Source organism: Rhea pennata, chromosome 3 (genome assembly GCF_028389875.1).
Source record: "Rhea pennata isolate bPtePen1 chromosome 3, bPtePen1.pri, whole genome shotgun sequence".
NCBI classification, from domain to species: domain Eukaryota; kingdom Metazoa; phylum Chordata; class Aves; order Rheiformes; family Rheidae; genus Rhea; species Rhea pennata.
Genome location: NC_084665.1, coordinates 28,066,575 through 28,354,932, shown reverse-complemented (window position 1 = coordinate 28,354,932; position 288,358 = coordinate 28,066,575). Strand labels below are relative to the sequence as shown.

General features: G+C 39.5%; 1 protein-coding gene across 2 annotated transcripts; it reads right to left on the bottom strand.

Annotated features, from left to right (window-relative positions):
* Window positions 1–94,468: 94,468 nt before the first annotated feature.
* EML4 (EMAP like 4) lies at window positions 94,469–254,434 on the bottom strand. Of its 2 annotated transcripts, XM_062571892.1 has the most exons (24): window positions 254,253–254,434; window positions 168,220–168,402; window positions 157,187–157,316; window positions 151,441–151,614; window positions 149,255–149,383; window positions 146,805–146,830; window positions 146,319–146,351; window positions 133,489–133,612; window positions 128,350–128,499; window positions 126,770–126,839; window positions 125,411–125,521; window positions 123,130–123,225; window positions 121,004–121,138; window positions 120,635–120,770; window positions 118,680–118,831; window positions 117,034–117,159; window positions 116,639–116,770; window positions 115,944–116,011; window positions 109,148–109,236; window positions 108,002–108,099; window positions 103,212–103,299; window positions 101,732–101,830; window positions 97,734–97,864; window positions 94,469–97,122 (listed from the first exon to the last, which is right to left on the bottom strand). In XM_062571892.1, the coding sequence occupies exons 1-24, from the start codon at window positions 254,275–254,277 to the stop codon at window positions 96,658–96,660; spliced, it is 2,970 nt and encodes a 989-aa protein (XP_062427876.1). In that variant the 5' UTR covers window positions 254,278–254,434; the 3' UTR covers window positions 94,469–96,657. The 2 variants fall into 2 exon arrangements, with proteins under 2 accessions (XP_062427876.1, XP_062427877.1); XM_062571893.1 differs by lacking the exon at window positions 151,441–151,614.
* Between the last annotated feature and the right edge of the window lie 33,924 nt (window positions 254,435–288,358).

Genomic DNA, 288,358 nt, shown 5'->3' with positions numbered 1-288,358 from the left:
AGGAGGAAATTTACTGCTAATTATTTGAAAGCACTCTCTGCTGAAATTAAGTCTTACAGTACAGATAGTTCAGGCAAAAGCCAGGCAGCCCTCCTCACACCTCCCTGCCAGCCTGCTCGGGGTGTGGGGGGCCAGATGCCAGGACAGCCACTCGATCACGGCCCCGCAGACGGCTACGCCTGACAGCACGCTCCCATCTCGTGGCAGAGCGGTGCCACCAAAACTCACGTTCTGCATCAGCCCGCACAGCACAAGCAAATAATGCTGGTGGATGCTACGCCAGCACTGGCTCTCCTCTGTCAAAGACTGATTCCTGTGCTTAGATTATATAGTCGTTGGTAAAATATTTACAGAAAAATGACTAACATCAAGAATAAGTAGAAGCAGAGAGCAGTCTCACATCCTTGGGAACACATTTAATGACTTGCAAAATATTCCATCACGTCATCTCATTTTATGAGGCCACGAATCCCAGTAAACACAGTGACACTTGAGTGATACTTTACCTCTCTACACTTCTTAGCAGCAACAGTAATATTTTCTCTCTCTCAGAGATGAAGATAGCGCATCATTTGCCTTTGCACAGAACAAGATGAAACCTGAAGTAATTTTCCACATTGCAGGATGCACACACCTTTTGTCTCATTCTTACCTTTTCAGAGACATATCCACTTTGATAAGAAGAACAAGGCAGTCTGAAAAGCATGGATTAGTGTAACGGAAGTAGTTGTTTGCTGATCATAACTCTTACCTTGGAGAAGAAGGCTGACTAACTAAACCTCTGAAGCACAAATGCATAGTTTAAACAAAGATTTTTTTAACACTTCTAAAGCTTCAAATAATGAACCCATTTTTGGTTAATAATGCTCAATTGAAAATGCACAAAAATCCTAGTCTAAAACCTAGTTTCTGATATTTTGTTCTTCTGCTCTTAAGTCTAGAACTTGGAGTCATACCCAAGTTTTATACTTTTAAGGGAAAAATCACAGAATATTCACTAAGCTTGCTTATCAGGAATATTTTGTTAATCTCTTAGAGTCCTAGCTCAGAGTTTGTGTTATGAATCTAAATTCTACCTAAGCTATTTAATTCACATTTCAGACTATTAAATCCCATAGTAGAACTGAGACTTGCAACCCAACGCTAACCTCCTGGAGCAGAGTCTTTGATAGTGATCTCTGATCCACTGATCTCTGAACAAGCTGCTTATTAAGTTGTGTGAGCTTAGAGCATTTTATCTTGAAACGTCACTTGTTTAAGAACGCCCATTTCCTTCCTCATTAGTAATGGAATACAAGATAGATAGATTATAAAATGTGAGCTATCACATGTGGCTAGACCCTGACTAGTGAGGCCGTCAGAGTGATGTTGAATTTAATAATCTTTCACATGCTACAGCTGCTTTTTTATGCTACCTATGGCCTACTCTTGAGAGCAGAAAGCTCTAATCATTCACCACTGAAAACCAAGGTAAATTAAAATAATTTTTACAATAGAATGGATGTATCTGAAGTATTAAAAATGTCTAAAAGAAAGAATCTAATTTCAATTTCAATTTTAGAATATGGAATATGGAGCACTGGCTGGTTTCCATGCTGAGATCAAAATCAGAGCCAACATTTGCATGCTAAGCATGCTTTACAAAGCTGTTTGGAAGCAAAATTACTCTGCATGCAGAATAATTTTTTGGTAGCTTTTTCTTTCTTTTTTTTTTTTTAATTGAAGAAACTACCATTATTGCAGAATAATTCTTTTTGCCAATATCCATAAAAAACCCAACTTATTTTAAAGAAAGTAAGCTAATAAAGACGTAGTTATAGCTTCAGTATGAAGTCACTCTGCCTTTTACTAGGTCAGAAATATCTGCCTGATGTCTGTCTGATATGTCTAGAATATGAGTGTCAAGAGATGTACATAGATTCATGAAGGTTTAACTATTTGGCTTCAAGTGTATAAAAGACTTTCCAGACATATTTTAATCTCTCCTAATAAAGAATTCTGAGGATCTGACAATGCAGGAATATATTGTTTAGATGCAGAAGAGCAAACGCGTGTCTTACTGCTGGTAGAACTGAGACTCCCTGAGGTTGTACAAATGTCTCTGAAATACAGCACAGCAAAATTCAGGATGATATGTTGCTTTATTGATACTTATTTAAAATTCTTTGCCCAGTACAGTTATGCCTTTGCTACATATGAATAATGTGAATTTTCCTAACCCATAGCAATAAAATCTTTGTACTGTAATGTATAACAAGCTGTCGTCAGATAGTTAATATTATGAAGCTGTGTGTGAAGCCTAGACAAAGGACACTAAGAAGATAGTATAAAAAAAAAGGCTTTTTTTTGGCCAAACTTCAGGATAATAGAACTTCAAAAAGCTAGTATATCAACAACATCTTTGGGAGACATCTGTGTGCATTAGCGAAACCAAAGATTTCCAACTTTTGGAGAAGACTGATGAAGACCTTCAGTTTGCTTAAGAGGCAGGCTGGTGTGAAGGCACACATGTTGCCTCAGCAAAGCTACCCATCTGCTACCCTTCCTTTTCTAGCTCTTTGCCTGTCTCCCATATATTCTGTCTTCTTCATTATCTCCAGATTGTTTTCCTTGCTAGTTTCTTTTCTACACAGGTTTCTTTTCAATTGTCATTTCATTTCTCGTGCACACTCTCTCTTTCCTTCCCTATATTTCTTCTTGCTTTTCCACCTTAACTTCACAGCTCAAGCCACAGAAAAACTCCTAAAGGCTTGCTGTCTTCTGAGGAGTTTTGGGGCCACCTGGGTTTTATCCCTCTTCCTGTCATTGTTCTTCCCTTTGCAATTTGTATTCTGTCATTTCTTTTTGCTTCTTTCCCCTCTTTCCTCTGACATCCTTTGGGCACGGTCATCTTCAAATGTTTCCTGATGGGAAAGAATTTGGGCGCTGTACCATTTAGCCTGGCATCTGAGAGAAACATTTCTCTCCTGTGCAGTCAAACACTGACAGAGGAAACATTTTGATCCCAGAGCCCTGCAGGCTGGGGCACCTATGACAGGACCACGGGCTTGTGAGAATGTGTTTTTTTTTTTTTTTTTTTTTTTTTTTTTTTTTTTTAATCAATTAATGAATACTGTAGGTCTGTTTGAGGCAGTGAACAAGTCTTCAGGAAACAGCTGAAGAACTGGTCAAGCTGGTGGATGTACGCTAAAATTTTGAATACTATCTCTATTGCAAGACCCCAGCCCACCCTTTTTAAAGTTCTCTTTTCTCTTTTCTTTTTTTCTTTTGTCAAGTTGCCTCTGTTTGGCTGAGCAGCCAGCACTTTTTTTGAAGAAATAATAATGAAACGGCCATGGAAAGAGGAATGTTTTCACAATAACATTCCTTCCTCCCTTTTTCCTGGCAGAGTGACCTGAGGATAATCTCATATGCAAAATCACATGTCTGTTCCCTCTCTGAATGAGATTAAGATTTGATAATTTCACTCTATGTGTCTTGCAGCTCAGCAAGAGCAAATTCACTGCTGAATTTCTAGCAATTTAGAGAACGGTCTAAGTTAAGCTACAGGAACATTATACACATAACCCTAAAACTAGGAAAACTTAAACAGGCTCTACAGTCCCTTTATGGATATGGAAGTTTTTAGCAATTGCACAATGACATCTGGGATAGATTTAGAAAAACTGCACTAATGCAAACAGAAGAAAAATTACACTCTTTCTAATTAGATGTTACCATGAATTATTAGGAGATGGAGCTACTCCGTAATTTTTCTAGTATGCAAAAATATGTTCATTTTGAGGTTTGCTCTTCCCACTAGGTAGTAAATTGTCACCAGATAGGTGATCTTCTGTTTCTTTTCTCTAAAAAGAGGATTTTTAATATTCTCACTTTGTGAGAATCATTTACCAACACTGCTCTGCAGAACAAAACCTTTCTCCTAAGGAGCCCTTTCAAGTAAACTCCATTGCACAAATATCTGCTTTTATGCAGAAGAGTTTTAACAGTGTCTTTACAGATTATATTTTAGAGGTTTTCTCCCTTCACCAATTAGAAACCACTAGGAATTAAACTTAAGGATCAGATCTTCACAACCACAAGTTCCCAAAATTCCAAACAGCCAGAACCATTGTTTTGATTAAGCTACTTATTTAAATCAGCCAATCTTAAAGAACTTTCCACCACAGATAAAATGCAGTCTAAAGAAGAGAAATCTCATGTAGCTTTAGGAAATTTGCAATTTCCAGACTAAATTTTCCAGGTAATGTGAGCACAGATATCTTTAACCCTTCCTTGTTACTCTTCACGTGCCTTTCTGTGAGATACTCTGCCTATTTCGTTATTCAAATAAATACTATTCCTGATTCCAGGAGTCCAGAATGGGATTCCAAGGAATTATGGGCAGAAACTACATTCAGCCATTATGATAACATGAAAGGCAGCTGTCGACACTAAAATAAATTATTGATATTTTGAGTGATTTTTGTGAATCAAATTACTCTGAAACTGAGATTAGATTGATTATCTGGTGTTCATCACTGAATTTGGAGAGATTGTGCTAAATGGATTTCATAAGAAGGTATTATATTAGTTTATAATATAATATCTAATTTTATTCCCATGGTTTAATGCTTCAAGTTTTACCATGACTGGAGGAACTTGTTCAATTTATTCCTGCCCAACAGTAGCTAGCATAGGGGTTAATTAAAGAAGTTCTGAAAAATATCAGAAGAATCTTATAGAAGATGAAGAAGAAACGTGTTCCTAATATCTTTGTGTACTGAAAAAGCTTGTTAGCTAAGGCAGAAGTTTCTATTTGGTGCACTGCATACATTTAAAGCAGCATATTTGTCGAGGGAGGTGTTGCTGCCCCTCTACTCAGCCCTGGGGAGGCCTCATCTCGAGTACTGCATCCAGTTCTGTTTTCCCCAGTACAAGAGAGACATGGAGCTACTGGAGAGAGTCCAGCGTAGGGCTACGAGGATGATCAGAGGGCTGGAGCACCTGGCCTGTGAGGAACGGCTGCGAGAGCTGGGCCTCTTCAGCCTGGGGAAGAGAAGACTGAGGGGGGACCTTATCTACGTGTACAAGTACCTGAAGGGAGGGTGTCAAGGGGACAGGGACAAACTCTTTTCAGTTGCCCCATGTGACAGGACAAGAGGCAATGGGCAGAAATTGAAGCACAGGAAGTTCCGCCTGAACGTGAGGGGGAATTTCTTCCCTATGAGAGTGACGGAGCACTGGCACAGGTTGCCCAGAGAGGTTGTGGAGTCTCCTTCTCTGGAGATCTTCAAGGCCCACCTGGCTGCAACCCTGTCTAACATGCTCTAGGTGACCCTGCTGAGCAGGGAGGTTGGACTAGATGATCTCCAGAGGTCCCTTCCAACCTTACTGATTCTATGATTCTATGATATGCTCCTGTCAGCATTTTTCCTCCTCTTAGTTTAAATGAAGTCCCTATAATTCTAGGTTAAAGAATAAAAGTCTTTGATTATTTTACAGAATTGCTTCTTTTCAGATTTAGTACCATGGAAGGTGATGATTCTTGCAGATAAGAGAAGTTTATTAAAATCTATAAATGTTCTCTAGTTAATGTACTTTTTACAACTTTCACAAGCTTTAGGGAAGATTTGCATTCTCATTGAAGGCAAATAATAATAAAAAAAATCCCCTATGTGTTGCATGCTTTTATTTTCATAACTTATATAGAATGGAGTGGAAAATGATCATCAGTAGGGTTTTAGAAGTGAGCTATAGAATTCAAGAGAGAATTCAAACCCTCCCATATGTGTTCATAGGTGTCAGACTTAGAAGAAATTAATTTTATACTCTACAGGAATAAGTTAGTTTCAGCTTCTGGTTCCCATTGAAACTATTTATTTTTGCTCTTCAGGTGAAAAATGTATAGGCTGGATGGCCATCTGTTCTGGTTTGTACCACACATTTCCCCTTGCAGAAAACTTAGCTGAAACACTGTACTTGTCATGCATTGCAAGGCACCAAATCAAATGATTTATGAGTATCTGACAGTGATCTGATGTTTCTAATTTGTCAATCAAATGTGTGAGCTGTGACAAAAATCAAAGAGGTTTTAGTAACTACTGGAAACATACTGAGGAATACGAAGTACCGCTTAGTTTCTGATGCTTCCAGTGAGGAAGGAATGAAGAAATCCTGGGCTACAGCTTTTCTTTTTTCCTCCAGGGTAGCATACTGATAATTCCCTGATGCATAAGCCACTTGCTCATGATCAAATGTGGGTTTTATCTCGTACCTCACATGCCTTCTTTGCTGTTGAGGTCACCAGCTCCCCACTTCCAACCCGACTGCTCCCATGGTTCCATGACTTTTCTATTAGCGGTATACTCTACTGAGGATTACACAGTTCGAAAAGTTAATAGGCTTCCATTGGCTTTTTACTTCATCAGCTGCATAAAAGTTCCACTGGCAAGGCACAAATCATGGTAGATCCTGACATACTTCATGAACTATTCAGGGACAGACTTCCCTTAAGAGAAAACAGGAGAAAAAGGCTTTAATTTCTTCTTCTCTAGGATTAAAAAAAAAAAAAAAAAAGTAATTTTTTTTTACAAAGTTTTCTCTGTACTTCACATACAGACATAAGGGTACAAAATCCCACAGGACTAGGACCTCCTTATCCTCCTTTGCTAATCCCCAGCCTGGGATGTCAGGCTGAGAAGTTTCATACTGCTGCCCCTTTACAATGCAAACGTGATGTTTCTTGCCTTCAGCAGTTGGTAAATTCATTTCTCAATTTTCTTTTACATACCTAGGCAAGTTTTGTTTTCTTTTCCATCTTATTTTCAGAAAGTTTGAGGAAAGTAGAACTGCAATCACAGTTGTCTTTTGCCTTCGTCCTGTTTCTCCAGCACTTTCCCTCTCCTCCCCATGGGGCCATTTCCAGCATAGTAGCAATACGAGACAACGTTTAAGCTGGACTCTTTTGATTACTGTAGTGTTTCCTAATGAGAAGAAATTGGGCATTTGTTTAACATAAGTCCTGTCTTATTCATTTCAGACTGTTGTAAATGTTTGTTCAGTGTCCCCTAACAACTACTAACAGTAATAGCGCATGTTCTTGGGGGATCCGAGTATCTTGTTAGTAAGAAGACAAATGGTCTCTTTAGGAAATGCCATTACTTACAAAGTCAGTTTCCTCTCTGCATGTTACCTAAGCAGCTGCAAGGTACTAAGGAATGGTCAAAATCCAGAAATCTCATTCAATCTCCATTCCATCCATAGTTCCAAAAAATGGGATGTAAAACAAAAAATCACACAGAATGTGGTATCTCTGAAGTTCATTGATCTCACTGAGTAACATCCTCTGGATAAGTGAGATCAGCCTTGAAGCAATCATAACTTAACCTAGAAACAAAGTTTCTCTGGAACATGAAAAGAAGGCATAGCCTGCATCAGTTTTTCCCATGTGCAGAGAAGTGTGGCCTTTTGGTAAGCCTGATGCAACATTTTGCATAGCTATGGCCATATCCTTACAGCCGGCTCTGCACTGAGCATAGAAATCGTCTTTCTGTAGTGGCACAAAGCTTACAGTACTTACTGTGACTTCATGTATTCAAAATGTGGCTGAAGCTTGCATCTTTAGGTCTTGGGAAGATCTTGTTTTCTAGAGTAGTTTCAAAGTTTCAAAGACTAAAACTTACACATAGTTTCATAAGTGAATTTGAACTCCACTTTCTTCTTGCAAATATATGTTGATTTTAAGCCTCTGCGCATAATTCCCAGTTAACCAGTAGGAAGCCATGAGGCTTGGACTCATTAGTGTGAGTTAGGAAAATGTCTTTCTGCAATGGAGTCCTAATGACCATTCACATTCTTCACAGGATTCATATCTCACCTATACAAGACTGCTGTGGGGTCATTTTGCAAATTAGTCAGCAATACCTAGACGTATGGCTGAAGCAAAAACTGTTGCATTTGATACTAAGAATTGTAATGCTACAGTTTACAGTGGAAAAAGAGGACAGATACTGAATCTGCTGCACAGTTAAAAACACTGCAATCTCTAGAAACACAATTATGACTGTTTTCTGGTATTCCGGGTTGGTGGACTCAGCAGAATCACAGTCACTTTTCAACCCCCAAGCTGGATCACTCCTTTGCACTACCCAGCTCATGGAATTGCTAAATATGTCATGATGTGAATAAAACAGCACTCAATCCAAATTCCTTCCTGGCCAGCATGTTGTAGAGATGTAAATATATACAAAGTGTTAGAACCAGTGGAGAGACAGCTTGACTCTACAGGTCAGAACTTTGCCAAAACATTTTTCAGGTTTCCCTTTTCTTGTAGCTTCTCTTGCTGCTTGTCTCTTTCTCTTCATAGAAGTTACTAGTGTGTCTCTGTACTGTTTTAGGACATATAAGCCTAAACTTAATCTAAAATAGCTAGCAACAGTATCAACAGCAGCAACATAAAGTCCTACATGCAGGACAATTGCCCAAATTACCTAACTTTCAAGGCATCTTTTTTTTTTTTTTTTTTTTTTTTTTTCTATCCTGTGCAGAGTTGCTTGTACCTGGACTACAACACGTGCAGGAGCTAGCTAATTGTAAGCAATATCGTCAAATGTGCATGAGCTCTGTTAAGTAAGGGTGGCATGGCAGTAACCATGGTGTAGCCGGACCCTCAGGGTTAGGACTTATTTAACATTGCTACCCCATAGCCAAATAATTGCAAAACAGTGCAGTCACCACATCCTACATGTATACTGATGACTAATAAGCCAAAGAGTGCATTTGAGGTTGGACTACAAGCATGATCCAGTCCTAGCCACTGCTCAACCCTTGCTATATGGGAACCAAATATTTGGGTCTTTCGCTAGTGGAAACTGCATATGCTCTCTCAGTTTCACCCGTAGATCCCCTCTCTCTGCACATTATTCCAGACATTACTGTGTGGATACTGCAGTACTTTTTTATTTTTAACAGTGTGAGGTGCTTGGCTGGGAATTCTCCATGCTCTAATGTGTGTTTGATTAAAAATTTAACTACCTCCTATAATTTAATTGTAAAATGAACACTTCCTGCTACTGCAAGTGATGTTTCCATGGAAACTGCTCACAGTGCTGTTGCTACAAAATGAAGGATTTTTATTAATGGATCTTTCTATTTTTTTTCTGAATTAAAATGCAGTTCTAGCTCAGAGTCCTGAGGTTTCAGCATTTCTTATTTGTTGCAGCAAAGTATATTCAGAGAACGTTAAGATCTATAAAACAGGACACAGTACTATAATAGACTACAATGGCCTAAATTCTTAGGTCATAAAGCTTAGGCTGAGAAAGGGTAGTTGAGGGACTAGAAGTGAAGGTGGAATTACATCATCTCTTTATGCAGAAATGAGGAATGAGGAAAGATATCTATTACGGGTGAAACATTTGTATTTTCATAAGATTATTGTAGGTTGCACTGATCAAGGACATTCTGAGTACAGTAGGAGACTCCTGAAAACCAATTACTTTATGCCATCAGTGTAATCCGCAGTGTAGGAAATATTCCTCTGGACTCTCCTTAGAAGCACTGTTAGCTTGAGGGAAGTGTCCAAGCTCCTACACTTCTGATCCAGCTGGTAACAACACAGATGTTTGCAGAACACAGTCCATAGGGTTAGATCCTATTTTATCATGTTAAACTAAATCACATTGTGTCTACAGGTACTGGGAGTAAATGGACACCAAATCTTTCAGTTATGAGTCTTCCACACAGGAGAAACTTTCTGAAGACTGACCCAGGGTTTGTCTGAGGACAGTGGGACAGAGGTCTTGTGCAAGTGGGAGAAATGCTCAGAAGGCTCTGACTTCCCTGCCCACAGATAATCTCCACAGCAAACAGGCCATGCGGTGGGATGGTCACTCGCCCTAGTTCTCTGAGCCCACACTCTGGGCTGTGAATATCAGCTGGGAGACTGAGACGTGAAACCTCCCGTAGTGGCGCACAGACTGTAGCCTACAACATTGCTCGTAGAGAAGGTGTTTGAGCCAGTCTTCTTGAAGCTAGTTCATACTTTCTAGTATGAATTTGTTAGCCTAAAGCAATGGAAGGAGAGGTATTAAAGGGAGGATCCTATTGTCGGAGAGAGCTCGGGGAGGCTGAGCTCCAGTTATACTAAGGTAACCGCTAAGGGGATTTTTCGCTTTCAGAAAGACAGTTCTGGGGACATTGTAACTCCCAGGAGCAGATGGATATTAGACAGCTTAGACAGCATCTCTAGGTTTTATTCTATAACACCTAGGATTAAAGACATTATTTCTAAAATGAAGAGTATTAAAGGGCTGGTGTTATACAATACCCACCATGGCCTTGAGATCTACAAACTTCTAGTTGGTAAGTCCTGGACTACAAGAAGAGAAAACTGTATGTGTAATCTGTTTTTCCTTAAAAAAATCACACCCAACAGAGAATCAGTAAGGCCTTGTATTTAAAACAGAAATACCTCTGCATTACAGGATGCATACATGACACTATTACTTACTCTTATGCCACTGACTGCAAAACAGTCATCTTTATCCCCTTCCTTTGCATTTTTACTGTCAATTAACAAGTCTAGAGAATAGAAAGCATATTAAAGGCAGTCAAGAGGAGGCAAGTTTCTGATGCTGTAAGAAGATGCCACAGCAGTTATTAAAGAAATCCCACCACAGCTTAGCTAATTACGTCTAGAGATTGCAATTTGTTACTTTTGATCTAGGCTTATATAGCTCTCTTGTCTCTTGTTAATTGACTGGTTCAGAGTTTTCCGAACATTGTATGATCTTTGATGTGACTGCCTTTGGTCCCTTTCTGTTTGCAGAACTCCATTTAACAATACTAGCAATGTTAATGACAACTGAAGTCTTGATTTTTGAGAGTGATAAAGTCTCTGTAGACACTGCCTATCAGTCAGAGCAGTGTCTGCTGGTATATAAGGCTTCCCCAGAGAATCTTTATGTTGTTTTTGGAAATTCAAGGGGGGTGCAATGTATCACATATTCTTTTTTCAGTTTGGCATTTAATCTTAATATCTGGATTTCACCAGGCAACAAACGGCTCAGATGATTGAAAACTTCTATTATATTAAGATTGCCCTGAGGTTGCTAATACCAGATGATCAGTACAAATGAGTCTTAATATCTATAATATCACCTGAATTACCTTTAAGCATTGCTGCCTTTGTTCTTATCTTCTAGCAAGTAAACACCAGGTTTTCTAAGGCCTTTTCTGTTATATTTTTTTCCTAGCAGATGACACGAGTGTGAGGTGTTTGCCATGCAAAACAGATTTGGGTTCATGTTTTACTTGGGAATCTTGAAAGATAAAGGTCCATAGCATCTGTATCATTTACTGTGTATTAGAAAGTGTTGCTTGTCCATTGGGAAATCATGTCAAAAAGTATTGTCAAATTTCAGAATAAAAAGTCATGTTCTTCTTCTGGTTACATTTTTTTTGTATCATTTCTTTTTCAGCTTACCCAGCTGATTTGGAAACGAGTTAGCAGCACTTTGCCAAAATCACAGAATTCAATAATACATTTGTTAGGTGAGGAACTCAAACAGGTTTCCTGTGGCCTCCTGAATTTTACAGCTTTCAAGCCAAAAAAAAGCCCTTGGCTGCAAAGCTATTTCTGTGACATTGTTCAATGCTGATAGAAGGAGGAAGAATAAGGTTTACATCCCAGCAAAGATTTAAGCATTTAAACTGGCCTGCCCTGCTACTGACTTCAGACATTCACCTTTACTTCAAAGCTTTACTATTTTCTGTGATACACTCTCTCCTTTTGCAGGAGGTAAAGAAAGAACTTTCTTTCACAGTCACCAGGCATTGCCAGTTGCTGGTTAAATGAAAAATTGTCAGACTATCCTATGTGCTCCCTGTCCTTTGGGTGGCCAGTCCTATGCTTGTCCTGCCATGACTGCAGCAACGATGGGACTGATTACTCAGGTAGGTCTGCTGCTGACAGTAAACTATTATCTCTGCTAGACATACCTTGACAGGCTGTCTTCCAGCTGTGGCTCCAAAGTGATTCCCTCCTGTGACCATTTACACCAAAAACAAACCTAAATCCAATACTGCACAGAATATAATAATCAGAGTCAAATCTAGGGGGTTTTGGATCTCCAGCTGATCTAGGAGGCTCTTTGGGCTCTGGCCCTTAAGACCTACATTTTGACATGTTGCTTTTGTCACTATCTTAAGGTGTAATGTCATAGCTTAGAGACTAACTGACTAAAAGCTTCTAAAAGCTATTTTAAAATGAAAAAAGGGAAAAAAAAAGGTTTGTAACTCAGTATTTTCCATTAGCTGGACAACAGCACTCAGTTCGTTCTCATTTTCATATTTTGCATATACTTTCACAGTACTATATGTTTCTGTTTGTTTTTGTTTTAGTCTTAAGGGATCGTGAAAACCTCCCTCCATTTGTCCCCCCCCATCTGTGTTTATTCCAACAAGGTAACAAGTATATTTCATAATTAATGACTTCAGAGCTCACAGAATGTGATTTCTCCCTGGTTCATTATGCACACTGCGGTGGCATCTGTCCCCAAGACCTAGACAGTGTGAAACAGTCTACAGAGCACACAAGAACCTGCATAGAGAAAGCCCACATAGGGAAGGGACTTTTCTCCTGAGCCAGCAGACACCACCTCTGTGCTATTCCGTTAGGGCCAGGACACAAAAGTAAATTGTTCTCTGAAGCATGAATCCTGGCAATTCTTACTCTTGTTGAATGGCTCTTTCATTTAGTCTTCTCTTGCCCTTCTCTTCAGTCATTTTCTTGCTGCTTGCCTCATTCTCTCTGCCTTAATAGCCTCATTCTTTCTCTGCTACACTTGGATGAAGCATTGGGCAGATGTTATTAAAAAAATAAAGATAAAAATACATTACGGGTAATACAGTGTCCCTTAAATGCTTTGTACAGTGCTAGGAGATTCCTCTTTTTTTTTTTTTTTTTTAACACTGTTTTCGTGACTACTAATTACATAAATACTGCTTAGATCATCTGATTTCTCAAAGGACGGTAAATTAGTGAGAATGCTTATAATACTTTTGGTAAAGATTTTATGCCAACAAAGTCTGTAATATATGTACAGGTATACTTTTTCTGTGTCAAACAGGAGCTATAGACGAGTGCAGAAGCTTTGCACAAGCAAGCAGAGCATCGAAGCTTTGGAATCAGCTAGGAGGAGTGCTTCTAGCAGCAGGAATTGCAATCAACTGTCTTAACTCATATCCATAAATGTTTTGTGATATAAGTCCATACGGGCTCTCTTAAAATTATCACATAGGTTTTCTTTAAAAAGCAAAATCTTCTGTGACATTTCAGTATTAAAACATTAAAGATCCTTTTTATTTAAAGCCTTGCTACAAAGAAGGATTTTTAAAGCAGCTAAATAAAGTAGCCACCCTGTTTTGTTTAATGCATGAATGTTGTGACTCAGGATTGCTGGCAACAACTACTTTCAGGGGACTGAGTCAATTTATAGTTTCATAAAGAGCAACTGATAATGACCCAGTGCTTATATGTTCTGTTTCTGCTATTTTATTGATCAGTGTAGGTGTCTGAATGGTGATTTCCCCCTGCCAGCTCCACTAAGTAATAACTTGTGAGTGCTTTTAATATTAAATACAGCTGGAAGTTTTGTTTTCCACAAGCAAGGGAATCCCATTGTTTTAGCCCTTCAGGGTTATTGTATTATGAATAATTGAAGAAGCTGAACTGAAAGGTTCAGGCTCCAAGCAGCTCTCCCACAGATTTGTGAAGAGCTGGTGAAAAGCAAATGGAAAATGATGCGAAGTTTGGAGGCTTTTTTCACCAGCATTTTAAAATTGATATTCTTCTCATAAGTAAATTACAGTTTGCAATAAACAAATCAGGAAAGCTGATCTGGAACAATTCCACACACTGAGGTCATCAAGATTTCCAATGCTCTGCTCAGTCTTCTTGGCACGGTTCCTAGGAAAAGAAATCATTCTGGTCGTAAAGGGCAGGGGCATCGATGCAGGGAGATTTGTGAAGCAAGGTTTTGTACGAACACTGAAAGTACTGCAGAACAAGTCAATCTTCTAAAGCTATCAGTGTAATCAACCAGATTAGAAATAAAGATTTACAAACATTTCATGATTAATTTGTAGCTGACTAACAGTAAGCTACAAGCTAGGCTGTAGTCTGGAATACATGCCTGTGCTCAGAATTTTTCCATCGTAAATAGAGATGTATTTACAATACTTTCCAAGTTTTTCTGAAAATGAAGGACCAAAATTTAAGAGAAATACATTTTTCATTCATGGGCTTGTCAAACTGCTGTAAGACAACACGAAGGTAAGGTGTCTTGCATGTTGTTCCACCATGTTGCTAAAATGGCTATGAAATAGAGATGAGTGGTGATTTGAGGCTGGAAATACTTTTATCCCAACACTAAAACGGCAGAAGTTCTGTCCTTCCTAAGCCAGAGATGGAGGAGTTCCTAAACTTTTGAATCAGTGCTTAGAAAGCAAACATTTTTTTAAGTATCACAAAGCTATCAGCTATAATTTCACTGTAAACAGATTTTATTCACTAGAATTATGTTTCCTTTCTTGTCTTTCCTTCCTTGCAGCCAACCTCCAATACTTTACAGAACAAAAAAATATCATTGGCATACCAGCCTTTTCTTTAAAATAGAGTTGCATTCACATTAAAGAACTCTGAAATACATTATATACTCATCTTTTAAGGCAACAGTCAGGTATTTTAAATTGTTGCTGCTGAATTTTAAGAACAAGATGAACTCTGAATTAACCATTTGCACCAAGCTGTTACGGTTTCCAGTTAGAAATTTCTTATAAGGCATCATAGCCACCAATAAGTAATTTTGAGTGCTTTTAATATGCCAGACCTCAAAAGATAAGGAAAGCACCATTCTTGAAGAAACCATGGGGTTGCAGCTTGCATAGGTTTATTTTTTTTTCATACGAAGTTGTCTGCTTTTGGCTTTTGTGCATAAAAGAAACACACATAAGCTCTTCCCAGTCCTCTGAGGAAAGCTTCAAAGGCCAGGTGAAAGTTAATACTTAAAAATTAGATTACATTGCTTAAACCACCTATAAAACAATTCACCTCTTTCACCAGTATTACTCTATCCTGTACTGTGTATTTTTTACACATGCAAGGACTGTTTACATAATGTTCTCCATGTTGAAAAATTCTCATTGTACTCAATAAGGTATGGATATTTCAACTACATAAAACCTCTAGTAAAATTCAGCAAACTATAGGGAGTTAGTATAGGGAGTTAGAATAGACTATCACACACAATTTAAACTGTAAGGAAAAATTAATATAGGTAAAGTAACCCTTTTTTTCTTTTTCTTTTCTTTTTTCTTTTTTCTTTTTAACAAAAAGAGTAATGTTTTTGTTTAAGATCCTTCTGATCCTTAGAAGGATCGAGAGCAGCACTGTGATTATTTCCCTATTGCACTCTACTATCCTAGGTTGCTCTTTCTGTTTTTGTGGAATAATCAGAAAATGCATGGTGAGAAATTAATAGCATCACAAACAGAATCAGTCATCCACTTTTTTTGCCCTTGGGGGCCAATTAGTACAGTCATTTTTCTTGGCAGTCTGCGAATATTTTGGAGCAGGATTAGGTAGTTCTGCGCAGCGAACTTGCATCCTATCTAATGACTCCCTGCTCTGCGTGCTTCTCCCATAACCATTTCCGCAAATTTGATTCTCTCTATACATTTGGTGGTTGAGAGAAGCAGATGGGCCGCATGCATAGAGCACCTCCTGTTTTTTCTCTGGATGGATCCCAGAGTGCTTCAGAGATTTCACAAAGCTGGTTGTATCAGCAGGCAAATGACCCCAGGCCATGAGAGCAAATGAGCATTACTGAATATGATGATTCTATCCATTTCGGTTAATATACTGAACTAATACAAATAATGTGCTCTGATGCTATGAGAGTTAGGGAGTAGCTGAGGCACGGAACAATTCTGCCTGAATAACTGTCTCCTTTTGATCTTAATCTCTGGAAAAAATGATGAAGTAGACCCTGCAGGCAAACTATGGTTGATAAGGTGCCCATGGGCCTGATAGGATGCCATTAAGCTAAGTCTTTGCATTAATGTTTAAAGAACCAATGAATCTGTTGTTTTATTTAACTCCATGAACTGCTTTTCACATCACAGCTGTTGGATACTGAGATTAATTGATGGATTATTATGTGTCCTCACAGCTTCAATCATATTAACCTTGAGAAGCCTTTTACAGCCATCATCCGAGCTAAAAAAGAATATTGCACTAAAAAGTCTGAGAAAATCAATTTTCTCCTCCTTCTCTAGAGGTGCTTATCACACACTGTATTAGAAAGAATTATATTTAAAGGTTGTTTTCCTGTAGCTACAACCATTTTTTTTTCTTTTAATTTCTCCTACTGGTAAAGCTAGTGGTAAATCTACTTGTGAGTAGAATTTTTTTTATGGAAAGCAGTATCCTTTAGGGAACAGATCTAGAAATATAGAATATTACATTTACAGAGTACCCACACCACCTGTGGAAATACTCGCTCTGCTGTGAGACTGGCACATCTTTTCTTCCGTGCAAAGATCTGCAGCATGGGGGGATACAGAAAAGTCGTAAAAGGCCCCACGCGAGGACAGCTGCAGAAATGCAGGTGCCCCAAAGGACCAGCCAGGGCGGAGAAGCCCGTGGTGGCCAGCAGCCCCAGGAGATCAGCCCCGCAAAGCCAGCAGCTCCCTGGCCCGTCCCTGGCCCGCCGCATCCGGCAGCCCGAACCCACTGAGCACGACCCAGCGCTGCCCCAGACGGGGCCAGCTCCGTCCCAGGCGGTCCCGTAGAGCAGCACAGCAGACCCGAATAACACAGACAGCATCAGCCCCTGGACACATGCAGCTCCAGAGAAGCAAACCTGGCGACTTCACCACCCGTTCTAGGCAGAGGTGGAAAAAAACAAAGAAAACCATTTCCTGCTCTCCGGACTTAACATCTCCTCTTGTCCATTATTTTTACTCAAATAGGTACTGTGCAAAAGAAAGATCTCAGCAATACCAGTTTGGGGCCTTCTTTTGCCTCTTTTGATATAGAGAAGGAGCTACCACAGCGTTTGCAACCCTTCTGGTGTGGCTTCTGCCGAGGGAAGCCCAGAGCCTGTATATACGGGATGTTGACTGAGGTCGTCTGCGGCACGTCGGTCCCGCGCTCTCCGCCGAGGAGCCCGGCGCTGAACGCTGCCGCGGGCACGCGTACAGCTCGCTACGTTTCCCGGCAGCGTGCTGCAGGGGGCTCCCCTGGTTAAAGTTATACCCTCGGACTGAAGTTTGCTTCTGTGCCTTGTTTCTCTGCGCCGAGCTGAAATCACCCTTATTCCAGGCGCTGTAAAATTGTCTTTGTCAGAAAACAGCTAATTCTTTCCTTTCTGTCTAGCACAGCCATAACTGTAACTATTATATGCAACATGCTTTACACACATAATTTTATAGAGAGCAGAAAAAAATGCTTTTTAAAGCATACTTTTTACTTTGAGAAATAAAGATGGCTACAAGCTTTGAGTAGACTCTCTGCCTCGAGCACTCTGGGAGAAGCCATTCCATAAATTCTCTTGCCATCAGCCCCTTCCTCCAGGCACCACCTAGCTGGATAGTGCTCCAAGAGCAGTGGCTGAACACTTCTTGCAAGAGAACACGCTTTATTGTTTTCCCAGTAAATCTGTTCCTTACTGTAGCGAGACATAAATTTCATTTATATAGGAAAAAAGGTTCTCCAGGATAGTCTTCCCCCCCCCCCTTTATAGCTACATTTGAGCTGAACACAGGATTCACCATGTCCCTTTCATGCTTCTTATGGATGTCTTCCCTACAAGCATGGCATTTCTTCAGTCAGGCATTTCTATTCTATATTTGATTATTTCCTGTGAACTCTCCTTACTGAGGTGTTTAGAGACATCACAAAAATCAGGTGTATATATAGTCACCTTAGAACTTACATTACCTTCCTCAAACCAGGAACATTACAGTCTGCCTAAAAAGAAACCAAAAATATTCTCTTTTTGATAATATGTAATGCCAGCATACAATGAACATAATTACCTCTTTGTAGGAGACAAAAAATTTGCTCAACTTTCAATCAGTAGCATAGAAGGATAGGAAACTGCAGCATATAACTATCAAACGTGAGCTAATATGGATATAGTTCTATAGTTTTCTTCCTATTGGTCAGGATTTAGGTGCAGTCCTGTCCTTTTTGGTTTTTGGAATTCCTGTCATCAAAACATGTTCTCAGGAAACTGCTTTCAACTGAAAAAGCATCCTGCAGCATGATTTAGGTAAAGATTCATATTGACCAATAATGGCCCTTTCTAACATTCCTCAAGAATAAAACCAGAAGCTCCTCATAAAACTCACAGGTGAATTATGTGACAAGCACGGGTGAAGGGACATAAAGAGGTGATTTACCCAAAACACCTTCTCCTTAGGAACTTTAAGCACTTCATAAACAAAGGCAAGCACCACTGCAGAGCCACAAGGCAAGAAAAGATAAACCATTTCGCCCGCATATACATAAGGCGATGACAGGAACATAAATAGAGCTCAAAACGTCTTCTTTGAGAAATAGCCAGAGGACTGATGGCTGTGGTCTCTAGGTGTCTCCATACCATATGGAGGCATACGATCGCCTTCCTATCTTGGAATTACATCTTTCAGCTTTGCTTACACTCTGATGTTTCCAGTAAGTTTAATTTAAAAATTCTCTCTGTAATTCAGGAACTTACAGGGCAGTGCGAGTGACTGTTACTCCTTTTGTACCTGTAAATTATATACAAGCCTTGCAGGAAAGATGAAAATGTGCTGACAAGGGAACGCATAAGCCAGGCACCAGCTAGGAATTTAACCATGTGCTATGCATCAATTCTCAGCTTCAATCAGATATTTACCTACTATAGCAAACAACATCCTGCTCATCAATACATTCATGAAATTTACCTCATCATTTATTTGAAAATAAATTTTGAAAAAAAAAATGCAGGGAATAACAGTTCAAAGCCAGTGATACGAGGAGAACAGAGCAGGAATCCCCTGGGAACGGCATTTCAAGAAAAGAGTACAAGGACGAGATACAGTATCGTAAGCGCCAATCAACATTTAAGGATACATCAAATATGTTGTGAAATTATTGTTAGCAAATTCATTTGCAAGCGTGGGACCTCAGATACAGCCAACATATTCTGAAGCTGAAAAGCAAGTATGCAAAATTGCAGCAAGATCATTTTAGATCAACAGGTTTAGAAGCTCTTTTTGAAAATGTAGCTTCCAAGAAGAACCCACATTTCACCAAGCAGTTCAACTAGCAAAACTAAATAACAATAGATCAGCTTTGTCAAGCAGATTGTAGGTTGTTTTCCAGATGTATAACAGTGTAACGGGTGTATAACAGGAATTGGAGCCATACTTATTTGTGAAACCAACAATAGGAAACTTCTTGCATACGTATCACTGGGCCAGTTTCAAAAGGTACAAAATTTTCTCTCTCTGTGAGGAGCCACATTTTCTTTAAACTGAAGACAAAGTGAAAAATGAATCTCTGAGCTGAATGTGTTAAAGTCAGAGCCAGCTCCTATATAGTATCTGAACTAGCATAGAAACTAATTTATCAAATACTATTGACAATTTGACCTGAAGACTGAATATTCTGTGGACTAAAAATCCCACTGGATAATATAACAGAAATGAATACAGTGTCAGCACAATTCTGAGAGCGCTCTTAAATCCTAAGAGAGCCCATCCACAGTGAACTGAAAGAGGGTACATGAATTACTGACCAAGAAATAATGTCAGAATAAACCTAAAAGAAAGAGGACAAAGACAGATTTGACCACAGGCCTTATTTTCTGATTTTCTGATGGGGTCCTCTTAACAGTTATAGTACTGATAATGTGAATGCGCAAGACAAATAGATTTCTCTTGTTCAGCAAGATTCAGAGATGATTGCTAAGCATCATTCTTCACATATGCCAGTTAATGGCTATTCAGTTTTTGACTCTAACTTGCAGTAGTGCTCTTTAGATGCTGCTCATTTAATCTGTATAAATGGGGTATCACAATAGGATGAACCAAATTCAGGGGTCTGGTTATCTGGATACAACATCCCTGCAGTAGTCACGTGGGCTGTGTGGTTTGTGTTTACGCAGCACAGACCAGGAGACAGCTGTCTTTGAGCACTTACACTAAGGTACTTCCTTCTGCCACTCTGAATCCATGAAATAATTCAGCTTTCATAGTACCAGTCTGAACAGGAATATTTTGAGGAACTGGCTTGCATTTTGGGACTACTTGGCATCCTTTTCTTATGCAAAAAGTTGAAGTTATTTTAGGAAGAGACACAGTTAATAATGAAGGTTTTTTCTAGCTCACTACACTCTAAACTTCTCTCTTTTCATACTTTTGAGCTAAGATGCAAATAAATGAAATCACATGCTCTTGAGTGCTTGTCAGCTACTTGACTTGAACCCTGAGGGAGGGTGTTCTCAGAGACCTTGACAGCTTTTCCAGGTCTTCCTGACCTCCAGGTTGCTAAATTTAGAAGGCAAAAAGGTCAGCTGCAAAGGGTATTATTCTGTTGTTTCACCAGAAGCATGCAACTGTCAAAGTATGGAAAACCTATCTTAAGGACATTGTTATCAGTGGTACATCAGCTCTTCTTCACCTTGTGGAACGGTACCCAAAACGTGTAAGGCAGGCCTGAGAAATGCCATTTGCCTGACTATCACCGAAGGAGTGCTAGGGCAATAAAACGGCATTTCCTCCACCACCTGGATACCAACGTGTCCTGTGCCATTCGCAGGATGGGAGCCTACTGAGCACTGCTAGGGAGGCAAGGGGCAGCTTTTCTCATCAAGTGAAATTCCCATGGTGTTTTCCTACCACCTGAAGTGAGCTCGTTGGCATAAGCACAGATTCAGGCCAGGAAAGGGAAAGAAAGAAATGCCCCATGTAGCTGCATCCTAGGTGCTATTTATGACTAGCCAATAAGAGTAATACATGAAACTTAATTATATAAAACTGACTTCACTGTGTAAAAAAAAACCCTTCTGCCTGATCGTGGCCAGTTATTCCTTTAAACCAGCCTTTAAATCAAGCAAACAAAAACTGGAGAGCTATATCATAATTCCAGAAGGAATCTAGATACTTCTACAGACAGACTGAGCAGTTTTTCTGGCAACCGGAAAGCATAGTTTTTAAATGCGCATAAACAAGGATAATGTGAGTATATTTCAGCATATGATGTTGTTGGATATTGCACATGCAAACCTAAAATCTTAGTGAAGCAAAACAAAAATTTAAAAGTTGCAAAAGTTAGCATGAACCTACAAGCATCACAATTTAAAGCATACTTATTATCATAATGTATAAATGGCACATTGTGCTCTTGCACATGAGTAAATTCCATACTGAAAACAGGGTTCATAAACATTTCAGATCCTCCTCTCTACTCCATTAAACCCATTTTATGCCCATGCAACGCCATTATTTTAACTAATGAATTGTAAATAGGCAAATCCATTTGAAAACAACCTATTGATGAAAATGAGTACAAGTTGTGCAGTTAATAACCCCATTATAAATAAAAGTACATTCAAAGAAAAGCAGGCTCCTATAAAAAAAAAAAGAAATTTTTGTTCATAATATTGTCTATTTATCATAGTTGCACCCTGGGATCCCTGCTAGATGCTGCAGGAATAAAATAACAAGCCCTGATTCAGAGAGTATGTAACCAAAGAAGATGAAATGAAGATCTAAGAAAGTGATGTAATTTGCCTGAAAATGCACAGACCACAGGGCCAAATTTGGAAAGAGGACAGTTCTCTGTGGTGCATCTGTAGCTGGTGCATGTCTATGCAGTTCTTCATCCTCAAGCCTGGCCGTCTTCCCAATTCATGCATTACATTCATGGACTACAAGCTAGATCCTTCTGTGTATAGAGGAAGACTGTTCTTCTAATTCTGTAAGTTAATATCTCATACCGCCTGTTCATTGCTAGCCTGACATTAAAGCTGCCTAAAACCCTTTGCAAATGCTCACCAGGAAAGCTCTCACAGGGTCTGAAGGTGCTGAAGCCTCTAAAACACTAAGCCATACCTACACGGGCAATATCCCTTCATCTGCTGGGCTAAATTCAGCTGGGTTTTCAGAGCTTAGCCAGCACGTTAGCCAGGCAAGGGAAGAAGAGGAGGAAGAGGAAGCAAGCATACACAGCAAGCTTTGGAGTGGAGAAGTTTTAATTGTTACTCTTCATTTACAGCCTTTCTGTGTAATAATAACAAGGTGATTAGCTGTTCATTCACAGACTGTATAGGCACACAGGTAAAGTACTTAGTTTAAAAATTGAGACCATCTAACTGGGTCATAAAGGACATACAATTTTCGTTGGCTTTAATCAGCATATCTGGAATTTGCTCAGCAAATATTATAGCACTGATGCTTCCATCTGAATTAGCATCCAAAAGAATAGCTTGATCAGCAAAGGAGAATGTGAAATATTCCAACACACAGAAATTAATAAAACTTCTAGAGAGGAATCTGCAGTCTGTTGAGCAAGCTGCAAATGTGTTTGGACTTATTTCAGAGAGGTTCCTTTTCTCTGATCAGAAAACTGAGAACTACATTTAAGCTGATTTTTATTTCAGAAGCAGTAAAATGCTATGAAAATATAATAAACGTGATCATTTAGACTAATATTTCAGATGAGTCCCACAAACACAATAAGCATTTATAAAAATATTTTCTTCTGGTGAGATATTGATTTAAATTTAAATTAATTTGCTTAAATATATGAAAGACGATCAGAAGGGGATTCAATATATGCAAGAGTCTTCAAGATTAGGATACAGACTGTGGGTCACCACTCCTCAGGCGCAGATTTAGGTTAAGTGCAAGAGAGGGGATACACCACACAGCAACACCTATGTGGTGTATAAGGATTCACCCTCCTCTCAAAGGACAGGAAAAGAGCAATGACTACTTTTTCCAGTCTTTTCTATTCTGTTATAGCATTCCCTTCTGCTTCAGAGGCATGCTCCATCAGTAAAAAAAGGCAAAAATCCATTAGTTTGTCATGCATCCTCACCCAGGTTTATAGTTTGGGTTTTTTACACTGTCATCTGGCTATTTTTAAAATTCTGTCCTCCCTTCACTATTCTAAAAATGTAATTTGTGCTGTGATTTGGTCTCCCCATACCAAAGGCAAATCGCCATAGAAACGTATAGAGGTAGTACGTCTACCTCCTTTCTTCAGCTCGTGGTAAGGTACCACACAGCATTCAGGAAAAGAATAGATACAAACCTAACTGAGAGAGTGGGAAAGGATCTGCTGCGTTTTGGAGCCTGGCATTTGACCTGAAGATAAAAAACAGTAGTATATTTGGGCCCACGTCTTTTTCTGGTGAAAAAAAGACGAAAACCTCCCTACAAAGGTGCAAGGAAATTTTTTGGTCTTCAGAAACCAATGATTGAAATATATTCTGAGTAGCACTGAAAGACTTGCCTAAACCCAGGGTATGCTTTAACTTCCACAAAGTTTATACTTCCAGAATATTGCCTTATGAATCAAATGACTTGTTTTCTCTCCTCTCCACGGTAGATGATAAAACCTTTTTTGCTGGTAAGCTGCATTACACCCACAATGCAAAGTCAGTTGCTTTTGCTTTATTAGCCTGAAACCAAGCTGTTTATACTTCCTTAGCAGGATGACGGTTTCAGTAATGAACAAACCATCAGGGCATTACGTTTTGCAATATCTTTCTGCAAGTTCTACATTTTTGAAGAAAATCTGTGGTCTGGGAGGTATCAGCCTCGAGAATGATCTTTCTTGTTAGCTTTAAGAGAGTCTATTCAAAATGTTGGATTTGAGAGGGAATAAATCTTGTACTTTCCAGCACAGTACAATTCATGTTGAATGTCACCTCTTTATCGGATAACAAAAGCACTCAGAGGCCTTGATAAGGAAGGGCTCTAACTAACCTGAGACTGCAGGAAAGGTAACGCAGCAGGACACAGATACTCGAGATTTCCTTTTTTTTTTTTTTTTTTTGAATTAGAAGAAATAAGTAGGGGGGCAGCTAACTTATACTCCAGCCAGAAAAAGCCCGAGAGTCTAAAGGGAAATCTATCCCGAACGATAGCACTGGGCACCGAGGAAGGAGGAAGGAAATAACGAGTGTAAGAAGCTGAGGATGCGGTATTCCCGGAGAGGGAAAGGCCATGACAGGCCGAGGTCTGCAGAGGGAGCAAGACCACTTGCTACCGGCCGGTGAGCTCCGCTGCTGGAGGAGGAGGAGGAGGAGGAGGAGGAGGAGAACAAATACTGCCCGGCAAAGAGCAGGCTGAGTTGCTTTTCTGTACTAGTGTTCCCAAAATGGGCCCTTTGCGATAAAGTGCTTAACACAACCGGTATTAAGATGGGTAGAAAGGCAGACCAGACCAGTTAAGGAGCGTGGTAAAGAAGAGGTAAGCTAACTGTATTCAAGTCATGCTGAAATCTACCCTGAAGCCCGAGGAATCGCTTCTGATTAAGCGATTATTCTTGAGAAGTCCTGGAAAGCTGGCAAAAGGCAAGCGCTGCCCTTTGCTTAACACAGCAGGAAATGAGGATCTAGAGAATTACGTAGCAGCCAGCTCACTTGATACCTTGAGCTAGGCGCTAGGAAAAATGTTAAACGGTCAGTTTGTAACTACATGGAGGATAATAAGGTGATAAAGTACAGACTCATGAGTGGACATAGCAGTTCTCATGTACTTTAAAAATACTTTAAGAAAGATTATTGTCCAAGGTCACTGAGGATGAAACAAAGAGTTAAGTGGTTGGTTTCACAGCAGGGAAAGGTTAGAGGCTAGACTGGAGGTTAGAGCAACTTCCTACTTAAAAACAAGGACAACAAAGTGCTGTAAGAGTTCCCGAAAAGGTTATGAAAATTAAACCAGAGGCTTTCAGTAGCATGTCGGCTAAATATCTGGGAAAGACCATCGAAATGTGACCTTGCCTATTGCAGAGGAAAAGATGAAATAGCAGACCATGGGATATCTTCCAGCCCTTTATTTCTCAGATTCTGTGTTTCATATCTTTTAGGAGAGCTTTTCCCCCTCAGTTTCCACATGCCTATATTTTTCTTGCAGATTTTCGGATATTGATTTCAAAGGCAGTCCAGGCATTGCCAACTAGAACTTTATGGGAAAGTCAAGATATTCAATGACTCTACTAAGGCCTCAGTTCATGGTGTCATCTGATTTTATGAGAATTCTATTTTTCACTTTAAAAAATAAGTACAAGCCCCCTCAACTTGTTTAGTTCTTACAGCTATAGAGAAAAAAAAATGAAAATTGGATGACAGGGTAATCTAAGGCTCAGAAATCAAAGAGAATGAGAGTCACTTTTTGTAACACTGATTTTCTGAAGCTCAGTGGATTATATTTAAAATGTTCAGGATTGGTAGCACTGGTCATGAGAAAAAGAGCAATACATACTTTTTCTAGTATCAAAAAGAACTTTTATTAAAAAAATTAAAAGTAAGCCAAATTTAAATATACTCCTTCTTGCTGGGTTTTAAAGCATCCTATTCTCATCTTGCTTTATTTAAGAAATTTAGTACATTTTTCACCAGGAAGAAGAGAGGTAACAAAGTAATGGGTATTTATTAAGCACCAGCTGAAGTCTTAGGCTCCTAATAAGCAACTTTTGTGCTGCTGAAACAAAAGAAATAATACAAGAGCTTTTAATTAGACCTCCTCCTCCAGGTCTTCCTGGGCTACCTCTTGTCGCTTTGACTTACATGAGATCGTGTAGCTTCAAACATATGTATTCTTAGCAAAATTAATCACTTTTTAAAAAACTGCTTTCCACATGTCAACTCAGAATAGCTGTAACGTGTACTAGGATATATATTCAGTTGATTTACACTAGCATGACTGGGAAAAGAGTGCAACCCATGATTATGATGCACTTGATATAATACTCAAGCAAGTTTTACATGTTCCTCTCACTCTAACAGGCATCATTTGATAGCTCAAACATGACAGGAGTATAGGGTTGTCACTATGGTGTTACTGTAGCTACATTACTCTATGCTATTATTCCACATGTATGTTTTTCTGCATTCACTAAACTGATACTAATACTATACACATCTGAAGCAATTCAATTTTTTCTGTACTACTTCTGCACTGTTAGTGTTTTTTACTTCACAATGATCCATTTTAATGGATCCATTTTTTCTATTTAATTACCATTTCAATCTTGACTATTTGAATCAAGACTATTTGACTAGTCATTCACTATCTAAGCCTAGATTTACAAAAAGCAGCCTCTCATTCCACTGACCTTGTCTTGCATCTGTGCCTATATATGTGGTCAATTACTGCTCTGATCTATATCAAGAGAGTCTCCTAAATATCACTTGGTTATGGCTTATAATAGGTATGTATCCCGAACAGGAATGCAAATGATGCTAAGCCTGACTCTATAAATAGTTATCACAAAACATTTGGGTGAATGATCATCTTCAGCATGAGAATCCCTCTGTATGTTTAACGTCCAGCATTTTGTAGGGTTATGCCCTGATGCATAATTTAAGCAGTGAGGTTTGCACCTGCAACTAATTGTTGCCCCCCCCACAAAACCTCCAAAAAAAATCAGGCCCTACCTGATTTGTCAGATATAAAATGCTGTTTTAGTCCTAAGTCAGTTCTTACTCTGGTGAACTTAAAGAACTTGGCATGCAGGAGCCAAAGTAACATGCATCTGAGACAGAAAGTTATGATAGGGCAAGTACCATAATAAAATTCATTCCGTGTATGAAATCTGTAACTAGAGCAATGCATTTTAGGCAGCATGATTATCATTTGCTATGATAGTCCAAAAAAAAAACGTCGGTCTGAAAGCCTATTTGTGCACATCAGAAGGGAAAAGTGACTATGTACTATTCTTCCGCGAGATATCCTTTTGTGATTGAGCGGATTAAATTGATAAAGCATTTCCCAACAACTAGAAAACGTGGGAGATTACTTAGTAGCATTTTTTTACCTATGCACCATACCAGTCCCTCAAAAACAGCAGCATAGTAATTCTGTGAGGACAGTTAAACTCCACCATCATCATCTTATTTCAAACCTGATTTTAAAATCTCCTGATTTTAAAACAAACATTTGAGTTATTTTAGCAATTTTGGACGAGTAAGGCTCCTACAACAAAATGCAGGTACCTGTATATACCAAAACACAGGCTTCATGCAAACGGACGGGAAAAGGCGGTATGCTGTGGAAATGCAGCTTACTGCCTCGCTGGCTTTCCTAAGCCTGCAGTGATATTGCGGGACCACTGAACTAATCAATTACTGCGTGTAACAGGAACAGCTGCACAAATAGATTGAACATTATAGGGATCACAGGTGCTGGGATTTTAAGTCAATCATCTGTGCAAGCATAAACACTTCGGGCCGGCATCTCGGATGACGCCCTCTCAGACAGCGTGGAAACTGGCTTGTTGCAGTCGTTTTAGCCATTTCTTATGCTGACAGCCTGCACTTTCTCAAAGTCTTATCTGCAGAGCCAGAGTGAAATGCTAACAAATCTCTCTTAAGATCAGTCAGGTTAGATCTTAATACTGGAAGAATTATTAGTGTAGAAGGGCAACAACTGTAAAAACAGGAAGGATTCTTGTACTGAATACCTTCTTCCTTCTTCTTCTTCTTCTTTTTTTTTTTTTTTTTTTTTTTTTTAAAAATCAAAAATGCTCTGTATAAAACTTGCTGTATTTCCATCATGAAAGTGTATAAACAACGTGGCAGGGGAATGCTGACTGGCAGTATATTTCTGGTATGTGTCATAGAAATGCAAATGACCTTTTTTACCTTTATAATCTGTGGAGGTCTCATATTAAAGAAGGAAGCTGATAACAAAATTATCATTTCTTTTTACTCAAAGTGGAAAGGTGGAGAAAAAGTCACTCAGAAAAAGGAAGCTCTGAAGAGCTATCGTAAGCGAGAATACCTTGTTCCTCTAACTACCCTATTCAGTTCAGAGACATAAATTAGTCAAGATATCAAAATCTGCATCTTTTATACTTTACTCAATAAAATAATGTTTTCTGTTTTGTAAGTGAAAAGAAGCATGGCACTGTGTAGAAAATGATATAGAATAGCATTTGGAACAAGCCAGTGCTAATTATAATGAGATATATACCAATACTTGCAAAGTGATTAATGTCACGATGTGCCAGATTCTCCATTGCCCCTCTGTCTGCTGTAATGCAGAGATGTGAAGTAGTTCAAAAGAGGAATGGCAAGCCCTTGCATATTTACTTTACCTCACTGCAGATGTCTAGACAAAATGAAGAAACAGAGAGAAAGCCCCGAGCAACTCACTGTAAAAACTGGTGGGATTTGTGCAGTTTTCCCTGTGCCTGCATAAACTGCCGGTGCAGTCCGGAACGCCGCTGCTTTTGAGCACCCTGATGCATCCTCTGCAAACTCAGCAGGTTAATCCTGGCCATTACTCATGTTCCAGAGTTTGAGGAACTGTTTGCAAAAGCCTGAACTTCATTTGCATGTGATTTCCAAAGAGTGATTAAGTTACCCAGGATATGTCACATTGTTTCACAAGACCACCAGTGACTGAGACTAATCTGGAGCGAAGATCTGAAGCTACTGAAGTCAAAGACTAAAATCCCGTTCGCTCAGTATAGCCAGCTGTACACAACCGGAGGCTGCTGGAAAAGCTGCAGCACATCCCAAGAAAAGAGAACTAAAATGTAATCATTCACAGTTTTATTTGAAGGCCAAGCACAACCAGCCACTCTGAAGACATGAGGGATATCTATGAACATAGGAGGAAATGCACTGCAAGACAGTTGTCCTAGTTGGATCTGAGCCTCATATGAGAGAAAGCTTGGGTTAGGTTTCTTATGGCTATTTAACTAATAGGTACCATAAATAAAGGAAATGTTGCAAAGGTTGCAAAGGAAAATAAGTCATAAAAATGCTGCACTGGCAGAAAATGTAGAGTTTGTGGAAGCAGGCCAATATATTGCTCTCTCATACACTTTCTTTTGGCTACAGCTTTTGTAACTTGTCAACGTCGTAATACTGAACTTAAACTCCATTATAACTGGGAATGAGAATGAGTTTTTTCCATTCCTATTGTTTGTGGATTGCTAGAGGAGAAGAAAACCCCACTACAACGATTTTGGTGTTCAGCCCCTGTCCCTCTTCTCCTTCTCTTTTGCCATGCTGAAACAAGTGCTTGTGCAGCCACACTGTGAGCAGATCGGGGAACTGATTCGTGTGGAAAAATATCATCCCACAAGTGTATTTTTTTCAGTCTTGTGTCAGCACAAGGTAGGATACCCAATCAGACTGGAAAGAGTAACTGGAGGTAGGAAGGAGGCTGCAACTGCTTTACTGACTTCGCAGTAGAAGTTACTTATAATGCTTCACTTGGCTCATTAAAAGAATCTGAGGTAGAGACTGTGCTAGCTTAGATTTTCCAGGTAAGTGGAATGCAATTACTGAAGACAGCTTTACCTGCTCCATCTAATGACATTCAGGTCACCAGGTATAATCTAGAGCAACCTAAGGGCTACCCCATATTTTATTTTCCATTGATATGCTCAGATACCTTTTCAAATATCCATGAAGGGAACTCTGTGAAGGTCTTTTTCACCAAAGATCTTGTTTTTACCAGAAATAGAGATGACAAGGTATTGGTATATTGTTTCTTAATATCCCATAGGAATCCTTCCTAAGCAAAGATGATTAGGATGGGACAGTAAAAACAGAGCTCTAGATGCTTTGCAAGTTTACTGCAAGAAGAAAACTGCCAAACCACAGGTGATGATCAGGACTTGCATGCATTCAGAAACACTGTATGAAATAAAACCACAGTAACTGATTCTCAGACAGCAAAGCGTTGAAAATAGTGAGCTGTCATACCAGACAAGCAGCTAGCTATACTTTTCCTTTAGACTTCCTTGAGTTCACAGACTCAGTAGATGGCTATGGCCAGCCCATTTGTACTGGAAAACAGAAATTCATCCCATACCTTCTGGATAAGCAACAAGATAAAAAAGTGAATTTCTGGAAGGAATAACTAGGTACCTAAAAGGGAAGAATGTTAGGAAATTTGACAGGTATAGTTTGACTGTTTTCATTCACAGATTTTTAGAAATCAGAAAACCAGCTGAATTTCCTTCTAACATTATCGAGATTAAATTTCTCCTTACTGATATTCAGAAAAACATCAATTAATTTCTTGGTACTAGGATTCAGCAAAAGTTTATACAAAACCAATCGCTATATCTTTGTGCTCAGATTTATCATCAAGTTATCAGCTGAGATATGGTAGCTCTTCAAAGATGAGATTAATCTCATTTAGCCTTAGACAATTATATCTGAGATAATCATGTAGACTCCTTTTAGAGTCAGTGGATTCACCTGCTGTTTTAAACAGCTATCCTAAGATGAGATGGACTGCACTCCAGAAGCACCTGTTTCTTTCCATTGACTTTAACAGGAACTTAGACGACTGGCTCAGATGTAGACATCTCTAATACAGAGGTTTAAATTTAGAGCAGTGAATCCTATCCAATGTGCACTCCTAACCTATAGCAAACTGGGAGTAATTTGATGCAATGAAAGACAGTTAAGTAACATTACTTTACATTTTATATGTCAACTGCACTTATGAACAATGCGGTAACTTGATTGCGCGAGTGAGCCATAAAATGTCCCCCAGATCCATTTTTCTGCAGAAAACTGAGAGAGTCAAACCCTTTGCTTTTTTAGCATCTGAGATGATTGTCATGGGTTTGGCAGGAGGAAAAGTGCTAAAATGGTAGTAAAATAATCAACCTTTCATGGCACAATATTGTCCGTTCCTTTTTTCTGAACACTTTAGAGCCAGCTCCAGCTATCCAAACTCTCAGCACTTCTTAATCTCTCTCTCATGGGTGTGTGAAGAAACAAGAAGATCGGGTAGCCCACTGATGTTGATTATGGCTGAGCAGCCGAGGTTTGAATTCCCAGCCCGGACCAGGGTATCTTATGTCCACTTTGTTTTCATATCTCTGCTTCTCTGTAGAGCTTTTTCTTATGGGATTTTGCAGCTGTCTTACTTTATTTTGCAGCTTTTAAAGTGTTCTGCTCTTCACACTGCAATCTTGCACATACTGGCAAAGTGAATGGGATTCAAATTTAACTTTTTTCCTCTGAAAAAGTACCAGTCACTGAGAGGTCAAAAATGCCCATGTATTTTCTTGGTAATATTTTTTTTTTCCTGATAGAAGTTGAGAAGTCTTTCCTAGAGACTTGCTTTACCTGGCTCTCTAACAGCTGGACTTCCTCAGTGTTGCCCTCAGCTAGGCTTCACAGCACAGTGGGGGAGAGAGTGTTGAATTTAGAGCAAAAATAATATGCGAAAAAGCATATACTGCCTAGTCTTAAAATCCATTCCAAAATAATTATTTCTTTTCTCTTATGAATCCTCAACTCCCCCTTCAATTACTTTTGTTATCTTTTCATTCTCATTTTTTTTCTACTGAATTAAATCCAAAACCTATGAAACTCTGAATAGATATGTATATAATATCTTGCTATGCCTACACATATGCATATACAAATGTATGCATATGTTAGTCCTTTATGTGCCCAAGCTGATTTTTAGTATCTCCTCAAATACAAGTGCATAAGCAGCCAGTCTGGGTCTGATCACCAGTTGATGTAAATGAGCAAAGCCTTTCATGGGCCTCCATTTTCTTTAATATCCTTTCATAAACCAGAATTTCAGACGGTGGAGGCTGATGCAGAACTGCTACAAAATGATAAAGTCATAGAAGCGACACTAATGTAAGTCTGAAGGATGCACAGGGCTTTTTGAGGTGCACCTGAAGAGCCCTCAGGAGTCCTGCATGCTGAGGAAGGGGGTCACAGTTCCTGGGAGCTGTAAGTTCAGCCCAAGTGAGATGTTGTCTGGGGACATTCACAGCAAGGCACCTAATCCCTGGAAAGGCTCATGCTTCTGCAGTCTACCTGCTTTCAGCACATGCAATTGGAGAAGGCGGTTTCTCAGCTTGTCTATATGGGTGAAGCCCTGATGAGATCAATGGTGCTGTACCCAGGCATGGGTCTACACTCACCGATAGCAGGTTGCTGAAAACAACAGCATAGCTGGATAGGGTGAAACTGGTATGGTGAACACAGACCTTAACGTGAGCAGGAGTTTATTTTGCCTGTTCAGCCTCATGAGACCGGAATAGGGTGGGAGGGAAAGGAGGGATGGGAAAGGCGCACGTGATGGTGTGAACTCTGCTTACTTCTCAGGTATCAGTGTGGACAGGAACACGAACCAACACACCTCAACTGTTGCACTGCACTATTTAGTTGGCTGACTACCCACCCGTGGGGCTTTGAGGCAGCTTGGTGCTCCGCACTGCCCAGACAAGGCTGCCGGAGCACCAAGCAGCAACGTGGCGGGGACCGTGGTCCCCTCAGAGCCTCTGCTTCTCCCCCCTGTCACCCTGCAGTGAGTCTGCCCTGGAGGGAGAGCGCATAGTGTGATGGACTTCTTTGGAAAAGCTGGGTTTAATGACAGCTCAAATTCATTTAGCCTTTCTTCCCATGGTAAGAAAAAAAGTCTTTCTCCAGTTGTTATAGTCAGCATCTGTTTAAACAGCCCCAGGGTAAATTTCCCAGAGCAGCCATTAGGCAAAGTGCTCTGTTCTGAGCGTAACAGAGAAAGTTCAGCAACTTTACGTCCAAAACCAGATTCCCTTGGGCACTTCCCACACCTCTTCTGACACGCAAACAGCGTTGAGTTTGTGGTCCCAGCTCTGTGCGCAGGCTCACGGCGCTGCGCTCCCGCTGCCCTCCCATCGCTCCTGCCTCGCTCTCTGGGAAAACTCACTCTCAAAGGAGAGGTGCAGCAGGAACGCAATGAAGCCAAGATTTCCTGGTTTTATAGCATCCTGGCTGTGAAATGCAAAAAAGAATTGAATTTAAACTAGGTCCAAGACCTCTCTAGAAGCACATCCATTTTTGATGATAGATTTTCAAATGTGATGTGTCAGACAAAGCACAATTAACCAGATAAATGACATAACTCCTTTTGAAAATACTGCCAGTGAATATCAAAATCTTCTCATCTATGTCCAAAATTGTCTACACCGCCCTAGCTTAATATCGAGATGCCTAATCCAGTAGACATTTTTAGAAAACAGGAAATTTTGAAAATTCTCGTCCCGCTCCCTCAGGCGCTTCATAGCGATGCCCTTTTTGCCTTTTGGTCAACTCTCAAGTTTCATTACAATGAAATAATTTCAATACTAATGGTACACTTTCTCCATTCATCTGGATAGGCTGATGCTAGTGCATGCAGTTTAATGCTACCAGGCTCTGCATACAGGGAAACTGTCTTTTTAAAATCAAGTTTAAATTTTGTATACGCGTTTTAAAGTTTTCCATAATCATGCAGCACATATTATTTGAAGCAGAAGCCAGGTAACAATTCCCAAGTTAGAAGCATTGTGCTTTAGTTTTTCTGAAGTTAGATGGTGAAACATCTTAGCTGAGTAAGGTTTATGTCTATATCTGAGTAATAAGCAGAAATATGAAGGCATATAGCCTTTGCATGTATATAACACCTCGAAGGATTCAGTACTGGTGATCACATTTATGATAGGTGATCACATATATGATGGTCTCAGCGTACATGTGAATAACGTAGTGAATCCTTAGGAGGAACTGCTTGCTTCTCAGACTTGATGCCATTGCAGAAGAGGGGCGGCAACAAAAAAGTGTATTTGAGTGGGATTAAAGTCATCATCATTGGTGACTTAGTGGGACACTGCAAATACAGTGGAAGCATTCAAACTGAAATATATTAGGTAAATCCCCATGAAGAATAAAATAAAGCAGCTGGCATAAATACCATCCAGTTTTAACAGTTCCTAAGAGGCCACCTGGGAAAACAAAATTGCCTTCCTGATTAAAGACCCACTACTGTCATGTCAGGAGGCAAAGAACAGTATTTGAGGCAGAGGACCTCATTATCAAGTAGAACTTCATCTGAGATGAGAGTGATTGTTGAACAGTGCAATTAAATTAAAAATAAACTGAACTCAATGCCCAGCAAAAAATGATAAGAAGTAGACTTTTCAGTATGCTGCCTGTGAGAAAAGCTAGTAAGTAAAACCATGATAAACCATGACTCTCTTAACAGCAACATCCTCTCATTGCTCCACAACTAGTCAGGAAATGCAGATCTTTATGACTAACTACAATGATATTAAAAAACCAACCACTGTGAGATCTCCTCCACAAAGGCCTTATTCTGCCCTCTCTGCCTCCAGCACGTATGGCCCCAACAATCAGGAAATCGTTGTCCCTCTCCCTCTGTTTGCAAGGAGGGCTCAGAAGGGCTGGCCTCAAAATCAGTGTGTGAACATTAGAGTGACAAAGGTATTTGGAAGAATCATCCCGTGGAGCCTTTCTGCTCTTCAACCTCAAGGCAAATGGGGAATAGCTCAGATTCAGCGGTTGCAAATTAGGGCAACAGATGATGCAGTCAGTGCAGCTTTGGTGGAATTCCCATCCACCTCCTGACAAAGAGCTGTGACTCCACGGAGCTGGACTACATCACTTTGGTACTTTCCAGTTTTATGTTAAGACTGATTGCCTTTTAGAAATCAATAGTTTTGTTCAGTTTTCAGCTTAGGAAAGGGTTTCTGTGCATTTCCAAAAACTTTCTGTAATTCATAAAATGTTTTGCAGTAAATTCAGTCACCGTATCCAAACTACACTGCAGCTCAAGAAGAGCATTTCTTTGCACACATTTTCTGTTTGGCAGTTGTGCATTTAGTGACACTTCACCTTGGAATAATGATGAATAAGGTTCTAAAAATTGAATGTATAGCTAAAATAAGTTTTCTTGCATTGATTTTTTATGTACACTGTAATTTTCTTGTTCAGTATGTTTGTATTCATAATCCAGTTAAAGAATCTAACAATATCTCTAACATTTCTACACTATGAAAGTTTATCATCTATTGCCTGACCCCTAGTGGAAACAATATAAATTTTGGAATGATTTTTAATTGGTATTGTATATCATGAGGACTATGGGATATTGGAGGGCTAGAAATGTATTTGATTTACATAACATACTTGACTGTGCAAAATATAATAAAAGTGTGAGTACATGTGCCTTTTTTTCAAAGTATAGTGAAACACATTATTGAAATGGAAGGATGAGCTAATATACCTAGTACTTTATGAATCTCAAACTTTACAATGTCAAACCAGATCCCAGAACAACACTAATTAGTCACAATTACTATTATGCTACACATTAAGAAGTAGATCTATAGATTTTATTCAAACTGAGTAACTCAGTTTAAAATGGAAGTGTGCAAAATATGCCAGTAGCACAGACCTAGCGTAACTAATACTTCTCCTGTGTTGGTCAAAACGTTTAGTCATTATAAATTACAAAAAATTCTATTCCAACGACATGACGAATTTTCATCTTGGTGCATCACTTTCATCCATCCATAGATGTTACCTCCTTACCAGCTCCGTTTTGGACCCCATTTTTGGATAAATGTTGATTCCTTACAAGATCAGTGTTGAAGCTGCTCTGAAATGTATTATTTGTTTCCTTTGCATTTTATTTTCTTCATTGTGTGCTCCCTAAATTCATCTTTCCTGTAATAATTGCTAGATAGTACCCGAAGCAGTAAGAGGTATATGCATATGTATACACAAAGCAGCAATTTATGTCTTTTTTTTCCTAGAAGCTAAAAGGAGTTGAAAACTTGCTCAGTAACAAGAATACTGAGCATATTTCTTAGCTACTTACTCATCTTGCTTGCCAGATTACTAACAAAATGCCATCTCCTTTCCTCTGATTCTATTCAATTTCAGAGACATCTTTGTGATTAAGCTTTTGGTTCTATAGCATATGGCCGTTGATGGTTCTGAATGAGGAGAATACAGTAGCATCTGGAAGGCTTTGATTAAAATTATATTGAATATAAAATAAGCCAAAATAATTCCTGTAAAAATGTCTCTTTTGATCAAAACTCTTTGTCAGCAGAGAAAATATTAATGGGTAATTTCTGACTCAGCTGCATCTGAAAATTTTGGGTTTGCTGTCTACTCAGCTCAGCCAGATCTTTCATTATTTGCCACCTTTCTGAACCTTGGAGAAGCAATCTTGTACTGTTGTATGATGTCATTAGAGGAAAGCAGCGGGGTCTGTGTAATGGAAATGGTTAGAAATGATAGGACAAGTCAAGTAGGCAAATACTAGACTTAAAAAAAATTTTTTTTTGATTTTGTGTACATGCAGTCCTCCGGTATTATTACCCATGCTAACATGTACAACACCTTCCATTCCAGCTGTATTTCTTTTTCTGGTCTTATCTTTCTCACCAGTTCTATGGACTACTTCCCACCCTCACCCTTCTCATGCCCTCTCTCCAAAATCCCCTAAAATAAGTTGGTGTCTTTTCTCCTTCTACCACTTTGCTTTGATTTCCATTCAATCAAGTCAGCTTCCCATCCTGACATCATTACTTATATCCTCACTTCTTACCCCAGCTTCTAATAAAACATTTACAGTCACGTATTTCCCTGATTAATGCAAAAGACATATAACAAGATCGCCATGAAGGAACACTGAGCAAAAATACTAACTGCTATTTCATTAATCTTTCCCAATACATTTGTTAAGGGTATAAAATGAAGATAGCTGCCACCCTGAAGTTGGATGAGCTACACTAGAATTCTCGATTAATTTGCTTCGTACATTTTTCAATTTTTAATTGCATTTATTTTATAGGTGGAGGCTATAAAGTTGTTTTGTTAATTTTTAAAAGAAACTCTTTATAGCTGATGAGTTTTTGCATTGACAGTAATAGAGAAGTATATAGCAGCTCGTTCTCTGAGGATCTTGTAATTGTACATTTTACCACAGACATTAACAACAGCCATTGTTTAATATAAGGAGAATAATCCATCTTTCTTTTGGTGGTTTTACTAAAGAGCTTTTATGCTGCTCCTGGAATTGTAATCACATTTTTGATAGTTTCTCCATGTTTTTCTGTTGGCCCTCCTTCCATGAGCAAAAGGGTGAAACTGTAAAGACTATCCCCATTTCCAGTAAAAATTTTAATGATGAGTGAGAGGAAGGAAAGTACTGTTTTAATCCTCTGGTTAGAAGATTCTGTTTTATTTAATGCAATTTCTTACCACTTGTTTTTCACAGATTATATAAAGATTATTAGAATGAACATTCATTTATTTAGACTTTTCTGTACCTTCATAGTTCTAATTCAGACCTTTTCCAAAATTAGGCCTGTAACAGCAGTTTAATCTCCATTATTTCTACCATAGTTGTAGTTAATGTTTCATTCTATTGTCTTGTCTATCTGCTTTCCTGATTTTTTAATAGTTTCTCTATCTTCTGTAGTATTAGAGGTCAGAGTTCAAGCTGCTGAGCTTCTGTCAATGCTAAATATTCACCTGTCAAGTTTGGAAAAAGAGCTCTTTCGAGGTTATTTCATCATCCATGGGACCAATTTAGGTCTTCATCATGCAAAGGTGCCTCCTGGAAGAAACTACAATCTTCTGGCTGAACGGAGCATCTATCTCATCATCAATTAAGAGAAGCATGTCACCTCACAAACTTCACTCTAAAAACAGTGAGGGCCGGGAAAAAAAGCACTGAACACCAACATGCCAACCATTTTGGAGCTGTCATCTTTAACTGGATATTTTCCTTCTTCATTCAGTAATTGTGCAAGGCACACGGACTGGGAAACACACAAAACCTTTGAAAAAAGGGATGGTACGGTCTCCAGCAGGAGAGCAGCAACTCCCTCTGCTGCCAAGGACTCTGGTAAGCCTCCTTCAGTCTTGAAATCATCGTGAAAATAATAAAAAATTATGAAAACCCCCCAAAAGTGTGTTCTGGTACTGTTTAGAACAATTATTTGGTGGGGTAGGGGGGGAATGACTGTTACAGATAAGAAAGTTTATGTTTGGAAATGTTCATTTTCAAAGTAACACAACGTCTGAAATAGAAATATAAGCAAATGCCTTCAGGTATGTTTATTTGAATCAAACTGATCTCATCAAAAATTCTTTGCCTGCAAATGCAAAAGATGTAATATGGTCATCTGAATAACCTCTAATGAACTGCAAGAAACATCCTGCCACTTTTGGAAGAAAGCATTTAATAAATATGTTTTTAGGCAACTACACCTTTAGAAGAGTCAGCATAGCATTGCAAGTTCATCAAACTTACAGATTTAGCTGAAGAACGACAGTTCAGAGTATGGAATCATGCAGGGATTTCATATTTTCAAAAAAAAAAAAAATATATAAGTATTGGCAGCCTTCTGGGCAGACTGATTTCTCACAGTATTGCAATAATCAAATGACAAACCTGTGCAGAAACAACACACAGAATGGAAAATCCATACACAAAGATCTGTAATAGCTTTTTTAATAGCCTATTGATAGGATTCTTCCTGTATGTTTTTAAAGATATTTAACAAAGAAATTAAAATGATCTGATCATCTGTATAATTTTAGGGCAATTCTCGTCCTCTCTGATTTTCTTCCAGATAATTCTTCATATTTTTCTAAAAATACTTTGCAAGAATTTATACAACTCTGATTTCACTAGTAGAATGTGCATCATATGATCAGAAAGACTTTGCCAAAATCTTGGCTGTTTAAAGTCTTGGCAGCAAATATTTATATTTTTTGCTCTTCTTAGACCTGTTTGAGCCTGGCTGACTTTAGGAAAGATCTGACCCTATTAATGCTTATTTTGCAGCCTCACATCTACTTTACTTGCGAAAAATACACGTATTTTATAAAGCTACTAGTGGTGTTCCGTATGGAAGTGAACGACTTCATCATGTGGTTTAATACTGCTGTCAGCTTTGCCTTTCCCAAGCCTTTAGCCTGCTTCCCACTCTAACTCCTCCAGCCTGTGTATGAAATCAATACACAGCTACTCTTGGGAAATTTCTCTTTTCCTCTTGGGCCAGAATGTCCCCATAAATTGCTACTGGGTCATTACTGTCCTAGTCCTGGCTCACTCAAGTTTCAAAAATTTGTTTTTCTCCTCTCTGACTGCTGTATACCATTTCTCACATTTCCATGGCATTGCGAAAGAGTACATGAATATTTTTGCTTCAGTTTAGTGATTGCGAGTAAACATGGAAATAAGGAGGAAAAAAACCAAAGCATGCTCTAGAAGTCTGAGTGGTGGTCTTAGTACAAACTATATAAATCAGATGCATGATCATCTTTCCTGTATGATAGCTGCAAACCCCATTTGCAGCTATTTGAAATAATATCATGGAAATTGTATGTAGTAAAAATAAAACAAAAATTCTTTGGCTGAAATGGGAACTACTGATTTTAACAAAATAGGAGCTTTGTCAAATTTTATTTTACCATTTTAAGTGTCTTCTCTTTTCTTCTTTTTTATGAATTCCTAATCTGAGCTCTATACAGACAGCTTAATCATTCTTCATAGTAAACCTGGCCTCCAATCTTATTTGGCTGAATACCCAAAGGATTACTAGCTGTAAGACTAGCTCTCTAGAGACCATCCTTTGCTTCTACTTATCTGTCAGCTCTGAAGAACAGTTCAGCAGGTTGTAGGCAATTTTAAGCTTTGGATTAAGTACTTTTTAAAAAATAAAACATGCGTCGCAGTCATTTTAGAAACATTTGGGTTTACTAATGTGAACTGTGTTATTGTCTATAGGCGTAAAATGGAGCTAATTATAAAGAAGATCTGGGGGGAAAAATAAGAGTTTAAAAAAAACTCTCAAATACAGTTTGTAAACTGTCCCTGATAAATGTTTACCTCAGAAATGTTAAGGTTGGTCATACCATAAATATTGTGATTGAATACAATGTGTTGCTCAGTTAATTTGTTCTGCTTTTGCTAATTATATTTATAAATATTAGAAATAAATTAAAGCAGGGAAATGACTGGATACAAACCTAATGACAATGAGAAATTCCATAAAAATGAGAAATTGCTAATTTCAAACCCAGTAAAAGTGGCACTTCCCCATCTTCCCCCCATTCCCACCCAACACCTGCACCTCTGGTACATAATTAAGTCACAGATTGCATTGCCTCACCATTTCTTAGCAAGTTCAAAGACAACTAGACATTATACTGATATGAAAAAATACCAGGAATTAGCCCAATCAATGGGACCAAGCACGGAGGGCATCTGCTATGATGCTGTCCACCACAGCCACTAAGGACTGCTGGCCAGGCTGGCCTGCATCAGTTTTCTACCATGTTTCTTGCACCTTCCTCTGATGCTGGTTCCAGCATCACACAACATACTAAACCAGCAAACCTCTGGCCTGAGCCAGTTTGGCCATCCCTCTGAAGCAGGTTTTTCCAGCACAAAACTGCACATCCCCTTCAACAGTGAAGCTTTCACTGCTTTAGCACAGACTTCTCAGAAAAATAGAAGATACAAAAACACAGACAGAGGGCAAAACCCCACTGTCCATCAAATATAGCTTGTTGGAGGGGGTTTTGTCCCAAGCATTGGAACTGGCTGTTGAATCATGGTCAGCTCCCGAACCGCCTGTTGTCCAACCTGCTTGAACATCACCTGCTTTTTCCCTGCTAATGTCCTCTCTGTCCAGAGCCATCACCTCTCAGTCTTTGCTTGGCAGATGGTACCTTCTCCTTTGCATCTCTCCCTTGCAAACTCAAGATGAGCTTGAGAGTCCCCAGCCACCAGTGATAGAAAGGGCAGTTTGGCTAGTTCTTTTCTCCTGATCATCACACCTGAACTGGATGCTATTAATAGCCCAGTTCAGCTCCAGCTTTGCATACATGCTCATATGTTCACATACATGCAAACTGTGTATTTTTTCCTCTACAGCTTCTTGAAGTGAGGAGGAGAATTCAAGTCCTTTAAAAAAAAATCTAGGGGAGCTTGAATTCAGAAGAAAAATATAGTGGATATGAACATATATAAACAAAGTTTTATGTTAGAGAGATCGCTGGATTTTTACCTTCTAGAGAAAATATATTTGCACTTTATGGCCAGACAAAAGAGAAATTTTTGGCACCTACTTCTTCCCATGTCACATATGTATGTCTGGAATTGTTTCACTGTACAGTAGGGACTCATTACATTTTAAGGACTGCACTTACACGTTTGAGCCCATCACAGTTTGCACTACAGTGCAATCCAGTGGTTTCAGACAGTCTCTTCCTCAAAAAAAAATCACACACTCCCTGAGAGTGGAAAAATGTTATCATCTGGCTCGAGCTTGCTTTGTTCATCCTCTGTATGTATCCCAGCTGTCAATATAATTGCTGGTTGTGTGATCGCATGGTCTACAAAGGGATAGGAAGAATAAAACTGACTTTCTTTTCTCTTAAAATACCAACACGAGAAAATGCTTCAGTCAACTTCTGCACTGTCTCAGATCGCAGCAAACACACCTTCAAGGTAGTCATGGACAAAGTCACTAGGGAGCTAAAGCTCAGAACTGATTCATCAGCCACAAGATTTGGATCTCTCCAAATCTGCCCTGAATCAATATGAGACTTTTATTTTCTATGGCAATTAAAAACTATTTTTTAAAACAGACTGGTTTCTAGTTCCTGCTAAAAGCAAGTGGCAAAAACATCGACCTCTGTGGCCACCTAATTACAAGCTTTACCCTATGTCTGCTATGAGATATGCCAGAAGTTGTAACTGTTAGTTAGTGTATAACACCAGGGAAAAATGGACATAATCTTTTTTGAATTAAATCTATTTATATTAGCCTATAACACGAAGGAAAATCTTAGACTAATCTATATGTGCCTCATGATTTGCTACTACATTAAGTATGATTAATTCAGTTATCTTTTCTTTATTAATTTATCCAAATGTGTTAATCAACTTTTTATTAATAGAAAAGGTAACCAGGAGATTGTTTTTTCAGAGAAGAGGTAATCTAGATGAACAGCGTAATTACATTTATCAAAACTCTTTTGTTCAACAAAATATTTGGCTAGTTTAATTAAAATGCAAATTATGCAATTATGCCACTGCTGAGAAAAAAAAGACAGTACTTAATAGTTAAATATTACAGAATTACACAGACATTGCTGCTAGCAATTTACTTTGGAAGAACTCACTCTTAAAGTTCAGTCTTGTAATAATGCATTACATTGCTATTCGTTTTTCACAAGAACATCTTATGTCGGGGAAGCAAATCTTCCCAGAGCTTCAGAGCTTAGCATGTTGAGTGCTTAGGCCCCTTAATTTTTCTGTACCCAGATTTCAGATGGAGAAGTTATTCCTAATCTTTTTGATAGTGTTAAGAAGACCAGGACATGTAGCCTCTGTATGAGGGAGGGCAAGCCTCGCGGAGGTCTCTTTTCCCCACTTGACAGGCATTGATATTAGGCTGCCCCTTGCAAGATCTTATCCACAGTCCTCCAGGCACGGGGTGCACCCCTGCGTGCTGCACCCTCCCTGCTGCTCCCCACCATCCCCTGCACCCACGGAAATAAGTAGCAGGTAAAAAACTGAAGGTGGCTAAGTTTTCTTTTGCTTTCCAAGTGTTTCTGCTGGAAGGTAGGTGGGCTCACAACCAGGAGGCTTTGGCACAGCGCTGCCATGACTGAGCCAGCGACTTCCTCTGGAGTCTGAGGTGGGAGCCAATGAGTTAAAAAAAAGTGCAACAAGAAAAAGCGATGTCCTGCTTTCTTGTCGGAATGGTTTGCAACTGCACCTTTCACACAAATCTCATAATGTCATGTTTTAGAGTCAGGAAAAAATGAGAAGTGTGACTAAAAGGTACGATATAAAATATTACAATCTTTTCTTTGTTTCTGCAGCTACTGTACAAACGGCAATTTCACGATCTTACTCTGTCTTCTTTTAGACTGGTATCTCCAGAGTGGACTTGCATTCCCTCAAATGAGAGCTGGAATTAAAGATTCACATATTTGCAGATGTATAAATACAGGCTTAAAGCCACTGAGGAATTCAGGAAACCAGAGCTTTCAGCAGAATTGCAGTAGAATTGCAGAAAGACAGCCCAAACTATACGTAGACTAATGTAAGATTTCTGAAGCTCACTGGTAAGACTCAGAAGCAAAGCTTTAATAGCAAATAGGGTGGTTTTTGTTTGTTTGTTTGCTTTTACAGCAGAGGTGCTACACTCAAACTATCGAATTTCCATTAGATATAGAAGTAGTTGAAAATGGTGGACGTAGAAGTTGCAGCAATGAGCACTGACCAAACACTAATTCTCTCAATGCTAGCGATAGCCTGACCATAAAAATATATTAGGAATATTTAAATATGAGCATTCTTCTTACCCTAAGCATGCCAGCAGTCCTGCAGGGGATGAAACTGGAGATTGTCTGCCACAGAATAGATATCATGATTTGTCACCCACGCTTTCCGTAGTGACACTAGGAACTTCACCTGATAACTTCACTTATCTTCCCTCTGCTTTTGTGGTATTTGTTGCATGAGGCCTTAGTTTTGTGTTCCAGACAGGGTTTGATTTGCCTGGTGTAATCAGGCTACAGTCTTGACAGCAGCTCGACTCTGTGAGTGTCGCAGTGCGTTTCATCATTCGTCACACAGATTCCCGTCCGTCAGCACGCCACAATGGCAGGATCTGCGGTTTGTTTGGGTTTCTTCAGTTATCACAGATTGTTCCATGGCCTCTCCTGCAGAATTCAAGTGCAAACGATTAATTTTAACATGTTTGTCCTGTTTCTGTGTACTTCTTACCAAAATAAATAGAGTGATCAGACAGGAAATATGTGTTTCCAGGAGTGTTAGACACCCTTCTTCACTTTATCTCCAAGCCCTTCAGGCTTTCTAGTGATTGAGAGGTGAGGTTATGCCTGACAACGGAGCGATGTCTCTCTGAAGTCTGGACTCTTTCATTTTAAAGCTGAACTTTGACACTACGATATCTTAAAGCAGTATGAAAAAGAAAATCTTCACAACCTATACTGATAGTTCACAAAGAGTGGGAATAAGTTAGAAAGACAATTTTCTGGCCAAATCTACAAGAATAATTAGGCTATCTAACTGCTAAGGCAAGCATCTAAGACTAAAATTTAGTTCAAAACCTGTTTCCAGGCACTGAAACTACAATGCTCTGGAAGGAGAGAGGGAGCCAAGGGATGCACAAACTGCCTCCATCTTGACAAGCCAGAGCAGCAATACTGCTGGCTTATTTTTGAGCCTTGCTGAGAACTATGAACTAGTTATTGCTCTGGCTCTTCTGTGAAGTCTGCTCTGATGAAGTCTCAAAGTCCTTCTACTGTGTTGGGCCCCGCAAGGAGTGGGCTGCTTTTCTAGGGTGGCTTCACTGCCAATATCGCCTCCTCCTCCATTTCTTTCTCTTCATCCTTGCTGCTGTTTTTCTGTCTCCCTTAATTTGGTACCTCAAATGTTGGCTCTGTTATGCCTGTCCTGAGCCACACCTGTAATTGGTTTATTGCACTTACTAATCTCCTCTTTGGAAACTGTTCAGCTTCACATAGACAATTTAAATAAGTCTTTGGACAGAGGACAATCTTGAGCATGATTAAAACTTGAGGAAATTTTCCTTGAATGGAGAACCTGTCTCTTTGCCACTGCTACAGCCTCTAGTTAAGTATTTTCTTAAGCATACTTTGGAAAAGGAACTGACATTCAGCCCTTCTTCTCCACGAGTCCTCTAGTTACCGGTCTGCACTTGCTCACCTTAAGTCGTTAGGATGTTAGTCTGTGCAAAGAGGAATCATGTAAGTGGAGCTAATCATTTAGCATCACCTTAAAATACGAATAGCCTAATATGTATTTCAGCCCTGCAGGAATTGGAGATTTAAATTAACTCAGGCAGAAGTTAAGTTCCAAAGTTGCTAGTGGCAATGGAGCAAAGCTTACAATGAGTTCAGCTTTCACTCAGCTACAGGGACCCTTTGAACCTGCTAAATTTGGCCTGAATTCTGAGAGAGATGGAGACATAAGTACTATTTGAAACAGAGGAATTTATTTCATGTAAAGACTCTGGGATGTTATAGGACTACTGACTTTATTTTTCATATAAACAATGTATATCATGGTAGTTCCTGTCCATAAATAATAATACATCCCATCATGGTAGATGCCCTAAAATAGAGGAGTCAATGTTTTCAGTCCTGGTGACTACATTTACATTTTCAGTAAGTAATTTTAAACCATCATGAATTTCAATTTGCTTCAGTAAGAGGTCATCTTCTGCTCTTGCATGAGTATTAGTAGAAAATACTAGATTTTGCTAAAAATTAAACAAAACTCATTATGATGCTTTACCACTTGTTTGTTGCAGAAATAATAAAAAAAACAGATTAAACTTGGCTACTTTTTTATTGTAGTGATGCATGGTGGCAATATGTAATTTATCATCTCTAATGGAATGTAAATGTTGCTGCCACGCTCTGTGTTCTGCCCCATTGAGATAGTAGGCATACATTGTTTAAAACGGGTCACTTGGAAAAGATATCAGAAGATAGAAATGCTGAAACAACCTATTCAAGCTTGTTTAAAACATCTGTATCTAAGAAGAGTGAGAAATTCTTTGGTGCTTCATATTCTGACTTTGTTTCAATAAACATTACTTAATTTCACTAAAAGTGGTACAAAAAATGACTAACTTACATAGATATCTAATATTTTTATGCCCTTACACCTAGTTCTTCCCATGTCTCTTTATTTAGGAACAAGATCCCGTGGATCTCCTAGCAGTTTAAAGGTTTCATATGAACTCTCCTATTTACACAATACATTTTCTTTTTGCTGAATCATTTACTAAAAAAAGACCACTGGTTTATCACCAAAGACTATGTGATCATGCAGGTTCCCCTCTATTTTCTTAACTTCTTTCAGTTAATGCTTTTTATAAACCAATTATTTGAGATTTTAGAAAAGGAAGGTCTAGAAAGGAATCAGCTGATCCAATATTAATAAGCAATCTTGTAGTTTAAGAGTGCTTTTTGCAATATTGAACACAATGAAATGTGGGTCCATGGCTAAGATTCTCAGCTGCCACAGGAGTGTCTCACACACATACACCCAGAGACAAAAATTGGTTTGGTCGGAGCAGTGAGGTGAAGCTTGCTCCCGCATTAGCGATCATAATATCCCTAATATATTCATAAAATGCAGAACGTAGGCTGACATTTTCCATGATCCTGCCCACCAGGAGTTCCTATTAGGATTGCACAGCAACAAATAGAGCACCAACCAGGAGCAGCTGGAAGGGAAAATCACTGCATTCAGGGGCATAAATTCCCACTGACTATGTACAGGATCCTACCGTCACTAAACGATATGAATAACAACACTGACACCCAAAATAACAACATAAAGGACAATATCACTTACAATGGACAAGAATGGGCAAATTGGAAACCATGTCCTGATGTTAACTTTTATACACCGATTTGGAGGAAAGGACATTTGGACTAAATCCATCTTAATTTGCTAATATTTAGCACTCATAAGGAATGAAAATACAACCTATATTTACATGTCATTTTAAAACCTTTAAAAGTTTTTACAATTTGGGTATAGTATAATATTCACCTTGGTAATTCAGCAAAACACGTTCTTTTCAATGACAGAGACAGTTCTTTTCTCATTCAATACAAAATGAATTTGTTTATCACACATACCATTTTCTCCTGATTTTCTCTTTCAGTGTAGCTGAGGACCCAATTCTACCTTAGCCACCATTTATAAAATTGCAAGGGACAGAAATTTGCTTATTTCATAAGGATCTTATTAGTAATAATTCTGGATCTGGTTTTAAAAGGGTTTGTTTTTCTGGCAGATTTAGCCAATTTCAACTGAAATGGAAATTGAAAATCAGGTCCTAAACAGAGAGTGACAGACTGGAGCTGTAGGAAATGCTGTTGGCCGCACATGAACCTGGAAATGACATTGGCATATGAAACACATTTACTGTCTCTTCACTGAAATGTCATTTTGGTTAAGGAGCATTTCTGACAAGTTTGTAATATCACTGAAACCCACCTTTGCAACATAAATTCATCCAGGAATGACAATTTAGTCAGATATAGCAATTTTGTAATACATATACAATTCTGGAGTATTTTACTGTATTTATTTTATTCTGTCATGCATAAAACATTACTTGTCTAAATTAACAAATAAAACATTTTGTATTTGGCTTATATGGTGGGTTTTTTTTAACATATTAGAAACAAAACTGTTTCTACCCTGCTTGAAAGTCTTTCCACAACATGAAGTGGATTTTTAAGAAACTTTACTCAGAAATTATTAGAATCTAAGAAGGATTTCTGTTTATTCTGGAAAGAAGTATCATCCTCTCACCCTTCTGTGGTTCTAGGGCAGATTAATATTTATCTAGCCAGCTAGAGTCAACTTTTTATCCCTCAGTCCTGATCCTTTACATCACTTCTCCATCTTTATCATTGTTCCACCTCACTGGCCCGAGAAAGGAATAAGCAGAATCCATCAAGGATGACAAGCAAAAGGAAGAAATCTGTTCTAGCTGGAGTTAACTGCAAAGTTGCTCTGACCTTTCATTGAAAGCCAGGATTTCACAGGCAATATTTTGCCACGCTCTCCCAAACTTGTCAAGTACAATTCAGCTGTTTTGAGTGCAGATAGGTCTAAAATTCTCACAGTCAAGTCCTGAAGAAAACAGAGAAAAGCTGTTATGAAAAGGCATAACTTCAGACCATAAATCATCACAGGCTAGAGTCCTCCTGTGATTTATGAGAATTTATTTCAGATATAAAACCACTTGGACTGTAAGCTGTTCTGTACAGGCCCTGTTTGTGCACAGTGAGGTCCTCATCCATAACTGGAAAACCTGAAATTCAAAATAACAACTATGATAAAAAGGTACTAATCTGCCTGAAATGTAGCACTCTGCCAGGCCCACACTCCCACCGTCTGCAGCTGTAAAGGGACTGAGGGGTATGAGATGCATCACACCCACTGGTCTCAGTATAGAACAAAAATCATGAAGTGCTGCTATGCAAAGATGTCTGAATTAGGCTGGCTCTCAAAAAACAGTGCAGCTATATTAGCCGTGCTAAAAATATTAGCCAAAATACTAGCCATGCTGGGAAGTTCAGTTAAACTTCCCCAAAAGAGTTAAACTGCCTTGCACATGAGCTGATTGAATTATCACTGCTTTGTGCCACCTAGACAAATATAAGATTTTGAAATGTCCTTTCACATCACTTCAAGCAAATATGCAGTGTAAATACTCCTGCAACTGTGCCTCTGCAAGGAGCAGGGAGCTGGGCAAGTAGGACGTTACTAATGCTGCAAGTCCTACGAAAGCCTGTTAGAAATCAGAGCACGCGCAAGAGTCTTCTGTAAGACTGCACGAAGTTTGGGACCAGCGTCGCTCAAGCAAATGAGCTGGGATAAATCGGTTCTTAATGGGAAGAAACATCTTGACTTCATAACGGTAGGTTTGCCTCCAGAGGGAAACTAACCCAAAGTTCCCGAAGTCTGCTCTGGCTGGGAAAAAGAGCAACAGCATGCATATATCAGCATGCGTGTGGGTAGGCTATAGTAACGATAAGTTAGTCTTGTCTTATCCCACATGCTAGAGACTAGCCCATGGGAAATGCTCAAAGGTGAAGCTGTACAGGAGTTCAGTACGGCAGATGCAGGCAAGAGAGGAAAGGCCCATCATGGCAAATCCAATCAAACCTTTAAAAAGTGCACTCCAGTTCCCAGCAAAATGGATTCCTAACTCTTTTCCCACTGCAAGTGGACAATAATTGGTAGAGCTGACTAAAGAGTTAAGCAAGATATTTTAAAATAGACACTTTTCCTATTTTCTTTAGAGTCTGATAACAGCTGAGGTTCTGTTATATCTCAGAATTATGAACACAAATAAAGTCGTTGGCATGAAACAGCCAATGTCAGGCTTTGAAAAATTGCAGGTGATATTAGCAGTCTTCCTTGGTTTCAAGTCACAGGAAGGGTAGGGCGATTACTTTAAATCAACATTGTTGCATAAAACGAGTCACCAGTTATCTCAAATGCACCAAGCTTATGGCAGAAGCAAGTCAGATTATTTGTTGGCAGTAGTGTTTGTCAAGCTTTATCTTTTTATGATCCTGCTTGCAAATGGCTGTGAACAGCTTTGATTTGCACGTATCTGATTGTTTGATGTAACATTTGGCAAACCTAGCTTAAAACCACAGATTGCTTGTAAGCTCGGTGTTATTCATCTGCAACCGGGTAGCCCAAGTCTTTTCTTTAACAGTGCATTCAGGAGCCTGAAAGAATGTGATTGCAAAAACCAGCTTCTCATAGAAGCTGTGTCTTAGGTACCTTATGCTTTCTTCTCCTACGTAGCTCCCTGGCCAAACTACATCACAGATTCTCGTCTATGCCGACTAAATGTTGAGTTTGCTGTTGTTGCTGCATTTAAACCTTTTTAACTTCTGGGCCAGGTGAATATGTGGGGTTAATGATGCCCAGCTCCCTCATCTCTCAGTCCTATCACATTATCAGTGAACAAAACTGTTTGAGTAACCTCCTTTCAGCATATTCATAATGGAAAAAGAAAAAAAAAAAAAAAAAAAGAAGAAGGAAATTCATGCTGATTGCTATCTACATGGATATGCTTTTTCCCCTTCTTAAACATTTACAAAGCTGTGATTTATTGAAGGTGGTTTTTCTATTGGCAGGCAGTTCTGAAAGTCTGATGCTCCCAAGATTAAATGATTGACTTATTTTGAAAATGTTTTCACCCATTCTCACTCATTAGGAAACAAATTCAATCCCCAAAATAGAAACTTGAGCCTCCAAAATAGAAACTTGAGCTTTTCAAAGAAAATGTGCAAAGCGCTGCCTCAAAATTTGAATTAATAATCATATTCATAAGGCCACTGGTAGGATTCAGTTTAATTTCCCAAATGCTTTCTTTAATCCAGAATATTTGTTTAAGCAATTCTGATAGTACAAAACAAAACCTCTCCAGAACAGTGTATTCCGTGACCAAAACCACACAACTATGCATTTCTGGAGACCACAGAACAAAATACGCATTTTTATTTATTCAGTGTCGCTTCTCCAAGGCTCACAGGAAAATGGGAAACAGGAGTAGACGTGGCCCATTCCTGTGACCTCCTGGGAGATTTCAGACCTGATCTGAGCAGAGCATAAACGTGCTGGCCGTGTCTCAGGCTCCCTCACGGCCTCCTGAAAGGATTCCTGTGCACACACCTGCAACCTGCTCTAACACACGCAGAGGAACAAGCGCTGCTCTGCTCTATGTGTAGCCATAGCTTGTGTCCTTGCCTACTTTCATAATCTTACTATTATCAGTAATAATAATAATCAAAAACTCACCTCATGAAATCTCCAAAAACATAACAGTCATTAGTTACGAAGAATGAAATTTCTTTTCTTTAAAAATTTCTTTTTACTCTACTTTAGCCAGCCTTGAAGAATTCAGCAAAAAAACAGCAAATACATGTGCAAAGCAATTATTCCCTAGTTAAATCTACTCACAGGATCCACTTGATACCACCAAATCTCCTTTGCATGTGTGTTTATAAAGCGTGAGAGACAACCTTTTAGTCTGGAAGTGAGAAAAACAATTTTATTTGTCCATTGTATTTTAAAGATGAACAATAACTTCTACCATAGTTTGTAACCTGTATTACTAATATCAACAATAGATTATTAAGAATAGTCTCAACTAACTCAATGTATCTTAATTTGAAATTGGCTTTCATACTTTACTGAGAAAGAGAAAATTGGAATGCATTAATAAAAATTCCTCTTTTGACCCCTACTGTCCTCCTGTAGATCCATAAAATTTTCCTACAGATACTCCAATATAGCTATTAGTCCATTTTATCATGTAAACCTTGCCTTCCATCAGGGATTAAGACTCTCTTCCAAGTAGCTGATGCATTGCTGTTTTCCAGGAGTGGTATCACATCAGCGTAATTTGTAGCTGCTTAATTTGTTCGCTAGAAGTGTTGTTCTATTTCCACGCTGGCCCACATCTCCTGGGGAGCTGACATTACAAAATCTGACTTAATAAGGCTGTGGGAGAGGGAGGAAGGTCTCATCTGCAGGAGCAAAGTGCTTCGACAACAGGTTTTGAGCCCAGCCGTACAAGTTGCAATCAACATGCCTCACCTAATAGCTGCAGAGTACAAACCACACAGCAGAGCTCCTTAAACCACTGCTGGTGATGGAGACAGCGGCTCCCAAATGTCTGCGTGTGCAAGAGGCATCTTGGTGTGTGATCAGTGTTTCTGGGCCACCATGTTAATCACAGGATAGGAACCTTGACAAGTTCAACGCTATTCTCTGTTACGCTGACGTAGTGATTAATGACTGTGCTGACCCACAGTAGATCCACACTTAATTTACACCTGTGTAAACAGTCAAACATGGCCAACGCTATTTGATTCCGCTGGAGCACAACCATGTTGACATACTCATACTGATGTCATTCGGAGCATGTACCATTTGGGCTCTGACTTCATTATTAATAATATTTCTGAGAAGTCCCTTGAAAGTTTGCTTAGAAAAGAAAAAAGAAAAGAAAAGAAAAGAAAAGAAAAGAAAAGAAAAGAAAAGAAAAGAAAAGAAAAGAAAAGAAAAGAAAAGAAAAGAAAAGAAAAGAAAAAAGAAAAGAAAAGAAAAGAAAAAAGAAAACAAAGAGTGCCTATCATTCCAAAGCAGTATTGATACTAAGGTGCCTAGTGACTAAAGCTACACAACAGCATTTGAGAGAGAGAAAATAGTGTGCTTTTCTGAAAACCTTGCCTTTTTATTCAGCTTGTCATGAATAGATAATTTTCAGAATTTGATCATAACCTCACTTTTTAAAGCAAGTTCAAGAACCCAGATTTCCATGGTGTATCTTCTGACTCGCACAGCCTCCAAGTTATCTGATAGCCTGCACTTCTGCAGGCACCTGCCTGGCATCTCTGAATACAACCCGCTTGGATCTCATGTTTCCTCTGCCCCCTGGGCTGAATTTGCACGTAGCTTCCACCTTCAGCCTGCTGCCACTGCATTGGCAGAACATTAGTGACACAGCAGTGAGAACTCTTTATGCCTCTGTCATTCCAAAATTTGCCTGTGCATTCTCAGTGAAGCCAGGATATTGCGTTGGTGCTGCCTCTTCCTTGGTCCTCGTCTGTCAGATCAAGGCATTCATTAAGGAAAACTTCCTTTCACTGCCCAGATGACATACAGAGTTCATAAAACTGTTGTATCTGAGAATTCTTATTACAGGTTTTTTATGGTGGCTACATTTCTGCCACTGAAAAAACTCAGAAGACTTTCTGCTGCAGAACTTTTCCATTGACAGGAGAAATGTAATTAAAGTATATTTTCTAGCAGCTTCTGCTTTGTTCAGAAAAGAAGCCAGACCTCATTCCTCTTATTCCTTTAGTTTTATTATAATTGTGAATAAAGCAAAGTAGGCTGCAAATATCCTTACAATTGTTTTATATTACTTGGATAGATAATTATCTGATTGTGCCAACAAATGCATGCTTAGCCTTCAACCAGTGAAAGAAATAATATGCTCCTCTGTCCATAATTGTGTGCAGGTGAAAGAGCAAGAATAAAACTGTGATAGCCAAACCGAGTTCTCTTTGAAAATCACGGGCTTAACTCTTCTCACCCTGAAAAAATAAAGTTTCAGGACTTTCCTTTAGGGTAAAATAAATATCTTTTCATTTTCTGTGTGATTCAGGAAATTTACATTTGTGTCTGAGAACACTGCATTTAGTGGGGAAGGAAAAATATCTCCTTTCTAACCCACGATGCTCAGAGCTATAGCCCTTTGAAACCAATAAATCTTGCCCCTGCCACAACTATAACCTTGCCTTCTCTGTCTTAGAAATGTCAGTTAAGTTCTTGGTATGTGTGTAAAGCAAAAGGCACCTTCAAACAGCAATTTTGCTAAGTTCCTTCCACAGCGCAGACCTTCTGAGGTCTTGTCTGGACTGTCTGCACGTGGGATAACTTCTGTCTATCTCACGGTAATCACTGTGGTATGCTGGAATCGGAATTCATCATACAGCTAAGTCCAAATGTCCTATTCTCAGTTTTCCAAACTTTCCAATACTCATGTCTCAGCACTGCAGGAGAGGAAAAAGGTCAAAAAATAACAGTCCCCGATGCACTAAATCTCATTATACAGTCAAGGTATCTCCCCAGCCACTCACAGTTTACAGACTTGGGAACGTCCCACGCTGGCACCACCACGGGACAGTTCTCAGTCCTATGCAGCTTTGCCCTGCTGTATCGCCTCCAATTTATCCATGAAAAACAACTAACCACTGCTCCAATTATGAGGCACTTTGGCCCATAATTCTGATATCTAAAAATGTGTGACACTGCTATCATTTCAGCAAAATGCACAGTACATCTTGAAGTGAAAATGGGCAGAAGTGTAAAAGTTCTTTTTCTGTTTGAATAAACACCATCATATCCACTTGCTCATCTAACTTTTTAATCATTAATAAAAGGCTTCTCTGCAGAGAGTCTCTTATGAAATTTCAAGTGCATTTCATTTCTAACCAGGAAGAACATTTTTTTCAGAGCAGTGCAGTGCAGGCACTGTCTTAACATATTCTGGTCCCAAGTACATCATGTTTCAGATTACTAATGTTGCAGTAGGCATATGATAATTTCCATATAATGTTATATATAAAGATGGTAAGAGATCGTGTATGCAAACGTGAGCGCAGCAGCAGAAAAGAAAAAATAGTTTAAAAAAATTCAGTGACCGATTCAAACCTTAGGAAAGAAATGCTTCTAAGTAATGGCATGTGGATATTCTCTCAAGTGAAGAGTGGGATAGACATAACCATATTTAAACCTTATTTATTGATCTGTTGCCCTCAGAGAAAATTGTCTGTAATGCAAAAATTTCATTATACCCAAAATCCAGTTTCATAGCTGGAGCAAAAGAGACAAAAAATTCCAGCCCATGGTTTGCTAGCGACAGTCAAAGAGCAGTGCTGGGTAATGCCGGTGCCTAGTGACAGTCAAAGAGCAATTATTGCCTGTGAATCAGCAGAGCGGGAAAGAGCCCCGGGGCGCTCGGTGGCAAGGCTGGCTAATGAACACCTCTCACCCACGACCACGACGGTCCCGGCTTGGGGACTCCACAGCCCCCCGGACTCATTTGCATGCAACCCTCTCCCCCGGCTCCTCCTAGCAGCAGGCACTTCCCCGCCACCACCACCTCGGGTGAAGTGCGGATTTGTCTGTGTCGTTCAGTGACTCCTTCCTCCCTAAGGTCTGTGTTTCATCTGCTTTGAAAATAAGGTTCCCACTGTATACGGCGGGGATTTGTAACTAAAACTGGGCTACTCTGCTCCCAGGCGTGGAAAAACACCTCCCAAACCCGTGAGCTACAGAGCAGTGCAGCCAGGCTCAAGGAGGGAGAAGAGAGATAACGTTTATACGTGGCAGTGCCTTCTCCAGTTTATAAAAAGCATCCTGGATCTCTTACCATCTTTATTTATAACATTATATAGAAATTATCATATGCCTGCTGCTACATTAGTAATCTGAGACATACATAATGTACTTGGGACATCTTTTAAGAACATCTAATACAGAGCTGATTAACAGTTTTTTTGTGTGTGTGTATGCATGTGTGTGAACGACCTCAAGGTGAGAAAGAGGGAGACTGACAGAAAGCCACAGCCCACAGTTCATTAAAGGTGCAAGTCACATCATTACCTCCAGATATATTTAACCTGGAATACAACAGGGAGAGGGATAATTGGTGCCATTTGATTTCTGTGCCGGATGGTCTGGGAAGGTTAGTCATCATTACCAGATGGTACATATACAGTGTCATTTCAGTGGGTGTATATGCAAACACATACTAGTAATCATCTTTCTAAAGCTCTTTGAGGTGCTAAAACACAAGGTAGTGGTGCAAAATATAAATATATTTCACGTAAAGCAAAAATTCCATAATTACTGTGTTCAAGAGTTATCTTTTGTGTAAACATAGTCTAATTAAGCTGCGATTTTGAGAGTAAACAATGAGCATTCCTGAAAAACCCATATTTGCATCAATCCATCACAGCAGATAGCCAAGATAAAATCTGTACATTGTAGAGTAATCAACAAATTCTGGCACCTCAGTGAACCTCCAGAGAGGAAGTCTATTGCCTGTTCCTTTCAGCATAAGGTAGAACAACCAATTTTTAAGAATATGTTGAACAACTACTAGAGATAGTACAATCCAAACTATTGCACTGATAATGAAGAGTTTCACAGTGTACTATCACTACATTTTGGGATGTATATGTGTATATATATATATATGTATATGTATGTATATATCCTTCGTGTTACTCCAGTCACACTGTGGCATTATGGCAAAGATGAATTTAGACTATTTCTAAAGTGAAATTTGAAATCCAAAGAGTTGGAAAAATGAGCAATGGCCATTATCACGGACAGTATTATTTTACTTATTAAGTTACCTCTGTTAAAGCAATATCAATAGCATAATAAAAAGCTAGAGTTAGGGATTCTTGCAAGGATTTATCCTAATTCCTAATCATTGCTCTCAGCAACTGTGTATAATATATCAATTTTATCCCACACAAAGAATCATTACCCTTTGACTCTTAAATTTGCAGAACAGAATTTAAGAGCTGCAGTCTGTTTCCCACATGATGAAAGACTAAATGTTTCCATGAGGTTTGCCTAGTCTGAGTGATATTTTTTGTCACTGCATTATAAAACTTTAAAATGTAGGGAACTTTTAATATTCCACTGTGCTGAAAGCATCCCTTCTGGATTTACTGAGGCGTCCCAGTTCCTTTCATAGTTTTCCAATCACACAATGCAAAACAGTCAGTCTTCCTGTGCACGTCTAAAAATATTATTCACAGCTGTCTTTGGACACACATTTTAGAACTGCTATAGACAGGGCTGAATGTAGCTGCTCGTGGCTGCGACGTGGGTGGGGAGGCTGCACAGTAACGTGGCAACTCTCATCAGGAGGCCCTGGCAATATTTGTGATATACCCAACGCTCCCTCATCCTGCTACCCCTGTGCTTGTATGCAGAGATGTTGATCAAAACACAAGTTCTCCTCTTCTCTTCGTTCTATTTTTTTAATTTAGACATACACTGCACGTGCAAAAGGTGCACTGGTTAAAGCATCTTCAGTCCTCAAAATGATCTCAGTATATCAGATGCGTCCAAACCCAAGAGCTTCAGAAAAGCAACACAGCTCCCATCTTCAGGCTGGTTGCACCATGATCTGGAGTAGAAGTTTCCTGAGGCAACTTTAGAAATACTTGTGAAAATGAAAATAACTGAATGTGGAAGATCTACTATTAAACTAGTCTACCACTCAATCTCTGTACTTACTAATTTTTGAAGATTTCATATGGTCAATAACAAAATACTGGAGGATATTCTATTCACCAGCTGGGAGACTTCCGTAACAAAAAATTTGTAGTGGTTTGCACCTCTTTACAAAGCAAGTGATAAACTCTGTTAGAATCCACCAGAGCCATCAGATTTTGAGAGCTCAGGTGCAGCAACTAAGCGTAAGTATATATTAGCCTAGTAAATTACACACTTTATTACCTTTAGCTGTATGTTCCTGGGTTTTGCTACCAGAAATAATACAAACAAATAAATTGTGCAATGAACCAGAGTCGCATGTACCACAAGCAGCTGAGGTACAGCACTGCTCACACCAGACTAGGAAGAATTTCTTCACATTTCAGACAGGAGCAGATCTCTAGAGAGATACGCATACCAAAGCTGGTACATTGCCTGCTGGAAACCCTGGCCCTAATCTGACTCCTACGTGAGTTCAAATCCTTCCTTGGGTGCCATTTTATAATAATCAGTAGCCACGTACATACAGACATGAGGATTATCAGCCAGCAGTGGATCTTCAGTATCAGCAATACAATGTGCTGTCATAATAATGGGAGGACACAGCTGTGCCTAGTTTAAATAATTCTTATTAAGAAATAGGGAACAAATTAGAGATAAGAGTCACAGCGCCTTATCACCTAGGAAAAACTAACCCTAGGCATCAGTACAAGCTGGAGGCTGACCTTCTGGAGAGCAGCTCTGCAGAGAAGGACCTGGGAATGCTGGTGGATGACAGATCGACCATGAGCCAGCAATGTGCCCTTGTGGTCAGGAAGGCCACTGGTATCCTGGGGTGCATTAGGAAGAGTGTTGTCAGCAGGTCGAGGGAGGTGATCCTGCCCCTCTACTCAGCCCTGGGGAGGCCTCATCTCGAGTACTGTGTCCAGTTCTTGGCTCTCCAGGACAAGAGAGACATGGAGCTACTGGAGAGAGTCCAGCGTAGGGCTACGAGGATGATCAGAGGGCTGGAGCACCTGCCCCGTGAGGAACGGCTGTGAGAGCTGGGCCTGTTCAGCCTGGGGAAGAGAAGACTGAGGGGGGATCTTATCAGTGTGTATAAGAACCTGAAGGGAGGGTGTCAATGGGATGGGGACAAACTCTTTTCAGTTGTCCCGTGTGACAGGACAAGAGGCAATGGGCAGAAATTGAAGCACAGGAAGTTCTGCCTGAATGTGAGGGGGAATTTCTTCCCTGTGGGAGTGACGGAGCACTGGCACAGGTTGCTCAGAGAGGTTGTGGAGTCTCCTTCCCTGGAGATCTTCAAGGCCCACCTGGATGCAACCCTGTCTAACATACTGTAGGTGCCCCTGCTTGAGCAGGGAGGTTGGACTAGATGATCTCCAGAGGTCCCTTCCAGCCTTACTGATTCTATGATTCTATGATCCTATCCAGTCTGGTTCCCACAGAAGTGAATTACCACACTGACGATTTAGCATTTGCTCACAGCAGGCTCAATTTGCTGATAGCTGTAACTTGGTTACTGGCAACCATCAGCTGCTATTCTGACATCTCTTTATCAGCATATTAAAGTATTTCTACCTCAGGGCAGACTGTAGGCCATTGGCACAAACTTGATGGCTAAACACAAAATACCAGCTGTAACATCCAAAGCTATGACTACTGTACCCTTTGTAATAATGACTAAAAAAATGGAGCTTTTTATCATACCCACATTATTAGAAGACAAAATATGGAGGCCACTCCATATCCGTTTTATGGCTGGCCAGCCTGCTACATTTCTGCCCCATCACATTTCCTCCCTTTGCTTCCATGGAAGGGATCGAGAAAAGCATACTGGGCGTGGGGAAAGACCTCCATACAGCTCTGCTGATATATTTAAATCCCCATCTACACCGAATGAGAACACCTGAAACCGGCAAGGGTTAATCAGATGTTCATTTTGTCAGTATTTTCTCCGGTTCTTGTTAAATGGCCCTGGAAAACCAGTGTGGAAAGGAAGCAATTAATCAGTTCCACCAATGCAGTTTATTTACAGCAGCAGACTAAAAAAAGCAAAGTGCTGCACTAGGATTTGCTTTCAGACTTTCTGTTAGGATTTCAGATGTAACCTGCAAGCATTTTAAAACATTGCCAACTGCGTTAATAAAAATTAAGTATTTGTTACCTCTGCATAAATGTGGACTAGTGGCAATATTTAAATCTAACCTATGAAATGTACAGCGTTTTTGCTGGCAGTTTGCACAAACCGTTACTACTGAGCAAGCCAAAAACTTTCAGTGTGTCCAGCTGACTTTCAACAGCAACGATGTTGTGTATTTTTTTGTTGTTTTGATACATAAACTAATTTCTTTCTTCTGCCTTTTGGATTTTAATTCCAGATTAAGTTATTTCCAGACGTTGCCTCATAAGCCTAATTGTGCAGCAACATCCCAATTAAGTTTATCCCTGACCTTCCTCCTCCTGACGGAAGCGAACTGTGCAGAGCTCGGCCTTCCCGGGATCCAGCCTCGCTACAGCAGCGCCTTGCCAGACCCCCGTCGACACGGGGATGATCTGCTCCACGGCATCCAGCTCAGATCACGGCAGAACCACGAGCTACAACACAATATGAAAGCATTTCCGTTTTAAGGACAAAAATGTAGACTAGGCACAATTCTAACCGTTCTTCATGCTGATTTTATGTGTGTGTAACCTCTCTCCTTCAGAGGGTGTCTGTCTACAAAATACAGCACTCGCGCTTGTAAAAGCAATGGATCCTAGAACGGTGACATGACATGAGCCTAAGCTTTCCTCCGTAATCAGCTGACAGAGCAACGGGATGTAACACGACTGCTTGCATCCTCTGTGGCTTGAGCTCTAGGAGAAAGCCAACAGAGAACCTCTCGGTGGAAGAAAAGGAAAACAAGACTTTTTAAACTCACAAAGCATGGTCCTGTTATCAGGATGATTAAAGCCATTTACTGCAGAATAACAGCCTTCCAGACCCTCTCAACATCCTGAAGTCATTCTACTGCTTCTTGGTAATTAGATGTGTTTCAAATGTGGTAAAATATAAGCATGTTTATGAAAAATGTTCTGCTAATTAGGATATCTTGGAGGATTTGTATTAGTTTTCATCTCTCTTCCTTCTCACGTCCATCATATAAGGCAGGAACTGGAGCTTTGCAAAAAGATAACTAATACTTTTGTTACTCTAATTTTCTAAGGTTAAACGAAAACATTTAAGAAGAGAAAATGCTGTAAGAAAAAGATAAAGATGGAATGGTGGCCAAAAACACAAAGAAAGTAACATTTCTGTATAAATTGTGATTCCAGGCAGCAAGGATGTGCCTGTGCTTATGTGCCTGCATTCAGTTTCTATGGGACAGGTTGGGGAATGAGACCAAGTTTTGTGCAGCCCAGAGGACAGTCCTGACCCAGCTGCTGGTTTAAGAAGGGAGACACAGCACAAACCACCAGTTTTAGATCGAATCCTCCATTTCTTTTGCTTTCCTTGTGAGTCAGAGCCCACAAAGGACACTTTGTGGTGACTATATGGTCACCGAGTGTTTTTTTTTTTTTTTAAGTTCCTCTACCAATTCTCTCTTTCCTGATTTTCCAAGTCCCGTGAGGCATCTCCCTGTTGGTGCAACTTCCATAAATGACCGCAGACTGCATTTGTCCCACTTGATTTAGTTACTCGTTCATTCCATTGCCCTGAATATATTTGCTCACACGGTCGGTTGCTTTCTGAAAGTCCTTGAGCAGACAGAGCCTCCAGGCCTCCCTGCCAGAGCCACTACGCCAGCGAGGTGTGCGGTCCCCGGGCGGAACGGCTACAGTCCTCTCTCTAGGTACAACGGCGCTCTAAACCCTTTGCTGCAGAGCTACCTCGTCCTCCAGGCTGCGTTTCATGGTCACAATCTTAGATCGTTGCTCCTTGAGCAGGGTTTCAAGCGGTAGCTCAGCTTTTCAGCACATTACTGAGCATGGAAAAGTTAGTTTTTCTTTGTGGGTTTTGACAGTGATTTTGATAACTATAACTAAAATTTTGAGACTCTTTTCGAATAAATGCAGCTACACCAAATGCTAAAACCACAGCTGGTGGGTTTGGCCACAGATATCATGGCCCTGAGGCACTAACGGGCCTCTCTGGCCTTGGCCAGCCATCCCGGGGCCTCTCCCTGCCCAGCTGCAGCTCCTGGCCCCTTTTCAGCCCAGCCTGGGACCGTCAGTCCCAGCCATGTGATTCTGCAGAGCTGCTGGCTCCAGCCCCACCACAGCCCTGCCTCCTGGGTGGACCTGGGACCTGTGTCATAGGTAGCCTGTCTCCAGGATGGAGTTAACTGTATGGCTAAAACCTGACGAAATACAAACATAGCATTTGCACCAAACCTCACTGTGCATACAGCTCAAGCCAGGTCACCATATCAGATCCCCCCTCTCCTCGTCGCACAGCCACTGACCAAGGGTAGTGCCTAATCACAAACTGCTCAAGAAGCTGAGTCATGTACGTTCCTTCACCACAAGGAAATGCATGCACCACTGGAAGCTTTTAGTCCAGCTATATTAGATATTTTATACATGAAGACATCCATGGAACAGATATGCCAAAGCAAATATCCACACTGGACTTAAAACGTAGCATTGTTCACAGTGATTTCTCTCAATAAAGAACAGACAATAGCTACATTATGGCAATTCCTGCTTCTTTAGAACGTTTCTAATCAAGTTAATGACAAGAGGGAACAAATGGAGGCACAAGCAGTGAGGAGGTGGCCGAATAACATTTTTAACAATATAAATCAGACCTCAGTATTCAGAACGTTCTATCCAAACGTTAATTTGGATCACAGTCCCAGATCTTATAATTTACAAAGAGTTTGCATCCCAAGGACATTCAATCCCTATTAATAATAAACAATATTAACCTTCTACTGGCTGCAGTATTTCTTCCAACTATCAACAATGGCAAACCCTGCTGGCCTTCCATTTGGTCACCAAAAATGATACTGGCTGCTTAGTAATGCTAGAAGAGCTGATTCGCATGAAATTTTGAGCCAAATTCTGAAAATTAACAGTTTCGGTTCATCTACCAGGTATCAATGCGAATTTGAAGTTTTATTTCGCTGCAGTTTCAGGAAGTTATCCAAACAGATTTTCAAGGCCGAGAGCTTGGTCTGCCTTTCACTCTGTGCTTCCCTTGATCTTATACCTTTCCTTAAATATTAATCATCGTATAAGTCAAAGAAAAGGTTGTGGGTTAGGGGAACTTTTGGCCTGACTGATACATCTGTTTTAGCATTTGAGTAATTAAAGAAAATGAATTTATTAAATGGATTCATTGTTCATTCAGAGGGAAACAGATTTAAACATAATTTCTGTTCAAGAGGAAAGGTTATGTTTTTCAGTTCTCTTTTATTCTGAAGAATACGTTGACATTTTCACAAGAATAAGTATTTTGAACATTTCAGCATGGACTCTTGTAATTTTCTCACTACTGAATAACTCAATTTAGACTATATGTCGACATATTAAATAATCGGATGTATGAGACAGGATGAAATGAGCAGGAACTGAACATTGCAGAGAGGTGTATCAATTGCATGTTCCATAACAAGAGAAGAGGAGAAAAAGTTGAGCTACAGCACCATTTTGTGGGGTCAAAAATATCAATTTTGGCAACAATTTCCCTGTACCTCCCTTTGTGCGGGGAAATATCATTGGCAGAACCAATTTTGGGATGGTTCTTACTGAGATATAGACAAAGATGCTTTGCTAGACTGGTGGCAAAAGCAGGAATAAATTACAATCATATGACTTGTCCAGTATTGGATTTTCAGCTGACATCCAGTTTGGACTGAAGTTTCAGCATGTATATGCAGATGGACACTGTATTCAGGGAGAGGAAATTCAAGCACAGGAAACAGTAGGAAGGCTAGTGATATAGTGAGGCAGCTTTCATCAACATGTTTTTTTTTTGTTGTTTGTTTGTTTTTTTTTTTGTTTTTTTTTTTTTTTTTTTTTTTTTTGCTGCCAAGATGCACTTTGCCTAATTTTACTGTTGCTCACAGGGATAATTTTCTCTGAAAAACAAAATGAGTTAAAAGCAAAAGTGGTTGCCAATTTCAGGTACTATACAGTGGACCTGCCTCAGTAACATCAATGGATTAATGCCAATTACGAGCGACTGTTGGAAGACGTAGGACCTTGTCATATGTGTTTTCACAGCAAATTATGCCTTTGTCGGTTGGCAGGTCAACTGAAGATCCACTTACGATTCCAAAGAATGACCATCTGGACTACCTTTTATTTTATTTTTTTAATATTCAGAGTTAATAGCAGGTTTTTTTCCTATCTTACTGCTCACATTTTGTGGTGTCTTCAGCCACTAAGAATGCAGGTAACCCACTCTGGCTATTATGACCCTTTGTGCAGAGAGCCTCATTGCATGCATGTATTTAAATGCAATTATTTCTTGCACCTCTATTATATTTGTAAAAGATAAAAAGTGATCAGAGCACCTTCTATCTGGAGGAGAATTGTGAAATTTCTCCACTTTTTTGTGGATGCTCTGATGAGGCCAAATGGCTGGTGCAAAAACACCTTGAGTTACTTTGACATTTCAGCAGACTGGTTTGGAACTTTCACAGATCTTGTTCTTTGATAAAATGTTGCTTATGTTGTTCTTACTTTTTCTACCTGGCATATGTAGTTCTGGAATGAGGGGACTAACAACCTTCTATTTGTTCTATCACATATCTGAGCTCTCTATACTTCTACGACTTCAATTTACCCATCAGTACAAAATGTTTGATTAAAATAGACATGGGTGGGTGTATGGCATAAATTGCACTTAAAACAGCAATTTTAAAGTGGGGTGAGGAAAAGTGATGTCCTTATGATTAACTGCAGTACTTTCTTCTTACTTGATGTGAGGTACATGCTAATGACTGCTTTTAACATACTCCTATTGCAGCTTGCTTTATTTATCTGTCCACAAAGGCATTTAATTTTTTTTGTCCTATTGAGTAACTGCTGTGAGAGGGGCTTTATATAAATATGCTGCATAAAAATAGAGGAATAAGATTACAATTGGTTTCTTTAAGTGACAGATTCTGGCAATGGCAGTCCAGCAAAAGCAACAAATTGAGTACATCACCCTTCAATTGTTCTGCACTTTCATATAACTGCTATTGCACAAAAGCTCCATTCTGCAGACAGTGGGAGTTTAAATTACCAGGAATTGGAGAGGAGAGTGAGCAGTGTTCAATCTGTACTTTACATGAAAAATCTTAAAGCAAGCTACTAACTTGATCTTCCAATTCCTTTTTGCATCCTCTGACACTTCAAGCACTCCTCTCCCCGGAATGATGTCTGAACGGAATTCAGGACACGGAAAACATGTAGACCACAGCAGCTAACCCTAGTGGTGTTTTCCAGCCTGCAGTCCACAGACTGTTGTGGATCTATGAACTATTTCCAAGGAGGTGATGAAAGCTAATTGAGGAAAGCAAATTTGTTTTCTAGAGGCCTACACCATCCAGAGTCCTCACATCTGCTTGAAAACTTTAGAAAAAAGTTTGAAAAGCATGGATTTCAGGAACTCCACTGATCAGGGTTTCTCTTCTTTGCAAGAAAGAGAGACTAACTAGATAAGCAAAGATAATTAAAAAAAATGACAGTCAAAATAATAGCATTTTCATCTTTACACAAAATTACTTTCTAAAGTCTGTGAAACTTAAGGCCAGTTTCTCAAAGCTATGAATTTCTGGGCCCAATGAACTAATCACAGAAATAGCACAGTGGTGTAAAACATATTACATGCTGCAAAGGTTTTGGAATCGTTCCGTTATTTAAGACAGATGTTTTTCTTCCCTTCCAATTTGATAAAATGCAATTGCAGTTCCTTTCTGCAAGTCACTTTCGACTTCCTAACAACAAGATTTTATGGGAGATCTTCCACGCAAGATTAAACATATGCTGCACAGGCCTCAGTGAAGGTTGGTGGCAAACTCTTATCCACAAAATAGGAAAATCCTGTAGATATTCTCAGCTGAGGCATACTAGACAGATTTGTGCTACCCTTCTCAGCTACCACCCAACTATAGAGATGGTTAGGTTTAAGTCATACACTTAAGTGTCACACCTAAGAAGTGACCAAGACTGAATCTCAGTGATGCTGAAATTTTGGTGCCTGACTTGAACATCAGGCCAGCAGAGATTCAGAAAGGCAGTTGACATATAAATGTATTCTTTATAATTAATCCTTTAAGAAAGGGGAAAAGTGAAAGTCATGTATATTGTGGTCACATAGCTGTTCACCTTGGACTCAATGGAGAAGTGAGTGTTAGCTCAGAAGCTGTTTGCAGAACTGTTGCCTCTGAATTTCCTGCCTTTATGTATTTATTGTTTTTTATACAATCTGATTTTAGACTCTCTTTATTTTCAGGATGCTCTCCTGACAAGCTTTGCTCTAGTTAAACAAAGCTTCCAAGGGGACTGCACTATACAGTCTGTGAGGTATCCTGTAATACCCACACAAGTAAAAAGGCCTGGGTTGTGCAAAAACACTTCACCATACATAGGGTGCCAGAACTTTAAGCTAGCTACATATCATAGGTGCACAGCCAGGTGCACACTGGTTTTATCAGACATTGGTTCTGTCTACTTCTTCTACAGTTCTTCTGTTGGGCTTATATTTGGCCATCTCCTGGCAGGTCCTGTATTTGCAAGCCAGGAGGCCATGAGAAAACTTGTGCTGCGACTATAGTATTTTCCTCTCTCAGGATATTGCTCAAGGGAAACAGATCAGTCAGGAGAAAATTAAAATTAGCCTTATTAACTCAGAATATGTTCATGCCTTCTTTCCTCTAGCATCTGTAGACTTGATGACATGTAACAAGATACACTGAGTAGTTTTCAAATGGGACAGAAAGACCTTGCTGCATTAGGAGCAGTGATCAGAAAGGGGTGAATTAGAAGCTCTTCCAAAAATAAAACTTATCACTCCTGGAAGATGAACGGGTAAAGATGAGTAAAATGAGAAATACTTGAGGAAGGACTTCAGGCTGATTACTGCTTGGGTGGGTTTTTCTGAGTAGGAAAGAGGAAAGAGGTAATGGGGTTGGGGGGTGAGCTGAGACAGAATTGTTTTGGCAGGGTTCAGGACAGATAATCAGAGGGTTAAATATTGTAGAGAGGGGAAGGAGCAAGACAGACTGTTGAATAGACAGCAAGTATCAGCAAGTATCTGAGCAGGGAAGAGAGACAGTGGGCAAGACTCCCAGATTGTAAGAGGAGGGAGAAAAAGGAGCCCACCAGACATAGAAAATGTGATGGGGACCACAGAGTAAACAGTCTTCTCACTCCTTTCCTCTGCACGTTTTTTTATCTTCTACATTAGGAGCATGGGAATGTAATCTCATATAATTCCCACCAAAATCCTATCTAATTGGCTTATACACTCCAACATTTTTTTTTTCTTTTAAGTTCTGTCAAATCTCTGGTAATGGAGTAGCACATCTCACTGGTATGTCTCATAAAGCTAAGTCAAAGAGCTGCTTCTTTACTTTTTGTTAGAGATTTATATTCTGTGGCGAATAAATACAAACTTCATTTGAGCTCAGTTCAGTTCACGAACAGGCTACACATACTGTCTTATAACTCCTGTTAAAATTTTCTGTCACTATCTGTCCTTCAGAACATCATCATTGCTTTTCAGGACGCCCTTCATTCTGCATCTACTTCCAGACAGAAATCACACTCTTTGCAAACATCCTTGTAAACACTTCATGGAGCTGCATAGAAAGAGCTTTCACCCACATATTTTAAACAAACCAAAGTGTTTGACCATAATCAAATATATCATGATGTATGTTCCTCTCCGTGTTCACTGCTTTCTGAGTCAGATATAAATTTGCATTGATAGCATTTGCCTATACAATTCTCAGCTCTTGTGACCTCCATGTCAAAGTCATTTGCTAAATTCCTCCCTCTGCCAGCATTTTAAGCCGTTGCCTTTGTTCATTATTAAAAAATTCTAAAAATATATCATCAGCTAAAATTAAGCTTCGGGAAGCACAAGAAATGGCTGCAAGACTCCGTATGTTATCAGTCTTAATTTTCTTCCGTCCTAGTCTCATAATCTTCCTTCCATTTGTTGCAGTAGTTCACTTATCAGCTCCCTGAAAGTACCTCAGAACAGTCACTTCTTATCTCTTCACTGCCAATGTGACATTACTTGAAGTACAAGCTTGAACAATATCAGTCACTGTTTTCTGCTCCCTTTCCTTATGAATGCACAGTACTAGTTCAGCCCACTCTTTTGCACTCGATATTCACTGAAATAGACAGTTAATAAATACAAGCTGTTTTCCGTGTTACTTAAAAAAAAAACAACTACAATAAATACCTCCTACTAGATCATAGTGAATTTAAAACTGACTATGTAAGCGAAGCTTATTTACATATTTTTTATCATTTTTTATTGCAATCATGACATTTTACCAAGTAAATTTGAGAGTAAATGCTGACAACTGGGCTTATGGCAGAGTAACCTCTTGTCCTATGGGTTTATTGGCATGGCTGTGGCTGAGGTCACATCAGAAAACACTCCCACACTGAATACCAACCCCAGGAAGGTAAATCAGAATGCTTGTGCCTGAACATAATGTTTTCTGTCAAGATTGGACAGATTTCAGTTTGCAGGGTCAGGTTCATGAGCTGCCATCGGTAAATAACTGCAGCACCATGACTTCAAGGGCCAAATAGCAAAATAGGGGGAAAAAATGGAAGATCAGGATTATTCACCACCAACGACTACAATGTAAGCATTTATATGATGGATACATTTTGTTAAAACATTTATTCTGCAGCTTGAAAGTAAATGGAAAAGGCTATTACAGCTGTGAATGAGAGCAAGCTGGAAAGAGCTGACCAAGGCCACACATCAGTGAAGATATGAGAAAAGATAGGGTTGTTCATGAGAAAAATAGATCAAGTGTATGAATGCCATCAAAAGACGATGGGAAATAGAAAAGGGGTCAGGTAATCTGGGGCTTTTAGGGAGGCAGAAGAGGAACAGAAAAGTAATGGCATAGGTCAGGCAGGTGGAAGGTGGTTTTAGCAGCAGAATACCGGTTATTTATACTCCAATTACCAATGTAATCAAACAAATAAAACCGTATATAGTGAGTTTTTTCTAAAATTCTTTAAGAGAATCCAGTCTTTGCACAATAAATAAAACGTAAAAGTTAAAAATATTACTGCTACTTTTCAGGGTCTTTCTTGACAAGTTTCACATGATTCACTGGCTGGTAGCTAACTGAAAATAATTAGTTTCCACTTGCCACTAGTTCTATACTCAGTTGTTTTGTCTGCAAATCCCCAGAAAATTTGGGTTGTCCAATTAAAGTGCTTTGATTCATAAGCTTAGAAGGCAACATTAAATAGCTAATCTCCAATGGATTAAGGCCTTTCTTCTTCTGACTCTCCAGATGTTTGTAGAGGACTTGTAAAAATAATAACGCTCCTCAGAGCTCCTGGTGAAACGAGCCTCAGGGATGTGGTTCCTTTTAAGTGCACCCCACCTAGAGCAAAGGACAGAAAACACAGAAATAAAGAGTTACTAAATACATTTGCACAAAGCACATCACAGTGTTTGTCGAGTAACAAGCTTTACGCTGGATTTTTTGATTTTTGTCTGTTAAGGTCAAGGGCAGTACCTCCTCTATGTGGTTATAGCAATCAACGGAGACAACATACTTGCCATCAAAATAGGCTTTGGGAAAGCTACCGTAACAACATGTTTACTGTCACTGAGAAGCCTTGAAGATACAGCTACAAAGCAGTAAAATTCAGTTCCTTGAAGAGCAGGGAAGAAATTGCCTGCCTGCAAGCTTTTGCATCATACTTAAAAAGAATGATTTAGCATTTAGTCCACGCATGAATTGAAGATAATAGCTGTTTGCTCAGACGAAGGCTTCGCCCTGCCTCATCACCCGTGTCCCGTCGCCACGCTTGGGACGTCGGCGGCAGGAGCGGCCGCGTGCCAAGACCCCGCTGTTCCCTTAGCCCTGGCGAAGGCAGCGGCTCCTCCAGCCCGAAGGGCGAGCCGAGGAGGCGCTAGTATTTTGAAAAACCCTGTGAGCTGCTTAAATTAGTCTAGGAACTATTCCAGGTCTGAAGCAGGCTATCGTTAGGAGGTAAACCACCCAGCCTGTGTTTTCCCGTATATACCTGCATTCCCACCATGGAAAGTGAGAGCAGGTCTCTTCTGGTTGAGCGTCTCCTGTGTGCTCCGCTCACAAGCCTCTATCAGGTATTCCAGCTCATATAAGCCACTTTCCGACAAATTTGTAACTTAATTTAGCTAATCAGTCATTCTTTGCTCATGTTATAAAATCTCCCCCTCCAAATTAGTTCTGCATTTTGCTCTAATGTCTACAGAAATTCAGTTAGGCCACTTTCCAAATACGTAGTTCTGTTTTGTGAATTAATGGAAAAATGTTTTGTTTAATTGGAATTTAAATCCAGTACTTATTAATAATTATTAAATATGATGTTAGTGTAGTGTTTAAATGTAAAATTAATACTAAATTTAAATATTTACAGTTATTCAAAACTGTAAGAAGCTCGGAATGATTCCAATAATTATCCACAGTTTACAAATATAGTACAAACAACCAGCTGAGTTTGTGTTTTTAAAATTGGATACAGGATTACATCTGGCTGGACTAAGCCCTGGCTATAACTCTTACATGATCTAATAAGGCATACATGTCACTGCAGTTTAGTGAGCTGCCTACACTAAAACCTGATTGAGCCTTAAGTAGATCAGGAAGTTGGTCAGCTTGTGACACAGTCTCAAATGACAAATATGCAAAGGAGAGGAAGAAGCCCTCAGATTTTAATAATTTATTTTTAAATTACTTAGCTAGCCCAAACCACATGAAGAATATGCTCTAATTAAACAATTTACTATGTTAGTCATCGAAAATATTTTTCCAGATTTGTTATCTGGAAATTCAAAATTACATGCTTACATTTCTTTAGGATAGTTTAATGCTTCTAATCTTCGGTTATATAACAGTGCCTTAATTCAAGACAAATTGCAAGAGAGCAGCAAATCCAAGGACCTTGAAGGTTTTGATTTTCGGATGCACTTTGGCCTAAAGGCACCTCTTAGACTAACTCACAGAAGATTTTAGATCTCGGTAGAAGCCATGACTGATGTGGTCCTGTTTCAGATTGCAGCCCAGAAAAAAATGTTTTTAACTTCTATGCTCGGTATGGTTGTCTTTGGTATGCATGTCCAGAATGATGCACACATTTGCAACGGAGGTAAACATTCTGTTCTCCGTTAAGACCCTTTCTACAGAATTAAAAGTGCAATCTAGTGAATCAGTCCAGTGTACCACGAGACCTCAGGATTAATTGTGTAGTTCCATTTCTTCATCCAATAGATTGGCTGAGATTTCTCCCTGTTTTAGCAACCTTTACAAGTCAGTAATTGCTACTCTGCTTGCCTTGTTTGCTTGTATTGATCAATTGTGTCTCTGGTGTGGATTAGCTGTCTCTTCAGAGGCTGACAATCTGTTCACTGTGTTCATGTAGACAACCAACAAAGCTACTCTAATCAGAGAATTGTTATTCTTCCATGCTACACATTTAGTAAGTTCTGCTTTTAGTTACTTTTGACTCCTACAGCTGACACAAATAATACTGAACAAATACTTAAAAAAAAATTCACCCCTCAAAAAAAGAGACAACAAAAATAATTTGCAAAGATTCAAGTACTCAATGGTTCTTTTGAAAAGTGAGCTAGATAAGGATAATTACTGACATCTTATGGATCTAAAGACAAAGATACAGAAAGAGGTTTTTTTAGTTACATCTTGATAATTCTTATGGCAGAGGACAACAGCAACAGTCAAATTCACTGAAATGGATATTTGCTAATCTCTACATATGAGCAACTTTTATGATCAAGAATGCTCAAAACTCAAAGAAAATAGGTACATAGAAGACACCAAAAATGCTAGATCTGGGTTTGCTCCTCTCCCTCCCCTCAGATTTGAAGCACTTCCGTCAAGTCTGGCCTGAAAGAAGGACCTCAGAAAGACACAAAACGATTCATTCCAATTCAGTCAGCCTCAGCTGAAGCTGCAGAAAAATTACGAGAACATGTAACATACAGAGGTGTTTTTTTGGTAGTTGCTCCTATTCAGGATAAAATGGGAGCCATCACACAAATGCCTTGTAATAAGAGACCTCTAATCAATCATCATTACGATGACAAATGTAAGGCACTATTCACCTGAGCTAAACGTAAATTAGGGAATATACTATAATAAATCCTGGGTAAAATATTAAACTCAATAAAATTACATTCATTAATTTAAGAAATAAATTATCCCCTGACATGTGAACAGCTCTATGCTCTTATACAAGAACAACTGAAATCTTTGGGGATATTTAATGGAGAAAAATAGAATTTTCTTGTGGAAAAAAAAAAACATGGAAAGTCTGCCAAATGTTTTAAAAAATGTTCTCTTAGGATACATTTGAAAATATGAATAAATACTTTTACATTCATAATTTATTGAATGGTTTTAAATAAAAATTGATGTTGTTTCATGAAGTTCTATCTCCTCGTAAACAAGAGTAGCATTTATTGGAAGAGCATGTTGACTCCAAGAGGATATTTGTGTTATTCCCAGGGAAGACAACAACCCACTGCAAAGCATTGCTTCAGCATGTGTTCCATACAATATCTTCTCCTTTGAGCCTTCCTATTTCCTGCTAGTCTTTGACCTTGCAACCACTCAAAGACTATCTTGCTAGAGATGTAACAGAAGGAATTTCCCTCTCCCATTTTTATTTCTTTTCAGTTTCCTCATTTGCACCCCCAGTTAGGTATATCAGCAGTTAATTTCTCTCTCAAAGAAAGCAATAGGCTTTTTGAGGCTAAGCCCCTACTTGCAGAAAAGTGTCTATCCAGCAGCTAACTGGTGAAGTTACATGTCTGGAATGGGGAGAGGGGTGGGTTCAACTTTGATTTCTGCTCCTGAAACTTGGCTATGTTTTACATCTGGAAAAGGGACGGACACAGTGAGGTGGGCCTGGCATTCACAGCATCCTCTTCCTAAATGAGTGCCGTAAAGCATTTCGATTGAAGAGTTGGGTTTGCACTTAGTGTCTCTTGCAGCCTTGAATTCTTTGCCAGCTATTGCTGTACTTCCAAAGCAGACATAGACAGTGAATCACCCACCTTTCACTGGTCATCCTCTGAGAAGTGAAGAAGAAATAGAAAGAAAGAAATAGAATAGAATAAGACAACTTTATTCCTGTTTTCTTGCTTTGCATGTGAGAATTCTAACCACTTGACTATTACTTGCCCAACTTCTTCAGACAGATTTTTCCCTACTGAACTGACCATCAGATTTTGTTGTAGAGACAGAGGAGAATAACTATGTGCAAAAAACACAAGAAAAAAGCTGAGCAAACAGGGTTTGTCCAGCCTATAACGGGAAAGGCAAAGAGGGCAGAATAATAATCTTGTGATATTCAGAAGACTGTTACAGAAAGGATGCTAATTCATCGTTCTCTGAGACAGCTAGGAAAAAAGCAAAAAACTTGCCACAAACACGTAGATTTATATATTAAGGGAAAAAAGTTAGATGTTAGGAAACAATCCAGGTAGCTGAGGTGGAGAAACACAAGCAAGGGTCATCAAAACAGTCTAAGACCAGGGCACAACCCAGGAATGGCCTGGAATATGCAGGTGCAAATAGCTGGTTTCTGGCCAGGATCCAGAGTGAGCAAGAGAACCTCCTGCAGGACAGGCTGGTTTCTTCTCCCGTCCCTAATCAGCACAGACATCCCAAAACATACAGGAATACGGGACCCCGCAAGGAGCCGCAGCCAGGGGCCAGTCGGTCGCTCCAGCAGCAGCACGACTCTGGGGCGCCTGGCGGCAGTGACCCGAGCAAGCAAGTGGGTCCTTGGGGGCTTTTTGCAAGAAACCAAGCCGTGAGTTCCTGGGGACTTTCATTTCCTATTTCATAATGCAGCAAGTTATCCGTGCTGGAACGCATAATGAATATATCCATAGGAGCTTAGTGGAAAAAACACACTGGGCATATCCATTTTACGCTTTTCAAAGGCTCAGAAAGTTGGCCAAATCAAACCCTATTTCCACCGAAACTCTCCAAAGTCCTCCCCAACGAAAGCTATAATCCCTACCAAATGTCAGCTTCCAGCTTTTCATTGCAGAGCAATTTAAATATTAATTTTTAAAATGTTTTCATAAAGGGAAAAACATGAATATTTCTTCTTGTATTTGCAAGTAGAAGAACTTCAGCTCAGCAAAATCTCTTAAACAAAGAAGTGGTATTTTATCCTCAGAAGGGAAGGATCCTGCCTGAGGGAAGAAAGGCCATTTCAGTAGCTGTCTTCACCACCTGCGGCACACGACCAGCCTCATAGCTTTCGTACTTGCTGCAGCGATCTTGCGTAGTCGACTACGTTAACATCATTTCCCCGTGCGCAGGAGCTCTCTTCATTTCGCCCCGCACCGCCACAGCTCGAGGTGGATTGGGGCAGCAGGAGCACCGACATCCCGGGGGATGTCCCACCTCCGCCCTCACCCCTGCTCGGCCCCGAGAGTCGCTTCGCTGGCAAAGTGCATCAAAGATTTGGCCTTCGATCCTTCAGGGGAGGAAGTGGGTCAAGCAGCAGGTCGTGATTCGTGCTCGTTCACGTACAAGATGTATCTGCTGCTGCAGACCCTGCAGAAAACCTACCGGCCGCTTGCTGTGTACGGGGGTATACTAACGTGCAAGGTGGGCAGGGAAACGCGATAAAATTAATCATTTCCACTGGTACATTGACAAAATCCTTACTGAGCCACCAGAATTGGATCTTGCAGCAAATTGCTTCGTTAAAAGAAAACAACAAATAGTTTGTGTGTTTTTGTTGCTGCTTTTGTTCTGGTCAGGTACAAATTCCACGCCGTCAGTTTTGAAAAAGCTGAGGCTTGAGATCAGAAGAAAAAATATACAGCCGACTCCAGCTTACTTAATAAATCTTTACGGCTATCTCAGAGTGAATTTTCTTTAGTATTCTGGTTCAACTCTAGCTTTCTCCTGCTAGTTGAAAGATCTTATATCATTAGCCTGTGGGAGGAACAAGATTAACAGCTGATATTCTGGGGGAGGAAAGGGAAAATCGTCATGATTCATTCTGTTCTTTTTTTAAAATGGCTTCTTTTTAGTAACTATTTTTATGTGCATGTTAGAGTGAAGAGTGACAAAGGAACTGCCATCTACTTGGGCTTGACACGAGTCAGTGGTTTTACAAACAGAACCGCAGCCGAAAGAGAGCCCGGGAGAAGGTTGTGGCGGTGCCGAGCTCGGGGACGCTCCTTCCCCTTGCCCGGCACAGCACAGCACGGCACGGCGCGGAGCGGAGGTGCCGCAGGCCGCCGGCCCCAGCGGCGCCGAGGACGCTCCGCAGACCTGGCCGCGGCAGCTGGCTCTGACGAGCGCAGCACCGTGGTTTGGAGGGCAGATCTTCAGCAGTCCGGAGATGATGGGGACACCATGCACCAAAGCATAGCCAAACCTGCTCTTCAATGTTCCTCAATTTTCCACACCAGGAATCAGCGGTGTGTGTTTTGCTGGCACTCTGTTCTTACCTTGTGGCTGGGCTAGCATCCCATCCATGGCTAAACTTCAAATGTCCTTGACAGAAGCCCTCACATCGGTGTTTTACTTAGTTTCCTGACTAACACAACATTTCCATTTCTATAAAGCCTAAACTCCAGGGTAAAGCCACATCTTAGTTCAATTAAGAATAGCATCAGGGAAGTTCAGAAGTGCTGGTTATTCAGCTACGTGATCACAGCCATTCTTAAAAATAAATTTGCATCACTTGGGTTGGAGAGTGATAAGAGCTGGCACCAAATTCCTTAAAAAGGAGATGCTCTATAAAACATGCCACCACATCATCATCACAGTTGCCCCTTGGTGTCCACGCAAGCTGGCAAGCCAGCGATAGCTATGGAGAGGCACCTTATAGAAGATGCCAGAAGAACACGAATGCAGGATCCTCCTGAGGTTTCTAAACGTCATCCCCTTGCCCCACTCCACTCACCAATCCAACATGCTGCGTGTTGCAGCCTCCAGCCTCTACACTCATGCCATGGATGCTCCTTTCCCCAGCCTCCAATACCCTGCAATACATGTAATTTCCAGTGTGTTAGAAAAACCTCTAGTCTAGGAATTGTTGTGCTAACGCTCAATGTTGAATTCTTAAAATAGTCCATGCTGTCAGGTGCAGTCATATCCAGTTGATCTGTGCTGTCCTCTTCCCAAACCTCAATAACTGATTCCACAGACAGTTGCCATTTCTATTTCAAGTTAGTGCTCTTCTCTATAATTTTCCCAGCAAATCAAAATCCAGGGAGTTCATAACCTCTCACAGAATGCAGATACTGGTTCTAAGACTGAATTACCATCTTATAATGAAGATTCCTGTTTTGAAAAATGTCTCCACTGTTTATTGAGGCATCTGATGAAATTCAGTCCCATATCAAGATTATTTTTGTCTGCTGCAGAAAGCATATAAAAAAAACTAAAATCAATTTTAATGCTAATTTATTTAAATTAATTGGCTTGGCATGCATATTAATTGTGTTTTCATTTTTCTTTCAGATATTTTTGGTGAATGGTGAAAACAAGAGGGAAAACATCTGTTCCAGGTGAATGACACGCATAAAAGCCAGCAGGAGGAATATTACACAAAGCCAAGCCTCTAACATCTCATTACAAGCAGTGTCTAACACATCTTAAGAGCCTAATCTTAGAAACCATAAGAAAGCCTTTGTTTCTGAATGGGTATGCTAATCAATGTTAAACATATCTAATTGGATACAGAAGATGTATTGAGAGCATAGAAAACCAAACAGATAAAAAATAGGAAATTCTGACAAGGTACTTAACAAAATAAAGGCCAAATTCTACTTTCAGCTCTGCTGGTGCTCTGGTTTCAGTATAATTGCTCCAGATTTATGTCAGCATAACAAAAATTATAATCTGGCTTGATCTATGTATTGCCTGCAAATTGAATGATGTCCCAGCAAAGGATATACAGTACCATTTTTTTTTAATAAGTCTTACTTTTCTTTTCACTATGTTTAGAATCATTTCAGTCTTGTCAAAACTTGGCATAAACCCTAAGAAAATTAAAGATAAAGTCAATGATATATTCCAGAACCCAAAGTCTTGGTACATAAAAGAAAAAATGATATTGCTATATCCCTTGAAAAGTAGCAACTTTTGAAAAAAGTGCTAGTTAATTACGCTGACAAGATATTTAAGTTAACTATTAAATTAAAAGGTTTTGTTACCTGCAGTTCATTCTTCCCACTCACTAGTTATGTGTGCTCACCATCATGCTTTAACAAATTAAGGATGCCCCAATCATTTTGTTTGCTTTTGCACATTGCAAGCAGGAATGATCGTTTAGAAGGGCTGCTTTATGCCAGCAGCATTTGCTAGCAATGCAATCTTGTTAAAAGCAGAGAGTATGCACAATAAACAGCTAAAGGCTTATCAGCAAACAAAACACTTCTGCCAGATAGGTGCTCTCTTGTACTCATCTAAATCTTTCCATAAAACTTCACATTTTATTCTGGCTTCCATTGCAACAGTTAGGTCAGATCTTAAGCCAACACAATAGATACAGGAATATATGTAGAGTTAATTACAGGAGCTAGAGAACATCCTAGAAAATACAATGTTATGAAATATTTACTTACATTCCGGAGGTCATACAAACACCTTTAATGAGATTTCCAGCTCCAAGACTGTGTGGAAATGAAAAGGGGGGAACCTCCCATAGGAATGTAAGAATGTAAGTTAAAGGTGGAACATCAGACAATAGATGAAAAACACAATACCAGACAGTAGATAGAAAAAACACCAACGTGTTTGGATTCTCTTGCTGATAAATTCTGATTCCCTTGATTGGAAACCCTTAATGCTTGTTAAATCCTTGTTCCTGCTGCTACAGAACCCGGTTAAACTGTGGCCTCTTCAAGGACCTATGTGAAGGAATCCCATGGGTTAGGGCCCTAGAAGGAAGGGGAGTCCAAGAGAGCTGGTGGATATTCAAGCGTCACTTCCTCCAAGCTCAAGAGCGGTGCATCCCAAGGGAAAAAAAAAAAGTCCAGCAAAGGGGGCAGGAGACCTGCATGGATTAGCAAGGAGCTCCTAGCAAAACTCCAACAGAAGAAAAAAGCACACTGGGATGTGGCCTGAATATAGGAATGTTTGTCAGAGCATGCGGGGATGTGACGAGGAAGATGAAGGCCCATCTGCAATTAAATCTGGCAAGGGAGGTCAAGGACAACAAGAAGCGCTGCTTCAAATACGTCAGTAGCAAAAGGAAGACTAGGGATAATGTGGGCCTGCTGCTGAATCGGGTGGGGAGCCTGGTGATGAAGGATCCAGCAAAGGCAGAGTTACTGAATGCCTTCTCTGCTTCAGCCTTCACTGCTAAGGGCAGCCCTCAGGAATCCCAGAGCCTGGAGGGAAGGGAGAAAGTCTGGAGAAAGGAAGACTTTCCATTGGGTGAGGAGGACCTGTTTAGAGATCATCTGGACAAACCCGACACCCACAAATCTTTGCTTTTTATTCCCAAGACAATCTCAGAGCCTGCAGAGAGATTTTAATTCGCGTTAAACTTAACGGGTGACGTACTCCAGGACTGCACGTAGTACACTAACAGACAGTGACTCCACAGGACCAGACCAAAGCTACTCAAAAATGAACACACACACACACACCCCCCCCAAGCATAGACTGTGGACACCAGACCCTCCGGCATTGTTTTAGCCTGCAGATCTCCTGCTGTATGGCTCTGTTCACTAATGTCACCATAACATTAGTGGGACAGGGTTTTAATTAGTCCATACAAACCAATCTAAAAAGGAATCAAGTGGAATCTGAAAAGATTTATTCTTCCTTGCCTTGTCCATTCCTAGACATTGTATAGTCCTAAATTCACCTTCTTTTGACGGTTTTCCACCCACAATATCTCACTTACAATAGCATATTTCTTTTATGACCCCTCAATATTTGTCATTGTCACAGTGAACTCCAGAAAAAAAGGTGGGTCTGTCAGTCTCAGTAGGTGTACAAACCTAATCTCAGGAAATACTTTCTACCACTCATCCTCATGAAGATGCTTGTCAAAGGCAGGGGTGTTTGGCAGAATTCAGTAACAAGGCTTTAAGAATGAAGCCTTTTCTTACCGTCTCAGTTGCATACTGGAGAAGTGTAACAGAGATGTGCCTTCCCATTTCTGAAAAAGTATTATTGCACTCTGGTTTGCTGTGGGGTACTGATCACTTTTTTATTTATTTGTGACTAAGCTTTGATCATCTACCTTGAATGTCACGCCACCTAATTCACACAGCCTTACTTCTGTAGAATGTTCTCTGATCCTTCAAAGAAAAAGAGGATATCGAAGTGTTACACGCACACATCCCCAGGCGGGATACGTCTTCCAGCCCGCACTTCCTCTGTTCGGTGAAATCCTGGTGGCCTGGATGACTGTTTACGCGTTCCGTTTCCCGGACAGTTTTGCCTTATGCCTTTGCTGTACATGAAATGGTTATTCCTGCACAGGGTTTCATTGACAGACTGCTCATGGTTTAGCTTCTATACAAAGAAAAATAAAAAGAAGAAAAGGGGACTTTATTTCAGTTTTGTATATTCTTGGGGCCCTATCAACAGGCTCTGGATATTGATGTTTTCCCTTAAAGCTCTTTCTGGAATCTGCAGATTTTGGGAAGAGCCTGGCTTTCACCTCTTATTTGTGCTACCTTTTTTCTTTCTTTCTTTTTTTTTCTTTCCTTTTTTTTTTTTTTTTAATAAGTTTCCACTCCTGAGTCCTGGTAGCTGTGATGAAGAGGTTTATAGTGTAATCCAAGAGAATTTTTTTAGTTTATGAGCCAGAAAAAAAGACAAAATATTTGATATAAAAATAAAATACTCTTATTTTAATTTAATTTAACTGGCAGAGAGAGAGGGAGGGGAGGAGGAGAAAGGACTTATACTTAAGATGTGAATTTCTGTGGTTGACAATTCTGTTTCATTCAACCTTCATGCTGACATAGCCCAGTTACAGTATTTGCAAACATTTCATGCAAAGTGAGACCTCTATGTTTTACAAGGAAACCACAGAGCCCTCTCCAGCTGCACAAAACTCAGAAGCTGACCAGCTATCTTTTCAACAACTCAAAACCTGAACGAAGATGTACAGAAGCCTCATCTCTTTTTGGATACCGTAGTCTGCAGAACAGCAAAGGATTTCTGATCTTCTAAACTGCTGCAGGAATTCTGGAAGAGCCAAATTCTCCCGTGTGAACGCGAGCAGCAGCTGGCACTCGTAGCGGCTGGGCTTCTTAGGAGCTTCACAGCTCCCCAGACAAAATCTCAAAGTGGCATAAAAGCATAGTGTTAAAAGCGTTATTCGATGTGCTCCAGTAATGAAGTACTTGGAATCTTTTCACCTGCCCAACTACAGCACAACAGCAGCACTGCCTTCAAGAAAGTTACTGCTACTTTACACATGAAGTATCTGAACCAGGCCTCTAATCTTAGTGTCTGAATCTTTCTTCTTTCGATCAATCAGTACTTTAAATCTGCATTGCTGACATCCCCGTAGCCACAAAGCACATCTGTGCCATATCATGCTTTCCAATCAGACTTAAGTATGTGTAGGATGCAACCATCTCCTTAACGCAGGCCTCCACAAGAAATGTAGAGACTATTAAAAGCATTCCTTCCAATCTGAAACAGGATTCTGCCAAAATACTTAAATATAGATGGTCAGCAGACTGCACAGTGGTTGCTGTGATGAAGTGAGACACCAGCCTAAGCTCTGTCTACACCACAGGTTTAAGAAAGCTGGTAAGCGGTTAGTGGTACAATGTGTTGATCTGGGCCCGTTTCTAATGGCAATACATCCAAAGTCATGATTTGCTGTCATCCGCAGAGTATGCGAGCGCGTCTGTGGCGCTGAGCAGGCATGCGAATGGGTGTATGCTGCTCGCAGATGTGATGCTATAGAGCTCCAGGAACGCAACAGAACAAATTGCTGAGGGTTATTTATCCTCTAATTTAAGGCCAAGCTTTAAAAATGAAACACTGGACAGCTCTGGCTCCGAATATGCTTTGCAAACTGACAGCAGGTAAATTTGTCTGCAAACGTTTGGATGATTTACTTTGATTCAGGTCTCTGGATACTGCCCTATCCTTTCTCTCGCAGCGCTGACACAAAAATCACTAAAACAATACAAGGGCCAAGCGGTAATTAAAACTTCCCATCACGTTGCACTGACATTAGCAAGCCGTGGGTGGATTCACTGACACAGTAGTGAAAGTACGAAACCGGCGCTGGTTCCATTCCTTCGCGATGCAGTGCTGCTGGCACCCAGACAGGAACGCCTACAGGTCTTGAGAGAATATGATAGCTGACCTAAAATATTTGTATACACTGGGTTATTCAAACAGTTTTCAAGATATTTCTGAGAGTGAGCATTATTTCGGTTTGATCTCTGGCTCTGTGCTCAAGAAACATCTTGCACTTAACTGAGAATTTGCTGGGAATCTAGATTATATCCCAGTGCTGAATGCTTGGCCAAAGAGATCCAGAGACTCTGCCAGGAGAAATATACACTGGAAGACAGACTGCTTGAGTGCATTTTACCAGTACTCCACCACATATTGGACTGATTTGAAACAACCAATTGCAGTTATATTCAACCACAAACAACAGTCAAATTGGGCACATTTCATAATAAACCACTTCAAACCCTTCTGAATTTATATGGAAATTCTTGCAGTCTTTACAGAGAGGGAAGTAATAGCTCATAGAAAGATTAAAAAAAAAAAAGTTTTACACACCAAGTGTGTACAGATAGCCTTTACTCTCATTTAATTTTCTTTGCATGCATGCCTGTGGGTCCACACAGAAGTTATGAGCTTTCTTTTCCCTTAAGAAAGAAATCTACAAAGTATGTGCCTTTTTGCCGTTAAACAAAAAACAAAAAAAAAAAAAGAAAAAAAAACTAAAATCTATTCTGGAGTAGAAATTTAAGTTAATTAGCTACAAGTATTTGAAAGGGAACAAATAACAAAGGCAATCCAAAAAAGTTAGAATTGTCTTATGGTAAAAAACTGTAAAACTGGGTAAAATTCAGAGAAACAGAAACTCCACTAAGCTATCTATTAGGAGAAACCACCAGTCACTTGGGGCTTTAAGAACTGGACCATACGGAGCACAAGCAAAGGTATTTTATGGAACAGCTTTTAATGTTAAGGATAAGGCCCAAATGACAAGGTTCATAAACCAGCATTAAAAAGCCAACATTTACTGACAAAACACAGGCGGATACACTTTCACTTTGTACGAGACACGTTCGCCCCACACATGGGCAAAGTCTGGCTTGTAGAGGCACCTGCTGTAGGCTATTTCCATCTCCACTTTGGGCTGTGCTTTCAGAAACACGCAAGAGGGAAAACCAGGAATAGTGCTGAGGGGGCCGGTGTGTACTGGCTACAAAGTCTCGCTTCCTAAACCAGCTGAATTAGGGGATTACAGTGAGGCTAAAGCAGCTGAGCTGCTGACTGGCTCTAGCCTTTAGTGCTCGTGGTCACACAGAAAGTCTGTATCGCATCGAAGCGGTAATCTCAGGGCTGGGCTTGTGTCCTGAGCACTAGCTCATCCTTCTTCTACAGCTGTCTACAGATGTCCTCTACATCCTGGAAATCCGTCTTTCTGTGAAGTCTTCACATACACACTAACAACAGAAACGCAACCCATACAGAAACATGGCAACGCAAAAAATGGCAATTATAAATAGTGTCGGGTCCCTCCGTCTAGCATCCACAACCTAAAAGCAACTAGGAGCAAAGCTGGCATCCTCCATTGGGCAGGAACATTGACTAAGGCTTCCCTCAACCCACATTATGTTCTCAAGTGATGAGGCCTTGGATTAAATCAGATTTAACACTTGCCAAATGGTACAAAATTCACCACACAAAACACCATACTACTTTCTTGGCAGTAAATACAATGAATGACACTCTAAAACCAAAATACACTGGTCTCATTTCCTTTCTGTTCTGTCATCCAGTGGATATCAAAAAGGGCTCAGATAGTTTTAGGATCTAGTTAAAATTCCTCTCCGATTACAACATGGGTGCATAGCCTGGCAATTTACTGATGAATCTAATCTCTTTCTGTTTGTTCCGATTGCTAAGATGTTTACCAAACTTCAGAAGTAGCACAAACTAATTTAGATTAGAGCAGAGTGCCACCTAGTGCTAAGCAGGTTTGAATTTGAAAGATGTGCTCTAATCTATCAGAAATTTTTGACTAAAAACTCACTCTTCAGCTACATTAGCAGCATAGCACACCCTCTCTCTGAGAGGGTGTATGAAATTCATGTAAAATAACAGAGAGAAAGATTATAGAAGAGCCTGAATTAATTATATCCCTTATGAAGCTGACTCGACTCTGCAGTTAAAGCTCTGTAGCTCTAGGTAAGTGCATATAGGCTGTGCTCTGGGTTACACCTATGTTATGGTGCACGCAAAGGAAAGCGAGAAAATACTTCTGACAAAAACACACTCAAACTACTCAAGCAAAGCCAAAGGATGGAAGAAAAGTCATGTTTATTTTACACTTAGCTTTGCAAGAGCTCCCCCGACCCAAGAAGAAAATCAAAATCCGCTACTGAAATGAACCTCACACTGGGCCAGGAGCATCTTGCCTGTTTCAGATGAACGGCAACTTTGGATCTTAGCAATATCACCCAAAATCTTTATGTGCCCTGGAGTTCCCTGAAGAGTTATGAAGTAAAGACTCCACTTGCGAGCTCTGAAAATGCCTTAGACACGAACATTGCATAGAGACACAAAAAAATTTTGCTCCCTAAATGATTTTACTGAAGGGAGATTTTAGGCTGGGGTGGCGGAAGGAGGGAAAGAAAAACTCCTTGAGAGCTCAAGTAGGCATTAAGTGAGGGAAAACACTTCCCTAGCAAGGATGGTGTTCCTATGCTGTAGATGATATTTCCAACAGTGGAAAAAGTAGGAAATGTCAGTTTTCTTTTTCTCTCACGCATTCAACAACAGGTGTTCTGTGAAACAAGATTTCCCAGAAAATGATAGCCAGACTACAGAAACCTCACTCCCTTCCATTGGTGAGGGCTACAAATGGTTATGAACAACTGGCTCACATAGGTTATTTGTCGGGGTGGAGCACAGATATTCCCAGGAAAATACAGCCTGAGATCTATTTGCTGCTTGCTGCTGTCTTCTTCCTTGGGTGTGTTTAAGAAAGAAAAGATTAATTGCCATTTATTATGAAAAACACAACTTATCTTTACACTAGTAGAATTGCTCAGAGTGAATCAGGAAATAAATCCATGAATAAGCTGAGTTTCTGGTTCTTGTCTCATCTCAGACTGAAGCAAAGCCATGAAACACCACTTCTACTATTTGTATTTGGAGCCTGTTTGCAAGTACAGGCAGAAGCATTTTTCCACTTCCAAAGCAATCAGATAAATCAAGACTTCAAGTGCCATAGTAAATGTTTTCAAATACATGGAAATACAGTGTATATTGTATATATTACATACTCATCTACTATATATATGTATATACACACAGAAATATATATGTGTTTGTGCGTGTGTATATATACACACACACACACTCAAGACAGGAAATACAGTCCTGCAGTAAGAGCAATTAGCATGATTCATGAGTTGATTTTTCTTTTCTTGGTAAATACAGTAGAGTTTGAGTGATATGAAATAGAAAGGCATAGCAATTGTGCAACAATTACACTAGCTAAAGTCATCTGAACTTCTTTCCTCCTGTTATCATCACAAGTCATCAGCTCTGACATAAAAGCCTTATTCTGGAGGATAACAGAGGTGCCATTCCCTGAGATTATGCTTATTTGTAGCTGCTATCACTATGATGGAAGAGTTTGGTCCAAGACCAGCAGCAACGTGTTAGCAGTGGGTAGTTTGGCAATGCCTTGGTAGGCTGGTGGCCTCAGGATGCCTTGCCAGCCATCATCCCTTGCAAGTCCCAGGTGGGACCACCCCAAATGCCCTCCCACTCCCTCCAAGCCCAGAATGGGTGGCTCCGGCTAGCACAAGTGCTGCATACCTGCTCGCAGCTTCACATCGCACTCTGTGCAACACAGTTCTTATCCTACAGAGAAGTGAAAGTGCCCCATTCTTTAAGCCTAAAAAATAAAACAACTCCCTAAAGTAACAATCAGGACAAAACTCAACTTTGAAGTGTCTCACTCGCTAAAACCCAGAGAGATGCACTCCCAATCCCTTCTCAGGTGCTATTCCAGCTTCCCCCAGAGAGCCCCCCCCCCCACCCCACTGAACTCCACACACCAGCACCCACCCTTCCTACACCATGCTGCAAGAAACCATGAACCACTGCCTCAACCCTCCATTACTGCAAATCTCCTTGCATGGGGGTAGAGAGAGGAGCAAATCCTTCATCAGAATCATTTTCAAAAGGTTCCCTTTTGCCCAGAGCGAGCCAGAGGAGGAGTGCTGCTGACCCTCACATTTCCTGCTTTACTGAAGAAGGTTTCTCATGCCATGTGAAGTGAACCTACTTCCTCCCAAGTACTCCAGGAGTAATGTCCTCTTTCATCACATAGGTTCCTGGCCTGCATGTTGGTTTGCCACAGAGGAACACACTCAGCTATGCAAGTTGATATTAGTGTCATCACCACAACATCTATTTTGGTACATAATATTATTAAATAATATTAATTTTATAGATATATATTTCTGGCAGGACAACAAACTTCAGTTTTACAGAAACAAAGCATCTCCCTTCCACAAACAGAGAAACCAAGAGGCAAGGGTGAAGCCCTTTGGCAAAAGCTCCTCTGTATGTTGACTCAGAACAGAAACTCGGTTTCTTGAGGCTCCATCTGAGGTGTCTCCACCCAGCTGCACCTCTTCATACCCTTCTTCCTAACACACCATCCACACAAGACCCTCCATCTATTTGGAGCTCCAGTTTAGCAGACAACTGTCTTTTGGGAAAGTGCTGTACCAGCCCGTTGCCTTTAAATCAAATTTAACCAGCAATAAAGAGCTCTGTCTTGCAAAACTGCTTAGACAAAACAAAGAGGCTAATTCTGAGCGATCTGATACTGTATAATGGAATCCTCTTTTGGTTATTGCATTTGAACTATTCAGACTGAAACGCAATGCTCAGCTGTAAAATATTTTCTTTTTGGCAGCTCATAATCTTGTTCCAAAGGCACATGTGAAATACATTCCTGGGTAATCTTGGAGTGAAGTGGGCCAGATGGTAGCAGTCAGATGTGACCCAATTCTTCTTAAGCTCTCATATTTTTAAAGATGTGTGCTTAAAAGCCTCACGCTTCTCTCCTGCAACATATGCGTTTCAGACACTATTTCTGAGGCAACTGCAAGTCTCTACAGAACAGTCGGTCACCTTCGAGCACCCTGTGTCCTGGGGATAAAGTGTGTAAACTAACAAGTTAGCCTATCACAAACTTCATTTTGTTTCCCGACAGAGATGGCATCAAGGGGATATCAGTCAGCCTCCTCATTTAAGCAGGGTGAAGGAGCAGAAATACTTTATTATGATTTTGCTGAAAGGAAACAGATAAAACAGGGACTAGGATGGAAAGCAGCTCTAGTTTTTATAACAGCTGCAGGGGAGGGAACAACTTTCAAAATGGCTGTAGAATATTTTAGTTTATGGTTTAGGCTTGTTTTTCTTCAGAAAAGCTTTAAAATGTCTTGCTCTTGTTCAATTATGTATGTATACTTCTGGACAGTTTACTTTTTTTCCTACCCAGTTTTCATATATTTAGCATAGACAAGTATATCCCTAAGTAATATCCCTCATATATAAATGTTTCAACTTTTATTTTAATACTATGGAGATCAGAGTAAGCCCATGTAGTTACATTGCAAAGCCTACAATGGCACAACGGCCATCTCCAAAACTGTGGGAAAGAGGAGCCCGGCCAGCCCACACCGACCGATGCCAAAGCAGGGCGGCACTGTCCCGGATCCTGCTCCGCGCAGAACTCTTCACCCATCTTACAGCAGTTGTAGGGTGTGCAAACAGCCCTCTCCCTACATCCTCTACCTTTTCACTGCTGCGCTCTCTGACAAGGAGATCCTTAGAATTAATTAATCGCTACCTCATGTAATCATAGCCCCTTCTCTTTTTTCCCCTGCAGAAGAATAAACTCTGTAATTCACTACCAAGTCTGTCTTTCCCAGCCTAAAAGCAGCAGGGTGAGAATTGCCCACTGGAACAGCCTTTCTCTCCACCAGGAGAGTTCAGCAAAGCAAATCAGTATATGCATCCCCTCAGCAGCCTCTGCCTAAAATTTTAAAGGTGCTAAAAGAAAATAATAAAAGCTACCTGCAGCCTACCATGACCAGCCTGTGTTTGGAAGGTTCCTATCTGGATTTTGCATTTGATCAAAAATTGGATGCTACTGGCCAGACCATGGCCCATAAACACTCTTTTTTCTGCCCAGCAGCCTTGCACTGGCACAATGCTCTTGGCTTGAGTCCCCCAGCTCAAACAGCAACACCATGGAGCAACACTCCAGCCTGATCTGCAGCTGGCACAAACCATCAGAGCTTCAGGGAGACCAAAGAACATATGGATTTTTCACTTGACCTGGGAGGTCTACACTCTCCTTTAGCAAAAACAGCTACGTTAAATATATACTACGCAAGGAAAACTTCACACTGATACAGATGCTTGGTTCCATACTTGAATTATTAGATTCAGCAGCAACAGGCCCTTCAGAATGTACAAGTATATATGCTGGTTGCTTTCTTGTTCCAGAGGTTGGCAGTTTCTAGTGTCACAGGGACCTACTGTCTGTGATGCAAGTGTGAGGGCTCAAAGTTTGCGAAAAAGATAAAAGAAAACCATCTGCAGAATGCCAGAGAAAAGCTTTTCTTATTACTGTTGACACAAAGTAAATGATAGGACTTATTATTCGAAAGAAACCAACAAAAGCTAGGTTTTAAACGCAGACTGATGGTTCTCAGCTGAATTTCACGTAGAAAATAGAATTTAGCCTCTCTGCTGGTGGATGGATTCAACCACTTACTGTAGAAGGACTTAGATGTTCAGCGCACAGAGAAACAGACCTTGGATAGCAGGATGTTTAATGTGAAAATCTGACACCTGCATTTCACCAGTGCAATAGCTTTTCACTGTCTGCAGAGAAGAGATCGATATCTTGGATAATACAGAGCCACAGAATACATGAGGGAGGAAGATATTCAGAAGTATTGGAAAACAAGAATTATAAACAAATACTAGTAGCACTATCAAGAGTATGTGTAATTGAAGTGGCCTGAGAAAAAAGCAGCATTGGAAAAATTGGTTAACCAGACTCAATGAGGAAAATACTTTAGGAAAGTCTACTTTATAACATGTAAAGCATTGCACAACATACTTCCCATTGCCTTTTCTCTACTGGAATATCAATGGCCTCTTTAAAAGGGCCATCTTATAATTTAGAGAGTGAGAAGCACAAAACCACAGTCTAGCCTGCAATACACAGGTCTCATCTAACACAGGCATGGTGAGCACATTCCCTTGCTAAGAAAAGCTGAATGAACAATCCATGCAAAAATCCCCTTTCAGAGCTTTCCCCCTCCTTTCAAGTTTTCAAATTACTCAAGAAACATATGACCATTTCCTATGCAGTCATTCTTGTACGAACTCAGCTACCTAATATTACTGTTTGGAGACCACTTGTTATGGTTAATAAAATTAGTGGTCCATTTCATTACATGGATCAGTCACATGTGTTTTTCCTTTCCATAATTAACTTTCAGAATCACCTTTGCATTTGAAAATTTAAATTTGTACCTGTGAAATTTCTTATGTGAATATTCCTTAGTGTTTGCTTAAAAGTTGCCTTGCATGAAATTTCCTTCCAATAAATTCAATTGTGGGGATATTCTGAGAGACAATGCAAGGTGGAGGCAACATTCATACCATCTGTGACTATTCAAAGTGAATATTTATTAGACATTGTTCAGGTATGCATCCTCAAACAAAACATATATATATATTTTTAAACTGTGGCAGCAAGACCAGATAAATTGTAGATGCACTAAACAATTTAGAGCAAACGAATACTCAGCATCTTCAAAATAAGGATTTTTTTTTTTTTTCCCAAAAGAGTATGATAAAGAAGTCACAACTTCCTAGGCAGCACCACAGGTTAGGAGGATTGCCAGTATCTTCATATAGTCACTGCTTGGTGTGTGAGAGTGAAGGAAAAGCAGATACATTGTTCAGCCAAAGCAGCTACTAAAGGCAAACAAGTCTAACTAGGATGTCTATACAGCCTTACTAAAGAGGTTGGTTGCTGCCTTTACTGTGTTTGTCTTTCATTTGCATTTACTATTTGGAGTTGGCGTTTTCTCACTGCTATATTCAATTATTTTGCAATCTCGCTCTTGTGATGTCCACACCATCAGCAATAGCTTGACTGATTTTTGATCACAGGAGAAGACAAGGGTGCACTTTATTGTCATTTAAATGCAACTCTGCTCTGTAAATAGCTCTGAACTGGAATCTGCAGGGAACTTCCAGGAGTAAACTTCATGGCTGGCCTTTGAAAATTGGAAGAACAAGGGAAAATAAATATTATCAGGTTAAGGATTGCAAAAGAGTTTTGTGTTGGTCTAATAAAAAACTTACCCATTCTTTTGTGCATATGATTTTCATTCCCTTCATTTCTTGTACATTTCATTAAATACATATTTTACAAAGATAAAGCATGACAGATCTGTAGTGAAAACACGGGCACAGAGCACAACACCCCCAGGGCAAACTCTCAGTGCACACAACTTCCTGCAGATGCACCTAGTATAAAACTCAGAAGCTGATGACTGCCATGATCTTCAGCAAGACAAGTCTCTAGACACACTCTCAAGTCAACAAAAAGTTGGACTGCAAAGCAAGCTGTTCACGGCACTTCTCCTCATCTACAGTCCCCCCTGCCACACCACCCACAGAAAATCCCTTCTGCTCCCCATGGTAGAGTTACAATTTATCCCCATGAGATGATTCTGAGGAGATAGCTCATACAATGGGGAGATACAGTTGGCAATTATTCAGCATTCAAAACAGGATGCAACTCATAATTTCCCTTTTCTTTTCTTCTAGCACAGATAAAATGAAATGCCTTTTGTATCATCTGGGACATTAAACAGATAAAGTGGTCAGAATCCAAGGAGATGGGGGCAATGCAGGAAGAAGCTTTCCAGCCAGACCTGTGGTACACCACATGACAGTGCATCCCTTTGCCCATTTCCAGTCAAACAAATTTAAATTTGTGGAAGAATGAAAAAAAAAAAAAAAAACACCCCAAGGTTATAAAAGAGAATTCTAAATATAAAATCTCTTCCCTTCTCCTCTTACAAATTCATGGATTGTGATAGTCTGTGTACTGCTGCAAAACTGAAAACACTTTGGGAGAAAGTAATCCAAGTAAGTGAATCTGTTCCAAGAATATCACAAACGTTGATAATGATGATACACTACAGCAAAGTGCTCATAAAAATAGAGAGACCTTAATGGGATTCTGTAATCCATTGTGGACCAGAGCACATTCCACAGCTGCCTTTTGTCCTTTTTTTTTTTTTTAATATATATATGTGTGTGTGTATACACACACACACACACACACACACACACACACACACAATGAATTCAATTTAGTCTCTAATTGCAACTTTAGGAAGACGACTTTTTGAAAGTTAAAGCTAAGGCAGGATTTTCAAATAACAAAAGGTCTATATGAGTTACAGCATCTCTCTTCTTTGATGGTTAGGGAGACAGAGCTCGATTTAACTGCTGGAAATAACCTGGAATGTCATCATATCCTTAAGAGAAAAAACATTCTGAAATGTTATGTATAATTGAACAAAAATCTATCAGAGAAAGGGGCCTAGTCAAGGAAAGATATTTCAGAGGCACAACTCTAGGAAAGCCTCTGATAGAATAATTAGGAAGAGATTTTTGTAGATTTTTTTTCTCTAGAGAATTATTGATTCTTATTCAAAATACTCAAATAGCAGAATTTAATGTATGCTTGTTTACATTAAATATCATGGAAGCAGATCCACATGGCCCTGACAAAGGGTAGAATGGATATCCATCCTGAAAAAAATTCCTTTATGGATTTTTTGAATCTTTTTTGAAAGTTTAGTGTTCCACATTTGCTTCTCTCCCAACCGGCAGAAGACAAACACAAGATTGCCATTCACAAGTTAGGAGACAGGCAATCATTAAAAACAAATTGTCACTTTTAATATAAGAAATCTAGCTTCACCCACATTCAACTGACATGTAATTTCCATTTGCTAAACTTGGGGCAAATGGGAGCTTTTCAAGAGCCCTGTCCATGCTACAGCCATTTCATGTTAAACTTTCACGACAAGCACCTGCTTAGCATTAGCAACATTGACATCTGTGCGCGGACATGACTGACTCCTGTCTGCAGTCTTATTTCCATGTTGCCCAACACTTCAAGAAAAATTCTAATCAACACAATGCTAAAAACAGGGTTTTTCCATTTAAATCTTGTCTATGGTAGAGTTTGCAGCATCACTAGAAATCAGAGCGACCACTGCAGGGAGGTAGCTCACACCCATCCCTGTGCCAGAAGAATGGTACCAAAAGCAAGCTTTGCATACCGTTACCTCCTCCGTGTAATACAGAGCATTCGAAAGCTCTGTTGCACCTTCTTCTTTCACTGGTAAACTGAAAGCTAGAGAACCCTTTTCTGCCTGCTTCGCTAAAGCCAAAAGCTTTAGGCATTTTCTTCCCCTGAGCTTTAGAAAGAGCCTCCAGGCCTCTCTGATGCAGCAATAGCACTACGCTGTTTCAATCTCCTTTTACCCAAGGCATAAATAGGTCCAATAGTTCCCAATTCTACTGTCAGTGTCCACGAAATAACCAACACAGACCTTCATTTATACAGTGCAAAATACTAGGAATGATTCCACTTACATACACGTTAGCTTTTGAAGCTGTATCCTTGTTTGCCTGACGCAGGTTGCATTTATTCTTTTCCTATAAGCAATTACAGACAGATAAGGAAGTGAAAAGGGCTTAAAAGAGATTGAAATGTTAAAAGGAAAACTTATTGCCAGAGCAGAAAAGTACTGATCTCTTATTTGATAGAGCTGTGAGAAAAAGGAGGAGGAAAAGAAAAAAAAAAAAAAAAAGAAAATTAACTGGAATGACAAGATAGTGTATTTAAGGGAAGTTTAAATTCCAAACCAGCAATTGTAAGCTAATGTCAAAAGTCACTATAAGCAAGTGCTTTTGGACTGAAAGCACAATGATGTACACAGGACAAAGAGCGTATTTTGAGACAAAGACAATTCTGCATGAAACCAACTTGTTAAACAAGTAGTGCGTGGCAAAAACATCAAACTGAAACATCACACAATAGCGATATACAGTATCTCAAGAACTATTTGGAGCCCTTATTTTGGATGACCATACAAAAGAGTTGTTCTAGAGACAGTAAGTTAAAAAGACACTTTCTTCACCAAAAACTGAAGTACGAACAATTAAACTGTAATTTAGATAGTAAGAAATGATGAGAACAAGCGTTTTTTACAGCAATGCCACAGAATCAAAGCATGGTGATTATTGAAGAACAAAAGAACGTAACAGACAGACAGACACACACAGAAGAGACTGCTAACAAGGTATGGACCTTTCTGATGCTCACTTGTGGCTCACTTCATGGGACTAGTTCTCATGAACTAGAGCCAGCAAGTGTCCAGAGGCACCATGCTGAAGAGCTGGGCTCTAAAACCCTCCACTGAAATTACAAATACACACAAATCACTAAGATGTAGATTCTTTCCAGATTTAGTTAAGTAGAACTTTTTGAAAGAAAATATTTTTTTTACAATTCTTAAAAAGAAAACCAGCAAAAATCTCCAGAAACTTGCCATTTCTTGAAACCACTGGTAATATCACTTCTACCAGAAGAACTGAACACTTACATAGATTTTCTCATACAGACAGGATCTAAGAGAGGGTAAGTTGGAGAGAAAGGATTGGAAAAACTTCAATTCACAAGTTCTCCAAGTTATTTAGTGAAAATGCCCCTAACTTCTTGGTACACTGTTTTAAAAGCAGTAATAGGAGTTTTTTTTCCCCCCTTTTTCAGTGGCAATATTAGTCCAACAGATTATCACAGCATTCCCCAGCATCTCTCCTCACTGGTGTGTTTCACCCCCTCCTCCTTCCCTGGTGTTCCTGCAACAGGTTTCGCCCTGGCAGGAGGAACTCGAGCTTCCCAATCTCAAGTCTCTCTGTCTTCATAGAGCGGAAACCAATGCCTGTGCTCAGTGTAAGGTAACTGAACAATGACGCTAGCAAATTTCTGGAGAGGTTGTTTCACTGTCTGATGAAATGCCCTAGGAAAGCGCTGTGGGAACTTTAATCTTTAGAAAATGCATCAGGCTGGGACCCCCATCTCCTCAGCCTTACTCCTCCTGAGAAGGAGGGCAGCCAGGCACGCAGGGGAGGACACCAGGGCCCCAAGCTGGGGAACACATCTCTGGTACAACCACAGTCCCACAACCACACATCTTGTCCTGTCGCCCGAAACTGGTTTTCTCGCACTGCGGGTCACACTGGGAACGCCTATCCAATGACTTTTTCCCTTTGCTCCTAAACCTTTCAAATTCACTGCAGTGTGAAGCAATTCACATTTCTCTTTCAAACACAGAAAAAAAAATGGCCTTGAGCAGCCTTATCTTTTGATGCTTGCATTTATGCACACAAATACAAAACCACAGGCATACAAGTGTGTACAGTGTCCATTTTCTAAGTTGTATAATCCTACCGTATGCAGTTCTTCACTCTCAGTTGATTAAACTATTGGTACATAAAATAAATATATTGGGGCAATGGGCTCAGACTTGCACAGAAAGCAAGCAAGAACAATCCATCTCGTGCAATATTAATCCTTTCACTGCCAGGAATCAACATTTTACTGGAATGAGGCAATAGAAGGGAGAATTTGTTCTTTGTTTGGCTCAGCCAAACTTAAATTTCACAAGGACATTTGTGTCCTGATTCAACTGAAATACTCCAGTGAACTGAGAGAAATATAAGGGGGTGTAACAAATCTTGCAGGGATGAAGAACAAAGCATAGAATAGAGCCTACACTGAACAGTATGTTGCATTTGATGAGACAAGGAAATATGATTTTTACTTAATTTCAAGGGAGAAAATTAAAACCAGAATCTATGTATTCTTAGGAAGAGTAAAAATAAGAGGCTAAAATGTAACATACATGTGCTTAACATACTACTTGTGCCTACTTAACATAGGCAAAAACTATCACTTATTATTTATAATGAGAACTACAGTAAAACCAAAACTAAGAAATGCTTGGTTCATGAATACCCATCCACACCTAATCCCAGCCTCTTCCTCTCTTATTCTGGAACTCCTATGAGGAAAAAAAGAGGAGAAAGGAGAAGAAGAAAAAAGTATGTGGTCATACCCTGAAGAGTGCTCTTTGTGCATAAAAACTGATTAGTATCACTTTGCATGACATACACCCAATATGGATTGGTATTACATGTATCCATAAGCTTAGCATTTCCCAACATTCAAGTATTTTACTACATAATCTAAAACAATTTAATGCAGATATTGAAACTGAAATTTCAATCACATAAAAAAGGATGTTGTTTCAGTTTGATGCCTTCAGTGGCGCTTCCACCCTGCACTTCAGCTCCGCAGGACGAATACCATTACTTCAGCTGCCTCAGCCAGCAGCAGACACTGCCCAAATACAGAAACGGGCACTTGGAGCCACATCCTAGATCCACCGTGAGGGAGGCTCACAAAAACCAGATTTCTAGCTTACCTCCTCTTCAAGAGGGACTTCTATCTTCAACTCCTTCATCCCAGGAGACCTGGTTGCAAAAGCCTTACGCTGAATGTGGACAGTAATGGAGCAAAGCCTAGACCGCTCTGCTGCACAGCCATCCCCTGCGCAAAGCACTGCTTGATGCTGCAGGCATTCTGGAAACAGCATGGCATGACTTTCAGACATCTACATGTTACTCCAGTTAGAGAACTGGACAATTTGAAGACACTGATTTCCAGTCCAATGTCATCATTTTTTTTTTTTTTTTTTGGGGGGGGGGGGGGGGGGGAAGGGAGGATAAACATAATGTATTTGGCTACTCTGAAAGTTTCTTTTTCCTCTCCATCTCTCCCTTCCCTTTTGTGAAGGACAGAAACCAGCTGCAAGCAATGGAGGTGATTCAAAATTTCATAAAGGACTGAGATTTTTTTCACACGGAATATATTAAGAAATTGAAGGATATTGTAACTTCCTGCATCTGCAACTGGACAGAGATCATTAAGAATGCAGAAATGTTGTGAAATTCAAGGTGTTATATCCAAAATATACTCACACTTTTTGTATGTCTTCCAGCAGACAGCTTCTGATAGAACCCAGGAAGGTGGGGTGCAATATGTATCAGGACAAATACCTATTTGTAACCCCATGGTTCCCATCAATCAGCTACAGTATGATAATGCTAGTAGGTAATTAACTAACAACGGGAAAGATGTCAGAAAACATTTAAAAAGTCAATAATCAAGAATATTGTTTCTGAGTGCCAGAATTATTTATGATTTTAACGAACTTATTTTTCGTAAGTCTAGAGTTACCAAAAAAGCACAAGTTAACGAGATTTTTTTTCCCTCTTCTAAAGTCCTCTACACTCTGCGAACACTAAGATGACATGCCCTTTGTATACGGAAAAAAGCAGCATAGATATCGAAAAAGACACTGCAGTTTATTATTTTGATTATTTTATTCTTTTAATCTTCAAAATTTTCTGCCTTGAGACAGGAATGCATGATAGATAGAAATGGCTCAAACATCTTCACATGAAACACTCTTAATCATAATTCATTCACAATTATTTTTCTAAAACATCTACAGTTACATAATCCCACCCATTTCCATCCATTATCACAGATTTAATTATTTGTTAAACAGTAGTTGCCAGCAATTGAAAGCTGTAAGGCTTTTTGCATATTAGTAGAGTCTTCTGAACTACAAACACAAGAATATCACAACTATAACTCTCACTTTACATGGCAACCCCAGGTGACAGATATTCCAAATGAAATGTGTTGCTTACGTGGAGTTCATAAAAATCAGAGAGAGCTCTGTGCCTCATTAGCTCTAAAAATCCTTTTTCCTTTACTAGGATTGTTTTCTAAACCTACAGCATATTCCTGATTTGGAACCATGTATTTTGATGAGTTGAACTTTTTCTTCCATTGCTATTATTTGGCAAATTTGCAAGTCAGGCATACTAGAGCCCTCCAGTAAAACACTATGTACAGAGCACAGTTTAAACAGATGGGTTGCTTGGAATCCATACCTCCCTTCATCAGAAGGGAACTACTTTGAGGTTTCTGGAACTGTTGTAAACAAGAGGATATTTTATATATATATGTGTGTATATATATATATTTATATATTTTATATATAAATGTTCTAAATGTCCTTTGGGAGTCCATTAGTTTTTATCTTTCCAAATGATGACTAAATACCTGATCTGTAGCATTTCTCCTGAGAAGATACTAGTAAGGGAATGACAGTTTTGATGCACTTTGGAATGGCACAATCACGTAAACGCTTGCATAATTAAGACTTATGAACTCATCCAAAGTTTCTAAACATGATATTCTAACTAAAACTAAAATATCAGCACAATGCAGCAAGTTAAAAAAGAAAATTCTATGTAATCAAAATATAAACAAGTACATAGGAAATGGATATCTGTCAGTAAATCTATACCTTTTTAAAGTAGGAAATGTATGCACTTAAGAAAAAACTGTAGCTATCTGACAAACTTCATAAAAAAATTACTTTCCAAATGCATAACAAATGCCAAGATATCCCGTAACTGGCCATGTATAGCCACATGAGAGCTGCATGGCTTAGAGCAACTCAAGGTGGGAGGAGGAAATCACAAAAATGATAGATTAACAAGTCTGAAAATCACAACATTGTCTAAATTACTGTATGCTTATATCACAATTGCTAAAGGAGTCAGGAAAAAAAAAGTTTAATGATTCTCAGAGTTACCTCTAATTAAAAAAAAATCAACTTAATACACTAATCCCAAGCACCAATTTAATAATTTAAGTTAACTGTATTTCTATTTCTCCCACTAGGGATGGAGCAAGTTCTGCTTGAAGGCTTAAAGTTTAATTCTAGAGCACATCTGACTTTGCATTCTTGCCATGCATTCTCTGCCATTCACATTAAGGTCACTGTAAAGACTCTCTAGGCAAGCAATTCTTTGAAGAGACAATAACAACTTGCAACTCAAGGATTTGCTTTAGAAATAGCAGCACCCAGGGCAGACCAACTGTGAGCGTGTCCAGATTCCACTAGGAATTAGTAGTGTTAGAAAATTGCATATGTGTTAGATCAAGAAGGCATTGATGCATGCGGCACCATTACATTGCTTTTCCTCTCTTTTTCTCATCAAGAAAAAATAAAGGAAAATAACTCTACAAATAGCTTTTTGGGTTGTTTGTTTGTTTTAACACCTGGAAAAAAACAGCATACTACTACTCAGCTGGAATCACTCAGTGCTTCTGTTTGGTTTTAGTTCTTTCAGGAAACACTTTCATATGGTTAAGGTGGTTTATTTCAGCTAATTCTTAGAGCCAACCTTTTTTTCCAGTATGTATTTCATGCCCCTTCCTGACTGCAATTTCAGAATTAAGATGAATCTATGATTATGTCCACTACTAACTTTGACCAGATCTTGACACAAACCATGAAGCTGGGCCCTTGAGATGGTTCCACATATTGAACTGAAGGTCAGACTAAAAATCTCACTGAAACTCAAAAGCTGGTGTGGTCATGAATCTCAGCTACTTCTCCCTATTTGAACCCTCACCCTTTAATGAAGTAATGCACACCAAGGGAAATAAAAGCCATCCACGTTGTAAGTGTTAAGACACCGGTGAGTTATCCTGCTGCTCTTCAGTGACTGTGGATTCACTGTGCTCCTCACTTGTCTCATTGGATGGTTCTTCATAGCCTGGCTCCGCAGGATCCAGGCTGCTCCCGTCGCTTTGCTCCTCACTCTGCTCTTCACTGGCCTCTGCAGACTGCTCCAAGTTGCTCTCCAAGGAAGCTGGAGAACTGCCAGTTACACTTTCATTTTGATTCATTTCATTAAAAGGCTGAGAGAGGGGTGCAGGAGATTGTACAGCATTTTCACTGGCAGGGATGGGCACTTTGGTTGCACCAATTTCTACTACAATGTCATTTTGTGGTACAGTTACCTTCTCTACAAGTCTCCATTGAATAATACTCGTGTCTTTCCCTCCAGTTGAAATCAAGTGACCATCTCTATGGGTAAAGCTGACATTTGTCACATGACTACTGTGAGCGCTGTATTTGTGACTTGGGGCCTATTGAAATAAACAGGAAAATAAATCATACACTTGACTAGAAGAGCACATCATACCAAAATCTAAACAAACCACTAACATTTTTGTTCAGCCATTCGAGAGAACCCTTTGTTCACACAGGAGTACCAATTTATATTTTATTTTTTTCCATTCAAATATCTTCCTTTCTTAAGGCTTATAACTTGGGACAAATTCAGAATGATCTTCATGCAAAAACTGAAAGACTTAATACAAAGGTCAGCCAACAGAAAGTGTCAAATCTCTGCTTCAGAAATAAAGGATAACTATTGCTACTTCATACATACATGTATTTATGCACAAATACATATGTGTACATATATATATAATAGTATGATTAAGATTTATCTATATATGTGTGTGTATATATATATATATACACACACACACACACACACATATACATATGATTCATATTTCCCCATATAAACTTCACGAGGAAACAATGCTCTTTTTCTCTAGCTTTGTTCTCAGAGAAAAAATGTACCATTTGGCTGCAAGGTTCCAAAATAACTGGGCTGGAAGCAGATGTCTGGCACAGAAGACTTCATGCAATGTATACAATCACATCGACTAGACCGGTCTAGACTTACCTTTGGCTTGGAACAGGGATACTGAAAGAGATGGACCTTACAAAAATCATCAGCAACTGCTATCACTTTTCGATTATGGGATCTGACAAGGGCATTTATGTCTGTCCCATCCGATCCTTCAGGCCAAACTCCTATGAGAGAATGGAATAGTTATGTTTAGTGACAGTAGTTTTAAAAACAAATTAAAAAGTAATCTATAAACAAAAATAGAGTCTTTAAAGCCAGAGCCTTTTAAGGCAAGTATAATAAAAGGCAAACAAAATATTCAACCAGAAAACTGAAAAGGTGTTGAATTGAGCTTCATATTTTTTGCTAGCCTAATGCCTCTCCCTCCAGTAAAACTCCAAACTTCAGGCAGAACAGCCTCTCAGACTTGGTAAGTTTCCTAATCAAAATCTCCATCATCTTACTTTGCACAAATGTTTAAAAATCTGATACTGAAGCACTGAACAAGCCAAGATACAGTACAGTATGTAGAGAATTTTTTTTTTATTTATTTATTTTTTTTTTATTCGGGGCAATTTTTAATATTTTCATGATTGGAAAGAGACCATTGATTGATGATACTTTGCACAGAAAGCCAGTCTGTTCACGTTTCATAGACAAAAGTGCTGTCAAGTGCTTAAGTACAATTCAATATGCTTTTAAGTGAGAAGCATGATGCTGATATGTCTAGACAAAAGAATAACAACATTGCCTGGAGGAGAAGAACTGAATAAATACAAGGCTGTAGTTTTAACAACAAATAAGGGCATTAAAGGTTCCTGTAACAAAACCTGTGATTCACATCTGAGAGAAAAACTGAACAAAAGCTAAGCCAGGTGTTACAGGATGCTAATTTACACTATATTTCTTTTTAATAATTCAAACTCTTTTGAATAACCTGCTACACTATTTTCTCTTCTTTTTAATATAAGATTAGAAAGCTTAAGAGTCAAGATTGAGTCTCTTATTTTGTATCTTTGGGGTTCACAAATTCTTTTTGCAGTTCTAAAATGTAAGACAATCCTTTGTCATAAAACAGCAGGATTTGCTTTCAATGTATGATGTAAGCAAAGAGAAAACAAGGCATTAATGTGTCCAAGTATTTTGTATTTAAGAATTTAAAACCCACCACCAACAAAGAATTACAAAGTAATATAGCTCTGTTATTAGGTATGACAGAAATACTTCAATTTTAATAAATTCTACTAGCCAGAAGTAAGTCTCTCCCAAAATAATCTGCTCTGAGGAAGATGTGGGAAACGTGCAGTAAACGAGGGCGTGACTTCAAGTGCTTGGGGCACAGACTGATGACACTGCTAAGTCAATACAAAAATATTTACTACAAAAAGGAGCAGTGCTAACCTCACCTCCCCCCCATGCATTTCTATCCTTTCGTCTGCTGACTGACCCCATGGACACACTATCTACAGAGCAAAATTAGTAGAAAAAGCAAACATACACACCCAAAAGTCCCAAGCCCATAAACTGAGCTGTCTCTCTTGCATAGCCAAGTGAGCAGCCCTCTGCTTGTTTGGATCACTGAGCCAGCTCGCCAAAGGGTCAATCTTGACTCTTCTCCCTTTGGGTAATAGTTAACTTCTGGTTTGACTTAGTTGCTCTGTCTGATTTAACAGTAGAATACTTTGTTCAAGACCGAGCTGTAATTTTAAGATTCTGTAAAGGGCGTCAGACCACTAGACAATATAAAATTAAAGCTCGACGAGTCTTGGCTGGGAAGTTTACTTTTATATTTTCTAGATGAAATACATTCTCTTCTATCCAAAAATAACATAATATTATCTGCTGTATCTACTTTACTCCAAGGTCCCTCTGGCACTTTGAAGATTTTTAGAGCAGCTGAGACTAATTAAATTTAATCCAGAGTAGTTAGAGTACATATTAATCCAGAAGGGAGTGCGGACAGCATCAACAGACAAATCCACTGAAGAGCAGATTAAAACACAAAGTAAAAAAAGGCTGGAAAGCCTCAGAATGGTGATTATGGGAGTTGTTCATATCTAGTCATCTTTTCTCAATCTGTCTCAAGTCACCAACAGTTCCTATTCAATGGATCTTAAAGGTAGAAATCAATGGTCTAAATGTTCACATCAAAGCTGATGAGATTGTCGCAGTCAACACCTTGTAAGTGACCAAAAGAACACAGAAATGGAATTATTTCTGCATTCCCACACCTAATCTCTTCAGATCAGGGATAAAGGACATTTCTGAGAAAGCATAGAGATTCAGAAAGCTGTTCCCCATATTCTACCTGCTCTATTACCAAACACAGTGGTAAAATTTCAGTACCTATGAGGAACGTACCTTCTACCACCTTCAAATTTTAGGTAGATTTCAAGTACTTGATATAAAATGTTAAATGGCTTAAGATCCCAGGCTATTTCAGAAGATATGTTCAGTACATTTGCTTTAAAAAATATTTTCATTACCACAAAGGCAAAGATCTTATATAAGCATGGAGCACAGCCTTGTTTTTTCACTTTTTCTGTTTTCTGTTGAATCTTCTAATATCTCATTTGAAAAAGCCATTTATGTTAACAGTCTTCATTATTTTGGTCTTAGCTCCACAGCAGCACAGAAAGTTAGGAAACGAATAGTACAGATCAGTGTCCTTAATCAGTCTGGCCTTACATGCACAAGACACTAGGAGGAAAGAGCTATCTCCTCTCATTTTCACCAAGACAGACTGAATAAAAAAAGCACATATACAACTCAATTTAACTCAGGAGGCAGTATTCTCAACAAAACAACAAATGACAGTATTCAGTTCAAACAAACAGCATGTTCCAACTCATTTCTTCTACCTACTACAAACTTCAGACAACTCAAAAATATTTACACAGCTAATCAACGAGTCAGCATCCTCCCCTGTTCCTAACTATTTTCCCTGCTCTGCCTCAGATCTTTGGTACCCAGGGAGAAAGGAAAGTAGGTTTGGTTATACAGCCTAAACCGCCTTCTACTCTATTAATAACACCATACAAGAGCATCACTGCTAGTACCAAAACAACCACAAGTCCTTTAAGACTACTTGCTCATTAAAAATCTGATAGAAGTTGTGAAAGGCTACACAAAGCACTCAGATTTTCTTCCACCCTGTATATAAACTGATACTCAAAGTTGAACTTCTAGTAGCTGTGAAGAAAAGGCTTGTAGATCTAACCTTCACCTCTCCGAAGAATTTAGTGGTTTACTTCTACCTGCTTTTGATTTTTCCAGCAATATGAAAAACTAAGGAAGGCATCTGATATTGGCAGTGAAAGTGAAGCATTTGGCATCCAGTTCACATGAGTTGGTTTACAGCACCGAGAGACTGAACAATACCTTTCAACTCCTCACAGAGGCATTCCTAATTTAAGGCCAACAGAGCTGCTCTAGGCAAAAGTAGTTTGAACTATTTGGTCACAGTCTCAAATAGCAGTATTAAAGTTGCATCTGTTGGCTTTGTAATTTTTTTTTTTTTTTTTTTTTTTTTTTTTTTTTTTTTACTAAACCACTAGGCAAAGAATATGTTTAATCTTTGAAGCATTTTCATTCTTTAGAAGCAATGTATATTTGTCACTGCTTGCTGCAGGTCTCAAGGTACTGCTGTGCTTTTAAGTCATGAACTATATCTTATTCTCACATCTTTACTAATTGCTAGATTTACTCCTTTTCTGAAACCAGGAAGCAAGCAGAATGTGTGTATACCATGTGAGCAATTCAAAATAACAGCTTTTTGGTTCAAAGCTCCCAGAACTGATAGCTTAAAAATAGTAACAGAAAAATCAAATCCTGATCCTTGAGACTAAATAGAAATCAAGTATACATTGTCTACAGAGCATACTCATAACCAGTGCTCTGTATCACAGAAAAATACTGTGTTCAGTCTCAGTTGGACATCTCAGCACCATTATCACTAATTATTAACAGTATATTTCTAATGACAAATTGAAGCAAAATAAATAACAAAAGGACAGCCTGAGTAGTTTAAAAACAAGTGAAATGATGCTTACCAAACACTTGAAAGCCTAGCACGCAAGTGTATGTCGTCCAATCTATATCCTTACAGTCAGAACGATTCCTGATTAGCTTACAGCCGCTTGGAATGTCCCCTTTAAAAAAAAAAAAAAAAAAGTCAACGACAAGTTACGGCATAGAATTTTAGATTTAAACACACGCTCTTTAATGATGGTATGGCTAATGGAGACAGTAACAAATGCATAATTCTAGAATCACATTGTAGAGGCAAAGATAGGCCAGCACTATGTTATACTGTATGTCCTTTATCAAATTCCAAATATTTGAACTTTCACTTGGTATCTAAGAGCCACATTTATGTTTCATTTCCCTTTCCACAGCGTACCTCAGTACACTGTTTCAGCACACCTCAAAAACACTTCACTGTAGTTTGTTCCCCTCCTACCTGTTCTACAAAATGTTTTAATAGGTCCTATAATAGCAGAATTTATCCTTCTTATCATCTCCATCAACAGGCCAAAATTTAATCAAGCATTCAGGAAGCTCTGCTTTTAAGAACAGTGAGAAACCATTGCCACAGAAGCTTTAAACTGCTTTTCCACTTCTAACCAGGACAGGAATGATTATTTCCCCAGAGAACGTCCATCTTTCTATACACCAGTCAAGAACTACTGGGTCACAGCTCTTTGCTTCTCTGCATAGACAATTATGGTCACCCACATTTTCTTTTGGCAGATCCAAATACTGAACTATCCAGAGTGGAAATGTAAGTTGCAATCAGGCAGAAAGGACATGTTAAAGTGCCAGATATATTAAACCACTCATTATCACTGGCTCCTCTTGCCTGTACAGGACCAGAACCTACAACCCTTTTGTTCCAGTTAAAACCATAGGAAGACTACATTAATAGTTTAAAAATACGCTGATTTACACTACGGAAATTGAATTTGTGATAGAAATAATACATATTACAGTTAAATTCATATTTGAGTACATTAAAAAAGGCAAACAAACATGAAAATATTATTATCATTAACTTATACAAATAGAAGTACTCTTTGCTCAGTTTTCAACACTAACAGCTATGATAAAGTTAAAATAAGCACACACATAAAACAAAAATTATAGTGGTACAGACTCACTGGTTTTATTCCCCTAAAATAACTGGTTTTATTTTATTTTATTTATTAACCTAAAATAACTGGCACTAATTAGACAACTGTATGTATTATTTTCAATCTACAAAACTTTCAGGCTAAGATCAAAACCTAATGCCACTTCTGTAAATTCTAAGCTGTTAACCTGATTTATGACCTTGCAGAGGAGTAAGCTATATTTGGCATTGCCGTTAGGTAATACACAGCTCTGAGGAACATCAAGATATGAAGTTATAAACGTTCAAATTAGTTCCTTTGTCAGTAAGCATTTTGTGCAGTCTTGATCAAACTCATTCTTCTCTATGTTCTGACAGCCAATACATATTTCTGTTTCCAGTATATTTAATTTTATACTTACAGTATAATATTTCATAGTCTCCTGAGTTTGACATTATATACTTGTTGTCTGGGGACCAGTCAAGGTGTGTAATATAGCTGGAATGTCCCTAAAGAAGAATGCAACAACACCAATGTGAAACAGAAACAGAAGTTGTGCCCACAAATGCGACAACTAACATTTAAAAAAGTATCCCCCTCTACCCCTTGAGCGCTTTCCTTGTGCTCAAGGATACTCTCAAAAGCTTTCCAAAAGCCCCTGCTATGCGCCCTCCACCACACACGTTAAAGCCAGCTACAGGGGGTTTTACCTACACACGCAAGGTCATCACTGTAATAACAAAAACTTTTTGGCCTACTTGCATATTTATCACCATCACTAGCACACTGAGTCCTAAGCAGCTACTTTCCTACTATATTTGGGGAGAAGCTAAATGCATCTGTTTAGAGTGCTTTTCCCATGCATGATTTTTTTTTGTTTGTTTGTTTGATAAGCATAGTACAAATAATAAGAATGATCTGAAAGCCTCTAGGGAAGCTGTAATTTTGTAAAATGAGTAAGTTATTCATCCATAGAATGGGGAATAGGAAGTGAGTAAACATGACTTCTGTTTCACTCTTTTTTCTCTCATCCAATCTCCCATGTCTTCTTACCGCTCCACCCTCCCTAATAAGATTGTCCATTTTTTTTGCTTTCTAATCATTCTGCTGGGCATCTTTGGATGCCATCCTCGTGACTGACAGCTGCCAGTTCATCTCCTTTCCCCTCCTGGCACCTCTTACGAAGGCAGGGTCTTCAGAGCCATGCCGGATCCCTCAGCCCTGCCTGGGTCACACTGGACCGTGCTGGAGCACGGGCCATCCTGGGCCTCCTGCAAAGTGCCTTCCAGCAGCCACACTACTCACCACCGACTTCTTGACAGCCAACTGCAAGAGAGGCTGTTTGCCTTCAGAATTAAATGTATAAATAGAGTCATCTCTATTCCTTTGTCACTGTGCCTTTTGCAAGGGATTTCAGAAACACTTAGAGGGGGAAAAATATAATACTTAAGATTTATTTTTCTTAAGTATTATTTTCTGCCTCTAGCAGAGGAACTGCATACTGACATACCTACTTTGCAGTCAAGGGCAGGATATATGATATTAACGTGCAAAATTGGTATTTAAAAAAAAAAAAAAAAAAGAGAGAACGTAGGATTGGCGAGGATTTTTTTTCTTATTTTCCAAGCCTGAAAATTTGCAAGCTAACTCCAACATGGAAAAGAATTGGTCAGTCATTTACGAAATCCTGCCAGACATTTGGCAGCTGTTAAAATTCCTAGGGGCGGTGGGGAGTGAACAAAGTGATTGGCCAGGGGGCTCCATGCTGGAAAATCTCTTCAAGCAAGCGATCACTAGATGATGAATCGGAACATAACAGCGACTTAATATTTTAAATAGCACAATCTTATTTCCTATTAAAATCTTTCTTCGGTAGCTACCACAGATAAAGCAACATTTTATTCTTTCCTTCTGTGTACCTTTATATACAATGAACATAATTACTCATGTTATCACTGGTTGTTAAAACTATCTGACTAAATGGAAACCATCTCCTTCATTGGTAATGTTTATCCGTTTCAGACTTAAGTGGTAAAAGGTCGAAATGTCCACAGCTTATGGGATGGGCACACTGATTATTTCAGGTTTAGCCTGATAGTATAGCTTTTATCCCATAGCAAGCTCAGTAGATGCACAGCCCTTGCTTCTCTTTTGCTAGCAGGTATCTCGGTGGTGTAAAGCAAACACAACCAGGGCCAGTTACCCCAGAGCTGCTGACACACTGGAAGTTCATAACTTAGCCCATACCTTCAGATTGCTGTCTGCATATCTGAAGCCCTCAAAACAGCTGCACGAGTCAAAATGGTTGTTTCAGCTAATTGGAAATTCCTTCTGATCACAACCAACACCATCACTCATCACAGAAACAGGCTTAGAAGACAGCCTACTTCATGCAACAGAAAACTTGAACATGACTGAAAAGTTATCTACACATAGTAATAGCAATCAGCTTATATCCAAGCTAATGCTAGTCTAGTAAATAAAATATTTCTACAAGGATTAAAGTAATGTTTTCAAGCTGCAGGAAATAACTAGAAGTTGACTACCAGAAGGACTTAGTCATACTACTTGGAGGTCACTCGCTGGGCTACTGAATGACTCAAGAATGCCAAAAGGACACGGTGCCAGAGCACAAACACCTGACCAGAAAGAGCTCAAGGTCTCAAACATACCAAGGTGTCTCCCTGCTTAATATCAAGCTAGTATCAGCCCACAAGCGTGCTGGCAGCCAGCACAGAGGAATACCGGGTGTGTGAAACTCGATCGCCAGTCTCACTCAGTCCAGCAAATTAATACGCTGCTGCATTCTGCACAAGCTGAAAGGGTCAAAGAAGCTCAGCTCAGAGAGAAACCCGGTTGCTAATTTTGGCTTCCTCATGCAATCACTCACATTAAAAAAAAAAAAAAAAAAAAAAAAAGATTCCGCTTTGAAGCCCTAACCCTTCTGCCCGAGTATAACAACATTCATTTCCCCCATCCCTTTATGAACTCTTTTCCCACTACCAAGAAGGGGGGAACAGACAGACAGACAGATGTCTAAATAGAAGCTAAATACTTCGAAATGCCTGGGATGCATGAGGAAGAAAAGGACAAGGAAGGAGAGAAACACATTACAGTGGGATGACATCTTTTGTTTCAGTGCAGATTCTTCATACTCCGTACACTGAAAACTGGTTACTGATTACTCTTCCTACCTGCTAGTAGCTTTGGAATTATGAGATCACTTATTATTACACATTTATTGTGTAAATAAGGTGGTATCAACTGCAAACAAACTGCATTTCTGCATACTGCTCAGGAGAAACAGTTCTTAATTTGTTCTGCTTTTAACGGCTCCCTCTGTTCTGATAAGAACAGAGAACAAAGTAGGGGCATCGTGGTCAACACATCAATCAGTGCTGGTTTAAATTATAACTTACTATCTCCTGAACAGAATAGGTACACTATATGGAAAAAAATGATCTCATACATCTTGAAAGAGCTCACGCAGACCTTTAAAGTAGGGTAAGTTGAATATTAAATTCGTCTTGGCTCTCGGACTGGGCTCCCTGGGCAGACCTGATTTCTCACGCCATGTTCACTTGGTGATCACCAGGCTATCTGCTGACCTCGGTGCCACCAAAACAACCGGCTGCCTCCTGCCTGCTGGTTCAACAGGCCAAGCCCATGGACGGAGGCGAAGGAGGAAGGCGAGCCAGAGCCAATGCAGCAGCTCCAAGGCCACCAGCCCTGGCTCAGCTAAGCACGGCATGGCGGGATAGTCAGTGATGCAGCAAAGCCCATCACTTGGGCTTCTTCCAGTCACTGCAGTTGAAGCCCATTTCCTCTCCCTCACTGCCCCCTTCCCACCAGGGCTCACGTGAGGCCACCCTTTCCCCCACCCCCCCAACACTACCTGTCTCCTCTTGGTCATGGCAGCCTCCCCTTCCCACTCGTGCTGGCTATTCTCGTTCACCAGAGATCATGTTGCTTGCGGAGCAAGTGCTGTGGGGGCCAGCTCTCCTCTGGGGCCACCCCGCACTGCATAGGAGCAAATCTCACTTTTGCTGGGCTTTTGTTGCCTGTTGCGATTGGGCCCATGCTGCAAGTTTAAACAGCACTGGCTGGACAACCCAGTGCATGCATCTTTCCTCGGCTCAACGCCCATGACAAGCAGAAATCCCTCAAAGGTACCATGCGCATCACTAAAGGGCTCCCTAATGCCCGTTCACTTTCCCTTAATAGTCTCCACTGTCAAAGGCTGAGAAACTCTAGTAGACAATCTCATCTGGGGGCAAAATTCAGGCTCCCAGAATGGTCTTTCCCAGTATTTTCAAATTAACAAAGCAATTTGAGAAGTGTTCTTATTATTTTAAAGAAATGCAATTGGTTACAAATACATTAAAAGTGTTTCAAGCAGGGCATGCATCCTTTAAAAATTCATATTTGAAATACGAATCTGTTTTTATATCACTTGCAAAATTCCACTGAGGCTCAGATGCTCTCTATGTGAAACCAAGAGAGACAGCTGAAGTTTATGCCAGGATATTAGACAACGTTAAGCAAAATAGAAAAAGTATGTCATTTCTTGAAATTGTTATTTTTAACACTGGAGAAACCTCCTACAAATATAAGCACTAATCTAAACTCTGCTACTTGTGGTACAGTTGCTTTTATTTACAATGGGCTAGAAATTCGTTCTTGAAAGGTAACATACTCCCTAGTCCCAAATATTTAATAATAACTGCAGCTTAAAATAGTGCATATTTGCAACCTCCAAAATTATATCTCTTAATAAAATCCCACCATCAGCATTACACTGGTCCAAAAAGTACTTATCAATAGAGGGAAAATAATCCCCAAATAACTGCAGTATTTTCCCAGAAAGATTTTCAGCATATAGATACACAATGTCTTCTGCATCTTATTGCTGATTTCCTATTTCAAAGAAAAAGTTTGAGAAATCATTCATATTTGATGCAAAAAGGGTTCATCTAACAACCAGCAGTTCTGAAACCAATCAGCCTGAAGTTAAAAATCTACTAAATCCCTTGGTGAGGGTGGGGCAGGGGTAGAGGAAGAAAATCGCAGCAGGTCTAACCAGACTAAAAATGGAAAGCATCAACCTAGAGAGAGAGAAAAAGATTTTCTTTTTGCTCCACCTGCTTAAAATCTTAGTGTGCATATAATTAAAATGCTGAAATTGCTGATTATTTTTTCTCCAAAACTTACAGTGCATTTTCCATATCTGCTATATTTTCTTCCATTTTCTGTTACTACGTAGAGGTAAATAAAGTTGTCATGGGATCCAACGGCAAGTAAGGTGCCATCTATAATACAAGATCAAAATATTTGATATATATTAACAGAATATTTGTTTTCTAAAATGTAATGATTTCAGATTTATCACTAAAGTAATAATTTCAATTAAGCTATTGCTCATGAACTGTATTTAAGGATACATAGCTGATTACAGTATGTTTTTTTCCAGTTTTTATCTTTTTATTTTGTGGGTATGCTTTTCGGGCAAGTTCTTTTACCCTTACTCATTTTAAGCAAGTGGACAGGGTAGTGGATCACAAATCCTCATACTGCCCTAGATTTCTGGGCACATTTGACAGCAGGCAGGCAGACCTGAGCTTTCTGAATTACAAAAAAGCAGCGCAGCATTTACTCTCTAGTTAGATTTTTTTTTTTAAAGGACTGTATATAAACCAATGCTAAATAAGATCTAAACAACAGTAAGTGGAGCATTAGACATTAGTAGCAGTTTTCTAACCCTCATTGTCTCTAAAAGGTTCATGGTCCAGAGTTGCCTTGAACCATGAGCAGATGTGGCAGTAGCAGAGTAATGTTTTGCCCACTGACATGATGTTTCATCCAAAAGCAAATAAAAAACAAATTTATGGGATTCTTCTTCCATTGAGTTTTACCAGTAAGGACTCAGCCTTTGAGGATTTGTCATGTCTGACAGAGGAGACTCAATTCTGGCCTGTATTACTGAAAGCTATATAAGGAATATCTGGGTAAATTGGAAAATAATAGCTCTCCCTTCTCTGTTAACTTGCCAACTAGTTAGTTGAGAATTATTACTTTTTCGGGGAGCAGAGATAACGTTTGTTTTAACAGCATAGATCAACATAAGGGAAAGGCTGAGATAGGTGACTAACATTTGCAGTTAAAAAATTAAGATTAAGCATACACAAATCTGTAACAAAATAATCAGTTAGATATTCATGATATTAAACCAAAATTTTCAAAGCTCTGACTTTACTACTGACTGGCAGTAATTTGGCATGGGTAAATACAGCTTAACAGAAAATATTTATCAGAAATTAAAACATAAAATTATTCTGAATGTACAAGAAGTCTGCCCACCTACTGAGTAGCGCATCACTGAGAGCTGTTCATTGCCATCAGTGTGTATTGAAACCAGATCCCTCGTTTCTGCATCCAAAACAAACCACCTAGAAAGAGAATTCCAATGAGTACCATTTCCACTAAACAAACAACCAAAAAAAAAAAAAAAAAAGGCAAGAAAAAGAGCAATAATCATTGCCTTCCTTCTTATTCTCATGCTAGCTTTTCAAGGGTGAACATCTCTTTAATACATTACTTTCTTAGTTTACAAAGTGATACAAGTTTCAGTGAAGAATAGACAGGAATCCTATAAATTTTTTTTAATATTCTTTAACACTGAACAACAAAATGTCCACTGGATGCTAAACACACCACGAAATAGCTAACATGACTGTGACTTATTATTCTGCAGACTTAAGGCTTCAGTTGAAGTTTGAGTCTACAAGTTCTATCTTATTTTGAAAAAACAGCTTTGATTTATAAGCTAATCTTTCCATTTATATGAAGCAAAGTTGAAAAAAAATAGTGGGAGTAGGAAGCAGTGGAAAGTGTTTCCGTACTCATTTTAAAACACAAAGTCTATTCTTATTTGGTATTTTCGTCAATCCTTTCCATTTCTATGAATAATATTCTCAAAGTAAGATGGAACAACCATTTATTGAAATTTGACTGCGTCACCTAATGTTTTTTCTATTTTCTGCTTGGACGATTTATATAACTAAGGTAATTAACTGCATACATCAATAATTTCTGTGCTGCAATATTAGTTATGAATCAAGAGTGGTTATACAAAACTGCTGCGGCAGGATATGAATGATTTATAGAGTAAATTTTTTTTTCTAGTTTGGAGTTGTTAAAAATAATAAGGAATAAGAAATCCATTTGAGAATTTTTATTATAAACCTGCAGAAATGATCTGAAATAACAAAACCCAAAAGACAAAACACCACCTAAAGGACACACTATTTTTTAACAGTAATTTGGGCAGCTCCAGCACAAAGTAATGCAGTAGCAATTCACATTTGCACAATTAACACAGACAGAAAGCAACAAGCGCAACTCTTACACGAACAGAGGAAAAGGGTCTCTGTTTAGTTTAGAAACATCAGACTCTTGGTTTGAAGGTAGACAGACTCAGAATATGGAGAGTAAATTAGTGTCTAGCCCAGTATTGAGCATGCAGGATTTCAATTCCACTCAGAGAGCTCAAGAGATGTTGTAGGATAAAGGCACTCAGATTCCCAATTTCTAGCTCTCCAGTCTCCAGCTCTCCAGTCTCTTAGCTCTTCAGCTAACTCCAGTCCTCCAAAAGCTATCATGTGCTGTGAGCCCATAGCAAACACTCAACTCTAAGGGCACACGTAGCACAGCACAAAAAGCTCAATACACTGAGATGGGCCCTGACAGCAGATCAAGCAAGATCAGCAGACTCTGATCCTTTTGCAATGGTTTTGATGCCCATCTTAATTCCCATCCATAGAATAAACATTAGCAAAACACAGAAAATGAAAATTTAGTATAAAAAAATGTGTATCATGTACAAGATGTTGACATGGCTAAACTCATTAAAGCCACCCTCAGAATTTCATTTCTTCAGTTTGAAGCTCTGCTCTCGCAACTGTGGCTATGTTCTAAGACTAGGATTCTGTATCTGATGGCAAATAATGAATTCACATACTGTGGAAATGAGTAAGCCATTTCCACCCACTGCGCAACACAAATATCTAATATCCCAACTCTACGGAACAAGTAAAGTATATTGCTAAAACTAAGACCATCTATTCCAAAACAAGTTAAATGAACTCCAGGAACAACAATACACATAGCTGAGCTCTAGAGAGGGAACAGAGATCCTCGCTCTCACTGATCCCAGATCTGAAAGCCAGATATCTGGAAAATGGCCTGGTCCCAACGGCTTAAAACCAATTTATGGTTAGAGAACCACATGAAAGAAATAAATTAAACAATATACACAAAACCCTCCTCAGCTCAACATGCCACTGACTGCTCAATAACCTGTGTGCAAGACAGGTGGAATCAGTGGAAAACAGCTAATATGTTTTCACTGGACAGCAACAGAAAGCATGCTCAGTATTCCTGCACTGCAATCCAAGAAGCGGACCCTTGATTACTTCCAGTCTACACACTGAAACTTTGTAGGTTATCTGAATGCATTAGAAAATACAAATGGCTATTCTGCTACTTAGTTATCCAGTTCCTGGCTGCTTGTTTTTGCCAAATGTTTCAATAAAATATTACTTTATTTTCTGTCTGATAGGGCAGGTAGGGGTGCAGATGCTTACAAAGTAAGTGTGGGCAGGGGCAGAAGGGAAGAGAGAAGAGACGGAAACTACACTGCTTTTCTACCACTGAAAGAAAACCATTACTCCATCACAGCAGCAGAACTGCTCTCAAAGCGCATCCTGATGGAACGGCAATGGAAACAAAGAAAGCACAGTCACCACCCAGTGAGTCTTTTTCTTTCTTTCCTTTTTTTTTTTTTTTTTTTTTTTTTTTTTAAGAAACATGAGAAGCTGCTCTGAAAGCCAATGCACTACTGCACCATTCCTTTTTTATGTTTTTCTGATCTAGCAGAGCCAGCAGCGCTCCTCACCGCTGCAGTCCAGGCCAGCGATGGACCTCACGTGCCTGAGCAGCAGCACCAGAGTGAGGAAAACCTTCTATTTCACCAAAAAAAGTCGGCACTATACTGTAAAATCTATTTATTTGCCAAGATGGCGGTGCATGATGCCTATTTGTTTCTTTTGGGCAGTAGGACGTGCTATCTCGAGATAAAACTGAGTGCATCAGCAACGATGACTGCCTTCTCCAAGCCCTGGCGAGGGCAGCCGCACAGGCAGCCTTTGGGAGAGCCAGACCACGACACGCTGGAAATGCACAAGATACAAGGAGGCAGCTGAGACAGGGATATATTTCTCTTTGCTTTGGCGCAAAACTTCAAAAAATTTTCTGATGCTTTGAGTTGGTTTCCTGAATGCTTTTCACTGTTCCTGCCACTGCCATAAAGTAGGCAATGCTCCAGTTAATGTTTATGACTGGAAATGTAAAATATCAAAAGCCTAAAACACAACTGGAAAAACTACAAAAAACAATCCACTTTACCACCAGCCCAGAGGTGGTACTGCACAATATCAAACACAATATAAAACTCCCGCTGCTCTTAGAGCACACTTTGAAGTGCTTGGTGTAAGAGGTTAAGTAGTTTGTGACATTTGTCCCTCTTGTCCAGAAAAAGATCTGGAGAAGAGATACAACCCTGGGAGCAAACTTAGCCAACTGCAGAAGCAACCAGTGCAACATGACAATTTTGTTATTACTTTAGAAAGAAAGTGCTGGTCACATTTAGTTCAGCTGTTTCTTGACGCTTCCTCAAGCCTTAATTGGACACGCTCTCTTCAGTTGCCTAAGGTTTCCCAGCGCTGTGACAAACAGGAATTGCCAGCAAGAAAGCCTGTCTCCATGAAATGTGTTTCCAGTCTGGTGGATGCAGCAGTTGAGCGGTGCGCCGCATGGAGGCCTTTATTACGAACAGCTGGTTCCACCTTGGACTGCAGCTCTTGAGAGGATCTTGCTCCCAAAATGAATGTATGCAACAAGGAAATGGCGCCGACCCTGCAAAAGTTCTGCTGGGCCATGAAACACAAAGCCTTGGCTGCCAAGCGAACTCTTATACTTCTGACTTGCAGATGAGATGAAAAAAACACGTGAATGATACCCCAGCTGTAAAAAAGCTTTCGCTTTTTATGATTTTCTCCTAGTTGTTACTGAAGATAATGTGCTTAATGGGTTTCTGAGTTAATATAAGCAATGTATAATTTTTGTGATTTTAACCTCTGTTTTCTATCTTCTCACTCCTCCAGTATTTTCAGCATTTTTTATTTTAAATAACCTTTCTACTTAAAAAAGAAATTATTTATTTAGAGAGAAAAAAAAAATCCGTAAAAAACTCTTTGGGAAAACAAATTGTGATCCACAACATGGTCAGTTACTGATAACTTACATCTGTGAATACACAATTTTTTCCTGATGAGAGCACTAGGGAAATGGAGTATTCCAGAGTAGTAACATATTCTTGCACTAATGCTTGCAATTGCTACAACATTGTTCAGGTAATACTGAATATTGAGCCTGCAAGGTGCTGGTCAGAGTGCAGGTTGTTTAAGGCTTCTTCACCTTTACACCAGAAAAGATGCAGAACTGGTGCAAGTCTGAAAAGCTCTGTTGACTGATTCACCTCCTCGGGGGATTGGCTCAGCTGCTCTTGCCTGCCAGCCTTCCCTTTTCTTATTAGTGTTGGTGACTTTTGCAAGAAGCTTATCAGTCTTTTTTTCTGCAGTGCTTTTGAGCACTTATATCAACAGCACTCAAAATGCTCTACATGATTAGTCACAGGAAGATCCGCTTCCTTGCAAATACCACCACTGGCAGCATGGCACAATAACCTGTACAGTACCTTGAAAAAACTCAATTTTCTGGTAGGATATGTGATTGCTAGCCCTCCCTGTTCTTTCAACTGGTAACAAAACACACAGCAGACCGTCTGGAGGAAAGCCTAAAAATACAAATGATACTGAAATACACATCATGGTAAGTGGTACATAAAATACACTCCAGAAACATGGCATGTCAGCTCCGATAAAAATACACTACAGTGAAACAACAGTGAATGGAAAGAGAGGCAGAAAATTCAGCTTTCTGTCAGAACGTTAACCCCCACACCCAGCCTCGTCAACGCCCCGTTCCTTATCCCCGTCTTACTGACCTCTGTGCTGGAAGCAACGTGGCACTAGAACTGCAATAAATATTACACATCCAAGGTTTTGGTGTACTGAATTCTAAACAGATTGGAACCTTTTAATATTTGCTTTACGAGTCTTGGGGTATGAATCAAGTAAGTTATTATATAGTTAAGGCTTGAGAGATTTTTTTCCTCTCTTACAGTAATCCAGATATATCATGCAAATCTCATTCCTCCAGGAAATAACTCCCTAAGACTGGTTTATCTGGCATGGAAAGCACCACATATCGTCGGTTAGTCAGTAAATCTAAAACTGCTCTGTTTATCTTGTTTCACAATTCCATTTATTTCTCATCCACTTGCACACTTAACAGACCTCATTTCAATTCAGTTTCATTTGTGTATATCAAACTTACCATTGAATCACGCAATATCAGAATGCAATAATATATAATAATGGAAATAAATGCTTCATTCCAAAAGAAACAATGGAAGAAAATAATAAGACCATCATTATAAACATATCCAATATCATATAAAGGGGCTGCCCTCAAGTAATTTAAAAATCTGAATTTAAATTGAAATATACTGAATTGAAAAAGTAATGTAAACTCTCTGGGAGGGAAAAAGATTATATATATCTGATTATACATATGTATATATTTTATATATATATATATACACACACACACACATATGTAAAAAATAAAATCAGTCAAAAGCAAACTCCAGACTGAATGCTTCAACTGCTCCCTACGGCCTGATTGTATTTTGATGTAATTTCAGAAATGCCTAAAAACTCTCAGACAACATCTTTTCTCTTTCTCAGATAGTACTAAGCTAACACTTTCTGCTCTGTTTAACAAAGGTAGAAACACTGGTTCAATTTAACAGTGTAATTAGAAAGACATTAAGAAAAGGAAAGGCAAAAGGGGAATCCAAATGTACAAGAGCTCAGTTAGATTTTTTCTTAGGAAGATACACTAGGTTTTCTAGTCTGAACTTGTACCTAGTGAAGTTATTGCAGACTAGATCTTCATCCTGGAGAAAGAAAATCCTTGAAAAGCATTTAACTTTTATTATTTTTTTTCCCCAGGAAAGTCAAGTCATGTGTTGTATATGCTCAGCAGTTTTTAAAAAACAAACTTCAAATATCTAACTGCATGCCTAAAAACCATAAAAAATCCCCCCAGAAGACAAATTAAACAAAAAAACTCAGGAATTTTCTTACGTGCACTATGTATTACTTTATCATTGACTTGCCAACCATAAGGTAGGGAAGGTAGGACTGAGACAGAATGAGAATGGCAATAGATTTGAAAATTACCACTCTGACCTTTCTAATGCTATTACTAGCCTGTTTTTAATTTTGTTATTTGCTAAAAATCCCTTGCATGAGATCCCTTTCTTGGGAAATGATACCAAGCCAAAGAGAGCTTAAATATGAATTGAAACATATTTCCCCCCCCCCCATTAGAAGATGCCTGCATTGAAGGGTTTGGCTTGTGTTCTGATAGCTTTAAAATAAGCAAGGATATTAGGCTGAGTATGGACATCCTAATGCTCAACAGCACTTCACTGCGCATTACAGCCAAGTGTCACATTAAACTCTGTCACAGACAAAAATCAAAACACTAGCTCTGTTCAGTTGCCTCTCCAGCTAAATCAAACAGATTGAAAGTGTGTTCGATTTGGGTGGTCAGAAGATCTGTGATGGACCCATCTTCTAATGCAACACATTCAACTGAAACACGTGACACTTGCTCGTGCGTGCACGCACACCAAAGAAACATACCCAAAAATCTGAGTTTTCACGAAATAGCTTAAAACAAAAAAGAGCCAAACACTAAACAGTCAAATAATCTATCACCATCTAACCCTTACAAGAGATCTACTCCCCACCAAAAAAAAAAAAAAAAAAAATTATCAGACTGGTTAGCTTTACATAAAAGAATGAAAAACAAATGGCAGATGAACTCCAATAAATAAAATGCCTATTATTAAACCATTTCACTTAAATTTTCCATCACCACAGCTTAATCAAAACATATTTACCTTCCAGAGTGTGTTCCTATTGCTACCACTGTTCCGCTTGGATGAAAGTCAGCACAGTGCCCAGGTTCCTAAACCGAGGCAGAGGTAATTAATTTACTCTTCAGCTTATTTACAGGCATAAATCTCTCCTTATATTAAAAGTACCCTAAAAATTCCCATGAAAACTACCAAAGAAATAAATGACCAAGATTAGCTAGTTAGCAGCATGCTTTTAAAACTCAAATTGACTTCGTTTTTTAGTGTATCACTAACATCCATTACATCACCTTCTCACAAGTAGCACCTAATTTTCTGCCAAAAAAGTTACATTTGCTTGGTTATTAGCCAAGTTATGATAAAAACATTGACAGTAAGGAAGGACGTCTAAAGTCAAATCTAACACACCTGCATTGATAAAACCACCTCTTCAGATTGCTCGAACAATTGTAAAAAAGTTAAATTGTAAGAACAACAACGGAATTTTTAACTATATTCTGATTTGGCTCACTAAATGGCATCACTGTAATCAGACTACCATACATTTAATGACTGATGAACCCTGTTAAGTTTATCAAAACTTCTGAATAGCTGTTTTTAACACTACAGTTATAGGATTTTTGCCTCTCCCTACAGGCAAATGGGACAGGAATGTTTCACAAAATTGATATTTTATCCTATTTTCCAGTTTTACATTTAACATTAAAGAGTTCACATACATCTAGCAGCCTGGTCCATTCCAGTGTGTGGTCCACAGAGTTCCACATACAGACTTGCCTATCTTGAGCACAAGTTAAAAATAAATCTTTGAAAGGATGGGATGCCAGTCCCCAGAGCTCATCTGTATGCCCCTGAAAAGGAAAAATCACATGACTTAAAAATGCAAAAACAAAGACTCTACAGGGAAGCCCTAAATTAGATTACGCTAAAAAACAAAACAAAACCCCAAAACTCTCCCAAAATCAAAATCCACCTCCTCAAAAAACAAACTAAAAATCTCCAACCCCACTAAAACAAACAAACAAACAAAAAAAAATCTAAAAACTAACAACACCCCCTGCCCCCAAAAAAGAAAAATTCAAAGTCCCCCCAAAACAAAACAAAACAATCTCACCTGTACCTCTACGAGGAAACCATCATTAAACGTTCCCCGCAAAACAAAGTTGCGTGAAGTGCCCACTAAAAACTGATCTGCTTTTCCTTCTGCGACTGCTCTGATTGTTCCGTACTGATCAGGAACCTACAAAAACAAATGTCAGTAAAGCCACATTACAGATCTTAACGGGCGCTTTTTTTGAAGACTGTAACTACCATAGTGCACAACAACAAGACCAGAACTGCTACTCTCCCTGCAAAAAGGAATAATTTAATCACCTATACATTAAATCAGGATTTGACTTGAAACTTGCCTTGTTTATTTATTCTGCATAGACATACATAGAACATCACTCTAAAACAATCAAAATTACAATAATTTCATAGGCCTCAATAGAAAAAATTACAAATTAAGTTTCGTAGATTTTTTTTAAGTGTCAGGTGCATTAAATAAATGCACTCCACACCTTGCAATTCATTTTAAGGCTTGGAATTACTTACATTTTAAAAGAAGAGATTATGAAAACTAAGAAAAATCTTGTAGTTCACAGTAGATGCTTCCTGATTTTCTTAGTGCTTCCTGATTAAACTTAAGTAACTGTTCCTATGCCTTATGGCAGCAATAACTCAATTCAGAATTTATTGCACGCTTGAATTCTAATACATGGCTCTATTTTAAAATGTCCATTTCCTTTTTTTTTTTTTAAAAAAAGACTTCAGAAAATACGTTAACTTCAACACTAGCTACAAGAAAATTGTTATCATCATTTATAAAGTGTGTCAAAATTCACATAATATTTTTCAACATAAAATAATCAGTTTGAACATAATACAACATATTGGCAAAAGAAGCAAGGAGACAGTGATATGAACACAGCATGTTATTCAGCAGATCCAGGAGTCATACACAGTAGTCAATATTTACTTTTTCTCATCCATGCTTTCTAAAGGTACTTAATTACTTTCAAGATAATAAAAAAAAGCCCTTTTATAACCCTCTTTAACCTCTGTATATTTGGTTTTCAGAATGTTGGTATAAACGTGTACCAACTAAAAGGTAGTAAAATATTACCAGAACATCTGTTTAAGACAACTACATTATTTCAGGAGAATATCTTATTGGCAGCAAAAAAACAAGTATTATTAAAATCACAACATGCAGGTTTTTTTCCAGTTCATCCCCATTCACCAAATTGCAAAGAAACATAAATATTCAAATACATGAGTTAAGATAAAGTTAAAAGAAATGGTTCAATGTTCCTTGCAACCTAAATGATGACAGAGTACTCATATATCTTGCTATCTAACACCAAATACTTTATAAAAAGCTCGAATCCTGGTAACTTGTCTTTCTGCAGGCAGGCAAACTTCAGAGAAAACATAGGTAATACTAAAGAGCTTCCTCCAAAAAAGGGACAAATAAGAGAAACTGAGGAAGGGTTTAGAAAAAACAAAAATCCTTAAAATTTTTGTTTGCTTAAGCAGGGGAGTGTATATACCTCACACAGTACCGTATAGAGACTGACACTTGACACAAAATACTGTCACCCACTTAGAAAAAAGATGTTCTGTCATCCCAAATACTGGTCTGGAGGGGCGAGGGAGCTCCAGCTTGCTGATTACACCCTGCCCAATGCAGTTTCATCGCCACTCCTGCTTTCTTACCTCAATTTCCCTTTCAGGATTCAGATCGTGATCCCACAGGATGATCTTTCGGTCTTTCCCACCTCCAGTTAACAGCATCCCGTTCCTCATCTGACAGAGTGTGAACACACTGCCGTCATGAGCTTTGATTTGTCTGCTTATCTGATATACTCCTACACGCATAAAAAGAAAGTAATATTGAACTCTACTCGTTTTTTTCCACCTGGACTTACAAGAAGCTGTGCATTTTGGCACAAGAATAAAACAACAGCATACAATAACTAAGACTGTCACCCTGTTAGTATTGCGTTAGTATTACAAACACAAGGTGGTAGTGTTTTCTTACAGGATAAAAAGATAAACAAAAAGTCTGCTTTTCTAATGAGAAATTTTTTGAGACTGTGACTGTCCTAAATCTATTTTGAAGGCAGAAACTTTACAATTGCTTGCAAAATACTTTTCATTTTCTCTTATCCAAGGGAATATAATTTTGCAAGAGGCAAGAAAAATTCTCTTTAAGAGTCAAAAAAAATACTTAGTATATAATCATTAGAAAAGAATTAAAGTTATTAAAAAAAAATCAAACGCTCTTAAGACTCCTTGTCTATAGTCTTATGGGAATAAAAATGGGGGAAAAAAGGCAAATTATTTATAGCAAAGTTTCCAGAACAGACGATTCCAATAACTAATGCTAGATGTTGCTTCACTTAAGAACACTATAATCAGCACTTGGCATCTATCAATATAGTAGTCTACCTAAAGGAAAACATTAAGAAGAAAAAAGATGGGAAAACTAAATATCAATGCTAGCACAGGAAAAAACAAAAACTCTTGCATCCTAGCTGGGTCTTCGTTAGAAGAGAACTGCTGAAAGATTCTGGGGCTTCCAAGATTTGCATATACACAAAGAACAATCACAAAAAAGCCCTAAATACCACCTCAATAAATGCCAACTTAACTAAGCCGACCGTCTGTGGCTCAATTCAGCATGCTCTCTAACCGCCAAAAGAAGTTTGTGATAAAGTCCTGTGACCTTATAATATAAATGAACTAAAAGAGTCCATATTTGATTAAGCCAGTGGAAATAAAAGTTCTATTTGATATCTTTTAAGAGTATTCTGGGAAAAGGGTATTTTGCACAAAAAACTTCAAAATTAAACATCAGATAATTTGTTAAATTACTTTTCCATTGCAGTTCACTTGAAAGACAAGAAAAAGATTTACCTACAAAAGCAGACTTACCGTTAAAGATTTGTTTTTTACATGAATGTTTTCCTGGCATACCAATTTAAGCCAGAGTGTTTGAAATAGCTGCCAAGTAAAATAAATTATACTTGAATTTAAAAGTTACCTTAGGGCTCAACTGTGCCAGGTTTGCATATGCTGGGTAACGAATCATTTTTCTTCTCTTTTCTACAAAAACTTTAACCCAAATGCCAAATAAAATGGGTTTTAGAGTATATTTTACAGCCGAGACTTGAGCATCTGCTTAACCAGATACTGTGTTATTTGTGTAACTGCTACAGCTCTGCAATATATTTTTCCTTCACGCACAAGCCCTCTTAAGATCAGCTTCAACTTTTACTGGTATTCTTTTGAGACTAAGCATGGTACAACACAAGCCTTAAGAGGCAAATGCAGCTCACAGAACCCTCAAATTGATCCTACAGCCTCTTTCAAATCATAGGATGAAAGCAAAGTTGATTAACTGCACATTTTTTCCATGCAAAAACATTTAAATAAAGTAGTTTTCATTAACGTTGGGCACAGACTTACAAATTGATGAGAATCTCTGGATGGCTATTAAGTCAACTAACAAATTCATGAGACTTGAAGGAGCTTAGTACCACCTGTTATAACAGGAAGTGTACACTCATAGTCAGTCCAATTTTCCTATTCCTTTTTCTAATGCAGTCTTCTACATGGTTGTCTTCTACAGACTGTCTAATCTCTAATTAACTGTGAATACATCCTACCTTTAGGTCCTTTTCCTGGAGTAGATTCTACAGTAGTTTTGCTCCATATAAGTATTATCCCACCTGAGTCTCCAGTGAGCACATCACCATTTCCCAAAAAAGCCAAACACTGAACAAATTTGGGTTTTTCATATTTCTGAAACAAAATAAGCAAAAGAAAAGGATAATTGCTTGTATTTTTTGTAATTAGTATAATGTATCCACACCCACACACCCTGCATACCCATAAGCAGAAGTTAGCCTTTTTCTTTTTCTTTACTCTCTCTGCTCAAACAGCACCCTGTTGGTGACAATGGAGCAAGTCTATGGTTGGGATGAGCAGACCATTCCACTGATTTAAAACTTGACCTGATATAAAGGCATTCTTACCCCAAATATCCCTTGTTTTCTTGCTAATGAATTGCCATTCCACGTCCAAAAAAATATATGAGATTTGCCACATGTTATTATGGTATTTGCATCAGTTGGGTGAAATTCTACAGCAAGTACAACTTCATTTGTCGTCTGAAAGAACAACAGAGGTAACGTTTATTCAGGTGGAACGTTAGCTATCAGACACACATGTAAAACCCCAAGTTTTAGAACAGACAAAAGAAAACGTACAGATGATCGATTGGATGTATGGAAGAATCCATAAATACTTCCACACTAAATCAACTGTTTGAATGACCACATTTAACATTATCCTTTCATACTCTTAAGGGATTTTAAAAAATTTCAGCAGAAAAGTGGTGGTGGTGGTAGGGGGTTCATTTATTTTTTAATTGTAGAAGCCCTTCTGCCATTTGGAATGGCTAAGACTTCTGCTACAGAAAAGGAATGAAAAACAGGAATTTTTTGTATTGAAAATCAGTTCAGTTTCTAAATTGATTATACTGTTATTCTGGATAACAAAACCATGATAGAGGTAACACAGAGAATCATAACATATCACAATTACATCTGTTCTCTTTCTGAAACCCAGTAACGATTCCTTTGGGTTCTTTCCTCTTTTCTCCTCATAAGAGGACACCCAAGTGAACATTTTACGAATATTTCACCAATAAATTTTACAAATGTAACAGATTGACTGATAATTTATAGAATTTGTAATGTAAAATCAACAAAACTGTCTTTGAAGCAAACTCCTGGAGGCAATGATTCCACAAAACATTTATGTAAATGCATCAATGCATTTATTTCTATGGGATTTAAGCACCTGCTTTAAAAGAGCATACATAAATGCATTATTGAATTAGCATCTGTGCGACTAATGAAGCTAGGAGCCTTCACACCTTTTCATGGCTCATTTTATAACAGTAATCTTGTCACATTTCATTGTTTTTTGATAATCACATTAATTAAATTACACTTCACATTCATGCTTTCCTCCACATCAGTGGACTCGGTACATTCACAAGCCACACAGAAACTGGAAGGGCAGAAATACTTAGTCAAGCTTAGGTGAAATAAGGCTTCCATTTTAGGGCCTAACTCAAGGGTGGAAACTCTCAGCTCACACCAAGCCTAGCTGTCGTGGAAGGTGCTTAACGTACTGCAAAATCAAATCCTACATGTGAATAACTAACTGAAGGGGGAGTTTTCCTTGCAATATTCTTTTGGTCAGTTCTGAAATACCAAGGAATTTCCTGAAGAGTGAAAATAGTCAAAATGTAATGTCAATAAAAAGGTGAACAGGAAATATCAGGCATGTGACAGTTAGCTTCACATTCAGTATCAGCAAGGAAATGGAAATACTGACATAGATTTACATTAAAGACGTATAAAACAGTACGTCAACTTGACTGAAGGAAAGTCAAACAAACCTGATTTCATTATTCAAAATTGCAAATTTGTAGTCCTATAGAGAAATGTGGTTATAGAATATTTGACTGATTTAAAAATTATTTAATTAAAAAAATTATTCAATATACATCCATACATCTGCTTCCTTGATATTGTGTAACACAAAACAAGGTAACTCAAAATATAGACTTCAACAGCGTATTATTATTGAATTAGGCATTTCTAGTGCAATTGATACTTGTAAATACTTGTGAGCAATCAAAAGAAAAAGTAAAGCAGACTTGATTACAATGCACAGAAGTATTAATGGACTTTTTAACTGAATAGAGACAAGTATATAAAGAATCCCATGTCTGGAACTTCATTCGGATGAAAAAGAGAATGCAGATCATCTAAAATTGTCTTTTAAAAATGAAGTGATGCACTCTAATTGTTTATTTCCTTAAAGTTCCTATGTTCTTTTTTTATTAGGACAATATTAGCGAATTTCTTAATTTAAAGTAAAATGTAAAAATGTATTAAATAATCCAATAATCAAAATTCTTCGATATACATGTCAAGAATACATTTATTTTGTGCTTTTTTTAATACCTGGAAACTATAATTATACAATATTACTGTAAAACAAATTTCTGTCTTACAACTTATTGCATTTCTATCAAAGAATAACAGGACTTGTATTTTAGAATATTCATTTGCACACTATTTACCTTTATTTCTGCTATTTTTGATTTCTTCTGCCAATCCCACACAGTGAGCATATGCTCGTTAGAATCATCAATTACACATAAATGAGTACCTGAATCCTAAAGGAAAAACAAAAAAAGAGTGATAACAAAGTACTTTCATGTCACATCTAAAAATAGGGCATGATAGTACTGTTCTGAAAATCACAAAGGCATAAATATAAATTAAGCAAGTAAATCCCTAAAAATAAGGAGTTTGCTGCATTTACTGTTTCTCTTAAAATATCTAAATTCATGTTTGGGTATTCTCACATTTTGGATAATCTCCCATGATTCAAATAATATTCTAGGAAAACTTTTAGAATTATGCATCAAATCTTTCCCTTTTAGTTTGCAATTTTTTTTTTGCCTTCTTGCTTGTAACACCAAGCCAAGAGCATCAATCCAAAACTACTACTTCTTTTCTATTCAGCAATTTTTTTTCTGCATTTGTGTTTTTTTCTTAAATATTACATCACCTACATGCAACTTTACATTATCAAGGTTTTGCAAGCAAATCTGATTTTTTCTTACAGAGCAGTAAGTAGCAGCACTTTCATGAGGCAATTGGTAGAAGTGCAGCGAAAGTAACACTTTCGGAAAAAAATAAGGCTTATAAAAGTAGGAAGTCTAACAAATTAGGTTTAAATAACTGAAACAGCTTATTTTGAATAATTTTATAACATACATAAACAGATGTGAGAGTCTTTTTTAGTTGAAAGTTGACTCTTAACAATTCAGCTCACATTCACCAACAAATTACGAAAATACTGAGATAGCTGAAATTTTTATTCCCTTATTCTCACATACTATTACAAGTAGACTGTTTCCAATACACATATTAATATTGAGTGAGGAAATAACCTTTAAGATGGCTTTGGTGACATACACTGCTCTTATGCAGCTTAGTGGAATTATGTGGTAAAACCATAGTTCTACAATATTTCACATTCACTGTCTCAGTCTAACACGGAATGATATGAAAGTGCACTAAGGTATCAGGATCACATTCAGTTGAAGAACAGAACTAATAAAAACTAAAATCTAATCTTTAATGTTTCCTTATTTTTTTGTTTGGGTTTTTTTTTGATGAAACATGTATTTCTTTATCTTAACAAATCTGAGTTCGTAAGTTTTATTGGTATGTTACAGTGACTGAGGGAGTGTTCTTCTCACATTATTCTGTTTATGCAATATATTTTTATACTATGTATAGAAAAGTTTATTTTATTTACTGAAAGACAAAATCTAGATATAATTAACTTATCAATGTTTCAGTGTTAACAAAACTGCAGAAGTATTTATTTTCAATGGGTTGCTCAGAGAGGTTGTCGAGTCTCCATCCTTGAAAGTATTCAACACTCGACTGACCCTATTAGCTGTCCCTGCTTTGAGCTGGGGGGTTGGACTGGACGATCTCCAGAAGACTCTCTCAACCTCAGCTGCTGTCATTCTCTTCTGCTCTTTAATGGGAAAGAGAGTAGATATGCTTTTGCTGTGTTTTTGTTTATAAATCCTATCGCTAGGATGAAAGAATCACAGCTTGGCATTACAGGAGCTCTGATATGCCTTAGAGCTCCAGGGGAAAATACAAAGGCAAAGATTAAAATATGCACATATTTTACACAAATATAAACTGAAAATAAATGCACTGTCAATTTTGAAATGTGAACTTCATGAAAATATATTAAGACCAAAGCAGCACATTTCTACTTACTATTAATTTTTCCGATCAATTCTGTGACCCAGTAACAAGATTTCTATTTTTAGTCTACATAAAAGTAGAAGTACAGGCAGACAAATTACTTCTAAGGAGAAAACAGCACAAGACTTTAATATTTTCTTTTGGTAGATTAAAAAAAAACTCCTCCAATTATACAAAGAATTATAATAAAACTTACTCATTATGCCAGAATGCATTAAAATTTACCTTCATCAATCTTAGTAACGAGGTTTTTATTTATTTCTATTTAATAAACAAACACCTCAAAACCAGCACAAAGTTCTATTTCTAGTCAAGGTATTTCTTGCTTGCTGTTTACTCAGTGTGCTAGTCTAATACCACAACTTTACCAGTGCAATTTCCTGTTTTTCCACCTAGCTCCCTGTCAGCTGTTTATAATATAAAGAATACAAACTTTACATACACACTTCAAACCAAAGCAGGTCAGCTAGAAAACCGCATCTAAAAACCTCCAGAGATTTCTCTTTTCAGTTTACATAGAATTTGATAATGCATTTTAAGCATCAAGTAATATTGTCTTACCGCTTTTGAAAAATCCAAGCACCCCACTCCACGTTCGAAAGTCCCAAGGCCAATAACCTGCAGCGTCATCAGGCTCACCGAGTCCCATACTCTAACATGGGGCTGTAAAGGCTGTGCAAAAGCAACATGACAAACAGCATTACCAGCTGCAGAAATATCACATGCAGACGGCAAGGTTCATTAAACAGATGCTACTTGAACGCCAGCACTATGAACTACAGACTGAAATGCCCGTGACTTGGGCTAATGATGCCACCGTCGAGCATTTTTAACCTCAAAAGTCAAGGTCCTAGACAATTTCTACTCTGTCTGGGCTAGAACGTGGCAGCATTGCCATCACGGCAGGAAATTAACTATGCTGGCATTTGGATGCCACAAAAATAAAACTTAGCTCACTTTAAAACACTGGACAAACAGATGGACTAAACCTTACAGAACAACTGAAACAGGTGGTCAAGCACTGCTTTTTTTCTATATAAAACTAGGCCAAAATTGGCTCCAGTGCATCAGAGCAACGTTACTGAGTGTTCCATCACCAACCAGTGAATGAAATCCTTCATGGTCATACTTCATTCAAATGTTATCCCAAATCTGCTTAGCTTCACAAATGTGATGCAATCACAAATAATGTGGGAATGGAAATGGCTTTAGGACAGCATTCATGACAGAAAAGACAACACATCATGTCTCCCTAGCAGAAGATTCAGCAAATGTTCAGCAGAAGTCATAACAATATCCAAAAGAAAGCCAAATCAATTTCTTAAATAAGAAATAAGCTAGACATCTTGAGGCTTCTTCACCTCAAAAAACATCTTTGTTACGTTTACTAAAACTTAGTAAACATAAGCCAGTCATTCCAATTCTAACAGACTTCATCAGCCAGGGACAAGGCTGATGTCCTCAACCGGGTGAGTTTGTAAGAAAGCTTGTCACATCCTCCCTGAATTTCCAAACCCAATTTCCTTTTCTTTGAACTCATAAGAGTACATAGACCCACAAAACTGGGGACTTGTTTTCATTTGAGAGAAAACATATTGGAAAAAATGTGAGAGAAACGTAAATGATTTGCAAGGCCACATGAAGTTTCACTTTGGCTTTTAGAATTAAAAGCGAGTTTCTTCTGATGCTTCAGATACAGGACTTTATGAGCTTCTGCTCTTTTTAATATATAAGATGATACTTAAGTTGTTACTATCTTTTGCTAGAGATATTTATCATTACCTTAGAAATGGCAAACTATCTCAGCAAATGTATAGCATAAAATAAACTGTAAACAGAAGGTGATGATGAGATTAAAAAACAACAACTTTTCCTGATTTTCAAAACAAGATACTACTGCTCGACAGCTCTATTACTTACCCTTCCATCTTTATCCACTCCAGCTAACTGTCCTGTTGCAATTCTAATTTTGTCTGGATGAACTGCAAGACTAAGACAGACAGAAATATGACTTGCTTTTGCTGTCATTGGTCTTCAAAATTGAGAGGTTTTCTTTTGTTTGTTTTTCAACAGAAGCCCATGAAGACACTTATGATCCCACTTTTAATGAGACAGCTTGAATGTTTTTCTCATCAGAATATTTTATTACATACTGTACTGGAAAATCCTAACCATTTGATCGGGCATTTGTGATGGCTGCCGGCACACAACCAGAGGTGCCACAAGAGCCACTTTCACATTTGCCCAGGCAAATATAAGGTTTGCACTCTATTGGGAATCCACTGTAACAAAACGAACATTGTCTCATGCTGAGCTTTCTAGATGTAGTTGTCATATTTACAAACAATACAGCATACTTTGTACCTAAAATCTGTGCCTGAACCTGGGGAAAAAAACAGCTGAGAAGTCAGCTGAGAGATTGTGTACCACAGAGCCAGGGATTATCACCACTTGAAATGAGTTACTGATATAATTGTAATAATGAAAATCTTCAGTGTGGTGCATTGCTACTGTACGTCAAAAACCGCTTTTGCTTATCATATTTTGCTTTGAAGCTGATGTGACAAATGAAACAAAAGATGCTGTAATTTCAAAATTTCTCCTACTCACGGTTATTTTTAAACTGACTTTCTTATTTACTTTCTCTGTAATATTATAAAGGTGAAGAAAGCCCTTGAAAAAGGCAAAGTGTGTGTTGGGAGGCTGAAGAAGTCGTAGTGACGGACACAAAAATGTTTAAAATCAGTCTTCTCAATGAACTGTGAAGAACACAAGATTGACAGCATTCCTCCCACAGGAAGCAATTACAGTTATCAAAGCACAGCAGGGAAAAAGCGTGTTGGGGGGAGGGCTGGATAGCAACTCTTCTCCTCAATTCAGATTAAAGTAAGGAGCTTACATCCTCTATCAAAATCACAAAGCCCTACACTACTTTTCAAACTAACACTATAAAACGAGCAGCTGCCTTTGTGCTGACAATGATGTTGGGCTTCAATTTTCCTGCTTTACAGTTTCATTTGCGAAGGTCTTTCTGGATTCCCAGACAATCTTAACACTTGGATGGAGCATCTATTCAAGCAAAAAATCACAAAACTATTGCTCAGTTTTCCATTTGGTTTTCCAATTCTCCCTGAAGTCTACACCTTTGTCACATTGCTTGTAAATCACTCTAATTTAGAAATGGGCTGATGGCAATTTTTAATTCATTTAGAGTAATTTATGTAAATATTCTCTAATCTGGCACTCTGATTGTCTACGTATTGCAGACTCTTGTTCTTTTGTATTTAAACCTAGAAAGCATAAGCTAGCAGGGACTACTCTAGCTCCGTTCACTTACACGGTACTTACTATGGTGAAATCTATTGGGACTAACAGAACCAAAAATAACAATTACGATGACCCTAACGAGATCACAGATAAAATGAGAGAATAAAAAAAAAAAAATCTCTCCTCATTATTACACATATATACACACTCATATACAAATGTTATGTACTAACCATTTAACGCAGTCTGTATGGCCCAAGTAGTGTCGCTGAGTTCTCTCATCATAGTTAAATAGTACCACCACTGATGCTATGAAATATACAATTTCTCCGGTAGGAAGGAGGTAAACATTGGCTCGACAGTCTCTTCCACGATACCCATATCTATATACATATATTTTTTTGAAGTCAAGGTTTTCATAATCACTGTATACCACAAAGCATAAATTTTGCAAGGATTGCTGATTGTTCTCACATCACAAAACATGCCCTGCATTATATTATTCTCTGAAAATACAGTATAATTTCAGTGAAATATATTTTAAAAAAAACCAAAAACACATAGTCAATAGATTTGGGGAAATCCAACCATTTTAACATGATGTTTCATTGACAAAAATAAAGCCTGTAGAAAGCACACTGAAGAAAAATAAATATAACAGCAACTGTTTATAGAAACTGACAGTAATAATAATAATACTTGCTGTACTGGCTTAGTGTCTTTTACAGCAACAGGATAGTCCGTCTGCATTCCAGAGTACAAGTGTATCAGCTCCATTTGGCCTTTTAAACAAGTGTGTGAAAATTCTTAATGCTCTTCAGAAAAAGGCAAGATTCTGCAGAGCAGCTGCCAAATTCAGGAAATATTTCTTTAAAAATGTTTTAGAATATTTTTAAAACAAACTTCAAAACTAACTGACAAAGGGAAAACTAAATGAATCTATCCAAAACAAAAAAAAGGGGTATTTTGTAGAAAACATGTCTGACTCCTATGACACCAATGGCTTTCAAGAATGTTACACACTACGATCTAACCTTGGTTAGATGCATTTTCTTCATAGAGACTAACAATGTGGCTACCTGCCTATATGTCAGACCCCAGGGTCCTCATGCACAAAATTACAGCTGTTTTGTAGGCTGTAACAGCAGCTCAGAAGCCTTAAAAATATAATTACTTTTTCTTGTTATGTCCTGCATTTTAGAGATAATTCCCCACCTTCAGTGCATACTAATATACCTGCAACAAGGAAAATAGGAAAAAGAAAAATTTTTGACTTGAAAATGAGAAAATGAAGTCAAAGACCCACATGGAGAAAACCACACTAAGCAGTTTTGTGGGGTTTTTGTTTGTTTTTGTTTGTTTCGCCTAAATAATAGCAGCTGCATGAGTACAATTTGGCAATACCGAAACCGCCATCTGGACTGACAGCCCGGCCCCTGTTCTTTGTGAACTCGGGTTACCTTCCCACGGAAAAACCTCACCAACAAACAAAACCCCACCAAACCGAAGAAAACCCTACCACACCCTTCCCAACCCCATCCCCTGAAAAAGCCAAAACACCACCAGCAATAGAGGTATTTCCTCTTTTGCAGTCCCATCAATACTGTATACGCATAGATCTTAACTAAATAGTGGTTCAAAAAGGGACATTGCATTGAGTTGTCAATTAAATCTCTTAGGAGTAGCAAAGAGAATAACAGATTTACATCATGCTGTCTTCCACTTACTGCAGAGCAGCACAAGGAGGCCTCCGAAGCAGACATTATTCACTGGCCTGCTTAACTAATGATATCAGGAGAAATGCTGACGTGACGCAACGCTGAAAGCAGAAAAGACAGGATGCCTCCATTTTTGCTTTATTGCTATTTATCTTCCCACTGGATTTTCCTTGCTCTCCTTCTTTTAAGCTTCAATAGCACAAATAGCGCAAATTAACCAGACCACTGAACTTCCAGAACTGACTGGCGGTGAGCTACCGACCAATGAAATTATTATTTCTGTGTTGAAGCATGAAGAACACTGTTCTAAATACTGCCTCAGAGAAGAAAGGCAGGTCTTGCTGGTTTGTTGTAAGTAAAAAGGAGTGTATTGGTAAGGATTTGTTAAGATTGACATCTTTGAACATCCACCCTGTTACAGGATTAATTATTTATGCAAATACCTTTCATAAAAAAAAGCCTACCGTGCGGAGCTAAGGCTAAATACTCTGGCACACGCCGTTGAGCTCCGGCACTCATAAGGCTGCAAGAAATGGTTCATGTTATCTCAGTCCATTCTTTTCCTTCACCCCTCCAAAGAGGGGTGGCATTTTCTAGGAGCATGGAAAGCAACACTGCATTTTGTGGGAGATAGCTGCACACTCTTCATTCTTCACCTGAGACAACCTCAGGGATTGCTACAAATCAGCTCCTCCCTTCTCCATCCATTCAGAAGAGAGAAGCAAAGAGAGAAGTTAATAAATAATTGACTATGGTTTTACAGTAAAATAGTTAAGAAGACATTGCTGTTTAATTTCCATTAAACTTCAATGGTAATCTTTCAATAAGACTTATGCTCCAGCCATAGGAATTCAGAGATAATAGTCTTTGTATTGTGAAGACTTTTTAAAGCCAATTAAGAGGACTGCTTTATCTCAAAAACTGATGTGCAGAAGTGCAGACGGGTGTTTTTGTTTTAGTTGGCTAGTCACTGTCCCCATGCAAATTGATCCACCACACATTAGAATGTGTCTTTACTACTGACTTCAATTATTCTTAGGAAGAAGAGTATCAGTAATCATCATCTTAAAAATAAATAGATAAATAAAAGTCAGCAGTTCCCTCCAGAAATCGAGTACTTTAAACTGGGAAAAAGAGGCTATATGGTCACTGCCAGCTAACAGCAGCACCGACAAGTGAGCTATTACAACTAAATAAGCCAATGTCTCTACTACTGGGAATTTCAGATACGCTTTAACCTGTCCTGAACTGCACTACGCAAGACTGCACTGTAAAGCAGGAATACCCAAACTGAATTTAAAATACTCAGGAGACACAGTCAAAAGCTCAAACCTTCCTTCTCATGAGCTACTTCATCCTGCCAAGCTGCTTAGGTATTTTTTCAATCGACAATGTGCAGGGCAGATAAAAATCTAAGTGAGTTCTGCTGAATCTGCAGGTGCCGATATCAGCAGTTGAACAAACCAGCACGATGAGGCCTGCTTACACAACAAACAAACAAAACCTCTTTTTCATCTGTTCTTACTCTGATGTAATTTATCTTCATAGCGGACTGGTTAGCCTGGAAATAGTATCTTCCAGAATGGTATTACCAAAGCAAAGCCCAATTATAAACAACCATTCAGAAGGTAATTCCTGGAGAAATAAAAGGTGTTTAAAATAAAACTTACTGATTGAACTATTTGAAACTCAGTGTTGACCAGTCTTTCACTCGTCCACTGTCTGGTTGACCAGAAAAAACACACACAATACTAAAATACATTCTAAATCACTGTCCCCGTAAGTCATTAACCAAGGGTACAGGCCCCAGTCTGCCACCATTATTTGAGACTTCCAGCTGGCTTACAGACTTCTACCTTGTCCTGCCAAGCCTGTGCATGAAGTATAGGAATTTCTGTTGCTGCATCTTTTGTGTGTCTCCAAAACCAAACACAACTTTTTTTTTCCAACTTCATGCAGATCAATATTACTGCCTTACAAATTTACCTGACTTTTCCTGTTGTCTTCTTCCAAAAGATACCTTACACACAGAAACATACTGATTGATTTCTTTAAAAAGATTCCAGAAACATACAGACAGCCTGTTCAGACTGGATTTATTTCACCCTAATTAGCCCTCAGAGGGAAACTGTTTTAACCTGAATGGAAGGTCCTTGGACATTAAATAAGTTTGTCCACACAGGGATTTGCACCTGCTTAACACAGGGTGTGATTTCATGATCACTTTTCATCAGTCAAAAGTCCTCAGTACTGCTGAAAATGTAGGTCTGATCTTCCTCTTGTATGCTGGTTCTAGTTCTTGCACATTTGTGAAGCAAATCAAATTAATGAGTTGATCCTGCTGAAAATTAACTCAATAAAAAAAGATTACATTTCAGCCAGATCAGCGACTGACCTAATTCACTGCATGGTCATGAGTGCCAGAATCAACACTCGAGAGGGGCAGTAGCAGGAAAGCATGGCAACACAATTTTGCAAAGGCTGAATGAGAGCGCCTTTTTCCTTCCAATCTAGACTTTTAATCCAAAGCTTGTATCCTTTATGGTCTAAGCTTCCAAAAACTTGTCAAAAAGTTCAGAGGACACTTTTTTTCCTGTCCCTCTTAACTGATTGCTCAATACTATCTGTTGCAAATATCTATTAGTTTGCAAGGCAGAAAGATTATAGAGAAATCTTCTTTCGTAAGTGGAAATAGGTGGATTAAAATAAATACATGCCTTAGCCAACAGAGCACAGGCAGCCTCCTGACACATGACAGTTTATCCTCAACATTTCTGAAAACCTTAGGGTTTTCAGCAACATCAGAAGGACCAAATCTGAGATAATTACGCCAATCAAAATGCTCTCCAGCCCATGTTATTTTAGTGAAGTACTAACGAACTCATTTAACTTTCATAATCACAACTTAAAGGAAGAGCAGACAGAGACTAGCAATAGAGAAACATGTTCAGAAGCATGTTTCTTATAGTGAACTTAACTCATGATATTAATCATAAATTGCCTGATCTGCTATGTCTGAAGAATTGTCATTAGTCTCATTCCAACTAACTCCATTCTTCACACAATAAATATATCCAATGCAAACTATCCTCCAAGAAGTGAACCTCTTTATTGCAGAGCTGAAACATGTTAAACAGCACTAAGTAGTTTGTCGGCTGAGAACTTCTGTGGTCCTTGCTCCATAGGTAAGAAATTCTGGATCTTTTTCAGGATCTTCCATTGCTCTAAAGCCTCTTAAAATTGAGCACAGGAAAAAAAAAAAAAAAACAAACAAAATCCCCGAACAAACAAAACCTAGCAATGCTCCTGAACACGCAGCCTGCACTAATATATCCACAGTAGGAATTTTTGCACCTCAGTAATTCTCCAATAGCACTTTCCCTCCCCCTAACAATAGTTTGCAATTAGTTTCAAAACTAAAATAAATACAGAAAAAAGTAGTCTTTTCTGTGCCTGGATTTTTTTGCATCTTAAAGATGTACTTTAAAGTAGCTAAAAAACATTTTAATTGTTTCATTAAATTAGTTTTTCTCCATTTTCCTTTGGAGTAAATTTCACCACTGAATAAAGAAAACACAACTAGATTCTAAAGGTGGGAGGAAGGTAAGACAAGACAAAAAAAGTGAGCCACAAAATTATTGATGATAAGGATACACCCACTCCAGTTTTAACTTTTCAGAAGGCAGTTCTGTCCTAATATCATCATAGTTTTCTACATCAGAAGGAATGAACATTGTGATTGGTCGACCCCGCATGAACATCTTGATATATTCTCCCTCTGTTGAAACAAAAAAGCATATTAATTGTGTGGCAAGTTTATACAAGAAATAAGCACAGGAAAAAAACAGTAATAAGCACAGAGATGCAAATAATGCTTGCAACACAATGATTATTTTTAAAATGGGAGCTTGGTAAAGGCCCAGATTTTTAAAACTGGGCACAGAAACAACATACACAGACACACAATATACATGCACAGTAAGTGCTAGCTGAATTTGTGATAGCTGTCCGGACAGACTGAGCATGTAACATTTTAGACATGCAAACTAAATAGCAAAGGCAAAATTTAAATAAAATCCAAAGTTGAATAAATAGTCAAGGAATCAGAGGATCAGATATTTCAGGCTTGAAGGGACTGCAGGAAGTCTCTAGTCCAATCATTTGCCCAAACCAGGCTCAGCTATCCAAGCAGGTCTTGGAAACCTCCAAGGATGGACACTGCACAGCCTCTCTGGGCATCTTCTCTGCTGCATGATTGCCCTCCTGGGGAAAAAGTCTTCCCTTATATCTGTGTCTGAACCTCTCTCACTTCCATTTGCCTGTTGCCTCTCATTCTCCCACCACGCGTCGCAGTGAAGAGCCTGGCTCCATCTTCACTCCTGCAGCCTGACTCGGTCCCCCTGCCCGCTGGCACGTCACCTGCAGGCTTGCTGAGCTCACACTGTGTTGCCTGCTCCAGGCCACCGATAAAGACGTTAAGGAGGACAGGTACAGGACAGACCTGTGCAGCACTCTGCTCACTACCAGCCTCCAGGAAGAGTACGACCCACCATCCGCTGCCCTCTGAGGCCAACCAGCTTTTTTAAAACCAGTCTTAGCTGTACACCCACCCAGACTGTAACGTCCCAACTAAGTTACAAGAATACTGTAGGAGGTAGGAGGCAGTGTCAAAAGCTTTGATGAAGCTTTTCTTAAATATTTATTTATATACATATATACACACATATATATGATATATATAAAGCTTTACCATAAATTACATATCGTCACAAACCAATATGCTAACTTGAGTCACAAATTCATTGAAATCATTCCAATTTCATCATCGTCATATTCTAAAGGTGGGAAAGAGACAACAGCTCCTAATGGCTCTGTCTGTAACACTGTCAGTAGCTGTGACAAACAATATGTACTTCTCTATCCTATACCACTGCTAGGGTGTCTGAGCATTTCACAAGTCTTTAGGGGTCCCTTTTCAAGTCACTAATAGCAAGTGATTTTACACTAGAGAAAACTAATAGCAGTTGAGTGGCTTGGTCAAATGCATTAGCCAGTCAGTAGAAGGAAAGTAATCTGTGTTTAAGGTATAGCTGATTGTGGCTCCTACACAAGGTTCAGTCCTGCAGGAGTCTTCTCTCCACACAATGACAATAACGATTTTCTATTTTTTAAAAATGAAAAAGAACCCTTGGAGATTTTTAAGAGCCTTTACACTCTACCTATACAGCAGAGACAGAACTGTAACACAGTTAAATCAGGCCTCAGGCTGAGGCAGGCCAAATCCTTAAGAATTAACATCAGTCTCCAACTCTACTCACACAGGAGTTACATGCTCAAAATATTGAAGACAAGGACCTATGTATTTTACTAATTTTGCACTAATTAAGTAGCATTTTTATCATGTTTCAACTTCTTCAGTGTTTAATATCCATTGTTAACATAAATTATAATCACAGATTGAAAGTAATATAATATTATGCTGTCAGTGCCAGAAGAATCTGAAACTCCCCCATTTTTCTGAGTTAGGATTTGAGAATACCAGCTGATAAAGGGAATATAACCCAGAGTTGAATAAGGCCAGAGGAGAAGCATATCTGTAAATTAGCAATGCAGTATTAGAAAATGTGCTAACTGATGCAACTGGGTTCTAAAATTAGGAGCTTGACTTTTTTTTTATAATCTATTCAAAAGATGAAAATGAGACAGACTGCATGTACATGTTCAAGCAATGCTTGCATTTCCTGAACAAAGCTGTATTACTCAGATTACATGAATGAGCAAGCACTGTTTCTCCCCCGCCCCCCATAAACTCTAAAATTGAAGTTTTGAGACACTCGGGATTATTCCCACTGAACCACGCTTTTACAGTTCACTTTAAAATTGGAGAGCTAAAAGAGTAAGAGAAAGGAGATAATTCAGTGACAATAGCACAAGTAGTGGAGATTGCAAGATTAGTATTTTATAAGATTCAAAGACCGAGAAATGCTATCACAGTTGTGAGTAAGATCAGAAACAGATGCACCAACCCTAAAAACAGAGTCTAGAACCATCTGTGAATTTAAAACATCCACACTCTCCAGATCATGGAAAGGTATTATGACCTGCTAAAGCCAGAACAGAATAAGAGAAGAAAATCTGTAATTCCTCTCAACCACCAGCAATGCAAAGCAGTCTTGCACAGAAAGGCTGGAAACAAATTCTGAAGATTCAAGATCTCTTGCTTAGAAATAGACAACTAAGACTGAAGACTGGCAACTTATCAGTAAAGAAAAAAACATGGTGAATACTGCAGGTTATTTAAAGGAACTATCTCTGATTATCAAGGATTTACTAGGGTTGTGTGAAGTTCTATGAAATAGATCTGAATACACCAGACAGCACTACCTTTGAATACACTCATGACAATCCTAGCACATGCCAAGACATGGTCAGCATTGGTACTGTTAAGAAAAAAAATCCCTGGTGACCAAATCATAAAATTTGCTGAGTAACTCTTACCTAGAAAAAGGAAATCTTGGATCAACACCTACATGTGTCATAGCCCTGTTTAAATGCCCCTAAACTGCAGAATCACATACTATCAACTCAGATAAAACTTTAATTTACTATGCTTTGATATTCCTGTTTATAACAGCATAAGCAAATAAACCTGATTAACTGCCCCTGCTTTACTCCATCATTTCATTCTATATTGTCCATACAAAAAACAATACAAACAAGTTTAATATCCTGCAGTTACACAATGAAACAATACAAACTACTTCTACCACTTCATGCATGTCATTCGTTCCAAATCAGGACTCTAGGTAGATCAATGAATTAATGCACCTAAACATGAGTTAGTTAAAACCAAATATCCTACTGTATGTATGACATTCACTCCAGAAATTGTTTGGAGTATAATGTTTTTCAGAAAGGTTTTTATCTCTTAATATACAGTAGTTCAATTTCTTAATGTTTAATTAACAGTTTTAATAAAGCAATTTTAATCAACTGTTTAGTAAAACAGATCCCAGTTTTATCAAATTTACCAAATTCACAGACTTAAAGAGTATGATAAATGCAACTTATTTTCTGCTTTTAGTGTGCTCAAGACAACCTTTTGAGACGAAAAATTCACTTTACTTGAATTTCATGTGCCTTGTAATCCCCATAGTAGATTTACTCTGCACTGGAAGCAAGAGAAGACAGAATTTTCATGTGATAGTACAAATACAATCGAAAGCCAGTACAAAAGTCACAGGCTGACAGAATAATTCCTGTACACAAATTGTAATAACTGAACCATGTAAAATTAACATATGCATAAAAGTTTTTGTTATTCATTGTCATTCACGGTAAGGAATGAAAGTTGAGATATTTAATCCTAGTAGTAAAAGAACACACCAAGAAAAGGGAAAATAGTTGTCCCACTTCTTTCTAAGAACAAATATAGATCCTTTGAACCAGAACCTTGAGATTCTGTCCACTGACAACAGTAGAAAACCTTCCGCAGATCAGGTATCAAAGAGTCTAAGAACAAAGACAATCACTTGCCAGCAGCTAAATTAGAAATGACAGTTATTTTACCAAATCCGTATCATTTAACTACATTGCTGAGTAAAGCAAAAGATCTGTGTTGTCACTGGTTTGAAACAAATGTTCAGATAATTATTCCAAAATCTTACCATCTCATTTTTTGGCCAACATCTTTTTTTTTATTGTATGTATTTCTCAAAGACAAAACAATACTGTAAAGGTGCATGTTAATAAATCCTGTGTTCAGGCTCCTACAACTTGAAATACAGTATAGCCTGATGGGATTTAAAAAAGAATATTCTGGTGTGCAAATCAAATCCCTGTTTTAACACTGGATTTTCTTGGCATTTCTGGTTCCGTAAGATCAGTAAAAAAAAAAAAGACACCACAAATTTAGGATCAAATTTCTCTGTACTTCTTAGACCAGCAGAGACTAACTGCAGCCAAAATTCATACGGATGGAGGTAATTACACCTACAGATTAGACAGATGGATGAATCCAACAGAAATTTAGTCAGGTCTTTGGCCAGAGGAGAAAAGCTCTCTTGGAGCCTTGGGAAAAGATTATCTGCAGGGCTTGCAGATACAGATTAGCTCTCTGAACTTCTATATTAAAGGAGGAACATTTTTGGCTTTCTTTAGTTACTTGTGTATATTCAAGATTACTTTTGAAGATACACATTTAACAGAGAAAGATAGACATACATAAACTAGGTATAAAGTGATTAATTCTCTCCCTGAAGAAAAGGGAGGATAAGAAAAGACAGAGAGACAACCCACTGAAAGATTTTTGTCTAGGACTGTAAATTTCCTTTCTTCAGAATAACCTGTAGGGCAGATATATTATTAATGTAAAAAAAAAAAAATCTTTTGAAATAGTACAGAGGATGGCAGCATATCAACCAAACCATTCCTCAAACACAAAGTAACTGCCTCAGGCCAAATTCTCATAAATGCAAGTTAAGAAAAAAATTGGTGGTTTAACTCCTTCACATCACACTGACTCCACTGCACGCTCAAGCGCATTGGATCATATCTCAGTTTCCTCCCAGCACTCTCATGACTTCTAGGTGCAGAGCAGTTTGTCAGATATTTCTCTCTTCGTCTTTTGGACGAAAAGAGCTGGTGATTTCCTTGCTCCTCTCATAACAGAAGTGTAGGTAGGTACAGATATAGGGGAGGGAAAGTTAGAAATTTTAAAGAGCTTTGAGGAAGCAAAAGAAAAACAAAAACCTTACTCTCCACAATTCTTTTATCTGCCAGTCTGAAAACAGCAGTCATCAAAATAAGCATTTTCTGCCCTAATTCAAAGACATGTTCAGACTCCACTGCCCTACGTACAGTATGTACAGAAGCATTTCTGGTTGCGGGTGTGTGGGTGGGTGGGGGACCTGAAAGGCCTAAGTGTTCAGGTAGTACGTTAATTCATCTCTCGCTGCACAAGTCCTACAAATCCTTTCAAATATTGATCAAATCAACACAGAGTACAGTTAAGCACAGCTAGCATATCCAGGTGCTGTGGATTATCCATGCCACAGCAAAAGAAACAGTTGAGGCCCAGGATTAGTACAAAAGGCTCTACGTCACGTGAATGCAGCTCTGGCTTTTAGGGCCAACCTGAAGGAACAAGGAACCAAGAACAGTCAACGGCTGCTTTTGCGTGCCTTCAAGCCAAATTCATCAGCCATGCCAGGCTCCTGCTGACTCCGTGAAAAGCCACCTCTCGTGCCTCCCCGGCATCTTTCCAGGAGCAGCCAGCAGCTAGCACCAGCACCCCAGGGCGCTTACGGGACCCCCACAGCTCTGCAAACCCACCAAGTGAAATGAAGCTAATAAAGCTCGCTGAACTCCATCCAGCTGGTTACAGATGCACGGTGCTGTGCAATGTGCCTCAGAGCATCCTCCACACTAGTTTCGTCTAGGAGTTTACTCTGATCCAGAGCATCTCCTCACTTCAGGGAACAGAGACTTGGCTGTTATAGGGATACACATACACGTTTCATTTCAGCCACCAAAAAAATTAACTCCTCTGTAGTTAAAGATCTTCTCAATTTCCAGGCTATAACAAACTATGGTGTGTATGTGTGTGCACGCGTGTGAGACAACACGGCTGTTAACTTCAGCAGGTACACTCATCTGCTCTCTGAAAATAGGTCAGGTAGGAGTTGAAACAGCAGACTCCTATCCCAGAGCTTTCATTCTGCAAGAATGCAAAGCTCCAAGTCTCCTTTTGTGTGATAAGCTGTTACTCGGTCCATCTCCACACCTGCAACCCTTTAAATTCACCTTTTACGACTGCAGGTAGCTATAGCTGCACGCAGTATTACAGAAGAGTGCCTACCAGGGCTTTGATGCACTAACATACTCCATAAGACAGCATATCTCTGTCAGAATTACTACTTCTGATACCTCCCAGGATTGCATTTGCCTTTTCATTATACACAAGTGATTCAGTCTTTACATGATTGACTAGCATGTTAGAGCCCTTTTCTTCACCATTTAATTTTGGCAGACAAGCTCACAGCTTATAGCTAAAATGTTTCTAGTAACTCCAACATGTGTGATCTTGCATTTTACATAGTTTAATTTTGTCTTATTTATATTTCTCCAAGCCTAAAGAACATTTAGGTCCTTCTGTATGAAATTCCTGTCCTCCACTGAATCAATTTTGCCTCTCCATTTCATCAGTGCTCCTACTTTACTGTATCAAGTTCATTATTGTAAAAATTAAGCAAAATTGGCCACAACAGGCTTCAGACTTTCTCAACCAGACTATCTGCTTTGGGTTCTATGAAAATTTATAGATTAAAAAAAAAGAGAGAGATTTAAACGTGTTAGTGAAATAAGGTGCTACTGAGAGGAAAACCTATGGTCCTGCCTGATCTGCAAGGAAAAAGTGAATCTTCTTTACTATCAGTCATTATAAACTTTGAATCAACATTACCTTGCTTGCACCCAAACTGTTGGTAACACATGTAATACTGAGAACCCAGACCAAAACAGAGGCAAACAAAAACTGTAGACAAACAGTATACAGCGAATGAAAGCCTTCTGCAAAGCCTCATTCTAGCTAAAGAAATTTCCCATTCATATAAATGAGCTTTTAATCAGGCCTTACAGTAAAAGAAAAAGCAGCAAAGAACATAACAGGGAAATTCAAACACAAACAATGCCAGTTAATTTGCCCACAAAAGAAAATTTAAAAGCCAGCAATTCAGAGAAAGAAGTCTGGAAGGCAGTAGCAGTGAAAAGTTTTGTAGGTGATAACAGACCAGCAAAGACAGGGCAATGAAAACATCTTGAAGGTCGAAATCAGTGCTTCCATGAAGTCAGCACAGAAAGATTTGTGCAGTGACCTGAGCAATGAATCCCACCCCCCCCCCCCGGTGAACCATATTCTTAGGGGACTATGGAAAGATTTCAGCGGAAAATAATAAAAATGAGCAGGGACTGAAAGTAGCAGAAGAAAGATCAAAGAAATCTTTGTAGTTTAACCAAAACATACCTAAAGATAAGAGCGTTCAGGAGACATAAAAGCTGCCTTCACTTTTGTGAAGGGTATAAACAACAATGACATACAAAAGCAAAATCCACCCAACTTCCAAAAAATATGTCTGAAAATGACATGTCTCAGCTGAAAATGAAATTGCCTCAGAACATATAATAGTTTCCTAGAAGCATGTGAGAAGCCTTTATCATCACTTACTGGTTTCTCCAACAAAACAGGACAAAATTTAGAAAAAAAAACTCACTTTATATCTCTATCTCTCATTAGGAGACCTTGAGGCAGCCCTGCAAGTCTGTGCTGTAATTAACTGCTCTTCAGCTAGTGACTGTGTAACAGGGAAGCTAATGAGCGTATACTAGATAAATAGAAACAGGAGTTACATAGTGGATAAATAACAAAATTAACTGTTCATTTACCCAATTATAAATTAAATCATGAAAAAAATCATGACAACAATCTTACTCTGCAAATTGATCATTACCACTTTTCACTAGAGCCCACTCTTTGCAAGAGTTAACACGGACAAATCACATCAAAATCCTTAGCTCAGTTCTGTTTGTGCTTATCATCTGAACCTTCACCTTAAAACAGGTTACAAATTACAAACACCACCTCCTCTCAGCCCTGGAAGGTTGCAATGGCCTTGGCCAAGCAGAACTCTAATTACAATACAACACAATAAACGATGACATCTAGAGTGCGTTTATTAATCTGGCCTCACCTTCTAGTCGTTTGACCAGTTCACTCATGCTTTGTAATACTACAAATAGCTTCTTTCCCATGAGCCGTCTGTCCTCGGGCCTGCGTCCAAGGACCTGCAGGACCACTAACCTCAGCAACAAAGACTACGAAGCTCATTTCTCAATTAGAAACCAAAGTAATGGCCCAATCACAACCACATTCAGCCACCAGGTTCAGAATGTGATATTTCATAGGAGTGGAACTAAAACCTGGTTGTAGGTCTGCCAACTCTTGCCCTGTGCATTTGCTGTACCTGACAAGTGGAAACATACTGTCACTATTAAGCGCTGGTACAGTGCAGACCAAACAGGCCAAAAAAGCAGATGAGACAAAAGAGATTTATTTAGATTTGGAATCATTTCACATCTATGCACTGTGATTTCTAAATGGACCTTTTGTTATTATAGTTTTATATAATTAAGTAAATCACAGTTAAGACTCTTACTTGTACCAGCAGGCATTAAGAACATAGATGTTTGTAACACTTACCATTCGCTTTGAAATAAAGATTAATATTACAACTCTAGAGTTTTATAATAAAAAGGTCTCATAGAAAGGAACTCAATATACACAACATAAACTGAATAAAACTATATCTAAACACTGTCTTCTTAAAGAATAAATCATGAAATTACCAAGAATCGATGATAAAAACTCCCAAATACTTCTCTAAGATCAGCTTGGATTATTTCACCAGTATCTATGGTTTTTAGTAACACACACTATGCCAGAAATGAGAGCAAGCAGCAATAAGAAGATAGAAGGGGTCTCAATTTGCCCTCAGATACATGAGCACTCTCGAGGAGCATCTGACAGCAAATCTGTATGTCTGATGTGAAAACTTTTCTGAAATAGGGAATTCTACATTCTCAGTGGACAGGACACACTGTTAAAGGGGTAAATTTTTCCTTTATGGGCATCACGATTGCCCTATTCTGTTAGAACTATAGCACAGCCATAACTAACAGAAGAAAAGTACTGAAAACTAATAAAGTACTGACAACTTAAGAAGAAACAAACTTAGGAATGCAGTGAATGTTTTCCATTAATTCTCTCACATATGGTTTTTATTGCCATCCAAAAATGTCTAAATGTCTCTTATTACTTTATAATAAGTGAACAAGTGATTCACGTACAGAGTTGCTATCACATAAATCCAAACACAAACTGAAATATGGAATCTCAGAGAAAAAAATATGTTTTATCTTAAAATAACCAGGGCCTTTACCTTCTGGGCATAAAAGTATGAATGCTTTATGATTAATACTTTTTAAATGTCTCTGCTGAAATGAAATGCAAGATGGTTTTTATAGGCAATTATAAACACCTGCTGGTAAAGAATTTAAAAGAAAAACTTTAGCTAATGTCCTACTAATGCTGTGGTAAGCACCCGCTTGTTTCATCCACCATTTTATTGTACTTTCATAGAGCTTTGATATTTTCTAGTACCATATTTTATTGTAATAAATGGCTCTGGTTTGCAAAGATAAACAAAACAAATGTTTAAAAATAAGCTTAAAAAACCCAACTCCCAAATTCTCTGGAGTATACAGCAAGCATATGGAAGTATGCCTAATACTTCCTTCATTGGATTAGTATCACGCAAGTGTTCCTGCTTTTATTACATCTGTTTCAGCATGCATCCAGATGTGTAAGCTCAGGCCTAACATTAGAGTAGGTGCAACTCAACCCAAGTGAGAGGCAAAGGTTGGTGTTACTGAGGGAAGAAAACTGCCCTGCGACACGGCACGCGATCAACACTTTGCACAGCGCCAAATGGCTCTCGGGAAACTCTCGAGCGAACGCCCCTGAAGCAGCTGTGAGCCTGCGCTGCCCCTACACATCTGCTCCGGCAGCAGTATGGAATTGCCCAGGCCGTACTGAATATGAATGTCGACCCCCATAGCATATTCTGTAGGGACTGCGAGCTGAAGACAATTCAGATATTAAGGCTAACTATGCCTTTCTCTAGGCAAGTTCATCTTCGCTTAATTTTCGCTTGATACTCAAAAGCCTTTTGCTTTTACAACCAATACATAATATCAACAGATACCACAATGAACATATGCAGACAATCACAACATAGGTAATACTGCAATAGCTTCTGCTGCTAGGTAAATATGATTCCAGGAACTAAGAGTGTAAAAATGCATTTCACTACATTTTGTGGCATTTTACTATGGTGAGAAGATTCAAAGCAGCCTCAGTATTAGCCTGAATCAAGCCTGTCTCCAGGATGTTCAAAGCTACCTGAAATTGTAGTCTTCTAATCCATTATCCCATGCAAATACCTTCTGCTTATGATATTCCGCTATTTCAATGCATTTCCAAATATGTTTTATATGCATATAAAGACACTGAAATCTTTTTGCATCGAAGATTTGCTTTGAAGCTTGATGGTTCGAGCACCAACAGCCTTCCAAAGAGTCCGCTCCACTCAGTTGCTCTGAGGAGCACCCGGGTGCACGTTCACACAAGTGCTAGTGCTGGAGTTGCACCTTCGTATGCAGTATTACACACGCACCCAAGTGAAACACACAGCTCGTGGGAGCTGCTGCAATTTAATTCAGCACTGTGTTAGAGACTGCTCGCATCTAGAGGCGAAAACTGGCAAGCCACTAAAGTGTGTTAAAGCAGCTGTAGCTTTCCTTGCCACTTGGGATGCAGAACAGCACAGATCCTGCACAAATGGCATTTATAAAGGCTACCTTCAAAATCCCATCCTGCTCCAGACAATTCCATCCAGCTGCAAGGGATTTACCTCCAGAAATAAGTTCCCTGTTTTGAATAATGTTAACTCTTGAAGCTGCTGGCCAATTGGACCAAGGTGCCAACTAGAAACAGGTTTATTTCTATGGCAACTATCCACTAGAAATTAGACTGAAGTCACCTGCTCTGAACAGGACCTTGCACTAAAGGGACCTGGTTGGGTACTGCTAAGTTTATATCAGGGAGAAAGAAAGAAAAGAAAAAAAAAAAAAAACCCACACAACTTACTCTAACTAGCAAGCAGGTTACTCCTGGGGTAGTAAACACAACACAGAACCCAACACACAGTCTAAGAACACACAAACATTTTAAAGACTGTTTTAAAATACACTCACTGGCCCACATGAAAAAAAGCTTTGAAGGTGTTACCTGCGTAATTTCAGCTTTCTCTGCATTAAAGACAGAAAGATGTTTTGCCACTACACTAGTTTAAAATGTTAGTAAATGCATTTTCTATGACAAGACTTTCTCTCTTCCTCCATTATAGATATGGCCATTGCCATCTGAATCATATTTCTCCCTTCATTCCAGGTGGGATCAGGACAGACTGTGGCATGGACACACACAAAGCTACTCATTCATTATTCCATGAAAGCGCACGTCTAATGTAGAGTAACATAACAGACGGCGGGGCACACACTGGAGGCCACATAAATCATAGCTACCAGGATCAGAGAAGTGACAGACTGCCCATTCTTGGCAGAATGTGTAGAACTGTAGAAGCACATCATAAAGAAAGAATTAGTATTTTAACTGTATGCAACTTGGCACTGCGAAAAGCTGTGTTTGGTTAGAAGGGGTATTTTTGATGCAATAACTTTATTTAATTTTTGTAAAACTAAATTGCAGCTGACCTGGGCATTACTAATTTGTTTTCTTTTTCAGTAACCATCGCTGCACAGATGTACTGCTCCACTGCTGGTGTATAAATTCCCTTGCTTGTTCCTCAAAGCTTGTGCATTCCTCTTTTTCCCTATTGTTTCTGTAGGATGCTTTCGATAAGAATCAATTCAGAATATTTTAAAATCCGTAATTTCCCCGTGAATTACAAAAATACAAAGAAGGTACTTGGATTCAAGTTAATTTTGGTCTCAACTTATGTTAACTTCCAGACAATTTGAATGGTGGTTTCTCCACTCCACCTCCCCTTTGGAAAGCAAATCCAATGATGGCCAAAATTAATCACACTGTAAAATGTAATCTTGCTTAGAGCGCAGAATTTGGAGTATGCAGATTTGTTAATCAGCAGCAAAGAAAGCACAAGACAGAATCTCTGTTCAAAGATATATATGCTGAGTACAGCATGCACTTGGGTAACATGCTTTAGTTTTGAAACTGCATGCTTCAGTACAGTTTGTAGGACATCAAAGGAGAGTTATTTTGAGATATAAAAGAATAGGTTTCTTTTGTTGTCACATTCCACCACTTTAAGATAGACTGCTCCCTTTCCTGTCTAAACAAGCCAGCAGCAGCAGGTAGCCATAGAATGCAAGATTTATCGATGAAAAAAAATACACTTTAGAAGAGACTCATTTTTCCTTTTAGGACACTATATTAAAACTTTCAGGCTCTGTTCTTGTCTAAACAGCATGTATATGTTGTAATACTGGCAAGAAAGCAAGCTGAGATAAAACAAATCTTTTAGTTGGCAGTTCTTAATATCCTGGTATATTAGGCAACAATGCAAGACTTCTAGAGCCTTATCATTTAAATACGTATTTCCTCTGAGGAAATTATGCATATCAAAATTTATTCAGACTATACACAAATAATCCTCCCCACATATATGTATATGCCATTGTAAACTATTTCAATAATAAAAAAAAAGTTTCAATGCTCAAAACATTTTAAGAGATCATGCACTGATGCTCTTTGGTGAAAAGCCAAATAAAAGATTTATGACAGCGCTAAATTAGAAAGCAACCAACGGGCATAGCATAAGTCTTACCTTGGCTGTTTTTTTCACGAGTTGACATTTTTGCTGGTTATGGGACAGAAATAAAAAATCTTAAAACTATTTCTACAGTCTCGCCCTCACCTGCTTGGATGAAGACTGGTACATATTTGAGTATTTTATACTTTATTTCTGTAACCTCTCTTTATACACACATACAAATTTCTATAAAATGGGAATAATCAAAAGCTTTCTGTTTTACAAAAACAAAAATGAATCCTCCCACCACCCCTCAAAAATTTCTGTCCTTCCTCAAGACCCAGTTTGATGAGACTTTCTTCGCAGATTCAAAGAGCCTTACATATGTCCTGAGGAAGTTTGCCAAATCAATTCTTTGAGTAATTATTAATGCAATTTTAAATCTGTATCCCTGCTTCATAAGCATACTTCCTAATACATTTATTTACAGGAAATACTATTGAGTCAAAGGCAAATTTTTTCAACTTCATCCAGTATTTAAAAATAAATGTTTTTATTTACCTTGGCTGATGATGACATCCTTGTGCCTGGGGAAAAATGCAAAATAGTATCGTTAATATGTGAAATGCTTCTCAAAGCAGTACTACCTAGTTCTTAAATATTACTGCATTTGGCAATCTCATCACGCTCTCCTGAGAGACTGATTGTACCTCAAGATGCTAAATAATTAGTCTTGGTCAACACAGTGCATCTTTACCCACTTAGTGTTTTATGCTCATCATCTTTCTATTTTATTCCTAACATCTCTTTGGTATCTTAATGTCTTTAGCCCCATGGCAGATTCCTTAGAACTACTGCAAAAACAACCAACAACAACAACAAACAAAAAAGATTTTGAAATAAGTTATGAAGGGCATATTACTTGTGCATGGAAAATTCCATTTTAGAGAGCAAATTTGCAATAACCAAAATGTTTTAAACTGTCAAATACCCTCATGCCTGCATGCAAAGCATTTAACACCTACCAAAACATGCTGTCAACACCACAACAACATGAGTTTTTCTAGGAATTAACCCTGCTGGACATACGAGTTGGCAAGCTGCAGTTTCAAAATGGATCCCTGCAGCACTCCTGAATGTATGACACAAAGCCCACCAAGGAATGCAGTTTAGATGCTTCTCAAAGTGTTCATTTGTTAGCCTGCTCTCCAGAACCAAGAATGAACTATTCATGAAAAACCTCAACCCTCTCCTGTGAAGAGGGGAAAAACTATTAACTTCCATCATCAAAGGTACTTCCTACCAGGGTATTACCCCTTGACAGGGGAATGTATTGCATAAAAAATGAATTCATTTGAAACCAAGCAGGATGGTATGAGTGGCATCCAGTATTTTTAGCTAGACAGAGGTCAAATTTTCTTAACAGTGACAAAGGGTCAAGCATATGCATGAGGAAAGTCATCTCTGGCTATTGGTAGATTCACTCTTTTCCAGGCTGCCAAATGAAAAATCTAAGCTTGATTCCCAGCTCTGTCTGAAAAACACTGAAAGATGGGCTGCCATGGGAAACCTATTACTTCTTGTGGCTTTATCAGACTGATTTACAGCTCAGTGCTGGCTAAAAGACTAAACTTGCTAAACAAAGTTCAAGTCCTGGGCTGATAGTGCAAAGCGTACGTAAAACATTTCTGTTCTGGGGCCCACGTTAGGGGCTGAATTCTCTTGCCTTGCCTAAGAACCGGGTAACTTTAGGTAGATTAGTTCCTAATTAAGAAAAGTTGGGCTATAAATGTAACGTATCAATATGCATTTGGACTATACTAATTCTGCCATAAATCTGGTATACAGGATTTGACTAAAAATGAGAACTGGTGTCCTCTCGAGTGTAAATACTGCCTCATTACAGTTTGAGCCCAAGAACAAGGTACACGACCAATATAACACTCAATCGTCAGTCAGATAATAGTTAACAATTTACAACAACTTCAAGCTCTGCACTGACAATTTCTCTGACAATAATTAAACCTATTTTTTTTTTAATCTACTCGTCTTTTTTAACTATTTGATTTTTCCTACATCATAGACTGTAGGAGGCAGCATTTAAAGTCTCCCAAAGAATAACCAGAATCACAGGAAAATGAAAAAAGGGGTTTTATCTATTTTGACTATAGTTGGACCAATATACAAAATGTCAATAAAAGTTTATTTGTAATTATTAATAAACTTAAGGATAAGACTTATCATGAAAGATATTTTAGTAAGAGAACAGAAACCGAGAAAAGACACTTGTTAAGTAGAATCAAGACAGAGGATTTTTCATTCCTACATATTATCTAGTTACACCCTGCTATAATTGAAATTGTCAAAGGGCTTTTAAAATTCAACAGTGAAAAGTAATTATAAAGGGGAAAGAAACAGTTGTAAAATATGCAATCCCTCACTCACAGCACTTAAGTGTTTTGCAGAATTTTTCAGACTAGGCATAAAGCTTTTAAGTGTGCCAATATCCACATCTAAGATTAATTTAAAATATTCAGAAATTTGTTAAACAATTAATTTAAGAGATCTACCTGAAACCATAAGAATACATTTTTGCAATTACATTCTACTTTAAAAATGCTCCCCCTACACCACCAGTAAATTAATTCCAAGGACACAGACTAACATTTCCAAATTAGTTTTTAATTATGAAATGATTGGTTGGAAACTTTACATAAGTGGCATTAAGCCATAAATCCTAATTCCTAACACACAATTCCACTAACCCAAACATGTAGCATTAAAATAACTTCACACTCTAAAAATATTGCATTCACATTTTGTTAAGAATTTAAGATTCCAGAGGCATCTGGAGTATCACATTGCCAGACTACGCAGATAACTACTCATGGAAAAAGAAGATGTAAATGGCCTTATCATATACCTACATGATTTCACAAAATCAATGCAAATTCATACTATTTTGGCTCTGAGGTTCACTCATATTTTATGCAATGAACTCTGGTACTTACTTGTCCGCGTTCTTTGCCACTTTTGATATTAATTTAGATGTTGATGCTACTCTCAATAGTTTGTTATGACTGTCATCTGAACTCTCCCATGCACTGTGAGGTTTTTCAGCAGTCAAAGATCGCTTTATGCTAGAAGAAACAAAAATACATTTTAAAATGACAAGTTAATAAGATAACAATAACTGGAACTGGTAGCAACTGACAGATCAAGCAACAGGAGACAAAAGCAGAGCTAGGTCTTCCTTCAAGCTGAAGCATGAAACATGAAAAAAAAAATTAGTTAAAAAGTTCTAACTGGATGAATGAAAACAATTGAGCTAGGCAACTGCAAAATATGTTTTTATTCATTCCTTTATCCATTTTCAAGTGCTCTTACATAAAAGCAGTATCTCTGTATTTTAACACTATATTGCTAACAAACTAAAAAAAAAGAAAAATATTAGGCTAAAATACGTTAGCCTAAGTAAATGATTTGTAAAAAAATCACTTAAGAAGAAACAAAAAAGAGAAGAGTAGAAAAATTTTAATTGATTAACTGTTCACCAGCATTAAAATGCTATGATTTTTGTGTCCGGACAGTTTTCAGACTACAATTTCATAATGGTTTTGCAGACAGTATATGTTAAACCACATCAGTCACTTTAATCATTTTGAAACAGATGTCTGTAAAACTTCTCACACAAATAAGGCAAGCCAGGTTTGGCCCACTATTATAGACAATTAAATCCATGAATTCATGATAGAGCTTTCCAGTAATCTTATTGTAGCCAATTTACACTAACGGCAATCTGAAAGTTTCATAGCCATGAGCTTCATGCATAACTTGGAAAACATACTCAAAAGTGATGTAGTTCAAATTATTTTTCAAACTGATAGAGTCTGCATCTGCTCTGCGAACAGTATTACACTTCATCCAGTCAGAAATACTTTCTGCAGAAGTAAGTTCCAAACAGCAGCTTGGCAATGGCAAGCTGTTTCCACACCACCTTGAGAGGCTGAAAAAAAAAGATCTTGGGACAAACAAGTTATCAAATCAAGTTAAACCATTAAGGCATTAAAAAGGCTTCCCTCCCCCACACTGCAAGAGATTAGTAAGCGAGGCTTCAAGCACATCTTTACAGTGAGATAACCAGGCAAGAGAACAACAGGCCGCAAGTTCAACTTCAAATGACTTAGAGTTTGTGCAAGACATGGAGACAGAGCCTTTATGGAGTGTTATAACATGCACCAGTCAAGTGAAAGTTTAAATATTTACTAGAACCGTGAATTCAGGCAATGCAAGACAACATAATCTTGTGAACCACAGTAAATTTCAGAGGACTAAATTTCATCTATTTAAGAGCTTGTTTTGGTCTTCTAAATGCCAAGAAAATTTCGTACCTTCCCAAACTTTCCAAATAAATAAATCCACACTGAGTGAACTTCATGTTTTTTAAATTCAAAAATAATCACCCAAGTCCTAAAATCCATTTACTGGATTTTAAAAATCCATTTAGCCATATAAAAAACAGTATGTGCCTATTTCCCACCAAAATCAGCAGGAACATAGAGGCGTGAGCCTAAACATACTCCTACTTTCACTCAAGCCAAGCAGTTCTTTTATTTGGGTGTAAAAAAAACAGGACTTCACATATGTAAAGAATCAGAACTAAAGTGAATCAGATCATTCTGCAACCTAGCAGAGATTGCAGGCAGGAGCAAAATGCAGTCACATTACAGAATAATTTGAGAAGACAGACACCCAAAGGAAGGGTTGCAATGATACTAGTATTTAACCAGTGATGTTACAACATTTGTAAGTGGTCACGTGTAAAATACACGCCACAGTTCAGCTATTTCGGTCAAAACTTATGAAGCATATTTTGAGAAAGATCAAGTCAGAGTCGTTGTTATGTATTTTTAGAATGACTGATTAGAGGTAATCTATCTTTACCATATTAGGATTTCAAGTAATGACAGAGAATGAAATGCTTTCTCATCTTAAAAATTCAGTCAAAGAATACTGCATTTTTAGGTATTTGTTCCGTTGCAACGTACATTGAATGCATCTTTTCTAGCACAAAAAATTATTAATCATTCATCAACTTGATTGTGAAATTGGAATTATTTCACATGACTTGTTGTCTAACATGAACTCAGTATCATTACAACCGTTTTCTAGTTCTGTACTGTGGTACTGTGAAAACCTTTTAGCTGGAGCAGAACTCTTGCTTTCTTGAGTTTGCCTGTGTGTTTGGAGAGTCTGTGAGAAGGGCTGGGGAGAAGGTGATGCTTGAGTTTGTGGATTTTGATCATTAGAATGGGATTCCTCTTTTTTTTCTTTCTGTCCTGGAGGTTTTTCCTTCTTTTTTTCTGTACCGCTGTAAAATAAAGTATAACATGGGGAAGGAAAAAAAAAAAAAAAAAAAAGAGAGAACAAGCAAATAAATTAAAAAAGTGGGAGAAAATGCACTATTTGAAAAGATGGGAGAAGCGTGTCACAACTTACATATAATCACCAAAAGAACGCTTGATTATCTACAGACTCTGTTCAGATTAGTTAATTACCAATGTGTTTCACTAAAAGAAGATTTACTCACAAGTTACAGAAATAAAAAGGGGAGAGAGAAGGTTTATTTACTTATTTCTCTGCATACATGCATTAAGTTTATTCTGATTTAAAACTGAATGTAACTTCTTCTGAAGATGCCCTGCTTCCTACAGTGGTTCTACACAGTTCAAACCAGACACAACTCGATACACCATTAACTCTGCCAACCTTCAGAAAAATCTTTTTTGTATAGTTCTGTTTCCCAAACTACCTCAGTGGTCCATCAGCCAAGGCTGAAAGCAAGTGCAAGACAGGAGTGCAACTTGCCCCATCTCTGATCAGCTTCAACCTGTTGAGAAGCAAACCTCTCTGGTGCTCTTTCTGGAAGTGCTGGGCACTATCTCTGCGCTGCCATCAGAAGAGTGCATTGCTTTTGCAGGAGACTTGGCTTTGACTAGCCAGCAGCACAGCTCACCAAAGGAAACCATCGCTGAAAACTCATTGCTATTTTGATTTGTAGTTGACTAACTATCTTGTCACTTCTTTAAAGCTTTCCATAAACACGCCAAGAATACATCATCATTTTTTTTTAGTGCTGTATTTATTAGGTTAACATTTGAAACAGCTTTAAATACATGTCATTAACAATCTTAGATTTATTAAGGTCCACTAAGTCAAGGGCAAGATAGTTAAAGGGTACTTGGATAAAACAGTATGCCTTCCAATATACTGATTAATACAAACAGCAGCAGAACCTGAGGGGGGAGGGGAAAAAAAAAAAAAAAAAAAAGCATTCTGTAGTATATTGTATATTTTAAAAAAGATTAAAAGACATCTTCCAGAAGAAATTTCTCATTGAAACAAAAAAAGCAAGATACGAGCACTAAAAAGGGGGGGGGGGAGGGGGAAGGGAGGGATTTTTCTCTTAAGTTCGGAAGAACCTACAAAGTGAAGAAAAACAAAAAAAAAAAAAAAAGAAATTCTACCTTTTAGAACAGAATAGAGAAAGCCAAAGATTTCTACTTTCTCACATCACTACCCTCTCCCCCTATCTGAATTATTAATTACTCAGGCTTCATTTACTTTTTTTTATTATTATTATTATTATTACAGGAAACTGAAAAATACAAAGTCAACATTTAATATAAACAAATAGGGCCCAATTCTAATAACACTAGAGTCTCTTTCCATTTCATTTGTTATCTCAACTGAAATATATTATCTGTCACTGAGAGGAAACCCGCAACATTTAAAAGAGTTGACAACTTTTCTAAATCCTTCCAAAGCAGCACTGAAGAATAGGTCAAATAAATCATAATAAAATAAAATACAAAATATAAAGATCACTTAGGATTTCTTCTTTAAATGCATCAATCATTTAAACACTTCAAAACAATGCATCAAAGTTGAATTTTCTTTTCAGAAAGACAAATGAAAACAAAACAGAATGTGCTTTTTGCATTTCTGTAAGCCATATATGTGATCGTGGAGAAAGAAGCTTGAAGAATTGTGGGGTTTTAGTAAATAAATTTATAGCCAGAGGACCCCAATTAGCTAGAATCCTAAAAATACTTTCATCACAAGACTTAGCTTGCTTTATTAGCTACAGGAACACAATGAGCAATCTTAATCTTTTTTTCACTGCCTCTGGCAAGAAATGCAGTATAGAAAAGTAAACTCTAAGAATGTCTTTTCCCTAAAGAAAATAATAAGAGGCTCTTTATTACTGCCCTGGCAGGCATGCTTATAGAACCCTGCATTCATGCTCCCATAAATGTAGAATTACGCACAGTGAAGTCAATCTACTAGGGTAGAGCATGCTTTTTTAAGGAACAGTCCTTCAGAAAGACACAGCTTAGAATTTTCCCTTCCTCTCTCAGAGCTGTCAAAGTACAGCCTGTCGCTGGTAAAAGAGATGTGGGCTCCAGCAGGACGACAGATGACAAGCCCATGCAACGACTTACAGAACTCCAGCCTGCAGGTAAACACCAACGCCGGTGCTGCTCGGCCAGAGCAACAGTCCAGCGAGCCCCTTGCTCTGCCTCCGACAGTGGCATAAGAGAGCTCACGATCGTGGTTGTTACTTGCCATCCATTCTCCCTGCGTTTCCCGTACTATACTGCGGGCAGCCACAGGCCAGCAATTCTGCGACTCCCTTCCAAATCGCTCCAGACTGCGTGGGTGAATGCCACCAGCAGAGAGCATTGTATCCCCTAACTCACTGCTTGGTCTCATATTTCCTGCATTCTTATCCAAACCCATCTGATCCACCTCCTAGAAACCACAGCGTTTAAGAGCGGGACTCTCCTCAGGGCCATCAGCAGCACACATGGCTGCAAAGACCTCACTGCACATCATGACTTTTCCACCCCCCCACCACTAGGTTCACTCCTCAACTTCTCTGTTGAGCTGAGAGAGTCACCGGAGCACTCCTGTTTTCTTTCCGAATTGCAGCACAGAGTGCACCTGGGCTTCCAGTGAAGTGTTTTTAAGTCACCTCTGGGTTACTTGTAGGCTTGTTTTTCAATGCCATTTTAAATTAACTGCCACATTTCCACATTATTCACTTTCTTGGTATTGAATATCTGTGTTCTAGATATATTTAGTTGCTCTCTCCTGCTAAAATCTTCAGCTTAATTGTATTATGACTGCTACTACAGAGTGGCTCTCCCACTAATACCTCTTGACTGAGGTCTTGTGCAATAACTGAAACCAAATCAAGTATAGCACCTTTTTTGTGGGTTTCTGAAGACTACTGGTTCTGGGAAGCAGTCATTTAATGCGTCCAAAAATTCTTTCCAAATCCCAACTTGATGAACCATTTCTTCAGTCTACATGTGGCTAGCTGAAATCTATTATTACTATCTGTCCGAATTTTGCAGCTTCTCTGATTTCACTTAATACACTGTTTCATCCTTTGGACCACAACGCTGGCAACTATTGTGGAGGGTGGTCATCCAGAAATACGAAGACTGTTCTAACCAGCAGCTTTTTTAAGAAGTATATTTAGTCTTAAGGAAAACGATCAAACAGCTCTCTGTGACAGTCTCTGTGCAGTACCACATAGGAACACGTTTCCAATTCTTGTGATAAGGAAGGTATACAACATTTTTGTTGAAACCTGTTTCAGCTCCTCTATCACATGTCAGTTCCAGACTACAAGGCTTAACTATTCCAAACATGTACATGACTTGATCACTGACAATGAAGCTTCCTCTATCTGTTGTTCACACTACATTCCTGAGCCCTGGTTTTAGTGTTTCTGAAGTGACAGCTGAAATGTTAGCATACCTTTGGTGAAACGATACTCGATGCTGCTGTGCAGCTTCTGAGTCATCAGCTCATCTTCACGATTTCACAGTGTTCAGGATAGCAGAATAAGGATTAAGTTGTTCATGAAATGAAATTGTTTATTCATAGAAGAAATTCTTAGAGAGAGCAGGCCTACATAGGCCAGAGCCTAAGAAACTTAATACTGTTAAGACTGCACAAGTCAGGGACACTAAACTGCAAGAGCAGTAACTGTTTGTCCAGACAAAAGTAGGCCTTCTTTATTTGTGACAAAAAGTAGGGCTACATATATTTAGAACAATAAAAATTATGGGCAGGCTTTAATACCATTTGGTAACTAAAGTATAATTCTTAATTTTACATTAATTTGATAACTAAAGTAAATTCATAAAGATGACTATGTCTACCTGCTGAACTAGCTGAAACCTCCAGCCTGAAGAAAAGCTAAGTTGGGGCAAACTGATCCAACATCATCAGATACTCTCCTTTGGCCTCCTTCCTTTTTGTCATGACAAAAATGTTAAGTACAGACACCCTAAATTTGTTAAGTGAATTTTGAATTTCCTTATGAACACTCTTCCTTACTAGGGACACTATTTAGCACTGATTAGTTTTGTTGTAGACAACCAAACAGAGGACTTGCACCTTCCTAAAGCAAGCCTTGAAAAAGGGAGCTACTTATCTTTAGCTGCAAGGGAAGCACAAAATCCTCTCCTATACAATTCGTTTGGGGGCCGAGAGACAACAGCCCTCCTCATTATGAGGGTTTTCCTCTTCTGACCTATCCAGATCTCCTTCTAAAGGACTCGATTCACATGAAAGGGATGCCTAGCACTCCACTCTGCACTTCTTCTGTAGTCAAATGTTTAGCAGCCAATGAATCAAGAAGGTGATTCAGCAAAAACACAAGCTGAACACAGGAATTGGACTGGCTCTCATCAAAATGCCAAGAGCCACATGGGTAAAATTAATGGGAAAGTGCTAACTAACAAATACCTTCCTGCAGGAATGTCTTTTGTTCCAGTGCCTGTCATACTAGCAGATGGAGACATACTGCAATCAGTTTCTCAACTGTAAACATAAAAAATTCAATAAAAAGAAAGATATGCAATGCTATACAAGTGAGAAGAGTGAAGAGCAGGATATAATCCTGGCTTTGTGAATTCCAAAGGGCACTAAGCCTTCTCCCTTTTGTTCTCATATAGTTTATATTTGCACAAAGCCTTTTTATTCCCCAAAATATATCATTTCCCTGTCTTGTTGTATGCACAGTATTTACATCCTCACTAGAAGATAAACCAGCTACTGGAGTTAGCAGAGTACTCTGCAGAGGCCAAGAATTTGTTCACATAATTTACCACAGTTATACGTTAGTGTATTCTCTGTTCTGTGGCTATATCTGGCAGCCTGTTCTCTCCAACAAATAGAGATAGATGCAAACTACTGACTAAAGACGACGTGTAATGACTATCTAAGAGACCCCACAGAAAAAAGTAATTATAGAACTTTGCTGACAGTATGTAGCTGAAACCACTACATAAAGGAAAAAAGGTATTGCTTGGAGTTTAACTCATTTAAACTACAAATATTTAAGCAGTATTGTTTTTATACATTTGAGATCTGACAAACCTTTAAAAAAACTAAGCAGCCACATTCTATATTAAGATTTTTTCAACAGAAATATAAACTTTTGCTTTATGTTTCACTACTGTTTCATAGCATTCCTTTTGCTATTGCCTACTATTGCACTCACGACAAAGTTTTCCTATTATTTTCTTGGAGGGAAAAAAAAAAAAGAAAAAAGAAAACATTAAGATGAATACCAGAAGGAATTTCCACCATATAGTAAATACATTTGCCTCTTCTGTCCCTTAGTGAGAATGTATTTTGGACACTACATACTATAAAAAATAGTCTCCATTTATGAATTCTTTTTAGAATCCTGCTGTAAGCAATCCAACAACATGCCACATTTCTAGAGCTTATTCCTGCCTTACTGCATTTCAGAAAGCTCTGCTGAGGGTTGTGAGAAAGCAAAACTGAACTCTTTCTGGTGTGTGGAGGGAAAGGAATTAAACATAATAATTTCAATTTTAATAGCCAGTGGGTACCTTTTTGCAGCAGATGAAAGAGTTTCTTTTCTGGCAACAGATACAGAAGAACTGTGGCTTGTTTTCCTGCTTCCTGCGCTCCCGTTGGTTATACAGGACATTGAGATAGCTTCTCGGAGGCTTGGCTGAACTAGAAAAAATTGAAAAACATAAGGTTTTACAACTGCTTCCCAGAGGTCCATCTGAAAACCCCAAAGCTACCAGAGGTGGGCCGAGTATCCTATGGCAGCAGCTCCGGCATTCAGGAAGGCGATCCGGCCCGTACACGCGCGCATGACAGCTCTAAGGCCTCGGGAAAGCCCGGGCGGCCAGAGACGGGACAACCGGGAGGCTAAGAAAGGCTGGAACAGGCTGGCAGGGCTGAGGGGAGAGAAGTACTGCGGGCAGGGGACACAACAAGGCGACACGATACGAGGAAGAGGGCTGGTGGCGGAAGGGAACGGAGCTGCGGGCGCAGCAGTGACCCTCAGGAGGGGGGCAGGCACTCGACACACCGCGCTGGGAAACGCAGAAAGGGAAGAGCGAAGCAAAAGGAGGCGCCTGGGAGCTGAAGCCTGTGGCAGGAGTCAGTCTCTCCACTCCCACGCTGCCTGGAAGCAGCTTAGTTCAGTGACACATCACGTCCCTTTCCAGCTGTGATCCATGGAGAGGATTACAGGTTACTGCTGGTGTTAGTAGATCGGAGCAGATTTACTAACAGACTGCTTCGACTCTGTTCCAAACCATGACAGGTTTTCAAAAATAACATGATGCCCTGACTTTTCCCTTTCTTTTTTTTTAATTTAAAGCTCAAAAGAAGTTGCAGACAGAAACTCTGTCTACAGTGAAAGAATTCAAGGGTTGTGATGTTAAGCATTCAAAAAAAAAAAAGAAAGAAAGAAAAAGATGACGTTTCGGGCTTGTTTCCAGGTGCCCGTTCCACCTCGGGAAGGCGCCTGCCGGGTAGCACCCGCGCCCCCGGGGAGCGAGGCACACGGGCTGGGCCGTGAAGGCCCCGCCGCGCACGGCGGGTGCGCTGCGGACCCCCTGCGTGCGCCCACGCGGACGGCGCGCGCGGAGGAGGCTGCCGCCCGTCAGACGCCCGTTTCACTCATCGCGGCAGTTTGAAAACACGCAGCGAATGCAGGAGGGGACCATAAGGAAGAGCACGGGGCGGTTGAAGGCGCTGCTATTTAAAGAGCTGCGTGCCGGCCGGGCGACTGCCTCTGGACCTGCCTCTGAGACGCGGACGGTCAGGGGAACAGGCGGCACTTTCCCCACATCCGACTTTTCCCTAGTTCCCGTAAAGTCTCTCCCGCCTGCTGCGGGTGCCTGTCTCGACGCGCGAGCTCTTACTCACAGACCACTTTAGGCCTCCCTCGGTTTCTGAAACCTGTGCTTTTCCCCTCACAGAGGCATTACGTGCTCTGAGGAAAAAAAAAATCCCATCTTATCTCACACTATCCACTCAAAAAAAAAAAAAAAAATCAAATTTGACACTAGCTCCATGCTACATCCTCACTTTGCAGAGGGTAAGTTGTTGCTACATCGCATGAGATCTTAATGTTCGTCAATCACTCGGACTTCAGCAACAAGCCTGAAAGACAGATTGAGAGGAAAATAACCTGTTTTCTTGGCAGGCTTAGAGCAGCATGAAATAGATAAAGGACGAGGCCTGAAGATAAAAACGAATGGTAAAAAAAAGCATTCAGGCCAAATCAACTGTTCTGCGCACCAAGGACAAACTAACACACAGGGGCAACGCTCGAACGCTACCAGCATCTGGTCAATTTGTCAAATTGCAGCTTTAATTCAGGCAGTCTGAGAGTTTAAATATGTTCCCATTTTAAAAGGGCAATTCACATACAAGTCTATCCGCCAAGGGAACGCCAGGTATCCAAGGTCCTTGCAGGAGGGCAGGAGCGGGCCGAGGCGCGCGGCCCCGAGCGGCGCGGAAGCTCGGCTCAAGCCGAGATCAGGGAGGCCAAACGGAGCACGCTGAAAGCTCGAGGCAGAGATGAGAACGGGGGAAACCTGCAGAAGGCGCTGACAGATGACGGACAACTTCCGAAACACTGCAAGGACGGGTGTCGAGCTCCCGAACACTGCACAGATCCCGAACACTGCACAGATCCCCTTAGCGTGGCTCTTTGCAACCAGCTACACTTTAGAGACCTTTAAGATGTGCATATTTTGAACACAGCTTTCACTTTTAAGGTTTATATACTCAACATAAAAAGCAGAACTTTTTTTTTACCTCTTCCTGCAATTTAGACATAACAACAAAACACATACGGGCTCAGAAAGCACTTCTAGCAGCAGAAGCACATAAATTAGCTTCTTCTACTTCCGCTGACAAGTCAAACATCATCTTTCTGGAGATGCATAATATCAAGGCCTCTGATTCACTCTTGAACTGCATGTGACCTTGACATCTCTGCCTACTTTCATAACAGACCAATGCATCTCCAGCCAGCGCAGAAGCAGCTTTGCAGAGATGTGAATCAGGAGATTTAACAGCAATCGTTTTCAGGCAAAGCACTCGGTGAGAAGTGTAAAAACCAGTGCAAAGAACAGCAGTACTTCAGACAGGTAGTATATAATGATATAGGCACTTACTAGGATGGGAAAAAATGCTTACTTTTCCTGAGCAAGGAGTACATTAATATGAACATTTTGCTCACAAACAGCATCTAAGAGAATTCCTCCTACTAAATATGACAAGTGTCAGCCGCAACTTATGTCAAAGGGTAAAACTGAGATCATGAATAACACTGTAGATCAACAGCTCCATACCCTGTTGACTGCAATAAAGATATATTATCACCTCTAAGACAATTTTTGGTTGGTTGTTCTTCTGTAAGGAGTGATCATGCTAAATGATCTGTGGAGCACTTCTTTATTTCAGTGAGTGGTAAGCAAAGTTAGATGTAAGATGAAGACTTTGAATCAACGTAAGAACAATTTTTCTAACATGTAACTATTACACGTAACTCTGATTTCTTGATTCATTGATTTCCTGAAAAAGTGATGAAAGTATTTGGACACTGACGTAACCACCAAAACATCAAAAATCTGGGGGAAGCTGCACTGGCATCATCTTCAAGAGTCAATAAAATAAAATAAAATAAAATAAAATCAGCCGCTCTTACAGTCAAGAATGAACTACAACTGGCAAGATTTTAATGTGTCCCACCCTTAATGTGCAATAAAATGAAGGGAAAGGGAAAAAAACACAGACATAAAACAAACAAACAAAAAATACACACACACAACAAGCCTCTGTTCAAACCCTACACATAAATAACTTTGTCAATTATAAATACTTCTTTTTTCTAGCTCTGTATTAAATTTTTACTATATCTTCAAAAGTGAACTTTAGAAAACCTGTTTATAATGGGGGGAGAAAATCCCAAGTAATCATTGGTAAATCAAACACGTTACAATTTAAAACAGAGAGAAGTTTAAGCCATGTAAAAGTCTCAAAGTGTGGAGCATTAGAAACTGACTACTCATAGAGTCAAAAACTCAGAAATTTTGATTTTTCTGACCAAAGTTGGAACTCCAGGGAAGCCAGTCCTCTGGGTCCAAAACCTTGCAATTGTCTTCACAGCTTTTGACTTGCACATTGCTAGTGCCGAAAGGTTTCAAAAACTAACAACATTATAACCTTCCCCACTGTAAAGAGATCCTTCCAAAGCAGCCAAGGCAGTTTTGCTTCAAAAGAACCATGAAATGATGAAGCAGCACAGAGAAAACAAATTCCAGATCAATAGACTAAAACAATTAAGTTTTCCCAGCACCCAGATTGCACATCTCTGCCAATATCACATTATATGTCACTTTAATACAAACAGTCTGAAATTTTTCAGACTGAACAGCACTCAGCTTTATCTGTTGGTTTGTAATAAGAGCCAGACACAAACTGAACGTAAAATGAAAGCCAGTGTACACTGACCAGGATTAAAGCCAAATTCTCAGAGATCAAAGATGTAAAAAATGTCATTTGTGGATAAAGATTCGCCTGTTTTGATAATTTGCATATAATGGTATCTGCTGAGTTCAAAAGAAGCATTTCATTAACGTGTCAACTATACCAATGTGTGAATGAAAGATAAGAAAGATTAGAAAGAGCAGACCACAATAAACGAAGAATCTATTTCCAACGCTTTATCAGTCTTTCTTAGCTAACTGGGAAAAAAATGAAGCAAATCTGCAAGAGGTAGTGGTAAGGTTTGAAAATGCGTGTCTTGTGCTAACACAATGGCTTTTATTTTCAAACATACACTTAAGGTACAAGAGCTGAGTATCAGTTAGCAATTCACTTTATTCCCAAGGCATTTATAATTTATTATGACCTTTACTTGTGTTAATTGAAACAAAGATTTGCTGAATTTAAGACTTCAAGTTTGCTGATGTTGTCAGGTAAACTGCCTTTCTTACAAGGAGAAGTCAAATCCTTCTTTCCTTTCTTCAGAAAATCTCAATTCAGAGTAAGTAACTGCAGCTATGTTGAAATATCATCTGCATATACTCCATCTAGGTGGATTTAAAACAAAAACCCTCAACAAATTATTTCCTAGAATAAAAAAGATTTATTTAAATCAGAAACTTTTAGCTTTTTTATGATATAAGGCATGTGATATCAATTCTCTTCCAACAAGCTTAGAATAATTTATTTTCAGCAAAATTTGAGAGAAATAGAGGTATCTCAAATATATTATATGCTTCAAGGTTTTCAGGAAGTAAATATGATGGCCTGAAGGACAGAAACCCAGTTTAATACTCCTGCCATGGAAAAATTTACAGTCTATCCTCAATAACACTACTGGACACAAGAGAACCCACACAGGCGAGCCACAGAGATTTAAATAGTTCTAAACGTAGCAGAACATAAGAATTTACTAACAATTCCTTCTTAAAAATAAAGCCATCAAAAATAAACTTGAAATTACAATAAATCTGAAACTTACTTCAACACATTAAAACAAACTGTATGAAAACAACTACAGTCATTCCTTTCCTTCCGAAATTTCAAAGAATGTCAAATCATTCAACTTATGGAAGATGCAGGCAAAAATCCCCCCCCCTCTATGCCCCCCTCCTCCCCCTCAGCATTTTGGTTTATTCAGCTATTAGGGTCAAATAGTAAGTTAACACAATAGAGTTAAATTCTGGTTAAGTCTTCTTAAGTCACAGAAACGTTTTCTTTCTTCTATCACATAAACAAAAATTACAGGTCAAGGTAAGATTCTAGTTCTAAAATAATCAACAAATCAGGAAAAAAATCAGTTCCATTCACTACCTAGAGGTAATACTCCATCTTGTTTAATAATATAACTTTAAGAGGAAATTAAGTTTTGCTAAGCATGTTTTCTCTTCTATCAGCAATTATATGTAGCTGAAAAAGTACTTCAGATGCTTCTTATACCTTTCCATTGAACTACAATTTCACCAGTCTCAGCTGGCTATTGGTTATTAAGCATATCTTATTTAACATTCCCTATTAAAAGGAAATAAACTATCTGAATAGAGGCATGTTAAATATGCAATGGTTTGAGAATGTATAGCAACTGCAAAAATAGTATCTTTAGATGCAAGTGAATTCCTCTCAGTGGTTACCATGTCGAGATAAATTATCTAAAATCTTAAGGATGATTAAACATTTATTTACAAGTTTCTTACTTAGTTTGTAACTGGTGACTTAAACTGCCAATGCACACATTTTATAACTGATTCTGATAGAGACATAAAATTGTTTTTTCAGGTATTGCATTCTTGGAAGTCCAGGGGAGCCAAGCCCCTGCTCCGACACATGGCTCTTCGGGCAGGAATTTCAAACTGCTGCGCTGGGCAACTGAAGAGCTCCTTAACATGGGAGAGCCAACAGCTTGCTAATCACACATGGCCCCTTTTCTTCTCCCTCCCTGAAGTGCTATTCTTTTGCAACGCTTTTCCAAAGGTGCCATCTACTTCCTCAACCAATTTCCAAATGAGATAAATATCTATTTCCTCTTTCGGATTTAAGTATGGTACTGCGAAACAACTGGATATACTCTGACAGTGACAAAACTACTCCTCAAGTGTTACAAACAATAATCTATTTTTTATTTTAAAAAATGTACTGCCACCATTTAATATTTCAAACACTGCTATTTTTAGCTTGAGTGCTACTCTATCACTCTCCATGATGCGGAGAATTTGTGAAGCTGTTCCAACAAGTACATAAATGCAGAAAACATATATCCAAAACTATGAAGAAGAACATGCAAGAAGAATTAAGGTACTTATCACCACAACTGAAAAAATAATTCTACACTCCTACACCTCTGAATGTTTTCTCCAGTGAACAGAATTGCTTCACTGCAGAAACTAAAACTGGCTTTTCCTCTTCCTTTGTATTTTTGTAAACTTGGTTTAGTTGGTTAATGACCCTTAGGTCATTAATGCCATCTAGTTCAGATTCTTTGAATGAAGGGAAGTATGAGAAGATCGAGAGTAGTAAGTATGATGGGAAAAACAGCAAAGAATGGAGCAGATGGACAAGAGAAAAAGAGAATATGGGGAAAAAATGGGAAGTAATGTAGAAATGAAGAATTTTAATGCAGAAAGAACAGATTGCACTAAAACCGGTACCTGGAAAACCCATTAAGATCTCAAGAGTGTCGTAATTCATTATGTGAGCATACAGCCTGCAGACCTCAGTTGGACTGTCCCCATGAGTAAAATGACACAGGTACAAGCTTGCCAGGTTGGTCTTAATATGGCAGGTAAGTGTGGCCTATATTCCATCACTACTGTGAATATTTTCTTATCTATACTTCTATTTTCAGGAGCTTGAACATTTACTAGTTCTACAACTTAAATGTGTACCCTATCATCAAAACAATTATGTTCATTAAAAGGGTTAAGTAAGACTGAAGGCACAAATACAAGCCTATCTTATGCTTTAATTAATGTAGCTTACTGAATTCCTGAAGTCAATTTTTGTTAATTTAAAATAAAGAAATGACTTAACATTATTGAAATGAAACCACTGTTGACATAAGGTAAAAAATCCATCTGAAATGCTTTGCTTACATTAGCGCAACAAGATAGGATTTGACATGAGATACTAATTTGGGGTTCTTACTGAGCAGAGGCACCACTTCACACCAGAGAAGGCAGCAGAAAAGCATGGAAGAGCTCTCCAGAGCTGTAAAAATCCACCGCGCTGCATTTCCCACATGCAGCTGCCGTTGCAGATTCCCGAGATCTTTGCTTCGATAAAATAAATGCCTCTTCGTCTGCCTGTCCCCACTGCCGTGGGAGCCAATCTCTGCCAACTGCCACCCGCTTTCTTCAATTTCACTTTGCAACTCAAATTTGCATACAAATTATTTGATATTAATTGTTGTCCAAGCAATAAGAAATGTTCCTCTGGGAGATTCAATCTGTGACCAGCCTCCTCATTGCTTCAAGTCCAGAAAAAGGACATGAACTCTTTTTCCTCTACAGGCAGATATGCAAGACATACTTTCTGGTAGACAGCCCCTTTTTCAGGCAAGGGCGCATACCCTGCTGATGTGATTAGTCTGAGCTACTCTCCCAGTGCCATTGTGTGCCACAAACTTGTCTCCACACCCAGAGCCCGAGGGATAAATTCTCCTGTTACATACGTTTTGACACCCTGAAAGATCTTAATAGGTTTACCAGGCACCAGCTGCGAGCCAATCTATCTTTCTGGCAGCCACAAGTGCCAGACTGCTTTACGCTTTCCTTTTCTTCAGTGTCCAGGTAATCTTTTTTTTGGAACTTTTTGTGAATGTTAACTGCATCAATCAAGGGCAGACACATGTGGCAACAAGAGCGCAGAGCTGCCAAAAGCAAAGAACTTCCCACCAAAGAAATACTACTTGCCAAGACATCTATTAAAAAAGAAAACAAATCCCACAACCCCCAAACCATGCCCTATGAAAATCCTCACTGAAGCCTGGACTAAGACCAAAGCAAGCATACAAAAAAAGTTATAGGAAAAAAAAAGAGGCTACACAAAGATAACGCAAAAAATTTAGTTTCATCTATGGTTGATTCAATCAATAAAAGGATAGAAAATAAAAACAGAATTCGTTCATGATGAAAGAGATGCAACACAGACAAACAAAAACAAAGGATGCCAAGATCTCTTGTTGCACTAAGATGGACTATCAACTTTGGAATGAGAAAAGTCAGCTAAAATGTGACCTATATTTGTCCCTATCAACATGATTTGGTCTGTTCATAACAATTATTTTTAGCATATGAAATGTATCTCTTCAAAGAGACTGCTGAGCTGGTTAAAGAAAGCATGAAGAGGTTTTAAATATAAGATACTTTAAAGATATTTTAAATAAGATACTGTCTGCTACTCAGATAGATTAAAACTCTTGTTTTAATATTCAAGATTACTTTTGCCAGTACTACAATCCGTATTTCAGAAATAGTTCTCTCACCATATTTTCCATACATTTTCTTACATTTCTCTTGCCATATCTCAAATTAACCACTTCTCTCAGAATATACTCAGAAATATACATACATCTATTCTTGATGCTCATTACTTATGGCAGTACATATTTCAATGCTGCTGTAAGACTTTCTTGAATTAAAACATTCTCTAAGTATTTTTTTAAAAGGCTATCTATATTTCTGTGAAACTGCACTAATTGTCACAATGCAGAAATCCAGACTCTTGATAGGATCACCAACACCAAAGAGTTTTAGAGGAATTCAATAACCTTTGTAGTAACCACGATTTGACTAGTAAGAGCCTGTTATGTACCCGTACAACAGCTGAAAGAAAAATTAACAATGACTTCACTATTACTTTCATTTGACAATTCATATCTCCTGACAATTCTATGCATTCCCTAATTATTTAATCTTGTTAAAAGTGTTTCATGAATTCTTCATCCATTGAATGAACTTAAAATATGGAAAGCACAAGAAAAACCCGTGGCGTTGCAAGAAACATGTATGATCTTTTTCCAAAGCACTCATTCAAAGTAAATTTAAGATTATACAAATCTCAAGCTCAGTCTGAAACTAACTTGAGACCTGTACAAAATTCTAGTGACTGTATGTTAACAATCATTTTATTTTATGCTATTTTTATACCATATAATGTAGCTGGGATACAATAAACAGTGAAGCGAATTCTTGCCTTGTGGTATTAGGTAACTGAAGATAAAGCAGACATTTCCTCCATAAATTAAATATAACATCAATTAGTCATAATTCATGTTTGTTCATGTAATAGCTATGCACATATCTCCCCCCGCCACCAAATTCTTTCCTCAAAATTACATGCTCCCATTATCATTAACTGGGTGGAGACATAATACCACAAAGCTGCAGAGATTTAGATTTCTTCCTCTCCCTACAAGAAAAAATTACTTTCTTCTTCACTGAACAAATTCACCTGGAGAATTCTGCATGGCCCCAAACCCACACAAGGCATTTTGCAGAACACAGCACATTTGCCCTATCTGTGTACTGAGTTTGCTGGATATTAGGCTGCTTCAAGTCAAAGGCATGTGGCCACGTTTGTGCATATTCTAGCTCCTCTGTACACAAAAATGAAGAAAACGGTTCTAACTTGTATATATTTTATCCAGCTTTGCACTTAAAAATTCTCTTTTTGTTATTATGGACAGCACAACTGATTTAAAATCACTGAACTGATTTAGCCGAAATACTTGTTAGAACCTTGTTTACAGAGTTTGACAAGGAAGCCTGAATCTTGATGAGACAAGAGATGTACATTGGGTAGAGAAAAGTTGTATTTCCAAGCATGGCTGACAACTGTCTGCCAATTATCAAATAAGAGCGAATGGCAGAATTCAGAGTCCAAACCAATTAAGCATCATCACTCCCTCCCATCTGTCAGAGAGGCAGTAAAAACACAATTACAACAATTTGAGCTCTCTGCCATGTCTAAAATAATTCAAACTTTCAGCGTTTTCAGCTCGAGTATTTCAACTTGTATAATGCAGCCACCCAAACAAAGGCTACGCTTCGCCACAGGGTCAGGTCAGGTCGACTATCATGTTGGTATAATGATTTCACAGCAGAAGTAATGGAATCAAGCTCAGAGAATTCTGCACTACACACAGTTTGATGGAGATATGCACATTTATAGTCTCCTCTCCACTGTGGAAAATTAGAACCGTGAATTATACCTTTTTTTCAGCCATAGACTTAATAGACATAACTAATATATATCCCTGCACCTTGCTACATATGCAATTAAGTTGGAGTAAATTCAAACAACTCAGAGCTCTAACTCTCCTGAACATAAAAGAAAATAGTCATGGAAAAAAAAAGGAAATATTCACGCATATATCTAAAAAGTGCTGCAAACGGCATCCAGTTTCTTTATTTTTAAACAATCCTACGCAATCCTACGCATTTCAAAGTTACAGCGAAAAGATTATTCGCCATGTTGAGTCCAGTGATGCATTGCTGAGTGGCTGCAAGGCCACTTCATACAGAAAACCTAGTGGTGATGAATGATCTGCACATACGAACAAAGAAAATAAACACATTCTGAAAATTCCCTTATTTGGAGGCAAAACTTATTTTTTTATTTAGAAGCAGGGGTAATGTAACCTCTAATACATGTCTAGCTAGAAAAACTTCTAGGTGCAAAGCCAAGCCAAAACTAAAATCCTGAACTTCTCTAAAGCTTCAGAAGCCTAGGAGGCACCCACCCTAGGCACTCCAGTTATAAAACACTATCATTTAAATTAGAAAGGAACCTTTTTACAAAGACAAAGGTAAATTTTCACAGAGGATTCAAGTACACAGAAATGTCAGCAAACAGTATGATTAGTAAGCACATTTCAGATATTTATTAACCATACATTATGAAGTCTCCCATAAAAGCAACTAAAAAACCACCACCCTCAAAATATACCTGCTTCTCCAAACAAGACAGGAAAGAAAAGAAGTTATCATTTAGAAAGCTTTCCATTCATAAAACTCTAAATCATTATGTTCTGCTTCAAGAAAGAATTTACCAAATACGGGCTTACTTTTACTTGGAGCTGATTTTCTCACAGAAGCTACATGGTCTTCGGAGATAGCAAGGCGTCTTAGCACATCAGCCAATGCTGCTTTCAGCACAGTGATTTCATCCTCTTGCTGCTGTACCCTCAGCTCTAGGGCTGAAAGACGGTCCTGGACATCAGAGGTGCTTGCAGCTGAGATGCTATCATCTGTTTGGAAGGGAAATAGGATACAAAGAAACATTTAGTTGCTCTGATCAAAACAAAAACTATAGGAAAAAAAAAAGCATACATCACAAGTATGTCTGTCTCATCACTTAAGAATACTGAAGATGCTCAAAGAAATAAGAAATGGATATTATATTTCACATATTGAATAAATGCTTCTAGTCAGAAGCACTGCTAAATATAAGCTTATATAGAAGGTTTAAAGAGTGTGATCCTGCTACGATGATACAAGAAGGATGCTTTCCATTAAAATACTGCAAAAGGAAAACATGTTCTATCAGTAGAAGAATGACTGAAATTAAGTTTATTTAAATAGCCAACTGAATTAATTGAAAAGATATAAAACTGTGGCCACATTTTGCAAACATCCTCTTGGAACTGTTGGAGAATTTTAAATATGATCCTTCATTTTAAAGCAGAATGTAATGCTTAAAAAATAATTCACAGTTGAATATTTAAGTATAGCTAGCCATGACCTAATTACATCAAGTGATGGTCTCAATTTAAGCAGTCTAGATTAGAGTTCTCAACTCCAATTCCTCCTTTTTCTTTTTTTCTTTTCACATCATCACTCTGCATGTTCAAAAAAAATATACGACATTATAACATTTGGCCTGAAGCGAACAGAAAATAAATACTCTACAAATGGTTCCAAAAATCTGTTTGGCCACACAGAGATAGATTAGTATTGAAGGCATAATCCAGCCAAATCTATTCTTCAGTGGTAAAAAGGAAATTACAGCTTCTGCATATTCTTTGCCTTTGACAGTTCTTTGCATTATTTCTGCCAAGCCAAAATAATACATAACAGATTTTATATTTGGCTGTTTCAATAAATCACAGTGCAATCAGTAAAAGAGATCCATAGAAGAACGTTACTCAAACAAAAAGGTACTGAATTCCTTATCTATCCTGATTTGGACTTACTAATATTCCAAGAAAACTTTTAATACAAGATCACAGGTTTATGAAAAAATTTAGAAAATTTACCTCTAATGTACATATAAGCAGATAGTATGAGTCTAGACATTATAAAACGTATCCAAACAGCAAATTTACACATAAAGATAAAAGGCTGGATATTATTACTGTGATTACATATAATCCAAACTTTAACCCACTAATAGGATGAACAAACAACAAGGAAAAAAAAAAGAGAAAGTTAATATAAAGCTGTAATCCTGAAACGCTATTCACTACTCTATTTCAAAGTCTTAAGCTTTGAACTACTTGCATAAAGGCATCACTCTTAAAATGGAAGCAAATAAAACACTGGGCCAAATCCCTCCAATGAATTACAGGTGAAAGAGATTAAGGATTTTAACACCAATTTCCCGGTTATTAGAACTGATAAAGCCTTAATATTTGATACACTCTACAGAAGAAGCAAATAATGCTTAAGTTGAACAAAATTACTACACAAAATTATTAAAACAAAATTTTACTAGTGAAATGAAATATACTCATAATTATTAAACTGAATGACTACATCAATAAAAACACAGAGCTCCTACTACTTTCAACTGAAATTGTGTAAATTGTTTTCAAGAAAATAGTTTTACATATTGTTATTTTTTTGCCATTCTGTTAAAGCTTAAGTAGAAATATATCACTTCCTAGTTTATACTGCATTCAATCACACTAATTAATAATGAAAATAATAATTAAAAAAAAAGTCTGCAGGAATGAGATCAGACTAAGATCAGCTAGCCAGAGACAACAGATTAGAAAGACTCTTAACAAAATGCCTTTAGTAGCCAGCCATAGCTATTCCTGCATCATAGATACAGGGAAGGTCACTTTTCACATCCAATATTACTATGCAATCCAACGTACTCAATGCACTCTCAACACTACTTCAGAAATTCAGATAGAGGATGGCCAGTACAGTTCTTCCCAACCTGGGGAAGATTCTCATATTTAACAAAAACAAAAAAAAAACAAAACAAAAACAAACCTTTCCCAAAGAAACAACCCACTTTCCCCTTTTAGGGGACCACCAGAGGTTCCTTACAAGCACACATCTACGCAGCACATGAAGAACAAAGCCAAATTTACATTAATTCAGTCACCAATATGACATTTAACTTTAAGAAAGTAAACTGACTTCAAGAAGCACCACAGAACTAGTATTTTTGCTATACTTGCAATATCAGCCTTCAAATAAATGCAAAAAAACCAGCCAGATACAAGGACTGTAGAAAACAGTGGCAAGTATTTTCAAAATACAACCATTACTGTATTTATCTCATCTTACAGTGGTAGCAGTCCAGATCAACAGGGAAGAAACAACAATTTGACATTGCCAAAATAACAAAATAAAGCTCAATTTTCTCTTTTTTTTTGTCTGACAAAACCTTCAATTAATAAAGTATTAAAAGGCTTTATCCTTATAAAGGTAAATTTCCAAACCTTGTAACATACCGTAGATTACCATAAAACATTTGTGAAACAAGCAAGTGGTTCTCTTGCAGCTATGTTAAATCATCATTTCTCAGCGTTGCAGAGGGGGTTCACGAGATGCAGCGACTAAAGGGAGATGCTAGACAGCAAAATCACCACTAAAGAATTCAAGAATATTGTGGTAGATCTCAATGATCACAGTTGCACACTGGAAAGACATTTTATTATCCTTTATCGCTCTGCAGAAGCAGCATATGTTTTGAATGATGGCAATTATATATTAAAATGCCCTTCTTATATATTAAAACGCCCTTCTTGGCAGCATCCTGAAAAGTAAATCAATTACGGATTGGCTTAAAAGAAGATGCCTTGAATGAAAATAAACACGACTGCAATCACTGAAATCATTTTAACAAATCTACACAACACACAATTACACCATTACACTGCTTTCCCCCCCTCCCCCAGATATATTTTCAAAATACCTGGCTTTCCTAGTTTTCTTCTTCCATTAGAAATGCATTCTTACAATCCAAAAATCTATTTCAAGATAAATTTAACTACTTCCTTTTAAAGGAAAAGCCTCCTTTAAGGGCATGCCTTCCCCTTTCAGAGGGGGAAGAGTTGTTACCTAAATTCAAAGTCAGACAGGTGAAGCAGAAGTCAGTCTCCTCCCTTCCTCTTCTCCCACGGCTAAACATCTGGCTATTACCTTGTGGCACAGCTAACATTTGTCCAGGCCTTCCACAAGCCACTTAAATTTACTAAGCTAGGCAGAGATTTGTGTATTTATTTTACGAGGAAAAATTGAATTAGGGATTAGAACAAGACATTTTTGAGTGTAATTGTTTTTATTTTGATCCATTCACTTCATTCATTCTTTCTAAATAGCATTTCTTTTAGTCATTTGGTCATTTAAATGTAACCAAATAGCATTATTTCTGACATGTCAGTCGCATTTCCCAGGCTGGCCACGACCTATGCTTTTAAGATGGTCACTGGGACCACAGCTCCATCATGGAAAATGAACTGCCTACACTGCCTGCTGGTGATAGCAAGGGAAGAAGTGGATCTATGGTCCTTCAATCTTAAAAAGCGCTTTAATATAGAGTATCAGTACTCAAATCACAGCAAAGCCATGCTAGGTCTACAACTACAATACTGCAACTTTAAAAATGACCTGTGTTGTTGTCTTACCACACTTCTCTAGCCTGACTTTTACTTCTGTCGTTAAAAAAAAATTGTTCTCCTCCTCATTTTGGAGTAAGTGGGTTTGTAAGGGATGCTCATACTCAGCACTCGTGGGACTCCTGAGTGACGGCTCTTAAAACCAGGGTTCATTTATATTGGTCAGCAAACAGCCATATGAAGACGTATGACACTTCACGGTGCTCCTCAGAGCTGCACAAGTAAAACCACTCCTAGCAGATCTTAGACATTAGCCAGGAACCTCACCAGGGGTATCCAACACATAGGGATAGCACTTAACAAACCTCCCAACTCACGTATCACTCTGCTTCTGTCACCCACAAAGCATGCAAGGATAACAGCATTCGAAAAATATCACTCTTGGTCACCGACCGCCCAGAAGAAATTTGAACCAGCTCAATTTAAAAAGCATCTCCCAACCAAACCTTCTATTCTGGGGCCCCTCAACAATTTCAGAGCATCCATTAATCACTTCTCGGAGTCAGCTCCTGCAGGCCTTGACAAAGCAAAGAGCTTGATTTTGGACAAAAGCAACATTTCAGGAAAACAAATTCTACAATCTCCAGCACATGGAAATTTAAACCACAGGGTGGAAAAATCCTACATTTTATCTAGTAAAGCCACACAAACCACAGATATGTTTAAATCCCCATCTGCCAAGGCACCCACGCAGTTTTCAGTGTTTTCCCAGGAGTGCTCAAAGTCTTTTATTACAGAAATGTAACGGAAATTACTTGTGAGCTGATCTCTATATTGGTCCTGGGAACACAATTTCAGAAAATAATTGGCCCCAAAGATTACTTTTGCATTTTAGCAAGGATGGCTCCACGTGTGCAGAAAGCTATGTATTTGCATAACCTGACATTTTTATTCTGAAGGCCAGTGAACAATTTGACTCTGGCTACGGGTTAAGTTTCCAGAGAGATAACTGACAAATTTGGTTTTCGTATGTTGTTAAATGATACAAAAACATTGTATTTTTCGGCAATTCAATCTTAACAATAGCTTACAAAAGGTGCAGAAATTTATAGAATCTCATGCTAGCGATAAGGAAAAGAAAATTCCTAAAAAAAAGACAGAATTAGCCTATACAGACTTCTGCACACAGTGGCTCCCTCACCTCTTCCAAATGCCAATATGCATACAGACTACCTCAGTTTTGTTAAGGGATGAGTCATGGGAGGAACATGAGAAGAACTGAGATTAAAACACACAGTACAAATATGGAAGATTAAAAAAGCCTGTCTGCCCAAACAGGAACCATATTAAATTCTATCCTGTCCCTAGAAATAGAAGATAGACCTGGTGGCATTAAAGTGGAGTGCGAAGTTCTCGACAAGTTTTCCTTCACTGTAATTACAAGACTCTGGCCTTCAACACTCTTGACTGCCTCCATGCATCTTTGACTTCCTTTCCTGCTCTTTTACACTCTTTTTAATTTTTCCATTCAGAAACTGTTTAAAAAGAACACACTGCCTAATCTTGTTATCCTAATGGATAAACCGCATTTTTAATAGTAAGCCATGTAATAAGGCTGCTTATTATTCATGTTAAAATAGAGCAGTGCTATCCACTACATAAATGAAAAATACAGAACTTGGTCATTAAAAAACAAACAAAAAACAAACAAAAAAAACCCCTCAAGTCTGGAAACCAAAATTGTGTCTAAAAACCTTAGTAAAACCTTGAAAGGAATATTATGTTATTATGAATTTATGGCTGTAATAAATTTAAATTGGTCAATATGGAATATGCATAGACATTCTTATAACCTAAAACTCAATTTAAAAATAAAAGTTAAAATAATAGACCATAAAAGAGTACTTTAACCTATTTTAGCATGGCAATAAGTTTTAAATATCTTTTTTCCTTCTTTAAAACTACACTGGACAATTTTTCTTAGTACTGTTCAATTAAATATGATATGTACATTACACAACTGCATTTTTTTGTCTTTAGGTGATCAAGGAGAAGATTTTATCATAGCACATGAACATGCTGCAATGCAAAAGTCGCTACAGATCTTTACAATCCATGGACTAGTTTAAGATTTACTTAGAGCGAGTCCAAGTCTGTGAGCCTACCACTACACATTATCAAGAAAATCACATGCGTTTCTGTGGCAATCTCATTTTAAAGAGTTGATCTGACACATAAATGATCTACCGCTTCATCCCTAATCTTCATCCCTAATAACTAGGCAAAGTTTGAGGCATACTAGTAGTAGTGCTTATGTATGCTAAATATATTGTACACACAGGCTTTCATACCTTTTATGCTGATGCATAAAAAGCAGGGGAAGAAAAACAATTAAGAGACAATACAAAAACATCCTGAAAAAACAACTTTGTACTAACCACAAATTGCAGAAGGTGTTATAAAAATATTTTACATAATAATCCCATGCATTTGTTGCTGTAAACACCCTCATATTATTTTAACACAGGCCATCTAGAAATATAACGACATAAGATGCACAGACTACAGCTCCATGCACGCTGCATTTGATAAACACAAGCGTTTAGCTTGCTTAAGTTTACAGTAACTGTATTATTTACAGGACAACCAAATTTAATAGGAAACAGAATAGACTTTATACTTGCCAATGCTAAGTTTGATTAGCAGATCAAGAAAACAAACCCAAACAAACCACTTACACGCACTCGTCTCGTATTTGACACTGGCATCCACGTTATCACGTGAAGAAATGAGTAATCACGTTGGTTCTCACGCACCCTTTCCCAGACTGTGTATTTCATACCAATTTTGCCTCCATCAAAGCTTATCTCAATAGTAAAAACATTCACTGTTTCTACCATTCCTACCACCCACTATTAAAAACACCCAAAAAGCAAAAAAGAAAAACCCCACGAGAACACCCCACGCAGCAGCACGTGTCCCCATCTTCCACGTTTATGCAGCGGGAAACGTCGTCTTCGCCAGCGAGGCGTACGAGTTCTTCATCGCAGCCTCACGCTCACTTGAGGTGGCGCACAAACTAGTCCTCGAACGTACGAATATCCTCCCAGGTACCTGCAACCAACGGTTTGTCTTTACTACTTCTACCTTCCTCTCCTCGCGGTCGGCGGCTAGGACGGACGAGCAGCGCACAGACACCCGCAGCAAAGCGCCCAGAGCTCCGAGCGCGGCGCGTGGTGCTTCCACGACACCCATGGGCGCCCCGGGCTCTTTCTAATAGCTAATGCCATTTTCCTGACAGAGAGAGCCAGAGCATCTTTTCCTGTTGTCGAACATAAACGCGTGGAAGCTTATATCAGAACTGAAGCAATTGCTGCAACAAGCCCTTCTACTATAAATTAAATATTACACATGTATTAAAAATAATATTAGAGCATACATTTATTGGTAACATATCCTTTATCAAAAATATTTCAACTCGTGCTAGAAGTGCCAGTGTTATTAGCACTCCTGAACATTTCCACGATAAAAATCCTGATTTAAAAGCTGTATGTTAATAGCTTTGCCAAAAATCAAACTCAGAACTTAAGCGCCAGGAGTTGCTTTCCCCTGTCCTTTCCTCCTGGTGCCCAAGAAGTGCTGCCCACACCGATCCAGGCACGACTCTCTGAGAAAATAAGTTTAGCACCGCGGCCAAGCGCGACTCTAGGCTGGCCAGAGCAGGAAAGCATCCCTGCTCCGAACCCACAGGGCAGCCGGGAGGAGGAACCCGCGGGACCTGCCGAACCCGAAGCAGCGGGCACCGCCGGGAGGCTCTGGGCGCACCCGGAGCTGCCCAATCCACCTGCTTGGACAATCCGGTCCTGGGAGATCCAAATTGGGCAATTGCTTAATTAGAAAATTGAGTAATTAGGAGATGCTTTTGACCTTAATCTCTTTTTAATTTCGCTCTTCATCTATTAAATACAAATATCATCCCACACCGCATAAAGGTTAATTAACAGTTGTAGACCGCTGAGATACCAGCACAAGCTCTGTAGAGAAGTCAGCGCCGAAACTCATGCCTTCCTCTGAAGAGCAAGAAGTACATAGGGATCCATGCAAAGAAAACGAAGGTAATTCAAAATACTGCACAGCTAGTCCTCAGGCAGAAGCACTGCCTGGCTGGGGGGAGACTTTGACCAAATAGTTAAAGACTGCATCTTAATATATAATCCAGAAGACAAAAATACAGCTATCCCAATTCTGGCTTTTACATTCATCTCTGACTTTTCACTCTTAACTTAGAAATAAATAAATAAAATAAAACCCTACAATTCATTACTGCCATGAATCCAAATAGCAGCATTAATTGTTGCTGATCTACTCTGCTCACCACCACAAATACTACTAGCAGTGTTCAGTCTCTGACAAAAGTACCAAAATGCAAAACAATACACAGAGCAAAGTCTAGTAAACGTCACAGAAATTTCAGGGTTCTTGTCTTTTAAATAATAATAAAAAAAGAGAACACTGGAAACACACTGACAAGGAAATTGGTGTGAAGGATTGTAAAAGGGGGAAAAAAAAAACACAAAACAAACTTAAAGCACTCATGTAAGCTGAGACTCTCCACCAACCTCAACCTCCTTCCCTGCCCACTCCAGCCCCTCACTTTTATTATTTTTATTAACTGCATTTGTCAAATGATGATGCCAATTCCTGTTCAGAAAAATGTTTGTATATTTAGTGTACTTTTGGTACAACTTAAGCCCACTTCATATAGGTTACTGCTGATTTTCCAGGACAAAATTCCATTTCAATTACATGTGGATTAAAAAAAAAAAAAAAAAAAAAAAAAAATCCAGTTTGCCAAACATTCAATCTTTAGATTGCAACAATGCTGGGAAAAATCTGACATTTCCCATCACTGTAGTAAGTTTCCTCCTCTGTGAAAAATCTGAAAGTGCGGGCACCAACCGAGTTTTAATCTGAAACTCATGGAAGCCCTCCAACTTGTTAAAAAAATTTTATTTATTTGGGCAACAAACTCATCTGAGATTTGTTTGTGGTGTAGTTTTAACCAGTACATTTTCTCCCAAGAGGAAAGCCATGTTTCTGTTCTTTAAACTTGCTGTTCCTTGATCAATTCTAGGCTGCAATTTCAGAAGCAAAACACAAAAGTACTGAAGTCATTAAGTGAGATAACATGAGCCAAAGCAGCATATCCCTCTTCTTGCATGGACAGAATTTACTGTGTACCATGCGGTGTTTATTTGCAAAACTCTACTAATGCTAAGTCATGACAAAAACAGGAATAGTTCTCCAGCCTCTGTTATCTAGGAATTAAGTTAAATAGTATTGCTGAAAATAAGTGTTAGAACACATTTCTGAAACTAGTTCAGCTGGATGCTTCCTGACCGGTTTTTCTCTTCCCCCCTTGACTCAAGTACCTAATTTGTAACTAATGCACAAGCAAAGTTTAGGTGAACCCACTCTGTGCTATTCTAAGCCGTACTGTAACACAAATGCAGCTACGCAAGACTGCACGAAGTCAAGAAAAATAAAAGGCTTCCTGGTTTACCTTACTAACTTTCCCAAAGGAGGGTGCTTTGTGTCCCTACCGGCCACTCCTGAGCCTGGGCTCTACCGGCTGCCAGAGGCTGCCTGTGTTTCACAGGTGAGAGCAAGTTATCCTATAGACCTAGTAATAACACGCTTACCCAGCGGGAATAGCGTCCGCACTATCCGCGTGACGTACCGTCACACCGAAGAGATTCGCTTCTCGACGCCAAAACTAAACGCAGCCCACAGCAGATGCTGTTCTCATCGTCTCACGCTTCCTCCATGCTCAAGGAAGAAGAGACCTATCCCATTAGCCTAGTTTCCTGATATTTAAGGTACATTTATTCATAACCCCATGCAGAACTGCTTTATTATCTCTCGGTATCAAAGTCCTTTTAGTGAAAGGCCAACTTTTTCACTGACAAGCTGAAGTGACCTTAAAAGAAGTATTAATCTCGTACAGGTTTTCTGAGAAGCTCTTCCCAAAGCAGAATGATGACCACAACTATACTTTCCTAGCTACCTGCTGAAACACAACGATCACGTGCACCCAAACACCTTCCAAAACCCGCTTAGCAATGCTGCCGCTAGAAACCTCACTGCGGTGAAATACCAGAAAAGGGAGACTGTCAGCACTGCAAGCAGAGTTGCAATGACGGGTCCTCCTGAACCACCTCAGGACAGACAACACGATGGAAGCAAGGGCACCTTCTGGGGCTGCCCCACCAGCCACCACCACCACCTTTGCCCAGTGAAAGAGCATCAGCTCAAGCGGCTGCACTGCTGCAGCTGCAGGAGCTGCCACGGGGGTACGAACGCCAGGCACAAGGTCTGCCAGCTCTAGGGTGAAAATGCCATATCAGCTGTTCTAACTACTGGATACCATCTCACACTCATAAAATCACTTATGCATCTTGTATGCTATAATGGACACAAAGTTTGCTATTTATATTCTAAAAGTCCCTTGTTTCTTGAAAGTTCAAGACCAAACCTCTCTAATCACAAACTCCATCTGACATGACACCTCTAAGAGCAGCGGTCATAACATCCCACTTGTGTTTACCTCCAGGGAGATGGCTCCTCAAACTCGGCAATTGCTTCAGGTGTCAGTACTAGTGGGCCACCTGCACCACAGCCAGTGCTTACCCAAGGGGAACCGAATCAGCCACAGCGAAACTTGCTTTAGCACAGAAGACAGCTAGAACTTCTTTGTACACACAGGTCCCAGTACAGAAACTGCTAAGCTACCTGCTCAGGTTCAAGGATAACACACAGCCAACCTATGAGGGGATATCTGCTCATAACACATTACTCATAGCACCATAAATGGACCAAATCTGTATCTTGGATTCTCCTGAAGTATTGAGAAATAATGGGAACATGTCCACATAAAGTGTCACTTCAGCCCAGGTAACAAGTAGAAGTATCTATACTAAGGTAAGCCAATAACCACTCTCAAAAAAGCAAGCTGAGCATAAATACAATAAAAAACTGACTAGCTTTTAGCTAAGCTGCTTTGTTTTATGATGTTAGCAACTAAATAGTCCCAGTGCAGATTTGAAGTTAGCACCTCCTATAAACAAGGTGTGAGTGGAAAGCATTGCTCACACTTTTACTGCTCCTGGGGCTGCTACCGCTACTGCCTTGCTGGAGGCTTTCTGCGTAGTCTGCTACATGCAGCGCCTGAACAACTGTAGAACTATTAAATATTAATATTTATTATTTAAAAGAGTATCTTTCTCTACCGCTATTGGTAAATTATGAAACTCTACCATGAATTTGCACACAGAATCTGCCTGTATGGAAAAAGACATATACCTTTTCACATGGAAACCTTTAGCAAGTGGCATACATTTCTTACGCAGAATGTTTGGCCTTATTTTCCAAGCATTAAAAGGAGCATTTCTATCAAAGTTACTTAAATTTATCATATTTTTTTTATCATTCACAATCTGACAACTTATAATATTCTTCATATGAATGGAGCCCCTGAAGTGGAAAAGCACAGGCTTCTTCCCCCACTACTTGCTGCGAAGTTTTAGCACCACCACTGTTTACATAAAGGAAACATCTGTAAAGATCACAAGAGAAGTGGGAGTAATCGTGAATGTGTCTGGTATTAGAAATGATTGAGTACTACATACACACACACCCCAAGCACTCAAGGGTTAAAGCTGGCTGTAACTAAATAACAGGTAGCAACATAAGGAATCACCAGTAAGTTGCATTTCTTGCCTGCTTTCTTCTTCCAAAAAAAAAAAATTAAAAAATAAAGACAAAAAAACCACACTAATCAATCAAGAATGAACTCCAACTGATGTCTCCTTGGGATGAGCAATCTTTATGTGCTAAAGTACATATTGTACATACAGTACAATTCAAAAAAAGCAAGGATGTTGAGCTACAAGCGTAAACCACTACTTGTGGTTTCCCACTCTGATGAATGGCAGTGATGTAACCGGACAGCCTTTCAGTTGCGTCTCAGTCATGTTGGTCATTACTCCATCACAGACCACAAACCTACTTCAAAACTCTTCTCTACAGCACACAGGGTTTTGCATCCAACATTTTATAAGAAATCATTTTGCTAGGTTAAAAACCAGCCTGCAATCCACAGAAAGCAAACCTGTAAAGAAAATCTATAATTTTACATAACTCTAGTAATAAATTGAAAATGAGATATCTTGTAGGTATCTTGTTTTCAATTGAATTCTCTCCTCCTTTTTTAAAATTGTAGGAATTTCTACCAGTTTCATATCTGTGGGAGGAAAATCTGAAGTTGAAAAACAACTGCAGCTATTATCTCAAATCACAGAATTACCCATTTTACTCCATTAGTTCTCTAAATTTTAATTTTTATTAATTTCATATAAACTTATTAAGCATTAATAACTATAATTCATCTGAATTTTTAGAAGAATGGCATGCTATTTCCGTATAACACTACCAACCAAAATAATAGGATTTTTCAGGCACTGAAAGGGTATTTTGCTCTCTCTCCTTCCTTTCCTGACAGAACATATCAGTAAGAAAAGTGCTTTACACTTTTTCAGCACCTTTTTAACCTTCCAATAACCTTGTTTTCCAAAATTCCATTTGGGTTTTTTAGTGTTAGTAGGGAACTATTAAAACAGAGATAATCTGAGCATGAGATGGGTACACATGAAGTTAGCAACACCATAACAGCATGTTCTAACCACACTTTCCCGAGCTATAACCTTGGGTATGACCACACACACAGGCGACCAGGAAGCAAGCAGAAGAGCACGCAATAGTGTCACAGCCTCCCTGGAGTAACGATTGACTGCATGCTCTTACCCAAGAGTAAATTCCAGGTTGAGTGACCTATTAATCTACATTTACTAATCTACTATGTCAACATGCTGTATGTTTCTGTCTCACTTACCCTCCCATGCCTTGTGTGCGTGCCCACGCTTTAATAATAGGTGCAACCATGCGGCTTGCAAGTTGCACACCAAAAAGCATCACGTGGGAGACCTACAAGGAACACAGCCCCCACCTATGAGTGGTGAGGGACACGCTCAGGAGCGGGTGCAGAGGGGGACAGGACGACCGCCCCAGTCCTCAGGGATTCACTGCTCCACCGGGGCTGGCACACAGCTCTGCCCGGCACTACCGACACTGGCCAGAGGCTGCCCTGCCAGCTCGTGCCAGCCCACGGGCAGAAACTGGGGCTACCCAGTAGCTCCCAGGGCCACGTCACCACCAGCTATGTAATGTAGCCTTGATACAGAGGCTGCACGGGAAGACCACAAGCCACTCAATGAGTCGACAACCACTTCTGACTCAGATTTTTGCCCCCTTATCACGTAAAAAACTCAAGACAGTGTCGCACAAATCTTTGAGCAAATGAATAAAAGCAAAGATGGCAGTGGCATGTGAAACCTGAAGGACCAACACAGCTTCTCACAGAGGGAAATACACTCTTTGATGCATTTTATACATGTGGCCAGCAATACAGGGATAAATCTGAATATGGGTATTCTCACATTTTTAAATGCTTCTGAACAGGCAAAAACTCATGAAATTCACACATTTTTGGATGTGTATGAACACAGAACAAAAAAGGAGTAGGAAGAAAGAGCAAAGGACAAAGACTTGGCACCTAAATTCTATCTAATATACGTTTCTATGATATTATCAGAGTATCTTCTTGTCACACATTAAACAACTGTGACTAACATCTGTCACGTTCGGTCATTCCTTCCCTTTGCCTGTCCCCAGAGCAGGATGTGCATATGTTCAGCAGGTTTTTATGGGTTTATTTGTCAGCTCTGCTCTTGGTGGTGGCCTGTGTCGCTGCAGAAGGAGCGGGTCGGAGAAGCAAGCCTGTGGGAAGGCTTCCAGGGCCGCTTCTCCCACAGTGAAGCATTTGTCCATGTGAAAAGGGGTGTGATGCAGAGTTCAGAAAGATGCTTTTTCAGCTTTCTTGATCTGGCCATTATTCAAAACTTTTGAGACCAAAATTCAGTCATGAAGAATGTATCTGCAGTCTGAATCTTTTGGTCCAATTTTCAATGAAAGTTTGCTTAGTCAATTGTACCTTAGATACTTCACCAGCTTTGAGTGTGGCTTGCATTACTTTCTGTGAATGCTAAGAAAATGCTAACTGTTACTATGCACCAGTGTTCACTATCTTTTCAAACTCCTTTTGATGACTAATACATATTCCTAGAACAGTTAAAAGTGAGACAGATGCAGTAACAGGTGAAGCAGAAGTAGTGTTACAAAGGAGTAACATTTCTGAAAGACTACCAAGTTAAAGAAATGAGAATATCCCACTAAGCCTGTGTGTTAACATAGCCTTCTTAAGAGTGTTAGATGAAAACTCCTACTGACCTTTATGGTATTTGTAATTTTATTCATATCTGCAGATCAGTGCTGTTACAGTGAAATACTGTAGATATTTATACTGTAATACTGTAAAAATTCACCAATATAGATACTATATTATATATTTTTTGTTTCTTAGTTGAGGCATGTACGAGAAGATTTCTGATGATTTGGGTATGGACACACGTTTACAATAGGTCTACAGTCTGACACTCAGAGTCAAAAACTTTGCGCTTGTTGGGGCAGAGCTCATCGCAGTTCTCGGCAGCGAGCCACCAGCTTGCCCTGGGCACTGCTGCGCAAGACGAGCCACCTCCCTCAGAGCCAGTTACCTGCAACGCCGGCAGGACCCAAAGAGCAGAGGGTACTTTGATCCTAAGTTTAACGTAATGAAGCCTGGAAACCGAACTAGCTGATCCAGCGTACAGTTCTCTCAATTAAGCACAGGCTTAGCTAACTAATTCTTGAAGCAGGAAGCAAGTACTGCTTCATCCAGCTGTGTTCATAATCGCTTAATAGAGCCGCTCCATAAAAGGCCCATTTAACTCTGTCAAATTAGAAGGAGGTAAGGAAAACTACAGTAACCCAATACACAAGAAGACTTTATAAACAAGTATGAATTACTCTTCAAACTCTTTGGTAGATCTACGCCTCCACAAGAGGCAACAACAGTACTTTCGCAGACTACGAAGTAGGATTTCAGCACTAGTCTCAAGATGAGGATCTTGGCTGAAGATGTTGAACTGATGCAGAAAAGCTGCCAGTTAAGGGTGGCAGCTGTCATCATTTCCTTATACAAAAGTATGGCATAACAAGCAAAAGCACAGAACCATATATAAGGAGAGTAAGATTTCATTTGTCACTACATTGGAAAACCTAGACAAATTTCCAGGCATGTAAACCAATTACAACCATGAATGGCCATGACTACAGAAAACAAGGTAACAAATTAAGAGAAACTATTTACATTTTTCTAAACTAGGATTATGGCCAATACTATTCTAATGTAGCTTTTACAGCATTAAATGTCTTCAGTAATATCCCTTCCTGAGAGTAAAAATGTTTAAGTGAGTCTTAGGCCCAAGAGGCTGAACAGAAACATAGAGAGAGCATCTCGGTATTCACCTCAAACAGTCAATATACACACAGTCAGCCCGACACTGTAGGGTCCGAATGTGAACCGCTCGCCACTGAATGATGGATTCAGACCCATATTAGTGCACGTGATATGTTAAAACTTCCCAGATCTTGCAAATCAGAAGTCTCATACTAGGTAACCCAGGGTTGGTTTATAAGGCAGGCAAGGATTCAGGATTCACACCTCCTCTCCCTCCATTAAAAATAAAATAAAATGAATTCGAGACCATTTAGTCTGATACTTGTGAAAATGATCATGTAGACTCAAAGATGACTTTTTTAATTCACGTAACTCTAAACAAATGGATACATAATATACATAGCATAAAGAGAAACACATGGCCTAGACGGGACTGATTACTTACCAATTACTGAAAATAATTTAACAAAGTTTTAAACTAGCTATGACAGCACTGATTCTCTCAGAAAGCTGAACTGTGTGTGTCAAACTGAAATCTGAAAGGATAAAGATTTCTTTCAGAGTTGACCTTTTGAAAAGTATTAAAGATACAGTGATAAGAGGTTTATATTTATCATCATGATTACTGGCAGTACCTAGTGTAGGAGTAGTTCAAAAAATGTTGGTATAATTACATTGAAAGATATCTTCTTTAAAATGTTTTCACTATGTTATCACAATAGTTGTGTTAGTGGCAGTCTAAGACTATAAGCAAAGCAGTATTTAGGCAGTGGTAATCCCCTTAAAACAGGCTGATACTTGCTCTATTTAATTAGTCTAATACCTAACTATTTCAGGTAAAATATCAAGTGATAGATAGGACTTGGAGGTCAAAAAGTTGTCAACAGCCACTGAGGGGAAAAGATACAGCCACTCTCTAGGTGTCTTGCTTTAAGTATTTTAAATTGAAAACTATCATGACCATCTACATAAAAGTACTTTTCCAGGGGTGCCCAGGTAGGACAGCAAGTCAGTAAAAATGGCACAGCAGGCAGGTGACTCACAGCTCGTTGCCCACTTACCCCCGACAGGGAGAGGCAAGGCTCCTGCAAGCCAAGATTCATATTGACATGTTCAGCCACCTCCTGAAGCTCCTGGGTGAGCAGCAGCAGGTCCAAGAATGACCAGGGCTCACCAGAACGCCCATGATGGTGCCAGCTTCACCTAGCGATCGCAAGTCTCCACTGTAAAACAACGTCTAAGCAAACTCTCTACCAGCCAGGAACAGAGGTTGACATTGCTTTTTTGTTTTTTCCCCATTTATGAACACTGTTTGCAATGCTAAACGTCACTGGAGGCAAATGCTCACTAACAAGTGTGCAAAACTTAAGTTTCGTTTGCAGGTAAACATTTTCCTTGGGCCAAACTAAAAAATTCTCTCCTGATCTATATAACTGAAGCTAAATTGTAGCCCAGAGTTCATTTGACAGCCAAGATCTTCCTCAGGGGACCTGCTATAACCAAAGCCCAACCTTAGTTTTAATTATAAATAGCTAATTAAATGCAAATAGAAAAGCCATCACTACTGTCATCTAAGACAAGTTTTTAAAACCTGAATAAGCTTCCCACCAGCACTAATACCACATCCCACATGCAAAAGGAAGTGCCAGTAGTTCACTGCCAACAAAGGAATTTATTTTTAGCTTTGGCAAGAAATGTGCAATTGGATGTATGCACAATAATACCTACAAATAAAAAACAGGTTTACCCCCCAACAGAATTTTTTTCTCTTTTTCTCTGTGTCTCTCAGGCACAGCTACAAGCAACGTAGAGCAGCTAAAGTTTCCATAGGAAAGTCTAACACTATAGGATCTTTTTCTGGAAAAAAGAATAAAATAAAAAAAATTAAAGACTTATCCCCAAACCTCACCCAAATCATCCTGTTAGCAGCATGACCCCTTCACATGTATCGTTGGAGGTGGATAGGGGGAAGCACCTTTCTAGAACTCTATCTAAAACTTTTTCCTACTACTTCTTACCATTGCAAAGTTGCTAAAAGCCTTCAAAAGCGAGGATGCCCTCAAGGATGCAGTAGGAAGTTTCATGTGAACAAAGCACTTGCTGATTGTCCATCACACTGGTTTCTTATCACTCTATTTTCCAGTTAGAACACATTCTTTACAAAATGCTTATGATTTACTGATATGATAGGAATCAAGTTATAAAATGACTAAAATAAATTACACTGCTAAAATTACAGTATCCCAAACCACATTTTTTTTTTCAATTATAAATTCTGGTTTTTACTTCTATTCAATAAAATCCTTAGTCTTGCAACAAGTCAAAATATATCCTAAGACACCGAAAAAACCAACCAAACAAAATATATACATATATATATACACACACACACACACACACTCATTTAGAAAAGTGAATACATTCCTAGCATCTTAACCTGGTGATTCCTGTGCAAATCTCACAGGCCAGTCCAACATGTCACACATATTTCTCAAGTTCTATGGTTAGATTTCCATGCCTCTAATTCAGGTCAGCAATGCTATCAGATTTTTACCAGAGGATTCCAAACAATTCTTGCTAAAAGCCATTAAAGCAAATGAAAATGTCTTCATCGCTCGTCATCAGGAACAGAACTGGCAAATCATAGCCCTAAGAATTTCAGTTCTTTTGGATTTTGTTCTGAAGATAAAGAACTAAACATTAGCCTCCCTTTTACCATTCTGCCATAAGATGCTGTGCAAGTCCGCAAAAGAGTATATGAAGCACTTGTAACTTCAAAATTTCCAGTTCACCCTCCCCTTTTCCCCAGGGTTGCAACATCTTAAATTCTAAACTGAATGCTTTGAATTCTGAAGCAGATAAAATACAGTACATTGCCCAAGTTTAAGTACATTATAGCAAGGTCATTTCTTTCTCCCACACATACAAATACAAATTCATGCACCAAATACCTGCCCTTACTTTTACAAGCCTACTTCTGTTCATCATATTTCAAGAAAAAAAAATGTAAGACTTTATGTAAGATGCTGTATTGCTATCAAAGTTGTGTTGCATGAATCAGCAAACAAAGAGCAGATCCGGCAAGGTTTGCTTTCCCTGAGATAACACTCTTACACACAAGAACAGTACATGTGCATCTATAACTGGATTCAGTCTTTAAAAATACTCACATACTTTTGTTTGAGACAGCAAGAACGCTGCAATTAATTATCTGATTTACACTGAACAGAGGCTGGTTTGCTAACAACTGTTTAAATAAGGGAAGCCTGCATTGAAAGTTTTTTTTTTTTTTTTTTTTTTTACTACTACTACTAATATATCTGTGAAAATTAAGTAGAAAAGGACCTAATTTCTCAAAAAGAAAATGTATGTTTTACACACACACAAAAATATAGCAATGTACGTACTTAAAATCGCTGCAAACACGATTATTTTAACTACCTATTTTGAATGAATCTTTACTGCCTCCTGCCTGAGGCCCATATGCAGTCAAAACTTCCCTGCAGGGGCTTCCTTGCTTTTTATAAAGAATAAAAATTGCTACTGAAAGGAAAGGTTGGTCACAGAGCAGCGGTTCTCACCTCTGTGCTTTAAAAGCTCGCCCGCTCGCACAGAGCGCTTCTCCCTTTCGATCCGAAGCCCAGCCCGCGACCCACGTCAGGCTCTGCCCTGCCGCGCAGGAGGTGCGAGTGTCCCCCCCGCAGAAGTCGCCGTGCCAGAAGCGTTCTGCCCAGCGAACGCTAACTTTACTATTACCTTCCTGTTATTTTCTCTGCTGCCTGCCTGCATGCAGAAAAAAAAAAATCCAAAAAATCTCACGGTTAGGACGCTACACTGCAGCGAGCTATCCCGATCTCTGCAAAAGCTCACCTTGCCGGCTGCTAACGGGGGCGCAGAGGTAACTTAATTACACAGATGAGTATTTACCCTGGTATTTACTTTTCGGATTTTCCTTTTTTCCCCTCCAGGGAAAGGGAGGGTCGGGAAGGGAACTGTAAAAGGAAAGGAAGTGGAACTGGCTTTTCAAGAGCCTTTAAGCGCCTGGCTGGTTTGCCCGGGTTCGGAGGCGTTTGGAGGAGCCGCACCGGCACTCCCAGCAAGGACGGGACGGATATACTTTACCAGCGCAGAAGTCCGGCGGCGCCGAGGACTCGCGCACCGCGCCGAGACCGGCCGAGCCGTCTTCCATGCTCGTCCCCCGCGCTACGAGCGCTACCAACCCGCCTCCGCCCGCGGCCCCGGCCGCCTGCCAGCGCGGAGCGCCGCTCTGCGCGGCCCACGGCACGCTCGGACCGGGAGGGAAACCCTGCCCGCCCAGACGGCCCGCCACAAAGCACTTCTGCGTTGGCGCACGCAGGAACTCCTTCGGAGAGCGCGTCGCCGCAGGGCGAGCGAGCGGAGCCGGGGGCGGGAGGCTGCCGCAGGGAGCCCGGCCGGCCCTCCGCCGCCCCGCCGGCGGGCTCCTCCGGGACGCGCGCTCCGCGGCGGCACCGTGAGCCGGCTGCTCCTTCTTCTGCAGGGCAGCAGCGGCTCCCCGCCGGCCGGCCGGCCTCGAAGCCGGGAGACGGCTATTGCTCACCGCCAGCTCCCCCCCAAAACCCCGGTAACTGGGCTCCTACCTCGGCAACCCGCGACTCCCGATTCGGATCCCGCTGTACTGCGGCTTCTTCACAGCAACCGTTAAAGAACTACAAGATTTTGCGAAATCACACAGGAAAATCTGACTGCAAGTGATTTCCCCTCAGTCCGAAGACAGAGAACGACCCAGACTAATCAGCGAAAAGGATTCCTGTCCCTTCGCAGGTCAGATTGGCCACTCTTGCTCCAAAACCACGTACGCTTGTGCGCCAGGAAGACTACGGATCTAACGGCACTCAAACGCACAGCACAAAGGGAAAAGGTTCACGCGCGTTTGGGGGGGGTCGTATTATATTAGAGTATTTTTCACATGACATCCTTCGAGATGCAAAAGCAATGACGTCATCAGCAATATGCTCACATTCATCCCTTTACATCAAAACGAAGTAATATGTCCTGGTTTAAAACCAGCAGCTTTTCAGGACTACCCTTCTGTTAAGCAGAAGAAAACTCATATTACAAATGCATTACAACCTATTTAATGCGATCATGATTTTGTCTGTCTTGCAAGATGAAGTACAGCCAGATGAGAACTAATGAATGCAACATGTGTTCATTCTTTTGGTAGCTGTGCCTGAAGCCAACTGGCAGAACGAATACAGCAAGATAAGTGTCAAAACAAAACTATTTGTGAATATGTACGGCATATATTTTGCCTCATCTCTCTATCATGCTTCAAATAATCTAGAGTTTTCAAAGCTTTGCAAACATAGTTAATAACTTTGGATTTAAACCTGCTTTCCAGACAACAGTAGGATAGTCAAACAAAAATACATGAGGGAAGCCCATGTGTCCATTCAAAAACAAGGAGGGGCAACACTTTTTCCCCATCTGCAAAAACAAACTATTGATAACAACGCTCACAACAACACATATAGCTAAGAGACCACTCAGTAAAGGGTTTTGCATTTTTCCTCCCCCCTCCAAAAAATTCTTAATCTTTATTTTCCAGCAGCTCCTGATGCATTCGCTGTGAGCTTGCTTTCAGGTAAGGCAGCAACCAGCCTCTTCAGTGATTTAAAAATACACTTAGTCAGCTGAACACAACTCTGCAGTTACAAAGCAAGACAGACAACAGAAGCAAGACGGATTATTGCGATTAATAAAGAGAACGTATAGGCGAGCTCAAGAAACTGAATGGTGGAAAAGATAAAAGCCAAAAGGCACAAGTGGCACAAAGGCAAGAAAAGGGCCCTAGTTAAGTCAAGGGCCTCAAAAAGCACCAGAAGTGACCAAGAACCTGTACTTTTAACGTGTCCAAATCACCTTGTTACATTAGGTTGCTAGATTAAACCACCTTCATTGCAAGATGAAACACTACTGAGTCTTAGTCCGAGTGCATTAGGCCAAACTGAAATTTTGCACGTGGTAAAGAATGGCACAGAGAAAGCAGAAGGAGGTTTAATTTGCCATTTTAAACAGTCAGTAGCAATCCAAAGGATGACTAAACTAAACTTACAGATTTAAGCAATAAAATTTCTTAGAGTGTTTTGTTTCAGAATAAAAGTAAAATATATTTTCAATTAAAAAAAAAAAAAAAAGGTATCTCATACTACACAAAAAGAATATGAAATGCTGACATTTCCATAAGACCCTTTGGTCCTAATAAAGGTGGATCACCTCAACAGAAGAGAGCTGCTTTAGTACAGCATTTGAAACCAAGTTTAATGCCTGCCAAATCAAGAGCAAGCAGCGCAAGGTGAAAGGAGCCAAACCAAATATTAAAATAAATTCAGAATTATACTCTTTAACACCAATGTTGTAAATGAGATAGACTTCACATTGCTGACTGTATACATGCTGCTCCTGAAAATGGCAGAAACACTCACTCAAGCAATCATCTGTTCCCCATCAGTCTCAGGATTTAGACCAGAATTTTTGCTTCGCCTCTAAACCTTTCCCGAAAACCTCAGCTCCTCATGAGGGTCTTCCACTCTTCTGCTTCTGGCCCATAACATCCTTCTAAGCAACCTCCCTCTTTCCAATCCTGCCCTCTTCAGCAGCTGCCTAGCTCTAGCCTCTTCCGGCTTGAACGCTATCACAGGCTCCTCTTAACCATCATTTAACATGAATAAGGGACGAGGAGTCGCTCCTCTCAAGTATTTTAGATAAATACAAATGAAAGTAGTACATAAAATATGACATACCAAAATAAAACCCATGTATCACATAAAGTAGGCAAGTCATCTTTGCCTAGAGAAATCCCTTTGAGCATGTCAGTGGTGAAAAGTTCAGTGCTACACTTCATAAAGAAAAAAAAATGCTCTTCAATCTCACGTAATAAAGCACCTTAAAATTGGGAATAGAGCTATGTATGTTCTAAGAGTTGGGTTTGTACAGATACTTTGGAAACATTACGCATCTGGTAAGGACAGCAGATATTTCAAAAAGCTACAGCTGTATCAATCAGATTGTGCACCCACAAAGCAGCCACTGCTGGACACTTAAGGTTTTGAAATACCAAAAAACATTCCAACCTGCATTTTCTTCAGGGGTGGGGTCAGATAGCTTCTCTGGCATTTGGAGAGAGCAGTAGTAAACTCTGAACTCTTCCAGGTCATTACTTTTAAACGAAGATGAAGAAAAAGCGAGTCTCCTGCCCCCAACAATGTAATTCTCTTCCTGTGACCCAGCTAAGGCAACTTTGGGAACCTTCTACCAAAACCACCACATCCCAAGCAGTATAAACTGCAGAAGAGAAATATTCTTCCCATGCTGTCTTCAGTAACTTAAAACCAAATAGAGAAAAAAATAGTTTCCTTGATAAATGATCCTGCAACTGAGAAAACATCTACAATTATATGAAATCTGCACAAATTCTCTCTTTGAGAGAATTTGGTTTTCTGTTCTGTTTTCACAGAACAGGGATTTCTTCATTTTTTTTCAAATTCAATAAATTGTTTTGCCTCATGAGGGAAATGCAAGTCCACATGCTGCTGTGTGGCCTTCCTTCCAATGGATTATTGGAAGTTCTCCCCACCTACCCCTCTTTCCAAAAATCCTGGGGGCTATAGCTATACAAAATTGATACTTTAGCAACCAATTATATCGAGACTAGTTTAATGACACTTTTGTTTTCAAATAGGAAGATGGCAGCACTAGTTAATTCTGTTTCTTTATTGGTATAAAGTTTATTGTTTTCCGAATGACAAACAGTTCCTCAATTATTTCGCTTCGTTCAAGGGGCACAAAAGACCTACAACATCACGTTTGGAGGCAGTTACCTGCACGGCCAAATGATATGACGTTTCAGCAGCTGCATGCATCTCTGTACCATTGTTTCTTCTGCCCCATGGAAATGACAGAGTAACTGTGAACTCTTTAATAAATAGAGAATAGCAGGACTTATGAAAAGTATGCATGGGCTACTAGGTTATAAAGGACAAGCCCAGTCTCGCAGGATTCAGTGCTTTTGTGAACCCCAGACTTCCGAACAGCAGGGTCTACTTGGGTTAAGGCAGCCTAGGGAGCCTCAGCTCTTTCCAGTCACTCTCTCCTCTCTTCTTACTCTACTCCTGATGCTGGCACCGCAATAAAGTCTATTAAAATACCATTCTCTGAAGCATTAATGCACAGAATTATGGAAGGCAGGACCTTTGATGAAGGTCATATTCAGCTGGCGTAAGCACGACTGCTAAAATAAGCATTCCTGCCCTTTTCCTGCATCATTCCCATCCCTATCCTGTTCTTGTGATTGGCACAACAGCTTGTGCGGCTGCACACGAAACATGCCGGGAGACTGAACCACATGAAAACCAACCCACCAAAACCAAAACACAAAACCTTACCAGGCTGGTTTCATGCTATGTGGCATAACGCACAGCTGTTCCAGAAGGAGGGAGGTGGCAGCGCCCAGCTGGAGAGAGCAGCAGGGACCGTTTCTGTCAACAGCAGCTCTGCCTTCAGATGACTTGAGGTGATTGTGAAACAACTGCACTTGCAAATCGCATTTCATTGCCAGAAAGCTGAGTGAAGCAAGAGCTGATGCAGATCAGAACAAAGACTACCCAGAAGGAACAACACCGGAGTAGGATGCAGCAGATGGAGCACATAGCACTGGAGGCTGCTCCTATAATCGATCCCAGACCCTCAGCTGAACTCCCTGGTCCTACAGGCATCTTTCTCAAGCATAGCTCACACATAGGAACCATAAGGAATCACATGCATAATCACAACCTAAAAGCCATCCCAAGGCGGCTGTTCTCCAGATCCAGAGTCGGCACTCATGCAGTGAGCCATCATGGGAAGGGGAACCGAATGGGAAAATTTTCCCCAAACCAAACTGATCTAACTCAAAAATAGTACAATAAAAGTAATAAATCCCCCTCCAAATAACGCATGCGTGCTTTTAAGACTAAGTACCCAAAATGTCTATTTTCATTAGGTTGTTTTTCAGCTGCATCAGCGGCTTACTCGAGCTTGCGGCATACCTGCAGGTGCCGTTGTACCAACACTGCCGCGGTGACAGCGCGCTGATGTGGAGAACGAGAAGGGTGGCAAGGTTTCAGCCTGGTATTTCAGCGAGCACAGCATCAAACCACAGCTGCAGCACGCCTTCCGCTGCCTGCTGGGAGCAGTTGCAAAGCAGACAGCTCGCAGCTGCTTTCCTGCCTACCCATCAAGCGCAACACAAACAGCCAATAAACAAGATGAAAATGTATCAAGTCTAAAGCATGGCCAGGAAAATGCTTCTCCGGTGAATTTTCCTTTGAGCATATGTTCCAGACCACAGTTACGAACAGCATTGCCTGCCTTACACGGCGGCCCATGAAAACATGCAACATACTGCCCCTGAGAAAGGGCAGATTTGGGACAGCAGCATCCCCACTATGTGCAGTCATATTTTTACAAAGAGCCTTGCAGTTTCATCTCTGGTCAAGAATCTACCCAGTTTCAAACACAAGTTTTGCATAAATAGGAAATGATATTTTCATAGCTACAGGTAAGTTATACAACACTCTTAAATATGTAGCATTTCCATTTTCTGAAAGTAAAAGTTAGATTTTTTGATAAGAGCAACTAATTGAATCATACCAAAGCTATGGTTATGGAAGTGACTAGCTGTCTGATCATCTAGCTCATGACAACAGAAAAAAAAAATAGTTTTTGATATGCAGAAGCATGGAGACATTGGGGAAGAGGCAATTGCAAAAGTGTTTTCTAGTAAAGCACTCTTGAAGTCTAGTACCCACTATGTTCAGAAATATTACTCTGCTTAAGAGTTGAGTATTTAAAAAGGAAAAAAAAAGTCATTCTCACAAACTGAAACATCTCCAACTGTTGGCTGTTTCCACTAATATATTGCCGCATTGTTTATTATTCTAGCTAGTTTTAAAATCATTTTAAACTAAATTAACTGGAAAAAAAAAAACACAATGTGAAACTAATCTGCCATTTATAATGCAGACCACAGAATACCTCATTTATATCCAGTCTGAAATGCTGAGAAAGTAGAAAACACTTTATGAAAGCAACAGCAATAAAAACAGCAATCCTTCAGGTAATAATTAATTATTATTAAAGATGCCCTGCCCAGGATTCACTTATATTTTTGAGGCTCCCATAAGGCTTCCAAGCAGGTGACTAGTTGCCCTGGAAGGATGCAGCTGCATCTACACACAGAAAGCAAAGACATTCCAGATGTTTGCTCAGATGCAACCACTAGTCCTGCTACTGCAAGTAAATGAGAGCTAAGAAGCAACAGATACTACTCTAGCTTAGTCTAGATAACAATCTGAAACCTGAAATGTGGTTCCCTGTTATGTACGGAACCCAAATATTCCATCTGAAAAGCGATTATCTATATTTGTGACCACAACATAAACATATCCTATTTAAATATTGTCTAGTGCACTGAAATGTAATGTAGGTGTCAGACTTTAAACTATTACAATACTTTGGAGTTTGACCTTCTCAAAATATCATTTACAGACACACAGTTTTGACATACTACATGTAAATGCTATACAGTCTATAAAATAATTACTCTCCAGATGTTACAGGATACCAAATTAAGTGGTTCAAAAGGAACCTATAGAGACATTTTCATATCAGTTTCATTCCTTTAAGACTATTTAACAGCATATTTTGTGCTTTCAGGCAAATTGGTCACAGTAATAGACACTGCAAGCAGTTTACAAGTGTAGCATTGAAGTATTGTGAAAGCCAAAGGCAGGACTTGTGACCTATATTGCTGAAGAGACATAAATGATATCACACATTTAAAGAAATGACAAGGATGTAAACTCCCGTTTACATAATGTCTTTCTTTTTCAGTAATGTTCTCAGTATTATATTTTGACTCTACTTTAAAGGGGAACATAAAGTGGGAGACTAGCTAAAGAAGATTATGCAAAAAAAATGCCACTAGGAACAAACCACACTGCTTCTATGAATTGTTTGATACCAAACTGTCACTGGAAGGAATTAGCTTGTTCACAACTCAGGAGGACAAAAGCAACCTTCAACCAAGTCAATAAACTAAATTCTTCAAGACTAGAAGTCCTGATGCCTTGATAGTTTAAATATATATATATATATATATATATATATATATAACCATATGAAATTAAGTATTGATTTTTGATTTATTCTTCCTTCAGGAATATTCACAACATGAAAAAAATTGACATAGCTGATATTGCGAGGGGCTAGCAAGGGCATATTAAGAAACAACAGCAGCCCACCATCTTACCTGGTAGGTTTTTCACAGGTCAAGACTGAGGTCAATATTTGACTATGGATGACTTTCGACTACTGTGCTGCTATTGCCAGAAAACCCATTCTGTAGGTCAGAAGAAATTATTTCGTCCTTGGACTCATCAGTCCTGCTCTGACAGCTAAAGGGTGCTGCTAAGAACAAAAATGTGTGTGAGAGAGAGAGAGAGCAAGAACTCTTCGGTGCGCAGTGGCAGCTAGCTGAACCAAGAGATTAAGCAGCTGTGTTGTAGCCAAGGACATGCACTGCACAGGAAGAAAATATATAAATAAAACCTGACCAAAACAGGGGAGATTCTTGGTAGCACTAAGAAACAATATTTTCCAAGAATCTAGCTTACTAAAGCTACAGAAACCTACTGAAGGTCAAAAGCAACAGGAATTTGATGGTATCATACTGCATAAGAGACATTTACACTCACAGCAAAACCTGCAGCCCTAGAAGGTGGCACTGGTTACTGCGATGTATGATCAAGTTCACCATGCCCTGATTTCTCCAAAAGCACTTCTATATTCCATATCCATCTAGTCATCAAGTGTACAATCCAAAACATATTGAAGTCAATGAGAACAGCTGACAAACAGAAATCTAATCAAGCCTCAGATGAAGAGTTTATCCATCCGCACTTTGAGAAGGATAAAAGTCCTTGTTCTAAGTGAATCAAATACCAGGGATGACAGGACTAAAATTAAAAGCAACTTCCTCGCTAGCATAGGAAACAACAAAATGGATGGCTCTAAGCCCCAAGGGCTTATGATAAGCAGTAATCTAACAGGACAAGATCTACTACTACCGTATTAGAGATGCAAAGGAAGTAAACAGATGATGAAATAAAATAAAAAGTATTTCCATAATTTCTCAAAAGCACAGACTAAGGTAGCATTTGTATTTTTCTTAATGCAAGTGAGTCTTCCCAATCCTACATATACATAAAGTCTATGGATTTAACTGCACACTTAGTAATGCATGTGCAAGTTTATACAATCAAGACTGTGATATGACAACTCCAGCACAAGATTTTTAGACAAAAGCTTGAAAGACTTTTATATTTAGCTTCTTTATTCTCAGCACAGGAGCTTACAATGCACTGAGCAACTGACAGTAACACTACATTTTCAGCACAACTTACATTTGGAAGAAACATTTTGCCTAGTACCTCTATAAACAGGAAGGCTCTGCTATTTCCTTCAACCAAGTGCTAGAAACCTACTAAAATAACATAGTCTGCAGCAAAACTTATTTGAAAGTAACAAACCTGTAATGCTGGACCTTTTAACTGGTGTAATATTGCTCCACTGACTGTTGTTGACAGTGCAAATATGTTTTTTCTACTTTAAACATAAATGAAGTCCTCTACAGAAAGGCATACACTAGCCTATTCTACTCCCAACTCTATTCAAGGACACCAGAATGAAAGGGATGGTATTAGGAGGAATGAGAAAGTAAAATCCCAAGGGTGTGCAGGTGGAAAGAAAGAAAAAATCCCCTTTTCTGAAGTCTCTTCTGGAAGATTTAGGTTTCTTCAGGCATCATTTCAGGATGCATTCAGTTTACAGGGAAATATATATCAAGCAAAGATAGAAGCATCATCTTCCAATCAAAAACAGTTTTTCACTCTTCTGTCAAATTGCTGAAGATTCTGCATGCCAGCCTTAGAAAAAGAGTATAAAATTATAGCAATTAGAAATTAATGATTTTTTGCAAGTCATTTGTGTAGCTTTCCTGCCTTTAAACAGGTATTTACATTTTAACCCAAACACGTTTGTCTGCATCACAAAGAATAATCCTTCAACTAACTGCTTTGCATCTTTCTGCCACTCCTAATCAAAGAGACCTATCGCCCTGCAAGGCGGCTCACAACGAAGCAAGTCTGCTCTACCTCCTCCCCCCCACCTTAAAACAAAGTCAAGGGATAGTAACTGAAGATTTTAAAGGACTATACTTGATCTTTCAAGGCTTTCTGAACAGCGTATTTATACATCTGAATTTTTCTGTGCAAGTCTCCTGACAGAATTCAGATTATGCATCAAATGAGTTACTCAGAAACAAATATGTCATCATGCAACTGATTTTACCTGCCTAATCACTATCAACTGGTCAGAGGTAGCTTACATTAGAACAAATTACATGTTTTAAAGTACACCTGCCACAAGGTAAAAATCAGTTTGATTCTACAGCATCCTCAAAACCCATGAAGGATATGTGCATCGTGGGGAGGAGGGGAGAATTGGACAGAAGGGGATTGAATTAAGCATCGATTTAGAAGCATCTTGCTGTCTTCTGTCTGCAGTGATGAAAACAGGTTTATGGCATTAAAACTGATGTGAGAGAGAGAATAAACACCAGTCAGGTAATTTGCACTGTCTCCTTCCCCTTCCTCTTCTCATTAGAAAAAAAGGGGGGAGGAGGAAGAAAAGAAAATCAATTTTTATCCTTAGGCAGGCAGAATAAAAGTAGACCAGCAAGACAGTAACCTAAATTTGCAATCTGACACCAGTTGCCAGTGTTGAGTGCCACACAAAATGGTCTAACTTTAAACTCTGAGGCCACTGAACACAGACATCATGGCCATGTGTAATGAGTCATTTGTTTGCAGAAAACTATGTAATTTGTCCTCCTCCTCTTCAAAAAAAAAAAAATCCTCAATCTGTCTTAAAAAGCAGCAGTATTAACTTTTGAATGTTAACTCGCTGTTCACCTCTTCACGCAAACGTGTTACTGATGGCGAAACCTAAAGCGAGACTCTGGGCTCTCTGCACACACATAGTGTAGAGCAACTCGGTGGGGACAAGGGACAGCGCAGCAGCTCTTCAGGCAGAGCCACTTCCCTAAACCACAGAGCCAGACAGTGACTGGGGGATTGAACTAGACCGGCCCTGAAAACATGCCAAATAACACCAGCAAATAACTGCTTCCAAGGTACCACTCTTCAGTGGCACGAGAATGGAAATGCATGTGTGGCATGAACATCTTCAAATGGGAGTTTGGTTGGGGTTACTGGAAAATAAGTACAGTTTAAACTAGATTCACTTTTGGAAGATTTAATTTTGTAACACATTTTTAGATTCTCCTATACAGTTTTGCAGGAAAGAGCAAGTCTGCCAGTTGTGGCCCTAGAGGGGGAAAGGGGACACAGCACTTACACAGATGGGGTCTCCTAAGCAAGAGAGTGGACAGACGAAAACTCAGTGTGTGTTGGGGGGAGGGGAGGGAGGAGAACCTTTGACAGAAACGGGAACAAGGATTTCACAGAATCCCAGAACAGTCGACATTGGAAGGGACCTCTGGAGATCATCTAGTCCAACCACCTTGCTCAAGCAGGGTCACCTACAGCATGTTAGACAGGGTTGCAGCCAGGCGGGCCTTGAAGATCTCCAGAGAAGGAGACTCCACAACCTCTCTGGGCAACCTGTGCCAGTGCTCTGTCACTCTCACAGGGAAGAAATTCCCCCTCACGGTCAGGCAGAACTTCCGGTGCTTCAGTTTCTGCCCATTGCCTCTTGTCCTGTCACATGGGACAACTGAAAAGAGTTTGGCCCCATCCCCTTCACACCTTCCCTTCAGGTACTTGTACACATTGATGAGATCCCCCCTCAGTCTTCTCTTCCCCAGGCTGAAGAGGCCCAGCTCTCGCAGCCATTCCTCACAGGGCAGGTGCTCCAGCCCTCTGATCATCTTCGTAGCCCTACGCTGGACTCTCTCCAGTAGCTCCATGTCTCTCTTGTCCTGGGGAAAACAGAACTCGACACAGCACTCCAGATGAGGCCTCCCCAGGGCTGAGTAGAGGGGCAGGATCACCTCCCTCCACCTGCTGGCAACACTCTTCCTAATGCACCCCAGGAGACCATTGGCCTTCTTGGCCACAAGGGCACATTGCTGGCTCATGGTCAACTTGTCATCCACCAGCACTCCCAGGTCCTTCTCTGCAGAGCTGCTCTCCAGAAGGTCAGCCCCCAACCTGTACTGGTGCCCAGGGTTATTCCTAGGATGAAGGACTCTGCACTTGCCCTTGTTGAACCTCAGGAGGTTCCTCTCTGCCCAGCTCTCCAGCCTGTCCATCTCTCTCTGAATGGCAGCACAGCCCTCAGGTGGATCAGCCACTCCTCCCAGCTTGCTATCATCAGCAAACTTGCTGAGGAGGCACTCCGTCCCCTCATCCAGGTCACTGATGAAGAAGTTGAACAGGATGGGACCCAGTACTGAGCCCTGGGGAACGCCACTAGCCACAGGCCTCCAACTGGACTCCACGCCACTGATGACGACCCTCTGAGCTCTGCCTTTCAGCCAGTTCTCAATCCACCTCGCTGTCCACTCGTCTAGCCACGCTCCCTGATCTTGCCTAGGAGGATGTTATGGGAGCCAGTGTCAAAAGCCTTGAAGTCAAGGTACACAACGTCCACTGCTCTCCCCTCATCTGCCCAGCCAGTCATTCCATCCTAGAAGGCTATCAGGTTGGTTAAGCAGGATTTACCTCAAGACTATTATAATCTACTCCATTAAACATCTCATGGCAATTTCAACAAATTGCTAAAACAAAGCATCCTTACAGATACATAAGTCTTTTGAAAAAAATCACATTTTAGCAAAACCACAGCTAGTAGCATTTGGACAATTCAGGGCACAGTAAGTGCTATGATATATTGTCAATCCTTCTTCTATAGCATTGTGGTTCCACTGATGGCTTCTCAGAGCTATTTGTGTACTCCAAGAGTTCTGCTAGCCTTACAAAACACTAAAGAGGTGCAAAAGTATCCGTTTTCAAATTAGCATGAACTGAATATAGTTGACATTAAATTCTGATGCATCCACTAGTCTGCTTCACTGTTAAAAACAATGCCATGTTTCCAGGGATCACAGATACAAGAGGAAAAAATACTGACTTCAAATTGGGAGAAAAAGTTTCTTCTACAATTGCAAAAGTATTTTTCAATTCATAGGACAGTCAGGCCAGAACAGAGCCCTTCACAGGCCAGTGAGGTTGTCAGACAGCCACAGCAACTAGATCACAGCATCTGTTTGATGAGACAGCAGTTTGAACAGAAGAACTTTAAACAGCCTCAGTCTAAATTATGCATGTTTACTTAAACTATATGTTATAGAACTTGGATATGGCAATACTTGTCATTTACAAGAGTTTCATATTTATGAAGCAAACCTTCCTTAGACAATCCTTAAAAAAATGAATTATTGGGAGCTTGGTAGTGGAGGTGGGAGGGTGGTCTTTTGGTGTTCGTTAATTCAAAATTCTTCATGTTTTTTCTTAATTTTGCCAATTTTGAGAGCTAGTAACTTCCTGTTTTTATTAAACAAACACAGACTCTCTTAATCTTAGTTTACAGCTTCATAAGGAGTGGCTTTAAGGAAAGCCAAAATATTGAAAGATTCACAATAAAGTCATGCCTGTTAGCAATACAATTGTATCCTCTACAAATAAAGCTAGGAATTAATTATACTGGAGCATTAAGCAGAGTATCTTTAATACTCTTTTTATTTAACCTGAGCACCTGTTTGAATTGCAACTAACTGTATCTAAAAGGACTAAAGTGGGTGCCTTTCTGTTAAATAACCAATCTTTGTACATGGCAAGATCCTCCCCAAAGTAGTTTTGAGAAATGTAATTGATGGAGGGGAAAAAAAAAAGAAAATCAGGGTTTTTCCCTTTTTAACCTTCTCACAAATGAGCACAATTTTCATGGTCTTAAAAAGTAATAACCACATATCCTCTATTAGGCACTGCTGACTCTATTAACTAGTATGACTTATTCCTAACATAGTTAAAAGGGGATGCACATCAACAGCAACTCCATACATTTAAACTCTCAGGATATAGTGCCAAAAGTTTCAATCTAAGTCAGACAAGAATGTACAGATTTTGCTTCTATTCATTCTTCTAGATGATAAATCCAAAATTTTGTGCCTGTTAAAATTTCATTATTCCTTCTTAGATCAAGAAGACAGAACAGCAAAACACATCAATGAAAATCAGTTCATGATTTTTCCATACTAAGTAAGCAGTCAAATTTCTGATACAGGTCAAAATATAGCAAAGCAGTAATCTATTAGGCATGTCCAATAATCCAGAGGTACAAAACAGTATTCCAGGCTCACAAAAACCCACACGCACATCACACACATACCAAACCCTCCTATGCCCTTCTACTACTAGAAAGAATTTCTTTACTCCAGCTAGTATTTTGTTTCCCAAACACAAATATCAAACCTAGTGCTGAACAAGACCCTTCCCAACAGGGCTCGTTTGGCTGGACTGCTCTTCCAGAGCATAGAGGCTGAGAGCTGCTTCAGATTCTGGTGACAGACTTGGTACCCACCAGCATCTCCCCGAAGTGATGCTCCTCTCCTTCAAGAGCATCACGGAAAGAGACAAAATAAACTCACAGCCACATGAGCGCTAAGGAGCTATGTCTCCATTTCCAGCTTCCTCCAAGAATTGCCTTATACTAAATCTGTCTTCTTCTCTTTATCAATATATACAAATGCTACACCTCCACAGCTGTGAGAGCTGCAGAAGGTATAAAATGGGCATGTTCAACATCAGCACCAAGAGATAAGAAATATATAGGAGGCATTAGGGTAGAACACAGGGCCAGCAAATACATAGTTTCCTTTAGGTATTTCCCGTTATCCTGTTTTTGCTTTTCTTGCAAATTTAAAGCATAAATTCTTGATAACTGTTTCATGGGACTCCTAATATGCCTCTGAGATCTAAAAAAGGTACACAGATCTTTATGAAAGGATTTTTATATATACTGCTAAAAATTAATATTTTTCTCTTAACATGTCTGCTTAGTAAGATGTTTTTTCAGGATTTCCTCAAAACATATAAAATCTCAACCTCAGATTTCAACTAAATTGCTTACATTCCTTCCTATCCCCTAAAAAAGCCTCGATAAAAATAAATTTCACATCCGGATTAGTAAATGTTAAGGTGACTTATTTCACCACCTGCTTTTCTCATTCTCCCTTCTTCCCCCCAGCTCAAAAACAGCAAGATGGAAGACCTGGTATAATCCTTTCTTCTGTGAAATGGCAAAAAACAGAATTCAACACACAGTAAGAATTACACTTCCCCAAAGACTAAAGACTCCCTTTCTTGCAGAAGTGGTACTTCAAGTTATAACAGTCCCTTGGCCTCAACATGAAGTCATCTTAAGAATAAGCTTGAAGGAGGAAACGCGTAGAAACAGGTAAGATCTTATTTACATAGAGGGCCTTGAAGTGACCTTCAAGAATTAGCAAAAACTTTGTTGGCACATTTTACTCCTCAACTGCAGTAACAGACCCCATGCCTGAGGCACAATTCCAGTTTCTGGCAGTGTAGTTCTTGTGAAGGTTCTTCAGCAAGGCTCCAGGTTCAGCTGCTGACTCCAAACACCACCATCCCAGGAGAGAGTGCTCACCTGGGCAGCTATGACAACTTGGTCGTATGGGTGATGACTGACACCAAGACTAACGCCGTCAGTCACTGCAGTTCTAAAGTAGCTTAATCCCAAATATAACTAAAAATAGCTTGCAAGGTCAATTTGTGTCATATACCTATCTGTCATACATGTATCAGGCATAGCACCTACAAAAACAGGTACCTAGCTAGTCCCTCAACAGAGCTCATTTAGGATGCATAAATGAAAAAAAAAAAAAAAGGCACAGCACAAAGGTAGAGAATGCTTAGTGTAGAATACAACTCAGTGTTAACAGGTGTTGCATCTGTTCAATAATTGCAAGAGAGGAAGGAAGTACTGCATAAATGAGAACACAAAAATGCATTTATAAATGAGTCTTTTCCGAGTTCAAGTTTGAGACCCTTCTCTGGCACAAGTCACTGGTCAAGTGGTGATTACACTTACCTTTTCAAGAGAGCTAACTATAAAAATGTATCAGACAGATTTTGCCCTACCCTGCTCCTTCTGAATTGCTAAACATTATTTTCCTCACTTGCTGGCATAACATGAAAAAAATGAAAATGTTCAACTGAGAGCAACAACAACAACAATATGCCTAGGGCTACTCGACTGCCAAGGCCTGTAGAGAAGACTCATCTGGAACCGCCTATCAGCACAGACAATATTAATCAGAAGTCTGAAGAGTTGAAAAGAGTAAACATTTTTGACCTAGAAAATAATCTGAACAATAATATTGCACACGGTGCAAAGATAAATCATAAAGCATTAGAAGAAGTTGTTATGCAGGATGTGTCCCACTTCCTCTTCCTCATCAAAACTAAACAACATAAATCACAACTAGCTTTTTCAAGTGTAATCAAATCCTGCCAGACTTTAAGACTTGCCAGTGCCTTCCCCCACCCATTTCTCTCTAACATTAGCTCTGAAAAAAATAAAATAAAAAAAGGGGGGGGGGGGAGAGAAGGGCAAAACAGAACTAAGCAAACAAAAGACCTCCACACATCCGCATAGTCATTTTACCGTTTTCAGATCTGATGACTTCTCACCCTTTTGGAGCTTATACGATGCTAAAAGAAATCTAGCAAGCATACATGAAAGTTTGAGAAACTTCTCAGTGAAGGGAGCATTCAGAAGGGGTATAGCAACTTACACAGCAGATCCAGACTTTTTAATGATGTGCACAAATATAATTTAGCCATTCAAAGTTTACACAATGTTGCAGCATGATTAACATTCACCATCTCATTTTCAGAGAACCACTCATGACCGCATATATAGCCTGGGCACCTTCAAGCACATGCATTGCTAGGTTCACAAAACTAGAAAAATCTGAGTCATAGCTATCATCATGATCAGACATTTCATACGCATTTTCTTCCTGAACCTTCTTGTCACTGAAAACTACAGTTATTGGTAAAGGGATCATGCCTGGAAAAAAGAATCTTACAACTTTTTGTTTTCACACAACCTCATTTCTCGTATGGTGGTCAAAAATCTGCCCAAGTTTCCTATATAAATATGGTTCTAGCAATTTCAGCTTTCCCACACAATCTTTGGTCCTAAAGTAATAGTCTCCCTCAGAAAAAACTCTTTTCTCTTAAATTCAGCTGCACATTTCTCTTGCATGGTGAATTGTTTTCTACATTGAGACAGCAATGCTAGCACTGGACTGTCTCGCCAGGGTAAGCAGTTAGGGGGTCAAAAGAGAAAAGGTTGTTAGCATCCAATCTGACATTCATTCAGAAAAGATTGGCGGTTTCCACATTATGAAACACAAGAAGTAAATTAAAAAGAAATAACCTTTGGGAGGTAGCCAATACCTTTACAGAGGCTAAAATTATCAGGTACTATAGTCAAGGGAGGAGAAAAGAGGAGGGGGTAGCAAGGAAGAGAAGCTCTAACACACACAGATCTTAAACAGTGAATTAATCCATCTATCAAAACTCACTACCGTAAAAAGGCTTAGCAATTGACAGTAGTTTTAAGGGTTCCATTTCCTATATTTTATGGCCAAGAAGGACTTGGACCCTGGAGCATACAGCCAGCTGCTATTCAGCAAATTGCTACATATACACAAACAGGAGAGCTAATCAATCTGAATACAGACATGAAAGGTTTTAAGATATTTAAGTTAAATAAAAATTAAAGAAGTGAGGAAGCAGGATACACCAATGAAATGGTTAAGAAATAAAGAAGGACAAATTATAAAACAGACTTTTGGCAATTATCACTTCGAGGAGCAACAGTTAGAGAGGCCACTGACATATCTCAGATCCTGCACAGATCAACATCTGAACATAGACTGCAGTCTGTAACAGAATTTTTCCCTTATACACCCTGCATGAAAAAATGTGAACTCCTGGGAAAACAGCATCCCAGATATTAAAAAAAAAAAAATTAAAATGTTGCCAATGATGGTAGGCACATGGCAGCTGAAGGATTCTTTTGATCAACAGCCATCATCAGTCAGCAGGGTCAACAGGGATGCTGGTTCAGTTGTTTTTTGGTATCTAGCAGGAGAGATGACTGGTAGTTCAAGCCATCGCAGCCAATTCAGATCATTTCACTGTAACACGTCAAACAGCTTGGAATTTAGGAAGGACAAACATTGAGAAACTACTGGTATTTGTTAATGGGGCTGATTATACAGAAAGGTATTTACATATATCCTGAATACCAGAAAGGTATTCAGAGGGTATTTACATTCTTATTGAAAACAGTTTCATGTCTTTGGGGCTGTTTTCCAAGCTGGAGAACAAATTTGTTAAGGAGGATTCCAGATTACATGGATGAACAAAAACCTTACCTGGAATGCTAAAAGCAAGTAGAAAACTTTTCCCCAGGGAATGGAGCACTTTAAGACAGAAAAGCATGTGCCAGAGGTTACAAAGTACACAAAACCCCACAAAACAAATGAAAACAAGAAACACACATGCAAACACCCCTAAAAGCCTACTTGAGTTGAACCTTGAAAAGGAAGTAACAGGGGTATTACCGTTAGGATGCATTTCAGCTACAAGAATAAAAGGGAGCTACCTACATACTGAGGTTTAAAAAGACGTTGAGAGCAAAACAAGAAAGCTGGAACAAACACTGAGGTAAATCCTTTGCCTTCTGTTCCAATAAAGATGATAACATGATACACTGAAAACAAAGACAGAGTAATGGTTATTACCACATACAACGTGGAAACAAAATTAGACCATTTGCTATAAAGAAATGAAGGGATCTACATAATCTCCATCTCAAAATATTGAAATAATTGACCTACATAATGACAGATACACCAAAAATCATTAACAATCGAGGGCAGAAGGAAGTGGCTTGGGAGAGAAGGGAAGTAACCCTGGTGCTACAAGCATACTAGGTATGAATTCGATGATACAAGGTCTGAACAAAAGAAATCAAGGATACGTAATTGAACAGTGAAATGAAGATGAGGCAAATTTGAATGGGATAATTTATTAATTAAAAAAATGATACTGAATCCAAAATTATAGTAGCAGCTGGTGTGATATCTCATGCAATAATATTCAAGGTGGAGACCTCTAAGTTTTTAAAGCTCAACCACTGGCTGAAAAACATCAGTAAGAAAGTTAGCCAGATGAAGAGAAGTTACAAACTGTGTTCCTCAGATATCGCAAGAGCACTCATCTAGTGCCTGTACAAAAAAGCAGCACAACTAATTCCTGCTGGGAGATCAAAGTGGGCAGAAATCACTACTGAGCGCATCTCACGGAAATCAGACCACTTTTTCAGCTGGATGGAGCAATATAAAGGCAGTAAAATTGAAGAGTACAGAGTGGAAGAGGATCAGAAGTAAGGATTTCTCCTATGAGATGGGGCTCATTAGCAGGAGATAAAGGGGAGAAGAGCGATCTTGGATCATCAGATCATAGAATCATAGTAGCCTTTTGACAACTATTTGATGCTGATGTTTTGTAGTAATTCTATAGAGCATCAAAGCACATGTCTTTTTAGTAGAAAACCAGGAATACTGAATTATATGAAGTCGTAAATCACTATCTGTAGCTTTACATACACAGTTGTGGTTGCCTGGTCCAAAACAAAACAAACAAACATGTCTCCATTCCCAAGGCCCCCCCACCCCCCAAAAAAAGAGAAAAAACATTGAAACAGGTGCATTGAATAAGATGTATGAAAATCTATTTTATAAGGAAAGCTCATAAAGCACTTTGTGTTAGCCTAGCAACTAAAGGCTGATAGCAACACAAGTCATCTTCATAAAGCTTTCCTTCTTTTTTTTTTTTTAAAAAAAAAAAAAAAAAAAAAGTTTGTATAGAGTGAAAAAGCAGAGGCCAGTTCCTCTAGAATTGCCTTTCAAATGGCATGGGAGAGATAAGGAACCAAAACCATTTTAAGATGGAATTTGAAATGTTTGAGGAACAAAGATGACCTGAGCACTTGTGGTTTGAGGCTTCAGATGTACGAATTTGATGCATTTCCAAAGAAGCAGTTCAAAGGTTCATGCATCAGGAATGCATCTAATGCACCACATTTATATTAAATTACATTGATTTTGTACTGATAGCTTCTGCTGATATCTGAGAGATACAGGGGAAAAAAAATTCTCTTCTCTGTTTTGCCTTTATCCTGAAGCAAAAGGTAAGACTCCAGTTAAAGAGAAGATGGGCAAGCTGTACTTCACTGAAAAAAGAAACATGCAAAGGTTTCTGCATGGCACCTCATTCATATTTTTACAAATTAAACTGGAGTCATTTTTTTCCTGGGTCATACTTCTGTGGTTTGGATATGGTTTCCCTCACTCATCTAGACACTTACATTTTGCACACATCATATTATATCTCAGATGTAGGATAATGTCTCTAATCTCTTCTGTAGTGTGCTCCAGGGAGACAGTAGTTTATTCACACATTCAGTCTTTTTATTAAGGCTTTAAATTTGTTAAAACATGTGGAGAGAGTGAGCAACAGACCAGTCTAGATTTAAACTTTTTTTTTTGTTTGTTTGGGGAAATTGTCCCCTTAGTCATCCATTCCCAGGTCAGCTGTACTTTAATGGTCCATTAAAAGAAGAGAAACAAATCTCAATATTTACTTTTTGCTGAACTATCAGATAAACGCTTGGTCTATTTCTGTTCTATTCCCCTTCGTCCACAATTTCCATTACAAGGTATGTACTGGACACAAGAAGTTCCTCCACTACTAAAAATCTCAGTGCAACAAGGAAATATTTTGTTAGGTTTGGGTTTCAGAGATAAGCTTTCAAAATTGCACTACAATCCCCCCAATTTACTCTAGTGCAAAGCAGGCTCACATATACTAGCAGCCCAACAGACAGAAACTTTAAATTTTGCAAGATGAAGCTGAACTCCATTTTTCTGATAACACCTTTGGTTTGTTTAACTGTTTTATACTATTTACAAAACCTATCCTTCTGCCTTTCTGATTCATTTTGTTAGAAATGCCTCATGGTAAACTTTTGTTCTCTTCTTGTGTTTGCACAGTATCCAAGCAGGACTATCTGCATCGCTAAAAACATATAAAACATCGTAAGACTCAAAATGTATTTGTTACTTATTGAACTATGGACATAAGCAGCACCATCAGTGTTATTTATTCTCATATCCTTGAGAAGGCACACGGCCTTAAAAGGATAATCTGTATGACACTAAAATAATCACAGGCATGTCCAAAAACGATTTGCAGATTTACATACAATTTTGCACATATACATACATCATAGCCTCTACTTGCAAGCGTAACAGTATTCTTCCTGTAAACTTAAATGATCTTTTTCTTCCCCTTTCCAATGCTTTTGTTCTGCTTTTTTCAGCGCAAGTTCATCTTGGTATATCATATCATATCTTGCAGCAGTTACTTTTGAAAAAAGTTCCCTTTTCCAACTTGCAAGCATGACCACACCCTACCTAAAATGAATTTCACCTTTCCATTCTTTTTTTTTTTTTTTTTTTTTTTTTTTTTTTTTTTTTTACAATTTGATGATGCAATGGAAAATGGTTTATAGTTCTCTAAAAGCAGCAGACTAGCATCAAGTCCAAAGCAGTAAGATGAACTATAAAAGGAGGAAAGTTCACTTGGTTTGCGTAACTGATTCTGATTTTATTCCTACTAAGCAGTAAATTTTCAGTCAATAAAATGAGAGAGAGTGAGCATGCAAGCTTTTGCCTTTTATTCCTTTATTTCAGATATATAAAACCCACTTCAGCATTATTTAATTTTCTTATTCTTTTCTACATCTAAATGATGAGGTGCAGACCTTACTGAAGTCCGGCAACATTGCTAGATAAGCAAAGATATCATAAGCATGTAAAAACCTAAAACTACTGTTTTGTACTATCCTATCTTACTTCAATTTATGTCCAAATGTTGCTGCTTACGTCTGCCTCCTATATTTCATTTCTCTATGGTTCCAAACCTGACAAAGTAAAGACAGAAGAAAATCAGCTGTGTAGGTCAAGCTTAAAAATCAACAAAAATTCAGAAAAACTATGACTTCCAGTTGTAAAGCAATTACTTTTTCTTTGCTTTTAACAGAAACACTAAAAGTATTTCACAAAATGCTTTTAAAAAGAGAAAAGCAGTAGCTTTTCTTTTGGCTGTTTCTGGTTTAAAGAAAAACCTAGACAGTATACAACCTATTCAAAGTTATTGCGACTACTTAATATTTCTCTCTTGCCAGCTTTATCTATCTTGTAAGAAAGAATGCTAGTCCTAGGTCAAAGCACTCTCTCCTTTCCTTTCCTACAAAGAATATATAGTTATTTTTTACATCATGTTAAAATGCTCTGTCTGCTTTAAATTGATTTCAAAAATATACTGCAGCAAGTTAATTTTGTTTAGGGATTATATGCTGGCAAAAGCACATACTGAAAAGCAAATAGTGGACAAACTTCCTGAATGAAGTGGCTGGCTCATAAAGAAGATGAGCAAAATTCCCTTGATATCCCAGAAACAAAATCATAAAAAAGTTATAATTGTTTTGTGTGTAACTACATGGTAACTATAAGGGTGTAAATACAGGGTTTATTACCAGTGGTTAAACACCAGCACTACTTGAAACTCACTTTAAACAAGTACTCCCATCATTTCTTCCAATAACACCCTGGTACAACTGAAGGATACTGTATGGGCACCCATAGAGTGGCAAACACATGTAATATGAATAGCTACCTATAGCCTTATGCTTTCGAGAAGGCATAGGACTAACTATATAACTATTCAGAACGTAGGTAGGTTGAAATTTCATGGTCATGTTTTAACTTGGATATGGTTTGATTTCCAAATTCTGCGAATTTGCCTGCAGTTGTTACCTTCACACTACTGAAAGGAATGGTCAAAGTGCTAGTTTAGAGAAGGTTTCAACTTGGCACTGGTACTTAACCACTAGCATTAAAGTCATGTACTTGTATGCCTTAATATATATATATATATAAAACATCTAGAAATCACCAATACCTTTTCCACATCTGTTCTGCCACCTTTGTTACTGCTGGGCTTGCTTCATGTTCATTGAAACAGTTACCTCACACAGGTCCTCTTGAAGTACTCCGGTTTGAGTAGCCCAAATAAAGGGAACCTGACTCACATCTGGAAACTATAAAGTTGTGATTAGCACAGCAATATGAGCTCTAGGACCTACTGCAACCCTATTGCACTGCAAGCCCCATGTCTCCTGTGCACAAGGTCATACCACCTCGTAGCACCGCTTGCTTCTGCGCTAGAGCACTTGATCACAGGTAAAAGCAACAGATGTCCGTTTCTCAGAATCACAAAATAACAAAATCAGTAAGGTTGGAAGGGACCTCTGGAGATCATCTAGTCCAACCTCCCTGCTCAAGCAGGGTCACCTACAGCATGTTAGACAGGGTTGCAGCCAGGCGGGCCTTGAAGATCTCCAGAGAAGGAGACTCCACAACCTCTCTGGGCAACCTGTGCCAGGGCTCCGTCACTCTCACAGGGAAGAAATTCCCCCTCACGGTCAGGTGGAACTTCCTGTGCTTCAATTTCTGCCCATTGCCTCTTGTCCTGTCGCACGGCACAACTGAAAAGAGTTTGCCCCGTCCCTTCAGGTACTTGTACACGTAGATAAGATCCCCCCTCAGTCTTCTCTTCCCCAGGCTGAAGAGGCCCAGCTCTCGCAGCCGTTCCTCACAGGGCAGGTGCTCCAGCCCTCTGATCATCCTCGTAGCCCTACGCTGGACTCTCTCCAGTAGCTCCATGTCTCTCTTGTCCTGGGGAAAACAGAACTCGACACAGTACTCAAGATGAGGCCTCCCCAGGGCTGAGTAGAGGGGCAGGATCACCTCCCTCCACCTGCTGGCAACACTCTTCCTAATGCACCCCAGGAGACCATTGGCCTTCTTGGCCACAAGGGCACATTGCTGGCTCATGGTCAACCTGTCATCCACCAGCACTCCCAGGTCCTCCTCTGCAGAGCTGCTCTTCAGAAGGTCAGCCCCCAACCTGTACTGGTGCCCAGGGTTATTCCTAGGATGAAGGACTCTGCACTTGCCCTTGTTGAACCTTAGGAGGTTCCTCTCTGCCCAGATCTCCGGCCTGTCCAGCTCTCTCTGAATGGCAGCACAGCCCTCAGGTGGATCAGCCACTCCTCCCAGCTTGGTATCATCAGCAAACTTGCTGAGGAGGCACTCCATCCCCTCATCCAGGTCACTGATGAAGAAGTTGAACAGGATGGGACCCAGTACTGAGCCCTGGGGAACGCCACTAGCCACAGGCCTCCAACTGGACTCCACGCCACTGATGACAACCCTCTGAGCTCTGCCTTTCAGCCAGTTCTCAATCCACCTCGCTGTCCACTCATCTAACCCACGCTTCCTGATCTTGCCTAGGAGGATGTTATGGGAGCCAGTGTCGAAAGGCTTGCTGAAGTCAAGGTACACAACGTCCACTGCTCTCCCCTCATCTGCCCAGCCAGTCATTCCATCCTAGAAGGCTATCAGGTTGGTTAAGCAGGATTTCCCCTTGGTGAATTCATGCTAGTTACTCCTGATCAACTCCTCCTCCTCCATGTGACATCCAGAATGACGTTCCATCACCTTTCCAGGGATGGAGGTGAGGCTGACTGGCCTATAGTTGCCTAGGTCCTCCTTCTTGCCCTTCCTGAAAACTGGAGTGACATTGGCTTTCTTCCAGTCCTCAGGCACCTCTCCAGTCCTCCGTGACTTTTCAAAGAGGATGGATAGTGGCCTGGCAACAATATTCGTCAGCTCCCTCAGTACCCATGGGTGCATCCCATCCGGGCTCATGCATTTGTGGATGTCTAGCCTGCCCGGACGGTCTCTAATCCTTTCCTCCTCAACCAAAGGAAAGTCTTCCCTTCTCTGGATTTTCTCTCTCACGTCCAGGCTCTGGGATTCCTGAGTGCTGCCCTTAGCAGTGAAGACTGAAGCACAGAAGACATTCAGTAATTCTGCCTTCTCTGTATCACTTGTCACCAGGGCCCCCGCCCCATTCAGCAGTGGGCCCACATTTTCCCTAGTCCTCCTCTTGCTGCTGATATATTTGAAGAAGCCCTTCCTGTTGTCCTTAGCATCCCTTGCCAGATTCAATTCCAACTGGACCTTAGCCTTCTTCGCAGCATCTCTACATACTCTGACTGCATTCCTGTAATTCTCCCAAGTAGCCTGTCCCCTCTTCCACATTCTGTGTACTTTTTTCTTCTGTTTGAATTTGGCCAAGAGCTCCTTGCTCACCCATGCAGGCCTCCTGCCCCTTTTGCTGCACTTCTTACTCATAGGGATGCACTGCTCTTGAGCCTGGAGGAAGTGATGCTTGAATACTAGCCAGCTCAAGGTTCTTGCTCAAGCGGGCAACTTCATGAAAATAAGGCTGCTCATGGAGCTGTACCAGAGTCACCAGTAATAAGAAATTCATCATTGTATGAGCCCCAGATGCCTCACAGTTCAGAGGCACAACTCGCAGGCATTCTTGGCTTGACCCTCTCCTGAACTGCTTTCATTGCCAGGTAGGGAAACAGATGTAGTGAGGAAAAATAGTACAGTAGGTAACATACAGACACCGGAATAGTCCAGTGAAGGATCAAAAAGATGAAGAAGGGTCTGGAGCATTCCTTATAGAGGAAAGGCTGAGAGAGCTGGGACTGTTCAGCCTGGAAAAGAGATAGCTGAGGGGGCGATCTTATTCACGCATGTAAATACCTGACGGGAGGGGAGAAAGAAGATGGAGCCAGGCTCTTCTCAGAGGTGCCCAGTGACAGGACAAGAAGAAAACAGGCACAAACCAAAATACAAGAAATTCCACTTAAACATAAGAAAAAAAACTCTACCATAAGCGTGGTCAAACACTGGAACAGGTTGCCCGGTGAGGCTGTGCCATCTCCATCATTTGAGACATTCAGAATCCTACCACATGGTCCTGGGTAGCCTGCTCTAGCTGACCCTGCTTTGAGCATGGGGAGTTGGATCAAATGATCTCCAGGGGGCCCTTCCAGCCTCAACTGTTCTGCCAGTCTGTAAAAAAATCTTATTTGAATTCATCCATGCTGCAAGCAGGCTGGGGAAGACAACAGAGGACAGCGAGAGGACACGCTATCTTATTGTGATTCAGAGCCAAGACTGCTGCATCGGGGCTCTGACTGTTTCTAGCTTTGACAAAGCAGCCAGCAGGAGCCCAGTTTCAGTACATTCAGTGCCCTAGAAACGCTGCCTCTGATGGAACTGAAGATTGCTCAGAGGCACAGTTGAAGAAAATTACTTTTGAAAAGCAGCGTCTCAAAATCCAGAAGCCTCACTGAGGATCCCCTGCCTTCCAGCCAGGTGCTCAGTAGGAGTGGAGATCCTTAGCTCCTGCCAGCTGTGGGAGCTCCACCGCACAAAAATTCAAATGAAGCTCTCACGTGCCACCTAGGAAACTCAAATAAAGGCAGGAAGCCTACCATTACTAGCCCTAAGAGAACGTATCAACGTCAACAACAGAATCTACATCCTGTTATCGAACTTGCTGAGCATCTATTCTGTTTCACTTGATTAGTGTCATCATTTTAACTACGTTATTCTCTGCTAGAAGGTTTTCTGGAACCAAGCCCATAAACCAATGATCCATGAAAACCATTAAGACTATTTCCTTTTCAGAAATTATGCAAACAATAGAGATCTTATCAGTTGGACTTGGAAGAAACTCATCTTTTTTTTTTTTTTTTTTAATGTATAAAGCTACAGTAATGAAAAGCCAAGGAACAGTTTTCATGCTTTTATGTTTTTTGAAACACATCAGCCTTTAACTATGCTAAATACAGCACTTCTTCACACATGAAAGATCTGTTCTCCCCTCCTCATGATCATGAGCTCTATCCAAGCAACCTGAAGAAATTTTAAACTTCAAAAAAAACCAAAATAAAAACAAAAAGCCCCATTTTTATCCCTTTAGAAGATATAAAAAATAAAAAGTTTTAAAAGCCTTTTATAGAGCATCTTCCGTTCCCTAAAAGCAAATTGAAGCATTCCATTAGTTTTGCCCATATTTCACATTTCAGTGTAACATTTCAAAATCATACCCATCCTAAACACTTTTAATTTAGGGCTGCTATGATTTGCTGCAAGTCTCTCATAAAAGTACTTCTGTAAAACAATTCAGAAATCTGACAGCAAAGTACTAAGATGTCTAGGATGCACACAGTTCTAGTTCTACGCACATTTATTACCAAAACAGTTCAATTTATACTGCAAGTCCAATGCTTCTCAGAAGTCAACGGCAAAGCTCCCCATAAAACCAGCAAGACTGTTCTCAGCTGTTAGCCACAACTCTACTTAACACCATAACTAGTAAATCCAAGCAGAAACCTGACCCGACACAGCAACAATTAGGAGTGCACTGAATGGCACCGTTTACTTAAATTCGATGGTGACTGATCACAGCACTAACGAAGCCCAATTTTCTACCTGCAGACACAGCCACATCTACACACAGCTTCTTCAGTAGTCAAAAACTTAGTGAAGATCGATAAAAAGTTTCATAAATGCAGAATTGTATGTGATATCAACAAATAGGCTAATAATTCCAAGCACAGAGCATCTATCCATATGAAGTATTCCTTTAGCATGAAATCCTTTGTATGCCTGAGCCACAGGCTTAAGTAGCACTTGTCCCAGAAGACATTTCTCTCAGGCGCATGCACGCGCATTTCAAAGGGACACACTTTTGGTCACAATAAAAACGTTAACTCCTTAAAGTATTAGACGCTTAGGCTCTCCATGGTCATCTGAACAAAAAAAAAAACCCCAAAATTTTGATCTAAACAAATTACTTTATGGAAATGCTCACAGTCTAGAAGCAGCAATCGTTCTTGGGTGTGCGCTCATAGAAAGGACTCCTGCGCGTTTATACACAAACGCACACGCACACCTGTGCTCTCAAGAAGCCTGCACCCTCCTTGCACAGGCTGACAGAGGCTCCTAGGAGGAGGAAGAAAAGAGGAGGAAAAAAGAAAGATTGTGTCACATCATCATCATTAGTTTTAAATATCAGGAAGTAACTGCTAAAGTAACAAGCTTCTTTCAGCGGGGAAATTAGCAAAGAGTTGCACAGATTAATTCCGTACCTTTGTAAATCTGCTTGCTAACAGCAAAACAGAGGAAAAAGGAAAAGTAGTTCTTCACCCTTGATCAGGCAGTGCAGAAAAGATTTATTTAAATACCAGGTATATTGTTCCAGCTACATCCAAGCCACAAGACTCAGCTGGTATTTACTTTGGCAGCCTCAAAATAAATGAAGACTGTCCATTCTGCTTTCAAAAAGGATTAAGAATTTACCATGTTAATGGCCTATTGTTCATTTAAAACGATGCCAATTTGCACAAACTCAGTTTCCAATAGAAAAAGTCATACATACTGTGTGCTGAAACTGTTTAACTTCTCATGAAGAAAAAGAAAAGCTTTTGCAGAAGTTGGCAGAGTCCCTTGCATTTTCGTCAATTAATAAATAAATAAAGCCTCAATACAAGGAAAACTAGCTATACAAGAAGTACTGTGAAAGCACTGAATGACTTGAACTCTAACCTGTATTTGCAAGTTCCAAACAATGAACAACATTTTTTTTTTAACCGAAGTGCAATTACATGGGCAAAATCACTAACAAAAAGGAAGGATGTCTACGTGCTACACAGAGAAAAATAAACTAAAAAGCTCTCAGCTGTCCTCAAGAAAGAGCAATAAGTTACAAGTAAGTTATCATCTCACCTTGCCATTATGCTGGTCCATGAAAATATTCTGTACCAGCAATAAACTCCAGTATGTACAGTACTTGCATGTATTAAAAAAAAAAAAAAAAGAAGAAGAAGAAGATCTTCCATGACTTCCAAGCCTAAAAGTCATTTTGCTGCACTTCTCTACTTCTCAGGATCTATTTCACAACAGATCACAACACTGAACCTAAGGATTAGAAAGGTGTAAAGTCAGTGCTGCTAAATCATATCTTCCTCCTCTCTTTAAACCACAGCACTTATCACTAACTAACTGAGTAAACTTTAGTGAGCTTCATGTAAATCTATTTTGGTGTTTAATTCTCAGAGCAGGTATTAGACATGCACGCTCTTTCCATGACTAGAAAATTTTCCTTGTGCTAATTGAAAACAGGCATATTTTGAGTAACATGCAAGACTGCCAATAGTCTTGCAGGGAGGCAATGCAAGAATGATTTATAGACTGTGAATATCACGTAAATCTGTCTTCATCTCTGCACAGAATAAATTTAAGTACTCAATTATCAACACTCTTAATTTTACGTATTCCCTAACTAAGCAAAAAATACATCATATCCCAACCCTTTTCAGAGGCTGTTGCACATCAGGCAATCAGTTATCTTTTATATCTAAATACAGCCAGAAAACGAATGCTCAATTAAAGTATTCTTAAATTAGATTGTATTTCATATTTTTTCCAAGTCTTTCTTTTACCATCCCATTTTCACATCACCTTAGCATTTACCACTTACTTTGTGGCCAAAGGGGAAAGCAATAGTCAGTCAATCTCCTAGAAGCTAAACAAAGACGTTTTTCATCCGTACCAGCTGTTATGCACCTCCCTTTTTACTGCCTTTTTTCCAGCATGCATGTTTTATTCTGTTTTTATACGAGGACTGCATTTTTTCATCATTTTAGAGAGAAAAAAATTCAAATTTCTTTTGCAAGGAAACTTTTGATAAATTTCAGACACTTGAGCAACTATCACGATTCCCTGCAGAAGTACGCTCCCCAAGTTTCCTTTGAAGCATGAAGTTTTCTTTTGTTTATCATTTGGGAGAAAACACTCCAAGCATCTGGATCTCCTTTCACATGTCTTGCATCTATCACATAAAATATTTATTTCAAGTAAGCTGAAAAGCTAGAATCACTGCAGATATTGATGGTTTTCTAGATAGATGCAAACTCTAACCACCAAGCATACTAAGTCTCTACTTGCAGTGCACAAGGCAAGTGAACATGGATCAGTAACTAGGAATGCATTTAGTGAGGAAATGATCTATTTTTTAAATGAACAGCACATTAAATACCTTGGTAACTAGTCACATAAAAACCTACCAAATCCTTCCTGAGCCTGGTGAACACTGAGTTAGTTGCACGGTACTGCATGCACACACGCGCACGCACAATCTGAACTTGCAAGCTCATTTTCCTACTCCATTTCTAGCGTGAGGTACACAATACGCTAATATCCTACAACAGCTCCTCTTAGGAGCTTATGAAAGAGCAGTGTTGAGTGCCTTTGGAAGAAACCAAGTCAGGAAGTAGGGACACAAGAAAAACCATGGCATTCCTGGCAAGTTACTGAAAGACTGTCTGTGTTTCCAAGTGAAGAGGTTTGCACGCCCATCACAGCTCGTCAGCAGCGCACTGTGCTACTGAACATCACACCGTACTCAATATGGTGCCTCATTTAAAGGCTACTCACTCCAGAGTATGATCTCCAATTCCCTTTCAAGAGGGTCTTCAGCTGCTGCCCAGTCATTTGGGGGCATTACGAAAACACAGCGTAGCTGAACACAGCAACTAACCAGCTAAAAAGGCTCCAGATCCTACTGTATCAGTCCTTCACAAATCATTTGTTAAACTATGCTTGCTTTATTTGCTTTTACTATAAACAAGGGTTTAAACCCTAACAGTGTTAATACTTCCCTCCAGCCAAATGCAATGCACCAAATGCTCTCCAAGACCTAGTGCCTCAATTACAGTCCTCAGTCACAACAGAGCTTCTCACTGCAAGACTGGGGCCAACTGAAGCTTTGTAATATTTAATACATAACATCAGAATTTGTTCAAGTTTATCCTATATCCAGCAATCATTTTAAAGAAATACTTAAAGTATTTATCATGGGCTTGGCACAAATTAGCATTTGCATCTGAGGGGCAAGTTTGAGAAGCTCCACTACAAACCTTTGGTATTTGATAACTATAAACCACGCGTGTGTGCATGCACATAATAAATATGGATGGCTCCAGGCAGAAATGCATGGATCCACTTTTGAGATGACAGGGGTTTTTTTGGATTGCTTTCAATATGCAGGAGAAAGCTGGTTCTCCCCCAAAGCAATTATAACATTTAAATTGTAATTACTTGCTCAATTTCAGTTTGAGAATGGGGAGAAGCTACACTAACCAAAGAGCCAGTCCTGCGCTCACTGGCATACAGCATAGGAACAGAGGTCCAAATACACAGGTTGAGTTGTCAACCAAGAGGCTAACCCAACTCAAAAGCTCAACACATTAATGATAAAATATGCTTTACCAGAATTGTAGCTAGCCCAAAACCATTAGTTTGAAGGGATTCTCATATATTCATATCTATAAAAATGCAAATCTTCATCGTGCAATGATGAAAATTACACAGCTTACTGAAAAGCTGTTCTTGCATTAAAACACTAATACAAAAGACAAATTTTAATGCAACACCCCAGAGCTACACTGAAAAGGACTACAGCAGCAAAGGCACAGCTATTTGGTTTGATCTGGTGAGCCCTTCACTATCAAAGGCAGCTGAAGCCTACTCATAGCATTCTACGTTGGTTTTGGGGGGTATCGAGTAAAGTTAACTATGAACTAACTTCTTGGTGGAGAAGGAACAGCGCTACGAGCAACGCCGAGGGCTTGGAACCGCTTCGCAGAGGTCTGGCTGCCGAGCCCCGGCGCGGCCGCAGCCCCACGGTTTTACTTTGGCCACCGCAGCTCCCCGAATTCAGGCAGATCTCAGACAGGACTATCTTCTGGTGCAGCAATTACCAGTTATTACCCAGACTTGCCTTCAAGGTCACTTGCGAGAAGAGTAAACTACACCAGGATGTGTCAGTCGTAACTCCTGGTTTAAAAAGAAAAACGTTATCAACACCATGCAATATAGAGTTAAAACCTTCCACACCTAGCAGGACGCAAAGTGCTTACTCCCTTCCAGCTGACCACAAGTGATGTGAATAAAATGTGAACAAAACCACTCACAAGAAAGCAATAAACATCTCAGAGGTTCACACCCTTCTCCACTGCACCCGATTTTTAACATTCTTTACAATGAAAATAAACTACATCTGCGACTCTGACAAAGTAAAACAAAACTATATGTTTAATTTTCCTCTACTAAAATCATTAAAAGGTTGTCTTCAAAGCAGTTTTAATAAAAGGAGAGAAAATATTCATATTCGTTTTCCCAATATCAAGAAGAACTTACATGCACATTGCATTTTTGAAACACCTTCATGTTTCTTAAAAAGGATTGCATAGCGTCTATTAATAGTCTCCTTAAAAACAAAATAGGACTGTGCTTCATAATATAAATACGATATTGCTTATAATTAAGTAAAATATATTTATATTTAACATAATACAAAGTCAGAAGATGCAATTACTCCTACAAATACTACTGGTTCTCTTCAGGAATGCGATAAATGCATTTACATTACTAACAAGAAAAAAAAAAGTCAGTTTTGATAATAGACACCAGACATTCAGATGTGATTTAAAAAAAAAAAAAAAAAAAAAAAAAAAAAAAAAGAACACAAGTACTTTAGAAGAGATATGAAGCACCCTTCTTAAGGGATTTAAAGCAACTTCCGATAAGGATAAGGAGGTAGATAATCCCACATTTGACGGCCAGGCAGGTTTTGCACCTTTCTTGCAATCATGTGATGATGCCTAAAGTTAAATACAAGATACCGGACTAGACAGACAGCAGCATGTTCTCATACTGAAGGTCAACAAGTGTGTGGAAATTATCTTTGGTTACCAAGAGCTTTCCTGTACCATTTTTAAAACAGTTTAATTCAGCTGTGCCTTCCTCCTTCAGTTACTGTAAATTTAATACTGTTTTACCAAGAGTAGTAATGATGGAAATAATATAATTGTTTATTCTTGCCTTGGACAAATGTATGAATTATTACCTACACTACTTCAGTATATTTAACTAACTATGCTTCACGATATACGACTATTTCAGCTTCACCATACTTCAGGATATACAACCACACCCAAACATTACAAAACAATATTCACAAAAATATTTTGGTAAGATGCTGTTCACCAGCACTTACTGTATTTAAAAATACTTTTAAAGCATCTAACAGAGGAAAATCACACACTGCTAATCTCATCAAGAGCACAGATCTGAAGAAAATACTTTGAAATATATTTACTGTTTGCATAGATACATTCCCTCTCTATACATACAGAAGACACCCACACAATGATTAAGTCCCATAATTCAATGCAAACAGTAATAAGGTTTTTCTCCTCCAGAGAGAAAAATTATTTAAAATTTTAAGCACTTTTTCAATTCTCAAAAATACGTATTTAGATAATATTTGACATAAGGCCTACTCATGCTCATGAAAGTAGTTTATATCAATCACCTACAGATTATAGGTTTTTCTACTTTTATACATCTACACCTGTACATGAGCAATTCACAAATCAAGCATTTGCACTCAGACCTGTCTAAAAAAGTAACAAATTCAACATAAATGCAACAGGCACGTAAATAGCTTTGCAGAGGTGCTCTGCAAGACATACAGTGAGTAAGAATATTCAAGTGCATTATACAGACTAAAGACCTTATAATTTTTTTTTTTTTTGAATTTTGAAATTTCTTTCTACAATAGAAATAGATCAAAAATCGCAAGGACTGCCAAAAAGATCTAGCATGCTCAACCCAACTAACTTTATTTTTCTCTTTTATTAAAGAAGGGTCAAGAGTTGTATTTGACAGCCTCAAGCTTGACTGTTGCACTACTCTCTGCTCAACCCTCAGATTTTTATTTGCACATCTAAAATGCAAATTTATGTGCTACAGGCAGTCTCAACTCCTAACAAGTCTTTCCCTTGGTAAAAGGAGCTTCTGCCAGAATTAGGCAGCTAAAGGCAATGAGCTTGCAGCAGATGCTATACTGCTTGTAGAGGAAACCAAACTAAGGCAGCTAGAGCTGCAAGCAATTCCTGATTAAAATCAGTTTATAGTCATGGAGCTAAGAGTCTGTAATATCTCATCAGTGCTACACAGCCATAACTTCCTAAAAGTGGGAGAGAAAAGGTACTTGGTATGTTCTCAAGCTAAGTCTCTTTCCTAATGATTTTCTTGTATATAAAAAAAAAAAAAAATAGTAGAGCAACATGCAAATCAAAGCACTCAAAATACTTTGAGGTTTTTTTGGGTTTTTGTCCATCTGTTTTTTAAAGAAGTAAATGAATGACAACACTACGGGAATGTTCTGCCATCTCAGGAGAACCTGACGCACACAAAGTGCTCACCAGCACTGAGTCAACCTACCAGCCCCACTGCATTTTCCGTGCAGTAGGACTTTCCCCGAGACAAAAATTGCCAGTCTGGTTGGACTGCTGGTTCATCTAGCCTATACGATGTTTCTAAAAGTGGACATTATTTGCTTCTCCATTTACCTTAATAACGCACTCAAAGAGTTTTCTCCTTAAAAGCAGGCAAAAAACCTCTGAAACATGCTTATGCCCAAAAACACAAGGATTCTAACAAAAATTCTAAAAAAAGATTATTTCCTGTAATGCCTCCTACTTGCTACTCATATGAATGCCTAAATCACTCGATTCACACAAGGCTCGTTGGCTTAAGCAACTTCTTAAAATGATGTGTTTTTCAATACAAACATTAATTCTGTGAGAACAAGAACAAGGGGAAAAAAGCAGGAGTGGGAAGTGGAAACAGCATTTCCTTTTCCTTGGATTTAGTTTCTCTGAACATTTATTGCTTACAAGAGATGTTCTACCTTTCCGTTGCTTTGTGCACCCTTCCCTCCCTCCCCCTTATCTGATCCCTTGAAAGGGAGAGTGTTAAGATAAAGGGATCTATTTTCCTCCACGTACTTAAAAACTGATTGCCCAGCTCTGGAATTGGAATCTACAAGATCCTGTTTTGAGCTGAAAACTCATGCTTGCCCTACTCATCTCTTTCAGAAATTAAGGTAGTAGTTAAGCCATGGTAACTCCTCTCAGTCCAGTGTGATTTTCCTGTCTCCTTGTTGCACGCCCATGCTACTTCATCGGGTTATTCCACATTCCTCAATAAGCTTGCCTAGTCTTAACCAAATTAAATAACTGACTATATTTATACTATTTTTTTTGGTAATTTCATTAATTGCATTAATAGAAAAAACATGCATTTTTGCAACATAGCAACTTTTTTGTTCTTGTCTATTAGAACACTTGTTGGGCATATTCACTGGTCAAGAAAACTGGCTGTGCTTTAATGCACAAGCTTGAACATATTTTTATTTAACACCTTAAGTCTTAACAGTGATTCATTCTTATTAGCAGAAAAAAAGAACTGAACTTGACTACTCCCATCTATTGTAAGGCTGACAGGAAAAAGTTTTTTTTTTTTCCCCCTTTAATTATCTGCTAGAGAAGCAACTATTTCACTTATTTCCTATTTTTGGTAAGGTGACACATTAAAAAGCAAACCATCTGCTTCACAGCCCTACCATCACCCTTCCGATTTCCTTTTCATACACAAGCCTTAAGTATTTTATGGGGTTTTTTTTGAATTTGCTAGGGTTGATTTCCCTTTTTCTGAAGAATCTCTAATGACTCAGTCTTGGTATACTACACCTTTCTGCTTCCCTTTTTTCTTTACATGTACGCATCCATTCTGATACTGGATGTTACTTAAACTTTTATAATCTATATTTAACTATTCAAGTTTCTTTGCTCCTAAAGTTAAATTCTTGATGACACATTTCTCTGTGAAGAGGAAGTAGGAAATTAAATCCTATAAAAAGAAAAAGCAAAAAAAAAAAAAAAAAAAAAAAAAAAGCAAAAAGCCAAAAACCTCTTCAGAATCACAGCAGCAGTTGATCATTTACACACAAATTCACTGGGTTTACCTGTATGGTGCCTGACATGAGTGATCAGCTCAGTTACTGTTTTGGGTGAATTCTTGCATATTATTTAGGACAACATCTAGAAAAGCTCTTACTTATTACCAAAACTACTTGTGAAAAATGCATTTGGGCAACTATTAGCAGCCACTGTGTTCACAACAGAATCACATATTGCCTATAAAGAGAAATATTCGTGGCTTAGCTTCATTCGTCTATTGTAAAGATTTTCAAAACACTTTTGAATCAGACCTAGTCTTTTCCAGCTTTAAATAAGCAAAGGGGGGGGGGACGACAAGAGGAAGATGTTAATTGATGTTTTTAAATCAGAGTTGACATGTCTAAGTATAAAAAACAAAGATGTTACAACGCAAATTTAGCAGAGCTCAACCAGCCCTCTCTGTATTTACTGCACATAAAAGGCAGGCATTAAGGAGCGTGTTAAAGCATGGTGTACAGCTCACCCACCCGCAAACACGAGCTAAGAACGACCAGATTCCAATAAGTGCCTTCAACACAGAACTGTATTGAAAAGTTCTTATATTGGCCAAAAAAAGGAAAAAGAACAAAAAACACTGCCTTCTTCCTTCGTATGATGTAAAAAAACAAAAAAAAATCCCCCAAAACACAAAATAGGAAAAAACAAAACGAAAAGTATCTTTCAAAACAATAAATTTAAAGCCCTAGAGCTAACCAGAATTAATGTGAGAAAATTGTTTAACATAAGGAAAAAAAGTTATCACTACTATCCACAGATGCTTTTTAACATAATGCTATACCACAACATACATTTATAAATGCATTTCAAGCAGACCAGTGACTGAAGTAAGAGGAGTTCAGACATTAATATACGGTTATTTCCATTACTGTAGTACCAAGAAATGCCAGACGCAGATCACAGTTGTATTGCATTAACCACCAGACACATGAGTGAAAAGGAGAGTAGTCCTAGCCCTGGCAAGTTTACAGATCAGGTTTACAGCTCACCAATGTGTGTTTTCAAAGAAAAAAGCACGAGCGCAGGAGAGGAAGGGTGATACGCCACGCAGAGCAAAGCCCAGCCGGGAGAACCGGTGCCTCCGAAGGAAAATACTAGCTTGGAAGCAGCGTATGTACCTCTGTGCATCCACGTGACTATCTCAGCAGAAATGAATTAAATTTCATCGCTTATCCTTAATGATACCACTATTTCTAGTTTATACCTCAAATTTCACAGTGAAAAGTAGAGCAGAAAATAAATGTCTCTGTCATTAGAGCTGACAGTTATACTTTAATCTGACATCTCCAAACTGAGCTTTAAATGTTTCGGTCAATAGCTACTTAGCCTACTGGGAACTCCATTTATGTTCTTTTTAAATATAAACTATATTAAAGCAAAACACAAAACTCACCAAAGCAGAGAACAAAAATATTATTCTACAACTAAAGCAAAACAGAAGAGAGGAATGTGTGGTTATTTTTAAGCACCTCTATGGACACTGTACAAGGTATTTCATACTGGCAGTTCCTTTGGTCAACTTAGAAGAAAATAAATGCAGTAGCGCATAAGCGGTATTTTAAGGAAAGACGCCTTTACTGATGATCCTCCAGGAGCAGCAATTGAGATCCCAGCTCTACAATGCGGGAGGAAAGACATGCACGTCCCCAGATCAGTCCTGTTACAGCTGCAAATTAAACGAAAAGGCTCACGAGCTGTCTTTCCACAGAAGGGGCTCATGCTGCTCCACCATCAGTGGAATGAAAAGATTATTAAAAAAAAAAAAAAAAAAGAAAAGAAAAACACTCACACCACTTTTCCCATTACATATACACCTAGCACATCCGTTCTCCACATCTCTTCACCGGGAAACAAAGACACCAAAGGAGGTACATGGACATCTAACAGACTTTCCAGAGAGCATTTGCTTGATTAGCTCAAGGCTCACCCTGAAGCAAGCAAATTCAACTGGGCGGGGGGTTAAAACTAAGACTGCATTTTCTTCCTGTTAGCTTTGTCACATAAACCACTAATTTTTCATATAGTAGAAACAGCAAATAAACTTGTTTTCCTGTGAGGCACTTAAAGTTATCTGATATTTGCACCATTTCATGTTTACAACCAATTCTCTCCTTTCTTCAGCGTAATTTAATCTGCACCTGAAGTGCAGATACTCCTGAATTTAAAGCAATACAATATAGAAGAGTTAATTCTCATTTTTCACTTACTGTGTCAACAGTGGCAAAAAAGAAAAAAAGGGGGGGGGGGGAAGAGGCAAACAAATCAAAAAGCACTTTGAGGAAAAAGGGGTTGTACTGCTCAGATATTTAAAGACAGAACCCATACTCATGAGAGCAATTGCTAATCCTAGAACTCCTGCTCCGACCAAGCCAGGGCAAGAGCATTTCAGTGCTACTGATCTCACTGCTACAGCTTCTAATCCCCCTTTTATTTTCTTTTTGTCTTCATTTTCCCCCTTTAAGAGACTCCCCCCAAACCTGGATGGTGAAAGCGTCTCTCTCCAAAGGAGCTCTCTGCATGCAGGTTTGTTCTTGTTTTGTTTCAATCAGTTAAACCCAAAAAGAAACTCCGGAGAACAGCTGAGAGAGACACAGTCTTGCACAATAGGTTATTTTCAGAGTGCTGAAAACCAAAGCAAAGGCACAAATGCGCATCTCCCTTTATTTTTAGTGAGAAGCTCTCCCTCCCCTCCAACCCAAAGCTATACCAGGGAACATTCAAGTAAATCCCCAGTAAGCAAGCAGGAGTTGTATATGCTTATGAGACAGAATAATTACCACTGCAGTTACCATAGGTATTAACTTTATACAGCTTCAGATGGTTAAACAAGAATCTTCAGAGACTCAACATCCAACTTTCAAGATGCACACAGTGCACATCTTTTTCCTTAAATATCTAGCTGCAAGTAAAAATAGTGGAGCTAATTACAGCCATCACAACTTCATGCATTTATAAAAAGAAAAGAAAAAATGACATTCCAGATATTTGTGATTACTTGGAAAAAAGAAAAAATCTAACTGGAACAGATTGCAGTGGAATTTCCCAATTTCCAGATCAAGCCCCCACGTGATGTTACCAAATCCCTCCAGCAAGAGGAGAAAGCTGCTGGTCCTCTGCCAGCAAATTGTTTTAAGCACCTGCCTGCACCTGAGGGAAGTAAGAAAACACAGCAGCCAAGGAAGGGAGCAGAAAAATAAGGGGGGGGGGGGAAATGCTACAAAATACTATTTGCAGCCTTAATTTATTTATACATTCACATAATAGGAATACACATAGCACCTGAAGCTTCACTCAGTAACTTAAATCCAAGCAAAAAGATTTTTGGGAAAGTAACAGAAACTTCTACAATCTTTTTGTGCTTAATGCTAACAACTACTAAACTGTCTAATTAGACAAATCTTGGGGACCAGCTGACCCCAAGTTTGAAGTCTGTGACTATTTCTTAAATTACCTTTGATTTTCAGCTTCAATTTTAATTTTAATTCTATTTATGCTCTATGGAATTAAAATTATTCCATTATAACTGCATTTCACTATTCTAATTATTCCATTTTTAATTCCAGCTATGTTCTCCATTTCTTCCTGACACCCTCTGGATATCTCTTGACGTAGTTCACAGAAAGTGGGAAGATTTTACCCTATCAGATTTTTTGCTCTCCCACATAGAAAACAGTGGTTCTTCCCGTCCTACCGAGCTACTCACTGAGAGGGTAAAACGGAAAGCAGTTAGGGACTGGATATTGGCTCCAGATCTGTTGCACCCATACAAAAGAAGGCCATATGCGTTCCCGCATTACAGAATTGCCTTAGGCAAAACCTCAGGTGACAAGAGCTGCAGACTAAAGTATTGCATAAAAGACAAGACACAAATCACAGCTTCCAAACAATACACAGTTTTACTTTGTTTCAGCAGCTCACAAAAGAGTTGAGAGCTTGATGTTATTAACCTCGTCACCAATCTGCTTACTGACAAGCTACTACAGCCGTAATGTTTCTAAAGCTCAACTGCTTTGGTTAGCATCCATGGTCTTAACAGCTGTTGAAAGCATAAAATCCAATAAAAATATGCAAAAAAATAAAATTTGAATTTAAAAAATATCGTATCTACAAGTGAAAGAAACATGAGCTACAAAAATCAAGTCGTGTCCTCAAAAAGTAGGATCATACATAATCAGAATCATGAATTTAAGGCTCAGTATTCTGTGAAGCTGCTAGGATATTTTTGGAAGACTACAAAAAAGCTTCTAGCAATGATCTTTCTCAAAATTGCTACTTTTCTGAGCTTTAAGCTTACTGAATCAACAGGATACAATATTTATGCATGCTGTTCATCATATCAGGGGAAGAAAACATCAGAATTAGAGTGAAAAAGCAAAACTAACATCATTATTTGATAACACGCTCTACACACAATATCACCCATGCAGGCTATATACGTATTCTCACATCAGAATTGTTCTTTGATACGACCACCTCTATTTGGCATGAACGCAATGTTATCAGTAAGCATTTAAGCACCCATGGATCTAATAATGCCTCTTGAACTGCACTTCTGTCTTACGAAACGATGCATCTCCAAAGACAACCTGATAAAACTTATTCATCCGAAACTTCTTACAAAGAAATATACTGAAAAATTACAAACTTTAGATCCCAATGCCACCATTAACATCACACAGGTGAACTGCTCTGTCCACGCAGAGTCTCACCAGCTCCCTCCAATACTAAGATATAGATCAGGGTCATGTTTGTACCAAGATTTTTTTGTGCCTATGCCTAATATCACAAAAAAGAAATTAACTTAAAGCTCAGATAAGTGCTTCTAAAACTGATGCAGTTGTAAATTAATTATTTGATTATTAGTAATAATTAAAACTCTGATTACACTCTATAAAAGGATTAATTTGATTTTTAAGATTGACAGAGTAAGATGCTCAAACACCTTTATAACTTTAAAGCAATGGATATACACAGAGACATATATACTCAACAATCAACAGATCTGCTTAAATATTACCAACCCTCTATAGACATGAGCTAAAGTTACTGATTTCTGCTAGGAACTTAAAGACTTCATCTGATCTTCTCTTGACTCTTGTCATCTTCCCCGTTCTCACCACCATCACTGCCCTTCCTTTCTGCAAGGGCAGGCAGAGGTGACTTGCCATGCTTTTCAGCAGGTAAAATTCACTGCCCAATTCCACATTCAATCACAGCAAAATGAGCTGCAGGCAACAAGAAAAATGGAGGAAAAAAAAATAAAGACAAATCAGGCTGCAAAGCAAAAGAGCTCTCCTTGTCTGTGATACTTAGTAATGGATTAGTTTTTACAAAAGTGACTATTCATCTGAATTTGGCAGACGGCTTTTGACTCAAAACTGAAGGAATTTTTTTCTTTAAGTATTCCTGATGGTGTCAATCTATACCTCCAGCACCTTAAGTAACAGAGAATCACTGGTTTATTTTTTTGCTTCCAACAAGCTCAAGTATTCAAAAATAAAAGTCCAATATGTCTCCAATTTCCTTTTCATTAGACATATCAATAATTCACTCTAGTACCATGCATAGCTCTATAAACTCATACCTGGAATGGCCAGGTTAAAAAAAAAAAAAAAAAAAAAAAGGCAATAAAGCAGCTGTTATATTGGTAGTTTTTATACGAACTGACAAATGGTATCAATACTTAGGATAAATAATTCATATGGTTTATGGCAAAGAATAAATCTTTGCTAGTTTCAAGACCACTAATTCTGGTCTCTGCTTCTGTTTATTCACTCAGTCATACACTTTGATTCAATTACATAATTTTCTTTTGCAGGTGATAATCTGATCATCAAATTTGATAACAAGTTATTTTTGGCATGAAAATGAGTACTCATTCATCAAGATGCCTTATAAAAGAGACTTTCATAGTTCCATTAGTTCATCTAATTAACGGCTGCCTTTTTGCAAAAAGTCAACGTATTTGTATATTAGATCTTTTGACACTTAAAGTTGTTGGCTTAAAGGGCATACAAATACATCTTTGTTACTGTGCAAACTTCTCAGAGTCCAAAACAAACAAAAAAAGAAAACGTGCAAGTAATAATTGAGCTAGAAAAATGGATGTACTGGCTTGAGGGATGATGTAAGATTTACCTGGTTTATGCACACATCTGTGTACATTTCTGAAATATCAGATACTCACTTGAACACATGCCTGTCAGCATATTCCGTATAATCCAAAGCTGTATGGAATAGAAAATCTCTAAACCAGCAACACTTTGCAAAGATGACCCTGGGAGGCAGCCGCTAGAGATGCACTTCCATGTGATTGACGCATAGACTCAAACGTTGTTGGGAAACACAAGTGAAATCCCAGTTTTAGCGTCCCCCGCACTCACACCTGGCAAACGCGTTACAGCTGCGCTGCCCAGCCCACGAGCAGCTGTGCCCAGCAATGAGCTGCAGCTGCACCTGCAGGGTGGCAGGGCTAAGCTTACAGGGTTTTTTCCACGGCACAACAACGTTTTTCCTGATTCACGGTTACATTTCCCACATTTGGTGGTGGGAAAATGCTCTTAGAGGTCTGGGAAGCTCACAGGCATCAACTGTTTTTGAGCTGTGAATATGCTCTCCCATTCCTGTTTTTTTCCCCTAGCATGTTCACAGCTAAATGTTTTTCAGCTGTGATTTTCTAACACCCACTAAGATTGTCCTGCTGTGCAGAAAACAATCCTCTTGCAAAATGCCTCAGCCCAGCACTGCTAATTACCTCATTTCATAGTTCAGATGAGCCCAAGTGGCCCTGGGGTTAGCCAAATCAAACTTAAGTTCATTTTCAGCTGAAGCATAATTTACAAAACCAATTTTGACTAACAATGATTTGCCATTGTCACTTAAAAAGAATTTCAATTAAAAAAAAAAAAACTATTGAAATTTAACTGATATTAAAAACATAACTGATTTTTGAAATAGTTTCAATACGCTCGACCCTTTGATACGTGATTTTAGAGTCACGTATTTCCCTTTAAACCATTCTTCCTCAATTGCTTTTCCTACAAAAGTCTTCCACACACAATCACTACAAAGAGGCTGAAGGAAATAATGTAAGTTTTTACTGAGAGATTAACTCAGAACAGTTGCAATTTCTTTAAATTCTTTTCAATTCCCTTTAATTTCTTTCCAATTCAAATCACTTTGAAGGTACTATTTCCAACATAAGGAAAGATTATTAAATCATTCATCTGGTGGACTATCCTTATCACAAGCAAATTCTTCTTAAAAGCAACGATGCATTTTTAAAAGACTGCAATACCAATGATTTCATTTCTACTGTTCAATTAAACTAGCATTTGCATTAGGCAAGGATTGAGTAAGAGATGATACACAATCGTATTAAAAAGTTGGGCAAAAGACTCGCTGGGACATCAGGCTTAGCATAGTGGTCAATGGTTCTGGTCTAATGGTCTAACTGACAGCTGTTTTTGGGCAGTGCTCCTCAAGGGTCAGTACTGAGACTGATATCAGCTAACCTGGTTACTGGGATGGAAATCTATTCTTCCACTACCCAAGGGCAGCCAGGGTTGTAGAGACACAGAGCCAAACTCCTTTCAAAGGTGCACAGTGAAAGGGTATGCACGAGGCAACGGTCACAAGTTGTAACAAGGGACATGCCAACTCACCAACCTGTTCCTATGCTTAGCCATCCTCACAGTGGGTTCTGGGGGTGCTTTTGTTTTTTTTTTTTTTCCCCTTTCATACTCAGAGAGGCTGTGAAATCTCCAATCATCCTCAGAGATGCTCAAAACTCAACTGGACCAAGACCCCCAAGTAACAGGACCTGACTTTGGAGTTAGCCTTGCCACGAAGGTTAGGGGTTGTAGGACCAGGTGACCTTCAGAAGCACCAACCTCAATTTTGCAGTGATTCTATGATCTATTCTAGGAGAATACCCTTCGTATAGGGTTACAAACGTAATTCCAACAAGCCAAAACATACTGCCAGCCAATATGCAAGAACAGAAGGTCTGTTCTACAGATAGCAGATGCTCCAAAAAGTTGGGTTATCACCTAACACTCACTCTTGTGGGAAATCCTGGGGCGCGGGGGAAATAAAAATCCACAATATTTGTGACCTATTTGTACAAAAGGACTTCCATCTCACATCATACCTTTTTGCTACTCACCCTTGAGCAACAGGCACAGGTCACACAGATGCAAGCAGCATAGACTTCATGTGAAGGGGAACAAACATCTAGGCCAAAAGATGAGTGTTCTGAAACGGAAATGTTCCTCTTCAGATGCCCTCAGCAGTTCTACCCCACCTACGTTGTATTCTGAAGTGACAATTCTATGAATGATTTCTCAGTGTTTAAACAAATCTTGATGTCATTTACTAAGTATGTACTTTACACCCATTTTGTCTCAGTCAGTAGAATCTCACTGCAAAATATCTTGAGATAAACTCAGGGAAGAAACAAGTCTTTGTTTAAATAGAAGTACCTGATAGCTAGCCAAAAATCGCAGCAAGATCTACAACAAACACAGTCCAGGGAAAATAGATGTTGTGTAGTGCAGCTGATACAACCAACTTCCCTCCAGTATAAACGTCCTTCTGCCGTCCCAGAGAGGCGGCACTGCTATGTTTGGGAATTGAGAGGACTGGACATGCTGGGCCAGACACTCAGCTGATGTTAATCATCAGGGCTCCATCCGCAACAGGGGAACAGCGCAGCTCTACATCAGATAGCATCTGGCCTGCTGTGTTTTTGTTTCACTTATTGAAAAAGTTTTAAGTAAAGCCAGTTGTGGTAACTTTGATTTATGTTAGTGGACTGTCTTCACTGAAAGTCTGCTGCGGAGGACAGGAGAAGATATCAACCGTTTTAACGCGTGACAGTTTCCAAGTTGGGAAGGAGCAGAAGTATACAGTTTTCAAACAATCAGAAATCAGTATATTATCACAGAATCATAGAATGGTAAGGTTGGAAGGGACCTCTGGAGACCATCTAGTCCAACCTTCAGTGCAGCCCATACAGGGATTGAACCCATGACCTTGGCATTAGCAGCACCATGCTCTAACCAAATGAGCTAAGCATCCAAGCCCCCAATTCTAGGCTTAGAATTTTTTTTATATATATATATTTTTTTAATAGAAAAAATGGAATAAACACATTAAGATAGTCTGTGTCTATAGTTCACATTAGCTTTAGGATACTAACTGAAATTTACTACTGTGTTTGAAATCTGGTCATAGTGAAATGAGTAACAGGAACCTACACTGGTGAAAAATTTAGGAGTTGATATAATCTGTGGATATAAACCATATCAGAGGTCTCACTTATTACAGATTGGTAAGAAAAACTAAATGCATAAATGAAAATTCAGCCACTAAAAATATATAGGTAAATATGTTGTATTATATATATATACGTATATATATATATATATATGTGTGTATATATATATACACATATATATATATACACATGTATATATATATGTGTGTATATATATATATATACACACACACACACATATATATTGTGTGTGTATATATATATATATATATACACATATATATATATATATAAAAGCACCAAGTACTTAGCACATCAAATGTTTAACCCAGCAATAAGGTCCTGAAGAAACACTTCTAAGCCTGGCACTGAGAAGCAAAGGGAAGATGCTGAGAAATGGAAGAACAGAATTCTGAATGGAGAACTGAGATTTGCTTATTTCCTCATTGGTCCTATAATGACCGACAAACAAGCTCACTTAAGAGACTCGGAAGATCTTCAAGGGATTTTTGAAAGGCCCTGCAGACAAGATGAGAGAGTCAGCAACAAACTCATATCCAAGTGTAAAAAACAAAACAAAACAAAACAAAAAAAAAACATCAACTCCCGTTTCCTGCAAATACAGGAACATACATTATATGGTTTATTTTTAAACTATTATTTTCAACAACTTATTTTGCTTTAAGGGTTTTGCTTATTTTGTGGACTAAAAAGTTCAGGAGGTGGATGGGGTGTTGTTAAATGTACAGTCTAAATCTTACCCTTTCCCTGAGATAGGAAATTTCAATAACCTGAGAGAAAACAGGAGAAGAGGGGAAAGAGAAGGAAAGAGAAAAAAAATAACTGGGCTGCCCATGATCTCAGACTACAATACTCACTTGCACAGCAATGTCGTTTAAAGTCCTTTAGAATTGCAGGCGTTTGCAAACAAGAAGCCTATAAATCAAGAAGACTAAGGTGAACAAACTCAAATGCAGTGTTAGGAGTTAATACACTGGAGTACTTTACACACTAAAAGAGCAAGGTCTGTGCCAAAAATGGAGCTGAGGCATGTTGCAAGGAGGGTATTTAACCATAGGTAGGAATGCCAGTCCTGATATTTGGAAAACACAGCATCTGTTGCAAGACCTTGTGCATGAGCTGTTCAAAAGCTAACTCAAGTGTGGTTTATACGTGTACAGGTAAAAGGAAAAAATGACCACTGAAGGACAGAAAAAGGAGGAAATCTTTCAATACTGGCGTTTAGGCCAGCAAATCTTCCAGCAACTTCTGTGACATTAGATGACAGAACTGCAGCAGAATGTATTGAATAGGTACTGCAGAAATACTGTCAAAAACACAGGAAAGATGCTAAATGTTATGCTCACTGCATTGCTCTTGCAGAGCTGTTGATTAACACATTGAGCATGCCTTATATTCATGCTAATCTACCTACACTGATAGCAATACATAAACATATTAGCTCCAGCAGTTTGATAGCTCCCCAACTGCAAAGAAATAATAGATACCAAAAAAACTCCACTAACATATCCCTGCAAAAGAGCTAAAATGCAAACATTAATCACTGTGTGCACAAATGTGACAGGAAAAAAAAACACTTGAGGTTTAAGTCTGGCAGACTTTGATCAGTGACTGACGATGCCAGTGTTTATCAAAACCCTGTCTGTTGGCTTGTCAAGTGTCATTTGTGAAAATGCATCCTGAATCAATGAGACACACTTAAACACTCAATATAGTGTGGCACCATAAATTCAGGGTTCAAAAAGATGCATCCTTGTTAAATGGTTTAGAAAAAAGAGTCACACTGAATAACCACCTAAGGGGAAGCAGGTGGAATTTAAGTAGTCACATCTAATGCTAATGTTCATTGAACTAGGAAGGTCATATAGCACAGTTTTACACATGGCTAAAAACATCAGGAAAGCTGAATTATGCAATTGCACACTTTTTTATTTGGACAATTAAAATAATCAGATCAGACCACCACAGAAAGTTAGTGAAACCATTTCCTAAGTCAAACACATCTAAAGAGAAAGAGCAAAGGAATCAAAAGGCATTTTTTACACCTAGTGTTTTTCAAAGGTTATAACATCTTTATTTTACATTTCTCTATTTATAAATAGATCTGTGCCAAAAGCCACAAATTTTTTGAAAATACAATAGAATAACTTTTCTATGAAGAGACAAACTGGATCATGAAGTTTTAATCATTCAACAACCTATCAAGGAGATGTTAAATCAATTTAAAATAGTCTGGGTTTTTTTTTTTTTAACGCAATGCAAGCATCTTATCTTTCAACACATTTCAGTTACTGCAATTGCCTGTGGCAACCCAGACTATAAAGAAGGAAGACTACAGACTATTTGCATAGCACAGAAATTACTATGTATTAAAAAAATATTCCATATTTATCTAGTAGCTTCTGTTCTATAGGAGTGGATAATGTGAATCACCCTATTTGCAATAGTATTTGGTATTTCTTCAATTAATCTTTACTGTTTAAAGTAAGTAAAAATTCCACTTCTCATCTCTACCAGATCCCTGTAGGAATTCACTTAAATGCATTAACAACACTTTATAACAGCTCCTAATGCATCTTCTCCTCTCTAAAATCCATCTTCACTTATACCTAGATTAATGTAGTAAAGAAATCCTATGTTTAAGTTTTATTATATTGTCTTCTGGGATATAACACTGTCTTCTGTATTCCGTTAGCCCACATTCACCTCAAGGAATACAGTTTGCCACAACATGCCTATAAGCTTGTGCTGGCAGGAGGCAATTGCACTTTCCCTTGTAGCATCCCCCTTTCTTTGAGTTCTAATTCCTCATAACTCCAGCAAATTACTTCCACGTGGGCCAGTATTCTCCGTGCTGGGTTTCTATTCAAAGGCAATTTATTTGGAAACATTGAACACAATTGGTTTAGCATTTTTTTGTTGTTGTTGTTGTTTTCTTTAAGCTGTCTCTACCTACCCCACAGAGACATTTTTCTTATGCTAGCAGAAAATTGGTGCTGGAATGATTTACCCATTTTTGCTCTAAAACATAATGTATGTCATGATTTACTCCAAAACTGCAGTAACACACACCCCACCTATCCTGCATCCCTTAGAAGGGCACACAGGCAAATTTTGTCAACTTACAGCTGTTTTGATCAAGAACTTAGGATTCACAAAAGAAACAAAATCCTGTTGCCGTGCAGAATGATTTATACAAATGCTTCCGAATGGCCAAATCCAACAGATACAGTAGGAAATTTGAGGCAGAAGAGTTCCCAGAGAAGAAGGTGGGTGCAGTGACAGCGTCTTCCCGAGAGGCTGATACAGAGAAACAGTCACAGAGCTCTCAAAAAAATAAATTCCCATCATCAGTGCTTCACCAATTAGCTGTTAAAAACAAATGCAAAGGCTACCACACGGCACTGTACGTGTTGACCAATCCTATGTGTCAAGGCAAGTTTTCTAAGTTAACTGCTCAGCCATCAAATAAATCTTTAGTCCTAAAATGAATTTAACGTTAAGTAGGATTTTATTTGCAGCTTTATTTTTGAGAGGGATGCATGCAACAGCAACCCTGCAAACAAGTCAAATACTGCAGAAAGTTAACTCCTTCCCTGGTTTCTCAAAGCAAATCTGTGGAAATTCCCTACCCCTTATATACAAGGGCTTGTGAACTTACTTAAATTTACACACGAAGCAAAATACAACTGAAAAGATTAAGTGAATTTAACTGCACAGAACTATGCTTTCATCCAAGCAGTTGGCAGTCTAAGGCAAAGGTTTCTTTGCAAGCGAGGAAACCCGTTATAGGATCTGAACACCCTCTCCCCGCAAAAAACACAGGTAAAGCCAACAGCAGAAGTACACAAGGCTACAAAGGTGCATCATGTCCATCCCTCCTAAGACGTTCTGAACATTTTAAAGAGTACTAGGTAAAAACAGGACAACTCTGAGCAGGAGAAAATAAATGCTTACCATCAGCAATCCCAGGCTTCCTTTGACTAAGTTTTGCTCTATTTCATTCTGATCCTGGCCTCCTTCCGAGTGGCATTTCAGAAATAACACTGTACAGTAGATTCTGTACTCCAGAAACTATTTTACTCAGTTGCACTTTTCCACAAAGATGACATAGAACATGATGCTTCTTGAGACATAAAGATGATTTCTCTCTTAAATCACACATATTGTAATGCCGGTTGAAGTGGATATAATCAGAAAGAATACTCTGAAGAGTCGCATTCATTTTATTCAAGTTACACTTGTAAAAGCTAGATATCACGGAAGTCATTTTCTTATGTTACATAAAGAAAATCTACATTTTGCAAATATAAAAATAGCTAATATCTCATGAAGCATGCAAAGAACCTCTTTCCTTAATGAGCAGTTAGAAAACACTGTGGCAAGCTTACAAAGACTTAAAAGCAACAAAGTTCTAAAAGCTGTATCTTTTGCTTCATCTGACTTTGGAACAATCAATAAACAGCCCAAAAGCCCATTTTTAGCCCAAGAAAATAACAAAAGAAGGATAAAGCTCTCAAGCCTGTCAATTTTTCCAGCTAGTCTGATTTTGTACCTTATGTCACAGACTAAGCTCTACACTTTTCTTTAGCATGAAATAAATACAGCATAAAGAACACAGCCCTTCTTAAATTCCAGAAATCTGGCTGTGAGAACAGATAATAAAACTAACAAGGGAGGATGAAAAGGAACAAGCAGCTCAGGCTTGGCATCAGAAGCACCTATTCTTTTTTTCTGTGTTACTGATAGCTCATGCATGGACCCCACATGATGCTCAGACTATCATAAAAGTGAAGAATCCATTGATTGTGTACAGTTAGTATTTCTCATAATACTGACTCTTAATTATTATTAAGGAAGAAGTAAGTAAGAAAAGCATAGAATACACATATAGTTATGCAAAGTAAGAATGTAATGATCATCCCACATTACATCGGGATATCCCAGTTCCTTACCACAATCTGAAATATGGAACAAATTAAGACTTCATTAAGGGCAATGCGAAAATGCCTTTTTCTTATCTTACCAAGCAAGTGTAACTGCAATTACTGAAACTGGATATTTAAGCACTTTCTTTGACAGCATGAACTAAGCTTATGCCTATTTGTAAAAGCTCCTTTTATAACAAAAGAGCCTCTAAATTATCTGATAAATACAGGGTACTCTGTTCTTTCTGAAGGACAGATTCATTAAACAGAAGGAGCTAGAAAGCTCTGAAAGCATTTTTCTTGCAGAGTCCACTAGTGTTAGCAGTTAGACCTAAGGCTGCAGAACAATTCCCATTATAATGCTGTTTTCAGAGTTTAGAACTTTATCAAATATTTACCTTTTTATCTGAAAGGCTTCAGGCTCATTCTGAGAACACTCCTGATAAGCATCTGAATAAGCTTTTTAAAAATACACAAAAAGATCACGCTGTAAAAACGTGATCACACGTAGGGACTACACAGCAGTAAGTACACATACAGCTCTATACAATTCAGTCCAAACCTTACATCTCTTGCTAGTTATATCTTTGTTATGCAACCAAAATGGCTTTTGGGGCAGGGGGCAAAGGAGAAAGAATTAGAGGTGAATAGATTAGATTTATACACCTAGCAAACCAAATACACTCCTTTATTTTCTTCTGTTTATAACAGATCTATGAATTGGCTGGTTAAAAAATAATTTTAAAAGTTCTGAAGCAATTCAATCCAAAACAATGCGTTACAAACCAGCCGTCTTCCATCTGGAATTATTCAAAAGCACACATGGTCGTATTTTTAATGCAGAAGAATTCTGTAACCTGAAACTTACTCTCCTTCCTTATGATCAGCTGCTCCATAACGCATTCACTTTAGAATACGGCGCTTGTAATCTGGTCTTGTAAACCAAATATTAAAGTCATTAATTCACATGAGGTGTGTACACACTAGGAGAATGAAGCGGGTTGGGGTCTATTTCGCCTAGCAAACAGCAACAGCAAAGCCAAGGTAAAACAGGCTCACGTTTCGGATGAGAAAATAGCAAAGGACAAAAGCTCCACGAAGGAGAAAGGCAGGTCTTAGCAAAGAGACCAAATAAATGCATGGGCTGGCTGCAGGCAGTTCAGCACAGCCGCCGGTGCTGCCTTCTTCTAATTCTTTCCCGAGCTCTTTAAAATAGTAGAGACTAGCCATTACCTCTACGCTCACTTTCCAAACCTAAATTTCAGGTTGTCTGCTTTCACTTCCAAGACCTTACAGCTTCCACCCTCCAGAGCTGAGATGCCAAATCCATCTCCCAGTAACGCCCTATACAGCCACAACCAGCAAGCCATGGAAATCACAGATGGCACTGACACGAAGCTTCAGCTGGCCGGACCGCTCGCAGAGAGCCGGGCCAAGGCTACGAGGCTCTCAAAGCTCCTCAGAAAGGCAAGACGGCGTCTTCAGCATGACGAAGAGGATAGAAAAATTACTGGCCTTGCCCCAGGACATTTGAAAAAAGCAATTATCACAAGGTAAACGATGTAGGCATGCAACCCCGAGTCATAATTTTCTGTGGAAACACACCCATCGCCATGCTAACAGAAACGCAGCTAATCCAGTCCTTCTGTCCTGGACATTTCGTGTAAAAGCCCCTTCGCGTTTCACGCATTCGCCTTCATTTTCCCACTGCTCTTCCCTCAAACCCAGCCACGAGTCTTAACCAGAAGAGGGTTTAAGAGAGCCGGCGAGTTAAAGGAGGCGCCTCGCTTCCCCGGCCGAGAGAGTCGCGCCCAGCGGCTCTCCCCTTGAATTGCGCCGAACAGCCCATCGCCCGCCGCCGTCAGAGCTGCCTCTCGCCAGCAAGCGCGCTGGCTTCGCCGCGAATCGCCAGAAACCGGCTCACACGCCACGCAGTTTGAACCACAGCTGTCAAAGCAAACCTCTTGGCTCCATCCAGCCCGCGCCGGGCCCGCGGCGACATGCGGAGAAAGCCCCCGAGCCGTCCTTTTTGGCAGCTGAACTTCAGGTGCTAAAAGGTAGCTCAACTACTCAATACGCAGCTCCTCTCCAGGAGCTGCTCAACAGGGAGCACAAACTAAGTGCAAAATTGCTGCGAAAGCAAGCATCAGGCAGTAACAAGACCACACATAGTAGAGTAACTGCACCCACGGTATCTACTCTATACAGGTCATTTCATAGATTAATGAAGAAGCCCCATCAGAAAGCATTTTTAAGCAATTGCATGTTCAATTACAAAAACATCAATGATAAAGTCTACTAACTATATGGATTTGTATCGAGTTCGGAAAAGAACCTCTCACTAATAAAGCAGTCAGTCCCATGCACGTGAAACGGAACATGCACAGCAAGAAATTATTAACTTTAACAACACAAAACATAAAAATCAGACATAAGAGCTGCAGAAAAGTTTCAGTGATCTGATGCTGCACTTCCTTCTAGGTTTCCTGTTGTAAATATGTAATTGCTGCAATAAAAGTCTTAGAAAAAAAAGTGAGTCACGTCAAACAAAATAATCAACACCATAATGATTAACAAAGAATTGGCACCTATCTTCTTCCAGTGCAAAAGCATTTTTCAAAGGTAAATCCTTTTAAAATTAGACCAAAATTGCAAAAACAATCTACAATTTTTTGCAAATTTTACAAAATCAAGATATGTAATGTTTTCCACAGTTAAAAAAAAATCTTAAGTATGAGAGTCATTAAAAAAAAAATCCAAAAACACAGCTGTAAGTAGTTTCAGGAACCACAGAAGTATATTTTATTAACAAAAGCAAGACACTTTCTTAATTCCTGAAATTATGAAAACTCTGTCCCTAACAACAAACAGAAACTTACCTTTTTCAGTGTTGCAGTATTATGAAGACTGTCTTCCGAATGCTTTTAGCACATACACACACATACAGAATTAAAGGAAGGGTAAGAGGGGAAAGGAGGCCATATGGTAGCCATCATCTAATTAAATAGCAAAAGAAATTGTTCTCTGCAATAAGGAAGATCTTTATTGTTGCAGCAGAGCTCCTTGCTGTATATATTTAAAAAAAAAAAAAAAAAAAAAAAAAAAAAAAAAAAAAAAAGGATTTGCAAGGGAAGGGCTGCCAGCCTCGGTGGCCGGCTGCTGTGCCCAGCGCTGCTTCTCACCGCCCCGGGGGAAACCCGCAGGCACAGGTGCGGTGCAGAACAGCAGCCGTTTTCAACCTTCATGCATCGAAGCCAATGGAAACTGTCACAAAAATCACCACAAAATGACTATTTCTCTGCACTTGTACCACGTAATAGAGAAGACGTGTGAACCAGCAACTCACACATGACATCAACCCTGCCCATTTTCACTCTAAAATTACACAGACAGAGATTATATGATAATATAGAAAAGTTTTTTTTTTTTTTGCCAAAATGTAGTTTCCTGTTCATCATAGGCCATCACCTCTTTCTAGCAGAGATTTCTATCTTCTTTTACCTATTAGTTAATTACCCCAACTCTGAATTTTTTTCACTCTGTAGAATGTTGTAAATGACTTGCAGATAGTAACATGGAAAAGATGGGGGAAAAAAACACTCTGAGAGCTACCTTAAAGCTTCCCAAAAACCAAATGCATACTGGAATACATAAGATGATCAAGAACCAACAACCTTGGAAAGAAACCAGAAAGATGCACTAATTATTTCAAAAAATACCCCAGAACAGAGACATACAATAGAAATGTTTCAATCAAGGGATGCATACGTTCTTTAAGAGAGGCACTATATAATGATTTTTTGCAGTTTTCGTACAAAGTGGGAAAGACCTGCTGTAGACCCTGCTTAAGATGTGAGATATCACCAGATCAAGAACAAACAGCAACAGCTTTCTCTGGAGCGCTCAGTCACGAAGGTCAGCCTTCAATCTCTTCAAGTAAAGCAGGGGAAGTCGGGTAGGTGGGTGTGCGTGCGTGCAGTACACCAGATTCTGAACTTCCTCATTAGTTTTGGGGGAAAAAAGGACTAACCATATTTTACTTGTAAAAATTAACTTCACCTGAAGGCTGAAAGGCAGATGTATGCGACCCTATCAAACACAAAACCACACATAATAAAACAGATAAATAAAATACACGCCATATACTGCAAATATGCTATGTATGCTTTACTGTCAGTTCCATTTTACTTTCTCACAGTTCCTTTTATTGTTTTATCTATAGCTCTGAAAAAATGCCCCATTGTGATCTATAAAAGAGAAAAGAGCAACTGTTCCCATTAACCCACAAAAACAGCAGCTGAGTTATAGCTTAGAGCTCTTTCACTAGTAAAGTTGCTACAGCTAGATGAATATAGAATTGAATTTTCTACTGCAGGCAGTTAAAAATATATTAACAAGAACCCCCACACATATACCTTTATTACCAGTTATTGGCTAACTGAACTGATACCCAGAGAACCCACAAACGGTTCAGATTTTTACATCTCTAAAGGTTTCAAATCATCATGGTTAAGATACTTTGTTTGGGGGTCAGGGGGCAAGGAGGGGCATAAAAGATCAAATAAGATAACTTTAAATCAGACCTGCATAGACATCACTTCCCTCTCCTTAACCTTCCCCTGCCCTTACGCAGGATTTAAGTGAGTTCGGTGGAGGTCTGCAGAGACGGGGGCAAACAAGCTCTCTAGAACAGGAGGCAGGAAGAAAACAGAAGAAAATGAGAAATTTGGAGAATGACAAGGACAGTAAGGATACCTCCATTCAGGGGAGGGAAAAAAAATGTAAAATCAATGACATCAGCAGTAGCAACTTTTTTTTTTAAATTGACCTCAGCATAGCCAAAATTCCAAATACACATTTTAAAACCCACAAATATTTGACTTAAAAGACCTGCATTTAATTCTTTAGTGGCCCATTCTTTCCGTATCATTTAAAATAATAATAATAATAAAAGGAGAGAGAGAGAGAGAGAGAGAGAGAGAGAGAATGGACTGAATACTGGGATAGCAAAAGTCTAAATCTGCTGTAAGAGTGATGGATAAAAAGTTCTGAGTGACACCCAATATTAGGGGGAAACTGCAAGTTAACACTTTGTTTAGAGATGTTCTCTTGCTCAATACTCCAAGCAACTTCCTCCCTTTAATTAAACTTTTTATTCCTTGTATCTAGCAAGCGCATTTGGCTCCTGAACACACACATACACTGCAGCAGGGCCTCAGCAATACTGATCCAGGAGCTCAGCCACTTCACTCTGCTGTAACTCGAGCCATACTCAGGAACAGGGCACTTAGTAGCCCATGTGGTTTTGCACAGACACAGAGGAAGAGAGACTGCTTGGTACTTGCATAACTTGCAAGCTTTATATGCATGTGTTTTGAAATACTTTAACACACAAAGCAGTATTATGAACACAGCACTAAATAGCTTACACACTTTGCCGGAGATGGACCACTACTTCAACATTTGACAATTAGATTCCAATACTCTTAACTCCTTATTCCTCTAGGGACAGAGCAGGAGTGAGCATATTTTTTATATTATATTTTTATATTATATTTTATATATATATTTAACACAAGCACTGTTTTGTAATAGAGCTATGAGCTTGGGACACACATACACACACAGAGCGGATGATCAAAAAGCTGTTCAAAACTTGGATCACTTGATATAGGAAGCTAATTGCCTCAGGTATCCTAGCTTAGCAAGCAAAAAGCCAGACTAAGTATGAACCTAGTACATACAAGCCGCTGGCAAATTATCCCACTGAAAAAGCAACAAGTTTCCTCCAAGAGAACCTATTTGAGTTTGTCAGTGCACACCAGGATACTTAACTTAAATGAAACAATTCTGCAGTTCGCTACGATGAGAGATCCACAGTCTGAATTCTTTTGCACCAAAGTTACCCCAGCAATATATTTATACAAAACAGACTGCACACCTACCTTTTACTTTGCTGGTTAGCATCCTCAGCGTTTCTCAGAGCTTCGCAAATGCCCTCTGTGGGTTGCAGTGCAGAAGGACGATCACAGTATCACCCAGAAATCACAGCTAGCCTCTGGCCCTGCCTCCCTCAAAGCTGCAATTCTTTTTCCTATCAAGACATAAAGCAGTAGCTGCCCTGACCGCAGCTCCGAGCTGTCACCTTAGAAGAGGATAAGCCACTTTACTGCAAAGGGGGTACACAAAATCAGTTAAGAAGAAGTAAGTATGCTGATATCACATAAAGCATTGTTAGACTGGCGCAAAAATACAGAAATAGCAGTGCAGGGATAGAATCTTCGTTTTAAATATTTTCAGAACGGAACTTCTGGTAGGATGCTCAACGGCACAGCAAAGCAGGGGATCCCACGTCTCCTGAAACAGCAGCAGAGGCAGAAGCAGAACCCTGCTTTGCGATATGTTAAAAAAAATTCCCCACTCCTCCACCCTCCCCCAAAAAAGCCCATCAAAGCGAGCGCGAGACCCACAAGACAGAGCCCGTCAGCCAACACTCCCAGAACAGCATGCAACAGTGTAACAGGAGCCACAAGCCTGGCTGGGTTAAAATGTTAATTCTAAGTGTATTAAATGATCACACAAAAGCTGACAGGACAGGTGCTTTCTTTGTACTGTCCTGTCATCCCAGGGCATTTCACCCCCCCCCCCCCATATCTCATACTTCATGTACGTAAGAGCTCTGAAGAAACACCTGGTCCCTTTTACCCAGAATATCTAATACCCTTAACCTACACCAGAATCTTTCCTATTTCCTCTCTCCAATGCTAGTATATGTAATCGGTAAGACTTATTACACCAAAAGCTTCAAGCACCTCATTTGGCATATTTGCACCGTTATCAGGTATGAATAAGCACTTTCCATACAATACACATTAAAACAGCTTTACATCCACAAGGGGAATCGAATAACTATTAACGTCTACAGTATTGTCATCTAAAGATAGAAAGTGGAAATCTACTTCAGAATTAATTTTGTCATTAAAACATAACTTTTAGTAAATGCTTTTCAATATTACAGAAAGAGTTGTTTACTTTTTAGAAAGTTTACTAATTTCTAAGCAAACAGAACTGAAACAAGAAGCGTAAGCCAAGATTAACATTTTCCCTCCTCCACAAAAGAATAAAAATACATATATATATATATATAGCATAACACCGCAGTTCCACTAGCTTAACAAAGTCAGGGAACGCAGGTTCAGTTTTAGAGTTACAGACACCAACGAATACAATCTGTTATTCAGAACCTGTATGACCCCACCTTTCTGGATCGGCCGTCGCCACCGCTGGGCCCACTGCACCTTCAGCCCATCGCTCTTCAGCGGGAGCTCTGCAGCATCTCTAACCACACGATCCCATCTTCTTGCAGCGCCTACTCGCCCCAGCCCTGCCTGCCCTAAAATTGAGCCAAACCACATCGACTGCTACAGCAGATTCTCACACAGGTCGAGACACAGAAGGAAAACAGACAGGGAGGCACTGCAGAAAAGGCATATCCCCTTCAAAACCATTTTCTTGGAAAAAAACATGTTTTTTTTTTAAGCTCTCTCCTATTGAAATCTTTTTTTCCTCATCACTCCCCCTTTAAAAGCCAGTACAAGACATTGTGCTGGAAAAAAAAAAGAAAAAAAAAGAAAATTGAATCTTATACCTATGTACCACAGTTTGAGGATACAGGATGATATGATCATTTATAGCTCAGAGTGGCAAACCAATGCACACACCAAATTTGGAAAAAGATTTAGGTATTTCTCAGCTTCAGACTGAATACTTGCTGAGCTACAGTAGCTTCTGCAGATTTACCAAAGCTATACAAAATCCAGTTCATTAAAAAAGAAATTAAAAGAAAATGAAAAATGTTAACAGGTAGAAACAGTCTAATATATTCTTAATGAGGAAAAAAAAACCCTTACATTTACATCAGAAATACCATAAGTCTACACTCGCTAAATAACCGGCTTTCTTGCTCAAGCTCTTTAACGTAAAGAATAAACTCAGAAAGAGATCAAGTTCTCAAGCACTTCACCATATCCACCTCCAAAAATAACCTGCCTATTCACATTAAAGTGCACACTCGCTCCTCTAATGAAAATTTAGTCCAAGAACTCTAGAGGACAAAAAAAACAAGCAGATTATTATTACAGTCTAATTGCAACCATATCTGTGCTATTCAATCCTTTTACCCATTTGAGGACTTTAAAAATAAATAAATAAATACTGTAGTCACAAATCACTCAAAATACAACACAAACTCCAAATTAGTAAAACAGCAGTGCCAACAGGTCATCCTTCTTCAATGTGTCGCATCATTTTCAGTGCAAAGTGCCACGCCACACTTTAGAAGGTTAGAAAAACATAAATGTAGAAAACCTCCCAATCACTTTTCTTACTGGTCTCGCAAAAGGACTTCTCATGCGCTAGAAGGTAATGAAATTAATACAGTAGGTTTTGTTGCCTTTTTGTACAGGAGTCAGAAACAAAAGGGGTCTCCCAACAGTGCTTATTAAAGCTAGCGCAAAACTGTCAAGTGCCTTGCAGCTCTCTTCCATGCTTTATGTTATACAAAGAAAAGGCAAAGCATTTGGACTTTTCAGCTGCTGCTGTCTCCATTTAATCAGCATTTTAACAGACATGTTTATAATTTAAAGAGAAAGCATTGCAGCCACACAAACCGCTAATTTCCTGATAGATATCTCTGATGGCGTTTGTATAATACACTGGGACAGGAGGCAATAGCAGCTCAATGCAGAACTTCATAGCTAAACAAAGTTGTAATTTTCTTCTCGTTAGAGTTCTTGTTTAAAAAAGCTAAGTGATACTATGCAGACATAAGTTTTGCAATGTCTCTGAATCTCTCAGCTGAGAGATTTTAATTTATTGCTCTTACCACTGAAGATTATAAGGTCTCTAGGACTTCCTTCCAGTATCACTCCTTGAAAATACTGAAAACCGTATTTTTCCACATTTTTCCCAAAATTCCATTCAAGCAAATTGTAACAAAAACCCCTCCAAATTTTAACAGCTGTATTGCAGATTAATCAATCTAAAGCAGGCCTCTCTACTAGAGAAGCCCAAATGAACACATTTTGCAGTGACCTCTGAACTGCTCTGACTGAAAGCGTTATTTCACCACTACTCCATCAAACCAAGTATGTTCAAGCAATCCAAATTCTAGGTATATACTTTTGCTTTCAATCCACATGGTCAGATTCCAACTATCTACTGCTTTGGAGTTTAGTTAATCATACCCTGAGGGATTTAGCCTACAATTCCAAGCTGTTCCAAAATTTGCCTATTATTTATAAAACCTGAGGCACCACAAGATATATGATGATATTCAAAAAAAAAAAAAAAAAATTCTTGGAGGCGATATCCATCCTCAAAAACTGAATCTGTAGCAAAAACCTCTGGCTTTATTATTCTGCTGCTTTTAACCAGAACTTCCCAGTGAAATTCAGTGGGCTAAAGAACTACAGATCCACATAACACACACAACAGGAAACCTCTTCAGAAAACAGCACGGTCCACCTGCGACTCTGCATAAGGGGGAAGGAAGCAAACGGAGCCCACCCTGTTGCTGCTGTTCTGCGCAGCGCGGGGTGCAAAGCTTGTCAGCTGACGCAAAACAGGCGTTATTCTTTTGTTCTCCAAAATGAAAAACTGGGTAGTATACCTACAGTAAACTGTAAACAAACTAGTAGTTCTACAGTTCATTTTATGTATATTTGGTGTTCTCAATTCACCTATGCACACGCTTCCTTACCTCAGCGAGTTAACCGAAATGAAACATTCTGAAATAATTTGTATTACCCTTGTATCATAATTTCAGTAAAAATATAAAAAGGCGGTGAAATCATATGTGGATATCAAATATAAAAAAATTGCCTTTTTAACAGCCATCTTCACGGCTTTGCGTCAACTCATAATAATGAAATCAAATATTTTGTCTTAAATACTATGAAGTCACCATAAAAAGCCTTTTCATTTACGTTAACTAAGCCTCGTTTGTAAGCTTAATTAATTTTATGTCCTTTAGGAAGCCAGAGTTGGGACTTAAAAGTATCTGTGACTTTAATTTATCCACTGGGTTTCAAACTCCCAATTTTCCCAGAGGATCATGAAAGCCTGCCAATTTAGTTTGATGCATTAAAACTGTTTACACAAGTCCAAAATACATTTAAACATGAAACAGTTTGGTTTCTCCCCCACCCTCACCCACCCCCTTTTTCAGGCCAAATAAACTGGCAGGACAACTGAGAACCGATTCCAGACTGGAACACCACATTCAAAGCTAGAAGTTGAGTGTCACAGAAACACAAGAGAATCAGGCAAGACAGCAGTCACTGCGTTCTTTAATACAACAGCTAAAATCCAAGGTAGATGCACCTCTTCAAGAGGCACCATAGCTGCTTACAGCAGAGGTCTACGTTGCTTCCTCTCTTTCCCCTTCAATTATATTTTTATTGTGTATAAAGATCACATGCATGTGCGAGCGGCTCCAGCAACCTGAAGAAAAATAGTTAAGCAAAGAGTAAGGCTACTTCTAAAATAAGACAGATTTGCACTCACAAAAGGAGCCTTCCTAAAAGCCGCAAGACCATGCAACTTGTTTCATTATAGACAGTGGGTGAAAGGTGGTACAGACCACTGAGAAAAAAAAATAGGATTCTCAAACATTTTAAATTAAAAAAAAAAAAACAAAAAAACAAAAAAAAAACAAAAACTCTTCTCAACGAACAGCACCACCGTGCAAAGTAGAGCAGAATAGATACTAAAAAGGCAGGAGTTGTCTCCAGATACTAGAGTAATTGGGAAACCAGCAGCTAAAGAACATCAAGACACAGCTTTATTTAGTAAATAAGTTAGGCTGAAACTATTGAGGATGAATAGAAAAAGCAACCTGCTGAGAGACAGAACAACAAAACGTAATTAGAAGTCCTATTCCATCCAACTCCAGCAAGAATGCTTAGAGCAACAGGCTTAAGGGGAGCCTTGTACTATTCACCCACGGCATGAAGCACAAATACTTACGACCCGGAGCCAAGAGGGAGAAAAAACAAACACATACAAGAAAGGAAGGGAGAGTAGAAGGAAGAAGAATGAAAACATTTAGCGAGTTCCAAGATCCAGCAATAAACGCGGGCCTTTAATCTCGCCGGTGTCTCTCTCCATTTCCCACCGCTCCGGCCGCACCGCCCTTTTACTACCGCTGACAGCCCGAATTACGAGCTCCGGCCGCAAGCCCGGCCGTGAACGCTGCCTTCCAACCAGAGGGCTTCTCCAGAACGGCTCAAGGCTCTCGCAAGAGCCCGCACATCACCCCGTCACGCTTCAAGGTGTCCGTCCTTCAGCACCCCGTGGAAGCAACCCAAAATCCTGCGCTGATTTAAAGAAGCCGATGGAACCAGAAAGATCAACAGTTCCTCTCCGAACTATACAAATGAGCACAAGCACTAACACTGAGATGAAATACGAGGTAAACTGTGGCTCCACTGAAGCTAGGAAGTAACCGGGAAAATGATTCCTTGAAAAAGGAGCAAAGGAATCTTACAAACAGGTGTCCATCAGGCGATCCTGATCTTTCTAAACAAAACAACCGTCCCCCTACAAGCCCTCACCACCAGCTAGAGGCCTACGCTGTCACCATACCTATCGCGTGTTACAAAATCAGTTACCCTCTAACGCTTTCCCTACTGCGTGACGTGCAGGTAGAACAGGAACAACATTCCTAGCCTTGAAACTGCCTCCATCAAGAATGCGATGCAACAAGAACCTAAAGTAAAAAGAGGAAAGTAAACCTCAGTAATTGCTATAAACCACATTAAGAAGGGAAGCTACTACTTTGAATAACAAGGACCGGCATACAGAATCCTCCTCTACAGTAACAGAATAATTAGCAAAATAATTCTACTTACAAAAAAAAAAAAAAAAGAAAAAAAATGCTTCTGAGATTTTTAAGAGCACTGTTCTTGATCAGTATTTTTTCCTTCTTACATACATCATGATATAAATCACCAAAAACAAAATCCTTTGCAAGAGTACATTTCTCACACAAGAGAGAAATCTGTCATATAACTACTCTTCACACATCAAAAATATTCAGTTAAAGAGTATGAAATACATACTGTAAGGACAAGATTATCTTCAGCATCCCAGATATTAAAAACATTTCTAAAGCGAGAGCAAGAGAGTCTCTCTATTAGACTCCTCTGTGTGCTTGTTTCATCTTTTGTTTCTTGGTTTTTTTCCTAAAGCAAAAGTATTACTCGCAACCAGGCCAAAAAGACTGTTTGCAAAAACAGCACTTTTTTCAACACATAATCCTTTGCTTCTGAGCTGGCCGCAGCCCGAGGACGGTTCCTGTTCACTGCCCCTTAGCTAAAGCCTATTTTAACAAAAGGTGAGCTACCGCGGAGCTTCTGGAGCTCCTCTTCCTTGCTACTGTAATCTAATCACCTCGGCACAAATCAAGGTCATTTTCTCAGGCAGGACAGACTTACGTCCTGACAAAGCTTTTATTTTTAAGAAAACTAGCACACTGACAATAGCATATAGCAATCTCATGAGCTAAGCCCTGTGAATGAAGCTGAACTCACCGCTGCTAGGAACCACTACACTGCAGCACCATGGGCACTTGAAGCCTGGAAAAGCAGCCATTAAAGGGGGGGGAAAAAGTTTTTTTTTTTTTTTTTTTTTTTTTTTTGACTTCTCTTTATTCTAGCTCAGATAAATGATACGCAACCCAACTTGCTGTAGCTGGTCATTCCACATGTCCACTTTTCTTCACGCTGAGCCCAGTCACAGATGAATCATGATGCATATTCTTACGTTCCCGAAACTAAGAGCACAGATGACCAAAAGTCAGCACCAAAAATCCTCTCGGCTCAAGTTCTCATGCCCCCCCTCAAGTGCACATTTATCACTGGGGATTTCAGAGAAGACTTGAAAGGTTTTAGTGAAGCAACAGGTTCAGGAGATACTTTGGCTCTTCAAACCTATGGGAGCAGCACACCCTCATACCCCTTAACTGAAAAGTGCCTCAGTAGTTTTGACGTAGACTCGATATACACTCCAAAATGTTCATCTTTCATGTGACTTTCATACAACACCCAGCAAAAAAATAGGGAGGCGCAATTACAGACTGACTTTCATGCCACCCCCATTCCAGCATATCTCTGCCCTACCTCTCCCTTTTTATTATTTCTTTTTTTAAAAAATCCCTCTCCTCTCCTATTTGGTAATAGTACCTATACCGTCACAGAACAATATGTGGATCCCACATAATAAGAAAGTTTATGTTTTCATTTAATTTATCCAATTCCCCCCCAGTAACAACAGAAGAATGAAACTTCAGTCTCCACTTAATCATTACAGCTATTCTTTGCCTTCCTCATTTCTCTGAAAGAAATCCATGAGCTCAGTTTTGTTTATTTATTTAAGAGAGGAATGATTTAATTTCTCTGACAAAAATATTTTCAATCACAGAAAATATTTCAGTAGAAGGTATGTCTAAGTTTCAGGGCACCCTGCACAGCTGCATTTAAATAAAAAAAAAAAAAAAAGAGAGAGAGAGAGAGTTCATCTATTTTTTATATGTTACCATTCTGTCAAAGTCCTCATTGTTGAAGGTGTCTATTAAAATGTTTTATACCATGTTGTTATCACATGCTGGTGACAAACTTGGAAACAGCAGTACTCCTTTTTCTTAAACACATATGATGACGCTTCCACATCTTTGCTTGCCATTAGTTATTGTTACAGAGCTAACTGAGCAGAGGCTTTCTTAAAAGGGGAAACAAGGCAATGGAAAAAAGGAATGGAAAACTACCCCCAGGGGAACACCCCCCTGCCAGCTCCCAGCAGCTGACCACGTCGTCCTACTCTTCAAAAGCCTGAATCTAGTGGGACAAAAGGGAAGATCTCATACCCTAGCAGACTAACTGCGTAAAATGTTAGAGATGTTAAACGAACAGCTTAAACAGTGTCCTCGAGATACAGGGCGCTGGCAAAAGGCACTGTAGTAAGATGGTACTCTGATATCTTTCAGCTAAAGATGGGCATTAGCTGCACGAATGAAAACTTCTGATCCAGAAAGAAAAGCTTTAGGCATCGTCCTTCCTGCAGGTTCACAACATCAGACAGAGCCAAGCCAAGCCAGGAGCTAGCTGCTGTCGACGCAGGGCTCCTGCTCGCCCTTGGCAAGAGCTCCCACCCCTTCTCTCACACCAGCTGCAACACTTCAACCACCCCGGGAGCCAGTTTGGGAAGAAACCCTCCAAAACACCTGGGGTGAGCAGTTACCAGTCTAGTGCTGGGTCACCTCTGTGAACCAGTTCACCAGCAGCAAACAAGCACCAGCATGAGGGTGGAGGAGATGCAGAGCATGAGCTTGCAGCCCGAAGCAGAGAGCAATCCTTAACAACAGGCTTCACTGTACTGCTACTTACAGTGTCTTTTTTTTTTTTTTTTTTTTTTTTTTTTTTGTAGACCTTTTCCCTTTTGCTCTACCCTTGGTGGAATTAATAGTTCTCCCCCCCCCCAAGACAGTCTTCAAGCTGTTTTCATCACGACACTAACTGAAAGACGCTGGCAGAACCAAAAGCAGGCACCAACGCTGTGCTGCTGTCTCGGGACGGCACGAGGCAGGAGACAGACCCTAGCCCAAGCTCCCAAGCTTCATGTTCCCACTCAGAAGCACATGCTTTCACTTCAAGTGACGCATCTGAAAAAGCAGAAGACCAAAATTCATCGCGTCCTCTGCTGAGAACTGTGTTGGAAATATTTAACAGTAAGATATGACTATTGCACATGAGATCACAAATGGGATTCAACGCTTTGCTACTGGTGATAGTCAAAATGTACTGAAGCTCTAGTAAACGTGAAAAAACTCTGTTTTATCAAAAGAGTAGATCAAAACTTATTTCAATTGTGGAAGTGAATCTGCAATACATAGATTTTCTACTCTATACAGAAACTGCATACTCTTACCATGGATATGTTACATGTCCATGTACTAAACCAATCACTAGAAACAGTTTTCTAAATTACATAAAATGGTTTCTTTCATCTGTTTATTCTCATAAAAGTTTCAATGTGAAAGCCAAAAGAAAACAGCTGCGTAAAGTATTTTCAACTTCAAGAGACATGTTAGAAGGTATTTCTGCCTGTGCTGGAGGGCACAATCTGTAATAACATTTTGCCTTCCAGATAATGACAGGAGACATTAAAAGGACAACTTGCTCTCTACTAAGCTCACTTGACTGGCAGAGCATGCGCATGCATAACACAGCTTTGCCAAAGATAATTAAAATTATTTTTTACATTTCATTGTAAATTACATTAATTTATGGCCTTCCTAAAAGGCATTTAGCAAACAGCTAATTAAATTCAAGCTATTAGAGTTTAATTAGAGTTATTTAAAAAAAAATCTCCAAACAATTCACACATCTTTGTGTATGTGTTATTGTGCTTGTTAACAGAAAGAACGAGCATCAAGTGATTATAGGCACAGAAGAAAACTAAGCAGCATGATTCAAATCTGAAAAACTGGAAGTCATCTAAACTTTCACGGTTCAAAAAAAAAAAAAAAAATCTGGGAATGTCCTCTCCTAAGTCCAGAAAACCCTTGAACATCAATGCTTGTTATAAAAGCAAAGTCGAAGGCCAATAACGAATATCATGATATACAGTTTAAATGCTGAGCTTAGCTTAATCCTCATTAAATTCTAATAAAATGAGGGTGCCTTCCTGAGCAAGAGTAAAATAAATTAAAGGGCCAGATGCAGCCTTCCTTATTAAGGCAAATGGGCTGCTCACAAGAGTTGACTGCTGCCCCAGCTCAAGAGCGAGTGGTTGGACCATCCAGCCATACTGCGCTTTTACTCTGTTAATAACATAGGCAAGGGAAAACCACTTTTTTTTTTAAATGACTGTTTTCTGTTATAAAGGAAACAAAGTTATTTCTAAACACCGACCTCAGTACGGCCAGCACTTCACAAGCAAACAAACGTTGGTGCTCTTTGATATGTTGATCAATGCCACTACTGGGTAAAGAGGTTCATAAATATTAACTGCGCTATATTTGCATGCATCACCCACAGGCACAGTTTTCCCTGTTGAAAATGGGAACAGAACCTTTACAATTCCTCTGTGTGTCGCTTTTTGATCACAAGATATAAAATGACCATGAAAGTTACTTGAGCAGGGATAGCGTATCAGGCAAAGAGCCAAACTTAAAAAAAAAATGTACTGTTAATTATGGTGCACCAGTTTGGTTTGGACAAGTGCCCAAAATGCTGCAGTAGACATTTCAAAAACCTTAAAGGTTAGGATCACACTCAAAACTATTTAAATGAGTAACTTTTTCCAGAAAATTGAGAACGATTCACTATTATTACAGACTTCACATGAGAACTATTGAATTAAATTAATCCAATTTAAGAGGAAAAGATTCTACAAAAGATGGACTCAGCTCGAACACGAAATGCCTAGACCCGATGCAGTAACACTGAAAAAGAGCAGAAGGCGCGTGGCAAGCAGACACCCCACACGGATCCGACCGCTATTTACAGTGACGTTATGTCGTCACTATAATCCGCAGAAAACGAGAAAAAGTACTTGCACGCTTTGGAACTTCTTACATTTGGAAATATTTTCAGTTCCCGCTTCCAACCAGGACTGCTTCAGCCTAACTGCAATCTGTCCTTGGAAGCATTCGGGATACGGGCCACCGAAGTATTTTCTTGGAGAAACCGATGACAATTTGCCACCGTAACACCGCAAGAGAACACACCTTGCCACCTCCGCGGGAATGTTTAGATTACCGGCGAATATTCTAGCTCCCGCTCCACGTCCACGGAGCGGCGAGGGCTCCAGCGCCCCGTCCGCAGCCGCGCCACCCCCGGCGGCCGGCCGCCCTCTCCCGCCCCGGCGCGGCCGGGAACGCGCCCGCCGCGCCGGGACTCCAGGGCGGGCGGGAGCCGCAGCGCCGGGCCGCGCTCTCCCGGGCCCGGCCCGGCCCGGCCGCCAAGAAAAGCAGTAATAATTAAGAAAAAAAGAAAGAAAGAAAAGCTCAGATAAATAACTCCAGGGAAACCAAGCCCGCGGAGACGGGCAAGGCAAGAACAAAGGCGGCAAGTGCAGCAGGAGCTGCTTGCAACAGATGGTTTGAAGCTGACCAGATTTCGCACTGGCATCTCCTCCGGGGAGCGGGCGGCATTCGCACGCCCGAGTCCGCCCGCCGCCGCGCTGCGCTGCGCTGCGCTCCGCTGCCGGCCGCCGCCCGGGCCAGGTGGGGACGGGGCGCCCGGCGGGGGCGGCTCGGCGGGGGCGGCAGCGCGGCGCCCCTCACCCGCCGCCGCAGGTGCGCGGCCGCGGCCCGCGGCGGGCGGCCAGGGGCAGCGGCGCCCGCGGCTCGTTCGCTCGCTCGCTCGCCCGCCCCGTCCCGTCGCGTCCGGTCGCGTCGCGCCCCGCCGCCGCCGCTCACCCAGACTGCCGGCGAAACCGTCCATCTTGCGTCGGGGCGCGCTGCTGCCGCAGCCGGGACAGGTTCATTCAGCGGCGGAGGGCGGGAGGCGGCGGCGCCGCCCGGCGCTCATGAGCCGCCCGGGGCAGCGGCTCCCCGCTCCGGCGGCTCCGGCGGCTGCGGCGCTGCTGCCGCGCTCCGTGCGTGCGGCGCGACCCCGGCACGGCCGCGAGTGCCGGGCTCCTCCCGCCGCCGCCGCCGCCGGCGCCGCCCCCAGCGCCCAGTGCTGTCGTGCTTCCGACTCCGCCCGCCCTGGCGCCCGCCGCTTCCCCTGCGGGCGGCCCGGCCCGGCCCGGCCCGGCGCGGCCCGGCGCGGCCGAGCGGCGCTGCCGGGACGCGCCGCCGAGGCAGGAGCCGCGGGAGCGCCCCTGAGCCGGGCGGCGCCGTCTGCGTGCGCGCTCCCGCGGCGGCGGGGAGGGGAGCGGGGGTCGCTCGCGCGGTAACCGAGCGGTCACGACGGAGGTTTGGGCCGATTCATGCGAAAACGGGGGTCCCGGCGGTGGGCTTTGGGGGAGGTTTTGTTGCTGGCTGGGCGGGAAGCGCCACCGGTGCGAGCTGGGGCTGCTGCTCGCGGACGGTCCCTGCCTGCACCCCCGTCCGCGCCCCTTGCTGCCCCCCGGGACTTGCAGCCGTGCGCCGGGTGACACGGCAAGCTAGAAAGTAGAGCCAGCAATGCTGCGTCCCCCCCGTCTGGGAGTCCTTCCTTCGCAGCGTGTCCGGCAGCGCGCCCGGGTTCTGCGGGGCGGTGTTTCCCCCCGAGCGAGGACAAGCTGCCTGCCCCTGTGCCGCCCTGTTTCGGGGCGGGCATCTGCCCTCGGCACGCTCGGTGCTGCTGGTGGTGGTGGTGGTGGTGGTGTGGGCATCGGGAGTGGCGGGTAAGGACGTCGGCCTCCTCGCCGGTCAGTGACGGTGCGTGGAGGTGGCTGAACTGGACTTGGAGGGGAGCGTGGTGCTGGGAAACGCCACGGGCTGCTGGAAGCAGGGCGCGTTTCCCTGGTCCCGGCCCCACGCGCGCTGCAGCGCGCTTACCTTATCGTCGGCGGCATGAAATACGAAATAAGCCCAAGAGGTTTATCCTTGTTCACGTCAGAGGACAATGCCTTGAAATGGATCTAAATCATCCTTTCTCGTCCAGACCTAATCTCCACCAGATTCCCAAACAAATTGCCCTGGACAGCTGCCACGCTGGTGAATCTGAGCACTGTTGCCTGCAATCTGCACGTGCAAGTAACCCACCTCACCTTCCTACATCCCATGGCCTTGCAGGGAAGGTGCCTTCCCTCATCTTTTATCACAGCGAAACAGCTGTAAATGGCCCCTCGTTACCCACTCAGTTTCTTCTGGTCTTAATTACTAGCAGATTATTAGACTTCCTAGCTGATCTGTTGTAGGGGTCGTTGCTGTGGAATGGCTGTGTATAGATACAGACTACTTCTGTGGTCTTTTAGCTGTGGCAAAAGAGCAGTCACTGCAATGAGAAGTCCCTCAAAAATGCTTTATTTTACACACACACACACACACACAAAATAGATCCCCTATGCCCCCTAACCTGCCTTCCCTCCCCATCAGGCTAGGTTTTCAACAGGCTTAGATTATTTGGATTATGTAGGAAGAGTGCCCTCTGCATACAGATCCTGTGGCCAGTTTCCTTTGGAAAAGGATGGCCTATTTTTCTCCTCTTTTCTCTGAGGTGGAGCCATATCTGTGCTCTTCAGGTGGCGACTGTGCCCTTCAATGTGCTGTTATGATAAAAAAAAAAGAAAACAAAACAAAAAAAACCTTAGAGTTACTACAAACATCCTTGTAAAGTAAAGAAATTACACAAAAACTTACTGGAAAAAAAAGCTAGATCTCTTTAATCTTACCTTAAACACAAGGTAAGTATGGTGCTCAAGTACTGTTAAAAATAATCTTTTAATACTAAGATTTTAAAAGCAAAGCTAAACCGCTATAGAGGTAAGGAACTGAACAAAGCTAAGGAAATTATCAAGCAAGGAAATTTATCTCTACGTGGCTTTCTAGTTGGGAATTTCTGAAGAGCAAATGTCATGCAGGTCTTAAAAAACATGGAAAACTCCAGCTTTTAAATCCTTGCATTACCTTCTTCACCCTGATTACTGAGTGCTGCCTGAGTTTAGACGGGCTTCTGTTTGAGGTGTTGACTTACCTATTGGCGTGTTTGTGGTGTAGGCAACAGACACAGTTGTGGTATAGACAATACACAAACAGAGTTTGAAGAAAAATTCCTGCAGTAAATTCATATGTGGGCGTACATATATCATCTTTAACAATTTCATTTGGCTTTTGAGCAGAATAACTTAGGGTTAAAGCAAAACAATACTTTTATTCTTGGAGGTTTCAGACAGGCACCAACAAATGTCTTGATATAGCCTGTAGTACATAAATAGTACTACTGTTCCGGGTGCGAACGCTACTGTGCATACAGTACGTAGTGCCTCACTTGGAGGAGGGAGGACTTGTACAGTGCTTCAAGGGCTTTAATTTCTGTATTCTAGTTGACAGTGACTCAAAAACACAAACTCAGGAGGTGTTACAAAGTTTTAATGAGCTCAGTGATCATCTCTCTCCCTTTAGTCCGCAGATCGGTACTAAAGAAAGATTATGTTAACTCGGGATAAATTTAGAATATCTCACATCAGCTTTCGTATCAGCTGAACATCCAATGCTTTACTGCATGTATCAACTGCAAATAGAAAATGACGTGGGCGGTAGAACTTTGCATCAATTTGACAGATGAACACTTGGGGAAATCCGAATTTTCGTCTCCAAACTGCCCTCCTGGAGCAGGCCTGAGTCTTTGTAAGCCGCGCTGCTGCAGGAGGAGGCTCGGCGTGGGGCGCGAGCCACGAGCCCCGTTTTCAGCTGCTGCCAGTCGGTTTGGTATAACCGGCTGCAGGGCACTACGCTGAGTTACGCCAGCTGAGGACCTGGACATACGCGTGGAGTCTCGTCTTACTAAAAGGAAGTTATGGAAAATATGAACCGCTGAAAGAGGTCGCCGTGAAGTACACAGCGGCGGCTCCGTACATTCCAGAGATTTTTACTCTGCCCTTGAAGGAAATAGCCTATTTTTCCCCATTGTTTCATATCTTTGGCTCGTTTTCTTCAGACTACAGATTTTTGAACAGGACTTTTTGTAAGAATACCTTTGTTTTAAATTGACATAGTTTGGCAACATGCAGCCTGGGAATTGTTTATAACTTTTTGGTGGCTTGAATGTAAATTACATTTAAGCATTTTTTCCACTGAGGAAACATGAACATGATTAACAACTGAAAATGAAATTGCTGAGATTCTTGTATGTGAAGTTGGGAGTCTGAGCCTTTGAGCCACTTCATTTTATCCATCAGAAAGAAGAATCTGCTTCCCACAGTACTTGTATCCTATTACTTACAATGGTGTTTAGTTTCCTGGACCAAAGTGGAAACATCTGAAGGAAACCTTTTCCGTCCTGCAGCTTTCCTGGTGCGCCTCTTCGGGGCGAGCTGCCCCAGCCGCGGCTGGGGTGAGGGCCCAGATGTGCAGCAGGAAGCGGCTGCAGGCTCTGGCCATGCCTCCTGCCTCCAACTCCCTGGCAGAAGGAAGGGGAAAAAGCAAAGTTGCAATTTGCACCCGGCTGTGCCTTGCGGCCTGTGGAGGTTTAAGCAGTGTAGGATCACTCCCTGTGCAGCATTGCTCGCTTGAGATGTTGCTCCTTTACAGGTATTTGGGGTTCTTCAGAGCTCCTTGTTTTGGAGAGGAACAGCTTTATTGGTTTACCATGAGGCATGGGATATTGCTAATTCTCCTAAGTGAAGCTCAAGTTATAGGAAGTTCCCGGGGGTCACTGATGTAAGGGAAAAATAATTTGATTCCCATCCTAGAGGTAGATTAAATTACTCTTTCCTGGTTTATAGAGGGTACTCCCCTTACTTCTAGCACAGAGCCTCTGGAGCTTTTCTTTCTGAGCTGGGATTTTGCCTCCCCATAGAAAAGAAGCCTAAATTTTGTTCCCTCTAAATTATCTGAGTGCCTGAGTCAGCAACTGCAAGGCTGAATGGGGTGGAAGTGGCAGGAGTCTTGCCACAGGCTGCGGCTGGGCCACAGCAGAACGGGAGAGGTGTGATTAAAGCCTGAGACAGCATCAGGCAACAACTGTGTTTGACTAAGTGCTATTTAACAGCAAATGGGAGAAGAAAGAGAAAAATCCTTCCAATTCTGTAGAAATGTTCAGTTCTGTAAAGTATTCCTAGAGGTCTGTAGTAAGGTGTGCTCAACAGCCCTCCTGGTCTTCCTCCATTGTCAGATAAAGTAGCAACAGAAATTGTCTTCTCAGACAAAAGGACCGATGTTTTCATGAAGGTGTCGAGTGGCTGAACTCTGTTTTAGGGGGACGCTTTCGCAGCAGGATGGGTCATAGTCTTACTTCTGTAATGCTGCTGCTTCATTGTGGATTAGCATGAAGAAAATGTCACAAAGAGACAGGTTTGACAGGTCACAAAGAGATAGGTTTGACTTTTGAAGATAGGTGTAGCTAATCTTTAATTTACTTCTGCACGTTTACTTATTAGCATTTATTAGTATTTATTAGTGTTATTAGTATTACTTATTAGTATTATTAGTATTTATAGCAAATAAATTTTGATTGTAGTTTGCAAAGGCAATTCCCAAACGTTCATAAAGATCTTCATTTATTAAGATAAATGCGGTTACTGAGGGTCAGGAAAAGCCTGTTTTTTAAAGGTACTAATGACTTGTAAAGGCCTCTGTTATGGAGACTCAACGGGGATGTTTTTATTTTGAGGAAGTACTCAGCACCCACTTCCTGAAAAATTGAGCTTGCCTTTGCTGTTTTTTATTAATTACCCCAAAATTGCAACTCCAAGTTATTAATGAAACTTTGGCAAGAACTGTGTAATTTCCTGAGGTCCTTATTAAACGTGCATTTTGTTTCAAATGTACGAAAGCCTGTTAGCTTAAGCTAAATCCCACATCATTACATTAATGTATTTATAAAATGGCAGTCTCCTATAAATGACTGGATAAGAAAAAAGGTTGAAAAATAACTAAGCTTTAGTGCTAATTCGTTCACCAGTCCTGATGGGGAATGAACAGACACAATCTGATTAGAAGCACTTGAAAACTGGCAGAATTCTAACAGAGCTGGTTGAAACTTTGTGTGTGAGATTTTTTCTAACAAGGGGAAGGACTTATGCAGCATTTTAACTGCAGAGCTGGTTAAAAAATCACTCTGAACCTTTATTTCTATTTGGATTATTTTAAATAGGGAAACTGGAAAAACAAGCTGAAAAATAGAATCTTATCATCCTTCATCTGTCCCTACTGAATAAATGGTCTGGTTTGTCATACCAGAGTGTGCACTCTGTTGTTTTCCCAAATTAGTGAGCTCCTGATGAAATTTATACCTTGGTCCAAGCCCTATAAAAGCCTAGTGTCTTACATAAGTGCTAAGTTAAGAATTCAGCTGAAGCATAAATTGGTGCATTGGCTTCGTATCAGCCATTTGCATTGGGGTGAATTTTGTTCCCTGCCTCAGGAAAGAATGTGCTTCAGCTTGTACTCTTATACTCTGGAGCATTATGATGAGCTTCAGAGTGATCCTTTTTCTGTTTTCCCTTCCTAGAAAAAATAGCGAATGTTCAAGCTAACAGGTTAGAGGTGTTAACTAGGGATGTTAAATAGTAGATGTTAAAACCATTAGAAAAGAAATTGATTTTTAGACTGAGGAGGATATGGGAACCCCCTGGGGGACAAAATACGTTAACGTTATGTGTGGAGTTTTTTGCCCTTTTGTTCTGACTGTTGAAACATCTCCTGTAGCTTTGTATTTCATACAGATCGTTATCTGCGATAACTAGGTGGCCCACACAATATTCTGTGTGTATGTGTCTGTAAATAAATACACTCGTATAGATCCTTCTTCATCAATGCTATTCCCCCTTCTGTGTAATTCTGTTTAAGCTATTACTCCACTTGAACCATTTGTCAGTGAAAGGAAGTGCCTGCAGAGAAGTGATACATGGCTATATGGTTCCTTGCTGTGAAACGTTGATTTTAAAACAGGCTGGCAGCCTGCTGCTGACCCCATAATAAAAATGAACAGACATGTTTTAGGAGGTTTTGTTTTTCTTTTGACTTGTCGTTTTGCCCAGTTTAAGGCATCTTTTATTGTCTTTCAGTTATTCCCGCTCAGCAATAAACTCTCATTATGTTTGATCTTTTCCCCTCTGGGAGTTTGGGATTCTTTCCCATTTGCATTTCTACATTTTTAAGCTGTGACAACCATTGTATCGTTTGGATACTAGCTAGCAGGGCAGGTGTGTGGTGTTTTCTTTTAAAATGGATAACATTTGCACCCAAAATCAGTGAGCAGTGCAGTGATCACCCTCCATTTCCTAGACTGAGAACACCAACAAGGATATTAATGCCAGAGCATAGGCTGGAGAATGAAACAAACCTGGACAGCATAACTAAATGGAAATGAAGTGGGAAGAAACTGTATTCCCATTTTGAGTCCATTTATCAAGAAATGTGAGGTTTAAAAGCAGGTTCAGATCTGAAATGAAAGACTGACTAGGGTCCAATTGTCAGCCAAACTGTCTTCAAATGCCAGATTTATGGGCATATGGTTATGTACTGCTTTTTATGTTTTGCATTTTTCTAAAAATTAGTTATTGTAAAGCATTTGAGCAATGACAGGAGGAGGTAGCTGCGGAAAAGATTTCTGCTGAATCAAATGTATTTTTTCTCCTCTCACAAAAAACTAAGGATTATGTTCAGGAAAGATATTCCTGATGCAGACTTTACGTGAAGCTGGTAGATACAGTTGTGTCCATTAGTCCTCCCAGGTCTTCTAAGAATTAGTGCATCATCAGGACTTTTTTAGTTCTGTCTTACTTCTAAGAGAGCTGGACACACTGAGATAATGAGCATTCGCATATAATGATTTAGTACAGAGTCATTGCATATTAATGAATTGGGGACCTGACCCACACCATCACTGCAACATTTCAGTTTGTTTTTAAAATGCCTGTCTGAGTAGGCACAAGTGTGTTCTGATTAAGGTACAAATATTGTTGGTGCAGGAGAATTACTGGAAATATTGATATATGAATTAAATAATATTAATTTTGCAATAATATTTAAATATAGATAACTCAGAGCTGAGGGCAAGTCTGCTTTCTGTATCCCAGCAGTGTAGGTCTAAGCATGTAGGCATTGGTACCTTCCATGTCTCCAGTAACAGACACTTTACTGCTCCATGAGAAAACGTAGATCTCAGAAGGCCTCTGCCAGTCTGTTGAACAGCCATTACTGCATTTCCAAGATGGGTCATGGAGAAATAGCTTCAGCATCACTTGCAAAATATAGTGAGATATCTGACTGTGTCCTTGCCGAATAAATCATATTAGGACTATCATCACCATCAGTCAAGAAAATAAAAATTCTAGTCTTGTTTTCCATCAAAACATATGTCTCAGCTTAATATGACCTGCTTTGATATGGCCTTCAAAGTCATTTAGGCAAAGAGTGTGATGGGGTGATAGATAATCTTTCTTTGGACCAGTTCAGCAAAGACTCAAAGATGATACTTGCACTGCAATCCCTGCATGTGGGTCCCTGGTAGATTTAGCTTCTCTCCCCCTGCAAATAATCCTGTTTTTCTCTAGTCAAGAACTATGAATTAGTTCATGAGAAGGCTGCCTTAAGCATACAGTGTGCAGCAAGGGTCAATGAACTCACTATAAAATAGATTTACCTGTGCCTGAAGAATTAGTTAATAAAGAACATTTGTTTTAATTTCCATTACCTACCCTACATTTACAAATTATAGTTCCTGATTAATGACATCAGGAGCTGAACTTTGGCTTTTAAAGCACCAGACACATGCTGTGCTGTAGACACATTTACATTCCATTTATGCAAGGCATCCAATTAAAATTTACTCATAGAAAGTACATATACACCAAAATGAATACATTATTTCCCCTATTAATCTGCTTTCTTTGCTTTTCAGCAGAAGTGACCAACCTTTCACTTTACCCCAAATGGGAATTCATGTCAAAAAAACCCTGACAGAGGCAGCAAAAAAATAGAGGAATATTTTCCAGACTGAATTAGAGAATTGTATTTCTTGAATAAAGAACTGGGAAAATAAAAGCTTTGCCTTTAATTTTGCTTATATAATTGCATTTAAAGAACAAAAAAAGGTCTGATCCTATACAGCATTGATTCTCTCCTTTCAAAAGAAAAATGACAGAGGATTGAGCTGTTTCTGTCACAAAATAGCTTCTTTCTCACAGAAAAGTCATTCAGTAATATCAGCATGAGCTATTTTAAGTTTTCTTTTTAAAGATAATGAGAAAAAATATCAAGTACTTTCCAAACAAAGACAAGCACAAAATAACTCACAAAAGCTCTTTGGCCTATTAGGACATACAGTATATTCTTATTAAGCAAGGAAACCATTTTCACGCAGCACCCATCAGGACTTTATTCTTGTATCAGAGAGTAATATGTATAACAACTCTTGTAGTTCTTCAGCTCTGAGCCGTGCCGTATAATGTGTCCCTAGTGCACTTTAGCTCCTGCAAGGTTAATGGAGCACCTTCTGCAGAACATTTAATGTGTGTAGGTAGTGTTAGCCTTTCCTGCCACATGTTGGTTTCCTTGCAGGTACTTTCGAGCAGCCCAAGCATGGCTCAGTTAGTCTTCAGTAGCAGTAGCTGCTGTTGATAACGCTGCAAATAAAATAGGTATCCTTGCTATTTTCTGGAACCACCAAATGCATGAAGTCAGTGTGAGTGTATATCTCCACATGTAGTCTGTGAAGTTTTGCCAAATTTGGGGTAGGATTGATGCAGTACACAGAGAGAAAAATCATGGTATAGTAGTAGAAAATTTCCATGCTTCCACGTGAAAACAGTAGATGGCAGCAAGAGAGACAGCGTACAACCAAATCCTTTTTTTGGCCTTTTTTGCTTTGATGGATAGACTTCGAGTTATTTATTGGCTATTATATTTTCTATTTGGTCATGAAAATATAAGAGGCATAAAAATTGCCTTTTCTTTTAAGCATGTGATCTCAGAATCTGTGATCTTCACTCTAGAAAGGTATTCCCAGGCTCAAGTCTCTCTGACGTGGCACTGTAATGTCCCTCGTCCTGTTATATGGTTCATGATGATTGAGAAATCATACTAGAGAAAAAGGAGGATGCCCAGAGCAACTCAATCTTTTTATTTTGGCTTTACATATAATGTTGGTGAACGTAAAAATTTGCCCTTCTATAACCTGCTTCTCGGTCAAAATCGACGTGGAGAATACCATCGTGGCTCAGGGAAAATTGGACACGGGATTAAAGAAAATTTCTGCCTGAGCATCATGAGATAAAGAAACAGAGTCACAGGCAAATGCACAGCTTTTCAAAACAAGAACTTTCTTCAGAAATGAGTATTGCTGAAGTTGGTGAGATTGGCATTATAGACAACATTTTCATTTAGATTCCAGGTGCTCGTGATTTTGTTTTTCAAACAGTAGCTGGTGGAGGTATTTCCTAGTATTTCCACAGGTAATTCAGAACATCAAACTTCAGTTCTGCAGTTCCATCTCTGTAGAGGTGTGATGTAGACAGACTTGAGGAAACACATCTTTATGAGAGGAGCAAGTTCCCGGTAGGGCTGCACAGCTGAGCAGAACACCTGTTCTGCTTTGGGACAGTAGCACATCAAATCTAGAAAAAATGTCCTGAGCTGACTAGTCCCGTGACATTATGGACACTGTCCTTCCATACATTGTTTGAGCAAGTTCCCAGATTTCTTTGCTTTGACGGATATACCTCTGCGAAGCTTTTTCTCACTCTTCCTGTACTTTACACACTGACTGGGCAGATGCCAAATGCTCTGTCGCTTCCTTTACTACATTTCTGATCAGGCAGCCCAGTGCTCTTCAGAGCCATTTTAAAAAACATTTTTCTCTTTACTGTGCTAATTCTTTCAGCATGTACTTTTCTACTGTGGGATAAGGAGATTCCTTTGGCCTAAACTGCCCTGCCGAATTGACTGCCTGTTCCAGTTTCAGTTCACAACTGATAGTGATTTTTTTTAAGGTTTTTTCAGATTTAAACACACAAAAAAAGTATGTTCTCCTGGTGACTTCAAAGTTACAGTGCTCTTCCTATTGCTGTGGAGACCTTTTAAGGGTTTCCTTGCTTTTTCAGTATCTCTGCATGCTTTGACTGAAGTATGCATGATAATGAATGATATTCCTTTTTGGAGTAAAAGGTGCACCAGACTTAAACTATATTGGCTGTACATGTTATTTTTCTCTGCCAAATCAAAGGATTTAGAGATGTCCCCAGCTTTGGTTCATATGGAAAACAACTGTGAGCTGTTTTATATTTTGCTTTTCCAACTGTTATAATTTATGGAGAACAAAATCTAATTTAAATGTTCTTTCTACAAAGACTGTCAAGCTGGAAGCTTGTTGAGAGAGGACAGGTTGCAGAATAAGAAAGGGGGAGGTAATCTATTTCCCTTATTTTTCCTAGTTCAGTATGGTTACTACTATATTTTGTGCTTAAGGTGCTTAAGGTAATGTTCTGCAGCCAAAGAGATCTACAATGAATGCATTGAACCATGTCCCTCCCTGCCTGTGTCAGCTTCAGAGTTGTGAATAACAGAGGAATTATCTATACTGACTGCATTCCTGGTGGGAAGATAAAACCATTTCCACTCGTTCTGCAGTGCCACATCACAAGAGTAGAGTGGATCAAAGGGTAGAATCCGCCTGAGTTTTTTACCAGCTTGGAGGAAGGGGATAAAGTAAGTGATGAACAACCAGACTTCTGGTTTTTGAGAAGACTGTAAAACAAAAAGCCACGTGTAACTGTAAAAGGCACCAACATATAATAGTAGATGTTAGTTAGCAGTCCAAATGAAAATGTTACTATTTAAGGATATCGGGTAAATGAAACAGAAAAGTTGGGTTGTAGTGTCAAGTGCTTGAAAGAGCTTTTAAATTATTCTAGCATGTTCTACATCAGTTGAACAGAGTAACTCATCTTAAGGGCTGCAAAAAATTCAGATTAAAACTAATAAAAATGAATCAAATGACAAGAAAAAAATCAACACTGTAGCAACTGGATCAAAAATCGTGGAGGAAAACTTTTTAATTATGCCAGATGCCTAAATATGATGCAAAGAACTGCTTAGCCTTTCTTTAGCAGACCTGGAGTCAGTTTAGCCATCCTTTTCTTGTTTTCTATGCCTAGCGGGCTAGATTCCCAAGAGGAATATTACTGAAAGTACACCATGTTCTTCGAGCAGCCTGTGAAGAGTTTCGTTTGAGTCACCTTTGTGAGTAGGCAGAATAATGGCGCAAGGGCATATCGAGAGCTACTGTCCTTCCCCGAAGTCCAGAGCCCGTCCTGTTGGTGGACACATACCAGTTTCTTTCTCCTCATTGCATAAACATCTCCACCAAGCAAAATCAAAACACTACCCTACTCCGGTAGGAGTGTTTTATGCACATTCCTCCTCAGTTTGCTCTCATAAATGGCTGTAGGCTGGTGAGAATACTGGGTCAAGAGTATGCATCTCACAAATGGAGGAAAGCTCCATGATTCATAGACTTTTACTAAAAATAGGCATTTGTCTTCAGAACTAATTTCCTTCCAACAAATCAACATTTTTTTCATACGAACTGTTAGCTGTAAATGCTAGTGCAACTACTTTATAGCTGGAACGCAAGACTACGAACTGAGCACAGTTTGAATGCAATGTGAACGTACAATATGAACAGAATGCTTTTGGTGTTCGTAAAATTGGCCGCACTTTATTTTTCTCGGCATTCTTTGTCTGTTCAGTTCCTGTATCATCTATACTAGTTTTTTAAACAAATTTGGTCTAGATCTCATGTGAGAAAAGCAAGGAAGGCCATACATACATATGTTAGGAGAAAAAAGTATGTTTCCTTTTTAGTATTCCTATTGCTGACAAATGATTGCAAGTACAGTTTATCCTCTAAGTTCATTTCTGCAGAAGAATTTGAATCACCACTGGAATGCATGTGGTGAGCAGAGAAACTCTATCAGCAGAGAAACTCTATCGGCAGTGAAGCCCCTAATCAAAAAGAGTGGCTAGTAGTTTTAAGATTGCATTCTGGCTTGGGTTAATTTTGTGGTGACGTTTGTTTGGTTTCTTGCCATTATTCTAGCAAATACAAGGATCAAAGAAGAAAAATCATATTGGTTGGCTCGGGTCTGGTTTAAAACTAGATTTGTGTCTTCTAATGTAACTTAACATTTTACAGATGGCTTGCTTCATGTTAAGGCTAGGGATGCATGTAGATTGAATTATCAGCAGATTAGAACCAGCTGCATTTAGTTCAAAAATTTTTTTGTGCATATTCTGTCCAGTAGAAAGGATGGAGCAGACTCTTGCTATATGAATTCTATCAAATGTCTAAAAAAAGCTCACAGATTAATTGGGGGTCTGACCCAATTTAATGCTGGTTACCTTTCCTTCAAAGAAACCACACTGTACATGAGACCGCTCATGATTTCAAGGCTGGAAAATCCACAGAACAGGGGTTTGTCTTTGACCATGAGTTAAGGTTAAATGGATCAGACACAAAGAATTTATATAAATAGAACTAGAATCCATCCTAGTATCAGTAGGAGTGGCACAAGACAATGGAAGTGACTTTCCAGTTTCCTGCTTTACATTTTGTGCGCCTTAATAAAAAGGATTTGGAACAATATGATTCCAATTTTGTAATGTTTTGCACTGACTCTGCTTATCTCTAAATCACTGCAAAATGATGAAGAATCAGCACCAGTGAAGAGAAGATTGATTTGCTAGCTAATGTATCCTTAATTATTTACTCCTTTAAGTTCTGAGTATCAGAATCATTTCATGATACCTCAGGACACACAAAACTCTGTGGAACGCAGTATTAAAACAGACCATTAAGATTTTCTTTGGCAGATTAGATTTACTGCAATTTATTAAACTTATTTAAAGCTCTTTGAAGTCAGTAACGAATACTTAAATTATGTTAAAATATTACAAATATACTTTTTCTTATTGTTAATGACTCAAATATTAGTATCTACAGTTGTAGCAATTTTATTACCTTTGACTAAATAAAAAGAATTAATTTTCATAGTTTTAATGCATATTTAGTTTGTTCTATTCTTGGTTCTTAGGTACATTACCCATGAAGTATTATAAAAAAAAGGAGGGATAAATTCTAGCTTACTACCCCTGAAGTCTTCTGTTATTGATGTTCACTTACGCTAAAATGATTCCAGACACACAGCTGTAAGGAAAATCATTTGCTGTAAAATTCAGAATCCTTGTGCCAAGTTAATCTCTCTTTGCATATATGTCTTAGATTTAAAATACATTTTTAGCGATACTTAGTAAGACCAGTTAATTTTTTTAGAGGTGATTCTTGCCAAATTTATTGCATGGGATAATCTCACCAGAAGAAGTTCAGACTTACTAGGAATAAGCACTTTATATTTTTATTAAGTTCAGGGGATATTTCTTTGCAGAACTTTTTTCCTGAAGCAGTTCACTTATGGTAAAATAAGCATGCTTCGGCTATGCGTGTTTTTCCCATAATCTTGAAGTCCCGTCACAGAATACCCTGATGCTTCTGAAAAATAAGAATTTGTCTTGAATACGGAGCCAAATGAATTATTAACTTCTCATGCCTAAGGTTTATGATGTGACCCAGGCCCCTGAAGCTGAGTGGTATTTTGCATCTCATATTATAGTTGTATGATTTTTACTAAAAAAAAGTAGTTTCAATCTTGTGCTTGTGTGTTTGTATATCAAAGGCAAATATGAAGCAAAGTCTTAAATCAGCCTTCATGTTGTCTGAACTGGCATTTTTTGCGGATTGCTTTGGAGCTGTGCAGGTCCAGCCCAGTTGAGGAACTCTCCCTGTGTTTTCTGCTAGTTCCCTCTTTAACGCTCCACAGTACGGAGTACAGCCTGGCTTGCTGCAACGACCTCCAGTGAAAAGCGTTATTGAACTCCCCGGAGAGTATCGTCTGGGAGCCATTTTTATTTTTTCTACTGAATATTAGTTTAAAGGGAAAACGCTGTTCTTGAAAGTTCTCGGCTCTAACGGAGAAGGTTGGAAGGCATTCAGGCTCAGAGCTCAAAAACCTCCTGTATGCTTGCGTAAGGGATGAGTTCTGTATACAGAGCTCTCACTTTTGCTTGCTAGCGATTATTACCATTTTTGATCAGGCGTCTATTAGATTCCTAATCAATTTTTACCAGATTTCTACCATCAGACTAAAGTCAGCTTATGGAAGGCTTTTAGTGTTTTTCTTCTCTCTCATTTTGTTCTTGTTTCGGTTTGCATTCAGCTCAGCTTTTTGAGCTTACTTTACTACAGCCATAAGGAATGGAAATTACTTCTTTTAGCTGAAAGCTGAAATTCTCTTATAATTAGATCTCATATTTTCAGGACTTCAGGAAACACTTTTATTTTCATCATGAGTTTTTCAGTATTAACAGATTATGACAAAAATAACAGAATAATAGGTATATAATAATATATGGATTCAGTTGTATTTTAATACAACATATATTCTATGAAATATATTGTATTTTTTACAATATATTTTAATAAAAAGTTATAATCAAGCTTTATAATCTTTCATGAAATGTTGGTGTCCATCTCACAAAAAAACAATGGCTAACCATTAGACCTGCATGGAGCTGCAGCAGTTTTCAGGAGCAGAAAATGCTGTATATTGTTTCTGTGCTGACATAATGATAACACAGCTTCCATTGCTAGCAGTGCTGTGGCCCGAATATTTTCCGAAAAAAATAACTCTACTGAAGGAATAAATCGGATCTTACTTTTGATAGCGTAGCATGCAGGCAGAGAGGGTGTGTAATCGACTGGTAGGGTCTAACTTGGGATTAAGAAGATTTAAGTTCTTTTTCAACCTCCTCTGCACAGTCCCTGAGGGCTCTGGGCAAGTAACCTTGCTTCTTCCCCTCTAGAGCACACAGAAGGATTTCCTTGCCATGCGGCATCAAAGGGGTCCTCTCGCTGTCGTTATTCAAATACTAATGAGAGTACTGCATGAAATTCATGCGGTTGAAAAGTAGTCAGGAACATTCAAATTCATTTTGAGTCACCAATGTAATGACCTCTGGAGATCATCTAGTCCTACCCCCCTGCTCAAGCAGGGTCACCTAGAGCATGCTAGACAGGGTTGCATCCAGGCAGGCCTTGAAGATCTCCAGAGAAGGAGACTCCACAACCTCTCTGGGCAACCTGTGCCAGGGCTCCGTCACTCTCACAGGGAAGAAATTCCCCCTCACGTCCAGGTGGAACTTCCTGTGCTTCAGTTTCTGCCCATTGCCTCTTGTCCTGTCACATGGGACAACTGAAAAGAGTTTGTCCCCATCCCATTGACACCCTCCCTTCAGGTACTTGTACACATTGATAAGATCCCCCCTCAGTCTTCTCCTCCCCAGGCTGAAGAGGCCCAGCTCTCGCAGCCGTTCCTCACAGGGCAGGTGCTCCAGCCCTCTGATCATCCTCGTAGCCCTGCGCTGGACTCTCTCCAGTAGCTCCATGTCTCTCTTGTACTGGGGAAAACAGAACTGGACACAGCACTCGAGATGAGGCCTCAGCAGTGCTGAGTAGAGGGGCAGGATCATCTCCCTCGACCTGCTGGCAACACTCTTCCTAATGCACCCCAGGAGACCACTGGCCTTCTTGGTCACAAGGGCACATTGCTGGCTCATGGTCAACTTGTCATCCACCAGCTTCTCTGCAGAGCTGCTCTCCAGCAGGTCAGCCCCCAACCTGTACCGGTGCATGGGGTTATTCCTCCCTAGGTGCAGGACCCTGCACTTGCCCTTGTTCAACCTCAGGAGGTTCCTCTCTGCCCAACTCTCCAGCCTGTCCAGCTCTCTCTGAATGGCAGCACAGCCCTCAGGTGGATCAGCCACTCCTCCCAGCTTGGTATCATCAGCAAACTTGCTGAGGAGGCACTCCGTCCCCTCATCCAGGTCACTGATGAAGAAGTTGAACAGGATGGGATCCAGTACTGAGCCCTGGGGAACTCCACTAGCCACAGGCCCCCAACTGGACTCCGCACCATTGATGACGACCCTCTGAGCTCTGCCTTTCAGCCAGTTCTCAATCCACCTCACTGTCCGCTCGTCTAACCCACACTTCCTGATCTTGCCTAGGAGGATGTTATGGGAGACAGTGTCAAAAGCCTTGCTGAAGTCAAGGTACACAATGTCCACTGCCCTCCCCTCATCTACCCAGCCAGTCATTCCATCACAGAAGGCTGGGTAACCTTCTAATGATTCTGGGTAGCCGTGCAGTGTTAAGTTCAAGAAATTGCTTTAGTGATTTGAGAGAGAAAATGAAGTATAGAGGAGGCCAGTTTGCATGATATGATGGTTTACATAATTGTAGGCAAGTATAAGTGATATATAGTATATTATGCAATACAGTTCCAGATTTCTAAAATGGGTCCTTAAACTCGCTGGAAACTTGATGTTTTGCACGCCTTATTATCTCAGAGTTGTTGAATTATGCCCAAGGGGAATGCACCTCTAGGCAATCAGCAATCTTCTTCTTCTTCCCTTTTTTTTTTTTTTTTTTTTTTTGGTCAGGTGCAGGGAGTAAATTTTGGAGACTGCACATGAAGTTTTATGGAGCCTTCACAGACTATAGATATTTTCTTGATCAGTGTATATTTCTGAAGTCTTTTATTCTGCCCGTGGATTCATTGGTTTACTAAGCCTCTAGCCCTAAGGCCCAACTTGGTACACAGGCGTTAGACATAAAATTATCACACGTAAACGGATGAAGACATAGACAAAGAGAAGACCTGAAGATCAGAAGAAGTGCTGTCATGGAGGGACGCGGTGGTCTGAAGGAGGCAAGCGAGGCACAGGATGCTCCTCTCGGCAGCAGCAGTGCCGTCCCCGTTCTCCAGCCGATGTGACAGCCACGCGGCAGCGCTGGCGAGAGAAGCGCGTGAGAGCTAGCGCAGGGAGGTAGTGGGAAGCTGGCAGGGAGGTGGGGACAGCAGCAGAGCAGAGATAAATCTCTGCTAACTGAGGTGATAACTCTGGATCCTCTGTTGACTTGGTGGTTCCGAATATATTCCTTGGAAAAAGCTAATGTGAGCATAGGTATCTTTTTAAAAAATACCTGAAAATAAGAGCAACAAAGATGATTCTGTCAGTTCTTTGAAGAAAGACTGATTTTTTTTTTCTCAAGACCCTGCTTTTGTAAGGTTAAAACTAAAAACCGTTAAAATGAATACGCTAGTGAAACTATACGGCTCCATATGGCTTGATCCAAGTTTACTGAGATCACTGACAATTTCTTTTTTATTAACTTAAGTGGACTTTGGGCAGGACCTGGTAATAACAAAATGTCTGGCACTCTCAGGAAAACAGGTGGATGAATAGATAACTACAGAAAAAAATGAACTTATGCGTATTTATTGTGGACAGCTGCATGCAAAATCCCACTGTTTTAACCCCAGAGAGTCTTGGTTACGTGCCGGCATTCTTTGGCACTGACCACCTGCTATTTATCGGTCGTAGCCCACCAGCGCGGCCATATGAGGAAGAATTGGCTGTGACTGATCTGGACACCAGCTCCGGCGCGAGCATCTCCCAGGGAAGGCAGCGACTGTCAGCGTGAGAAAGGACTAAGGGCTGACTGCTGAGCATCCCCCTCCATTTGTGGTACTTATTTGGAATAAATATGCGTGCCTTTTCATCGTCTCTTAGGAAAGAAGGACAAATTTGCATAGAAGTAATGGGAAAAGCAAAGTTACCAAATATGGCACCACACCCTCTACCTGTGAATATGATTTTTAAATTATCCTTGAGCCAATTAAAAATATCAGGTAAGCAATTAAAGAAATATTGCTTAGTGTAATTTATAAATAACCAATTAAGGCACAGGAAGATTCTGGAATAGCTTTTATGAACCAGAAAAACAAGGGCTGTGTCTAGCAGACATGAAGCACGCAAGAGTAATTTTCATGCAAAGAACATGCCTTAGCAATATTGTGTTGCCTAGTCACTTATTGACCATTTCCGTTTTGCTGCTCTGGAAAGGACTAATCCTGCTTCCAGTGAAAATGCGACAGATCTCCGTTTACTTCAGCAGCAAAACACTCCTTTTATTTCACCCACGCCCACCAGTATATTTCTGAATAATCAATAAAGTAAAAACTGCACAGAATTCAAAACAGACTTTCTAGAAGATTTCCAAAGAAGGTAGGAAACAATCTTGCGTGTTCTCAGTAGCTCTTTTGTACATGGTTAATTTTCCACCCGCTTACACTAAATCCACCGGCATCATCTGCAGTCTTTTCTTTTATTGATGACTTGAGCAGGTTTTGAATTAGGCCCTACAGTTTCACTTGAAAAATGTAATAACGGATGAAATCTTGATTTCCTTGAAGTCATTGACAAAAAATCAGTTTTATTTATGTGTTAATGCCTGTGATTGCAAAGATAACCTTCCATCAGGAATTCAATTCATGTATTTGTGTGTATGCAATGACTAATATTTCCCATTATTGTTTAAAGGAGATTTCAAAGTCTGTACAGCTGTGCTGCTTGCCTGCCTACTGAAGAAAGATATATTTAAGAAAAACTTGCCAGGACACTACATGTCCTGATGGTATTATTTTTGACTTTCATAATTTAAATTTAGCTCTGTTTTTTTCTGCTTTTTTTTTTTCTCTTCCTGAATCTGCCAAGTTAATGCTGAGATTGCTATCAGTTGTCAAGATGATCTGAATCTGAGTCTGCTAAACACAGATGGAGTTTCACATTGCAGGCACTGAGTGTGGTGGACATGCAAAAAAATAACAGCAAAAGAATTTAATGTCCACCTGCTAATCTGTGTTAGTTTCATTTATTTCTCTTTATTTCTTCCAGGTGTTTACCTGTGTTGGAAATTCATCATGATTTAGTCTATGCCGTAGAACTGAATATGTAGCAAATACAACTTTTCTGGTTATATTATTAAGAAATGACTGTATTCTGCAAGGACAGCTTTCACTGCATACATGAATAGCTCTGTAAGAGATAGATTCCTTCACAGTCCTCGAACTTCCCAACCTCTATTTCCAGTTACAGTTCTAACTGTAGTTGGTGGTATACATAGTATAGATTACAATGATATATCATGGAGACCTTAAGGTTTCTTATTCATCTTTCCTTCCTTTTAAGGGGTCATTATGGAAGTCACAACTAAATACTAGATATAAATTTCCTGTGCCTGTTTGTTTATTTTTACTATCCACAGTAATTCTTGCAGTGTTTTCTGTGGCGTTATTCTGAGAGGAAAAGTGCTCCTCTCTGTGTTGACTGTCAGCTCATCAGTTACCTGCTTTTACCCACCTTCTTTCAAAACAGTGGCTCGTTCCTCATCATGCAGTACCAGGCAGAATCTGTCCAAATGTATTTTTAAACCTCATGTAGTTTGGCTTTAATAGGACATTTTTTTTTTCATTGGGAACCATGCTAAATTAGAGCAAGGAGCTGCATGAAGAAGATACACATATGACTTTGTAAAAAGCCATTGCCGGACTCGGGGTTGTACTAGAGATTTGAAACAGCACTGCTACCTAGAAAAACTCCGCTCCATTTCATATTCCAGAGCGCTATGTCCCTACCAGTTCATGTTATCTAGCCGTTTGCCTTCACAGCCCCAAAGATGGTTTCTGCAATAATATAACTAATGGCACCAGCTGGTTTTACTGTCTGTTTTTAAGACAGGAACAGACCAGCAAAATACCTACTAATGACTAATTTTACCTCCTTTGCCCTTTCAGCATATCTTCAGTGTTTTGCTTGCTCCACAAAGGTTATACAAGGGACACCCAGTGCACAGCCAAAATATGCCTTTCTAGCACTAGAGATGAAGCACTGGCTCTTTTTATTGCCCATTAGCTATCTCATTTGGAAAATGAAAGGGAGGTACAGCACTGAACATTTACTGCTGGACAGCAAAGATGGGGTCATCTAAGATGCCATCTAAGATACGGGATGAGATAATGATTTAGTTACAAGTTTTGATTTAGTTATCAGGCATTTCTCTGCAAACCACCCTTCCTTCTTCCCTCTTTCCCGTCTTTACGTCACTGAAGACAAAGTCTTAGCCTTTTGTATTCACAGAAAACCTACTACTTTCACTTTTAAAATAGAATAAGGTACATTTGTGATACATTAATGCATTTATTATGCATTAGTAATGTCCCGGCAGGACCCTAGTGCAGAATGATTAGAGCTCAATAAATTAATGGGCTCTGTTACTGCACAATATCCTCCCTGTGTAGTGAAGTGCTAAGTGTCAAATCTCCATGAGCTTTTTTTTCGCTACCAAATCCTCTATCTAAATGTACTAAGAACTCTTTGCTTTATTTTATATGTTTAGCATTTCCTTCAAGCTCCCATTTCCAAGTTTTCCTTTTACATATAGATGTCTTCCAAATCCTTCTGAATATAAACGTGATCCTTAATCTTATCTTAAGGCAGGTCTGTCTAAAATGACAAAAGTGCTCTACAGTTATAATAAGACACACAGGTAATATTACCTGGCATACGAAAATGTTACCTGGCATGCAAAGCTGGGAAGACAATGGTTAGATAAAAATCTCTCTTTGTGTTTTGCCTTCATAATGTCATAATCACATCAATGAATTCCCTGAAACAGCCACCCTGACAACAACCTAATCTTTATCCTCTTAATCCACTGTAAAAAGTCTGGTGGAACAATAGATTCCTTGTACTTGCTCATATGGGCAAATAGGTGAGACCACCCTGATGTCTGCTATGCCAGTTAACATCAAATAGCATTAAAAATCACTGAAACCTGGAGCCACCCATGGTGTATACAAATCTAAGCATGTTTCAGCAGCACATATTGTGCAAGCTAAGCTACGTATTTATTTGTATTTACCATGTAGTTATCTTTTTCCCCTGATACATTCTTTTTGCACGTAGGCTGTGAACCTATGGTCTGTTCAAATTTTTTGAAGAGCATGTTTTATAAGAATTTTTTCTATGCTAGCAGAATACCTGCAGCTATTATTTCAAGTACGTGATCCAGAGTTTTGATCTGGAGGCACCAGTCACACTATTTATTTCTGGTTTGTAATTGGTTAGGTATAACTCTTGGAGCTATTTTTTGTTTCAATGATCTTCTAAATTGTACCTTTTTGTTATTTTAAGGTCTTATGCTTGGATTTGCTGAGCTTCCTAGAAAATAAAATAAAATTCTGCTCGCGTCTGTGCTGGCTGGCATCTTTTGGAGAATTTAGTGTTCTCTTCTGTTAGCTCTTGGAAAGTGCTATAATGTGTTTAACTGAAGGAAGTGTTTTCTTTCTTTGTGTGCTCTGCTTGTCAACATTACATTACCTTTGACTTTCCACATTTCCAAACTGCTCCTCAAGTAGCTTGCATATATATTTCAGCACTGCCCTCTTTACACTTGTTATGCAGAGGAGGCAACAAATCATTCCCTCACAACTATACTTCTCTCCTGTCAGTCACAGTCCTTAATGGTCCTTATACATAACCAGAAAAGGCTGTTATTCTCCTTGAGAGGCAACAGCATTAATTATTTATGTTTAGCTCAGCTTCTCTTCCTTTTCCATGTAGTCATTGAGTATTTTCAGTTCTAGAAGACACTGCAGGTGTGAGAGGTGGACTTCTGCGCAGACAGACTTTCCAGTGAAAGGGGGACACTCACCTATCAGCTGCTGGCAGTTATTTTTTTTTTAGTAGTGCCAGTCCAACATCTAACTTGTCACCTAGAAATACTTGCATAGGACAACATCTTGTTTCATCCTACCCAGCTGTCTCTACAAATTTATAATTGTAAGCCCCACTTTTTAAAAATTTCTACAATTTTTACTTTTGATGAGCAGTTCTGAAAAGATATGCTTTTAGCAGAATGTTTTCAGAAAGAAGATCCAAAATGGATGTTGAGTATAAATCAAGTAAATTTGATTACTACTTGGAAAGTAAATGTAAGTACAGTCTGTGACTGTCTCATCCAGAGAAAAATCGTATGGATTTAGAGAGAGAGAGAGAAAAGGATGTGTGTCTCTCCAGTGCATTTGGCTAACTCATGGGTATATTAGCTACAAGTATTTTATATTCCTGTCCAATTTTTAAAAATGATTAGAAACACCCTTCAGTGGACAGTAACTGCCACTTCCCTATTTTACAGACCATTCAGTTCTGCTCAGGGCAGAAGATGCCTGTTTCTGCACTACCCCCGAGCCTTTTCTCCTCAGAGAAAGCGGTGAGATGGGGTGGCCCTGAGGACGTTGCGAGAGCACAGGCAGCAGTGAAGCGTGGTAGAGCCTCTCGCTGGTACGGCTACACGTGGGCGGAGTGGGACGCAGAGGTGCTCCTCCCTCCACCTAATAACCCACATAACTAAGGACCTATCTTACAAGTGCCCATGTGCAATTTATCCTTGGGGAGAGTTCACACTTCTCTAGCCTTGAGCTGACTATATTTTGCTCGTGGGCAAAAGCTGAGGGGTTAAGGGGTAGTTGGGCTTTTTTTCCCAACCTCTGTCAGGGTCATGGATGTGACAAATGCAAGCTGAGATCCAGAGTAATCGCATGACCCACAGAGCTGGACCTCAGGGCACCGAGCCTGGAGTGTCCGTTCTTCAATCCAACCATTTCACAGAGATTTTAGCTCTCTCACAAGACATACAAACAGAGGAAATGGTCCTTATTCTTTCTCTCCACAACATACTCTCCACTTAAGAGCAGCCAGACTTTGGCCTTCTGTTTTTCATTATGACTAAACATTTAAAATATGGTTTGTATTTTCCAGAAAGGGCATGTTATATACTTAATTTGTGAAAGACAGGAAGAAAGAGAGAGTCTTCTAGATTCCTTTTGGTTCAGTGTTTTACATAAACGTGAGAACTGAGGTGGTATTATTCCATGTCCTCCAATGATTATTAGCTGAATGTTTGTGTATATGTTGTTTGACATAGTGAATGATTTTAAAAGATGTTTGTGGTACTGTTTGATTTGCAATGTGGTTACATGCAGGAGTCTTATTAACATTTCTTGATAAGAAGGATATATATCTAGAGGAAAAAAAGCTGCAATATGTGCCTGCTGTTTCAGTTCCTCAGCCTAGATATTTTTAGCACCTTCATTTTTGGAATAACATCCCTCTTAGTTGTATGAAACTTGGAGATACACAATACGTGCAAAGAATGCAGGAAAAGATGTATTCTACTTCAGCTATGTATGTGTACTGGGCTGCATAGTACAGAGTGTGTATTGGGAACTGGCTTAGAGTAGAGACTTGGCAGTATGTGGGTGTTCACAGGACAGATAAATGAACAGTTTGTGCTGTTACGGACCCTGATTTGTGCTACAGAATTGTAACAAGACCTCACTTGTCATGAAAAAAAAACAAAAGAGAAACAGGTTATCATAAACCTGATTCTTTCCTCATTTTTAAAGATGTAAATCAGGAGCAAATCTTTTTGATCCACTGAAATTAAGATCTAAATTGAAGAAATAGTCCATCCTTGTCTGATGTGTTTCAAAACTTTTCACACAGTGAAGAAAGTATGAGATGGGATTCACGTTGTGAGGTACTTAAGGGATCACAAGAAGCATGGTCAGAAAATTAATAAACAAATACTCATCTTTATTTACTTTCAGAAAAGGGAACATTTTCCTTCCTTCAGCTGGAACAGCAGTTCCTTAGTATTTGATCCTGTCTGCACTGGACAGGGGCAGAATCCAGGACCACCTGGCAAAGTTACTTCTCGAGAAAAGGATTCTTCCCCAAGGAGAGGCAGAAGTCTGGCACATGAACTAAATGTTCTCTCAGCACAATAATGGGAGCAGCTCTACGCATTCAAAAGGCACAAGTTGGCCCACAAAAATCATTAGATTGTTTTAAAAATCAGGAGATATAAAAATAACAGATGTGGAATTCTTTTTGTTCACTTTGGATTGTTAGAAGTTTTCAAACTCATTTCTACTTTTCTGTGAAATCCCAAGGGCAAATTCATTTTAAAACGAAACCTACAGGACTCTAGGAACCAGAGCTAAAAAAATATTCCTCAAATGGTAAGAGTTAGAAATATTACTGTAGGACTGGTTTATTACAATTAGAATGAAGAAAGAGGACATCAAATTAATTCCAGAACTTGATACCACTGACATTATGAGGGAAGGTAAAGAAGGACAATATAACTTACTAACAAGATGCATATGTTTGCAATGAATCTATTGCAGTGATGATAGGTTGCCAAAGGCTTTAAAAAACCATACACATGCACACAAAAGCCCTTCTACAAAAGGAGATTCTGCACATTCTGGAGCTAACAATGAAGGCTATAATTCCTGCTTCCCTAATCTCATAGTGAAACAGGTTGGGGTGTCACCTTGGGAAGGAAAGACTGAAATTCAAGACTAAAATATTCCTGGGTTTCCCTTAATATTTTACCTAACTATTCCCCCCTTCTGTTGAAGGAACTACAGATCCAGGCAATATTTTTTATTTCTTCTTCTTTCTTCCATTGGCTCTTTATTCTTATATTTTCACCTGTGCATTCAGGGATGTTGGAGGTATGTCTCATAACTAGTATTGAAAGCTTGCAAATGTTGAGGAAAGAGGCAAAGAAACAAGAGGGCAGATGTTATTGAGAGTATCTAGAGCAGTGGGAAATGTTCGGTTCAAGGAGCAGGATGGACATACCGATGTTTCTCTCTGCTGGAAATAACCAACCGTGCCCTCAGCCCACAAAGCTGTGCTAGCCTGGGCACCTTCACAGGGTTGGGTTTCGGGCAGTGCCAGCAGATCCTGTAAGGGGCCCACCAGAGCTGCTGCTCTGCCGTGCATGAGCAGCCTGAGGACTCTCTGCGGGATCCCAGATCTCCCACTTGGCCTAGGAGAGCTTTAGAGAGAGCAGAAAACAAACACAGTTGCACAGCAGGGAGGAGGAGAGAAAGATGAGAAGTGTGGCACTAAAGAAGGAAGAAAATCTGATGAGGAAAAAGAAGAGCTGGCAGCAGGGAAAGCCAAGTCCAAGTACTAGTCTGTGGGCTGTGTGGATTATCTATGCAATTAGGATAATATCTTCCAGGGTAGATATTGTGGAAGACATCCCATAAGATTCCAAGAGAAATCATTAAAAAATCCGACTGTAGAGAAGAAAAACAAAATAATACATAAACAAGAGATCCCATTTTCTATTCTTTAATAAACCGTGCTCAAGCATATGCAATGATTTTTTAAGTCTTCAGTATTACTTTTTCCTCTTCTAATCTGTTTTCTGACAACTTATTTTTGTCGTTGTTGTTGGCCGTATGTGTATAAATCATCATGGTTGGCACCTACTTGTTGACCTCATCTGCCCTAAGAAGTCTCATGCAAAGTAGTTTATGATACGGTGACAATGTCTTAATCATATTTTACATGAATGCTCATATATCATTGTTTGTAACAGTGCAGTGCACGATTGCCAGAGACAAGTACAAATTACCCTGTTGGGAGGACAGCTAGTGAGATTTATGTTATATTGTTGCTTGTTCTTCCAGTAGGAAGTTCTCTTTACTGGTACAAGTATGACCCTCTATTGAGCAATATACTACATGGCCAGACATATGGAGTCTTGTCTTTGTGTCTTCATGGTGCAATACAAAAATATGCTACAATACCTGACATAACTCCAACTGAACCAACTCCAGAACTGGACATAGTTTAACTGCATCAGCACAGTGGTATGCCCAGCCTAATTAAAATAGGGCAGAGGCTGCACTGGTACAGTTATATCGTTCCTGAAACTGAGATAATAAATGTAGAGCTGCACTCTACAGTATAGCTATACCCTTTAAAGACTGATGAGAGATATTTAAATACATCAGTTAAGAATAAGAAATGAGCACCCATGTAATCACTTTTATCTTACCTACCTGTTTTAAATACTGGCACAAAAGTTAATGATTTCCCATCTTCCCAGGTTTTCCCCTATGTTCCAAAGGCTGCTGGAGAAAAACAAAAACCCACAACCCAGAACCACTCAAAGAGGGAGCTCAGAAAGGTCTTCAGCCAGTTCTTGTATAAATTTTGGATAGAAATTGTCCAAGCTTCCCACCAAGACAAAACAATTTTGTTTATTGTTGTTCAGAACATGACCATTTTCTCAAATTTGACTATTATAATCCATAAAATGACTAGTATTCCTTTTGCTCACGATATGCTTTATAAACCTCTTCTCGCTGTCCTTAACTCTACTAACTTTAATATTTTCTTTTTGCTTCTCTTTTCAACTTTTGCAACACTTTGCTTCCAAAATATATTTTTATCAGGAACTTCCTTTCTTCTTCCATTTGCTACGTTTAGAATTTCAAGGCTGATTTCTGCAGTTTCAGTGATACTGCCTCTGTCTTTATCTTACAGCTTTGAGAAATTCACCCAATTTTTTCTCTTTGATGATCATGACTTGCCAGCTATTTTCTGCCTTCCACTACATAGAGAGTAATCTCATACTCTTCATGTCCTAGATGCAGACTGTCAGGCTTCACAGCTGATTTCTTGGGAGCCAACTTTTTTTCATAGAACTGAAGCAAGCGATGTTTCCTGAATATGTCTAGTCAAGACCCCCTCAGTTTCTCAATTAATCATCTCAGGCAGTGCTGGACCTCTCCTCTATATCCAGGCTCTGCTCTCTCAGTAGAACCATCAGGAACTGGCTTCAGGAAAGAAAACATCAGAGGTCAAAAGTACTGTTACCAGCCATCGTGTGGCTGCACACAGAAAGCACTTAAAACAGCCTTTCCGCCTTGCAAATTAAAATACCTGTAGAAATTCTCTATTTGCTACATCTGCTGAGAAGGAAAGAGGAGCAGATCTAATCAGAGGTTATGTGGTCTCACTCCACCCTCCCACTGACAGTGGCCAATAGCAAATACTGGCGAAGATCTTGAGGGCTTCCCTAGAATATCTCCTCCACCTCCAGCAATTTGTGGCTCCAAGTCTTCCAGACTTAGAAGTTGTGTTTTTGTTTTTAACAGCCCCAAAGTGATTTTCTTCTATATGTTAGTCCACCCACTTTTTGAAATGAGGTGATTTTTTAACATCTGCAGTGTCCTGCAAAAAGGAGTTCCACAGCTCAACAATGCACTGTGCAAAAAGCTTATGTATAGAAGAGCTGAAAATCTGCCAGTCAGTTTACTCTTATCAGAGGATTCCCACCTCAGCTTCATTATTTCACTAAAATGCAGACAAGCAAATAGAGAAACACCACTGTGTCGAGTGTATGGATCTGCAAGTTAAACCAGTTAGAAGCACCTAAAAACATAGATGCCTGCTCATGAAGCCTTGAAGCTTAATTGCTTATCTTTTATAAAGAATTGAAGAATTCTCAGGGTAGCATTAGGAAGGGCAATGGAAGAAGAGAGAGCAGGGGTTGTTGAAGACAACTGGATGGTGTGCAGGGCAGAGTAATCCAGATCTCCAGCTACTGCAGAACTTCTTGAGTTAGTGAACAGTTTGGTTCAAACATTTAAGGAGACACTAGTGTCTATCCTCAATATCTTGTATTTCTAACAAATCTAATTAGATGTAAGTCTTGGGTGAGAGTTGCTATTAAAGTCTGTCTGTAGACACCTAGGAAAATCTCAAAAACAAGAACAACTCTCTCCCAGACACTCTGAATTTGTCTGTCTGTAACACATATCCTTTCCCTTTATTTGAACTCAGTAAAGAAACAACCAAAAGCTTTCAGATTTGGTTTTTGCAATGTACTAACAGTGCAGATTCACTTCTAGAAACTGACTTAATCCTGCACATTTTCTCTTGAAGTTTAACCTCCTCGCAGAGCCAGCCAACAGAAATGATGCCCTCTGCACTGCCCAGCATAACACTGCCTGGACAGCTCTGCAGGCCTTCCACCAAGTAGCAAGTCAGAGAGGTACTGAGCACATCTAGCATGGAAACACGGTTGGAAAAGCTGCCGTCTGGAAATGGATAGTATATAGGCCAAACAAGTGGGAAGGGTACTTAACAAATTACTGATTTAGTTTATTCATCTTTCGCTGTCTCTCTACGGTACTTCACAAGCAAAAATTGTGCAAGTGGGATATAACGCCATATTGTGAGATGAAGGAAGAGAAATACCTTTCTAACTCAGCTGGAGAATGAATCTTACACTCAATAGCTGGTTTAGTGGGAGCAGTCATGAAACTGCCTAATCCAGGAGCCCCCAGATTTGCAACTGTGTTAAAAGGCAGCTAGCCAGGATTCCTGGGCCGTGCCTTGTTCGAATGTATATTTGCATACTTTCGAATTTTTAAAATTACGTCTGCTTGTACCTTAACTTTCTTGATGAGGCTTAGACAGTGACACTCTGTGCATGAGAAGATGGGGGCAGAAAGGCACCTTTCCCTCTCTTCTCCATGTCAGACACAATCTCGAACATCATCTGCTCCCATGGGAGTAGAAAGAGCTAGTGCAGTGCTGGAGACATGCTCTCAAAGCTTGTCAGCTGAGGAAATGCAGGATGGGCAGTATTAATCTTCAGATGATTTCACCGATACAAAACCTCCCGGAAAAAGCCTTCAGTAACATAAAACAATTTTCCGAGGGAAAAACACGCAAATGTGTTTGCCTGTTGTTGTACTCTGGCAGTAACCATGGCATTTGCCTCATCTCCACCACTAGTCCAGGAGAGAGCTGCTGTTTTACCAGCTCTGTATCTGTAACTTTAATTGTTCCATTATTTCTTCTTTTCTTAAGGAATAAGATGGTCTCATCATTCACTTCTTTACACATGGAACAAAATTAAGCATTTTATCTTTTCTCGTATGGAAGGCCCACAGGTCTGTAAAAATTTTCCTTGCCCTGGCCTGTACATTTTCCTTTTGTGTCCTTTGTTTAGAGGAAATAAACTTCTTTAATAACAAAACACATCAGCACAAAATAGTAACATCTCCTGCCATGCATAAGAATTCTTGTGGTCAGTTCCAAGAAATAGGTAGTTTTTCCTTGCCTTTATTTCCTTTTTCACTTTTTTCTTTTTTCTTTTTCTTTTTTTCAAAAATAAACTGGGCGGGTTGTTTGTTTTTGTTTTTGTTTTAATCTCAAACCCAACGTCATTCTTCTGATGCACATCTTCATCTAGAGAAAAAAAAAGACTCTCCAAGAATGGTATTATGGATATATTTGACCAGCTCTGTACAAAAGCCGCTGCCAAAAGTAACTTGTACTGTGTAGCTGGTAATCACACCAGCGCTCCAGTATGTTTAAATTGCCTTGCAGATGACTGGTAAAAATAAATGAGCTAGACATAAAAGAACAGGGTGAGTGAAAGAGCAGGCAAGAGAGAGATGTCCCCAAATAGATTATACGGGTCAAGTCATGCAAGTGCTTCTATTACTGCTGATTAATTCTGTCAGCTGTTATGTTAATGTGTTGCATGGCATGTGCATGCACAGAGCAAAAGCACAAGGAAGCTGAGGCTGTTCTCTAAATAAGGATGTGGCCCAGACAGTTTGAAATGGTGTGTGTGTCTGTGCCTAGCAGAGTGATGACGGATGATAACAGGATGAGAATGAAATCTCTATTGCTGTTCTTTTGCATTACAGATATATCTCTTTCCAGATGCAATGAATTAGAGAAAGTTTTTGTATTGCCAATCCCAAGCCTTTAAAAATCTTGATACGGTCTGACATCATATATTTTTAAAAATAATAACTGTGGATTCTGGTTTGAGTTGTCTCTTCTTTTCTGGCTTGATAGCATTTCATCATCAAGCTTTCCTCCTCTACTTCCATAAGGGCTAGAAATGCTCTTAAAAAACCCAAAAAGCCAAAATCTTGCTGGTATGCCGAGAGCTGAGATCTTAGGAAAATTACCAAATATGTAAACTTGTGATAACATTATGCGAGCTAGCAAAAGTGCTAATTTTTCTGTGTGATTGAACTGTGCTTTTCAGAGTGGGAAGTGCAGTGCAAAATGGAAGGATGCACACAAGCTTTCACATGCTTAATTAGTGAAGATTCAGCATTCAGGAAAAGGGCATCTGAAAGGCTTTGGGAGGTGATTGCAACATGAGCCTGGTATAACTAAGAAGGTCTTTCAGAGGCTGTGAGGACTATAAAAGGGGTAGGTAGAGCCAGGCACAGGCTGCCGGAGGCAGCGGCCAGTGCCAGGATGAGACAAATGCATAGGGGCCGTGGTCTGACAGCTTGCTGGGGTGGCTTCTTGCAGGATAATTCGCTGCTGGTGCCGCTTGGCTTCCTGGAGAGCAGTGCTGCCCCGGCGCCGCTGCGAGTGAGGCTGAGTCCTTTTGGCACCGCTGCATTTGCCTGAGGCCGTCACCCACTGCCCTTGTCACATTTGCCCTCCCCTCCTGTCACCGAAACCAAGGAGTACGCATTACTGCAGGGAGTGGAGCTCTTCCACTACTACAAGGAGTTAAGCCTCGGGAGAATGAGGATATAGAGGAAAACAGGTCCAGCTGCCAGGGAGAAGCAGCCCCTCAGGCGGACCAGGAGGGAAGAGCCAGCTTCCGCTGGGGCAGGGCAAGGGTTGGTTTTCTGGGAAGAGGAGGAGGAGGAGGAGAGCACTCTGCCTCCTGCTTGCACAGCCTCCCACCACCGGGGAGTTGTGGGGAGGCGAGGGGAAGCGGCCACAGGGTATGTAGGGGAGCAGAGCAGAGCTGCGGGTCCCGGTGGGCTCCCTTCTGACCTGAATTAGCCTCTGGTCCCACAACCTACAATGTTCATCCTAACATATGCAACTAATACAATCAGCATCTCCAAGAGTCGCAAAAGCTGGGAAGTTAGACATTTAACGTCTTTTTGTACCAAAACTTTCACCTTCAGTTTCCTCTGGACTTGCCTTCTGCGATTCCTGCGCTGGGAGACATCGTAGCTATGTGATATAAATACATTTGTGGCATAAACTCAGTTTGAGAGGTTAACTTGTGTGAATGTCCTTGAACAGTAAATAGCCTCTCTGAGGAGTGGGAAGTGGCTGGGAAAAGAAGGGGTAGAAAACGGCTTCAGATGGTGACTTGAACAGGAGCTTGTGTTCCTCCAAGCCTGATCATTTCTTCCAAGTGTGCCAAAGGGTCTCAGAAAAGTAAGTGCCTTTCCCTAGAAGCCTTGCCTTCCTTACATCCCCAGCGATAACCGTCTGTTAAAGAGAGGTACTATTGTGGTGAATAATACATTATTTGAGAGTGGCTGCTCTATTCTTCACTGAAGAAGAATTCTCTCTTGAGTTTAGTAGGAGTTTGCAGAGGCTCGTGGATTTGCTAGGGAAACCGAATGCTGGCTAAGGGCTTGCTTGTGTTTCAATTGCAATTTGCATTGCTATTTGCTTAATAAAAGATACCCCATGTCCAGCATGCTACATTTCAGCCCAGAGCAAATACTTCTGGTCAAGTGGTGCAGAATGGAAATTTTGACGGTCTCAACTATAACCAGTACAACTGTGTGCTGCTGTAATGAGCAACAGACAATGCAAATGTCAAGTCACCAGAATCTGTTTTTGTCAACATAAGTGCTATTTAATAGGCAAACTTTTTTTCCTCTCCTGTGGCTATCAGGAAATTGTCTATTTTTTTTTCTTACTGCTAAAATAGAAGAATGGTTGTAGACAGAAAAGGTATAATATTATTTATTATTTAAATACTGATTGCACTAAAGCTATCCCTGCAGGAAAAAAGAATGAATATACAGCAGAAAACGCAGATGTTGCAAAAAACTTCTTTCTTTATGCTTTTCTCTGCAGTAAGGTATGTTGTTGCTCAATCTCCAAAAAAATTGTGCCTTAGATGTCAGCAGTTTTGATGCCTGACGTTTTGTTGATAAATTTTTTCTCCATGAATTTGTTAAAGCTTATTAGCATGGTTTTATTGTGCCTTTTTCTTTCTCATAAAAACACTGGGGAGGATTGCATTTGAGTGGCAGGAAATGAAAAGTTGGCTGGAGGGGAGGAAGATAGAGAATGAAACGCTGAGAATGTGGCCAGAAGTCTGAATGCTGACAAAAATGGGAAGTAACATATGTGCTGGCAGGCACTTAGAGAATTAATTTAACAGCTTTCAGTGCTGCTAGAAGGAGTTTTAATTTTTCTAGAAATGGGAGCCATAATTGCTCAACAGATTGTGGGGGGTGGTGGCTCCAGATTAATGGTCGAGGAGCATGTGGATATCAGGAAGCCAGTACAAAGGGAAAAGATGTAGAATCACTCGTGTGAGCAGTTGTATCACATAAGGAAGATACTGGTGGCTTATCAGGAAACTGAGTAAAGGAAATTACTTAGAGGAGGAAGACGGTCTTCTTACCTTCCTCAGTCTTACCTCCTCTGTCTGTGTTTGACATTTCTCTAAATTCAGTTTAGCAAACTTTCTGCCTTTTTATGTCCAGTGAAGGGGAAGCAAGGAGGCCAAGGAAGAGAGCAAACCATACCCAGATTCTGGAGAAATGGTTCTGGAGAACCTGCAACCACTTCCTTTGTGCGGTCCTGATCCCTTCTGGAACGGGAATAATCATGAACTCTGCCACTGCTACTAAGGACTGGGCACTGAAAAGTCTCACATCATTAGCAAGTGTTTTATGTGTGTGTGTGCAACTTGACTTCATCCAGTTTTGCCAAAAGATTGTGGTAGATATCTAAAACTGTAAGGAATTTGAAAGGTATTTTGTTTGTTTAAAAAGGAAAAAAGAAACCTTACCTTCAATCATTTTTGTAACTAAAAATTGAATGACTGAACGGTCTGAATATGTGGCCAAGGATAGCATGAAAACTCTTTTTAACAGATGCCACGCTCTTTGTGGGTACTTGGTATCTTCCCTGTGGCAGACTACTCCAGGTCTTCCTATGCCTCCTTTGTAGCCCCACACACAAGGCAGCCAAGCTCAGCCAACCTCAGATCTCACTCTCTTATGTGTAGAAGAAAAGCTTTGAAACACGATCTGCCAAAAAAAGCCCCACACCCTCACTCTGGAAATTCATTTCAGAATATGGACTGTGAGACCTGCCAGCGAAAGAATAACAGAAGCAGAAGGGAAAACTCATGTTTTAAACTGACAGCTTGTATGCTTTATTCTTGATGCAAGAAGACAAATTACTACACGAGTGAGCATGTAGTGGAATGTGATTAATTCCAAATCCAGTGTACGCACCTTCTCCGCAGCAAGGGCTTGCACAGCACTCTTTTCTATCTGTTTCTGTCTGTTCCTGGAAAAATAGCTGTCGCTCTGTCAGAAAGCCAGAGCAGACAATACAGGCACAGGGTTTTTTATTTTTAACCTAGTTATCTCCCTGTTTAGATCCTTTGAGATATAAAACTAGAAATTGTAATGAGACAGCCACAAAAGCACCTTGAAACTATTTGGGACCATAGGCAGCAAAACTCTACTTTTTTTTTATACAGCTTCAGAAACAACAAGCCTGACTCCACCGTGCAGTTTAATTAGCTTTTAAGCAAGTCCACTGGCTCTAACACTTTGTTCTCTCAAGGAAAGATTCTTTCAAGTCGATCTAAACAAAATGTGTTTTAGCACTTAAAGGAAAATATCATTTTGGGACCACTAGTGAAAATTGTGATAGTGCTACCCCGACTTGGAGATGGATTTCTGTGAGTGTGCATTTTAGCTGCATAGTCATGTAACGAAGTACAGTTTAGCTCACTGGCTAGCAGAAAATACTAGGAAAATAATATAAAAAATAATAAATAACAGGAAAATAATAGGAAAGAGGCTAAGGCAGGCTTTTCAGATGCTGGTAGGTGCTGTTACTTAGAGCTATTGTGTTTTCCTTTGTTCTGGTGTTTTCACCAAGCTTCCACTTGTGGCCACTAGCCGAGTGATCCCCTAAACACAAAACTAATATTACTTTACTGGAAAATCCCAGTTTGTTTTGCACGATATTGCAGAACAATGCCATACAAGTTCTTCACGGGCAAAATTTTCTCAGACTCCCACAGGTAGCTTAGATGA

Bases quoted from the DNA above. Each gene is read 5' to 3' on its own strand.
- EML4 (XM_062571892.1), bottom strand. From the start codon at position 254,277: ATGGACGGTTTCGCCGGCAGTCTGG. The intron at 157,317-168,219 runs GTAAGCCCGTAT...AATTTTTTCTAG, and splicing joins AAAATCAGCTCCAAGTAAAA to TTCAGCCAAGCCTCCGAGAA. The intron at 146,352-146,804 runs GTAAATAAAAAC...TCCCATAACCAG, and splicing joins GGATGTCATCATCAGCCAAG to CAAAAATGTCAACTCGTGAA.